The sequence below is a fragment of the Tiliqua scincoides genome, chromosome 11, assembly GCF_035046505.1.
Source record: "Tiliqua scincoides isolate rTilSci1 chromosome 11, rTilSci1.hap2, whole genome shotgun sequence".
Lineage (NCBI taxonomy): Eukaryota > Metazoa > Chordata > Lepidosauria > Squamata > Scincidae > Tiliqua > Tiliqua scincoides.
In genome coordinates, this window is record NC_089831.1 from 8,434,198 (window position 1) to 8,721,325 (window position 287,128).

Below are 287,128 nucleotides of genomic sequence, written 5' to 3' on the forward strand. Positions count from 1 at the left end.
GCAACATAATGGGGGAGTGATCTGGCTGTTCCCCCTGATATGCTGTTCTGGGGCTAATTAGTAGTCTGGGTCTGATGTTACCAGATCCCATATTTTCTCTTCCGATGTTTATAAGCCCCTGCTAACTGGGCAAGACCCACCTCTTCCTGTTCTCTGCTTTCCCTTTATTAAACCAGCAGCTGAACAGCTGGTAATTCTTGGTGAACCTTGGTGAACTCTTGGTGAACCTTGGTAATTCTTAACTGCTGCCACCATCCCAAGCTACAGGGATCAGGAAGAGGCAACGCTTCCTTCCCAAGAGATCACGGAATCCCTCAGAGTTCTTATCAATCTGCAGGGCAAAGAGAGTTGACAACCCACTGATTGACCCATGAGCACAGACTATGCAAGGAAAGTGTACAATGGGCCATAGCCGTGAGGGTTTGGTTCTGGAAACCCTGACATAATGAATTCTGCAGATGCTGGTCCAGCACCCACGGCTTGCCACACTGCCTTACCTGGAGCTTCTGAAGGTCCCTTTGGGGGTCGTGTTAGACCTGTGATCCACTCTGTTGGCCTCGGAGGCCCTCAGAATGGCCCTGGAGAAGAGACCAGAAGTGACTTCCGCTCAAACCAGAAGTTGCATCCACAAACTGGAAGTCACTTCTGGACACTTGTGCAGGCCATGCTGAAGCCCGCAGAGATCAATAGAGTGGGTCACAGAGCCGGCACAACCCACAAGAGATCTCCAGAGGCTCCAGGTAAGACATTGCAGCAAGCAGCGGGAGGCACCTCTGTATCCTTGGATGGTTAAATCAGTGGGTGTGGAGGGTCTACTGTAATTAATTGAAGTCCAAAAGAAAAGGAGTTAAGCAAAATGGGGAAATAAAAGTGGTAGAGAAAGTACACACAGGGTGCTGGAAAACACTTGAACATGGCTGGCAAGCACAAGCTGGGTCAAATGGATACTCTGATTCCTCTGTGCCCGCTGGTTTCAAACCTCCTATTTCTGGATAAAATGATGGAGCAGGTGCTGTGTCTCAGCTCCAGAGGATTCTGGAAGAAATGGATTTCAGACTCATTTCAGGCTTGGCTTTGTCAGAGATCCAGGCCAAATGTCCTACCTGCCAAGAAGGACCAAGGAAGTTGATCAGTCTTCCCCATTCCATACACTATAGCAGAATCTTATTTTTCAATCAGAGACGGCTCAATCCAGTGCAACACAGTCAAAGAAATCTTTACTCATTACATCATGTTAGAATAGTAGCTCTATTTTGCTTTTTGGTCCCTTAATACACATGAGCACATTCCACAAACTTTCACCCATAAAGGCGAGCCCTTAAAGTTTGTTGCTCAAATCTGGATGCAGGCAGAAGCTCCTCTCCACCCTCTTGGGTCCATCTTTCATCTTGGCCAGGGCAGAGGGTTGCTCTATCATCCCAAGGCCAGGCTCTGCTTGCATTTTCCATCTCCCTCCCTGGTCTGAGGTGCAAATTTTCACTTTCTCCCTGATGTCTGGCTCTGGATGGTACCAAGACAGACAATGGTCCCTCCTTGGGTCCCAGGTTGTGGGTGTCTGCCTCCCCTTGGCTTACAGATTGTAACACCTGTGCCTTCCTCCTCCTCCCAAGGTGGTGGTGGGAGGCTCAACATTGCTGGGCTTCTGAAGGAGTCCCTGTAGCAAGAGCTTTCTGTTTCTGTTTCCCTATTTCTCCTTGGGAAACAAACCATTGAAGGAGGCAACAGGGTTTTTACATAAACTCCTGGCTACTTAATAAATAGATGTACCTTAAAAAGGAACTTGAGTTTTGCATGGCCTGAGAGAGAGAGTCCCCAGTGGAAAGACTGGAGCATTTGATAGAAAGGAAAGTACTAGTTCTTTGGCAAGTAGGAGAAAGCATCTAATTTTGTTAAAGATCCATTGCCATTACTGTGCACAGAAAGAACTGCAGGTTCTGCTGAAAATAATCTTTTGAGCAGGAGTGATTCAGTGGAACAGGTGATACATGTTGGCAATGCATGCGCTTCTCACTGTCCCTGCTGCCTCAAAGAGACTTGCATGTTGTTACTTAATTAACATCATGACTGCCATTAAATGAAACACTCCTGAATCCTCTTCATTCATCTCACTGCTTTTGCCCTACTTCACCTGCGAGTCTCTCCGTCTTTGCCAAACGCACCTGGTCTCGGGTCCCCAATACTTCTCTGAGAAAAAGGAGGATTCTCACCTGAGTGGGATTATCAGCAAACCGGCACCAGTGAGGATCGCAGCTGCAGCAGCCCAGAGACTTGAAGCTGAATTGCAAGACAGCATCCAGCAGAGAGAGCGGAGAAATCCCAGGTCTCGCACTCAACCCATCGCAAGCTTGATCCTGGCCAGCACAAAGAGAGCTCAGATTTTGCTGCAAGTTATAAGGGGGAAAGGCTGATGAGCCCCAGAGCAGAACAGGAGAGGAAGGCTTGTATGTAGAATCAACTCAGCGCACAAAAGTGCACTAGGTGAGATCTGGCTTGCTGTGAGTGGCAGTCTGGAAGTGAAGGGGTGGGAGGGAAATGGCAGGCTGCTAGTAGGAGTCTCAGAAAGGAGCGGAAAGGTTGAGCATCACTGGCTTGTGCTGGAGATCAGACTGGGAACCCAGGCGGGTTGGGAGCCAGTGGTCGCTACTGCCATGGAAATGGAGACACCCAGAAGCTGGAATGCGGTGACTTGGGAGCTGATGGAGATGTAGCAGAAAACCAGCGCCGTGGACACGTCAGAGTCATGGACAGATTTTACCTGCAAGAAAAAGGAGGTGGTGCATCAGCCATGGCTAATGACACCCTCCTTAGGGAAAGATGGACTGAGGAGGACAGCCCAGAGCTGTCTCTGCAGGTGGTGATGGCCACTCTCCTGCTGGTCCTCATCCTCTCCACTCTGCTGGGCAACACCCTTGTGTGTCTGGCTGTCGTCAAGTTCCGGCACCTGCGTTCCAAGGTCACCAACTTTTTTGTCATCTCACTGGCTGTCTCGGACCTCCTTGTGGCTGTGCTGGTGATGCCCTGGAAGGCAGTTGCCGAAGTGGCCGGTTTTTGGCCCTTTGGTGGCTTTTGTAACATCTGGGTGGCTTTTGACATCATGTGCTCCACCGCGTCGATCCTCAACCTGTGCATCATCAGCGTGGATCGCTACTGGGCCATCTCCAGCCCCTTTCGGTATGAGCAGAAGATGACCCAACGGGTGGCTTTTGTCATGATTGGGGTGGCTTGGACGCTCTCAGTCTTGATCTCGTTCATACCTGTCCAGCTGAGGTGGCACAAAGCCAGCGAGCTTCTCTCTGCCCAGAAGGCAGACTCCAATGGCTCTTGGAGCTCAGTGGAGAACTGTGACTCCAGTCTCAACAGAACCTATGCTATTTCCTCCTCCCTCATCAGCTTCTACATCCCTGTGGCTATCATGATAGTGACGTACACCAGGATCTTCCGCATCGCTCAGCGGCAGATTAGGAGGATCTCGTCTCTGGAGAGAGCTGTGGAACGTGCCCAGAGCTGCCAGAGCAATGACTGCCCTCATGATGTCTCCTTGAAGAACTCCTTCAAAAAAGAAACCAAGGTCCTCAAGACTCTCTCTATCATCATGGGTGTCTTTGTCTTCTGCTGGCTTCCTTTTTTTGTGCTCAACTGTATCGTGCCCTTCTGTGACCGCAGACTGCATGAGCAGGGGGAACTGCCCTGTGTCAGTGACGCCGTCTTCAACGTGTTTGTCTGGTTCGGCTGGGCAAATTCCTCCATCAACCCCATCATCTATGCCTTCAATACGGATTTCCGGAGGGCCTTTGCCACCATCTTGGGCTGTTGGCGCTTCTGCCCCAGCAACGCCGTGGAGACGGTGAACTTCAGCAACGAGCTGGTTTCGTACCATCACGACACCACCTGTCAGAAAGACATGATGACTCTGAGTTACCCACACCTTCTACCCCACGCTGCTGTTGCCCTCCAAGGGGAGGATAATGAGCTCACTTTTGACAAAGTCTCCCAGATCTCCCAAACCTCTCCCAATAACACAGGGGTCTTGTCGGCCATCGTGCACATGGAGTCCGAGACAGATATATCACTGGAGAAGATAATGCCCTTTGCCTCTCGTGTACTGGACTGAAAGGACTAAGAGTTGTGGTGGGAGGGAAAGGGAGACCCCCTAGAACCCATCCTTTAAGAAGAGAGGTGGGTAGAGAGGCAGGGCTTTGTTATGTTTTAATTACATTAAACCCATTACCTATAAACTTTTTTTTCCAGGTATCACCCTAGTAAGTATGCAGATGATCTCTGTGTCTTTTGATATACCTGGGGGAGGGGGGGTAGGATCTAGTCCTTTCTTAGGCTGCTAGTGGAGTGGGGTGCCAATGTCAGTTGCATGACTTATGTGAAAATCCAATTCATATCAAATAAAGAAGTTATGTCTCATATCATTGTTCATAGGTTAACCACGCACAGGACATTTCCTTATACAGTCAGGCCATTGGTCCAGGGGTGCCCAAACCCTGGCCGTGGGGACACTTGCGGCCCTCAAGGACTCCCAATTCGGCCCACAGGGAGCCCCCCGTCTCCAGTGAACCTCCGGCCCTCCGGAGACTTGCTGGAGCCTGCACTGGCCTGACACAACTGCACTCAGCATGACCCCCAACTGTTCAACCTCTTGCGTGAGTTGTGGAACGAGGGCTCCCTCCACTGCTTGCTGTGTCACGTCTGTGATGCAACAGCGGCAGCAAAGGAAAAGCTGGCCTTGCTTTGTGCAAGGCCTTTTATAGGCCTTGAGCTATTGCAAGACCTTCATTTATTCATATAAGTTCCATTTCTAATTTATTCATTTATGTAAATTTATTCAAATTTGAAATGTAAATTCATTCTCCCCCCCCCCCCCGGCCCACCTTCTCTCAGTGTCAAAGAGATGGTGGCCCTCCTGCCAAAATGTTTGGACACGCCTGGTCTACACCAGTGGGTGTCAACTTGCCAAAAACTGGGCTTCAATCCTCGACCTGCAACATGAGACCCACCTTCAAGATCCCAGTGGATGAGGGGGGAAAAGCATATACACTGTTGTGTGATTTTTTTTTTTTGTTAATTATTAATTAGCAGCGCAATCCTATACAGTACTCAGAACTGAACCTCATTAAGTTCAATGGGATTCAGGGCCCAATCCTGAACTCTCCAAGCACCCGCACTGGGTGTTACACAAGTGCTGTAAGGCCCATCTGCAGCCCCCGGAGAGGAGGGCTGCCAGTGCTAGGCTAGGACCAGCTATCACTGAGCCTCAACGCCGCATGAAGGTCCAGCCAGTGCTTCAGCAGTGCCGGCTGGCAGTAAGTAGTTTCAGGGTGAGGGAGAGGTGGGGAGTAAGAAGAATGGGGCGGGGGTCTCTGTTCCGTGGATCCTGAACTTTGGGTTGGGCCAGAAGGCCCGACCCATAGTCTCTCACAATAGCTGGCACAGACTTGAGAAGCCCCAGTGCGGAGCTTGGGGCTTCCCCTGAGGAGACCTCGGCTGTGTTGCTGGATGCAACGGTAGCCATTTTGGTGCCACTGCAGCTGGCTTCAGGATTGGGTTGCCCCTCACAGGCAAGTAGGATTGCAACCTTATACAAATGTCACTGTGTGCACAGCACTTTTCAGAGAATGACAGGACATGTCTCTGCCCCAGCAGGCTTACAATCTAGAACCAGTTGTCAAAGAGACAATAGAGAAAAGGGAGGAGTGAGCATATACATGTATGGCGTCTCTTCTGGAAAATCATGCTGTGTGAAGCAGTTCATGTGTCTAGCCTTTCTCTAACCTAGTGCTTTGCAAATCTATTGGCACCAGGACCCACTTTTCAAAACAAAACTCTGTTGGGACCCACCTAGGTTTACGAGAATTTAAAAAATGAAATCTAGAAAGAAGTTATTTATTTACTTTCCTAAAATAAACACAGTCCGTTTCTCCTAATGAGGTGGCCCTAATGAACTTTAATGTATGCTCTTCCTATATATACACATGCTTGCAGACTGCAGGAGCTGAGCTCTCTGCAGGTTAAGGAGGCAATTAGTTATCTGATCTTTTCCATCACCCTTATTTTCATTGGAGGCTCTGCTCAGTGCTACAGGAAACAGAGTTGTGACCCACCTGTGATTGCGAGTCACAGTTTGGGAACCACTGCTCTAACCCTATGTCAATCCCCTGCTTTTGGAAGAATTTGAACAAGTGTTTAATCCAGTGATTTTCAATCTTTTTCATCTCGTGACACACTGACAAGGTACTAAAACTGCCAAGGCACACCATCGGTTTTTTGACAGTTGACAATGCACACCATGCTGTTAGTGGGGACTCACATCCCCCAGTGATCCTACTAATGGATGACCCTTTCCCAAACTCCTAAGGCACACCTGTGGCACATCAGTGTGCCATGGCACTGTGGTTGAAAATGACTAGTTTAATGCCCTTGGATGTCTGAACTGGGACTAGTGATCACCTTGGAGTTTAGCAGTCCACCTTTGGGTCCTCCTGTCCGTCTGACCCCTTCAGCCTCAAGCAGCGTAGTTTTGTTTCCCTGCAACCAGCCTTATTAACCATAATAGCACTGTAACTTCAAATAATAATTTCCTAATTTCAGGCTACTGCCAACAGGTGCTGTTATTTTGAGTCTAGAGCTCATCCTCTCCTAGATAGCGGGCCATCGTCCTAGTAGAGCAAGGCACAAGGGAGATGAGAATTGAAGCTTTGACTGGATAAAACTGAATAAACAAGATGAGGCAATGACATGGCAGGAAAATGCAAGCTTTGAATAGCTCTCTGATGAGGTCTAACTCCTTCAGAACTGGGGATATGTTGACTGATCGATGAATGAGAGTCCCTCTGAATAAATCCTGAAAGAGCAAGATGAGAGAGATGGACTTCTGTATTCACCTGAGAGATGTGATGAAGGGCTATTATATGGGGAATGAAAAGCCTCTGTGGGTGAGAGCTGCATGTTCAGAAATATTAGCTGAGGATTCATTATTTCATTCTTAAAATTGCAAAGTAATCTCCCAACTTTCCAAAGGAAATAGCTAGGTATCATTCACACGTAACCAGTTCTTAAGCAGTGAAATGCACGTGTTCTCTGTCTCTAGAAACACAGGCACATAATTTATATGGTCCTAATTTCATCTGAAGGCATATTGCAAGGGGTGGAGAGACCCTGACTTGCTGCTCTTTGACATACAATATGCGGCTCAGCGAAATATATTGGCTGAGCTCCTGTTTGCATCACAATTTATGGGTCGAGGTAAATTTAAAAATGTTCAAAGTTTTATAACTTACCGGGTACAAACTGAGTCCACTGGATTGAAACCTAAGTTTCATGTTTATGGTGAGCAAATATACGTGCTTCTTAAATATTGCTCTCAAACATCAAATATTTAAATGCTTCTTAAATATTGCTCTCAAACATCTGAAGTTGATCGCATGTGACTCTTAATCCATTTTTGCCTGGCCCACAGCGTGTAATTCGTCTGTGGAACTCCTTGCCGCAGAAAGTAGTGATGGCATCTTGCCTGGATGCCTTTAAGAGGGGATAGGACAAATTTCTGGAGGAAAAGTTCATCATGGGTTACAAGTCAGGGTAGGCACGTGCAAGCTCCTAGTTTTAGAGGTAGACTACCTCAGATTTCCAGATGTAGGGGAGGGCACCAGGACGCAGATTGTGTCTTGTTGTCTTGTGTACTCCCTGAAGCATTTGGTGGGCCACTGTGAGATACAGGAAGCTGGACTAGATGAACCTTCGACCTGATCCAGCAGGGTTCTTCTCATATTCTTATGTTCACATTGGATCCCTGTTGGGTATATGCAATGTTGGGCAGAAATGGCTTAAGCAAGTCTGGCCACCCCTGGCATATGTTTGCCTTCAGATATGAGCTTCCCTCTTCCTTCCAGAGCCTTTCTGATGTCATCTGATTAGGGCTGTGGTGTTAATGAGGGGGCCCTGTGCATAGGGATCATTCCAATCACAATGGCTTCTGAACATTGTGTTCCCTACCTTGCACCTTTTAATTAGCATCGTCTTTGCATATCCTCCCCTGTCTGAAAGCTTCAGAATGGCAGGTGAAGGGGAGGGAATGGGGGAGGGGGGTTAATCGAGCTGCCAGCATTTCACTGTAAACTGTGACATGGATGTTGCTCTCTATATTAAAAAAAAAAAATCCCACACATGCTTCAGAAGGCACATGCTCCTGTTCCACCACGTGGGGCGGCTCCAGGAACTTAGTCCAAATACCTTCATTTTTCCCTCCCAGCAAACTTTAACAAAGAACTGAATCAGAAGGTGATAATTATTGAGTAACTGTAATGACTAAATACACCCCAATTACAGTCAAAGTGCTGCTCCTTTGATGTGGATGGGGGAAGCACTTCGCTGGTGCTCTGGTGGGGTGGGGGATCTTCCCTATAGCTGCAGCAGCACTGCCAGAGCCCATAAAGTGAAGCCTCTGTTGCTTTGATTCGGTATCCTAATCTCTGGAACTCCGTCCCCACACACCTGTGGCTCTTTACGAAAAGGTAGGTCCATTCGAGCGAGGGTGGCGTAGACAGTCAGGATGTTAGAGTGCTTTGGGAATGGGATTTAGGCCTGGAAGATCCAGGTTGAAGTCCTCGTTCATCCATGAAGCTTCCTCCTGAGTAACCTTGGGCCAGTCACTATCTCTCAGCCTCACCTACCTCACAGGGTCGTTGTGAGGACAAATGGAGGAGAGGAATTATATACACCACCCTGAGCTCCTTGGAGGCAGGGCAGTATAAAAAGGTAAGAAATAAATACATAAATAGCTTACAGCCCAATCCTATCCACGCTTTCCTGGTAGTAAGCCCCTTGACTCTAATGGGACTTTCTTCTGAGCAGACATGCATAGGATTGGGCTGTCAGGCTGCCAACCATCCAGAATTGGCCTGGAGTTTTCAGGAATTGGCACCAATCACAAGGTCAACCCCAACCTGCAGCCTCAATCCCTAACCTGAAACATGATGTGCTCACCTTCAAGAGCCCAGCAGCTGAGAGGGGAGATCGACTGAAAACTTCAGGTCCTCTTTGTTTCCTGCCCAGTAGCAGCCAACCAGCATTCTCTGAGATTTTGTCTTTCTGCCTCTTCTTTTTTCCAGGCCAACTGGGAGAAGAGGAAGGGCAGAGAGCAGCCTGGCAATAGAATCCTAGAGTTGGAAGGTACCCGCAAGATAACCTAGTCCAACCCTGTGCCTGCAGCAGGAAATTCTCTTAGAGCAGCATTTCTCAAACTGTGGGTCGGGACCCATTTGGTGGGTCATGACCTGATTTCTGGTAGGTCCCACAGAGCCTACAATGAAAACACGGGTGATGGAAAGATCAGACAACTACTTGCCTCAAACCCTGAGGTTATTCAAAAATCAGAGAGCTGCTAACTGCCTTGCAAACAGCTGAGCTCCTGCAGTTTGCAAGGCAGCTGCTAATTGCCCTACAAACAGCTCCTGCAGTTTGCAGGCTTGTGTAAATATAGGAAGATAAATGTTTGAGCCTCTTTTTTGTGGTGTGTTTTTCCCCCCCAAGTCCTCCACCAATGACAAGTTGTGGGGGCAGCTGAAGGTTGGGTCACATAACTAAGCCCCTCAAGCAATCATATGGGTTGCCTCATTATGAGAAATGGATCAAGGTTTTGCAAATAAATAAAATATTGCTTGTAAATAAATAAATACATAAAAATATTATTTCTTTTGAGATCACCTATTTTCAAGTCTCGTAAACCTAGGTGGGTCCTGACAGAGTGTCATTTTAAAAAGTGGGTCCCTGTGCTAAAAAATTGGGAACGGCTGTCCTAGAGCAGTGGGCACCAAACTGCAGCCTGTGGACCAGATTCAGCCCCTGTGGAAGTCCCCACCCCTCACATGACTGGAGCTTACCGTTCCATGGGGCAGCTTGGTATCTTTACTGCCAGTCTCCCCCAAATGCTGTGCTGGACAGCCGCTTACACATTCTGATCACCCAGCATGCTTGACGGCCAGATTTCTGGGCGGAGGCGATTGCCCAGTGCGACATTTTGGGGGGAGATAGGCAGCAAAGATATCAGGCTGCCCCATGGAACAATAAGCTCCATTCACACGTGGGAATGGCTTCTCTGTTGAGCAACAGTCCATGGTTTGGAGACTGCTATCTCCACAGGTGCTGTTGAGCCTCTGCTTGAAGATCTCCAATGAGGAAGGAGAATCCACTACCTCCCTTGGCTATCTGTTCCACCAAATTCTATGGTTAATGAAATATGTGGGGGGTGGGGGGTGGGACCTGATGCTGCAACACCACAACGTAACCTGGGGGCTGTGCCTAGCCTTCCAGAGATTGCTTGTGGCCTCCCCACGCCTCAAAAGGGCTACTGGAAGCCACCCCAGACTGACGAGATGGTGTGTCCAGTAGGTTTCATGTTTTAAAAATTGGTCACTTGTGTTTAATAAAGTGGCCCCAGTTAAACCTATGGCACAGGCTGGTGCCTTCATTGGGGGGGTGCAAGGGTAAATAGAATGTCAGGTGCAGGTGAGTGGCAGCGAGATGTAAGTATCTGTGGTCTTGTGTGCTCCCTGAGGCATCTGGTGGACCATTGTGAGATACAGGAAGCTCGACCAGATAATAATAACTCGGTATTTATATACCGCCTTTCTGGTCATCAGATTACTCCTCTGACTTTATTCAAGGTGGTTTACATAGGTAGGCGTTTCTAAATCCTCAAGGGCAGGGGTGCTCAATAGGTAGATTGCGATCTACCAGTAGATCACGAGGCAAAATGAGTAGATCGCGGAGTGCCGACCCCCCCCTTCAGGTGCCTCTGGGAGGAAACGCCGGGAGTAAGGCCCATTGTACTCAATGGGCCTTACTCCCAGGTAAGTGTGGCTAGGATTGCAGCCTCACAGCCTAATCCTAGGCATGTCTACTCAGGAGTAAGTCCTGTTATACTCAGTGGGGCTCAAGGTACACCAACATACATTGTACACATAAATGTTATATGTTATGATGGCGCAAACATTGTAAAAAAAAACTCTTGGTAGATCTCCGGGCCTTGCTGGGTTTCAAAGTAGCTCTTGAGCCAAAAAAGTGTGAGCACCTCTGCTCAAGGGGATTTTTACAATCATAGAGGTTCTCTCTTTCAAGAACCAACAACATTTCAGATGGATCTTCCTGGTTTGGTCTCAGTTCTGGCCTCCAGTTCTCCCACGCAGGCTGATCACAGCTCCATCTCTCACATGGAGGCAGCCAAGATGCTTCTTGCTCACACCAAGAGCAGGTGGAATCACTCAGCTCGGCTTGTCAGCTGCTTCAAGTTCTCGCCATTCTCAGCTGTTCAGGGAGCTGCCGGCGTCCTCGAACTGGCGACCTTCTGATGTTATCTTTGGGCTAATGGAGGCTCTACCCTCTAGACCAGACCTCCTGCCCAGACAAGGTTTGATCCAGCAGAGCTCTTCTTATGTTCTTATATTCCCTTTCAGTTGCATCCGGGAGGTCCTCGGAAGCCCTACACCTGCGGGTTTGGCATCTGCAGATATTCAAATGCGCAGAGGCCGAACCCAGGCATAAAGAGGGCCCACTGTACATGTGCATGCACAGAAGAAAATCAGTGACCATTAGTCTCAGAGAATGTTGAAAGGCACTGTGAGGACAAGGTCCACTTAGGAATCAATGCAATAGATTGCCCAAGAAAAAAACCTTAATATGGCACCTCAGGAGGGACTGGGGCTTGGTGGGGAGGAACTGGGTGAGGGGAGGGGAGCAAAGAAAACTTTGAGCTTGGGGGCTTGATGGAAATGTGCATGCCCAGGCACAAGGATTCGGGGTTGCGTGTTGGAAAGCAACAAGCTTTGAAGTCATTATCTCTCCCTGGTTCCTTTTCAAATTGCAGTCATTAGAGGCTGCTCTCATCAGAGTGAGAGGGGAGCAGGTGGCAAGGAAGGGCAGGCAAGAAATGGCTGCATTATCCAAGGAAGCCAAGGCCACTCTCAAGGCAAAGGCTAGAACTTGCTGAGGGCCTTGACCACTGGAGGGAAGGCTCTCAGGCAATCATAGGCCTGGCTTTCTCAATCTGTATGCTAATTTGCAGCAATCACAATCAGGTTGAGAGGAAAATGGCAGAGAGGGGTTAACCCTCTGCAAGCAGGAATTTTCCTGGAGGCGGATCATCCGAGAGACGGCTGGGCTTCTCTGCACCTGACAGGGCTGTGGGGACAAGGTTATCTGGTGGGCCTCCGTTTACCTGGAAATGCACTTTGGGAGCCAGGCAATGGAGCATAAATGCAATTGATAAAGAAAAGATATAGAAAGAGGCAACTAAAGGGATCAAAGGGTTGGCGCATCTTCCCGATGGACAACGTTGCCAAAGAGGCTTGTAGAGCCTTAAACATCACCTCATAAATTTCAGCTTAAGCTCTTGTGAACTACAGTCTACTAGAAGCAGGAAATGAAATCCTAAGTAGACAGGAGTGGTGGTTGGCAACCTTCAGTTTCGAAAGACTATGGTATAAGCCTACAGCACCCAGTATTCCCAAGCGGTCTCCCATCCAAGTACTAACCAGGCCTGACCCTGCTTAGCTTCCAAGATCAGACGAGATCGGGAGATAGTGTTCAGTATAGGGAGATGGTTGGCAACCTTCAGTCTTGAAAGACTATGGTATAAGCCTACAGCACCCGGTATTCCCAGGCGGTCTCCCATCCAATTACTAACCAGGCCTGACCCTGCTTAGCTTCCGAGATCAGACGAGATCGGGAGATAGTGTTCAGTATAGGGAGATGGTTGGCAACCTTCAGTCTTGAAAGACTATGGTATAAGCCTACAGCACCCGGTATTCCCAGGCGGTCTCCCATCCAATTACTAACCAGGCCTGACCCTGCTTAGCTTCCGAGATCAGACGAGATCGGGAGATAGTGTTCAGTATAGGGAGATGGTTGGCAACCTTCAGTCTTGAAAGACTATGGTATAAGCCTACAGCGCCCGGTATTCCCAGGCGGTCTCCCATCCAATTACTAACCAGGCCTGACCCTGCTTAGCTTCCAAGATCAGACGAGATCAGGAGATAGTGTTCAGTATAGGGAGATGGTTGGCAACCTTCAGTCTTGAAAGACTATGGTATAAGCCTACAGCACCCGGTATTCCCAGGCGGTCTCCCATCCAAGTACTAACCAGGCCTGACCCTGCTTAGCTTCCGAGATCAGACGAGATCGGGCATGGGCAGGGTAACAGTAGTGTGTACACACATACACAGGGCACAATCCTCGCCCACTTTCCAGCACTGACATAAGGACAATGCAGCTCCGAGGTAAGGGAACAAACATTCCCGTACTTCGAGGAGGCCTCCTTGAATGCCACCCAACTGCAGGATGCAGCACATGTCTCATTGGCACCGCTATGCCAGTGCTGGAAAGATGGTTGGGATTTGGGCCGCACACACACACAGCATGGTAGCCATTTGCAACCCATGATGATACACCTCATAGCCAAGCTTAAGTGAATGGACACTGCAGTGTGATTAAAAGCCCTGTCTCAAGTCAAATTTTTTCCTGTAAGAATGTTATAAATTCTAATTCGCTTCACTAATTCACTTTTCCTCAGTCTGATTTTATTCAGGAGCCCCTCCATAGCCGTGAGTTTCTGAAAGTGCCATTGTAGAACATGACACCAGTGGGGGCACATAGCAGCTTGGGTGTGATTTTCCACAGGAGAACAGCATGGCATGAAAGATTTAACCATCCTCTATCTCAGCGATTTTCAACCACTGTGCCCTGGTGTGCTGTGGATGGTCTGCAGGTGTGCCATGGGAATCTGGGGAGGGTCATTTATTAGTAAGGCCGTTTGAGCCCTCTACCAGGAGCAATGTGTGCCTTGTCAATGCTCAAAAAACTGATGGTGTGCCTTGAAAATTTTATCTCCTTGTCAGTGTGCCATGAGATGAAAAAGATTGAAAATCACTGTTCTACCTCTACACCATGGTTCCAATCTGGAGCAGGTCCCTGTGTAGCGGCAAGATTATGTGTTACATATCACCCCTTGTTTGTCCTTAAGGTTAACAAAAAGATGACTTAAGGGGAGATGTGGGGGAGAGAGAGGGAATCTCAAAGCTTAGCCTGTATTTATGAGCTGCCAGAAGTACTTGGTTGGTCACCATTGCCCACAGAACCCTGAACTAAATGGATGTTTGGGGGGGTGGAGCTAACTCTCAGCGAAGTTGCAGTGAACTTTGGGGGCTCCTGAAGAGACTGCGGAAATAGATGTGTTTTCATGTGCCTAAACAACTAAGGCACGCTTCGGTGCCAGGAAGACGGTACGAAGAGCTGAGAGCTTGAATGGGGGGGTCCTTAGGCAATTTCAAGGATTTCTGTCTGTTTTGCTCTGTGCTGAATCATATCTATCCCGGGCACCATCTTGGAGAAGCTCAGAAAGCTGAGAATCCGTCCTCCCATGGCCTAGATACAACAACATCGCAGCGAAAAAAGCTATTAAGTGTGAGTGAACTTGGCTTGTTAAAAAGTTTTACTGAGAACTGTAAGTAAGAAGTCTGGAGGAGGAGGAGATAATTCAAGATTATTCACAATGGCCGTTAGCCACCCAGGGGGGGAATAGGTGAATTGGTATTTCCCCTGCTGGAGTAAGTACAAGATTATATATATTTTTTTAATGGTATGTACCGAAGAGAAATAAATAAGTAATCTTCAACGAAGGAAATAAAGTCTACTTTCATTTTCCCAGCAAAAAGCCTTTATTTAAGAATGGACACTACTACTTTTGGTTTCTCAGCAAGAGGCTTGAATTTTTTTTTCTTTTGGTCATTTAAAGGCATACTAACCTAATTTGACTGTGTGGATTTGATTGACTTTTTTTGGATATAAAAATTTGGAAACTAGCCCTGGATACAAAATTAGAAAGTAGCCCTGCAGGAAGTGGTTCGAGTTGGTGTTGATAAAAATGGCTTTTGAAAATCTAAAAGATGATCGTGAAAGCCAGGCCTTGTTGGTGGATTTTGTGATGGATTTTAGAAGAGAAATGGAGCAACAAGTCAGAGAACTCTCTGAACAAATTGGGCAAATAAGCTCCTCCCTTGTAAACTCTCGCGAACAGATTATAAACAATAGAGAAGAAAAAAGAATGGATCAGATGTCAGGTGAAGTTAAAGAAGTGGAGTATTTTGAAATGGGACACGAGATGGAAGAAGCAATTGTCATAATAACTGAGAATCTTAAGGAAGAAAAAAGAGGAAATGTTCAGAGAGCAAGCTGTCTCAAGAAGAGGAAGAATTTATGGATTGAATTCAAGAATAACAGAATGAAAAAGAAGAAAGAAAAACAGAGGGGGGACTTAAGAAGAAAAAGAAGAAGTGGAAGAATCAGTCGGAGGACTAAGAGGGAACACCAATAAGATAGAGTACAAAGTAAACAATAAGAAGAAGGTCAAAATGGCTGAATAATAAATAGAATTTTTTTTAATCATATTAAATTAAAATAGATGCAAATGAAAATTTGAAATATAAATATTGTGGAAATTAAGTGGTATTAAGATAAATATTTTATTAATTAGATTAAATTAAAGTGGATGAAAAGGGAATTTGGAATATAAGTATCGTGAAAATTAAAGTGGTAAATATATGAAATAAATTAGATGGAACTGCAAATTTTGAATATAAGTATTGTGTAAACTAAAGTGGTATTAAGATAAATAAAAGGGTTATTTTATAAAAGGGAAGGTAAATAAAATAAATTATAGATGTCAATTTATTTTGGAGAAAATATTAAACCTGTATTTTGGGTTAATAAATATGTGGTGGATAAGCGAAGTATAATACCATTGTAATTGGAGATATTTGTTTTTAGATGTGTGATATTTGTGATATTTGTGATTTTAGATTTGTGATATTAGAAATTAAGAATCAGATAAGAGATTTTATTTTAGAGGTTAGTTTAGTGGTAAGAAGAGTCTATAAGTAAAAATTTGAAGCCTTTTTTGATTGGATAGTTATGGAAAATGATGTATAATATGTTATAAGAGATATTGAAGGGGGTAATACCATTGTAATCGGAGACTTCTTTTTTAGATGTGATATTAGAAATTAAGAATTAGATAAGAAAGATTTTATTTTAGAGACTAGTTTAGTGGTAAGAAGAGTGTATAAGTAAAAGTCTGAAGTGTGTTTTTTTTTATGATGGGATAGATAAAGTTAGAGGAAAAATATGGAATGTTAAAGTATTAACCAGTTGGGTTAATGAATATGATAATTTTTGTATTGATTATTAATTTCGTTTGGATTAATGTTTGTTGTAATCAATGGCCACCACCCTTGTGTAACCTATGTAGTCCTAGCCCTAAGTCTATCCAATTTTCCTTACCTGTATCTGTAATAAATAAATAAAGCATTATTAAAAAAATAAAAAATAAATTGATGTTTTGGCCTGATTTGCCAAGTCAGTTCTTATGCTATGTTCCACAACCCTGCCTTCTTATGTAATTGTTTTGTTCTTGACTGGGGAAGACCAGAATTCAGATCCCTTGCTCAGCCAGGACATGAAGCCCAGATGACATTGGGCTAGTCACTCTTAAGTTCAGCCTAACCTATGTCACATTATGGTCCAGGATAACATTATTATTTAGATACTAATTTTCCACAAAAGTTTACAAAGCAATTTACATAAAAGTAAAGTGAGGAGGAACTTGGTGGTGAGGAGGACCTCGGAGGAGAGGTAATGTTATAGTAAATATTAAGCATGCGAGGGAGCTATTAAGCACAAAGTATGATTTTATCATGGAATTTACTGCTGTTTTACTGTGTCCATTCTATTGTTTAATTAAATGTTGTGTTGTTCCAGGAATGTTTTATTGCAACCTGCCTTGGGCACCTGTGTGTGTGTGTGTGTGTGTGTAAAGGTGAAGTATAAATGTCTTAACAAATGAGACTAACTACGGGTAACTAAAGTGGAGCTACTGCCACACCTCCCTTTACATGTGAGACTCAAACTCAAGACTGCCTCTGTAGTGTGTTAAGTAAAAATTAATCAGTATTAACCAATCAGCAGGCCTTGAAATACAGAGCAGTTTACATGGAATTTCTGCAGCTCTCAGACATTTTTCCTGGTATTCCGTTAACCTGTCAATTCCTGCTTGCACTTTTTACCTGCAAATGAAGGTGACTGCAGGAGGCCAATTTTGCTTTCCTTTCCTTGCCAGCATTGGTGAGATTTGGTTTGGTTGTGCCTTCTAGTGTTCACCTCAATAGGGATGCAAATTAAAATCTCTGTGTCCCATTATTTATTATCCACATTTTTATACCACCCTTCCTCCAAGGGAACTATGGACACCAGAGAGTGGCGTACATAGTTCCTCTCCTCCCTGTCCTCACCCTGTGATGTAGGTGAGGCTGAGAGGTGAGGTAGGTGAGAGAGAGAGAGAGAGAGAGAGAGAGAGAGACTGGCCCAGAGTCACCCAGAGTGGGTTACGTGGGAATCTGAACCTGGCTCTTCCAAGTTAAAGTCCAGTTCCTGGTCTACTATGTAAAAATAGAAATAGTGGTTTTCAAACTGTGGGTCGGGATCCATTAGGTGGGTCGCAAGCCAATTTCAGGTGGGTCCCCATTCATTTCAATGCACATTTTATTTTTAATGTATTAGACTTGATGCTACCATGGGATCTGACTGCATTTGGAGAAATGTTACAGATATGTACTTTTAATAAGCTACTATGTATAGGCTTTTAACAATGATTGTCAATGGGGTTTACTCCCAGGTAAGTGCAGATAGACTGCAGCCTTTGGGATGCTTGGGGAATTTTTATAAACAGATCAGCAACTGCTTGGAAGAGTTAAGAGGGTTCTTAATTTTAAATAAATTTCTAAACTTATAAACTTTTACTTAATTACATTTGATTTTGTCATACAGGTTTTTTTTTAAAACTTTCTTCTTGATGATGTCAGTCCTGGCCATGACATCACTTCCAGGTTAATGACATCATATCCAGTGGATCCCAACAGATTGTCATTCAAAAAGTGGGTCCCAGAGTTAAAAAGTTTTTGTTGTTGGCAACCTTCAGTCTCGAAAGACTATGGTATCGCACTCTGAATGGTGGTTCTGGAACAGCGTCTAGTGTGGCTGAAAAGGCCGATTCGGGAGTGACAATCCCTTCCACACTGGGGGCAAGTGCAGTCTGTCCCTGGTCTGACTCCCTGGCTATGAGCCTTCCTTCTTTGCCTCTTTGCCTCAGTCTGTTGACCAAGTGTCTCTTCAAACTGGGAAAGGCCATGCTGCACAGCCTGCCTCCAAGCGGGTCGCTCAGAGGCCAGGGTTTCCCACCTGTTGAGGTCCACTCCTAAGGCCTTCAAATCCCTCTTGCAGATGTCCTTGTAACGCAGCTGTGGTCTACCTGTAGGGCGCTTTCCTTACACGAGTTCTCCATAGAGGAGATCCTTTGGGATCCGGCCATCATCCATTCTCACGACATGATTGAACCAACGCAGGTGTCTCTGTTTCAGCAGTGCATACATGCTAGGGATTTTTATGCTTTTATGCGAATGCCCGAAGTCTACGAGCAAAGGTGGGAGAACTGGAATGTCTGGTGACAAGGGAAAACATTGACATAGTGGGCATAACGGAAACCTGGTGGAATGTGGAGAATCAGTGGGATACCGCAATCCCGGGCTATAAACTCTACAGGAGGGACAGGCAGGGGCGTGTTGGAGGTGGGGTGGCCCTTTATGTTAAGGAAGGGATAGAATCCAGCAAAGTAGAGATTGAAGGTGGGTCCGACTCCACCGTAGAATCTCTGTGGGTTAAATTACCAGGCTTGTGCAGCGATGTAATACTGGGGGCGTGCTATCGTCCTCCAGACCAGAAATCTGATGGGGACCTTGAAATGAGGAAACAGATCAGGGAGGTGACAAGGAGGGACAGGGTTGTAATCATGGGGGACTTCAATTATCCTCATATTGACTGGGTCAATTTGTGTTCTGGTCATGATAAGGAAACCGGATTTCTTGACGTGCTAAATGACTGTGGCTTAGATCAGCTAGTCACGGAGCCCACCAGAGGACAGGTGACTCTGGATTTAATATTGTGCAGTACGCAGGACCTGGTTAGAGATGTAAACGTTACTGAGCCATTGGGGAACAGTGATCATGCTGCGATCCGTTTTGACGTGCACGTTGGGGGAAGAATACCAGGCAAGTCTCTAACAAAAACCCTTGACTTCCGACGGGCGGACTTCCCTCAAATGAGGAGGCTGGTTAGAAGGAGGTTGAAAGGGAGGGTAAAAAGAGTCCAATCTCTCCAGAGTGCATGGAGGCTGCTTAAAACAACAGTAATAGAGGCCCAGCAGAGGTGTATACCGCAAAGAAAGAAGGGTTCCACTAAATCCAGGAGGGTGCCCACATGGCTAACCAGCCAAGTTAGAGAGGCTGTGAAGGGCAAGGAAGCTTCCTTCCGTAAATGGAAGTCTTGCCCTAATGAGGAGAATAAAAAGGAACATAAACTGTGGCAAAAGAAATGTAAGAAGATGATACGGGAGGCCAAGCGAGACTATGAGGAACGCATGGCCAGCAACATTAAGGGGAATAATAAAAGCTTCTTCAAATATGTTAGAAGCAGGAAACCCTCCAGAGAAGCGGTTGGCCCTCTGGATGGTGAGGGAGGGAAAGGGGAGATAAAAGGAGAGATGGCAGAGAAATTAAATGAGTTCTTTGCATCTGTCTTCACGGCAGAAGACCTCGGGCAGATACCGCTGCCCGAACGGCCCCTCCTGACCGAGGAGTTAAGTCAGATAGAGGTTAAAAGAGATGTTTCAGACCTCACTGATAAATTAAAGATCAATAAGTCACCGGGCCCTGATGGCATCCACCCAAGAGTTATTAAGGAATTGAAGAATGAAGTTGCAGATCTCTTGACTAAGGTATGCAACTTGTCCCTCAAAACGGCCACGGTGCCAGAAGATTGGAGGATAGCAAATGTCACGCCTATTTTTAAAAAGGGAAAGAGGGGGGACCCGGGAAACTATAGGCCGGTCAGCCTAACATCTGTACCGCAAAAGATGGTGGAATGCCTCATCAAAGATAGGATCTCAAAACACATAGATGAACAGGCCTTGCTGAGGGAGAGTCAGCATGGCTTCTGTAAGGGTAAGTCTTGCCTCACGAACCTTATAGAATTCTTTGAAAAGGTCAATAGGCATGTGGATTTGGGAGAACCTGTGGACATTATTATATCTGGACTTTCAGAAGGCGTTTGACACGGTCCCTCACCAAAGGCTACTGAAAAAACTCCACAGTCAGGGAATTAGAGGACAGGTCCTCTCATGGATTAAGAACTGGTTGGAGGCCAGGAGGCAGAGAGTGGGTGTCAATGGGCAATTTTCACAATGGAGAGAGGTGAAAAGTGGTGTGCTCCAAGGATCTGTCCTGGGACCGGTGCTTTTCAACCTCTTCATAAATGACCTGGAGACAGGGTTGAGCAGTGAAGTGGCTAAGTTTGCAGACGACACCAAACTTTTTGGAGTGGTGAAGACCAGAAGTGATTGTGAGGAGCTCCAGAAGGATCTCTCCAGACTAGCAGAATGGGCAGCAAAATGGCAGATGCGCTTCAATGTCAGTAAGTGTAAAGTCATGCACATTGGGGCAAAAAATCAAAACTTTAGATATAGGCTGATGGGTTCTGAGCTGTCTGTGACAGATCAGGAGACAGATCTTGGGGTGGTGGTGGACAGGTCGATGAAAGTGTTGACCCAATGTGCGGCGGCAGTGAAGAAGGCCAATTCTATGCTGGGGATCATTAGGAAAGGTATTGAGAACAAAACGGCTAGTATTATAATGCCGTTGTACAAATCTATGGTAAGGCCACACCTGGAGTATTGTGTCCAGTTCTGGTCGCCGCATCTCAAAAAAGACATAGTGGAAATGGAAAAGGTGCAAAAGAGAGCGACTAAGATGATTACGGGGCTGGGGCACCTTCCGTATGAGGAAAGGCTATGGCGTTTGGGCCTCTTCAGCCTAGAAAAGAGACGCCTGAGGGGGGACATGATTGAGACATACAAAATTATGCAGGGGATGGACAGAGTGGATAGGGAGATGCTCTTTACACTCTCGCATAATACCAGAACCAGGGGACATCCACTAAAATTGAGTGTTGGGCCGGTTAGGACAGACAAAAGGAAATATTTCTTTACTCAGCGTGTGGTTGGTCTGTGGAACTCCTTGCCACAGGATGTGGTGCTGGCGTCTAGCCTGGACGCCTTTAAAAGGGGATTGGACAAGTTTCTGGAGGAAAAATCCATTATGGGGTACAAGCCATGATGTGTATGCGCAACCTCCTGATTTTAGAAATGGGTTATGTCAGAATGCCAGATGCAGGGGAGGGCACCAGGATGAGGTCTCTTGTTATCTGGTGTGCTCCCTGGGGCATTTGGTGGGCCGCTGTGAGATACAGGAAGCTGGACTAGATGGGCCTATGGCCTGATCCAGTGGGGCTGTTCTTATGTTCTTATGGATTCCAGCACGTTCCAGGACTGTGTTGTTTGGAACTTTGTCCTGCCAGGTGATGCCGAGAATGTGTCGGAGGCAGCGCATGTGGAAGGCATTCAGTTTCCTCTCTATACTATAAAACTATACTATAAAACTCTCTAAGCTATAAAAAGTTTATAGTGTAAATAAATAAATAAATAGGTGTGCAGTGGAAAGATTCCAAAGGAAGTAGGAAATAGTGGGGTTGTAAGCACATAGAATTTGAGTCCTGGTGATACATTTTACAGACTGTTGTCTGTGGCCTGGAGGATTTGTTTTGTTGAAAGAAATGAACATGGTTTCTGCTCTGCAACATATCTGAGTGCTGAGTTTATGGTTAGCTAACAGCAATCATTTTTATGAAGCAATATCCATAACAGATGCATTTGTTCTTTAGCATCCAAGTTTTTGTCATCTAAATTTTGATTTGTTGGCACTGAACCCTCTTTTTGTGAAAACAGCCAGCCGATTAATCTGTCCAGCTGAAATCCACACCCCTACCAGGGAAAGTATTGCAATGAAATGCTATTGTACGTATATGTACCTTCTTTCAGATGGTGCTTGGGTTTTGTTTCCAACACTGATTTTCTACATTTTTCATTTTTATTTTTTGTTTGTAATATAGCCCAAATATTTGCAGGCAGGCTCTCTGCTTTACTCCTAACGCAAAGGTCGGCCGAGCTATCGAGTTAAAGCAAAGTTAGCTGCAACTCTTTGTGTATCTCATATTGTTACACCATTCCTGATGAGGAACTGTCTTTACAAGGCAGTCTTAGTTACTGTCATTTTCTGGTATTAAAGTGCACAATGGGCCCACTTCATCCGCAGGCTCCGCATCTACGGATTTTACTATCTGTAGATTCTGGGTCCATGGCTGAAAGCCTCAGAAGACCTCCTGGACGTGACTTGAAGTGCCTTTCTGTTGCATCTGGGAGGGGTTCTGAGGCACAGGGAGGTTCTCCAGCAATTAGGAGGTCTGGAGGTCTGGGCAGGAGGTCTGGTCTAGAGGGTAGAGCCTCCATTTGCCTGAAGATAACATCTGAAGGTCGCCAGTTTGAGGCCACCGGCACCGTGCGACCTTGAAGCAGCTGACAAGCTGAGCCGAGTTATTCCATCTGCTCTGAGCGTGGGAGGATGGAGGCCAGAATGTTGCGACCAGATCAGAAAGAAACATCTGAATGTTGTGGTTCTTGAAAGAAAGAACCTTCTTTCAATTGTAAAAATCCCTACGGGGATTTAATCAGCCTGCCTATGTAAACCGCCTTGAATAAAGTCTGAGGAGAAATCTGAAGACCAAGAAAGAAATAATAATAATAATAATAATAATAATAATAATAATAATAATAATAATAATTATTATTATTATGGCATGTGCCCAGCCCCCACGGATTTCATTATCCATGGAATTTGGTATCCGAGGGGGAGGGTCCTGGAATGGATCCCCCACAGATACCAAGGGCCCACTATATAGTTTAAATTTTTCTCTTTCTCTATGTCGCTGTCCATATCAAGCCTTCTTCATAGGGAAAACACAAGTTTAAAAAATAAACACAACAGCTTTAATTATAATCCAACTGCAAATCATTGAATACCTTAGGACCCAAACCACCTGGTGCCTAAGGCAATCTGCAAAGTGCCACCTTGGGGGGGGCACAACAGTTGGTTCTACTCCTCCTCCTAGAGGTGGAAAAACTCAAGTCCAGCATTTCTCAAACTGTGGGTTGGGACCCACTACTGGGTCCCCATTCATTTCAATGTGTATGGGCTTCCATGGTATGTGACAGCATTTGGGGAAATGTTACAGGTTTGTAATTTTAACAGGTTACTATGTACTATATATGCTTTTAACAGTGATAGTCAGTGGGGCTTACTCCTGGCTAAGTATGGATAGGATTATAGTCTTTGGGATGTTTGGGGAATTTGATTTTGTCATATGGGGGGTGTTAAATTTTATCCTTCTTGATGATGTCACTTCCAGCTAGTGATCCTTCTTGATGATGTCACTTCCAGCCAGTGACATAACTCCCAGGTCAATGTCATCACATCCGGTGGGCCCCAACAAAGTGGGTCCCGGTACTAAAAAGTTAAAGAACCATTGCACTAGACTAGCCCAACACTCTGTACAGTTCCTCTTCCACTTTCTTCCTTTGCAAAACAAGGGAGAGGCAGAGGCAAGTGGACAGAAGCAGGTAGCACCCCCCCCAATCCAGCATCTGAGGTAAGTGTCTCAGTTGCCCTCATAGACAGGCCGGCTCTGCTTGTGGATTGTTTGCAGATCTCCAAAGTCGGATAAGCAGGCTGCCACTGGCATAGCTAGAGGGGGTGCAAAGCACTGTTTTGCAGGGTGCCTGCAAAACGGAGGCATGCAAGCAGCCCCCCCCTCTTCGGAGCCATTCGGGGTTGCGAGAGCAAAACTTAGTGCTTTGCACACCCTCTAGCTATGCTACTGGCAGCCTGCTCATGCTGGCCCTTTAAGATAAACAATGGGTGTTCTGGAATGAGGGAAGATTCTTGGAGAGGTGACCACAGAGAGAAGAGAACCAGCTTTAAGAAAGTACCTCTCTCAACCCTGAAGATCCAGTAAGTTCTCTAATAAGGGGTTATCAAATGTTTAAGGTGATGTTTTCAGTGACACTTGCATCCCATGGCTACAACACCTTGAGCCTTTCTCAGTGTCTCTAATATATCAATACTATATTGCAATTAATAAATTATAACTAATAAACTATATGTAGTATACTTTTAAATTTAATAATAAGTAATATAGTATTTAAATCAGCAATTTTTCAACCTTTTCATCAGGGCACAATGACAATGTGTGAAATTGTCAACAATTGCTAAAACTGTCAAGTCACACCCTCAGCTTTTTGATAATTGACCAGGTACATCATGCAGCTGGTGGGGGGCTTGGGGGGGGGCTTGTATCCCCCAATGGCCCAAATGATCCTAATCCCAAATTCCTGTGGCAAACCTGTGCACCATTTGCGACACACCATTTGCCACAGCGCACTGTTTGAAAATGGCTGGTTTACATTAACCACATAAAATCCATGGCTTTTATGTTGTCATAGCCTACATTTTTCTGGGATCTCCTACATTTTGGGGTGCCTGGTCCCTCCTTTGCGGTTATGATGTGACATCTGGTCTCCCTGCCCAAACCGCCCCCCCCACGTCTCCATAAAGGGGGCCTTTTTGGGGTGCCTGGTCCCTCCTTTACAGTTCTGATGACATCTGGTCTCCCTGCCCAAACCGCCCCCCCCACGTCTCCATAAAGGGGGCCTTTTTGGGGTGCCTGGTCCCTCCTTTACAGTTCTGATGACATCTGGTCTCCCTGCCCAAACCGCCCCCCCCACGTCTCCATAAAGGGGGCCTTTTTGGGGTGCCTGGTCCCTCCTTTACAGTTCTGATGACATCTGGTCTCCCTGCCCAAACCGCTTCCCCACGTCCCCATAAAGAGTGCCTTTTTGGGGTGCCTCCTTTTTGGGGTGCCTGGTCCCTCCTCTCCCCGCCTCCATACAGGAGGCTCCTTCCCAGAGCCGGATGCAGCGGACCCCCGGCTCCCTGGGCGGAGGGGCTGCTCTGGGGCGGCGGCGCGCAAGCTTTGCGCACGATCCGAGCCTGCAGCGGGGGGTCTGCGCTGCTGGGCTGCGGCGGCCGGGACTGGAGCCCGCGAGGGCGGGGGAGGAGCCGTCGGAGCCGTCGCCGCCCCGGGGAAGCGGGAGGGCGGAGCTGCCCGGAAAGCGCACCTCCCGGAGGAGCTGCTGCGTCTCCAGGCCGGCTCCGCTCGCCCCCCGGAGGATCCTGGGCATCCACTGCGTGCATCCGCCGGGATCGCGGAGGGAGGAGGCTGCAGGTCCCCCGCAGCGCAGCCGCATCCAGGACCGGGAGCCCCCCTGGGTGGGTGGCGTGGCTGCGTGTGCGCCTGGAAGCGCCTCTCGGGGGCGGGTGGAAGGGGTCTGGGCCGCAGTCAAGCCACACTTTCCTGGGAGTAAGCCCCATTGACTATCATGGGGCTTACTTCTGAGTAGCCATGCACAAGCTGGGGCTCTCAGGCTGCAATCCTATCCACACTTTCCTGGGAGTAAGCCCCATTGATGATCATACTTACTTCTGAGTAGGCATGCATAGGCTGCGTTTCTGAGGTTGCAGTCCTATCCGCACTTACCTGGGAGTCAGCCCCCCCCCCCCATTGACTATCATGGGACTTTCTTCTGAGTAGGCATGCATAGGATTGGGCTTTTGCTGCATGGCACGCACAAAAGAGGAACGGGAGGGGGGGTTTGTGTTGGATGTAATGTGTAGTGGTTGGCCCCCCTGGTCTTGTAGGGTTGATTCCTTTTTGTATGCATTGGTGGGAAGGGGGGGCAGTGGTGTAGCTAGAGGGGGTGCAAGGCACTAAGTTTTGCAGGGAGCCTCACTGTGGTGTGCAAGGGACCCTCCCCTTTGCTCCCCCTCACCTGGAATGGCTCCAAAGGGGAGGGACCCCTTGCATGCCACAGTGAGGCTCCCTGCCAAATTTAGTGCCTTGCACCCCCTCTAGCTATGCCATTGGGAGGGCATGCCTCTGTAAGTTGGTGCACCTTCTTGCTCTGCCCAGTCTACCCCTCTTGCTTCTCTCTCACCCTCTTTGTCTGCACCTGACAGGTTGCCACCCAGCCGTCACCCTGGCACTGCGTTGCTTAGATGGCATATTCCTGTCCGCCACTGAGAATGACTTCGTCAGCAAGATCGTGGAGGAGCTGGACCACTTTCTCCTTCAGAACCAGCTGGAGAAGTAAGTAAGGAGGGCCTGTGGTTTGGGAGCCTGCTTGGGGATGTACCTTTGCACACACCAACACCCCCTCCATCTCTTTGGAAAAGAATTTTATCATCACCTTTGGCTTTGTAAAGAGCATCATCCGTGTGACAGACTCCTGAGAGGTCCCTGCCCTCATGGGCTTGCAATCTAATACCAAAGCAAGAGTGGAGGGAGGGGAGAAAAATGGAGGCCGGGATAAACTGGGGAAGGATATGGGGCTGTTGTTGCATTGACAAGTACAGTGTGGCTCCTTATCAGCAGGCATCAGTGGATTTGAATATCTGTACCTTTGGGCTGCAAAATTGTGCATGGCACAATGGCATGGCAGTCTTCAGTGCCCCTTTAAGCCACTTCTGGGTCATGCAATGCATGCTGGGATGAGCCAGGGCGAAGGCTCCCTGGTTGCTGCAAACCAGAAGTGACTTGCAGGAACACAGAAGACTGTCCTTCAAATGGCGTGATTTTGCAGTGCGAAGGTAGGGAAGTCTATTTTCTTTCTGAGTTTTAATGTTTAAAAACACTTTTAAAAGGGACTCCAGTATCCGCTGATATCTGTATCCACTGGGTGGTGGTGGAACCAAACCCCCATGGGTACCTAGGGACTTAGATTTAGAATAACCCAATGGGGATGCATTAGAGTGCTGGACTCCTTGATGTGGACTCTACTGTATCATGTCTCTTGGTTTCTTCTTCAGAGTCCTCTTGTTTCCACCCTTGTCCAGTCGACTCCGGTACTTGATCCACAGGACCGTGGATGACGTTGACCTGCTGAGCAGTTTTTCTGTTGGGGAAGGATGGAGGAGGAGAACAGTGGTCTGTCACTCGGCAATAAGGTTGGAAGCCCACACTTGCGAGCCCTTCCGCACACTTTGTATCTTAAAAGCCTGGCTGTGTGTCAAATGTAAACCACTTGAAAGTCAAGCTGTAGTTGTTGTGACCTCTCTGGCTTATGCAAAGATGAGCAGAAAGACAGAGTGGATGACCAGTTCATAAGAACATAAGAACAGCCCCACTGGATCAGGCCATAGGCCCATCTAGTCCAGCTTCCTGTATCTCACAGTGGCCCACCAAATGCCCCACGGAGCACACCAGATAACAAGAGACCTACATCCTGGTACTCTCCCTTGCATGTGACATAGCCCATTTCTAAAATCAGAAGGTTGCACATACACATCATGGCTTGTAGCCCGTAATGGATTTTTCCTCCAGAAACTTGTCCAATCCCCTTTTAGAGGCATCCAGGCCAGATGCCGTCACCACATCCTGCGGCAAGGTGTTCCACAGACCAACCACACGCTGAGTAAAGAAATATTTTCTTTTGTCTGTCCTAACCCTCTCAACACTCAATTTTAATGGATGTCCCCTGGTTCTGGTGTTATGCGAGAGTGTAAAGAGCATCTCTCTATCCACTCTGTCCATCCCCTGCATCATTTTGTATGTCTCAATCATGTCCCCCCTCGGGCATCTCTTCTCCAGGCTGAAGAGGCCCAAACACCATAGCCTTTCCTCATAAGGAAGGTGCCCCAGCCCAGTAATCATTTTAGTCGCTATCTTTTGCACCTTTTCCATTTCCACTATGTTATTTTTGAGATGTGGCGACCATTCATTTAATCAGACGAAGCCTTTGTGCAGTTCACTGTGGTCCATGAAAGGTTGTGCTGAAATAAATTGGCTAGCCTTTAAGTTCATAAGAACATAAGAACAGCCCCACTGGATCTAGTCCAGCTTCCTGTATCTCACAGTGGCCCACCAAACGCCCCAGGGAGCACACCAGATAACAAGAGACCTGCATCCTGGTGCCTTCCCTTGCCCTCTGAGGGTTATTCTAAGGCAGTGGGCACCAAACCCTGGCCTGCGGGCTAGATCTGGTGCCAGACGGCAGCAGGAGCTTACCGTTTCACAGAGCAGCCTCACATCTTCCTTCTTAGTCTTCCCAGAACCTCACGCTGGGCAGTCACTTCCATTGCTCGTTGCCTCAGCAGGCTCTGTGCCCTGATTTCTGGGCGGACGCGAAGGTTCTGGGGAGATTGGGAAGGTGGATATGAGACTTCCCTGTGAAATGGTAAGCTCTGTTCATGCCAGGGACGGGTTTTCCAGGGAGCAGTGGTCCATGGTTTGGAGACCACTGTTCTAGAGCATGAAAGGCTCCAATACTCATGTTTTGGAATATGAGCAATTCGGTGGGGCTTGCTTCTAAGCCAAGAAGTCTAGAGCAGTGGTTCCCAAACATTTTAGCACCAGGACCTACTTTTTAAAACAACACTCTATTGGGACTCACCTAGAATCCCATCTCATCTCATCTCTCTTATGAGTTTTAAGAGAGAACTAGAAAAAAATGTATTTATTTTTTTTATTTCTTTACCTCCCTCTACTTACATGTGCTTGCAAATTGCAGGAGCTGAGCAAGTTAATTAGTAATTAACTGAGCAAGGTCATTAGTAGCTGTCTGATTTTTGAGTAACCTCAGGGCTTGAAGCCCTTAGTTGTCTGATCATCTGTGTTTCATTGGATCACCCATGTTTTCATTGAAATCACCCATGTTTTCATTGGAGGTTCTGCTCCTTGCTATGTGACCCACCAAAAATCAGGTTGCGACCCACATTTGGGTCTAGAGCCAAGTTGTAGGTGGATTCAGTAGTACAGAACGTTCTTCCACTTTTTTAAAAAAATTCCTCCCCTGAAAGCGAGCAGTCTCAGCCCTGGAACGTATGTCTATACTCTTTGATTCTTCCTGTCCTGGGGTAGGTTACCGGATGAACCCAACGATCCAGATGGCTCCATCAGCAGCACCTCAATCTCAAGCCACCCTCCCCAATCAAGAGGTCGAGGTGGCAGGTCTAGAGGACGGCTGCGGCGCATCGAACCACTGGCTGACAACTCTCAGACCCGGAGGGGGAACGGCCGGGGCAGGAGACAGCCGCGGAAGAAGCCAGACAGAGCCTTGTATGTCCCAAGGGCAATGCGCACAAGGCCTGAGGGCACTAGAAAGGAAGGCTTGGAAGTGTTTGGAGCTGAACCCCAGAGCTTTGAGTCGAGTGAGGACAATGCACTCAAAACGACTAGCACTATGTGCACCACTGAAGAGGTTCCAGGTGCCCAGAGATTACCAAGCCATATTGCTCCCGGGGCAGAATATCCAGAGGTTCAAAGCCCCAGAGAGATGTTGACAAAAGATTTGGAGTCTGGTAGTAAAACTAGCGAGAGGCCCGTGGAGCCCCTGCGTTCCCTTGTGTCAGAATCTGCTCCTGAGCCGCAGGATCAGGAAGGCCAAAGTAATGTCAAGCAGGTGGCCAATGCAGAGAGCAGCCAAGACGTGGCCGTACTGAAAAGTCAGTGTGAAGACAGTGTGGCTCCTTTGATATCAGAGTCTCTCGAAACCTCAGACTTGCTGGACAAAGGTGATGCTCCATTGGAAGAAAGTGGACCTGTGGGTGTGCCAGAGGACCAGAGCAAGAATACTCCGGGTATTCTTTTGGAAGTGAGCAAAACCCATCCCATCCTGGAAGACCTGGGAGAAGGCAGCCTGCATCCTTCCAGGCCAGGAAGTAACATGTCCCCACCCCTCCCCGAATGCTGCACGAGGGAGGTGACGGATGCCGTCCTCTTGAAATGCTGCAATGATACCGTCATCTCAGAAGATTGGAATGATGACTGTACATGTGCCAGTGGAATGGGACATAGCAACACGCAGCCCTTGTCGGAACAGGGCCCCGAGGATGTTACCGCATGCCAAAATGACACAGACGTGTCTCTGTTGGAAACCCAGGATAAGAGCAGTGCCGCTGCTTCCCTCTTGGAACACAGCCATGCTGAGCCTTGCAGTGACCTCCTGGACCAAAGCCATACTCATGCCCCCTTGCTGGAATCAGCAGCCTCTCCAGTCCTGGGATGTTGCACAGATCAATCGGTGGTAGAGCCTCGGACCCTCCTCTGCTTAAATACCTCTGCATTGGATAATGGCAAAACGAACCTAGTGGTTGAAGGTCAGGAGAGAGAGACGGTAGACATGGAAGGTCAGCAGTGGCCCAGGCTGGAGCTGTCTGCGGGAGACAGAAGTGTGGGGAGCTCCATGACAGGAGAGAAGGACAGTGTCTTCGAAGACGACTGCTGTGCTGAACTCTTGCAAGAGGTAACCGTTCACTTAATGATCTTGTTCCTGAGAGGGCAGGATATCATGCCTGGATGATATCCTGCCATGGCTTGCCTGGATATCATGGCAAGCCATGGTCTGGTGCTCTGTGTATGCACCTTTAAGGACCCTTGGCCTTGCACATTCTCTCCTCTCTCCTGTGCTGCGATTCCCTCCCACCCTGGTTTGGCGCAAGCTCCAGTTTGCCGTTTTCCTCTGTGCGTAAAGATTCACTCTTCTTTTTCGTTTCAAAAACAGTGTTTTCAACAAAGCCCCATAATTATTTTATAATTAGCAGGGTGTGGTAGTGGATCCTGATTGGATTCTCTAGTAGTGGTGTAGGGAATGCACCATTTGATCATGGCACCATTTGATCATGGCACCATTTGATCTGCAAGCCCATATTCCGTCTCGGCAGAATATTAATGCTGGCTGTACGCTTTGAACCTTCTTGGTGACCTCATGCGTGCCAGTCCAAAATATTGTGAGAGGTTACTGGTAAACTGAAAGATTAGCTGCTCTAAAGGCATCATTTTTCAACCTTTTTCATCTCACAGTGCATTTTTTGACAATTGACAAGGCATACTGGTGGAGGGAGGGGCTTGCATCTCCTAGAGGCCTTACTAATAAATGACTCTCCCTCCTATGGCACACCAATGTACAATGGCACACTGGTTGAAAATCACTGCTTTAGACCAAACCTTTTAACTAGTGGCACTACCACTGCTGGTGGTGCTTTGCAGTTTCGTGGGTGGCATTTGGACCCATGGCCACAGTGGCAAGATGGCCCTGCTACAGCTGGCCCAGCCTACTGGAAGTGGAGATGGCTGGGATGGTATGCCAGTGGGCAATATGTGGCTGTGAAGCTGCCTGGCCTTCCAACAGAGGCATGTTTTGGGGAAGGAGGGTGCAGAGCAACTGTGAGGCAGGCTGCCCACTCTTGTGATGGGCTGTGGTCAGAACTTAGGGAAAGAGGTGTCCTCCAACACCACGTAGGATAAATTCCTATGTGAAACTTCCCCTTAGTTCTGAGTCTCAGTGCTGATTTTAACCAATCAGCAGCAAGGAGTGGCTAAAATGGTTTCTGGACCGTACCGCTTAAAACTGGAGAAGGGACAGTTACATGTTTTGAATGTTCCCTTATGGCAGGGTGGAACTCCTCACTCCTCCTCAAAACAAGTTCAGTGAGGAGCTGGGTGGAAACCTTCTGCCGGATATTCTCAAAAATTCCCAACATGGGGAAAAATTAGAACACAAAGATGCGCAACTCTCCCCCAGAAGTGTTGGAGTCCAGGATCAGTTTTTACGGCATGATTCTGCTGATTGCATAAACTAACCCTGGGGTAGTTTGGATGGCTGGATGTTTCTTCTTTTTGTCTTTACGAATATTTCTTGCTCCTGCAAACTTTTCTCTCTCTTTTTCCAGATCACAAATTATTTGACCATAAAGGATATCAGCATTGAGAAGATCCAGTTTGATTACTCCAGCTACGGGGAGGCACAGATCAATGAGGGAGATTTTGGACACGTAATAGAGATCTATGATTTTTCACCCTTGCTGAAAACTGAACACCTTCTGGAGGCTTTCACAGAGTTCCAGTAAGAAATCATCTGAAGGCTTTTTTGTTTCTGGCCCAAGGCAGAACCTGTCCTCCTCCACTGTAAACGTGATGGCAGCTACGCTTGCCTGATGGTGGGGCTGGCCCTAAACCTTGGTTTCAAATGAGATGTGATCAACTGGGGATGGGAACTCTGTTTAAATAACTTCCAAAGCAAGCCTCTAAAGCAAAGCCAAAGCAGCATTAAAACCATAAAAGTCATAATGTCACCAGCAGCAAGAATTAAAAAAAAAACTCTCCCCATGCACCTGGTTGGCAACCTTCAGTCTGGAAAGACTATGATATAAGCCTACAGCACCCGGTATTCCCAGGCGGTCTCCCAGCCAAGTACTAACCAGGCCTGACCCTGCTTAGCTTCCGAGATCAGACGAGATTGGGAGATAGTGTTCAGTATAAGGAGATGGTTGGCAACCTTCAGTCTGGAAAGACTATGGTATAAGCCTACAGCACCTGGTATTCCCATGCAGTCTCCCATCCAAGTACTAACCAGGCCTGACCCTGCTTAGCTTCCGAGATCAGACAAGATCAGGAGATAGTGTTCAGTATAGGGAGATGGTTGGCAACCTTCAGTCTCGAAAGACTATGGTATAAGCCTACAGCACCTGGTATTCCCATGCAGTCTCCCATCCAAGTACTAACCAGGCCTGACCCTGCTTAGCTTCCAAGATCAGACGAGATTGGGCATGTGCAGGGTAACAGCCCCATCCTAAAATGGTAGCTGAAATAAAAATGTCTTCAGCTCTTGCCAGAATACCTCTAATGAGGGGCTGTTCTTAGCACATGACGGAGGGAGTCCCATAGCTCCAGTGCCACCACAGAAATAGCCCTGCTTCTTGGCCGCCTCTTACTAACAGTTATGCCCAAGGCAGGCCCCCTCAGATGAGCTCAGGTCAGCAGTTCCCAAACTCTCTGGGAGTTTAGGAACTGCTATAAGTGCTTGCAGGGGAGGGGCGAAAGCTGCACTGCTGTGGGCAAAAGCATTTTCTTTACTCTCCTGTGGCAGTGCTGGCCCCCCAGAGGGTCAGCAGAGCCCTCAGACCCCCGTGGAGGGCTCCAAGTGCCTCCAAACCTCTGTAAATAGTGGAAAAGGGCCACTTCTGGTTTTGTGATGAAAACTGGAGATGGCCTTTTCCCACTATATACAGCCATTTGCAGGTGCAGGAAGCCCTGCAGAGGGGTTGCAGGCTCCCTGGACCCTTCAGAGGGTAAGTTTTAAAAAAAACAAACACCTTTTTGTCCCTGGCAGCAGCACGGTTGTGGCAATTGCTTCACTGCCTTCACCATCACCCTAGCTTTTAAGGGGGCAGAGACAGGCCTCCCTGGCTGGGTCATCACAATGCACCAGTTTGGGAACTTCTGTCTTAGAGACTGGGCCATGATATATGGGAGTGCAGGTCCCTGAAGTACCCTGGTCCCAGGCCGTAAAGGGTTAACACCAGCACCTGGAATTGGGTTTGGATCAGCAGCCAGGGCAGTTGCTGCAGTGGTGGCCCTGTAAAGTCGAACTGCCGAGCCCCAGCAACCATGTGAGCTGCCATATCCTGCACCAAGGGTGCTCAATAGGTGGATCGCGATCTACTGGTAGATTGCGAGGCAAAATGAGTAGATCGCAGAGCCCTGTCTCTCCAAACTGTTAATATGTCAGTTTCGTCTAGTGACTAGATGAAACTGACATATTTAGCTGACACTAAACTGACACTGAAACTCTTTAGCTGCTCTTCAGGCATGCAGCAACAAAACTGATGAAACGGACTAGACTCCATACATCAAAGGGGGTGTCTGTCAGACGCTTCCTTCTCCCCTGGTAGATCTCCGGGCCTTGCTGGGTTTCAAAGTAGCTCTCGAGCCAAAAAAGTGTGAGCACCCCTGTCCTGCACTATAATTTCCAAATTGTCTTCAAGGGCAGGCCCATGTGGAGCACATTACAGTCGTCTAATCAAGATGTCACCAAGCCATGGATCTCCTTAGCCAGGTCCTGCTGGCTCAGGTACAGCCATAGCTGGTGCACCAGCTAAAGCTGGGCTATGTGTATTGATGTGGCAGCCTTGCTGGAGCTATACAGGTCTGGGTCTTAACATGCCTAGATCAGAGACTGACTGGGAACTGTACATGCACTACGGTGACGGAAGAAAGCTGGTTTATCCTTATGATGAGACTTCTGAAAGCTTGCCTGGTGTGCCTGCGAAACCTATACCTACTGTATTTGGAGTGTGTGGAATGATATGTTCTGGTGGATCCATATGTGGCTTTTTGATAACCAATAAATGCTGCTTTTTTTCTTTTCTTTTTTAGAGAGAGTGGGTTTAAGTTACAGTGGGTCGATGACACTCATGCTCTAGGGATCTTCTCCAGTTTCGTGGCAGGTAAGGTGGCTTTTGCAAGAGTGGCTGTAACTATGGGGTTGCCCTTCTCATGTGCTGAACATGACTGTGCTACGCTTTTGCCAAATGCTGTCTTGTGCTCTTCCTGCTGCTCAGGTTGATGTGAGCATATGGACCTGGCTGCACATTATACACCAGTGATTCCCAAACTGGTGGGTCTCAACCCATTGGGAAATGGACCATTCCCCCTTAAGGGCAGTGGCCCAGAAATGGGTGCCCCAATAGCACTGCAGCAATCGTGGAGACCCAGGGGATTTAAACCTTACCTGGGGGGTTGTGCTGGCTTCCGGCAGGGTCTGAGAGTCTCATAGCCTCCTCTGCAAGCCTCCCCGTGGGTGCACAAAGTTCTGATCAGTGGTCAGAGCCCACTTACATTTTCCTATTGGACCTCTTGGGTCCCTGTGGTGCCACGATCACTGCTGCACTATGGGGGCTTCCCCCTGCCCCCCTCTGCAAACACAATGTTCCCAAGTCTGATTAGGGATTTGGAAACCGTTGTTAGACACTCTGTGAGGATTCTACAGGTTTACAAATCTTGTCTTCTCTGTCTCTTGGCAAGAAACGTTGGAAGAAATAAAAGTTGGATACGGGGGGGAGGCCCTCAATACCCACGGGAGGTTCTATTCCAGGCCCCTTCCAGGCAACAAATTCTACGGATAACAAAATCTATGGCTGAGCCCACTCAGTGCTGCAGCTGCAGAGGCTACTCCTCAGAAAGTCTCTGGATGTGACTGTAAGTTGCTAGTTTGAACCAGAAGTTGTGTCCAGGAGGTCCTCTGAGGCCACCCCTCCCCCCAGCCGTGTACTCTGCATCCACAAATATTCAAATCTGTGGATGCCGAGCCTGTGGAAAAGGGGCCCACTGTACACACAGCGAAGGAAGAACTGTTGGCTGTCTTTCCCCACCTGTAATTTATTTCTGTGTGGCTGATTTTTTTACTTGTTCCTCCCAACGCCTGGGAGAAATTAGATGTTAAGAAGGGCAAAAATTAGCCAGGTGCCCCTTCTTCACTGCAGCTTGGTTCTCATACAGTGCCAAATCATAACATGGTGTTTCATGAGCAGTGTTGGGCTTGTGCGTGCTCCCTCTACCTTCCCCCCCCTCCCACTCGCACTTGAATTCCTTTGTTGACTTCCTATTTAGCACAAACCATGGTTGACCAATTCAGATGATCTGATAGGAGACATAATATGCTTTGAGCTAAACAAGAAGTGTAAGCCTTGGACACCACACCCTCGTTCTCTTCCCTACCGTAGCTAAACTATGTACCTGTAACTGAAAGAGTTGCATACACTCCCTCTGTTTACCTCTGTCTCCGTCACCTTCCATTCTTCTGTGTCCCTCGGTATCAAGATTGTAAGCCCCTTGGGCAGAGTTTTGTCATTTCACTCTGTGTGAAGTGCTAACAGATGTTGACGATGCAGTAATCATAATTTCTGGGAAGGAATTTGAATGGAGGGGAAGCCTGCTCATCAAATACGGAAGTATGGTTTGGTGTTCTATGCACATGTGTTTGATTTCCACCTCTTCATCTTTCTCCCACCAGCACTGAGAAAGCTGGTGGTTTCGGTTTAATACTGGGAGTTTTGTTGAGAGCTACTGTCTTGGCTTGCTAGATTTCATTCCCCTTTCTTTCGATTTTGATTTTGAGAACCTTTATTGGCATTAAAACAATTTTAACAGGACACAGAAAACATAGGAAAAAATAAATGCAATCTATACAACAAGGTTCTGCCTGCAACATAAAATTCAAGTTGGTGGAACGCATGAGGATATTTTCCTTAAAACAGCTAACAAATAGTCAGCAACCAAATCAGTGGTAGCCACAGAAATATCTTCCAAAAGGGAACGCAGGGAATCATTAGTTGAACCAGAGAGGACAGACAGGATTGGATCAAGAAAGGTATCATGAAGTGTTCGGAGAGCAGGGCAATTACACAGAATATGAACCACCGTGTCAGGTTCCAGGGAGCAGAATTTGCAAATCCTGCTATCAAACGGAACATTAAGAAATCTACCCTCAAGGAATGCAGAGGGAAAAATATTGAGTCTGGCGAGCATAAAAGCCCGCCTCTTGCTTGGATTAATTAGTTCCCTAAAATAGTTGGCAACATGGCCGGGAGATGGTAATAGGCCAAAGTAATGGGGGGAGCAGGTGGAATTAATGTTAGAAAATAACTGGGTTTCGACTTCAAAAAGTCGGGTCTTGATGATGGCCCCTTTCTTTCCAAAGCTATGACAAGTCTCCCTTTTAATGCCACTTTTTCCCTGGGACAACCCTCTGAAGGACTTTGTAGTAGATTAACAGAGGCTTCTACTCCTCTAAAATGCAACCAACTCTTGGCAACTCTCTCTTTGCAGCGTCTCAAGCATTGGAACAGAGTTACGAGTCCCTAAAGATCCGGCCCTTGATCCATGGGACAAGGCAGTCAAAAATCAAGGCTCTTCAACGGCCAAGTAAGAGACGTGATGTGTTTGAAATGGTCCACAGTTGGTGTGGTGGAAGTGTAGTGGCGTCACAGTTTGCAGGCACTAGGTTCCTGGCACCCAGAGGAGACTTTCCCTTTGCTGTGGGTGTTTTATCGGCTGTGGCCACAGTCTTATATGTCTGTTCCAGCATATATATAGAAAAAATACATGGGTTCTTTCTTAGGTGGACATAAACCAGTTTTTTTTTTTTTCCTTTTAGGCTGTGGGTTTTTGCTAGAAAGCTGGGAAGTGTGTTCGTGTGTACCTGCATGCTCCTTATGTCTTCAAATGGCTCTTCCGAAATGCAGAAGGGCAAAGACATTTTCTGCAAAAAATATCAGAATGAAAAAGTTTTTGCAGGACATGGTGGCTTTTTTTGAACCCATTTTCCTGAACGAGGATTTGAGGTTGGCCTGACTTGCATTCTCCCTTGTGGATGAGGCATGTATAGGGCCAGTGCGATCATTAGGATAACCAGACAGCCACCTAAGGCGTGGACCTCAGAATGGTGCAATACTAATCTTTAAGGGGGGCACAGTTTTATACAATTCGTTTTTTTAAAAGCCATGTAAAAAATGCAACTGACAATTCATATTTTTTTAAGATAAATACCACAATAGCATTATAGAATATAATCAATTACAAAGTCTTATGGGGAAAAAAATATTCAGGGTTACAAGTAGTTTTGCCTTGGGTGCAGTTTTGCCTGGTGCTGGCCTATGTGTGCATGTGTTAGAGGGGTGGTATTTTAAATAAATGTGTAGCTTAAGTCTTGCTTTCTCACTTTAGACCTGGAGGATTTGTTGGGTGCCCATGTTGTTTGATATTCATTTTATTTTATTATTCAGATATTTATACCATCCTTCTTCCGAGGAGTTCAGGGTGGTGTACATGGTTCCTTCCCTCCTTTTGCCCCTTGCTCAAGGTCACCCAGGAAGCATCATGGCTGAACAGGGTGTTTGAACCTGGATCTTCCAGGTCAAAATTCAACACACAAGCCACTATAGAAGTGCTCTGGGTAGATTTTTTTTTCTTTGCCTTTATTTTGTTAATCCCTCTGAGAGTTACTTGGCTATAGCAGTGGGGCACCTCCTTTGCATGCCAGCTGTCCCAGATTATCCATGTTGTCTGCAGGCAGGGCTGGGAAAGACCCTGCCTGAAACTCTGGAGTCAGATCCTTGGCCCATCTCGGGCGGCAGAAGGTGGCTTCCCATGAAAGCCAATGTTGAGGGCTCCTTTCCACTGGTATTCCAAGCTGTTTGAACACAGGAAGATACCTTATCTCAGGTTGGTACCTGGGCATGCCTTGTACCTGTCTAGCTCATTATCATCTGCACTAACTGTCAGTGGCTCTCCAGGATCTTGGACAGGGTCTCTCCCAAACTTGCCAAAGATTGAACTTGGGACCTACTGTATGTGGTCTTCCACTGAGTTGCTGCCTTTCTTCCCCTTCTGTACCACATGAGATAATAGATGGAGAACTGCATTTTTTGAATACAGTAGGCCTTCCTTACCCGTGGGCTTGGCATCTGAATGTTAGTATCCATGGGTGCTAAACTCATAGCTCGAGGGCCTTAGAAGACCAGAACTGACTTCCGGTTGTGTCGGGGAGGTGTTCTGAGGTGTGTGGAGGCCCCATGCGGCCTCCAGAGGGCTGGGAGCAGCCCCCAGGTAAGTAGGTGTGTGCTACATGCCCCCCCATGTCATTATTTGCTTGGGGGAACAGATCCCCCATAGATACAGAGGTCGCACTGTATTCCTGTATTCAAAACCTAGAAGTCTTCTTGCTATAGAAAGGTAGCTGAGAGCCTGGTTACATGTTACATTCATGTAGTGCATACACTGTATTCTGAATCCCCCCCACTCCCCCAGAGACAGGCAAAGAAGGCTAGAGGGAGTCTTGCGCAAACATGCAAGAAAGCCACACTTCCGAGTTTTCTGTTGCGTTGGTCTCAACTTACTCTCCCTTAGTGACCAATTGTTCCTGCTCCCCCTTTCTTTGTGAGGGACAGAGAACAGGCTGATGGGGAATAGGCAGGCAGTAGTTTTGGCTTCTGACATGTTTGCCTTCACTTCTCTGGTCGAGCTTCTGATGAGAGGGCTGGCCCCGCATTGTGGCTAACAGGCAGAGACGCAAATTGCAAAGCCTTCCCAGGTTTTGAATTTGGCATCTTCCATAAATTCACTTGTGCCCTTTGGCAAGCTTCTCAGCCCTTTTCTTCCATCTACCCTATGGGGATAATATTTATATTATAGGTTTATGTAATGTAGTAGATAATATATGTGCAGTACATATATTTCAAGATAATATTGTGCTGAGAAAGCACAACGCCAGTATTATTATTTCAGCAAGAGCTTGGTTTGGAAGTGTATAACTTGCAGCTAGGCTCAGCTGGGAGTGAGCTAGATCCCCTCTCCCCAGTGTCCTAGTTCTCTACTTGCAGTATGTGTGTGTTTTAAAGAAATGTGAAATTAAAAAACCAGGATGCACCACTTTTGGGTTGAAGTGGTACATTTAATTCAACCAACTTCTTGTACTGGGCCTGTAGAGTATGTTTTATACAGATGATGGTTACAATGTCTGCATTGAGGAAAGATTTTACCAAGGCTCCAAGTTGTCTTGCTGCATCCCTAGGACTTCCTTCGCAACCCTCCGTTTGTGTTTTTCCTCCCCCTTCTCTTCCACTTCAGAGCTCCTTCAGCTGGCCAAAGAGAGACCCCAGACGGACACGGCAGTTGCTCGAAGGCTGGTGACCAGAGCCTTGGGATTACAGCGCAGACCCCAGCTGTACTCTGGCCAGGAAGTGCAGAACCCTGAAAACTCAAGCCTGCCAGAGTAGAACAGAAGATCTTGGGTTGATGGTCTGGGTGCGGCATTAAACTGCGTACAGAATAATGGTTGATCTGTGGTTTTTGTGGATGAATCTTGATGTTTTGGGGGAGGTGGTAGACACAAGAATGGATCCAAGTTGACAAGAGTTAATGGTGGGATTTGGAATTTCCCATGTTGCTTTCTGGGCAATGGGCTGTCCTGGAGAGGGACCACAAGAGGGCACTATAACCCAATAAGAGCTCTCCCAATGGCATCCACTGTTGCAGAAACAAAGAATCCTTGTTGTGATTTGACTGATTTAACCTGTTGTGTGTTTGGTTGGTTGGTTTTTTTCTTTTGCTAGGCTCTGACATCCCTTTTCTAAATCAATCGGATGTCCTTTGCTTTCTTCTTCAATAGGGTGGAAACTACCCAATTAGCCTGCATCCTGGAGTTTTATACCTGGGCATTGCTTCAGTTTTGCAGAGGAGGGATAGGAGAGCATGATTCCCAGCAGAGGATGGGCCCTTAACTTCCCCCCTCCCCCAGCCCAGGTTCCAAATGCATCAGTGGTGGAATTGTAGGTTGGGAATCTCTGTTTGGGCAGTATGAGGTGGAGGGGGAAAGAGGTAGCCAGCTAGAGAAGGAGCTAAGTGGTCTCCCCCCCCCCTCAAATTCCTTTGCTGAAAGTTCACTTCCTGACCTGGCTTTGCAAAGATGGAGGGGAAATCTTCTTGTCTGCCCTTATCCAGCCTCTGGGGGTCCCCTCTGGATGAGCACAAGTTTGCATACAAATGGCCTTGAACGATTGTCTCCACTTTCCTCCCCCCTCCCCAAGATGCTAGCGGCTAAAGCTCGATGACAAGTGGATGCGAAAGACACAAAGCCAGACTTTTGCAGGAGTCGTCATCTTGTTTACTGAAGTTCATTGAGAATTTTGTTTTGAAATAAAGTTAACACACAAACCAACACGTTGTATACATATGGCAGTATTTTTTTTTCCTATGATCCTCTTTGCCTACTACATTTCAGCAAATGCATTCATTTCACATACTTCCTTTTGGGGAGGAAAGAGAGTCTATTGTTCTGGATCTCAACTCCTGCTCGCTTTGTGTTAGAGAGCAACTCTGTCAGCTTTCCTTAGAATTAATTTTGTACAGGTGTCCCCCTAAACCTGTGGCTCCCGTATCTGCAGTTTCACTTCTCTGTGATTCACAAATCCTCCCATCACTAAGCATTGTGTTGTTTTCAGCCCTCCATCCCAATTCCAATGAGCTCTTCCTGTTTCCTGTTAGTGTTTGCAGGTAACACATAGTGCCAGGAGGGCTGCAATCAAAGAGAAGTCGTTGGTGTGATGAGGGTGGTTTGTGAACTGCTTTGTGTACATGAACTACTGTCTGCAGTTTCTGGTATCTAAGGTCCAGGGGGATGCCTGCATTTTCAAAAACATGCCTGATTTGGATGGTTGGGGCTCAACCATGCCTACCCGCTTTGCCCCAGGCCAGATCTATGTGGATTGGCTGTCATAGTGGTGTGGAAATGCTACTCACACCCCTTCTCCCTTGCTCATTCTGAGGCTGAGCTCTTGCATTGTAACTATGTTCAGGGGCGAAATGCTTTGTGGACCTTGGCTCAGATGATGCCACTGATGTTGGCAAAACCTCCTTTCCTGGCATAAGGCAAATAAGTGCTGCTGTTCAGGAGAGGGTGCGCTTGCTGAACTATGGGCTGTGCGGCAAACTCTCAGTGCCTGTCCCTGTTTTGCTTCACCAATGTGGGAGATGCTACACAGGCACTTTTTGTAGTGTACAGGGGGCCTTCAGTTTCTGTGGGTGATCTGTACCAGGACTCCTGTGGATACTGAATTCTTAAAATAATTGAATCCATGGGGTGGGGTGCCTTAGGGACTTACCCTCTGGAGGTTATACCCAGCTTTCTCATAAGGCCTGGATGCAACCAGAAGTTTGCTGCGCAAAGTGCCTTTTGGTAATGTTTGGAGGTAATGGAGGCCTCTGAGGCCTCCAGCCGTGTGCTCAGCTTACATAAGAACAGCCCCGCTAGATCAGGCCGTAGTAGTCCAGCTTCCTGCATCTCACAGTGGCCCACCAAATGCCTCAGGGAGCACACAAGACGAGAGACCTGCATTCTGTTGCCCTCCCTTGCATCTGGCATTCTGAGGTAGAGCGCAAATCTGTGGAGGCTAAGCACATGGATAAGGAGGGCCCGCTAGTTATCTTGAGGTTGTGTTCATATGGCAGCTTATGGCATGAGATGACCACAGGCTACAAAGAAACCAATGTGATATTCTGCCATTACTAACTGGAAAGGCCCACAGTAGGGTGCTAAGGCTATGAGCCAGGTAAGCCCCCCCCCCCAGCTCTGACAGTCAAAATATAGAGTATTTGCCTGAACATGGACACGCTATATGAAATGTACTGAGACTGGACCCCTTTTGGTGTGGGGTGCAGTTGTGGTGTTGCTGACTGTGTTTGGGGGTCCCCTGTTCCCTGGAGTGTCACTGGGTGATACAACTCGGAAGCAGCTCCCATGCTAATAATAACAATAATAATACAGGTATTTATATACTGCCTTTCTTGGTCGTCAGATTTCTCCTCAGACTTTAATTCAAGGCGGTTTACATAGGCAGGCTATACTAAATCCCAATAGGGATTTTTACAATTGAAGAAGGTTCTGTCTATCAAGAACCACAACATTTCAGATGGATCTTTTATGATCTAGTATCACATTCTGGCCTCCATTTTCCTCCCACACAGGCTGACAGCGGCCAAAGAGCAGGTGGAATAACTCGGCTTAACTCGGCTAGGCCTGTCAGGTGCTTCAAGGTTTCGCCATTCACGGTGCTGGTGGCCTCGAACTGGCGACCTTCAGATGTTATCTTCAGGCAAACGGAGGCTCTACCCTCTAGACCAGACCCCCTGCCCTCCACGCTACTGAGACAGCATAAGTTTGTGTGCTCGTGGAACAGCAGTGCTGTTTCCAGAAGAAAATTAAGCTTTGGACCAACTCCAGTGTGGAAGAATGGGAGATATGTAATACACTTTCGGTATAAGTAAGATGAGAACTTGAGAGATCTTGGGACAAGACACTGGTACTTGCAATTGTTGTCTCTCTTCCTCCCCTTCCAGTATGTTGCTTAGTGGTGATCCATGCACCCTAATCTTTCAGGAGTCTCAGTGCAGGTTTTCAGTCTTTCAACCTGCCCTATGCCCGCTTGAGGTTCCTCCTTGGTCATTACTTTGCAGCACAGCACCCGCTCCCCTGCCCACGTCACCACCACTGCTGTGGCTCTGGCTATCACCACAAAGGGCAACTGCTGGCTTGAACTGTCGCTGAGAGATGGGCAGCTGAGAACAAGCAAACCTGCCACCTTTCTGGTTAAGGAGTTGTCTGACCTGTGCCATGCACTGAAAGGAGGACAAGTGGCCACCCCAAGCACATGGCCATGCGAATTGGCTATTGGCGTTGCAATGCCCCATGAGGTAGGTTAGATGGGAACACAGGATGGGAGAGAGCTGGGTTGTGGAGAGGGATGCCCTGAGTCCCTGATCAAGAGGAGCTACGACCCCAACTTATAAGAACATAAGAACAGCCCCACTGGATCAGGCCATAGGTCCATCTAGTCCAGCTTCCTGTATCTCACAGCGGCCCACCAAATGCCCCAGGGAGCACACCAGATAACAAGAGACCTGCAAGGCCTCCTGGGAATTGTAGTTAAGAACATAAGAACAGCCCCGCTGGATCAGGCCATAGGCCCATCTAGTCCAGCTTCCTGTATCTCACGGCGGCCCACCAAATGCCCCAGGGAGCACACCAGATAACAAGAGACCTCATCCTGGTGCCCTCCCTTGCATCTGGCCTTCTGACATAGCCCATTTCTAAAATCAGGAGGTTGCGCATACACATCATGGCTTGTAACCCGTAATGGATTTTTCCTCCAGAAACTTGTCCAATCCCCTTTTAAAGGCATCCAGGCTAGACACCATCACCACATCCTGTGGCAAGGAGTTCCACAGACCGACCACACGCTGAGTAAAGAAACACGCTTAGTTCAGTCTTTCCACTGGTGAACCTGCATAGCACCCTGCGTGGATATTGAATTCATTTTTCTGCATAGGAAAGCCTCTCCCCCCTCCACACACACACACACACATATTGCAAAAGGAGATTAAAAACAAATTCCAAATACAGAAAAGTCCAAAATAATCCCTGTGCACTCTGCCTTGGCTTTAGGCATCCCTTAAATTCCTTCAGCCATAGTTCCAAAACAATGGAAGCCAGGACGATCAATAACTAGGAGCCTTGAAAGCTTAATGGGACTAAGGCAGTATACCTCAGGTTATCGGCTTATAAAGCCAATGGTGCAAAAGGGCACTAATCTTCATGGCCTGTTTTGCGAGCATCCTGCGGACTCCTTTTGGGAAGCAAATTCCAAAGCAGATGGATCATGCTCTCGAAACAGCAGGACCATGCTAAACTAATTTTTCCTTTCAGCCACACAGCAGACGATTGCACAACGTCAGCGAGTTACACACAAATGGCATCCACTCCGTTTTCCTAGACAATGAGAGACTTTAATACAAGTTCAAGTTGAGGGTGTGTGGAGGGGTACTTTTAGCAATGCATGACCTCAAACAAACAGAGGTATATGTGCTTAGCACCATTTTTGTGAACATGTGTAAATTCCAAAGTTTTTCTTTTAAAGACAACACTGAAATGGCTGACAGAACTAAGGGGAAGGGGATTTTTTTTGGCATTAGGCCAATAAGTTATCTTTCCAGAGTATGTTTGACAATGCAACACTTATATGTAAAAGTCAATCGGGATGGAAGGGGAGAGATGGGAAAAGCAAACTGAAAAAGGATCACAGAGTCAGCAAATGCCTGTAAAAAGGCAGGGAGGCAAACTGCTTACTTACTGTGCAAAAAATAAATTCACAGCCTAGTGTCTCAAAAAAAAACAACCAAAAAAAACAACACCCCAAGATATAGGGAATGATTCGACATGTTTTCTTATCATGGTGTATCAAACATCCTATTATTGCCAGCTGCCAAAGGTGCCCATGGAGAAAGGAACTGGCGTGACGAGAAAGGAGTGTGACAGTACAAAAAATTAAGGTGGTGCGTCATCAAGTTCTCTGAGCATCATGAGGAATGTGCAGAAATGTCTGTTCTGCGTTGGCAGTGCACCACTGGACTTTCAGGTAAGGTGGAGACAAAACATGAAGGCATCAATCACAACATTCCCTTGAAAAGGCAAATAGCCAACAATGGACACCCTCGTATGGCTTGCTGCTACTACATCGTGGTGAAAAATTTTGGTGCCAGAGCTTGCACAAGATTCCTTGTGAATAAGTCACAGTGTACATTTTGGGGAGCAGGGTCTGATAGAGCTCAGCAACTGGTGCAAAATCTTCATTCCGCTGGAATGGATGCAAAAAGGAAAAAAAAAAAATCCTATCTCTTGTGTTGAAGAACACTCTAACTTACTAAGGTACAATGGAGGTCTGGAGCACACCCTTGAAAATAACTTACTAAGGCTAATGGTTGGTTGGTTGATTACTTGAGTTTTTCTCTGCAGTGGTTAGGAAAATCATTCCTTCCTCCTTAAATAGTGGGGCTGACATCCAGGCTTCTCTACCGAGTGGATATTTGGTTGTCCATAAGTCCAGGAAAGTGATCAAACTTCTCTTCTATTACTTCGCTGAAGGAGTCGGCTGCAGAGGGGGAAAATGGGAAAGAATTCATCTCATTGTCAACTGGGTTTACAAGTCTTCTGTATCCTAAAGGACCATCAGTTCCACATCAACCTGCCCATGCAGTGAGATCCGCTTTGGAGACACATCCACCCCTGCTGTCTGAGATGAGGCAGGGCCTTCTTTGCTGTGGTGCCTGGCTTTATATTAAAATTATTATATTTCCATCTATGACCCCTCTCCAAGGAGCTATGGTGGAGTATAAGGACTTCCTACCCCATTTTATCCACACAACTGATAGTGACTGGCCTGTAGACAACCATTGAACTTTTGTGGCTGAGTGGGAATTTGATCTGGAATCGACACCACACCACACAAGGATTTATGGAACCATCTCTCTCCTAAAAGGCTTGCTTGACACTCATGCTAATGTCCTTCTGAGACTGCATTAAGGACCTTTCTAGTTCTCCCAGGTCTTTTAATGTGAGAGTTTGCTACACTGCTGTTTTTCATTGTGTTGTCTTTTTTTCTTCTTCCTGTGAACCACCTTAGAGATACATAGGGCAATATATAGTGGCAGTATATAAATAAGCAAAGCGGATCACCACAAAACTGAAGCACCATTTACAAAGATTTCTGCACCAACTTCTTGATAGAGAGGCTAGTCTTTTTTTAAAATTTTTTTTATCTGGCTAGCCTTTTTGTCCCCACTCACCTATGTGGCAATTGTACATCCAGACATGGTGACTTTCATATTTGCACTTGCACTTCATGACGTTGTTGCTGTAATCGGACTCTGCAACTTCAAAGTTTGGGTTGATAATGACCTGAGAAAGGAGTGACAGAGAGGACTTAGAACCACTTGAAAACATAGGCCCAGATCCATAGGGGGAAATGTGTATGCAAACAGGGACTACTCTGGGTTGCCCCAAAACCTCCTGGTGCCTGAAGCAGTGCACCAAACACTACCAGGGTTTCTACAACCAGTGGCGTTGGTAGGAGGGTGCAGTTCACACCAGGTGACACACACGGAGGATGACGACACACCACTACTGGCCAAAATTATTAAAATCTTGGTTTTTAGGAATAATACTATCATGTTATATATCATTCAATGCGTAATGACATGCAGAATGCAATGAAACAAACCACATTGAAATATCTCTATTCTGCCAAAAGTTATAGCAAAAAACCCACGGGGGTGGGGCAATGATGCGTTGCCGGGCCCACCACCCAGGATGTTACCATGCATGGGAGGAGGTCCATCATGGGGGTGATGTGCTGGCCTCTTGCATCGGGTGACGTAAACCCTAGTGACGCCACTGTCAACAATTCCTTGCTATGCCCAATGCCACCCCTTTACCCAGTAATGTTCCTTCCATACAGATCCACTGCTCCTCCTCTCTGGTTTTTAAAAGAGAGAGGAATGGAGCTAAAGAAGAAGTGTGGAGGAAAAGAGTATGGTGAGTTAGAGCATTGGAGACACTCTAGTCTACCACTCTTCTGTCCTCCATACCTCCTCTGTAGCTTCATTCTCTTCTCCTTTTGGAAGCAAAGGAGCGCAAATTTCTATTCTATTTGCATTTATTTTTAAAGCACCTTGAGTAGCGCAGAGCATGGTTTATAAGCAATCTAATGGTCCATTCACATGTGGTGGTTTGTTTTTATAATTTAAATTATCGGGTTGGACGCAGACCCAATGATTCACTTCCGGTTTGTGTCAGTGACTTCCGGTCGTGTCCAGAAGGTGTTCTGAGGTCCTCCAGCCATGGACTCGGCACCCGCAAATGCTGAATTGCGCAGATGCTGAGCCTGCGGATGAAGAGGGCCCACTGTCTTCTCAGATGCAGTTTCTCTCTTGGTCTTCTGTCTGCAAAGATGGCAGCAGACGCACCTTGGCCCGATGGATTGGCCCGATGGATTGCAACAAACCTGAAAGAGGTAGTTTCCTGGTTTGAGATCCGTCACATCGATCCACTGGCAGTCGATATCATGCCGGTACACATCGAAGCATCCAGCAGTGACTCCTTGCTCCCCAAAATTGGCACACTCATATTGCTTCTGGACGCCTGAAGGGGAAGGGAAGCAGAAATAAAAGAAATGTCAGAGGTCAGTTTATAGATGCTTTTTTAAAAAAGCCATTAGCTTTGTTTTTTAAGAGAAGAGTTGACTAGCGTTGCAGCCGGGCTTCTTGAGATGCTTCGTTCCAGCCCTATTTTCCAGGCTAGCTGGGCAGAGCTCTTCTACGTGCAACTGACGTACATCCCTTCATGCTCTAGGGAGGCTGTAGCTTAGTGGTGCACCATCTCCTATGCATGCTGAAAGCCCCAGGTTAAGGCTACAATCCTATCCACACTTACCTGGAAGTAAGACCCATTGACTATAACAGGACTGACTTCTGAGCAGGGCTATGTCCGATCTGCACCTGCTGAAATTCTCTCTCCTACACAATTGCTAAAGGTCCAGGTTCCCTAAAGTTGAAAATTTGCCCACCCCTGCACTAGAGGAATGTTAGAGGAGGCAACAGTGAGAACACTAATAGGAAGTGGACAGCAGGGGAAGAAGACAGCAAAAATGCTGGACCACTTCTTGCTAGCAGTCTTGCTTTTGCCTTCTCTAGCGGCAACAAGTCTAGCATTCTTGCTGCCTGCTTTCTTCCCCAAAAAATTCCTCTGCTGTCCACTTCTGGTTAATGCTGTGCTTAGGGTTCATCTCTCTGTTTGAAGCCTCACTGAGGCTTGTGGCATCAAGCACTGTAGTGCCCTTGTGGCACCAAAGCATCACTACTATGTGCAGTTCCAGGTACCTATGGACACCAGCAGGAACCACAGATATGGTGTGTGTGTGTGTGTGGGGGGGGGGGTACTATATAAGTATGGGGAAAAAATCAATGTACATAAAAACAAAATTCTCAGAAAAAGATTTAAGGCCATTTCTTTCTCTGCTCTTCCCACTCCCAACTCCTAAACACTATTTTGGTGTAGATACATACACAGGGTACAAGACCATTCTCCATTTTAGCTGCCATCCTCTTGCAAACCATCGCAGGCAAATGCTGCACTGCCATCCCAGTGTCCCTTCCTATCCCAACCTGCACATACCATCTATGCAGTTACTGTCTTCCAGGCAAAAGCTGGCCTTGTGCCCTTCAGCCACTTTGGTTCCATTGAGGTCCAGCAGATCGTAATGTGTGAACACCTCCATGCTGTGATAATGTCTGTGAGCCAGAAACAAAAGGAACGTTTTGATTAATCACAGCTCCGCATCCTGTTTTCACTTAAAAAATAAATAAAAAATCTGTGCTTAGTGAAAACACCAATCAGATTTCTCCATAATCTCAGCAGGGAATGAGTTTTAAGGCTGGCTGTAAATTTACTACCCGCTTGCACAAAGAGAACCAAATTTCCATACCGAGCGGAAAGCACACAAGGGTCATGTGAATCTTGAAGGTCATGTGAACCTCCTCTCAGATGCACTGCTCTGTATGGTTCAGTCATCAACTCAGGGCATGGTCTGGATGTGCTTGCCTTCAGAGATATGGGAAGCCCTATACGGCTCTGGGCCAGGGTATCTTAGAGATTGCCTACTCCCGTACAATCTGGCTCATCCTCTTAGGTCATCAGAGAAGGCCTTTTTACAAGTGCCGCCACATAGGGAGGTACGTGGGGCGGCAGCACGAAAGAGGGCCTTCTCAGTAGTGGCACCAATGCGATGGAATTCCCTTCCCCTTGAATTAAGAATGGCTCCCTCTCTTGAGACTTTTCGGTGAGGCCTGAAGACCCTTCTGTTTAAACAAGCCTTCTGAGTTCTTGGCCTTTTTAACATCTTTTCAACATCTTTCAATATTTTTTAAATGCTTGGTTACAGGCCTGATTCTTTTATGATTTGCTGCTCTATGCTCTTTTTTACCTGACTACTTTTTATCTGACTACTGTTTTTATGATATGTGTTAATATGCTTTTATCTGTTTTTAAATTACATTTTTAAATCTGTTTTAACCTGTTGTAAGCCGCCTTGAGTCCCTTCGGGGAGAAAGGCGGGGTAAAAACAAAGTTATTATTAGTAGTAGTAGTACAAGCAGGGCCTTTTTGGAGGCCAACCTTGTCAAACACCGTCCTTCTGGAGGCTTGGTTGCACCCTTCCTTGAACTGCTTTAAGAAATCTGTAGAAACCTCACTTTTCATTCAGCTTCTGGATGAGGGGTGATGGCTGCAGTAGGAATGAGGATGACAACACCTAGTTTATTTTTTTTCAGTTCTGGATTTGACAGAACCTTGTTGACATAGCCTAAGTTCTACAGGGCAAAATGCATGCACAAGACTGTCAACTATGAACAGAGCTTGGCTGTTTAAATGGCTGTTAGGTCCTGAAACAAACATGGAAATGGAGGGACTTGATTGGTCCCCTAATAGATGCTTCCTTGTTTCACAGGGAAGTCTATCCAGTTAAATGAGTATGGGTGCAATCCTAACCCACTTTCCAGCACCAACATAAGGGCAATGCAACTCCAAGGGAAGGGAACAAACATTGCCTTACCTTGAGGAGGCCTCCAAGACTGTCCCCCAACTGCAAGATGCAGCACATGCCCCACTGGCACAGCTATGCCAGTGCTGGAAAGTTGGTTAGGATTGCGCCCTATGTGTTACTTTGCTGATGGTGCGGTATGGCTTGTAATTTGTGATGGACTTTTCCACCATAAATCTGTCCAATCCTTTTTTAAAGGCATCTAGGCCAGGTGCCATCACCATATCCTGGGGCAAGGAGTTCCACAGATCAATTACATGGTGGGTAAAGAATATTTTCTTTTTTCTTTTCTAAAACTGTACTACCGCAAGTCAATTTTAGTGGATGTCCCCTGATTCTGGTATTGTGTGAGAGGGAAAATAACTTCCCTCTATCAGTCCCATGCATATTTTTATATCTCTCAATCATGTCGGCCTTGAGGGGGGAAAGTCTTCTTTCGAGACTGAAGAGCCCCAAACCCTGGCCTGTAGCCTTTCTTCATAAGGGAGGTGCACTAGTTGCACCACTAATTATTTTGGCCCCATTTTCATGCTTTTCTCCTCTAATCATGAGGAATTGAAACTTAACTGGGGGGGGGGAGGAGAGGACATTATGCTGTACTCTAATGCAATGCAATCTGTCGTTTGAAAGATTCCAACTGACCGGCCCAAGTTCACCATATTTATAAGCTCCAAAAAGACACTCCAGTGTGATCAGACAGGGTACATTATGTGATACGGTTTGGGAAGCAACTGCACCCACCGCCACTCCATCCCAAATAACCCAGTCGCTGCCTTCTTGCTATCGGTACGTAGTTTATGACTGACACACAGCATGGTATGCGCACCACTGCCACTAAATGACGAGCACTTTCCAATGGGGGTGGCACCGTGGCGCTATTACAAGGAGCTTTTCCTGTCATCCATTTCACAACCAAGTAATTAAGTGTCACCCTCCGCAGTTAAGGCCCATATCATTATGTACCCAAAAAATCTGAGAATTTTCTAAGGACGTTCTAACTTTGTAACATTACGACAGAGGCAGGAAATTAACGCCACATGCAGCCAGGAAATCTGTGACTTCATGGGGCTTGGACCCAAACAAGAAGGCAAGCAAGTAGACGTAGCATATGGCCTGTTGCACAAAGTCAACTGGGGGTTTAGGTCACCCACTTTCTGTTCTTGCGGCCATTTGCGCAGGTGTTAAACCAGGTCTCCACATCCTACAAAGGCTTCTGGGAGACACGGGCTGGTGGTGAGAGATCCCGAGGGCCCTCATCCACAGCTCAAAGCCTTAGAGTTTTGAGAGGTCCATGGTGATGTGGACAGACTGTTAAGCTAGCTTGAGCCTGCACTGCGGGTACGCTGAGTAACTAGGGGCATAAACTATGCTATGCATGCATAGGGAAACCTGTCCCAGGGCCGGCCCATCCAGAAGGCAAACTGAGGCAGATGCCTCAGGCAGGAAATTGGCAGTGGGGCACTCACTTCTGCTCCTCCTCATGCGTCCTGGACTTGAAAAGGAAGAGGGGGAATGAAGTAGAAGTGGGCAGTGGCAAACCTTCTGTAGGGGCCTTCCCCTGGAGGGGCCTGGAGCAGGCTTGTTCCTCCCCCGGGAGGCCTCAGATTGGCTGGAGGGGGAGGGGGTTCCAGCACCCTTGTCCTCCTCCCTAGCAGAGCTGCCAAACCCGGCCTAGGAGCAGGAGCTGTTCACCTCACAGCTCCCTGCTTCACACTGACTGCCTCTCATCCCTGGCCTCCCCATTTTATGGAGCAAGCCTGCCCCTTTGGCCCCTCCCCTTCCTCCAGGTGGGGCAGAAAAGGCCTTTCCTGTGCCTGGCTTGTTTCCTGCAGTGTTCCTTGTTTCCCCTGCCAGCCCCCTCTGCCTGGTTGAGGTGAGCCAACCTGCTTTGCCCCCTTTGAGGGCAGTGAAGCTTCCCCACCCTGGGCATGGGGTGCCTGCTCCAGGGTAAGTTGGGGGTCAGGGCATCTGGGAGGGGCCCCGACACCTTCCATTATTTGATGGGGCAAATGTCCCGGGCAACAGTTTAAAGCAGGGGTGCTCACACTTTTTTGGCTCGAGAGCTACTTTGAAACCCAGCAAGGAGATCTACCAGAGTTTTTTTTACAGTGTTCGCACCATTATAACATATAACATTTATGTGTACAATGAGCCCCACTGAGTATAACAGGACTTACTCCTGAGTAGACATGCCTAGGATTAGGCTGTGAGGCTGCAATCCTAGCCACACTTACCTGGGAGTAAGCCCCATTGAGTACAATGGGCCTTACTCCCGGCATTTCCTCCCAGAGGCACCTGAAGGGGGGGTCGGCACTCCGCGATCTACTCATTTTGCCTTGCGATCTACCGGTAGATTGCGATCCACCTATTGAGCACCCCTGGTTTAAAGTGTCGGGGAAGCCTCAAGAAGCTTCTCTGACACAGCCTGGGGTTGCACGAGGCTCTGTAAGCTTCAGGCAAGTAGGGGGGGATTTGTGTACGGGGTGGGGCAGGCGGCGGCAACTTCCTGCAGGGTGGCACCATCACAGACCTTTGGGGTGCAGGGCTGGGGAGGTCCACCATTGGAAGTGGGAGGAGAAGAGAGTCTCTGACACTATAGCCCACCGCTCTCTTCGCTACACTTCCCGTTCCACTCCATTTGCCTCTTCCTTTTTGAAATCTCTGCAGGAGTGGGGGGAGCAGTGACATCTGGCAGGCATTGGGAGGTCAAGCAAAAATTGACCTCCCATTTGGGAACTGAGCTGAGACTCAGAGCTACAAAACAGACGCATCCCAGTTTAAACGATGGAAAATGGAGATACTGAAAAGAACGAGCTAACTCTGTTCCCAACGCAAAAATAAATGAGGTCTTAATATTAAACATCTGATACAAAACAGACACATCCCAGTTTAAACGATGGAAAGGGGAGAGACTGAAAACAACGAGCTAACTCTGTTTCCAATGCAAAAATAAATAAGGTCTTAATATTAAACATCTGATATTGGGTACCAGGAAGCAGCGGCTCCTATACTCCTGCAGTTCATCTACCTAAATATGTTGACATAAGGGGAAGCTGGGGGGGGGGGGTTTGAGGAAGGTATGTTTCTCCTAAGGTGAAGCAAGATTTAAGAAAAAAAAAATCAACCCTAGATCACTGCAATTAAAACTTGCTGTCAGATGGCTTTGTACCTGCTTGTTAAGTGGCATTTCCCATCCCGCCTGCCCCTGTCTCCTGCTTCCGTGTCCTGGACAGAAGTACACAGTAAGAGATTGAGACAGCTGGAGAGGAAGAAAGGGGGGGGGAGCATTTTGTGGTGTCCAAACTATTTACTTTGAAGCTGGCTGCATGGGCTATTTCCAATGTAAAGGGGAAAGTTTAAACCTCAGGCCCGAGTCCATTCCTATTCAGAAGGTTGTTTATGTTATCGTGTTTGCAGACTGGAAATATCAAAGAGGAATTGAGGCTGTAGTTCTCTGCGCAAACAGAGACCGCTTCAGACACACAGAAGGGCTGCAGCCGCCTCGCTTCAAACACGGGCTGTTTGCAATGGCCAGAGAGCGGAGTGCTCTGTCAGTCGGCCATCGTCAGATTCTGCTTTTCCGGCGGGTGGTGGGATTCAGCTAGGAGAGGCCTGCAGCCAGTAATGCTTGGGGTGGTCCCGTCTACGCAGCCCACATGCACCTGAGCTGCTTGTCGCAGGGCAGCGTTTCTCAAACTGTGGGTCGGGACCCACTGGGTGGGTAGTGAGCCAATTTCAGGTGCGTCCTGTCAAACCTAGTACAGCCACCATTGGAAGTACAGAAAGGAGATGCTGGAAAGGGGGTTGGCTGTGTGGTTATTTTGCTTGCGTCAAGGTTATAAATAGGATTTTTTTCCCCTTTCGGATTCGCTTTACTATTGAACTCAACTCACTGCTGCATTCTCAGGAAAGTGGCAGGGTCTGGCGTACCAACGGCTTCACTTCCTGCTTAATGATGTCAGTTCTGGCCATGACATCATTTCCAGTGGGTCACGGACAGATTTCATTCTAAAAAGTGGGTTCCAGTGCTAAAAAGTTTGAGAACCACTGGACTAGAGGAATATTTGGAACTATTCAGATAGGCCTCCTAAGCCTCCTGCTGTTTAGTCTGATAGCCCACAGCAACTGCTTTCTCCATGCAACTCCAGGCTCATGAGTGGAATTAGATGGGCAGATAATATCCTTCAGAGGACCAGAGTTTTAAGATCTCAGCCTTTGGACAGATTTTGGGCAGTCTTGACCAGGCAGCAAAACCAAGCCTGGGCTTGATATACCAAGGGTTCAGCTGAGTCTACAGCAAGCTCCTTCATGATGTGGTTACTTGCTGTGAATCAAATGCCAAGATCTCAGCTGATGCTGACTTTGAACCTGACTGCCAAGCTGATAATAAGCGTTATATGCAGAAGGTCTTGAGGTGGACCATCATCTGTTTTTTTAGGAACTGGGCAGAGACCAACTCTTCTCGGTTCTGCAGGTTGGTGCACCGCACCCTTTTTGCAACCTACAACTGGGAAGGTAACATTAAAATGCTTGCCTGTGACACTCATGCCAAATCCATGTGTGGCGCCCGTTTTTGGGGCGGAAGTCGGACTGCCCATTGTTGTGGATCTGGGAGGAGAAACGCAGGAGCCTCCTGGAGCCAGTGGAGATAGAGGTGTTGACAGCTGAGGAGGACAGGCAGTTCTCCTCAAGAGCGCATCGCAGCATGTACATTGGACGGTCTTCTAGGTAGGAGGTGCGCTCCACTTCCTTGGCGTTGAGGACGAGGTCGGCAGCAGCTGCAGGCAAGAACAGGAAACACAGAGAAACGACTTTAAAGCCTCTTGCCCCAAAGACCCTTTTCTCTCATCATAGCTACGGGGGGGGGGGGAGTTGCTAAATATTGCAGGCACCATAATGTGCCGTGTAAGCTGCCCCTCTCACTTGCCGTCGGAGCTACTCTGGGCAGCAACAGCTGCTTACACGGCACATTGCGGTGCCTGCAATAATAATAAATAATAATAATAAACTTTATTTATACCCCGCTCTTCTCCCCAAAAGGACCCAGGGCGGCTTAGCCCACTCCCCCCTAGCTATGCTACTGCCTCTCAGCCAGGTCTGGGCCTTGCCTTGGCTAAGATTTGCTGTTGCTGCTTTCACATGGCATGTTTTGGTGTCGCATCAGGGAAAAATAACTTTACACGGTGGCACCGCCTTCTGCCGGTATGAAAAATTTCTTCCCATAAACTGGATACCACGACGGTCCTCTGAAGTTCATACTTTATATTATTGTCAGGAGAAAAAAAAAATGAGCTGTGTCTCAATGTACTTTTTATAAATCACACATTCTGGATTCATTAATGTGGAATGTAGAAGGAGAAAACTGCAAAGGGTTGCCAGGGTGAATTGACGGAAGAGAACGTGACCAGAAGGTCAGCTCAGTTCAGATGTCGTTATTTCGCTGTGAGCCACAACGAGTTCATAGGAATCTGTGTAAAATTAACATTTCAAGGCAACAAGCTAAATATTATGCAGTTAATATGGTAGAAACCACATATTCACTTCTCATGGCAACTATGTGTTCAAAGAAGTTGCCCCCTGAGTAGTGGAGCCACAAGGCTTTGCATCATCCAGTGTGGCAGGCCAGCAATGCAGGACTTTCTCCTGTGCAGGGAGTGGGGCTGGTTGTGGTGTTGTACCATTGCCCTGCCCTGCTGGGTTTTTTTTTTTTTGCTATAACTATTGATAGAATAGAGATATTTCAATATGATTTGTTTCATTCCATTCTGCATGAAATTGCACACTGATTGATATATAACATGATGGCGTTATTTGAAAGCATCAAGATGCTAAAAAATTTGGTGAGTGGCGGTGTCACCTTCCCTGCGTGCGTCACCTAGTACAGCTCGCACCCCCCACACTTCCCTAGCGACGCCATTGCTCCTGAGCAGCAGTCCCTCTAAGGCAGGGGTTCCCAAAGTGTGTGTTGCGACACTTTAGGCCACCATAGTATACTCACAGGGGTGCTGCAGGATGTCCCTGGCAGTTTCTCCTACCCGTTCCCACTGGGTGCCACCATCTTGCATCTCCTGAAATCTCGCTTTGGATGCCGCCTTCTTGGATCTCATGAGATTTTGCGAGATACAAAATGGCAGTGCCCAGCTGAGGCGGCTGCGGAAGTGTCGTGACGAGGGTAAGTTTGGGAGCCACTGCTCTAAGGGGTACACACCAGTTTACAGACCCAGCAGGCAGCAGCACAATGTCGCAACTCATCGTGATGCCACCTCCATATTTTTGGCGATTATGTCATCGTACCATCACCAAACGTCCAGGCTGCTGAGCTCCTTGCTGTGCAGAGCTCGGCTAGGAGGTGTGCCACTGCACATCTTAGAGGGAGCACTGCTCTTTAGGCCACTGGCTCAGTTGGTCTCATAGGTGGGCGAGATTGAAGGTTGAGGAAAAAAAGTTTCTTCTCCTTTTCACTTGTAAGGAGGAGAAAAGAAAAAATGTGTCCAAGCATTCCAAGAAAGGTGGTCACATATCTGAATGTTCCATCTCTGGTGTTGTATGCAGTGCTTCGTATACACAGTCACTTTCACACAATAGTGAAAGTCTTTCTGTTGGATTTCACCAGTTTCCTTATTGATCCAACTGTTGAGCAGTGTGTGTGTGTGCCAGTTTTATGCACTGGAATGAATTTCCAAGCCCTCAGGGCTGGACTTCCTGACTCCTGAGGCAGCATGCCAAATGCCTTACCTGATGATGTGTCACTTTCCAGTCCTCCCACTCTCCGATGTTCAAGCTTAGCACTCTTTTCCCCTCCAGTTCCTCTTCCAGTCCGGGGAGTGGAAGCAGAAGGAGGAGGACTGCAGTCAAGTAGGTGGACAAGCATGGGAGCCCCGCCCCCCAATCTGCTGCCTGCTTCAGTTGGCTACATGGATAGACCAGCCCTGTTAGCCTTGGACCTTTCTCCGGAGAATCATAAGAGCCCTGTGGTTACCGAAGTCCCTGCCTTTTAGAGTATGGCACCCTAGATGCCAACCCCAATGCACAGACCTATGTTTCTAGCATTTAGCAAAGAAAGTTGAGAGACTCACTCTCTGTGCAGGAAACGCCAGCAGCGTAGCGCCCCCCTCCCCTGGGGCAGGACACTTGAGCATCATGCCGGCAATGCGACAGGGCCATCTCCGTCCCAGAACATTTCACCCCGCTCATGACGACACTGTTGGCGTTGACGTGTCCGTGCCAGTACCAGGTTTCCTAGAGAGAAGCACAGGAACAGAGAGGTCAATTCACGCAGGTACCTGGTTGTTAAAAAGAATGAAAAAAAAAATAATGCTTATAAACAAAGAAAGGAACACAAAATATTGTATATTGAATATTGGTTCAATTGGGATTGGGACCAATTGGGAATCTCAGGCAGTCTCCCATTTTGCCACCAAACAGACCCCAGTTGACATCCACTTCATCTCAGCAAGTTGCCTGGGGCAGGAACCTACAAATCATGCTGCGGACCAACTTTTGACATCTCTGCAGCAAAAGGCCTGTGCAGGACCCCCAACAGCATTTCCCCCCATTTGGAAAACACATGCTAGCCCCTTGTAGGGGCTTCTGGGGTCTCCAATTTCAGGTCAATTGTACAAAGGGGCAGATGGGAGGGCCCATCAGTGGAGATTATGTCAGAATGCCAATGCAAGGGAGGGCACCAGGATGAGGTCTCTTGTTATCTGGTGTGCTCCCTGGGGCATTTGGTGGGCCGCTGTGAGATACAGGAAGCTGGACTAGATGGGCCTATGGCCTGATCCAGCGGGGCTGTTCTTATGTTCTTAACTACAATTCCCAGGAAGCCTTGCAGGTCTCTTGTTATCTGGTGTGCTCCCTGGGGCATTTGGTGGGCCGCTGTGAGATACAGGAAGCTGGACTAGATGGGCCTATGGCCTGATCCAGCGGGGCTGTTCTTATGTTCTTAACTACAATTCCCAGGAAGCCTTGCAGGTCTCTTGTTATCTGGTGTGCTCCCTGGGGCATTTGGTGGGCCGCTGTGAGATACAGGAAGCTGGACTAGATGGGCCTATGGCCTGATCCAGTGGGGCTGTTCTTATGTTCTTAACTACAATTCCCAGGAGGCCTTGCAGGTCTCTTGTTATCTGGTGTGCTCCCTGGGACATTTGGTGGGCCGCTGTGAGATACAGGAAGCTGGACTAGATGGGCCTATGACCTGATCCAGTGGGGCTGTTCTTATGTTCTTATGAGATGCTCCTCTTGCTGCCCCAGTCTCATTAGTATCAGAGTGGGGTGCTGGCTGTGGCAGTGGGCGATCCACTCACCACCTTAGTGCAGGCCCTCCCCTGGCACAGGACCCTGTTGGGCCCATTTGCCCTGAAGCCGGCCCTGATGGTGACAGAAGAGCCTCATTCATCGGCTGCCCAACATCCTCATTCTTTCCCTGGTGCTAATTCACACTTCTCAGGTGCCCAGCCTCTGACACAGCACTGAGGTTCAGGATACCTGGGAACCATAAAATAGCATTGGGCAAACCAGATGGCCTCCTGTAGCAGATCTTCCCCCACAACTACCCAGAAATGTCCCAAAGAATTCTGCTGTACAGGGTGGTAGTGGGGAGCAGTGATTGCAGCAGACCCTCACCGCCTCAGGGATGGGCCTGGGATAGGATTGTTCTCCCTGCATGAACACTTGTGGACCTGCTCCTGCCCTGGACCCAGCAAGTTTTGAATTTGCTAGGTCCCCAAGACCAGCAGAGGGCCTATCATTCCAATGAGGGCACTATTCTCTCCTACATGAAGCACTCAAGGAGCATGGAGGCCTAAGAATATAAGGGAAGTCCTGATGGATCCGGCCAAAGGCCCATCTAGTCCAGCTTACAGTGGTCATGCCTCAGGAAGCACACAAGACAACAAAAGACCCTATATCCTGTTACTAGTCCCTTGCATCTGGCATTCAGAGATAGCCTACTTCTCACGGCTTGCAACCTAAGATGGACTTTTCTTCCATAAATCTGTCCAATTCTCTTTTAAAGGCATCTAGTTCAGATGCCATCACCACATCCTGTGGCAAGAATGTTCTGCTATCCTGGCCAAGAGGCACCTTTTCCAGTGGTGATTCCCTTATATGTCACAGGGGGAGAGGAACTGTCCCTGTTTGTCCCAGCATAGCGTCCCTCTCAGTGGCTGCGACCGGTGGCACTAGCAGGAAGAGCTCACAGGAGCGCTGCATTGCTTTCAGCCCTCCAACCTGCTTCCTGTGAGCCTGTTAGCTTTTGCAGGCAACAGAGAGACAGCAACAGGAAGGCTGCAATCAGACAAAGATAATTCATTCGCATCTGATCTCGGAAGCTAAGCAGGGTCAGGCCTGGTTAGTACTTGGATGGGAGACCGCCTGGGAATACCGGGTGCTGTAGGCTTATACCATAGTCTTTCGAGACTGAAGGTTACCAACCAAACAAAAATTCATTTGCATGATGGGAGGGTTTGTGAACCACAGATAAGTGAAACCGTGGATATGGGGCCCTCAGAAATGGGGGATGCCTATACATAAATATACTAAATAAATAATGAAGCAATTCCTATGCACCTTATGGGGAGGAAGGGGGAAAATGCTGTAGTTGCCCCAGCTGCAGCTGCTGGTTCGCTATGCCCTCACTTAGCCTCTACCCTACTTGAGGTCTCATATAAGTATCTCTCTAGGAAGTGGCCGCCTGGCCTTCTTCAGCTGAGCCGGCATTTGCCCAAGAGGTATTAAGTGAATTATGGACAATTAAAGCCATCTTCCTAACAGGCGGAGGAACTGGCACTCATCCTGGAAAACACACAACAGCCTGGTAAACAGCGGATTGAGTCACTCCTCAGCTTGTCCTCCTGTCAAACTAGCCAGGAGCCAAGTGCAGCCAGTCTGCCGGGAGTGAATGCTCTTTTCATCCTCCGGCTGCCCTGCCCACGAATATCTGACCGGCTGTTACTGTACAGACAGGCAGGCAAACGAAGCCACTGTCCGGAAAGTTTGGAAAAAGGATTTGTGCCCGTTTAATAGAGACATTTTATTTCGCCAAGGCTTTTGCTGGCTCTTTCTAACGAATCTATAGAATACAAGGCCTTTGACTCCTTGGCTGTTCAGCCTTCGCACACTGAGGTGCTGGTAGCATGCAGGCCTACCATGGCACCCAAAGGGCCCCACAGGCCAGAGATGATCCAAAAATCTGGAGCTGCACGATGACGGCTCTACATTTTCTTCTCTCTAAGTACAAATTGCACATGCCATTAAGAGCATCTAGAGCAGGGGTGCCCAAACCCTGGCCCTGGGGCCACATGTGGCCCTCGAGGCCTCTCAATGCGGCCCTCAGAGAGACCCCAGTCTCCAATGAGCCTCTGACCCTCCAGAGATTTGTTGGAGCCTGCACTGGCCCAGCGCAACTACTCTCAGCACGAGGGCGACTGTTTGACCTATCACGTGAGCTGTGGGATGAGGGCTTCCTCCACTGCTTGCTGTTTCACGTCTGTGATGCAGTAGCAGCTGCAAAGGAAAGGCCAGCCTTGCTTTGTGCAAGGTCTTTTATAGGCCTTGAGCTATTGCAAGACCTTTATTCCTTCATATAAGTTCATCTTTCATATATTCATTTATGTATACTTATGTAAATGTATTCAAATTTTAAATGTAAATTAATTCTTTCCCCCCCCCCCCCGGCCCTTGACACAGTGTCAGAGAGATGATGTGGCTCTCCTGCCAACAACTTTGGACACCCCTGATCTAGAGCCACAGCCTGACTCTTTGGGCCAGCTCTCAAGGGTCTTACATAGGTTCACAGTGCAATCCTATGCTCACCTTCTGATGTGCCAGCCTAGGGTGTCACAAATGCACTGTCAAGCCTGGTGGCTAAGCTGTGTTGCCCGGCACTGTCCTGCTGGTGCCAGATTTGGAGCAGTGCCTGACGGAGCAGGTAGGGTGAGGAGGGGGTGTAACAGAAAAGTGGAGGGCCGAGAAGGGGGCAGGTCAGGACTGGGAGGGGGGCAGAATTAGTGGTGCTGGCTTACACTGTATCCTATTCCCCCTCCTGAACCTTTCCCCTCGACATGGGGCTGCAATTTGCTGGCACAGATCCAAGTAGCCCCACTGGGTAGGCTGAGGTTCTACATGGGATAAGGGAACAAATGTTCCCTTACAGCCTCCTCCTAACCAATGCTTGATACCAGCATGAGCTTTGCGGCCCCACTGCACCAGAACTGGATAGGATTAGGCTGCCAGTCTCCAAAAGACTCTTGTCCCATTCAGGGAGGTCTGGTCTAGAGGGTAGAGCCTCCATTTGCCTGAAGATAACATCCGCAGGTCGCCAGTTCGAGGCCACCGGCACCGTGCGACCTTGAAGCAGCTGACAAGCTGAGCCGAGTTATTCCATCTGCTCTGAGCGTGGGAGGATGGAGGTCAGAATGTGAAACCAGATCAGAAAGAAACATCTGAATTGTTGTGGTTCTTGAAAGATAGAACCTTCTTTCAATTGTAAAAATCCCTACAGGGATTTAAATAGCCTGCCTATGTAAACCGCCTTGAATAAAGTCTGAGGAGAAATCTGAGGACCAAGAAAGGCGGTATATAAATACCTGTATAATAATAATAATAATAATAATAATAATAATAATAATAATAATAATAATAATAATAATAATAATAAGTATTATTCATTAGAATTATTATTATCAACAATATTTATATACCGCTTTTCAACTAAAAGTTCACAAAGCGGTTTACAGAGAAAAATCAAATAACTAAATGGCTCCCTGTCCCAAAAGGGCTCACAATCTAAAAAGATGCAAATGAATACCAGCAGACAGCCACTAGAACAGACAGTGCTGGGGTGAGGTGGGCCAGTTACTCTCCCCCTGCTAAAAAAAGGAGCACCCACTTGAAAAAGTGCCTCTTACCCAATTAGCAGGGGTTCCATTAGAAGATAAATTCTCATCCTGCAACACCTGAAACTAATGTTGAGAAATGCAAGAGGCAGCTCTGAGAGGTCAGCCCAGGCATCCTGGCTTCTCTTTCTCCTCATCTGGTGATTTGACAACGTAATTTATCGCAAATGTATTATTCCCCCCCAGCCTCCTTAACTTTGGACTGCTCTACACAACTGTGGCCAAGCTCTGAATTTCCAGCTCCACCCAACCTAATATTAATTCATTTTCTTGATCTGATCTGAGTCAGAAGTGCCTCTGTGATAGCACTGCTGCCTCTTAAAACAAATGAGGCCTCCATCTGTGCTTCTGGAAGAACAACAGAAAGATTAGTCCTTGGCCAAAATGGACTTTTAGGACAAACACCACTAAGACAGAATGAAGATTGGGCAGTGCAATCCTAACTTGCGTGGGAACAGGCAGTCTGATTGGCCTGCACTGTATCCAACGCAAGTTCCGGGCTGCAAGTGGCTCGGTTTGGGGTTCCCTTTACTCCGGGGAAAGCCACTGCAGCCCCAATGGGTCTACTAAGATCTATGCCACCTAAAGAGGTGGTGTACAGATCCAAGCAAAACTGAGCAGCCTGGAGCTGCTCCGCGCTGCTCGGGAATGGGGTCCAGATTCGGCATAACTGCCAGGTCCTGGCCCCAGCCCTACTCTCCCACTGTCCACCCACGGGCCATCCGCCCTCCCCCTGCCCCTAAATGCTTCCTCCCCACACTCCCCCAGGCCCCCATGCCAGCCAAACTTGGCCAGCGCAGACTTATTGGGTTTCCACTTAGCAGAGGCTAGATGCAGCCGGCACATGTCCTTGTGCCAGCCCAGCTAACTCCTAAGGAGGTGGAAACGTGCTTTACGGCATGTTTGCGACCCTCCTAGGTTGGTGCAAGGGACTTGCGTTGGCCGAGCGCCCAGCTTGGATTGTGCTCTCAGGTATGGAGGGGTCAAGGAATCTGAAAAGTCAAAGGAGTCCACGAATTTCTTAGACCCAATTCAAAATAGTCAATTTCGAACTGGAACCTAAAACATGAAACATCTTGCCAACATCCAGCAGCTCAGAAGAGCATTCAAAATGGTCTGAGGTGTGATGTGAAGCTATTCCTGACATGTGAAGAGTTGGAAAACAGCAGCTGGTACCAATCTAACTTCTTCTGCACTGGAGTAGACACTGAAAAAAAGCAGTTCTACAAGTTTTCAGCATGGATCAGCTTGAACCTGGGAAAAGCCAGTTCTGGAGAGAGCCTATTGGCTAGCTTCTGTGAAATCAACCTTCTTGCCAGGATCTTCCTTTCCCCCCATTGTCTGCTTAGTTTCCCTCTAATGCAGTGGTTCTCACACATTTAGCACTAGGACCCACTTTTTAGAATGAGAATCTGTCAGGAACTAACCAGAAGTGATGTCATGATGGGAAGTGATGTCATCAAGCAGGAAAATTTTAACAATCCTAGGCTGCAATCCTACTCACACTTACCCAGGAGTAAGTCCCATTTACTATCATTGTTAAAAAAATATACACAGTTGCTTGTTAAAAATACAGGTCTGTCACATCTCCCCAAATGCAGTCACATATCATGGTAGCATCAAGTCTTAATACATTAAAAATAAGAAATTGAAATGAATGAGGACCCACCTGAAATTGGCTCACAACCCACCTAGTGGGTCCCGACCCACAGTTTGAGAAACACTGCGCTAATGTATTTCTTAACCTCTCTGCAATCGTAACCACAAGTAGAGTCTTAATGAGCAAATCTGCCCATAATATGGTGCGCGCGGTGCTCACTGTTCTGGGGCCATTTCCCAAGACAGAGGTTGCCCAGGCCAGAGGAGACGGTGGGTGCTGTTGCCATCCGCTACCTTGGAATGCACAGCTAACAATGTCACTTGAAAGATTTGAGTTTCTTTTCCTGTACTGCTGCCAGCTTCTAGTTCAAGAGGTGAGGGGATCTGCATCGGTCCAACACCAACCATCCTTTCCCTGATCGCTCAGCTGTGTTGACACAAGCGGGGCCAGGGCTGTTTGATACGGGGCATTTTCCTGTGGCCGGGGCTCCTAGTATCACGAAGAGAGAAGGCCCTTGTGCAGGTCCAGGCTACACCCTTCCTTGAAACATACAGCAAGCCTGTGTGTGAAACAGGGCTCACCTTGTGTATGCGTAGGTACAAGCATGCGACGGGGGCCATCGCAGATGGGGTTAATTAGACAGAGTGTTGCAAAAGAAGGAATGAAATGTACGGTTCATTTCCTCCTTCTGAAACATGAGCCCAATCTGGGCACTCTCTGGTGCAGGTTTCAAAAGCTGGGGAGCATGTTTGTAATAATCAGTGCTAATCTGGGAACCTTGAATTCCCTGCATGCTATTCATGCCACATGTGACTGTTATTAACACAGGGTTGAAAGCAGAAGACCAATCAGATGAACGTGTATCAAGGCAATTTCAGCTTCACATGGGAAAATGCTCTTACCCTGCACATGCCCGATCTCGTCTGATCTCGGAAGCTAAGCAGGGTCAGGCCTGGTTAGTACTTGGATGGGAGACCGCCTGGGAATACTGGGTGCTGTAGGCTTATACCATAGTCTTTCGAGACTGAAGGTTGCCAACCATCTCCCTATACTGAACACTATCTCCCGATCTCGTCTGATCTTGGAAGCTAAGCAGGGTCAGGCCTGGTTAGTACTTGGATGGGAGACCGCCTGGGAATACCAGATGCTGTAGGCTTATACCATAGTCTTTCGAGACTGAAGGTTCAACCATCTCCCTATACTGAACACTATCTCCCGATCTTGTCTGATCTCGGAAGCTAAGCAGGGTCAGGCCTGGTTAGTACTTGGATGGGAGGCTTATACCATAGTCTTTCCAGACTGAAGATTGCCAACAAACCAAGAGTGTGTGATCACTTGCATCCTGACAGTGGGAAATCAGCATGACAGTGGTAACATTTGTAAGGCCTAATCCAGAGGTTCCCAAAGTGTATATCACAACACCTTAGGGTGTTGTGGCACACTCACAGGGACACCATGGGAAGTCCCCATGGACCCCTCCTACTTGTTCCATCTAGTTGGACCCCTCCTATTTAATCTCCTGGGCGCCACCATCTCGAATCTCATGAAATCTCATAAGATTTAGACACTGCTGTCTTAGATCTCATGAGGTTTCATGAGATCCAGGATGGTGGCGCCCGGCTGAGCTGGGACAAAGAAGCTGTGGGGGGTGTCACGATCCAGGTGAGTTCGGGAACTACTAGCCTAATCCTATTTGGATGCCATGCCAGTATGGGCCAAATACCAAACCTGAACGCTGGTGCAGCCCTTCCCAGTAACACCTCAAACATCCACAGAAACACCAACATAACCTGTTAGCCGTGAAGCAGCAGCACATCATTGCTGTGACATCAGCACATCATCCATTTAACGACTGGGAATCATCACCGTCTAGTTGGAGCATCAGCCGTTCGACGTCTGTGTGTCGTTGGTGTGATGTCCAAGGAGCCAATCGCTGCATCCAAACAGCCCCAGCACTGGCAGCCAGAGAAGTGCCACTAGGGTGAACTGAGTGGGAGGGGGCAGGTAATGCTCAGGGGCAACCAATGCTGCAGAGACCACCTCTAACCGTCTAACTAAGTAAATCTGGGGCTGCTGAAATCTCCAAAGAGTATAGATCATTTCTTCTGGTGCTCTGGGAAACAAGACTTTGACATACCTGAAATGCATGGTCAGCGTAGCCGAGGCCCAGCTGACGACAAACGATCATGGCTTCCTTTATGGTCCATTTATCACTACAGACTGTTCCCCACTTCAGCATGCCATTGTGCATCCGGAGGACTTCTACGCGGCCTTCATAGGGTGTGCGGCCACCACTCAAACGAATCTACAAGTTATTTTAAGAGAGAGAGAGAGAGAGAGATTGAACGTGAAAGCAGTTGGGGATTTCCTGATCAACAGCTCCATGTATCAGCAAGAGGAAGTACAAATGCATGGGACAAATCCACTGTTCAAACAGGTGACACAGAAACATATAGCAGGGCTGTTGGAAAAAGATGTACTTTGAAACTAATGGCCATCACAGGGGCCCAATCCTATCCAACTTTCTAGCACTGATGCAGCCGCAATGCAGCCCCAAGGTAAAGGAACAAACATTCCATTCCCTTGAAGAGGCATCCATGACTGCTCCCCCACTGTAGGATGCAGTACAAATCCAATTGGCACAGCTGCATCGGCGCTGGAAAGTTGGATAGGATTGGGCCCTGGGTCTTCAACTGCAGGCATATCAAGGTCCAAGGGGCAGGAACTAGGGTGGAAGGGATTTGGGACCAGCAGAGCCCTGCTCTGCTGTATCCTATCCTCCATGTTGGGTTGCAAAGTCTTAAGACTCCACCAGCAAAATTACTGGAGCATACTTGAGAAGCCCCATTGCGGGGCTTGGGGCTTTCCCCGGGGGAAGGGGATGAAAGTTCTCTTCTCCCAGGGAGACCTCTGGTGGCCCAGCGGTGCTGCTGGATGCAGCAGTAGCCACTGTGGTGCCACTGCACCCAGAAGCACAGTCAGCAGTAGGAGTGGGCTGCGGGGCTGCAATCTTAATCACACATACTTTGGAGTAGCCCCGCTGACTATAATGGATTTACTTCTGAGTAAACAGGCATAGGATTGGGCTCCAAGTATTACTTTGGTTACATGTTCAAAAGAGGATTTGAGTCTTAGGGTCCAATCCTACCCAACTTTCCGGTGACATAGGATAGGACAGGGCCCTGAATCAGTGAGAAATTTAGCTTGAGTTTTTTGAGGTACGGAACTTAGTGAATAGCTAGGAAATGGCTCAAAAATATGTTTTGTTCTCAGGGTCTAACTCTAAAAGAACACAGATGTTAAAGTGAACGGAACAAGAAGGGTCTGGCCAAACAACTGGGATGCAAATCTCCCTAATTCAGTGAACTTTCTGCCAATGGAGATCCACAGCCAGCATTTGACGGTGACCTCACTCCGAAGGGTTGAGTAGCAGCTCCTGTGGCTGAACAGAGACTCCTGTGCAGCTGACCAATGGACTAAAATCTTGCAGAGCATCTTCCCCCTTAGTTAAAGCCCCAGGCAACATATTCTGTAAACGTGAAGTCGTTCAAAGTTTCATGACTCACATGACCTTTGGGAGCACAGTAGCGGTGTGAAGTGCTTGCACATGGTTGGGTATGTGGCCAAGTGGGGGACCCAACTTTTTGGCATGCAATGGCGCATGCTTTTTTCTTGCATTTGCTGCGTGATGAAAGAGAAAGGAGTTCTCTTGCATCTTGACATCCTTTTAAACAGATACACGAGAGACCTTGCGCAGGCAAAACACATGCTCTACAGCTCAGTTATGGATCTCCGGCAAAACAGGAGGTGAAGAGCTCTGCATTTCACCCACAGTACATCTCCAGTGTGCCACTTTTTTTTTGCAACAGGGAACTTTTGCAGCAGCTGTGGAAATGTGGTAGCCTTTTCCATGAGTTCACTCGCATTAGCTCACAGTTGGCAGGAGCCCCTGACCCAAAATATGACATTCCTTACGCTTGCTTGGTTGGGGTAAGCGGCTGCTAGTGGGAAGCTTATTCTCCACTGGAAGTCATTGTATCGGGGCATTTGGAACAAAGTGGCAACTGTGCTATCCTGCCATTATAGGTGGACACCTATGCTCCTCACCTGGTTCTGGAAACCCATGGCTGGAACATTGCACCTCACAGACGCATCTTCTTCATGGGTGCATCTTCTTGCCTCAGTGGTGCTGAATTTGCAGTTTGTGATGGATTTTTCAAAACCCAAGCAGTCTACTTCATTGAGATGAATGGGGCCCATTCCTTTGAGAGAAAGAAACAGGCTCAGTTTTCCAGGGACACTAAGATGAGGAATTTCTGTATGTCATTATGCTTCATACCTCTGACTGTAGCACACCCCAAGCCAGTGGCAGACCTCCCATTCATTCTATAGGGCAAATGCGTTGGGTGTGGAGCCTTGCATGCCTTTAGGACCCCATGGAAGCCTCTCTGAGGTGCCCAACGGGGTCAGAAACTGTGCTTCTGATTTTCCGGAAGCACAGTTTAAAGCGACGGGGAATCTCAGAGAGGCTTCCCCGATATATCCTGGAGTTGCACAAGACTCTGTCACACTCCAGGTAAATGGGAGGGGGCAGATTTGCACATGGGGGCGACAACATCTTGCAGGGGTCGCCATCACAGACCGTTGCCCTGGGGCATGGGGCTGGGAACATCTGCCACTGCCCCAAGCTCCAGATTTCAGTCCAGGAGGATTCTGGAGTTAGAAGATCTGAGATTCTGCAGAAGTTTCCTTCTTTTTGCAGCTCTTGTTTTGTTTTTAATATTGCTTGAGAAATGATTTCCAGGAAATTATATTTTTTTAAGATGCCAGAAACAAAAGAAAGGCCAATTTTCCACTTCTCCATCATTTACAACATTCAGCTGGAGAACTGAGAGCAGAATATATTTTACTCAGCTTTTTTGGCAATTTCTGCACAATGGGAACACGCAGTTGACATTTTGGTGGGAAACAAAAGACTCTCTTGCCAACCAGAGACTGCAAAACAAATAATCTCAAACGCAGGTGGGTTGCTTGAGGATTCTCACAAGGGTTTGACCTTACAAAGGATCCATGGATACAAAAGGATTTCACTTCACACTTGAATGAGGACTGAGGCTGATTCTGTCATTACAGAATATTGCAATCATCTTTCACTTGACGCAGCAAACGCTGTTTAATCTACTTTATTGCTCTGATGTTCATGTTAATTTTTAAGCATTCATGGCTTTGAATGACTTACATGACACACATTCAGTGTTTTGTTTTAATCACCAAACCCCCAAAGCAGAGAAGAAAATGCACCCAACAAAGGTACATAGAGGGTATATCTACCACAGTATTACATTGGATTATGTAATCCAATAATTACATAAAAAAGTATTACATAAAAAAATACAAAAAAAAGTATTACTGAGTATTACACAGTCTTGGCTTTCCCGAAAGAATCTGGGAAGCATTGCATATATTTTGATCAGCTTTCCTATCTATCTATCTATCTATCTATCTATCTATCTATCTATCTATCTATCTATCTATCTATCTATCTATCTATCTATCATTGGTCAGTCGGTCATGATTTGGTACTTCCTACTGGGTGGGAAATAAAGAACTTACAGTTTCATTTTCAACTTTTATTGAAAGGCTGCATATTTTTTCAGCTAGCAAGAAGTGACATCACTAGTTGCCTCTAGCATGCTTCTATTTTGATTCATTAACAAACTACAAAATGACGTCAAGTCTTGGACGAGTCATTAGAACTCAAATGCATGGAGGTTGCCATGTTTCTACCAGTAGATCTCAAATGCAAGGAGGCCGTCATCAAGTTGCTCCAAGCCTGAAGGAAAGGTTGCAAGTGTGGCAAGGGTGCTAGAAGTTGAAAAACATATGCAACCAGAGCATGCTGGGAGATTTATATACACCTCTCCAGCACTACTAGCACTGCTAACTGAAAAACATATACAGTCAAAAGCAAAGTTTCCAACAAGGGCAAGGTCTGCGCTGTGTGCAGTGGCGTCTCTAGGGGGTGTGGGCCGCATCAGGTGACGTGCACAGGGGGGTGACACCACTACTGGACAAAATTTTTAAAATCTTGGTATTTTTTGAATTATTCCATCATGTTATACATAATTCAATGTCCAATTTCATGTGGAATGCAACGAAACAAACCATATTGAAATATATCTAGTCCATCAAAAGTTATAGCCAAAAAACCAGCGGGGGTGGGGTGAGGGTGCAGCACCATGCCCACCGCTAGGGGCATTGACACGCCCACTGCATGGGAGGAGGTCCATCAAGGGGTGACACGCTGGCCTTCTGCACCGAGTGACATAAACCCTAGTGACACCACTGACTATATGTGTCATTGTGTGGAAGAGAGAATGGAGTCTGATTAGAGACAGTGAGATTTAAGAAGAGGAAGAAAGAGTTGAAGTAAAGAGCAAAATAGCAAGAGAAAGCGAAGACTTCCCATTAAAATAACTTTAGTCTGTGTGGGACATATAGACCAAAATAAGAGTAGAGGGACACAGAGTGATGACTCCAGAGAAGAAAATGTGAAAAACAGTGCTGAAGAAAGGCTGGTGCAGACATAATGATGGTTGATGCAGTTAGCTAGTAGATCATCGTACAGAGAACAGAACTACTGGCAACATTTCACTGTCATGGGGCATTAGGAACAGGGGACAGCTGTCACCTTCAACCCTTGCTGTGAGTTCAGCAGAAGGCATCTGGCTGGTCCTGTGGGGAGACCTGCCTGTGTGTCCCTGCCTAAATAACTGCGACATAGCAGTGTCAGTAAGCTGTGCCCTTCCGACGATTACCCCTTTCTCTCGCTGTTAGAAGAGATGCTTGCTTGCCCCAGCTCTGCAGCCTCTCGCTGCATGCATCTCGTCTCACAGAAAATCCATCAGTACCGACTAGCTTCTCTGGAGGTGTCATCTTCTGATGTACTGACACTGGGGACAAATATTGACTTGGGCTCTAAGCCTTGGAAAGACATCATTCAGTGGCCTTTTATTTTCAGTCAGGAAAACTCAACGCACAGAGGCAGCTGTTTCAAGTTTCCAGGTCTTGGCTGCGCAATGTGGCGGGCAGGCAGCAGGCTCTGCGGCCCTCACGTTGCAGTCAGCCGTTTTCATGTGACGCTTCCTTAACTAGAGCCACAGTTAAATACATCTCGGAGTGTGATGCGTGCCTTTGGCTGGCAAGCTGGCATTTCCAAGATTCCAGAAGACTGTAGTGTTCCTCATACTTGAATTCCTTTTCCTTTTCCTTTTCCAAACCACACAGGTCCTGGAGGCTCTTTGCCTTTTCATTTTGGTTTCTGGTTTGGTAGCGGATTGTGATTTTTCTTCCCCTGCTATACAGGAGCAAGAAATGGGGAACTGCAAGAAAGGGTATTCTAAACTTAAAGATTTGGAGATTAAGAGCAGCTTGGAAAGCAAAGCCTTAGATATCACTATCACCAGATTTAAGCCTGTGACTCAGCTGCTGCAGTCAGTGGGATATGAGAATGTTAAGAGTTGGAAGGGATCTTGGAGGTCATCTAGTCGAACCCCACAGCGGAGATAGAATTCTGTCTTTACAGAACACATATTTGGTCAGTAATAAGTGTTCTATAGAATAGAAAGTAGAAGGTCAGAGTTGGAAGGGATCTTGGAGTCATCTGGTCCAACTCCCTGCTCAGTACAGGCAACCGTGATAGCATTCCTGATAGGTGTGCATCCAGCCTCTATTTGAAAACCTCCCATGACACACACACACACACACACACACACAGAGAGAGAGAGAGAGAGAGAGAGAGAGAGAGAGAGAGAGAGAGAGAGAGAGAGAGAGAGACCACTACTAGGCAGAGTGTTCCAGCACCAGACAGCTCTTACAGTTAGAAAATTCTTCTGAATGTCTACCCTAAATGTGCTTCCCTTTAGTTTCAACTCCTTAGCTGAAACCTATTTTGACCCCTTTCCTCAGGAGCCACAGAAAGTCTGCTCCTTTTTCTAGGTAAGTGTGTGTAAGTTTGCACTCCTGAACCCAGAGGTAGGTCTGACAATTATAAAATGCCACCTCCCCCCCCCCCGGGTTGGTCTACCCATTAAATACAATGAAGTTGTAAGCAGAATGGCAGGGGTGGTGTCATAGACCAAGCCCTGACCAAGGATGAGCCCACGCCCTTCACAATGTCTCCCTGGCTGGCCTGAACACTCCGTACCAATCAGAAAGAAATTCGTGATGGTAAGGGCGGTTTGGCAGTGGAACAGATTGCCGCAGCAGGTGCAGCTTCACAATCTCACTGCTGCCCCCCCCCCCCGGTAATTTCTCCTTTGGAGGCCTGAGAGGCAGCAAGACCACGAAGCTGCACCTGCCGCCACCTCCAAGGAACATGACTCTGCCACTTGACCGAGCCGTTTTCTCGCTGCGCTCTGCTTTTGGAACACAGAGCGAAAGTGGCTAGTCAGAACGTGCAAACACTAAAGTGATTGGCGGTGACGTGATGAGATCACCATGTCACTGCCAATTACTCCCATGTCTGTGCACTCGGGGTTGACACCAGGAGTTACTGCCCCGGGCGGCAGACATGATTGCCATGCCGCTGTGGGTCAGGCCAGGGAAAGGGATTAGGATTCAGTGGGTGACTCTGCTGCTGAACGTGCCCCCTTTGTGGACCCAATCCACCCCCTCCCTGCCCCCATTTCCTCTCTGTTTATTACAACTTCACTCAAGGGTCCCTGAATACACAGCACCTCCCTCCCATAATGATGGGTGTTTGCTGGTATACTAATAACAGGCAGAACTTAACATCTTCCTTAACATCAAGACAGGGGAGGGCACCAGGATGCAGGTCATGTCTGTTGTCTTGTGTGCTCCCTGGGGCATTTGGTGGGTCACTGTGAAATACAGGAAGCTGGACTAGATAGGCCTTTGGCCTGATCCAGCAGGGTTCTTCTTATGTTCTTATCTTTAAGGGGAATTAAGGGCCCTCAGAATATCTGTGGGCCCAGCTATGTGTCGTCAACATTTTTGTTGAAGATGAAGAAGACAGAGGAATCCTTCCTTCCTTCCCAATGTCTCTTTCACTTCATTTTAGGCAGCCTTACCTTGCCCAAGCCTTGCACCGGCAATCGCCTCCTTGGCACTCCCAAAGCCCAGCTCTCGGCAGACCACGCTGGCTGGAATCAGGTTCCACTGGTCATCACAAACAGTTCCCCATTCCCCATTCATCAGCACTTCGATGCGGCCTTCTCCTATGTTGGCTCCACCCTTTAGTCTTACCAGTGGATGCTGAAAGAGAAAGCCACATGGAAAACCCGGACTGTTTATATGCGACACCAAAAAGCAATTATCTGACACTCAGAAACAATTGAGTTTTTTTTTACCTTAAACCCTATTAACAGGTTTGTTAAATCAGTTTGTTCTCTGATTTGGCCACCGCTGGCCAACTGTTAAACAAAGCATGTGGGGCTTTGTAGGACAGGTCAACTGGCTAGGGTGGAAACCCTGAACAGCATTCATAGGTCAATGAAAAATGCATAGTGGTTCATTCTCGCTCACTGGAGATTTTCAAGCAGAGGGTCGACAGGCATCTGCTTGATGTTCCAGGAGGATTTCCTGCTACAGGCAGGGGGTTGGACTTGATCAGTGTTTCTCAACCAATGGTATGGGTACCACCAGTGGTACTTGAGGTGGTGTCTGGTAGTACTCATGGGACCATTCACGGGACCCACCTTCCATGAGCAAGACCAGGAGGACCATGATACAGCAGTGGCAGGAGGCTCCAAAGCCTGCTTTTCCATGATCAAGAAAGCCTTCCTGCCCACTCTGAGCCTCTTACTGGTGTTGAATCTGGCCTCCCAACCCAGAAGTAACTGGCAGTGATGTCATCGCCAGTTACTTCCAGTGGTACTTAAATTGGTGGACCATGGTAAGTGGTATAGTGGAGGACAAACTTTGAGAAAAACTGGACTAGGTGTTTGGACTTGTGGCTCTGTTCCAACTCTATGATTCTATGATTAACCGCCTGCACAAAACACCAGGATATATAAGCCTCCATGTTATATATACCTGCAAGCAAAAGGTGGGTTTTAAGGACTGACCTGTCCATAAATCTGACTGTGGTGGTTGTCAGGTAGCAGATTTGAAGGAGTTACAAATCTGCAACCCATTTTTCTCCTCCTACACTGTGATTTTGAAAAGGAAGTGGGAAAGGTAGTGGAAGAGGAAGTGGGAAGAGGAAGTGGGAAAAGGAAGTGTGGAGGTGTGAAGAAAAGAGTGGTGGGCTAGAGTGTCTCCAAAACTCAAACCTACCACTTTCCTCTTCTTCATACTTCCTCTTCTGCTTTGTTTCCCTCCTCCTTTTCAAGAATACAGGAAGTGGAGGAGCACTAGAGTACCCGGGACAAGGAGGAGTTTGCACACCATGGTGGGGGGGGGGGAATCTGACATACTGTCTCAGTTTCCAGGAAGTCTCAGGCTGGCTGTAGGGCAGAGGTGTCCTGTTCTACAGATGCTTCATTTTAAACTTTACTGATGCCCAATTTTCATTGCTTGAGGAATGAGCCATGCCCACTCTGGCAGCCCTGTCGGAAAAAGTGGCCAGATGTGGGCTACACCTACCTACTGACCCTCCTCAATAGCCAGTGAGTAAATATACCACAGTAGGGGACTTTCACCATTTATGCACAGATGATCAGAGGCAAAAATGTGTTTGGTGGTAGCAGGGTTGGGCCTTTTTTCTGAGCAAAACCATGGAGGGAATGCAATTTGTTAACACCTCTAACTGATGAAGTTCCTGGAAAGAATGTTACCCTGTACATCTAGGTAGTTCCAGTACCAAGAAGCCAGTACTGAATATTTTATTCCAGTACTGAGAATCGTTTGAGTCGTGGTATATTTACAAGTGTGTGTTGTTCTCTACCCTTATGAGAAAATATGTACATCATGTCCTTGGATGACAACCTTGTTTTCAGTTTATTTAAAATATTTCCTATGGCTCGGGTTGAAGCGGATGCTTTGGTTGGGATTTGGGGGCCTGTGAGACCATGAGATTTAGAGTCTTCTAGCCTGGTATAGCTGTAACTCTTTTTAAATTTCCAAATTTCAGGAACTGGGGGATTCACCCATCTTAATACTGACTATACGCTACCAAATTCTTTGCCAAAGTTGTATTCTGTGTCAGCTAAGAACATTTGCAGGGAGGGAGAATATTTAAAAATCACAAGCCCACCAATTTCAAAAAGTCTTGGATCCCCAAGCCCTTCAATTCCAAAGACCACCCTTGAAATGTTGCCTTTAAGGCACAGCTGAATGATGTGCTACTGCAACGGCAAAGCATGTTCTATGCCTGAATGCTGAATGATTTAGGAGAGGCCAAAGACTTAATGAACATCACGTGTTCAAAATCTGGAGATACACAGTGTAAACAAGGCAGAGGTCAGTTCTAGGGCAGCCAAAACCCACAGAAGTACTTCAGGAATCAGTGGCTGTTGGCCAGCCTGGGGCATTTCACCTCAGTAGGTCTAGGCACAGATAAACTACACAGGGCATTTGGTGGGCCGCTGTGAGATACAGGAAGCTGGACTAGATGGGCCCATGGCCTGATCCAGTGGGGCTGTTCTTATGTTCTTAACTACAATTCCCAGGAAGCCTTGCAGGTCTCTTGTTATCTGGTGTGCCCCCTGGGGCATTTGGTGGGCCGCTGTGAGATACAGGAAGCTGGACTAGATGGGCCTATGGCCTGATCCAGTGGGGCTGTTCTTATGTCCTTATGTTCTGAGCATTGCAACTTATGAAGTTGACCCTTAGGCATTTTCAGGCTGATCTAGAATGATCAATCTATTTTGTTCACTGATTCTGCAAATGCTTCTGAATAACCACCCAGTGGTGACTGAATACAGTGGGGCCTCCTAATCCGTGGGCTTGGCATCTGTGGTTTTGAATATCTGTGGATGCCGATCCCACAGCTGGAGGGCCTCAGAGGACCTCTCAGATGCAACTGGAAGGCATTTCTGGTTTGTCAGCATGACAACCCCCCCACATGGATTTAATTATCTGTGGAATTCGGTATCCGCGCAGGGCGTGGGTGTCCTGGAGCAGATCCCCCGTGGATATTTCAAAGTAAAACTAAGCGCTAGGAGAAGAAAACACTCTAACGAAGGAAGCTAAAATATGGATGTGCTCCCGGATTCGTGGGGGTTCCGTTCTAGAACCCCCACCCGCTTGGATACCTGAATCGGTGGATACGGGGGATGCCTCCCTCCCTGAACTCCAGAGGCTCTTCTGAACCCTGCAGAGGCCACTCACATCAGCCCGCAGCCTCTGCTGCGCTCAGAATGATGATTAGAATGAAAAAAATTCACTTCTGGTTTTTTTTGCAAAACTGAATAATGGGAGAAGGCGTGGGGGGGCACAGATCCCTGATACGTGGATAAGTGAAACTGCTGATACAGGATCTGTGGATATGGGGCCCCCTGCAGCTTTGTTTGTTTGTTTGTTTGTTTGCTTGCTTGCTTGCTTGTTTGTTTGTTATAGTCGTAGTGGGGTGTGGCTAAGCTGGAGGTGTCACTGGAGGTGTCATTAAGCATTTCTGCACTTTAATATTTATCGATGTATTGCTGCATTTAAATATTTAACTAGAGAAATGCAATCTGTTTGATATTCTTAGGCTTAAAAACACTGCTCAGGACATTGGGGAGATGGGAGGAGGTAGCTTTGTGATTGCCCCGCAGGCCAGCCAATCAGGACTTCTCACAGCCAGCTTCAGAAGAAACTGGCTATGTCTTGTGTTCAGTTTGAAAAGTTTGTATGTCCACAAAGGGCTGAGTGTGGCTCCACAGTGGACCCCCTTCCTCCAGCTGTGCATTGCAGCTTAAATGATGGCATGTTTCCTATGTTGTACTTTTTTTTTTTCAGTCTCTGGTTCATGCAATCATAAACACGTTTTCAGACAAGGTTGTTTGTAGCTTTTAAAACAGGACAGGACACATCTCCACTGGAATGGTGCTAATTTGGTTGTTGTCTCCTGATCCAAGCATCCCATTTTAATTGAAAACAACAACGGCACCCAAATCTCAGTGCTTGTACTGGATGTTCTTCTGGGAAGTTCTGCACTGACAACACAATGTTATGTAAAGCAATGGCTGACGATGACATGTAACGTTTTATATAATAATAGCTGGCAGTTTGACAGCAGTGTGGAGCAGCAAGAACAACGCAACCAGCCAGACAAGCAGTCAGTGGGTTTGAACAAAGCAATGTGGAAGAGGAATGTGGCAAGTGTTTCGCTGTGTGACTTGCCAAGATAGAGCCTTTGCCATTTCCAGTCGCAAAGGAATCTCACACTGACCGTAGCCAAGACACATCCTGAGTCAAAAGCAGGAGAAATGCTGTCAATCCTGCAGAATGTGAATGTTAGTTTTGCTTCTTGTAGTGGGGGATTCGATTATTAGAAACATAGAGAGGGGGGTTTGCGACGGATGTGAGGACCGCATGGCGACTTGCCTGCCTGGTGCGAAGGTTGCGGACATCACTTCTCGTCTAGACAGGCTGGTGGACAGTGCTGGGGGAGAGGTAGCTGTTGTGGTGCATGTCAGCACCAACAACGTGGGCAAGTGTAGCCGGGATGTCCTGCAGGCCAAATTTAGGCTATTAGGTAGGAAGCTGAAAGCCAGGACCGCGTTCTCTGAAGTGCTACCTGTTCCACGCGCAGGGCCAGCTAGGCAGGCGGAGATCAGGGGTCTCAATGCGTGGATGAGACAGTGGTGTAGGGGGGAGGGGTTTAGATTTGTTAGGCACTGGGGAACGTTTTGGGACAAGCAGGGCCTGTACAAGAGGGACGGGCTTCACTTGAACCAGAATGGAACCAGACTGCTGGCGTATAACATTAAAAAGGTGGCAGAGCAGCTTTTAAACTGATCTCTGGGGGAAGGCCAACAGGAGCTGAGGGGCATCCAGTTCGGGACTCCTCATTCCTATGGGATGAGGATGGGGAGGTTAGAGAACAACAAGACAAAGGCAGAGTAGGAGAAGAAATTGGGAATGGTAGCGTGATGGGATGTGATAGATGGTTTGGCACAATGAGAGGATGCGGAGACAAAGGAGCTAATAAGCAACCCATCCTGGGGCATTCCATGTACAAATGTTTTTATGCAAATGCCCGAAGTCTCTGAGCAAAGATGGGAGAACTGGAATGTCTGGTGACAAGGGAAAACATTGACATAGTGGGCATAACGGAAACCTGGTGGAATGTGGAGAATCAGTGGGATACCGCAATCCTGGGCTATAAACTCTACAGGAGGGACAGGGAGGGGCATGTTGGAGGTGGGGTGGCCCTTTATGTTAAGGAAGGGATAGAATCCAGCAAAGTAGAGATTGAAGGTGGGTCCAACTCCACCGTAGAATCTCTGTGGGTTAAATTACCAGGCCTGTGGAGCGATGTAATTCTGGGGGCGTACTATTGTCCTCCAGACCAGAAATCGGAAGGGGACCTTGAAATGAGGAAACAGATCAGGAAGGTGACAAGGAGGGACAGGGTTGTAATCATGGGGGACTTCAATTATCCTCATATTGACTGGGTCAATTTGTGTTCTGGTCATGAAAAGGAGACTGGATTCCTTGACATGCTAAATGACTGTGCCTTAGAGCAGCTAGTCATGGAGCCCACCAAAGGACAGGTGACTCTGGATTTAATATTGTGCGGTACTCAGGACCTGGTTAGAGATGTCAGTGTTACGGAGCCGCTGGGGAACAGTGATCATGCTGCGAGCCGTTTCGACATGCATGTCGGGGAAAGAATACCGAGCAAATCTCTCACAAAAACCCTTGACTTCCGACGGGCGAACTTCCCTCAAATGAGGAGGCTGGTTAGAAGGAGGTTGAAAGGGAAGGTAAAAAGAGTCCAATCTCTCCAGAGCGCACGGAGGCTGCTTAAAACAACAGTAATAGAGGCTCAGCAGAGGTGTATACCACAAAGGAATAAGGGCTCCACTAAATCCAGGAGGGTGCCCCCATGGCTAATGAGCCAAGTTAGAGAGGCTGTAAAGGGCAAGGAAGCTTCCTTTAGTAAATGGAAGTCTTGCCCTAATGAGGAGAATAAAAAGGAACATAAACTGTGGCAAAAGAAATGTAAGAAGGTAATACGGGAGGCCAAGAGAGACTATGAGGAACGCATGGCCAGCAACATTAAGGGGAATAATAAAAGCTTCTTCAAATATGTTAGAAGCAGGAAACCTGCCAGAGAAGCGGTTGGCCCTCTGGATGGTGAGGGAGGGAAAGGGGAGATAAAAGGAGGCTTAGAGATGGCAGAGAAATTAAATGAGTTCTTTGCAGCTGTCTTCATGGCAGAAGACCTCAGGCAGATACTGCTGCCCAAACTGCCCCTCCTGACCGAGGAATTAAGTCAGATAGAGCTTAAAAGAGAAGATGTTTCAGACCTCATTGAAAAATTAAAGATCAATAAGTCACCAGGCCCGGATGGCATCCACCCAAGAGTTATTAAGGAATTGAAGAATGAAGTTGCTGATCTCTTGACTAAAATATGCAACTTATTCCTCAAAACGGCCACGGTGCCAGAAGATTGGAGGATAGCAAATGTCACACCTATCTTTAAAAAGGGAAAGAGGGGGGACCTGGAAAACTATAGGCCAGTCAGCCTAACATCTGTACCGGGTAAGATGGTGGAATGCCTCATCAAAGATAGAATCTCAAAACACATAGAAGAACAGGCCTTGCTGAGGGAGAATCAGTATGGCTTCTGTAAGGGTAAGTCTTGCCTCACAAACCTTATAGAATTCTTTGAAAATGTCAACAGGCATGTGGATGCGGGAGAACCCGTAGGTATTATATATCTGGACTTTCAGAAGGCGTTCGACACGGTCCCTCACCAAAGGCTACTGAAAAAAACTCCACAGTCAGGGAATTAGAGGGCAGGTCCTCTCCTGGATTGAGATCTGGTTGAAGACCAGGAAACAGAGAGTGGGTGTCAATGAACAATTTTCACAATGGAGAGAGGTGAAAAGTTGTGTGCCCCAAGGATCTGTCCTGGGACTGGTGCTTTTCAACCTCTTCATAAATGACCTGGAGACAGGGTTGAGCAGTGAAGTGGCAAAGTTTGCAGACGACACCAAACTTTTCGGAGTGGTGAAGACCAGAAGTGATTGTGAGGAGCTCCAGAAGGATCTCTCCAGACTAGCAGAATGGGCAGCAAAATGGCAGATGCGCTTCAATGTCAGTAAGTGTAAAGTCATGCACATTGGGGCAAAAAAATCAAAACTTCACATATAGGCTGATGGGTTCTGAGCTGACTGTGACAGATCAGGAGAGAGATCTTGGGGTGGTGGTGGACAGGTCGATGAAAGTGTCGACCCAATGTGTGGCGGCAGTGAAGAAGGCCAATTCTATGTTTGGGATAATTAGAAAAGATATTGAGAACAAAACGGCTAATATTATAATGCTGTTGTACAAATCGATGGTAAGGCCACACCTGGAGTATTGTCCAGGTGTCCAGTTCTGGTCGCCGCATCTCAAAAAAGACATGGTGGAAACAGAAAAGGTACAAAAAAGAGTGACTAAGATGATTACTGGGCTGGGGCACCTTCCTTATGAGGAAAGGCTACAGTGTTTGGGCCTCTTCAGCCTAGAAAAGAGGCGTCTGAGGGGGGACATGATTGAGACATACGAAATTATGCAGGGGATGGACAGAGTGGATAGGGAGATGCTCTTTACACTCTCACATAACACCAGAACCAGGGGACATCCACTAAAATTGAGTGTTGGGAGAGTCAGAACAGACAAAAGAAAATATTTCTTTACTCAGCATGTGGTTGGTCTGTGGACCTCCTTGCCACAGGATGTGGTGATGGCATCTGGCCTGGACGCCTTTAAAAGGGGATTGGACAAATTTCTGGAGGAAAAATCCATTACGGGTTACAAGCCATGATGTGTATGTGTAACCTCCTGAAATGGGCTATGTCAGAATACCAGATGCAAGGGAGGGCACCAGGATGAAGTCTCTTGTTATCTGGTGTGCTCCCTGGGGCATTTGGTGGGCTGCTGTGAGATACAGGAAGCTGGACTAGATGAGCCTATGACCTGATCCAGTGGGGCTGTTCTTATGTTCTTTGTTATTATTTGACAGACCAAAGAACAATTGAAGACTTATGCAAAGATGTGAAGATGGGTGTCACGTTGTAAGACAGACCAGACTGAGAGACATATGCAAAGACAGGTGGAAAGGCAGATGTAACAGGCTTGGGAGGTGCCAAAAAGGCACTTTCAGTTTTTGTAAAAACCATAAGTGCGTTTCTGTCAGCTCTAGAGGCATTTCCAAGACCTGCAGAGGCTGCATGTGGCCTCTTCAGGCCTCAGAATGCCTCCAGACATGACCAGAGAACATCTCTGGTTGTGTCAGGAGGTCCTATGAACTGAACCACAGGATTCGCTTATCCGAGGTTCAACTTTATATCTTCTCAAATGTAACCCTCACTGTGTCCTATGAGGCTTACTCCCAGGAAAGTGTGTAGAGGATTTGGGCCTTAGCTTCTGGTTTAGACCTGGTCAGTCACTCAGTGCTCAGAACAGCAAAAGTTAACTCCTTCACCTTGGGAGCTTTGGACCCTACATAAGAACAGCCCCACTGGATCAGGCCGTAGGCCCATCTAGTCCAGCTTCCTTATCTCACAGCAGCCCACCAAATGCCTCAGGGAGCACACCAGAAAACAAGAGGCCTGCATCCTGGTGACCTCCCTTGCATCTGGCATTCTGACATAGCCCATTTCTACAATCAGGAGGTTGCACATACACATCATGGCTTGTAACCCATAATGGATTTTTCCTCCAGAAACTTGTCCAATTCCCTTTTAAAGGCGTCCAGGCCAGATGCCATCACCACATCCTGTGGCAAGGAGTTCCACAGACTAACCACACGCTGAGTAAAGAAATATTTTCTTTTGTCTGTCCTAACTCTCCCAACACTCAATTTTAGTGGATGTCCCCTGGTTCTGGTGTTATGTGAGACTGTAAAGAGCATCTCCCTATCCACTCTGTCCTTTCCCTGCATAATTTTGTATGTCTCAATCATGTCCCCCCTCAAGCGCCTCTTTTCTAGACTGAAGAGGCCCAAACGCCGTAGCCTTTCCTCATAAGGAAGGTGCCCCAGCCCCGTAATCATCTTAGTCGCTCTCTTTTGCACCTTTTCTATTTCCACTATGTCCTTTTTGAGATGTGGCAACCAGAACTGGACCCTACACCATATCATCTCCTCCTATCCTTGGAGTTTGCCCAGGGGGAGAGTTCAACCATTAAGGCGGAAGTAGCTGGAAAGTGCTTTTTAGTTGAGAAATATATTGCCCAAAGCCTTCAAGTTCTAAACCTGAGGCAGGTTGGGAGGAGAAGGTTGAATGGAATCAAGACTGGGTTTGGATGTGACACAATTTGGCCATCAAGCTGGATCTCAAGGTAAGCCTTGTGATGGGCTAGACAGCTGCAGGTAATCAGAGGTACCTTCAATTCATGCTTGTCAGCAAAAGCCGTGTCATTTCTCTTTCTTACCTCCTGCCGGAAAGCTTTGCGGTACCCGCTGTGGCTGCTGGGAGCAAAGGAGCGCCCAGGGGCACAGCTCACCACAACAGGCATTCCATTCTCGCAGGTAATGTTCTTCCCTCTCGCTGTGCTGATGCGATTTCCCAGAGTGCAGCTGGAGATGTGAGACTCAGTACCCGTGCAGTCCATGGAGTAGGCCCAATACCTCTGCTTCCTTCTGCTCGCTGTCATCCTTGGAAGGAGAAAGAAACCATAGCCACCGATAATCAGTTATTGAGGCAAAGAAGGAAGGCCCATAGCCAGGGAGACAGACCAGGGACAGACTGCACTTGCCCCCAGTGTGGAAGGGATTGTCACTCCCAAATCGGCCTTTTCAGCCACACTAGACGCTGTTCCAGAACCACCATTCAGAGCGCGATACCATAGTCTTTCGAGACTGAAGGTTGCCAACAACATGAGATAATGAAACATGAGACTTGTTGACGTCAGTGGAAGCAGACAGTAACATCATCATCATCAACACCTCTAACTTTCCTTCAGAGAGCTCAAGGTATCAAGGTCACCCCTCAATTTTATCCTTACAATTACAGCGGACCCTTGATATCTATGGGGGATCCATTCCAGGACCTCCCTCATACTGAATTTCATGGATAATTAAATCCTCAGGGGTCCCTCAAAGGACCTCCCAGGCACAACCAGAAGTGGAGGAAGGCATTCCTACTTGCATCTGGGAGGTCCTGTGAAGCCCTCCAGCCGCAGACTCAGCACCACAAATACTGAAATCTGTGAATGACAAGCCTGCAGATAAGAAGGCTTATCTCAGCGAGGTAAATTAGGTTTGCAATTTTCAACCTTCGTCATCTCACAGCACACTAAAAAGGGGCTAAAATTGTCAAGATACACCATCAGCTTTTTTGACAATTGACAAGGCGAACCACACTGCCAGCCAGGGGCTCACCACCCCAATGGCCCTACTAATATATGACCCCCAAACTCCAGCGACACTCCTGCAGACCCTTCGTGGCACACCAATGTGCCGTGGCTCCGTGGTTGAAAATTAGATTAGATGGGTTAGACTGAGAGACAGTAGATAGCCTCCATAGCCATGGTTTCATAGCTGAGGGGGAACTTGAGCCCAGGGCTGACCCCAAACCACCCCAAATGCATGTTGGTACCCTTTGCATGCCAGTCGCTGCCACTCCTCCTCTTCCCTAGAATTGAAAAGGAAGAGGGGGACAGAGAAGAGGGCTCTTGTCCACTACAGTGAATCCTTTTTATTCATGGATTGGAGTATCCAAGGATGCTGAGTCTGCTCCTCAGAAGGCCTCCTGGACGTGACCAGAAGTGGTGATGGCGTCTGGCCTAGACGCCTTTAAAAGGGGATTGGACAAGTTTCTGGAGGAAAAATCCATCACCGGTTACAAGCCATGATGTGTATGCGCAACCTCCTGATTTTAGAAATGGGCTATGTCAGAATGCCAGATGCAAGGGAGGGCACCAGGATGAGGTCTCTTGTTATCTGGTGTGCTCCCTGGGGCATTTGGTGCATTTGGGCATTTGGGGCATTATTATTATATTATTATTTGGTGGGCCGCTGTGAGATACAGGAAGCTGGACTAGATGGGCCTATGGCCTGATCCAGTGGGGCTGTTCTTATGTTCTTATGTGTCAGTGAGTTCTGAGGCATGGGGAAGTGGAGAACCTGGCGTGGCCTCCAGGTTATTGTGGCACCACAACCCCAGCTCCTTGCAGATTTCAGTATCTGAGGAACTGATCCTCGCAGACTGTACTCCCCTCCCCATTTCTTCTTTTTCAAGCCCAGGAAGCAGAAGGAGATGCAGCGGTGGTGGGTACAGTACCTGTTCACCAACCCATTGTGTAACTGGCCTCAAAGACGATCCAGCCCTGTCTGAACCCAGATCTCCTGCTCTTTGGCCAACATTGACCACTATACTGTACTGGCTCTTAGTCTAATGCAGACCAAAGATGGGGAAAATAATTTTTAAAATGAATGAATCTCTTCCTCTGTTTCTCCTCCTGCCCCCATGTGCTAATTTATCTGGAAAGGAAATTCTGGCCCATTCTGGAAAGGCAAACGGCGATCTCTGAACGAGTAACTCCTTTCCCCTCCTAGCTTAACTGCTGCTCGGAAGAAGGCCTTTCAGGGCCTTGGAGTTAAAAGCTTAAGGCACAGGGATCATTTCTAAGAGTTCCTCGGGGACAAATTAAGCGGTGTAGGCAGGCAAGGCCAGCACTGGACTCTGAAGCCCTCAAATGCACTGTGGCCCTTGCCAAGGATGGTGCCAGCCAATTCCCCAAGTGCTGATAAGGCTTGGAACGGTCTTGAGCCCACTTCCGCCAGTCTGCAGGCACAAGGCAGGTCTCTGCCATCAGGCTGTGTCTGAGTGAAAATTGGGCATAGGCCTTTCAACGCCACTACCAGACTCAGGCTGAACTACTCTGAAGCGCAGACAGCCTTAATCCTACCATATCTGTGGCCCAGTCTCAGCACAATTCTCTGACCCAGGACTGGGCAATTAATGAGAGTTTAATTTCAGTTCCCGAACCTGCTTTTTGTAATCGGTTTGGGAATGAACGGAGTAATACAAATTGCAACACATCTGAACCTGAGCATTGCACAGCTCCCTAATGTATAAGCACAGCTCAACCCATCCACTCCCATATATGATAGCCAGTAAGGTACACTGGAAGACACCTTGGAGTACAATAGGGGAGATCTGGGGCTCAGATCCGTGCTCGGCCATGAAGCTCACTGGGTGACTTTGGGCCAGTTGCTGTACTTCAGCTTAACCTACCTCACAGGGCTGTTGTGAGGAAAAAAGGGAGGGAAGGAGACCATGAGATAAGAATCTGTAATTAGGGGATACAATCGGCCTTTGAAGTTTTTTTTTTTTTAAAGTGGGTTTTCTCTCTTTTTAAAAATAAATTAAGTACTAGAGGGAGTAACAAGAAACACGTCTTTTAAATTATGTTTTTCTGGGCAACACAAGGATTCCTCAGAAGCTTATCATGAATTCCATGGTGAAAAGATAAATGATGGCTGACAAGTTTCCATAAAAGACAGTTTGTCCTCCATCACCCATCTATCCTTTCAACAGAGGTCCACAGGTGAGCTGTGGTTGGTGAGTTCTGATGTCCCAATCCTAAAGGGTCACTGAGCCTCTGGAACTCTTGTTCTGGCAACACAGCTGCAAAAAGAGAGACTAAAAAGAGAGACTAAAGAGAGAATAGCAACAGGCTATCCTCTTTTTTGCCCTGCCAGTGTCAGAGGATAGGACATCTTGGAATTCTTAAAGGGCACTGGAGAAAGAAGGTGGTTGGTTGTTCCTGCTGCACCCCAACAAGTCATTTGGTGAACCCCTTCATGGGCCTTTGCTTTCCAGTGGGGTGCAGCAACAGCAGTAGCAGCGGTTGCAGCAGACCCTCCCCTCACTGCCTCAGGATTTCCCAGGGCATGGTTGTGGGTCCTTGTGTTGGCATGGCCTGGCGTATGTTCCACCGAGCCCCACCTGGAGAGCTGTCCCTGCCTAGTAGATCTGTGCAATGCTCCGGATAAGGCAAATTCATGGAGGAGTCATGGTGTTGTGGTCTGGGAGTTGGACTTAGACCTGGAAGATCCAGGTTCACATCCCCACTACACCATGAAGCTTCCTTGGACCAGTCACTGTCTCTCAGCCTCACCTACCTCACAGGGTTGTCGTGAGGACAAAAGAAGGGGAGGAATTATGTACACTACCTTGAGCTCCTTGGAAGAAGGGTGGTATAAAAAATGTGAAAAATAAATAAATGCAGTCAATAGCTATCGGCTATGATAGCTCAAGAACTTAAAGGAAGTGCTGGGGGTGGGAACATCAACACAGGAGGGTTCTTGTGTTCATGCATTGCTTAGGGGCTTCACATAGACATCTGGCTGGCCACTGTGTGAAGCAGGAAGCTGGAACATTTGATTCTGATCCAGTAGGGCTCGTCTTATGAGGAGTCAACAGCCCCATAAGGAAAACAGTAGGATAGCAAGATCCCAGAGGTTTCGTTTGCCTTTCCTTGAACATAAACCGCATTATCAAATGCAGAAACTGCATTACATTCCAGGGCGAAAGTTTGGCAGCCAGCAAGGCAATGAACTCAGTTGTTTACTTTAACCAGGGAGCCATCTGTGAATCATTTCGCCTCTCACCATCGCAAAGCACCACAGCCTCACGTGGGTTACCTCAGCACGTCAAAGCTGCGGTCAGAGCAGAGAATGGACTCATTGGTGGTTCTGTGGGCAAGGAGAGAGGGAGGTGTGGGGGTGTGTGTGGGGAAGTTCCTCTGAACCCCCAGTGTGCAGAAATACCAAGTCAGCCTACTGGAATTGGAAACCCACCCTTGGGAACTGCTTTCCCAGCTGTGGAATCACGGCCCTTTCACAGCACGATGCAGAATGCAACCGAGAGGCGTGAGTGAGGCACGTGTCAAAAGGGCTGGATCCAAGTGACTGGCGAGAAGATTCAGTGGAATCTGGGCGGAATCTTTTAGGCAGCGTGTTGTAAATTCAATAGACAAGAGAGGAACGTGCTGGGAAGATGGGGAGGTCCTGGTTGCCTGCCAGCACTGTAGAGCCTAAAATAGGGAGATTGAAGCTCTCCCATTGACCTGAATGCTAGATGGTTAGAAAAGAAAAATATTTCTTTGCCCAGCGTGTAATTAATTTGCGGAACTCCTTGCCACAGGATGTTGGGATGGCACCAGGCTTAGATGCCTTTAAAAGGGAATTGGACAGATTCCTGGAGGAAAAGATTGTCATCACAGATTGCAAGCCATGATATGTGTGTGTGTGTGTGTGTGTGTGTGTGTGTGTGTGTGTGTGGGTATATCCTGGTATTAGAAGTAGGTTAGAAGTTAGTTATCTCTGAATGGCAGATGCAGGGGAGTACAAGATGTATCAATGCTTCCTGAGGCATCTGGTGGGCTGTTGTGAGATACAGGAAGCTGGACTAGATGGGCCTTTGGCCTGATCCAGCAGGGCTCTTCTTATAATAATTCTGAATCAGCCCTAAAGAAAACACGTGGATTCCTAGGGGAGTGGTGTTTAAGCTTTCCTCATTCAGGGACCTTTTTCCACATCTGCCATCCATGTGAGCCATGGAACCAAAGCATAATGCACTTTCTGAGTCAGATTCTCATGCATGCTCTCCATTTATGTGGCCTGTCAGCATGGCCCATATTAACTCATTGTGCAACACACCCAATACTCTCTAAGGGAAGCTGCCTTATGCAGAGTCATTGTCCATTTCTTGACCGGATTTCTTGACGTGCTAAATGACTGTGGCTTAGATCAGCTAGTCACGGAGCCCACCAGAGGACAGGTGACTCTGGATTTAATTTTGTGCGGTACGCAGGACCTGGTTAGAGATGTAAACGTTACTGAGCCATTGGGGAACAGTGATCATGCTGCGATCCGTTTTGACGTGCACGTTGGGGGAAGAATACCAGGCAAATCTCTAACAAAAACCCTTGACTTCCGACGGGCGGACTTCCCTCAAATGAGGAGGCTGGTTAGAAGGAGGTTGAAAGGGAGGGTAAAAAGAGTCCAGTCTCTCCAGAGTGCATGGAGGCTGCTTAAAACAACAGTAATAGAGGCCCAGCAGAGGTGTATACCGCAAAGAAAGAAGGGTTCCACTAAATCCAGGAGGGTGCCCGCATGGCTAACCAGCCAAGTTAGAGAGGCTGTGAAGGGCAAGGAAGCTTCCTTCCGTAAATGGAAGTCTTGCCCTAATGAAGAGAATAAAAAGGAACATAAACTGTGGCAAAAGAAATGTAAGAAGGTGATAGGGGAGGCCAAGCGAGACTATGAGGAACGCATGGCCAGCAACATTAAGGGGAATAATAAAAGCTTCTTCAAATATGTTAGAAGCAGGAAACCCGCCAGAGAAGCGGTTGGCCCTCTGGATGGTGAGGGAGGGAAAGGGGAGATAAAAGGAGACTTAGAGATGGCAGAGAAATTAAATGAGTTCTTTGCATCTGTCTTCACGGCAGAAGACCTCGGGCAGATACCGCTGCCCGAACGGCCCCTCCTAACCGAGGAGTTAAGTCAGATAGAGGTTAAAAGAGAAGATGTTTCAGACCTCATTGATAAATTAAAGATCAATAAGTCACCGGGCCCTGATGGCATACACCCAAGGGTTATTAAGGAATTGAAGAATGAAGTTGCAGATCTCTTGACTAAGGTATGCAACTTGTCCCTCAAAACGGCCACGGTGCCAGAAGATTGGAGGATAGCAAATGTCACGCCTATTTTTAAAAAGGGAAAGAGGGGGGACCCGGGAAACTATAGGCCGGTCAGCCTAACATCCATACCGGGTAAGATGGTGGAATGCCTCATCAAAGATAGGATCTCAAAACACATAGACGGACAGGCCTTGCTGAGGGAGAGTCAGCATGGCTTCTGTAAGGGTAAGTCTTGCCTCACAAACCTTATAGAATTCTTTGAAAAGGTCAACAGGCATGTGGATGCGGGAGAACCCGTGGACATTATATATCTGGACTTTCAGAAGGCGTTTGACACGGTCCCTCACCAAAGGCTACTGAAAAAACTCCACAGTCAGGGAATTAGAGGACAGGTCCTCTCCTGGATTGAGAACTGGTTGGAGGCCAGGAAGCAGAGAGTGGGTGTCAATGGGCAATTTTCACAATGGAGAGAGGTGAAAAGCGGTGTGCCCCAAGGATCTGTCCTGGGACCGGTGCTTTTCAACCTCTTCATAAATGACCTGGAGACAGGATTGAGCAGTGAAGTGGCTAAGTTTGCAGATGACACCAAACTTTTCCGAGTGGTAAAGACCAGAAGTGCTTGTGAGGAGCTCCAGAAGGATCTCTCCAGACTGGCAGAATGGGCAGCAAAATGGCAGATGCGCTTCAATGTCAGTAAGTGTAAAGTCATGCACATTGGGGCAAAAAATCAAAACTTTAGATATAGGCTGATGGGTTCTGAGCTGTCTGTGACAGATCAGGAGAGAGATCTTGGGGTGGTGGTGGACAGGTCGATGAAAGTGTCGACCCAATGTGCGGCGTCAGTGAAGAAGGCCAATTCTATGCTTGGGATCATTAGGAAGGGTATTGAGAACAAAACGGTTAGTATTATAATGCCGTTGTACAAATCTATGGTAAGGCCACACCTGGAGTATTGTGTCCAGTTCTGGTCGCCGCATCTCAAAAAAGACATAGTGGAAATGGAAAAGGTGCAAAAGAGAGCAACTAAGATGATTACGGGGCTGGGGCACCTTCCTTATGAGGAAAGGCTACGGCGTTTGGGCCTCTTCAGCCTAGAAAAGAGACGCTTGAGGGGGGACATGATTGAGACATACAAAATTATGCAGGGGATGGACAGAGTGGATAGGGAGATGCTCTTTACACTCTCACATAATACCAGAACCAGGGGACATCCACTAAAATTGAGTGTTGGGCGGGTTAGGACAGACAAAAGAAAATATTTCTTTACTCAGCGCGTGGTCGGTCTGTGGAACTCCTTGCCACAGGATGTGGTGCTGGCGTCTAGCCTAGACGCCTTTAAAAGGGGATTGGATGAGTTTCTGGAGGAAAAATCCATTATGGGGTACAAGCCATGATGTGTATGCGCAACCTCCTGATTTTAGGAATGGGTTAAGTCAGAATGCCAGATGTAGGGGAGAGCACCAGGATGAGGTCTCTTGTTATCTGGTGTGCTCCCTGGGGCATTTGGTGGGCCGCTGTGAGATACAGGAAGCTGGACTAGATGGGCCTATGGCCTGATCCAGTGGGGCTGTTCTTATGTTCTTATGTTCTTATGTCCATCTGGGACAGTACGGTCGACACAGACTAGCAGTGACTCAGCGAGGTTTCAGACAGGACTTTTTCCTCTATCCTACCTGGAGACACTGCCAGGAATTGCACCTGGTGACCTTCTGTGTGCAAAGCATGAACTGCAGCCCCTGTCTTACAAAAGGAGTCAGACTCTGACTGCTGGGACTCCTGGCTGCTCTCTGTTTCTGCCCCCTTGCTGCCTCTGCCTGGATCCTCTTATGACTGAACGTTACAGGGGAAAATGGGTAGTGGAGGACAAGCAGTCTTTCAAGGAAGCTTGGCCACCATCACTGCTCTTCTCAAGGAGGAACCCTCTGATAAGCTTGGGGGGGGGGGCATAGTGTTGGTAAATCAGCAACCCAGAGGCCTGACCTCATTAATCATGCTGGCCAGTTTAAAGGCAAAAGCATCTTCAGGCTTCCAGTGTAGCAACCCAAGAGTCTGAAAACAGGCTTGGAGGATCAGTGCTGCTAGAATTCTAACCTGATACAATTCTAGTTAAAAAGCAGATAACCAGATACACATTGATGGAGGACCACCTAGCTAAATGAGTCAACACCATGTCAAACAGAAGCCGTCAACATGGGGCTGCCTCTTAGAGTCAAACTGAAAAGAGAGGATAAATGTGTACAGCAAGTCCTCACTTAAGGTTGTTGATAGATTCTTGGAAATGGTAACTTGAAGCGAAACAACTTATAACGAAACCAATTTTACTGTTGGCTAATTGATATATGCAAACAAGAGTTAAGTTCCTACAGCATATTTCTGGTCACAAAAACATCACCAAACATCTAGATCAGTGTTTCTCAAACTGTGGGACGGGACCCACTAGGTGGGTCGTGAGCCAATTTCAGGTGGTTCTCCATTCATTTCAATATTTTATTTTTAATATATTAGACTTGATGCTACCATGGTACGTGACTGCATTTGGGGAAATGTGACAGATTGGTACTTTTAACAGGCTACTATGAATATGCTTTTGACAATGATAGTAAATGGAACTTACTCCTGGGTAAGTGTGGATAGGATAGCAGCCGAGGATTGCTAAAAATTTCCTGCTTGATGATGTCACTTCCGGTCATGACATCACTTCCGGTGGGTCCTGACAGTTTTGAACTCTAAAAAGTGGGTTCTTGTGCTAAACGTTTGAGAATGACTGATCTAGATGAATAACCAAAACACTTCTAATATTAAACATTGAAATAAATGTGAGCTTTCCAGGTTGGAGAAAACCCACGAGGACATGGGGAGAATGTGCAAACTCTACCCAGGCAGTGGTCCCTGTTAGGAATCCATTTTTTTTTCTCATCGACTTTATAATGAAATGATTTAAAACAAAACAATTTCAAGTGAGGACTTGCTATAGTGTGCTTTTTTTTTTTTAAAGAAAAATTTAAATAGCAGCTCTAGACAGGACCAGGAGTGAACTGTGGTGTCTGGGAAAGAAGTATTTTAACCTTGCTTGCTTTAACAGCATGGTTTTAAATCAAAGGACCCCTCTCTAAGCTATCTCTCTGCCTTGAGAGAGAAGCTGCCATTGGCACCAGCAGCTTTGGGGTGAGGTGTTTGTTTTCATTGGGACTAGGGCACAACTGAAAGGGTTAACATACACCCCTCCCTATGCATCCCTCTACTGATCCTGATCTGCCCTTGACAGGTTGCTATTTAAGTTCCCAATCCTACCCAAGTTTCCACTGCCAGTGTAGCTGTACCAATGGGGTGTGCACTGCATCCTGTGGTGGGGAGGAAGTCACAGAGGCCTCCTCAAGGTATGGGAACATTTGTTCCCTTTGTGGCTGCACCAGTGCTAGAAAGTTGGATGGGATTGGGCCCTAAGTCTTTAAACACAAACATGCAGAGCCAGACTATGCGCTAAAACATCATGTGGTTTGGCTCTCAGTTCTCATCGAGGCTAATTGTTTTGCAATGCATTAGGTTCAGATATAAACAGCAGCACTGGGAATCCCAGAGGGACCAAGAACACTGATGTAAACATGTGACTGGCTGTCCTCATGTATAGGACATTAACACCACCTGGAAGCACTTACTGCATTTACTGGTGCCTGCAAAGGAAATATCTACTCAGGCAGTTTTCATTGTTGGTGCTGCACATGGACTTTACACAATTCCAATCTCTGAACCTTTTCGTTTGGTCATTATTATCTTGCTAATGAAAACCAGGAAGCAAAGCCAGTAGAGACCCTGGGAAACTGCGTCACGCAAGCCAGAAGGGGGCTTGCTTTGTGCTTTGCGCACAAAACTACAAGCTTTGTGCCTGTGGGCTGCCCTCCACTGTTGCTCCATAGGTCATGGGCTTCGGGTACAAAAAAACAGTGTTGGCTATTGCTTGACACCAGTTATTCTGCAGCTGCCTTGAGGACCTTATTTACTGGACACTGCAGAAGACATGAATTTAGAAGATCTTTAGAGAGAGAATCCTATCTCCCTCCATCAGTGCTGATGCAGCTGCACCAAAAGCATGCCCTGCATCCAATGGTGGGGGGAGGGAGACCCAGAGGTAAGTAAAAACAGGAGGTAAGTTAAAAAAAACACCACACATTTATTTTGATGGTGTATGTTCTAGGACAGAAAAGGGGCAGAGAGTTTTAAAATGAAGGGGATAAGATTCAGCAGTTTTCTCCTTCCTGTTAGAATTCTGGCTCAGTGGTGTCACTAGGGTTTGCATCACCCAGTACAGGAGGCTAGTGTGTCACCCCTATGATACACCTCCCATACAGCGGGCCGGGCAACACCCTGGGTGGTGGACGTGGTGATGTACCTTTGCCCCACCCCCACTGATTTTTTGGCTATAACTTTTGATAGAATAGGGATATTTCAATGTGGTTTGCTTCATTGCGTTCTGCATGAAATCACACATCGCTTGATATGTAACATGATAGTATTATTTGAAACATGATAGTATTATTTGAAAATACCAAGATTTAAAAAATGTTGGCGCATAGTGGTGTCACCCCCATGCACATCACCTGGGGCGGCCTGCACCCCATTGCTCTGGCTGTCTCCCTCCTCCAGAATTCCAGCTGACTGCTTCTAGCATGCCATTCCTAGCATGCTATAACAGGTTGCAAAGGAAGAGACATGAGTGCTTGGTGAGCTAGTAAAAGGAGACAGATAAGTAATGGGCACATGGGGGGAAGATACATTACACTGGCATCCTTCAGTCTTGGAAGACTATGGTATCGCGCTCTGAATGGTGGTTCTGGAACAGAGTGTCCTCTCCAGTGCGCGAAGCCTGGGTAAGGTAGATATGGAGGATAGACTGTTACCCATGCAGCAAATCCCCCCTCTCCACGTCGCTGAAATGGTCCAATGGAAAGGCAGAAGACAATATGGTTGGTTCCAGCAGAGTCGCAGGAGTTGCCAGAATGTTGCCAGATTCTCTGCCAGAATGGGGGGCAGAGAACCACAGATAATTGAATCTGTGGATACGAGACCCGGGGATACGGTGGATGCCTGCACTTCTGCATGGCTGGACTTGTAAACACATGTGGTGGTTTAAACTAGTATTTGTTCCACTTTTACAGTGAAGGAAATCGTTTTGGAAGAAACGAAGCAAAAAGACTGGAAAAAGTTCTCCTGAGTAGGAAACATGTATTCCTAAATGGGGCTCTAAGTGTGTTTAAGAAACATGATCAACACTTAAGGGTCAAGAACACAACTGATCCTTTTAAACCCTTACTTGTAGACTTTGACGTTGTATTTCTTCTCGTGTGGAAACCCAAACATGCCGCAGACAACTCGGGAATTTTTCGGGGTCCACTTTCGGTCACAGATCTGCTTCCAGACGCCTCCTTCTTTCACCTCCACGTAGCCCTCTGTGACAGGCACCCGATTGCGGAAGGCAGAGAGGATGGCCCGGATTCGGATGTCTTCCACTCGGATATGCATATTCTAGGAAGAGGAGTGGGAAGTTGAGACAAGTTGTGCAGATAAAACAAAATAGACCAGCGTTTGTTTGTAAGTAGCTGAACGAACTCTTAGGCCAGGTTCCAGCTTGCTGTCTTAGAAGCAGCTCTGCTGGCAGTGGGTAATCTGAAGCGCCCTTTTCAACCCAAGGGCCCAATCCTAAGAAACCTAGTGCTGGTGGAATGCTCGTACCACCTGCATAGTACACAGCTCAGAATCAAGGTGTGAGAAGAACTCTGCACACTTGTTCACTTGTAAAGCAAAGAGCAACCTGATTTCAGTTTGTAAGAAAGGGAGATTTTTTTTGGGGGGGGGGGGTATTCCTTATTTTGGATTCTGTATGCTATATATTTGCAATACATAAATACAGTGAGCCTTCCTTATCCATAGGCTTGGCATAGGCGCATTTCAGTATCCACAGGTGCCGAGTCCACAGCTGGAGGACTCAGAGGACCTCTGGTCACTGATTTAATTATCTGCGGAATTTGGTATCTACAGGGAGTCCTGGAACAGATCCCCATGGATACTGGGGGCCCACTGTATATATATCTGTACGTATTCATCACATTTCATCCCACCTTTCTCAAAGCCTAGCATATATCATCCCCCCCTTGTGTCCTCACAACAACCCTCTTAGGTAGGTTTTGTAATGCCAGGCTCCGTATCCATAATGACCCAGCTCTTAGTGAGGTTGGTGGGGGAAGCTAGAAACAGTGCCAAGGCAGTGCATGGTTCCTGAGTGGATAGGTGGCCCAGCCATGGATGGGGCAGCTGACCTCAGAAAAGGTACTTGCAAGTGAGCCCTTGCATGGCGGTTTGCAGCCTCACCAGTTGCATGGAAAGGCAGGGATTCCCCACCCACTACAATTTCCCTGGAGCAGCAGGAAGTGTTTTGCTGCTCCAGGGTTTATTTCTAACAGGTCTGCAAGCAGGAAGATCTGCAGCTACATTTTCTCCCATTGCAAACAAGAGCTTTCAGGGCAGATGTCAGTCTCAGGCTGCCTTGCCTGCAACCCTCGGGGGGCCCCTACTCTGGAACCTTGCTGCACTGCAACCTTGGGCCAGGTGTAAGATTCCCAGGTGACCCAAAATGAACCAGGCTTTACTTTATTCTCAGGCAGTCAGGCAGCAAAATGAATCTCAGCCTATTTGGGGGGCACTGCAGGAGCCTGCTTCAATGCCACAGGGCCCCCCATACAGGGGGTGCCACATTTCTGCACCCCCTATACCAGATCTGATTTTTCAAGGGTTGGCAGCTTGTGACTTCACCAGGCCCCACTTCAGAAACCAGTGATTTTTAATGCATCCGGCCCTATAACCACCACAGACTGTCACTCAACTTGACCACGCAGAATGTGAAGACAGAATGGGATAGTTCTCATCTATGTAGACCACCCCAAAGGTTTTTGAGGAAGGACAGGATATCCATGATAGGATAAATAAAATGTACGGGGTAAAACTGTCCCCTCTTTTTCTCCAATGATGGCTATGCCTTACCAGGGGAAGGATGAATGGCTTGAAGTGCTGGCCATGTGAGGATTCTGAGGGTTTTATGGCCTCATAACTATGACCTGGATTTCCCTTTCAACTGAAAAGCTGGGTGATGATGAGTCACCAAAAAAGACTAATTTTCACATTCTGGGTCTACGTGACATCAGTCATGGAGCAAACCTCACCGGAATTCAGGCTCAAACAGTTTGGGAAAATATATTAAGTGGGAAGGCAGCTAAGGGAAGAGAAAGAAGGAAAGAAAAAAAGAAAAAAAAAGGGGGGGGAAGAAACCCCAAACCGAGCAGTTGGACGTTTATATAAAGTTGTCAGGAAAAGCCTCCGCTGTAAAAATTTCAGAGGGTTCTTCTGTGATGACATCATGGCTGTGGAATTTTTCAGTCCGCAGTCATAACTGTAATGCTTTTGAAGGGGAAAGGGTAGCAGGCCAGAGGAGAGTTTGGACTTACTGTGGCTAACTGAAAATAAAACCTATTGGGAATGAGGCCTCATTGGATTTAAATCATGCCAGCCATGGCTTTTACAACATTCTTTTTCTTGCTTGTACAGTGGGCCCTCTTCATCCATGGACTCAGCATCTCACATCGCTTTCATGACCAACAGTCGTCCAGCTGGCCCAGTGTGTTGCAGGACATACATGCTCATAGAATGTGCACATTCTGGCCCCCTGCAGTTGGGGATTTTGAGTTTTTAATACAAAAAAGTGAAAGAGAAATGGTTGCATTTATGACTTTCACATTTTCTAGACTGAGCTATCAAGATTATTTTAGGGACTTCCTCAAGTTACTCTACATTTGTGAGTAATCCTTTTCCAACACGGTTCAAAACCCAAGATATATGCAATGCAGTCTATATAGAATGATGTATGCGATGCAGCCTCTGCCATTCAGCTGGGCTTAAGATTTATGAAGTAGCCTTCAGAGCTGGACCGCTTGGCTTCACTGGCCACTAATTCATTAGCTAACTAAATACCGTGTCCGCCCATCTTTCCAGTCAACTGTCCAAGATGGCTCATATCCGAAGCAACATTTTTTTTAAAAAGCAATAAAATAACTCATCATTAGTAAACATCCCTAAAAACAGCAGTAGTCAAAACTTAATTGAGCTTGCAGAGTACGCTCTTGCACGAGAGTAGAAAATAGTTTTTACAGGGTGGCTAAAAGCCAGTAGCCTCTGCACCAGGACAGTCTCCGTGTTCCAAAGTCAGGGTGCCACAATCAAAAAGGCCCTCTTCCAGCAGCCATTCACTTCCAGCCCAATCTTTGGCATGTCTGATAAGCCCTACTGAGTTCAATGGGACTTACTCCTAGGTAAGTGGGTATAGGACTGCAGCTTTAATACCTTATCCTTGACATATGCCAGTGTACATGCAAAAACAGCCTTTCTGACATAGAACTCTGCCTGGCGACAGACACACCAGGGATGTGGGTGCCGCTTCAGAAAAACACACCAATGTAGCTCGGATGTCACTCCGATGTCAGCGCAACTCTGCTGTGAGAATTACAGAATGATGTGGGGAGGTCATAGGAGGGATGCGGGATGGTTGAGCAGGAGCCAACACACACCCTGTCATAGCCCCCTTTAGACAACAGGCACGTCCTCAACGCCAGAAAAACACCGTGCCAATGACAGAGTGGGCAGAGGTAGGAGTAACCCCATTAGGAACGATGGGGAAGAGAAAAACAGCAGAAAATTGCGCCTCCTGCCATCCCCTGCCCAGCCCACTTTCCTATGTTGGAGCTTAGGACACAGACTACATATGGCAGCCACTCACAGGATTTCAGGCTGGCAGCTGCATGCACGGGCTGGTGGAGAGGATACCATCCAATAGCGCCAGTGAGTTAGCAGTAGGGGTAGGTGGTGGGCAGAACAGGGCAGAAAGGGCGGGAATGGGCGTGTGGAAGGGGAGGGAGAACAGGGGTGGAAGGGGGCAGTTACCAGCGGCTCTCAAATGCGCCAGTACCTTTTGCTCCTTCCCTCTCCCATACTCACCTTGGTTCTGTACCAGCAAAATGGCTGATGGAAGCAGCCCACTGGGGAAGCCCACAAGTAAGCCCACATGTAAGGGAACAAAAGTTCCCATGACTGCCACCCCCCCACCATAAGATGCAGTGCTTGCTCCACAGCTGCATTGGTGGGAAGTACTGATAGGATTGGGCTGTTTATTCTATTTATAAAGGCAAGCCTGTTTATTTACTTCCTTACCTACAAGGCAACCTTTTAAAATTATGTTGTTAAACTGAAAAGGATCCAATGGTTTGGGAATGAAAAAAAATTATATAAATAAAATAATGACATGATTTACTTTACAGGGTTGTGATGAGATCATTCACGTGTTTTGTACATTCAAGAAAGTGCGATACTAATGCCATTTATTTTTTTGATGATGATCAAACTGTTTCCCGGGATGTGGTCTTAAGACTGTCCTTTCCCATTCAGAAGGACAACTGTCCCCATTTGGGGGGAAACTTGGGGTCAATTTTCATGTGGCGCAGTACTGCAAGTGAGAACTCTCCCCATGACCCGAGTTCGATCCCACAAAAGCTGGGATCTCAGGTAGCCAGCTCGAGGTCGACTCACTCCCATTCTTCCAAGTTCAGTAAAATGAGTACCCAGCTTGCTGGGGGAACGGTCACATGACTGGGAAAGGCAGTGGCAAACCATAAGAATATAAGAGCATAAGAAGAGCCCCGATGGATCAGGCCAAAGGCCCATCTAGTTCAGCTTCCTGTATCTCACAGTGGCCCACCAAATGCCCCAGGGAGCACACCAGATAACAAGAGACCTCCAAGGGCTCCTGGGAATTGTAGTTAAGAACATAAGAACAGCCCTGCTGGATCAGGCCAAAGGCCCATCTAGTTCAGCTTCCTGTATCTCACAGCGTCCCACCAAATGCCCCGGGGGAGCACACAACAGACACAACCTGCGTCCCGGTGCCCTCCCTGTCACGGAAGCAGCGACACCCCAAGCGTCAGTAATGACTCAGTGCTTGCCCAGGGGGCCTTTCTTTCTTTTCGGGGGCCAATTTCACAATGCACAACATTCTTTTGGTAAGCACATTATTCTCTGCTGGAGATTTTTCTCCACTCGGCAACTTGGCACCTCTCAAGACAGCACTAAAGCTGCAGACCTGACCCCTCTGAAGCTGTGGGTGCCCATTGTGCTAGAGGCTGGCGGAAAACTCCAGATGGACTTGATAAAATACACACCTTGTAAAACCTGCCATTGTGCACAGTACAGCTTGAAAAATTAAAGTGCTATTAAGGAGCACACAATGACCTGCCGAAGAATGACCAGAGGATAAAAATGGCATTCTGTTCTAGATAGGTCACATGAGATACTTGACAATCCTAAAGGCAATTCCAAAGGTGACGCTACAAAACTTACTGTGAGTGGAGCAGGGGATGGGATCACCTCTTAAGCCTCATGGCTGGCTGGGAACTTGAATGCAGATTTTTCTAGTCAAGGTGCAACACTCTGACTTCAACATCACATTGGGCTCTCCATGTTGGGATCCCAATGGCAAATTCTAACCCCTCCCTTCTGTGCCATGGAAGACACATTGCCCTGTGTTTGTGTCCATAATTGCCCATTTCCCACCTCCACCCTGCAGCACTGGGTGCTACTGAAAAGGACCAGGAAACACAATATTTCATGTCACACTGCAAGATGGGAGGAGAACCATTCAGTCATCCAAGAGGGCATTCAATGCCCTGTGCGTTCATAAAGTTGGCAAGGATTGTCCACACATACAGAAGCAAGTGCAGAGGGCTTTCGTCATGTAATGGGGAACTCTCTTGGTGTGGGAAGGTGCAAGCAATCGCATTTGTCATTCCTTCAAATGTCAGCATCAGCCACAACGTTGATCTCTATCTATGAAGAGAGGAAGTGGCTGAATTAGAACAGCCAGAGGTGCAAGCTATGAAGGATGTTGAGCCAGTCAAGAGAGAGAATCCTCTACACCAGAGTACTCACAATCACCAGTATCTGTTCACCAGTGCCAACAATGCACCAGCAATGGACAGTGAGTTGATGGACTGCTAGGCTTCAGCTAGAAGACTGTCCCTTTAAGGCTCTCCACTCTTGGGGAAGAGCCTGGGAGGGGTCATCTTGCCCAAAAGGGATGCAGTGGGCCCTCCTTATCTATGGGCTCAGCATCCGCAGATTTCAGTATCTGCTGGTGCAGATCCTGTGGCTGGAGGGCCTCACAGGACTTCTGGAATATTACCAGAAGGCACTTCCTGTCACACCCAGGAGGTCCTGTGAAGCCTTCCCTGAAGACTTCATTATCCATGGAAATCCGTATCTGTGGAGGGGGTGGGTCCTGGAATGGATCCCCCGAGGAAACCAAGGGTCCACTGTATAAGCCTCCAGTTGAGCTCTAGCCTCTGTTGGGACAAGTTGCTAACCTGGAGCATCTCGAAGTCCTTTGACTCCAGCCTGATCAGCTCACTTCTACTATGGTGGTCCGACTGCTTGGATAACATACACTGCCACGTTCAGGTGGCTCTCCCGGCCATCTGGGTTCCTTCTTATGGCTGGGACAGGACAGCACTCATGCTGCCATCTTTTTGTGGACATATCCGGCAGCCACATGCTCACGCTGTGTTGCAAAAAAAAACACTTTTGCAACACGCTGATGTTTGCATAGTTCATACACAAACTGCAGTGCCTGCAAATGGGCTCAACGTGGCATATCCTTTTCTCAAGAACATCTAAGGGTGATTTTTCTCAACTGATATTTTTCCGTGGAACACTCCCATTCGTCATGTGTTCATCTGGCTGTTTGGAGTTTCCATCATGCTCCTGCTCTCTGCCTGACAGCACATCCCTTTCTAGCACGTGCAGGCGGCACACAAAAACTAGGAAAATGCACACATTTGCCCCACGTGAGTGGGTCATCACTGGGCAGGCCTGAATTTTTGCAGCGTCTCTTGGTTTAGCTATGAATCCATTTGCGCTCTTCTCCCGCAAGCGTTCATGTAAATAAGAAGCCATCAGCCTTGCTGCACATTAAGGTCAACGCACTTGAACATGTGTTCTCAGGCTGCTGGAATAAACATTGGCATTAAAACACAATCTAATTTTCCTCCGTCTTTTTCCTTTTCCTTTGCAATGAACTTTCAGATGCGGGGAATCTGTGGGGAAGGGCAGCTTCACTGGGATGCAAGGGAGAAAGTCAGCAGTGCTCACATCCAGGAGCAAGAGGACAACCTTAGGAAGGAATAGGTCATCAGAGAAGGCCTTTTTACAAGTGCCGCCGCCTAGGGAGGTACGTGGGGCGGCTGCAAGAAATAGGGCCTTCTCAGTAGTGGCACCAACGCTATGGAACTCCCTTCCCCTTGACTTAAGAATGGCTCCCTCTCTTGAGACCTTTCGGCGAGGCCTGAAGACCCTTCTGTTTAAACAGGCCTTCTGAGTTCTTGGCCTTTTAACATCTTTTAATATTTTTTACAGGCCTGATTCTTTTATGACTTGCTGCTGCTCTATGCTCTTTTTACCTATTTTTTTTACTCTGGCTGCTGTTTTTAGTATGTGTTAATATGTTTTTATTTGTTTTTAAATTGTTTTTTAATATGTTGTAAGCCGCCTTGAGTCCCTTCGGGGAGAAAGGCGGGGTAGAAATAAAGTTATTATTATTATTATTATTATTATTATTATTATTATTATTATTATTATTATTATTATTAGTGCCATATGTGGAGTCTTGTGGGGGCACAATGCTCATGGGGCCAAGAAAAGGTGAACAGAACCCATGATGAGCTATTGCACGAGTTGCAGTCCCCTAGATTTCTGATAAAATTAAGGCCCCCGAACACTGAAATGAGTGTTCTGGCAGCGCAAGGGACTTGTGGCAGTGGTAAAGCTGGACTATCACCATGTGCTATGGGCAGTGGTGCAGCACATGTGCTGCAGCAGCTCCAGAGGCCTCCATTGGTGCTGGTAGGTTGACAGCAGGGCTATGACACGTGCAGGGAAGGGGAATTTTGAAGAGGATCAGGGAGGGCAGAGAGAGGTGAATCTTGGCGGCACCAAAGAGCATCAGATCTTATCCCCCACCCCCTTTTTGGAAACTCCCTGCCCTTCTTCTCACCTCGGACATACGCCAGCAAAATGGCCTATAGACCTATAGGCAAATGGGCAGCCTACAGGAGGTAAGTATCTTTTTACTTATCTCCTGCAGGCTGTCTGATTGTCTTATCCCAACACAGCATTGGTGCCGTTACGTGCTATAACAGGGGTGCCCAAACCCCAGCCCGGGGGCCACTTGCGGCCCTCGAGGCCTCTCAATGCGGCCCTCAGGGAGCCCCCAGTCTCCAATGAGCCTCTGGCCCTCCAGAGATTTGTTGAAGCCCACACTGGCCCAACGCAACTTTTTTCAGCGTGAGGGTGACTGTTTGACCTCTCGTGTGAGCTGTGGGATGAGAGCTCCCTCCACTGCTTGCTCTTTCACATCTGTGATGCAGCAGTGGCAGCAAAGGAAAGGCCAGCCTTGCTTTGTGTAAGGCCTTTTATAGGCACTGAGCTATTGCAAGACCCTCATTCATTCATATAAGTTCATCTTTAATATATTCATTTGTGTAAACTTACGTAAATTATTCAAATTTTAAATGTAAATTAATTCTTCCCCCCCCCCTGCCCCTGACACAGTGTCAGAGAGCTGATGTGGCCCTCCTGCCAAAAACTTTGGACACCCCTGTGCTATAACACGGAGGGTGATAGGATTGGGCAGTCAGATTCATTATGCAACTCTGTTTTACCAGAAGTAAAAGCTGAACCCTCTTCTCTCTTCCATCTTAAAAGGCAATATGGAAACCAGGAGTTTTGCAAACGTAGTCTTCAGTTTGTCCAGAGCTGGGACCCACTTCCAACCCCAGCGTGCAACATGGGACCCACCTTCATGAGTCCAGTGGGCAAAAGGGTGGGCATGTGAGTAGCCATGGTTCCTCTTCTTGGCCTGCCAGGAGGTGGCCAATTCACACACACTGCTATTGTGTCATTCTACCCCCTTCTCTCCTTCCAGGCCAATTGGGAGGAGAGTTGGGGTAGAGAGTGCATGTCTACAGCATGCATTCAGTTTGGATAGGTGAAGGGAGAGAGAGGGGAAACAAGAGCTTAGAGGCAGTGTCACAGCAGAGAACAGCAAGCAGGCAAGGGGGAGATGAGGGGACCCACAGAAGACTGGGGTGGAGCTTGGCCAAAACAACCTCCCCCACCAGCCAAAGACTCCAGTGGAATTTAGCCCATCTAGGACCCTTAGCTTTGGTTGCTGTTCAGAAGTGCACAGGTCTGAGTCTCAAAACAAAGCGATGGCAACAGCACTGCTTTGACCGAAATGAAGTTGGGTCATAACCCATTTCTGGGTCCTGACCCACTTGCTGAAGACCTCTGATGTGCACTACCAATGGCGTGTGTTGCTGCCTGTCAGTTGTACATTCCATGTGAATAACTGTACATGCCTATGGTTCAAAAATCATGTGCAAACTGTGCACAGATGATAAGTGAACTAAATGTAATGTGTGAATAGGGCTCCGTTCTCCTCCTCTTTCCCAAATGCTTCTATTAGGCAAAGCAGGAAAAAAAGTGAACTTGGCTTGTGCACTGCAAAAATAAATCCCCTCCTCTCCTGTTGTATTTTGCATCCTGTCTTGGCTAAGGATGAGAATAGCCAATTTTTGAAGAAATACATCATGGGCTGTATCCTCAGAGGATATTTCAAGCTCCTAATGGTTTTACCAGGATTTTACACACAATATAAAAGATTTTGAGGTCTGCCAGAAAAACTGACTCAAGCTCCATTTTCTTTCTTTCTTTCTTTCTTTCTTTCTTTCTTTCTTTCTTTCTTTCTTTCTTTCTTTCTTTCTTTCTTTCTTTCTTTCTTTCTTTCTTTCTTTCTTTCTTTCAAACCATCTCTCAACTCAGATGCTTGGAGAATAAAAAGATCTCCTCATGTAAAATGGCACAGGCTGGAAGGATTGTGTAAAAGATACTGGGAGACAGTTTTGTAAGAGTGGGAAAATCTTAGGGCACAATCCTAAGCAGGCCTACTCAGAAGTAAGTCCTGTTGTGTTCAATGGGACTTACTCCCAGGAAAGTGAGGTTAGGATCACAGCTTTAGCCAGTGAAGAAGTGTGAAGGGGAGTGGTGGAAACAGGTCTGGCTTTGGCCATCACGCAGAGGTAACAAAACCTGGACGCCATGAAAAAGGGGCAGACACTCCCAGTATTTTCTTTTATTAGTATGGCTGACCAGTGATCTAGTCCAGCGATTGTCAACCGGTGTGCCATGGCACACTGGTGTGCCGTGAAAGGTCTGCCAGTGTGCCACAGGAGTTTGTGGCACAGCGTTGAAAATCACTGAAAAACTGTTCTGGGTTCTGCAGCTTTGTTTCTAGGGTGACCGGCTCCACTGGCAGAGAAGAGGCACAGACAATTCATTACGACAGACAGCTGCTCTAGGAACAGAGCTACAGAACCTGGACAAGTCTCTCAGAAGCTGGTAGGGACAGCACAAGATGCAAAGACCATTGAGAAGACCATAGAGGTCAATTAGCTGTGAGATGAAAAACATGGAAAATTGCTGGTCTGGTCAATTAATTGACTTGTTTAATTAACTGACTAGTCTAATTTTCATTTTGATCAATGAAGGTGAATGGAGAAGTGTATATAATAAGGTATAAGAACAGGCAAGAAGTAGCTTTGCTACTGCACTGGAGCTAACGGGGAAAGCAGATTTCTCATAAATCTGAAGGAAATAAAGGGGAAACTTTATATGATAGCCAGAACAGTTTTCTATTCAAGCTCCCTTCATCATACATTATGTTCCTGTCCCAAACAGACTGCAGCTGGATAGGGTTGCTACCCAATTTTCAGCAGCACTCTCATTAACAAGGCAGAAATACAATGAATCAAGATTTACCTGTATTGGAAAGAAGGGATGGAGAAAGCTCCACCTGATGAATTTCTGTAACCGTTAAAGACACAACCATTAAAGACACCAGAAAACATAGTTTGTAATATTGTGTTTTTCCAATTATAATACTGTAATTGCCTCGAGCAGGGGCAGCATCACAGGATGGGCTAATTAAGGTACGGGTTGGGCCTCTGGGTGATCTGCCCCACCCTATCCTTGGCTGTTGGTGGAACTCTGCAGGTTGAGTTACAAAAATTTAGAGTTGCATGCTGACTCTAGATGTGCAAGTTGTACTATGTGCAAACTGGTTGTTAAGGGAGAGCTGAAGGAGGGGTATGCGCAAATGCAGTGGGGCTTAGAACGGGATCTGGTGCACGTTGGAGCTGGCCCAGAGCTCAAGGTCTACTTGTAAATAAACATGAGATTTGGACACTAATATTTCTCCAACACCTCTCAATGCCAATCCCAACAGAACCAAAAGCCGGTTTGTTTAACCCGAAGGCCTAAATCATTCAGCCATGGGAGCCCTGGATCCTCTCTTGGCTCCTGCAAGATCTCCCAGCCCTTGGCTGCTCACATCCCTTCCATCTGATTGCCAGTAGCCCAAGGCTTGCCCATCTCAATAGAGGCTTCCCTTTTCCTTCTACTCAAGCCCTCTGTTTCTGTCTTCCCTTTCCTTTTTTGCCCTGACATGAACTACCTTTATGGCTTTCCCCAACATTAATATTGGGCTAAAACCTCTTCAAAGTGACTCAAGTTTTAAGTGCCCACGATTAACCCAATTTGGTTACCAGCATCTGGACAACAGCTGGTAATGATCCCGTCCATTGGGCTGGGTTCCTGACAAGCCCTTGCCTGACAAATGGATTTTGCTTTGCCAAAACTTTTGCAAGTGATTCCACATCTTCTTTTGGCTCTGTGGGAATCGCCTCCCGAGTGCCTCTTTTTTTGGCATTTTTAGTCCAATTTCCCATTCTAAGCAACGCTTTCCTAAACAAGGGCCATTCTCAGCAGACAGCTACAGTGATATATCACCAACAGCCCAGTTGCCAGTACAGCTTCTCCAAAATACTAGATGCAGAGAGTTATTTGTTTCACTGCCTCCCAGAGCAGAGCCACAGTAAATATTAAAACTCTGCTGAAATGGTTGTCTGGTCTTGGACATACCTGGCGATGGCAGGGGCCTGGAGAGGGCTACACAGGGGGTGGTATGGCTTGCAGCAGTCTGCTGCTGAAGGAGCAGGCCTGCTGGTCACTGTGCCTCAGCCACACTCAATGCCTTTGGTGCCAAGGACATTCAACCCATGGGGAAGAGAGGCTGGTCATCAGTGAAAGGGATGGCCCCCATAGAGCTAGGGTGGGATGGAGACGTGGGACAGGAAGAGCAGTGTGGATGGGTGAGGAGAACTTCATAACACACAGGGAGGCTAAGGTAGCTGAATAGAGGATGAGGTCCAGAAAGGTCCAAGGAGGCCAATCTTGGCCAATCACACACACCCCAACCTGCAGAGAAGGACAGGGGCGGTTGGAACCCCTGCCTATGGTTACTCTTGAGGTCACATGGAGAAGGTGGTCCAGAGGCCAGCCCTGCTGGAACCCAAGGGACCAGCCTGAGGGACTGACAACAGGGGCCTCCTCTTTCCTTAGAGGGTGCAGACTTCTTCCCTGCTCCTCTTTATACCTCACCTGGGGTATAAAATTGACCGCTCACATGGTCAATTTCACCGCTCCAGTTTTAAACATGTAGTTCGAATTTGCATTCTGAATGCAAAATGTGACCTTAGAATTCGAATGCAAGCAAGCCCTTTAGACCTCTCGGTATCTCCTGATGGTTTTGAGTCGAGCGAGAGAACAGCTGGCATCAACGTTTGCAGAGAACTTTGGGAAGCCAAATTGTTTAAAGAGACAATTTGACTAGCTTATTTCATCCGGAAACTTTGGCTCTGCAGCTGGAGGAAGCTAATATGCTGATTCAGTTCAAGAACCCATTGCACGGTCCTGTAATTCTCTTATTACCTTGCTGGCTAATATCTCAGACATGGACAGCGGCAAAAATTAACACTCGAGCTGCGTTCTCCCTGCAAAGGGTCACATTTCTTATAATGTGAACCCCTACTAAATACGACGATCACCTGAAGTGGTCGCACTTGTGCCAGCTGTACTGTTGGCAGAGTTCAATAAAGGCCAGCAAGAAGGAACCTAGAGTTTCTTAAACACTGATGTTGATTTCCCTAACTCAGCGCTTGGGAGGGTACGGCCGGAATCCTACTGGGGCCTTGCACTGCCGGAACTAGTATTTTGGCAGTGCATAAGTACGGCGGCGCAAAAGCTGGGTTGCTGTTGCACGCTGCTGGGCTGCTGCCATATATGGTGAGAGTGCCCACAGCAGTAGAATCAGGAGGCTCCGCAGGTACCAGTGAATTGGTGGCAGGGGTAGGCTGTGAGCAGGAAGGAGGAGTAACGGGATGTTTCAGAGGAGGAGCTGGGGGACATGAAAGAGGAGGAAGGGGCAGATCCAGCAGTAGTGAGCACACCATACCTTATCTCCCAATTTTCTATATACAGGGGGATGTTTTCTATATCCACAGATTGAGTCTGTGCCCCTCCTGCACACACTCCCCCCCATGCTCCCTCTGGAGGCAAGCAGAGCTCCCCTCAGCTCTGGGGGGGGGGGGAGGCGTTTGCCTGTATCTGCGGTTTCATGTAACTGCAGGAAGTTCCAGAACGGAACCCCCGCGGATATGGGGGCACACCTGCATATTTTCTATAGCTGATGTAGGTCCAAGGAGACCCAGAGGCGATTGAGCAGCCTACTGGGGGCTAAGTGAAAAAGTATTTTCATTCCTGCAGGCTGGAATCATTCCACCACCACCAGCACCCGAGCACAGCCTCCATTGAGGTGGCTGCATGCTATAATGTGATGGGAGATAGGACTGGGCAGTAAGTTTCCTTGCAGGAAACAGGACTATTGACTTGCAGAGTTATAACCCTATGGGTAGGTAGGTAGGTATATAAATCACATTCCAGATCAAAAAGCCCCACCCTAGCCAAGCAGCCAGGTAGGGAATGAGGGGGAAGAAGGGGGCATGACTCAGTTCCTTGCCCAGGGTTCATGTTCAAAAAGTCTTGTGTCCAGTGCAGCCCCGCCCTGGCAAGACACTAGCATCCCCCTTTTGTTGGGTGCACCACATGTGCATACCTGCTGCGCTTTATTCAAGCAGTGGCTCCCACCTTCCCCCCTTCTGCGCTGCTCCCCATGGCAAAGCACAGAGAGTGGAAGTGAGGAGGGCGGAAATAGCCTGGAACGTCTTCCCGGACGCAGGTGGAGATGACAGGAGGGTGCGCGACAGGGGCACTGCCCCCACCAATCAGCCACTTAAAGCAGCCACTTCCCTGGGTCCCTTCAGTGGCTTGGCCTACTTGGGCCATAGCTGCCCGCTGTCCTCTGTACCATGCTGGCAAGACGGAAGGGTCTCACTTCACATCCAGACCCTTTTCCTAGTGCAAACTTTCCCACATTATTTTGCCCAGTGTACTCCAGACTTCTGATATCTATATTTTCCCACGGGTCTGGACAGCCACAGTCATCTAGTGTTCCTTCAAAAGGCAGAGGCATCCAGAGAATGTCTCAGTCCATACATCTGAGTGTGTACTGACACTGCTGTCTGACACTATCTTAGAAATGACGTATGGGGCGCGCGTAAGCGGCAGCTGTTTGCGACTGGGCTGCCTATGCATTGTAACCTTTAGGGACATAATTCCCTTCCCTCTTCTTCCCTCGTATCTTGCATGTATAACATTTTTCTTCCAGTAGTTACAGCACTGGGGGTGTGAACGCCTGCTTGCAGGTATAGACTGTATCTCCAACTGGGAATTACAGTAGTGATCAGTTGGAAGAATTTGATTTTTCATTGTCAGGCCGTAGCAATGTTAACCAACTACAGAATGGAGTAAACAGCCTGCAAACATAAGAATCCCATCATGTTGAAAGAGCTACTATAAGCCTGAGCAATGCAGAAGTACATGGAAGTATATGAGCATTTGATCACAAGCATCGATGCATCGCTCTTCCAAATACTGAATAGGTTTGGTGCCTATCAGGAGCAGGGAAATGATCCACGTGCAGAGAATTCTGTGTATTGAGTGGGCTCCTCAGATGCACAAAAAAACATAGTTTGTAAATTAAAAGAAAAAGAAAGGGGGGATGTAAATGGCCCAGCAAAGCTCTATTCTCAGTGACTTACCGGATCCATGACAAGTTAAGAGAGTGAAGGCCCAATCCTATCCAACTTCCCAGCGCCAATGCAGCCACAATGCAGCCCCGAGGTAAGAAAACAAATATTCCCTTGCCTTGAGGAGGCTCATGCAACAGCCGACCCCCCCATTGCAAGATGCAATGCATGCCTCACTGGCATGGCTGCATTAGTGCTGGAAAGTTGGATAGGATTGGGCACTCAGTCAGGCAAGAAAAGGAAAGTGGTAGGGTTGGAAATTGTTCTGTGTGAATAGATATAAAGAATTATTAAGAACATTTATATACAGGAGGTGCCTTTGTATCTGCGGAGGATCCGTTTCCTGGACCCCTCACAGACACTGAAAATCATGGATAATCGCAATTTTCAGCCCACCTGGGCTCTGAACGCAACTGGAGCCTTGTGAAAACCGCAAGTTGTGTTAAATTAACTTTGGGCGGCATTCTGAGTTTCAGAGAGGCTGTGCACAGTGGTGTACCGCCTCTCCAAGGCTCAGAATATCTCCCAGACGCGGCTGGAATGAGGGGGCAATCTGGGGGTCCAGCATCCGTGGTAAAGCAAATCTGAGGATGCAAGATCACGGATAAAGATGCCCCACCTGCACCACTATTCAAGAAAAAAGTTTACAAAATGGTTTTCAACTGTATTCAAAGCACACAAATAGCTACATGGCTACTTATCAACTTTTAATATCCTAGAGGTGGAGATAAGGGATGATGTACGCAATGAGTTAAAGAAAAACAACTCATTTCCCTACACTCTAGAGCAAGGGTCTTTTCAGCCAAAGGGCCACATCAAATATCTGGCACAGTGTCAAGGGCCCCCCCAAAATTAAATATAAAATTTAAATAAATACATTAGAGATGGATGAATGAATAAATGAATGGGCTCAAACGTCCTAGATTTTTCCCAGCATGAACGTAGCCAAGGAAATAAAGCACACACAAGCACAACTCTGGCTCCGTTTGGTCAACTGGGCCAGAGGCTCTCAGGGGATCAGAGGCCGGCTGTGGGCTGAATAGAGGCTCTCCATGGGCCACATCTGCCCCCCGGGCTGGGGTTTGGAGACCCTTGCTCTAGAGCACGGGTCTCCAAACTTTTTGGCCAGAGGGCCGCATCAAATATCTGGTGTGGTGTGGAGGGCCGGGAAAATAATCTAAATATAAAATTTAAATAAATAAATAAGAGATGGAACTTAGATGAGTGAATAAATGAATGAATGGGCTCATTCATTCAACCTCTCTGGCCCTCAGAATACCCTCCAGACACAATCAGAGCACAGCTCCGATCATGTTCAGTTGAGCGGGCCAGGGGCTTTCAGGGGACAAGAGGTTGGCTGTGGGCCAGAAAGAGGCATGCTGCGGGCCGCATCTGGCCCTTGGGCTGTGGTTTGGAGACCCCTGCTCTAGAGGAAGGTTCAGGAAAGCAAAAAGGACAGCTTTCCCTCTCTCCAGAAGCCCCCCCACCCAAAATAGAGGGCTGCAACTATGGGGTTCAGGGATAAGAGCCCATCTTGAACCTGAGCCCTCTAGTGCTACATAGTACAGTGAGAAGGTCTCAGGAGGGTGGGAAAGGAGAGGAGTATTTTTCCCCATTCCTCTCTCCTGTAACCTACCCCACTGTAGTAATCAAATTAGAGGGAGACAAGAGTAGTTGAGCTTCCTTACCTTTTGTGACTGACAGCACCCTTAACTACTGTTTTTAGAAGTCTACTGGGGAGGGATGTTTCGGCAGAGATTGGGTGTTGAGGGCTTGTAGGTTTCATTAATACTTCCTTTCCTCCTACTTTCCCCCCCCCCCACTCTCCCTGGAGGCACTGCTCTCTGGAGAACCCCAACCAATGCTTGCTGGATCCCTGAACAGAAGCACAGCTATAAAGGACTAGGGCTACATTGAAAAGCTGGGTTGAGTATCTCCACTTACATGTATCTATTTTCCAAGACAAGTTTCAATCATCAGCTGGAGAGTTTTGAGAACCGCTGGCCTTCTACAGCCAAGGATAGCCCTAAAACAACCAGCAGCTGAGATGGCGTTGCTAAATGCTGTCCCTTTTATCTAGTGATGTTTCATCCTCTGCTCCTCTCACTTTCTGAACTGGAAGAGGAAGAGGAGGACAGAATGGAAGAGGAAGGAGGGAGGAGAAGGGAGTGGCGGGCTATAGTGAGACATTCTATTCCCCCACTCTCCTCTTTGCCACATTTCTCTTCTCCTTTTCCAATCAGCAGAACAGTGTAAGCAAGTGGGTGGATAGAGGAGGGAGCCCGCTACCAAACTGCTACCTGAGGCAACTGTCTCAATCCTCCTCACAGATAGACCGGCTCTGCCTGTAGCTGCTAGTGGTGAAAGTTGCAGCTTCAGTTGGTGGAAAATAAGTTCCTCACCATCAGTTTCATGGCTGGGGGTATTGTGGAATGTCTTATGAACATTCCAACTACTCAGAAGTTTTTTAAAAAAAGGCATTTGACACTCAGGATGGCTCAGGATAGATGGGGAGTGGTGCGAAGAAGGGAGGAGACATCCCAATCAGCCATCAGACCGGGTAGCATGAATGGGCATCTGTGTGTGAGCGAGTGACACATCAATGGGCGTGAGTGTGTAAATATGTGTGCGCGTGAATGAGAGTGGGAGAGAGGTATGTGAATGGATGGGTGAATGAGAGAACAGACGCAAAGGAAGTATTGCAAACTAAAAAACACGCACACATCTGTGCATTTTCACTTGATACATATTTCTCTCTCTCTCTAACGGCAAAGTGGGTGGCCCCATTCCGACTAGAACAGCCGTAAAAGAGGGCCACTCAGACAGAGAGGTGGGTGGCATCTGCATACCTGGGAAACATCCCAGGTATGCAGGAAAAAAAAATAATAAACCCAAAGCGGAAGACTGAAGGTTATACACGCAGGCTGCCCTCATATTTTCATGCAACCCTGGCAGCATGAATGCAGAACGTAGGGCAAGCCCTGAACGTACCATCCAGGTGTTGAAGTTGTTCAGCTGTTGGTGTCTCAAGTAGAAGTGAGTCTCTACCTTGTGACCCTCTTAACTGGAGATGCCAGGAACTGAACTTGCACGCAAGGCTTGTTTGCAACCACTGAGCTCCAGTTCCAGATAAACCCAGCCCTGAAAACATTGATCTATTTCAATTCTGTCTTCATCGAGGTTTGCCAGAAAGAGCTGGATTCTTCCAGCTTACCGTCACGCAAGTTTGCCTCTTCTCATGCATTTTAGGACACACACAGCTCAAATGCCAGTTGTACGACTTCAAACCGTGTCAGCAAGCGCAGCACAAAGCAGCAGCAGCTGCGTCTTCAGAGGGGAATCCCAATTATGGTGCTAAAGATAATACAGCCACTCCACTACATCATTGGGAAAGCAGCCAGGGAATGGCTGGGGTGGACATGACCAGAGGAAGATATTTCCACCGCAGATAAATATTTACTGTCTGCCTAACCATGAATCAACCTTCAGGGACAGGCAGCCCAGTCCTATCCTGTGCTAGAACAGGCAGGCCAACTGGCCTGTTCTCTATCCAGTGCAGGGTAGGAGGTGGCTGCCACGCAACTCAGAGTAAGGGGATTTATTACCCTGGGTAGCGCGGCAGCCACCCCAATGGGGCTACTCGGATCTCCACCAGCAATTTCTCTGGTGCAGATCTGAGCAGCCTGGTGTAATGCCAGGCTGCTAAAGAGGAGTGTTAGGATATGGCCTAGCTCACCCAGGCCAGTTCCACCCCCCTCCCGGGCCCAGTTTGCCCACCGATCCGCCCTCCCCCTGCCCACAAAACAGTGCCTGAATATATTCTTCAGTTTCTCTCTTTGTCCCCATATTTGGGTTAACACAACCCAACCACTGTTAAAACACATAGTTTCTCTACACTGCAGATCCTTACTTTATTATAATTTTTATATATTATAATTTTATTATGATTTATAGATATTGAAGAATTTAATTATTTTGAATTTAAATCATAAGAACATAAGAACAGCCCCACTGGATCAGGCCATAGGCCCATCTAGTCCAGCTTCCTGTATCTCACAGCGGCCCACCAAATGCCCCAGGGAGCACACCAGATAACAAGAGACCTCATCCTGGTGCCCTCCCTTGCATCTGGCATTCTGACATAGCCCCTTTCTAAAATCAGGAGGTTGCACATGCACATCATGGCTTGTAACCCGTAATGGATTTTTCCTCCAGAAACTTGTCCAATCCCCTTTTAAAGGTGTCCAGGCCAGATGCCGTCACCACATCCTGTGGCAAGGAGTTCCACAGACCGACCACACGCTGAGTAAAGAAATATTTTCTTTTGTCTGTTCTAACTCTCCCAACACTCAATTTTAGTGGATGTCCCTTGGTTCTGGTGTTATGTGAGAGTGTAAAGAGCATCTCCCTATCCACTCTGTCCATCTCCTGCATAATTTTGTATGTCTCAATCATGTCCCCCCTCAGGCGTCTCTTTTCTAGGCCGAAGAGGCCCAAACGCCGTAGCCTTTCCTCGTAAGGAAGGTGCCCCAGCCCAGTAATCATCTTAGTCGCTCTCTTTTGCACCTTTTCCATTTCCAAATCTATTTTAAAATAAAACTGTTTATTTTTTACATTTGTATTCTGCCTTTGCTCCATGGGAACTAAGGCAGCAGACAGTATCTAGATAGTCCTCCCAGGCATTGTCCGCACCTAGTCTTGTTTAGGTTCAACAAAGTTACTGTATCCTGCCCTCCAGATCACCGCTATAGACATCCTTCCAGCACTCCATCCTTTAACTTGTCCTCTGATCCAGTGGTGTAGCTGGGGCATCTGGAGTCCAGGGCCATGAAATCAGACATAAACCCCCCTCTCCCTTAAGTGCCTAACCCAGAAGTAATTGCAGTGACGTGATGACATCATCATCAATTACCAGTGGTGGACCTGCCATTAACTAAAAGGGGCAAATGCCCTGGGCATAGAGCCTTGTGTACCTCTAGGACCACACAGAAGCTTCTCTGAAGGTTTTGCCAGAAGCACAGTTTAAGGTGTCGGGGAAGCCTCAGAAGATTTCTCCGATGTGTCTTGGAGCCGTGCAAAGCTCTGTGATGTTGTGGTGAGTGGGGGTGGGGTGGATTTACATGCAGGGGGCAGCGGCATTCCACAGGAGGCGCCATCATGGACCTTTGCCCCAGGGCACAGGGGTGAGGAGGCCCACCACTGCCAATTTCTTCCTGGTTTATGGAGAGCTTGGAATGACTGCAAGCTGCTCTGAGCGGCTGACTGCTTTTTTTGCACTTCAGGATCCGTTGTTTGGGGTGAGGGTTGGCATCCCCTGAAGGGGTGGTACCCAGGACAATGTACCCCCTGCTCATCTTAGCTATGCCACTGCTCTGACCACCCTCCCCCCCCACACAAACACACAATTTGGCCATCCATTGATCATTTGGGTCCTGCCCATATGGAAAGCTAAAGTTTGAGATTCAAATCTGTCAATGCTTGTGTGGATGCAATGATCAAAGTTCAAAGAGGGTGGCTTCTCAACACACTTTTTTTTGCTTAGATGCTAATCTTAGTAGCTGCTTTGATATTTTGATATCAACAGGAAGGCTGCAGGGTGTAAGGTGAGGAATAAAGAACTCAAAGCTCCACTAATTATCTGAGGCTGATAAATTATTTTCAGTCTCATCATGACTTTCAACCTTAAGATAATTAGCAGAACTTCGACTCTCCACCTTCCAGGCAGCTAAATTTAGGATCTAATCCTACCCAACTTTTCAGCACCGGTGCAGCCACAATGAAGCCACAAATGTCCCCATACCTTGAGGAGGTCTCTGTGACTGCCTCCCCACCACAGGATGCAGTGCATGCCCCATTGACATGGCTGCACCGGCAATGGAAAATTGGATACAATTGGGCCCTTACCCATTTACAGAAATTCGCATTGCTCTATATCTCTCATCATACTGGCCAAACTTGCTTAACGTAAGAGCCACATATGATAAACTTCAGGTGTTTGAGAGCCACAATATTAAAGAAGCATTTAAATTCTTAAATAAAATTACTCACTATGAGCTTTCAACTTTCGTTTTAATCCAATGGACTCTCAGTTTATACCCAATAAATTATATCGCTTGAAAATTTCTTATTTACCTTTTATACTAGTTATGATGCAAAAAGGATCTCAGCCAATATATGGATGTCTGCAGCATCTGCTGGGCTCAGAGGACCCTCCGGAGGCGAGGGGAGCAGGACAGGGAGAGAGTAAGTGTGGGGGGGGGCCCATTGAGTGCCCGTGGGATGCCCGATCCATGGATAATTGAATCTGTGGATATGGGATCCACAGACACAGGAGCCCCCCCACCAGTCCTTATAAAAACTGGGGAATGCATGAGAGAGGCTGAGATTTAGTATCCATCAGCACTGCTAGGCTGATGCTAGAATGATTGCTGCTAAGACAGTGGGTTTTTTTGGGGGGGGGAATCTACAGCAGTGGTTCTAAATATTTAAAAGCAACATCTAAACTGAGCAGAAAAAGGGCAGAGCCAACAAAAATATTTTTAAAGAGATGCTGGGGCGGTGGTGGTGGAATTCTTTAAAGAAGCCTCTTGCATGTCTATTTTTAACAAGAAGAATCACAGAGTCCTACTTCAGCATTCATGGGATTGCTGGTGCACACCGTTAAATGGTAATGAGCTATGTTTGGACCACACTGGGTGGTGACTCAAGCGCTGACCCCTGTAATAATCCTCCTGACTTCAGACCGTTAGGCAAATACTGACCAGGCTCCACTGACCAAGCTCCAGACGGGACTGTTGGATCTCGCAGAAGCTATTTGCAATTTAATTTGCCATTCACCCCATTGTTTAGTGCACATTAGGTATGCAATTAAACACTTCCTGTATGATTGAATCTGTCAGCTGTTCTAACATCTGGAGACGACTGTATCCCTTTTAAAGGCATCTAGGCCAAGTGCCATCAGCACATCCTGTGGCAAGGAGTTCCACAGATTAATCACACGCTGGGTAAAGATATGTTTTCTTTTCAGTCTTTTCATTTCATTTTCAATGAATGAACTTCGGTGCGTGCTGAGGATGAGTGAGAAAAACCCCCTCCAACCAGGCTGATTTAGGGTGATCAAGGAAGCCAGGCACACTCAGACATAAGTAGAAGGTGCAAGGTGGCTATTTTCGCAGACAAGCCGGCAATATTGCTGAGTCAGGTCATTTTTCCCACTTGGTACGTGCAGTCAGGGGCAAAGCTATTTGAAGATGCAAACTGAATCTTCCCTTCCTTGTGTTGAGACAGTGTTGGAGCATTTTTGTGAAGCACACACTCCCCCCGCCCCCCGAGTTCCCTTTTTGGAATCAACCCAAATGCCATTTCCTGCAGAGGCAAAGCGAACACTCTCTGGTTCAACCTCAGAAAGCAAGGAGACCCTGTTGGGTATTTGCAGAGTCAAAAAGGAGGAGACTAATTCGGACAAGCCAGCAGTAGGAGGGGAAGGTGACCAGGATGGGCAGACCTCCAAGAAACAACCCGTTCAGTGTTTATAAGAAGAACCTGATTGTCCTGAGTGGCCTCAACAGGAAGCTGGTCTACTAAGTTCAGCTTTTCTGCAGTTCTTAAAGTTCTTTAGGCTGGTATTTCAACCCCTACATGGAGAGGGCAAGGCTGAAACATGGGACCACGTGCTTTGCCACTGATCTCCAACCCTCCCCATGTTGTGCCCTGAGTAGCATCCAATCTTAAGAATCTTTTTCAGTACAGTGGGCCCTCCTTATCCATGGGTTCAGCATCCACGCGTACCCAGCCAGTGCCACAGAGGGCCTCAGAGGGCCTCCTGGACGTGACTAGAAACCACTTCTGGTTTACGTCAGTGACTTTCAGTTGTGTCCTGACCACAGAACATCCCTGGAAGCAACTGGAAGTTGCCAGCACAAACTGGAATTGGCTTCTGGTTGTATCCAGGAGGCCTTCTGAGGAGGCTGGGAGGCTGGCGTAACCTCTGGACCCCCCCCCCACTGATTCCAGTACTGTGAGTTTTGGTATCCATGGGGGAGGGGGTCCTGGAATGGATCCCCCATAGATACTGAGGTCCCGCTGCATTGTCTAAGAGCTGACGGGCAGTGGCTCACTAAGGTTGTAGAAAAAGGGTCTCTCCTAGCCTACCCAGAGATAGCAGGGACCGAACCTGCAGCCTTCTGCATTGAAAGCAAGTGCTTTAGCACAGACTTACAGTCCCTCCATCAGGAATCCCACTGTTTCTGGAAACACTAAAATACCAGCATGCTGCTTGCAGGGGTCAGAACAAGATCCAAGCCTGTCTCAGGCACATACTATCAAGCCACAAATAACTTATGTGGTTTGTATTCCGAACCAGACTGCCTGTGACACAAGAGACCCATCACCAGAGCTCCAGAAGTCTCCTTTTATCCTTAAAATAAGATGGCAGGGAGGCAGAGATTTAGACTGAGGTGAGGGTGCTGGAGGAGGGGGCAGTCTGAACTGTTTCTCCGATGGAAATCCCTGTCTGAAGTTAATAACCTCAGAGGTGAAAATGACTCTGGGCAGGACTTGTCTCTGCCCCCCTCACCCCTGTATCAATAGCTCCTGGGGTGGAGAGAAGGAAATTTCCACTGGGAAAAAGTGTGGGCGGAAAGAATTTGCCCCTCCCTTTCCATGCCAGATCTATATTGCCCTTTCCATGTCTCCCTTTCCATGTCTATCTATACTGCCCTTCCCGTGGCTGCTTTTAAAACTCCAAAAGATTTTGGGAGATGATCGTGATATAAAAATGTCAAAATATTAAAACAAAAAAGCTCCAAACAAGCAAATAAATCATCTGGCGCTTGGTCGATCAAGGCAGCTTCAACTATAAACCAGTGGTTTTTAACCTTTATCATCTCACGGCACACTGACAAGGCACTAAAACTGTCAAGACACACCATCGGGTTTTTGCCAATTGACGAGGCACACCCTGCTGCCAGTGGGGGGCTCACAACCCCATTGGCCCTCCTAATAAATGATCTACCCCGAAATTCCTGTGGACCACCTGTGGACCACTTGTGGCTCACCAGTGTGTCATGCCACAGTGGTTGAAAATGGCTGCTATAAACTAATAGTTGGAAACTAACTGGATATTTCAAAGGAACAGAAGTTTAAAAAAAAAAAAGGCAGAGAGCAATTCTCTCCGAGTCTCATAGCATGAGGTGACACAGAGCTGCAGCTCATCTAGCACCTCTGCCCACACCAAGGGCTCCCATGGGAGAAGATAAGGGTTGAGCAATGCATCAACGGCCATCACTGTTCTTATTTTATTTGCTTCTTTTTTGAGATTTATATCTCTCCTTCCCTGCAAGTGCAAACCAAAGGCAATCTTTTCTGTCCAAATTCCCTGGCAGTGACCCTGCAAGACCTCCTATCCCACAGGACCCCTCATCTCACTGGGTCATTTGCAGGTGGTTCCAGGACAGGTCTGTTCAAGAGGCAATTGCCTCAGATGGCTGACTGGCAGGAGGCATCTGCTGTCACCATTCCTTCTCTCACTCCCTGGATTTGAAAAGGAAGAGGGAAGTGGTGTGATTGAGGAAGTATGGGGGAAAGAAGAGTGGTAGGATAGAGTGTCTCCCACCAATGATCTAGCCCAGGGGTGCCCAAACCCCAGCCCTGGGGCCACATGCAGCCCTTGAGGCTTCTCAATGCGGCCCTCAGGGAGCCCCCAGTCTCCAATGAGCCTCTGGCCCTCTGGAGATTTGTTGAAGCCCGCACTGGCCCGACACAGCAGCTCTCAGCGTGAGGGCGACTGTTTGACCTCTCACGTGAGCTGTGGGATGAGGGCTCCCTCCACTGCTTGCTGTTTCATGTCTGTGATGCAGCAGAGGCAGCAAAGGAAAGGCCAGCCTTGCTTTGTGCCAGGACTTTTATAGGCCTTGAGCTATTGCAAGACCTTCATTCATTCATATAAGTTCATCTTTACTATATTCATTTATGTAAACCTATGCAAATTTATTCAAATTCTAAATGTAAATTAATTCTTTTTTTCCCCCTGGCCCCCGACACAGTGTCAGTGAGATGATGTGGCCCTCCTGCCAAAATTTTTGGACACCCCTGCTCTAGCCAACCTACCTCCTCTCCTCTACCACTCCATTTCCTTCTTCCTTTTGGAAGTCAGGGAGTGAGAGAAGGAGGAGGGCTGGCAGGAGCTGGACCTCCACCAAGCAAGATGGGGCAGCATTTGGCTTGCCACTTCAGGTGCTGGGAGGCCCTGGCCGCATCCCAGGCTTGTAAAGGGCAAATGTCTTGACCATTTTAGGGAAGTGAAATTAAATCTTTGAATTTGGGTAAGCTGGTTTGGCTGGGGATGAGCAGGGAGAGGGCTCTGTAGTGGCCTTAACAAGGAACACAGATGCTCAGCTACTCAAATTCTGCATTTCTGTTATCTTTCCGGAACTGCCAGGGATCAAAAGTGAGCAAAAGTGGGAAGGAAAAAGAACTGCGCTGCACTAGATGATGAACTGATAATGGTTTACCTTAACAGAGCAAAGAGTGGTAATAGCTCTAACAGCTGCGCAGCCAAGCTGAGCCTGCAACTGTCAGTTTTTCCGTTACAGAAGAATCCCTGTGGTGCTCAGGGAGGTGAGTCTGGGGCTTCCCAGCCATCTGCAAGGGTAGCAATTGTGATGCCAAAAGCTTGTAGAGCGCCAAAGAGTGGGCACAAAAGAGGTGATGTCACTCTCAGATGAGGACAGGGCAAGGGGGAATCGTCTGGGCAGTGTCACGCAGACAAGTGCAGCTGTTTACTGCTGTAAAGACGGGATCACTGACAAAGCTAGAGGGGGTGCAAAGCATTAAGTTTTGAAAGCACCTGAATGCACCGTGCAATTGCCCCCCCTCCCCTTTGGAGCTGTTCTGGGCAGGGGAAACAAAACAGAGGTGACAGCTTTGCGATGTGGCTGCCACTGTCACCACCATGTTCCTTCTCCAGCAGCTTCCCAGCCATCTCTCTGCTTCTGCCATGCCACAGAAAACCTCCAAGCACAGTGCTGTGCTTGGAAGTCTACCATGGCTTGTCTGAACACAACAGTTCACCAGGAAGCTGCTGCTAGCAGACTAGCTGCTGGCAGACTTCCGAGCACAGTACTGTTTCTGCAACCCCAGGAAACCCCCCCGCAGGCTGAAACTCCCTTGCAGGATACAGTGGATGCCATGTTGGCAATGCTGTGTGGGGTGTTAGGATTGGACTGTAACTCATGCAGAGAAAGAGAAATGGATGATCTACTCACTGCAGGTGAAACTGTGTTGATCAACAAGCCAAAATACGATCTGCTCTTCCATATCCTGCATGGAGGATTTAGTTCCCATCTCTTCTCCCACAACCCACAGCTACAATATTTTGCAAGTTCTTAGGAAGAGTCAGGATGGTGTACACTGTACACTGATTCATCAGGACTGTATGGAATGGCCTTAGATTAACCCCCTGCACTTCCATCCCCGGGAAATGGAAAAGAAAAGCCAGGGAAACTGACTTGCATGATTAATATCTGAAACATCCGCAAGAGAACTGACCTCTTGTCTAGACTGAGGCCTGTTTTTCCCCAACCTCCATTTCTGAGAATTCCAAGATGGCTCTGGGGTGACTGCCAAATATCATCTCGGACATTTTGAGACCGCCCCCATGCATTGAGTCATTCATGGGACCCTGTGGCAGTAAAGAAAACCTTCAGCTTGTCTGGGGGGAGGGAGAGATTGTAGGCACTTTTATAATACAGTAGCCTAAAAAAAATGTATATGGCAATGTGGAGTAACGACAGATACAGTAGACTCTCTGTGGGGGATTCATTCCAGGACCCCCCCGTGAAGGCCAAAATCCATGGATGCTTGAGTCCCAGATGGGATTAGGGTCCTGGTGCTGCAATCACTTACTTTGATGCTGCACTGGGTCCTCTGGAAGTCATGCCGGCCCATGGCCCGCGGCCGACCTCATTGGCCTCCTTGCCTCTTCAGAAGACCTCCCAAACGTGACTGGAAGCTACTTTCAGTTTGTGTCCACCACTTCTGGTCACATCCAAGAGGTGTCCTGAGGTCGGGGAAAGCCAACGGAGTGGGCCACGGAACGCTTCCTGCTCACAACCAGAAGTCGTGAACGTGAACCGGAAGTGGCTTATGGTTGCGTCCAGAAGGCCTTCTGAGACATGGGGAGGCATCTGCGGATAGTGGACTCCACGGATGCTGAGCCCGCAAGTAAGGAGAGCCTACTGTATGCCATTTCTGAGCAGTGTAGCTGTTTTGAATCGTCATTCAGACCTCTATCTTTTGAACAGATGCACAAACTCCCAAACTGAATCAACCACAGGCGCAATCAGTTCTTAAATCCAGAAGAAACCAACTCTGCAAAGTGCTGTTTGGCTGGCTCTTGTGACAATCATAAAGTGACCCACCACCCCAGTTGGCTATGCAGAAGTGCTAATTGGCTTGTTTTGTGACAGTCATGTAGCCATTATGCACTCTCATCAGGCCGAACAATTATAAATTTTTAAAACGCCATAATAAAACATGTTTTAGAAAGGCCCTGAATAGACCATTAAATGAATGGATACTTTACGACATCTGGGGGGAAATAATGTTAAAACCTCCAAAACCTGCTTAGGTCAAAGCATGGATAGCAGTAGAAGTGTAGAAGTGGGGCAGACCAGAGTTGTTTACAGCCCCCAAACTCTACCAGCTCCTGGAAGGAGATGCATCTCCATACATTAGAAAGTGAAAAGGCAGTTGATTTTGCAGATATCCTTATATACAAAGGACAGTGTATACAGTATTTCCTTTCAGTGGAAAGGAAATTGCCAGGGGCCACAGCGCCTGGGGTGGTGATGCTGTGACATCACTTCTGAGCTTTCCCAGAGGAGGTGGCCTCCTTTGACAAACACAAAGAGGAAAAGCCCATCAAAAATGGCTGCAGCTGCCACTGTGAGTACACACACACCCTAGTCCCTTCTGAACATGTGCAATCATATTTTGTGACACCCCCTTCCGGCCTGGCACCTGTGGCGCCCGCTCATTTGCTACACCATTGTGCCCTTTGAATTCACCAGGCCTGGCAGAAATCCCAGGAGCTTGGCTTTATACTTCCATCTGGTCAACAGAGCAGTATCTACAAGCTCCTACTTCAAGCTCCAGCCCCAACCACTGATTTCAGGGACTCTGGCCTGAAAAACACCCATCTCCAGTTTGCCCCCAGCTACACTCACTGTTCCCATCTTGGCCTGGGCATCAGGCTAGATCTACAGAAAACAATTGCAAGCACAGCCTGAAGGTGCTTCCCACCTTGATGGGCATTCTCCCAATGGAACGTGAAGATTACACACTTTATTCAAATTACTGTCATTTGCAACCCGAGTTGGACACAACTTGCACTCACAAGTTGCAGTGGAATTGCTGGGGCAATGGCCAGTTGAATTGTGGCGAGTTTTGGCTTACCTCGATTCGGTTGAGCAGGGAGTCATCAACCTTGAAACCCGGGATTCTCTTCTCACTGCAGACCACGCTAACGTCCTCAGTGTGCTTGCAGTCGGACACACCCCAGCCATTGGAGCTGCAGGAGGCCAGCGAGGACTCACTGCCTGTACAGTAGACATTGTCCAACCAGATTTTGCCTGCAGGGACAGGAACAAGAGGAATTGGAGACTGCAATTTTCCACAAATTGTGCCATACAGACACAGGCACAATCAGGTTGGCTCTACAGTTGTGCATTTTCTTCCAAGGATTGTGGAGTACACAACAGGCAGCAAAACTAGAACAGCTGCCTCCAGTATGGCTGACTCCATTGTTACCATCTTGTCCAGCAAACAGAGAGTTTATTCATCAGAACCTGATGAATCCTGTTGGATTAGACTGAGGCCGATCTGGTCTAAAACTCTGCCTCAAAGAGCTGCCAGTCATGTGCATTCAGGAGGCTCAGATAAAAAAAGTATGAGACTGGCGTCCCACCACCGATCCCACCCCACTCCCAAGATCCAATCCACCCCCATCTTCCCATTTTCCCCTACCTCTTGTGTCTTCACAACAGCCCTGTGTGATAGCAGCCTGACCAGGCCAGCATTAGGAGCTGCAGGGCAAGCCAGTGAGAAGAGGCTGTGCAGGGTTACATCAAGAACTCAGTTTGGATAAGGCAGTACCATTATTGGATTGGATTCAAGCCCTCTCTTGCACAGGCTTTGAAAGGTTGATACAACCCCCCAAATGACACTTCGCAACCCCATTAGGGTCACAACCCACATGTTGATCAACACTGCTCTGGACTACCTATAGTGCAATGGGTTCCTTCCTCTCTCATTCAAGGCAGGTCCCTCTCTGTGAGCCTCCATCTTACTACAGCAGTGTTTCTCAAACTGTGGGTCGGGACCCACTAGGTGGGTCGTGAGCCAATTTCAGGTGGGTCCCCATTCATTTCAATATTTTATTCTTAATTTATTAGACTTGATGCTACCATTGTATGTGACTGCATTGGGGAAATGTTACTGATCTGTACTTTTAACAGGCTACTCTGTATATGCTTTTAAAAAATGATAGTAAATGGAACTTACTCCTGGGTAAGTGTGGGTAGGATTGCAGCCTAGGGTTGTTAAAATTGTTCCTGCTTGATGATGTCACTCCTGGTCATTATATCACTTCTGGTGGGTCCTGACGGATTGTCATTCTAAAAAGTGGGTCCCAGTGCTAGAAGTTTGAGAACCACTGGCCTAGAATATCTGATGCACGAGCTCACCCCTCTCCTTTACTCCACACTTTTATTTTGGCTCCGTCCCTCTCTTCCTTTTCTAATCCAGGGTTTGGGAAGAGGAGAAGCTGGCACATCCATCAGGTGGGGGGACAGCATTGTGCCATAATTTCATTGCATCTGTTTACTGAAGAGCAGGACCTTTAAATGACCGTAATTGCAAACTTCCTCACGTGAAAGTGACTTTTATGAAGCAGCAGAGATATCAAATCCACTCAACTCTGTTAATTAGCTCACGGCTTCCAATTATCCAGGCTGCAATTCATCTTTCTATATTTAGCGCCTCTCAGAAGCTGGTTCTTCATTACATCTGTGTTGACTGGACTGTATGTAACCACCAAGGCTGCAGACTGCAGACAGCATCATCGAAATGAAGGGGGGAGGGAGTAATTTTCAGGAAGAGTGGTATACTGGATAGAATACTGAACTTAGATATGGGAGAGCTGAGTTCAAATCCCTTCTCGTCCATGAAGCCTAATGGATAGCCTTGGGACTGTCACTTTCAACCTAAACCTACCACACAGGGTTGTTGCAAGGATGAAATGGTGAGAGCACAATGTATGCCTTGCCTGAACTCTTTAGAGCAGGGATGTCCAAAGTTTTGGCAGGAGGGCCACATCATCTCTCTGACACTGTGTCGGGGGCCGGGGGAAAAAAGAATTAATTTATATTTAAAATTTGAATAAATTTACATAAGTTTACATAAGTGAATATATTAAAGATGAACTTATATGAATGAATGAAGGTCTTGCAATAGCTCAAGGTCTATAAAAGGCCTTGCACAAAACAAGGCTGGCCTTTCCTTTGCTGCTGCTACTGCATCACAGACGTGAAACAACAAGCAGTGGAGGGAGCCCTCATCCCACAGCTCATGCGAGAGGTCAAACAGTCGCCCTCACGCTGTGTTGGACCAGTGCGGGCTCCAACAAATCTCCAGAGGCTCATTGGAGACTGGGGGCTCCCTGAGGGCCACATTGAGAGGCCTCGAGGGCCGCAAGTGGCCCCAGGGCCGGGGTTTGGGCACCCCTACTTTAGAGGGAGGGAGGGATATAACTAACTAACTAACTAACTAACTAACTAACTAACTAAATAAATAAATAAATAAATAAATAAATAAATAAATAACACCAACCCTCACATTTAACACCAGTTTTCTAGCAACATAGGGAAACATCTAAGGCACCATCACCACTGGGTCACATACCAGGGTGGACATATGGAAATATGATACAATATTGGAAGCTTAGCCATATCTAAAACGATCCAGCAGCTCATGGATCGTTTCAGCAAGGCCTGCCAAGATTTTGGACTGACAATCAGCCTGAAGAAAACACAGGTCATGGTTCAGGATGTGGACTCACCTCCCTGCATTACAATTTCTGAGCATGAACTGGAGGTTGTCCATGACTTTGTGTACCTTGGCTCAACAATCTCCGACACTCTTTCTCTCGATACCGAGCTAAACAAGCGCATCGGTAAAGCAGCTACCACGTTTTCCAGACTCACAAAGAGAGTCTGGTCCAACAAGAAGCTGACGGAACATACCAAGATCCAGGTCTACAGAGCTTGCGTCCTGAGTACACTTCTGTACTGCAGCGAGTCATGGACTCTTCGCTCACAACAGGAGAGGAAACTGAGCGCTTTCCACATGCGCTGCTTCCGACGCATCCTCGGCATCACCTGGCAGGACAAAGTTCCAAACAACACAGTCCTGGAACGTGCTGGAATCCCTAGCATGTATTCACTGCTGAAACAGAGACGCCTGCGTTGGCTCGGTCATGTCGTGAGAATGGATGATGGCCGGATCCCAAAGGATCTCCTCTATGGAGAACTCGTGCAAGGAAAGCGCCCTACAGGTAGACCACAGCTGCGATACAAGGACATCTGCAAGAGGGATCTGAAGGCCTTAGGGATGGACCTCAACAAGTGGGAAACCCTGGCCTCTGAGCGGCCCGCTTGGAGGCAGGCTGTGCAGCATGGCCTTTCCCAGTTTGAAGAGACACTTGGCCAACAGTCTGAGGCTAAGAGGCAAAGAAGGAAGGCCCATAGCCAGGGAGACAGACCAGGGACAGACTGCACTTGCTCCCGGTGTGGAAGGAATTGTCATTCCCAGATTGGCCTTTTCAGCCACACTAGACGCTGTGCCAGAACCACCTTTCAGAGCGCGATACCATAGTCTTTCGAGACTGAAGGTTGCCAATACAATTGGAAGCTTGCTTCCAAACACATCCATGATGGAGTTATATATCTACGGCAAGAACTCTGCGATGTATGGAACAATATGATTTGTTTGTGCATTTATTGACTCATACCGCCCCCAACCCATTGTTGCCCAATTCATGAGATGAAGTGGGGTATACCTGTAGTTCTAAAAGGCACCTCTGGGCTGATGTTTGCCAATAGAAGGTCCAAGAAAATTAAGGCAAAGCAAACACAGGACTGATGCATCCATCCATTAGGCCAGGGGCCTCCAAACTCTGGCCCACGGGCCAAATCCAGTGCACTGAGAAAATCATCTTGGGCACGGCACAGAAGTGGTGAAGCCTCACCTTCCCATCCTGCCACTCCCATCTTCACGCCTGATCTGCGCAGAAACTCACACTGGGCATCCACTTCCCTGTAAAAATCGGGGCGCATAGCCTTCTGGGGCAATCAGCAGCGAGTTTCTGCATAGAGCGAAGACGGGAGGTGGAGCAGTGAAACGCTAAGGATTCACCACTCCCACTCCCAAGATTTCTCAGCACACCACAGGCTGTAGTTTGGAGACCCTTGCCATTGGCCAGCTGATGTGACTGATGGAGGCAGCAGCTTGGCAGGTAGTGCTCAGTGCCATCTGACTGACTACCTCCACTGCTCTTCCTCTTCCTGCTCCCTGGTCTTGAAAAGGATGAGGGGAATGGTGGAAAATGGCAGGCTACAGCATCTCTGATGCTCTGTTCAAGTCCGGCCCATACAGCAAGGTCAGCTGAAGCGGTGGGGGGCACTCCTCTGTGTTGGTCTACTTACCTCCACTGGTACGCCCTAAATCAGGGATTCCCAAAGTGTGCATTGCAACACCATAGGGCATTGTGGCGCACTCACAAGGGAGCTGCAGGATGTCCCTGGTAGCCATTCCTAACTGTTCTCTGGGCATCACCAGCCTGGATCTCACAAGATTTCATAAGATCCAAGATGGCGGTGCCCGGCTGAGACAGGAAGGCTGCAGGGGTATCGTGATTCTGGTAAGTTTGGGAACCACTGCCCTAGATTAGAAAGGGAAGATGGGGGCAGAGGGAAAGAGGAAACGTAGAGGGGAAGAGAGCACTGAGCTAGCACACTGGAGAGTGGGAGGCTGGCACATCATCAGGCAAGAGGGGCAGCGTGTGCTATGCTGCTATAGGCATCAGGAGGTCTTGAGCCGCCTATACTCTATTGCAGCACCCTTCTTGGAGGAGTGGAGGTAGTGACTAGCTAAGCTGCACACCAGCTGAAGTTCTCACAGGGCTCAACTGGCCAGGTTGAATCCCAGAACACCCTAGCATTGGTCAGTCACTGCAGATTCGCTACTCCCCCCCTCAATTAGCTGATAGGGAAGGTAGGAAGAGCTGCACTGAGCAAACATTCTCCTTGCATATGAATGAGAACAGACTTACCTTCTCCCTTGCCGTATTTAGAACCCGGGACCCAGGAGACCGCCTCCACATAGCCCAGTTGCCGACAGACCACGTGTGCAGCATGGATGGAGAAGTCATCATCACACACGGTACCCCACTCCCTGTTGTAGAGGACCTCCACTCGTCCCTCGTTATGTTTCCTCTTCAGTCCTGCCAATCGCAGCTGGATTTGGGGGGTACCGGTGGGCTGCTGGGCTGGCTGCTCCGGTTGGGCCGACTGGTCTGACTGGGTCGACTGAGGCTGGGATTCTGAGTAGCCAGTATAGTATGGCCAGTGTTCATACTGGGCAAGGGTCAGAGGGCTCAGATATAGAGAGAGGAACAGTATGACCAAGCAGTGGTTATTGAGGCACAAATCCAGGACCCGTTCCATTTTGGGTGGCTGCGGTCCCCTCTGAAGTCAAGTCCTTTAATGGCTAAGTTCAGTGAAAGGTGGTTTCGGGAGGTGGTTTTGCTGGTTTGCTGAAAGGAAAGAAACAGAGTGTGATAAATATGTGGATACGACGTCGGGTGCAAGTGTAAGGTGTAGTGTAGTTATTGTGTCAGATTATGCTTGGAAAGACCGGGGCTTAAATGTCCCTTTAGCCACAGGTGGCCCATCCATGGCCACCTGAAGCACAGTGGGTCCTCAGGATCCACAGGGGGTCCTGGAATGGATCCCCCACAGATACCCATTTTTGTGGATAAGTAAATCAGTGGAAAGCCCTCAAACGACTTCCTGAATGCAACCAGAAGCGCCTTCTGATAGCATCCAGGAAGTCATGTGAGACCCTCCAGACTGGGTCTGCACCTGTATTGAGTCAAATCTGTGGGTGCCAAACCTGTGGATAAGGTGGGCCCACTGTTTTCATATGGAGTGGCACCCTTGGAGGGGCAGTGAATAGATGAGCTGTCCACTGATCTTAGAAGCTAAGCAGGGTCAGGCCTGGTTAGTACTTGGATGGGAGACCGCCTGGGAATACCGGGTGCTGTAGGCTTATACCATGAAGGCTGCCAACCATTTGCCTTCTCCAGCCCCTGGACACCCTCTGGGCGCTCTGATTCATTTCCAACTTGCTAGGAGCAAGACGGATCTCTGCAGGAGCAGCCTCCCTCTCTTCCAGGAAAGAGCATCACCCCACCTACCTGGTGCCAAAGCACCAAGTAGGCAAGGAAATGTGATTTGGAGCCACCGCCCCCTTCCCTGCCCTTACACAGATTCCTGCATGCAGGCTCTCTGCCCTGCCCTCTTCTGCTTGTCATGGTTTCCCAGCATCCCTTTGCCTGTTTGCTTCAAACAAAAAGCACAAATTAAGGAGGCTGCATACAACAATCTTGTAAATAAAGGGAAGGGGGGGATAGAAGTGCGCGCCCGCTCATACGCCCACCTGCTCTCCATAGATCTGGGTGCAAGTGGGTGCAAGAGAGAGGCAGCAGTTGGGTGGCAGTGTCGTCCCTGCCTTTAGCCACGAAGCTCACTGTGTAACCCAAGGCAAATGCGAACACCTTCTAAGATATTTAGAAGGTACCTTCTTAGAAGGCAAATACCTTCTAAGGCAGACCACCAAACCCCCCCCCCCCATCCAGTACATGCCATGTACTTGATGGCATGACAGCTGCTGCCTTGGCTGTTCCTAATCCCTGGATTCTAGAAGGAAGAGGGAGGAGAAGAAAGGGATGGGTTGGAGTGTAGCCAATGCTCTAGCCCAGGGGTGCCCAAACCCCAGCCCTGGGGCCACATGTGGCCCTCGAGGCCTCTCAATGTGGCCCACAGGGAACCCCCAGTCTCCAATGAGCCTCTGGCCCTCCAGAGATTTGTTGGAGCCCGCACTGGCCTGACGCAACTGCTCTCAGCGTGAGGGCAACTGTTTGACCTCTCGCATGAGCTGTGGGACGAGGGCTCCCTCCACTGCTTGCTGTTTCATGTCTGTGATGCAGCAGTGGCAGCAAAGGAAAGGCCAGCCTTGCTTTGTGCCAGGCCTTTTATAGGCCTTGAGCTATTGCAAGACCGTCATTCATTCATATTTCAGCTTTAATATATTCATTTATGTAAACTTATGTAAATTTATTCAAATTTTAAATGTAAATTAATTCTCCCCCCCCCCCCGACACAGTGTCAGAGAGATGATGTGGCCCTCCAGCCAAAAACTTTGGACACCCCTGCTCTAGCCAGTTATTCTCCACAGGAGGCATATGGCCCGCTGGGGAGACCTGGCACATTTGAAGGGGGGCACGGACTTTCATGTTGTATCCTGGTTTCACAAGGGCAGCCCTGGAAGTTGAGAAGAACTGCTAAGGGGCTGTAACAAAAAAATTAGAATGGCTGCACACACACACACACACACACACACACACAATCAGATGTGATTGTGCAGGGATGCCAGTGACCAGGACACATTTGACCAGGGCACAATCATTCAGGATGCAAATACCCTCGTACCCGTCCCAGCTCGCCTCATGGATGGGCTGGTCTTCAGAGTCCAGCAATGTAACTGAGCCTGAGATTTTGAATTTGATTGACTGGATTGATGAGTCAATTAACATTTGCAGCCCTAAATAAATGATAAAATTTAAATAATAACAGGATTATGTCTGATTTTATCCCCTCTGCCCTGACTGCTCCAGCAGCAGTAGGAGGCTCAAAGATGGTTTTTGCATGCTGGGAAGGCCCCCCCGCTCCCTCCCGCCCTGAGCCTCTGATCTCCATTTGTTGCATCCTGCATGGTCTCCAAATCCGGAAGTAACGGCAATGATGTCCTCAGCAGCCACTTCCAGGAGCCATGTGCTACATTTGCAGTGTGTCACAGGACACCCAAGATTGGGAAGCACTGCTTTAATTGAAAGAGATCTGGGTTCTTCTTGCTTTTGTGGCTTCTGCTCAGTCTGGAGTCATTATTTCAATAAAAGAAGAGGAAGTTCCTCCAAAAATGGATATTGTGGATTGCGGTCTACTGTTCACTAGAAGGGGAGAAGGACCCCTCCCCATGCTATCATGTGACAAAATGTTTTTCCATTACTGAATGTCTAGTTTGAAGAACAATATTACAACAGAACGGCCCAGCAGGGATCTCTGGTTTTATGGAGAGCATCTTGGCATTCCTCGCCTGTGGATCATTCTAGCCCCCTAAGGTTCAGCCAATAAGACACGCTGGAGGCAAGTTGTAGCAACATGCACTTTGAGGTTCTTGGATGAGACGGAGGAGGGGTTTAAGATCAGGGAACGTGAGCCAGGTTTGGCCCAGAGCTGAGCACCAGCTGATTTCCTGCCAACTCCTGCAGAGCTTTTCCTTTTGTCATCCCCCCAACCGGCACGTGAAGCGGTCAGCAAAGCCATGTGTGGGGAGTAGTTTCCACGTGAAGGAAAGAACCAACATGCAGCAAGAGAAGCCCACCAGCAACTCCTTGGAGTAGGATTACTATTCCTGGGCAGCTGCCAAAAGGCAGGAAAGGATCAGCTCATAAACAGAATCTGGGAAAGTTCTTTTTCCTACCAAGTGTAAAAAGTGAGGAGGAGGAGGAGGAGAAAGGAGGAGGCACAGGGACAGACAGACAGACAGACAGACAGACAGACAGACAGAAAGAAAGAAAGAAAGAAAGAAAGAAAGAAAGAAAGAAAGAAAGAAAGAAAGAAAGAAAGAAAGAAAGTTGGATCTTGTTAAGCATTGATAGCTTTTTATTTTACTGCCCAGGCCAATTTTAGCTCAGTTCTCTTAGGTCAGTGGTTCTCAAACTTTTTAACACCAGGACCCGCTTTTCTGAATGCCAATCTGCCGGGACCCACCAGAAGTGATGTCATTTACCTGCAAATGATGCCATGGCTGCAAGTGACATCATCAAGCAGGAAAAAAATTTAACATCCCCCATATGACATCAAATACCCCCAAGCATCCCAAAGGCTGCAATCCTTTCCACACTTACCCAATGAGTAAACCCCATTGACTGTCATTGTTAAAAGCATATACATAGTAGCCTGCTAAAAGTATAGTTCTGTAACATTTCCCCAAATGCGGTCACATACCATTGTAGCACCAACTCTAGTATATTAAAAAGAAAATATTAAAATGAATGGGAACCCATCTGAAATGAACTCATGACCCACAGTTTGAGAAACACTGTTTAGCTTTCCTAAACAGCAAAATTATGCTAATTGCGCTGATATTAAGGCACAATCCTAGTATATAGATGTGCCAGCAGAATGAGCACACTGTCTGTCAGTGTGCACTGTTGAAAACATGCCGTAAAGTACATTGCAACAGCGCACCAAGTTGGCAGATTTGGGATTAAATCAGTCGGTCTGCTATCTTCACATGTGGTCTGGATTTGGGGCAAATTTCCTGTTTGAAGCAAATAGATGCTTAGGGTGATACTGTCTGAGAGATGCTGTTTACACTCTCACATGACACCAGAACCAGGGGACATCCACTAAAATTGAGTGTTGGGAGAGTTAGAACAGACAAAAGAAAATATTTCTTTACTCAGCCTGTGGTTGGTCTGTGGAACTCCTTGCCACAGGAGTGGTGATGGCATCTGGCCTAGATGCCTTTAAAAGGGGATTGGACAAATTTCTGGAGGAAAAATCCATTACAAGCCATGATGTGTATGTGCAACCTCCTGATTTTAGAAATGGGTGATGTCAGAATGCCAGGTGCAAGGGAGGGCACCAGGATGCAGGTCTCTTGTTAGCTGGTGTGCTCCCTGGGGCATTTGGTGGGCCGCCGTGAGATACAGGAAGCTGGACTAGATGGGCCTATGGCCTGGTCCAATGGGGCTGTTCTTATGTTCTTATGGAGTGGTTGGGCGCTTAGGATTTTGCTAAGAATTATTATTGTCTAAGAAAAGGTAATCCTGAGTTTACATTATCAGGTCCTGAGCGGTCCCCTGACAGTGGTAAACTTGCCACTCAGGTCAGCGTCCACACCAGCCGTGACCTCAGCTCTGAAACGAGGACAGGTATTAAGACCTCTGCACGTCAGAGAAGGAAGGGGGAGTTATTCAAAGCTTCAACATTAACTCCATTTTAACAAGGGGCTTTGTGAATTCCTTTGCAGTCTGTGTGATTACAGGAAAGTCACAAGTAGCAAGAAAGAGCAGCTGAAGGGTTAGCTGAGCCTGCAAGGAGTGAATCGGGTTCCTAAGACGATGCTGGCAGCCAGGGCCCAGCCTAATCTCACAAATGATGATGGAATCTCCGGATCCAGATTTGCCCCCTTTTGCGTCACACTGGAAACAAAACACAAAAGTCCGGTCCCTACTGCAGGACCGAACTTCCAATCCAAGCATGAGGAACTGGTGCTGAGTATCTTACATCCGGTCTGAATAGAGTTGGCAGGTAAAGGGGCAAATCCTCAAATATGCACCGGAACAGAGTTACATGGTCAATGGCTGAAATGACAGCATTAAATCTTTCTTCAGAGGCTGTGTTGAGGGGAGATCAAATCAATAGCACCTGGGGAAGTGGCAATCTTTTGTAAGATACCGGAGTTGAATATGTTATCAATTCATTTTAGGATCAATGTGTGACTTAGTTTTGTGCTACTCTTAAATGTGATGATGGCTAACTTGAAATTTAATTAATTTAATATTATCTAATCATAATAATAATGCACACTAATTGTTATTAATTTAAATTAATAATTAAAAAATAAACTGCACAGAGGAGACACAGAGACCCTCTAAACACAGCTTAGTCAAGAGAATTACATAACACAACTAGCTACCTGCTCTGCCAGGTAGAGGGGAGCCTGAATGCATGTTTACTTCCCAAACGACTTTCTTTCTTTCTTTCTTTCTTTCTTTCTTTCTTTCTTTCTTTCTTTCTTTCTTTCTTTCTTTCTTTCTTTCTTTCTTTCTTCTGCAAGTCTTTTTTTTCTCCCTTTCATCAGACTCACATTGCATTCAGCATTGGGTACTTCCTGGCTGACCTTCCAAAGTCAGAGAAAATAATTTTTTTTCTCAATTTGTCTTTGAGAATTAACTGCTGTTTTGCTGTGCTATTCTCTCTATTTTTGTTTTCGAAGTAGATTGTAGTTTATGTAGCATTTTTTCCCTGAGGTTTTATTGTTTGTTTTAATTGTGTACACTACTCTTGAAAGGCGCATATAAAGGTGGAACGGACATCCTATTAAGTCAATAAATCTGTTTGTCTTTCAAGGGCAACAAGTCTTTTTTTTTTTTTTTTTTTTTTTGCTTCTTGCTGCCACAGCTTGACATGGCTACCTCTCGGGCTACCTCTCGGCTACCTCTCGGGGAGACTCATCATTAAATGAAGTTGCAGTCTGCTTTCACAGGGCTCCATGTGTGCTCTCAACTTTCTGCTGTGGGGTACAATGACACAGTTTTGAATCTGGATACCCTACTTCCAAGCCAAAACTCTAGACCAGGGGTGGGCAAACTTTCAACTTTAGGGAATCCTGGATCTTTAACATTATGTAGAAGAGGGGATTTGCAGATGACAAGCTGCACCTTCTGAAATCCCCTCTTCTATCCAATTGTGAAAGGTCCAGGATCCCTTAAGTTGAAAGTTTGCCCACCCCTGCTCTAGACACTGAACTGTATGGCAGCTCCTCCTGTTATGAAGAAATTACATGGAGAGGCACTTCCATATGGGAAATAAGAGCAATGCATGTCACCACACTTGACATGAAGCTGTATATTGACATGCTATATGTTCATCACATATGAACAATATGCATGCAGGGTACACATCCTTTCTTGGTGATGCACCAGTTTCTGCTTCTGCTTCCGCCTACTTTCTGGATCTGAAAAGGAAGAAGGGAAGAGGAGGTATGCAGGAGAGAAGAGTGGTAGTCTATCACTCTAGCCCACCAATTACTTCTTTTCTACACTTCCTCTTCCACTCCTTTTCTCTCTTCCTTTTCAAATCAAGGAGCAGAGGAGAAGCAGCTCAGGCAGGCAGGAAGTGTACAGCAGGTGTGTCCTGTCAATCTGCTGCCTGAAGCAATTGCCTCAGCCAGCCTCACTGATGGACCGGACCCTCACAGATGTATAGACATTCAGAGACACCTGATGTAGCCCATCTTGGAGCCTAGTAAGACCATATAATGTGTAATCTCAGGCTTTTCTGGTCGGCTTATATATAGCCTGCTTACAAAAACATTTTCATTAAATTACCCCTCCCCCCACCACCACCATCATACATTTCCAGAGGTTCCTTCTCTGGAAGGTTCCTTGTCTTTGGAAGGTAACACCTGTTATTTGATCCTAACAAGAGGGAATGATCTCCAGGAGCCTTGAACCAGGAGTCTGCATAAGGGCTGCATTCATTCCAGCATTGATATTACAACTTTGAGAGCTTATAGGCAGTAGCACATCTGGGGTTACTTTGGGGAAAAAAACACCGTATACCTCTACACAGAGATATTTATACCATACCGGCCATGCCAAATCCCTTTGTGTTTGGCTCAAGACTGCAAAACGCAATTATCTACTCTGGGGTAGTTTTCAGACTTTTAATATTTAGGGAACTCTTTTTCATATCAACCACTTTGTTGTAGACCCCGAGTACTGCAGAGGATTTTGGGGGGGGGGGGGGGTTCTGGACTTCATATAGTTTGCAAGACTACAACACAGCCCCAAATCTGTCAAACTCATGCTCATTTCATTCTGGAGTTCTCCTGCGGTTGCTTTGGTGGAAGTTGCAGTGGTGAGCAAGTTGTCTTTCAGGAAAGCTTCCTTGCCATAATTGAACACATTGAAAACCTCCTGATCAGCTTTGCTTACTACTTGTTCCTAAGCACATTTACTCAGAAGGAAGCCCCACTGAGTTCAACTGGACTTACTTGCTAGAATGTATGTTTAGAATAGTTGCTTTATAGATGAGTGTTTCTCAGCCAGTGGTACCAGGATACCATCAAATGGTTGGTAACCTTCAGTCTGGAAAGACTATGGTATAAGCCTACAGCACCCGGTATTCCCAGGCGGTCTCCCATCCAAGTACTAACCAGGCCTGACCCTGCTTAGCTTCCAAGATCAGACGAGATCAGGCATGTGCAGGGTAACAGTTGCTGCATCAGCCAAGGTACCATCAGTGGTACTTGAGGTGGCATCTGGTGGCACTTGCGGGACCCCTGAACACCTGATACCTGGCAGCAAGACCAGGAATGCAACACAACAAACAACAGTAGGAGGCCCAACTCAATGGGCAGAGTTCAAAAGAATGCTTTTCTGGATTCAAAAAGCCCTTCCGTCCACCCTGAGCCTCTTACTGATGTTTGTCCTGTTGCATCTGGCCCCCAATCTGGAGGTAACTGGCAATGATGTCATCATCAGTTACTCCTGGTGGTGCTTCGAGTAGGTGGACTATGTGAAGTGGTACAGCAGAGGACAAATGTTGAGAAACACTGAACTAGATGGCAACAAGGGGGGGAGGGCTGTTGCCAGAGCCAGAATGGTGTAGTAGTTTGGGAGTTGGACATAGATCCAGTTTCCAATCCCTACTCAACCATAAAGCTTCCTGGGTGATTTAAGGCCAGCCGCTATTTCTCAGCCTCACCTACCTCACAGGGTTGTTTTGTGGACAAAAGAAGGAAACTATACACCCTACCCTGAGCTGTTTGGGGAAAGGGTGGTGTAAAGATGTGAAAAATAAATATTATAGACAAATTCATGGATGAGAAATGGGTGGCTTGGGAAGGGGATTCTTGGACAAATTACTGGAGGAGAGGTCTACCAATGGCTACTAACTATGATGGCTACGTACCACCTGCAGGTTCAGCCTCTGAATATCAGTTGTAGGGGAACATGGTGGAAGAGAAGCCTGCCTTCTCTTCTGCTTGAGGACTTCCCTGTAGGACTTCACTGTAGGAAACAGAATTCTGGACCAGATAGAATTTTGGTCTTTTGGGACATATGTCAAACTTCTGAGGATTTCGAGGATCCAATTTACTAGTTTCTGGGAGAAGGACTGTACCTCAGTCGTAGTGGCCTTGCTTTGCATGTAGAAGCTCTGAGGTTTATTACCTGGCATCTCCAGGTAAGAGCTGGTAAAGACCTCCTCTGACTCCTGCAGAAGCAATGGCACCAGGCTGGCAAAACCAAGCTGGGCTGACCAACAGGGTTGACTCAGAATAAAGCAGCTTCTTATTTTGAAAGCAACAGTTCTACTGATCCTTCACAACAGACCATGAGAGGCTGGCTAAATGAAAGGACCCTATCATGAAAACCAGACAAGGCTTAACTTTTATGCAGTCTCAACCATTGTTCATCTGGTTTCAGTGCCAGGGCTCAACGCTGGAACATCGTGAAATGGGAATGGGTTAAATTACTCCTGAGAAGGTACAGAATGCACTGAAGAATTACAGAGGACCTATATACATTAGGGATTGGGTCAGGGGTGGCTTCGGGGTAACAGATGTGGTTGAAGTGGTTTGAATTTGACTTCTCGCCATAGAAATTAAATACTGAAATTACCAAGGTCTCAGAGATGCCATACCCTTTCCAGTTTAAGAAAGCCACTTCTTTAGCCCAGTTCAGCTCAACTTATTTGCTCAAAGCCACAGGTTGTCAAGCCACAGAAATGTTACTCACTACTGGTGGAAAAATATCCAACGTTCCTAGCAAAAATATGACATTCCTACCCACCCCCTTTCAACTAATTTGCGCATGAGACCAGGCCACAACCTAGTTCATGTCCTCCATTTAACCCATTTCTGCCCAGCCCACAGGTGTACACATTTGATCCCTGCTGTATATTTGCAACGTTGGGCAGAAAGGGCTTAAGACCATTCACAGAGCAATCCCATGCATGTTTACTCTGAAGTAAGTTTCACTGTGCTCAGTGGGGATTACTCCCTAGTTCAGCCATTTTCAACCAGTGTGCCAAGGCACACTGGTGTGCCGTGAATGATCCTCAGGCGTGCCACCTGGGTCATTTGGGGAGGGTCATTTATTAGCAGAGCCATGGGGAGATGTGAGCCCCTCACCAACAGCATGGTGTGCCTTGTCAAGTGTCAAAAAACTGAAGGTGTGCGCCGTGACAATTTTGGCACCTTGCCAGTGTGCCGCGAGCCAAAAAAGATTGAAAGTTGCTGCTCTAGTTAGTGTGTTTAGTGCTACAGATTGAGTCCATTAGCAGGCATCTTGCCTGCTTGCCAGGTGCAAGTGTCCCCTAGCCCCCTGGAAAACACCCAGCACCACAACAGATTCTCTTCACTCAGGTCTCATTTCAACTGTCACATTTGAGAAAAAACAGCCAGGGCCCTTCTGAGCACTAGAAGAGGCTCCTGTTGTTTCTTACTGTCCCCACATTCAAGCTCCAATGAGAAAACCCTCCGCCTTCCTCCTGTGTCCTCTGTGCACTTGCAGAGGACTTGGGGGAAGAGGGGGAGCTGATGGCAGACATGAAGAACAGCAGGCTCATAAGATCAGCCAGTAGTTGTGGACCTCTGCTGGGTACTAAAACACTCTGCCCCCGCCAGAGCCCTGGAGAGCCAGTGCCAGTTGCAAAATGGCATTTGATGGGCCAGTGGTCTAATTTGGTAGAAGGCAGCAGTGCCATAGGAAAAGGCTCCTATTCCCACAGTCCCCTTGACTTTGGGCATCCGATGTCACCCCAGACAGCTCATTGCCTGTTCCTAAAGTTAACCAAAGCCACCTGAACGGAATCCAAGAGGTGGAAGAAAGCAGTGCAAGCTGAGCCTGGTTCTTCTAAGGAGAACAAGCCAAACACAAAGCTCTGCAGTCGATTGCTGTCCTGACTTGCCGGCAAGGAGCAGCTGTCTCTTTCGACCTCATTAACTCGGTGAGTACATGCCTGCGAGAGACGGGCTGGCAACAGACACTCATCCCTACACAGCACCCTGAGAGCCCAGCTGAAAACACTGCTTTTCCACGAACAGGAGCATCCTCGTGTTTTGGGTCTCCAAAAACCAAACTACTGACAAGGACACTGACTTTCAATTATTATTTTTTTAAAGTGCTCTTCCATCAATCCTCGAAGGCTGGCTGGCTGGCTGGCTTGCTTGCTTTCTTTCTTGCTTGCTTGCTTTCTTTCTTTCTTTCCAGTCTTGCAAGGCAGGCTAAACTGGAAGGCAAGACTGGCCCCAGGTTAGCTGCTGAGCTTCAGCATGGAGAGAGATTTGAACTCAGGTCTTTCCTGTTGCACCCATATTGAGTCTCCTTGGTCCCAAAACAAGGACTCAGTGGATTTTTTGAACCAGTCCACTGAGCCTTAATAGACATTCTCTAGTAGCAGCCAGATGAGGCCACATTTGGAGAGAGGAATGAATGGCCCCCTTGAGCAACTGGACCCAGCAAGACTTCAAGGAAGGGTTTCCTGCTCTCCTGACACCCATAACAGTGTTTGGGATGCTCACAGAAAGTTTCAAGGGAAGAGCTAACCAGATCCATAGATCTCCAGTCACTCTGGTGGAAAATTATGTGCTGAAACACATGGGGAGCCGATGTGGGGGGAGGGAGGGAGGCTGCTGAAGCACATAGGGAGCTGGTACATAGGGGATCTATGTATTGGTAACATGCTTTAGATGATGGAAAATGAGAGAGAGAGAGAGAGAGGGGGGGGGGCTCTTCCCTGCCTCTCAGCCTGCGACACCAACCCACCCAAAGATGCAGACATACACAGCAAGCCAGACAGACCCAGATGTACAGCCAGTCCACCAGCCTGCATTTCACCAGCGTGCATGGATAAGAACTGCCCTTACCTGGCAATTCCTGGAAGGATGGTTGGGGGGCAGCCCTCCTCTTGCATGCAGTGCCTCTGTGAGACTGAGCTCCAGCGCACTCCGGGAGCACTTCTTCTCCCGGCCCATTTCACAGGAGGGCTCGCAAACCCCTCCCAGGACCAGCCCCTGCTACACGCAGAGAGAATGGGTGATCTCATGCATTTTTTTTTTGGGTTGTAATCCGAGAGCCGCCTTGTGGCCTTCCTGGAGGGCTCTTGCTCAGCAGCATCTGAGAAGGAGGGGGTCAGGATGAGGAGGGGGGAAGAGATGCTTTCTAGGAGGCTTGGATGATGAGCCAGACAGAGCGGCTGTGGTTCTCTGACTGAGACTGGTAGACCTGAGCATGGAATATGCCTGGGGTGGCTGGTGGCATAGCCAGAGAGGATGCAAAGTACTAAGTTTTGCAGGCAGCATCACCGCGGCATGCAAGTGGCCCCTTCCCATTCTCTTGGGAGTCATTCCAGGTGGTGGACGCAAAACAGCTCCCCGCAAAACTTGGTGCTTTGCATCCCCTCTGGCTACACCACTGGGGGCAGCCAAACTGGCTTAAAGTAAGAGCCACGTATGGTAAACTCCAGATGTTTGAGAGCCACAATATTGAAGAAGCATTTAAATTCGGCAATATATTTGTAGTCTGAAATATATTTACTCATCTTGAACATTAAACGCTGAATACATTTACTCACCATGAACATTCAGCTTAATGCAGCGGAGCCTCAGTTTATAACCGGTGAATAATTAGAAAACTTGACCATTTTGTATTTACCTTTTATATGAATTGTGATGCGAAAAGAAGCTCGGCCAACATATGTCCATGAGCCGTGCATTATATGTCAGAGACCCACATGTGGCTCGCAAGCCACAGTTTGACCACACCTGGAATATGCCTGTTGTCGTGCAATGAATGAAGGAGCCCGGGTGGGTCTGGAAGCCGCCCTCCCGAGGTTGCACAGGCTGCGGAAGTGGACCCTGCAGCCAGAGTGGAGCGGGCACAAGCAGTGGGCACTTGGGGTGGCAGATTGTGCAGGTTCGGACTGCCAGAGGGCAAGGGAGGCATGGCTCACATGTTCAGGTGCTGCTCTAAGGTACAAATCTCCCTGCAAATGGCAAACCAGCAAGGTTAGTCAAGAGCCTGTGTAGAAGACCCCCCCCCCCACCGTGCTAGTTTGTTTTAATATGGGTGGGGGGTGTTCAAGTGTCTCATTCTTCACCCCCTACCGCCTGAAATGGGACTGTCCACTCCACCACCTCAGAATTCTAACATCTCATTCTGCTGCCTGTGTACATTAGGCCTCCATGCATCCCCATTGTCCTAAGCCAGGGGTGCCCAAACCCCAGCCCTGGGGCCACTTGCAGCCTTCGGGGACTTCCAATCCAGCTCTCAGGGAGCTCCCAGTCTCCAATGAGCCTCTGGCTCTCCTGAGACTTGCTGGAGCCCAGGCTGGCCCAACGTAACTGCTCTCAACATAACAGCCAACTGTTTGACCTCTCGCGTGAGCTGTTGGACGAGGGCTCCCTCCACTGCTTGCTGTTTCATGTCTGTGGTGCAGCAGCGGCAGCAAAGGAAAGGCTGGCCTTGCACAAAGTGGACACTTTTGTAGGCCCTGAGCTATTGCAAGACCTTCATTCCTTCATATAAGTTCTAATATATTCATTTATGTAAATTTATTCAAATTTGTAATGTGAATTTTTCTTTTCTTCCCAGCCCCCGACACAGTGTCAGAGAGATGGTGTGGCCCTCCTGCCAAAAAGTTTGGACGCCCCTGTCCTAAGCAGAAGGGTAGCTGGGAGGGGGGCAAAATGGTAAGTTCTGCAGGAGCCACAATGTGCTGTGTAAGCGGTCCCTCCCATTCACCATCAGTCATTCCAAGTAGTGTTGGCAATGCTCAGGTGCTCCCCAAAACAAACAGCATCTCCTGAGCATGCTCATAATGTAGAAAGGCAGCTGCCCCCGATGGAGTCAAGTCAGACTTTTGGTCCATCTAGCTTAGTAGTGTCAACACTGACTGGCAGCAGCAGCTCTCCAAGGTCCCAGTCGGAGAAGGGGCTTCCAGGGATTCACTTCAAGCGGAGAAGGGGAAGAGATGCTTCCAGAGATTCACTTTGCATGGAAAGTACAGCAAGTCCTCACTTGGAAGTCGTCTCATTCGTTTTATGTTTACTTTTAAAGTTGGTCAGTGATTCTCAACTTTCTGATCTCTGCATCCTCCGTGGCAGCACGTTGTAGGGCTACTGGAAGCCTTTCTGGGCCGTGACCCACTTCTTTGACCTGGCCGCACCCCAAAATGCCTTGTGAGCTTCTGCAAGGCATTCTGGGGCGCTACAATACTTTGGAAAACGCTGACAGAGCCCACCACTTTGGAGGGTGTTCTTGAGCTCGCCTCTGGTTAACCCATTTCTGCCCAGTCCACAGGTGTACACATTTGATCCCTGTTGCACATATGCAACGTTGGGCATAAATATTAAATTGGTTTCGTTGTAAGTCGTTTTGCTTAAAGTTGCAGTTTCCAACCTCTCAACAGCTTTAAGTGAAGACCTTCTGTACAGTGTTACCCTGCACATGCCCGATCTCGTCTGATCTTGGAAGCTAAGCAGGGTCGGGCCTGGTTAGTACTTGGATGGGAGACCGCCTGGGAATACTGGGTGCTGTAGGCTTATACCAGGGGTGCTCACACTTTTTTGGCTCGAGAGCTGCTTTGAAACCCAGCAAGGCCCGGAGATCTACCAGGGGGGAAGGAAGCGTATGACAGACACCCCCTTTAATGTATGGAGCCCCTGCTGGAATCTAGTCAGTTTCATCAGTTTTGTTGCTGCATGCCTGAAGAGCAGCTAAAGTGTCAGTTTAGTGTCAGCTAAATATGTCAGTTTCGTCTAGTCACTAGACGAAACTGACATATTAACAGTTTGGAGAGACAGGGCTCAGCGATCTACTCATTTTGCCTCGCGATCTACCGGTAGATCGCAATCCACCTATTGAGCACCCCTGGCTTATACCATAGTCTTTCGAGACTGAAGGTTGCCAACCATCTCCCTATACTGAACACTATCTCCTGATCTTGTCTGATCTTGGAAGCTAAGCAGAGTCAGGCCTGGTTAGTACTTGGATGGGAGACCACCTGGGAATATCGGGTGCTGTAGGCTTATACCTTAGTCTTTCGAGACTGAAGGTTGCCAACCATTATTCTGTACATTGCCACTGAGCTACAGCCTCACCCCTCCTACTAAGGATTGCTCACCCTCCTCCCCCCACACTGTCACATGTTGCTGAAGACCCCACTCTGCCTGCCACATGCTGGAGACATTTTCTCTGCCATAGCCTGCACATTCAGAAGTGTGTTGGTTTGCTTCGATAAAAGCATACCAGAATAAAAACATCCGTACTGGTGGGGTGGAAAGGAATGAGCTGGCTAGCCGTGACCCTTGCGCCTGCATGCTACCAGGCCACTGCCCTGAAGGGCCCTGCATTCACTACTTGTTTATGGAGTCATGCGCAAAACTCCCAGGGAATTTCTTCCCATGGTGCTGGGTTCCGAACCATGGGAAGCAACTTTTGCCATGTTTAGTGCTCAATTCTGCAGATAAGCACTGAATGGGAAGTGGGTGTGGCCCCAGGGGTGTGTCAGTGGGTGCATGGTTAGCATGGTTGCTTCTGTTCCCCTGGCCCCCATATGAAGCCTGAATGTATAGATAACATGCTATAATTGTTCTAAAATAGATTATCAACTATTCAACATGTTCTGTTATAAAAGAAAAATTTCTTCTACGGTATTGTCTCTGAAAATATCAGGGTTTTTTTGTTTTTTTTAAGGAAGCACCTTAGCTCATATTCAGCAGTGGGTTAGTTCCGCCATTGGCCCATCGGTTGGCAGAACAGGGTGGACACAGAGGCGTAGCTAGAGGTTGCAGTGCCCAGAACAGGGACATCAGTGTCACTTCTGGGTTCTCCTCTTCTGAAGAGGTGCTGGTGGGGGCAAATGGAGGGAGGGGGCAGGTGGTGGGGAATTCCCACTGCCACCACACCAAAGAAGGAGAGATGTCTTGGACCCCGAGGGTTAAGGGGAGCACGGCGCATGACCCTACGCATGGCAGTGGCCAAAGGGAGGCACATGGGCTCAGTGGCATCCCCTTTAAGCAGCGCAATGGGCACATGTCCTCCCTGCCATACCTAATATACGCCACTAGGTGGGTTCAGGCAACAGGAAGCCACTCGCTGAGGATACTCTAGCCCACCACTCTCCATTCCTCTCTCCACACTTCCTCTTCTGCTCTCTTTCTATTTTCTTTTCTTCTTTTTCAAATGCAGGGAACAGCAGGAGCTGGAGTGGTGGATACAATTGGTGGAAGTGGTGGAGGCAAGTTCCATCTGCCAACATACTACCTGATCTGATCAGCTCAGTCATCTCACAGGCAGGCAGGCCCTGCCCAGCTGCTTTCTGGGGTCCTGTCCAATATGGGAGACTGGGGGTGGGAGCGAATAGACTGTGCAATGGATGAAGTACAGTGCAGAAGCTTGAGGGAGGTCTAGTAGCAAGAAATGTTCTGTCCCCTCACCCATGCAACCTTTTGGCACTTTAAATCATACCCTATTTCTTTTCTCAGGTGTTGACAGGGCTCCCCATGTTTAAAGTCGCAAATCTGGGGCCATCGTAAGTAGCTTGGGATCTGGAGCGACTGCTCTGTTCAGATCCCTGTTCAGTTGTGATGCTTGCTGGGTGGCTTGAACATAAGAACATAAGAAGAGCCCCACTGGATCAGGCCCAGGGCCCATCTGGTCCAGCTTCCTGAATCTCACTGTGGCCCACCAGATGTCTCAAGGAGCACACAAGACACTTGCATCTCGTTGCCACTCCCTGCACCTGGTATTCTATTTACCCACCCAACCTCCCGCCAGCAAAGACAACAGACTGCACTAGGGTTTAACTTGTGCCACTTTATTAAACACAGTGACCAGTTTTAATGCATGAAACCTACTGAATAGAGACCTTCCCTCCCTCGCCAGTCTGGGGTAGGTGAAAGAACTGCTATCCACAGTCAATTCAGATGGGGACCAGAACTGAACACAATACTTCAGGTGCGGCTGTACCATCGATTCGTACAGTCAATTTGGCTTTGCTGGGCACTTTTTCTGCTTAGCCAACCTCGCAAGGTTGCAGTGAGAAAAAAATAGGATCACCCCCTGCACATGCTCTGTGGAGTTCCTTGGAGAAAGGCTGGGATACTAGTTTGACAGACAAATAGAAATAAATGCATTTTGAATTTGACTTTCAAAATCAAATCCCACCGTGCAGCTGGTGTAGTGCCGTAGCTCACAGACTGAGCCTCAAATCAGGATTTTCCTGCATCCAGCCTTGCTTCTGCCATAAACTCAATCTGCATTCATAGACAAGCCATTCCTGGTCAGCCTCACACTGCTCTAAGTTCCATTGTGTTCAATGGGCTGAACTCCTAAGAAAGTGCATATAGGATTGCAGCCTCAGTCTCCCCATCTGCGATATGGGTTAAGGCCATATTTACCTTACACAGTGGCTGTATGGACTGCATTAAGATGAAGCATTTTGCACACACAGGATGTGCTCTCCAAATGCCATGTAGTGGTATTTTTAAGTGCTGAAGAACATCGGCTTGAGGGATGAGATGGCTTGCAAAGATTCCTCACCTCTGAGTGTGAAAAAGCAGTTTCTAGGTTTGCAGAGCGAAGTGAAGGAGTCCTGTGATACCCTGAAAGCAAACACATGTAGCCATTTCACAGCCACCAGGTTCCCCAAACAAATATCGACCAGCCACCCTCTTTCAGTCTAACCTATTTTACAAAGATTGTTATGACACTAAAGGGCACAGTCCTAACCAGGTCTACTCAGAAGTAAGTCCTATTTTGTTGGGGCTTACTCTCAGGAAAGTGTGGTTAGGATTGCAGCCTATAATGGAGGGTGGCGTGTGTGAGAGAGGAGGGGGAGCCCCTAAGATCTTGAGAGAAAAGAGAAACATGTAATAAACATGTTTGCCAGGATAGTGTAGTGGTTCAGGAGTTGGACCTGGAAGATCCAGGTTCAAATCCCTGCTCAGCTATGAAACCTCATGGGGCCAGTCATCCTCTCTCTGCCTTGCCTACCTCGCAGGACTGTTGTAAGGACAAAAGGAGGGGAGTAACTGTGTACACCACCCTAAGCAACTTGGAGGAAGGGTGATATAAAAAGGTGACAAATAATTTGCCTAAGTGGAACTCCAGGCTCTATGCATGGGGTCTGTTCACTTGACCTGTTAATTGTCACACAGTGAGCTCCTTGTTTATTTAATCTGCAGTCCTATTCACACTTAACCTGTGATTAAGTCCCATTGAATTCAATAGGACTAAGCCATAGCAGAATGGTTTACACTGGCTGGCAGTAGCTCTTCAGATTTCAGACTGGGGTCTACCTAGAGTTGCAGGGGATTTAACCCAAGTCCCCTCTGCATGAAAGGAGGTGCTATCACTGAGTGACCCAAAACTTGTAGCAAACCTAGAAAATAAAACAATAAAGTCCATTGAGATTTTATAAGTAAAAATTCACCTGGCCAGCAAGAACTAGTGCAAATAAAAGCCAGTCTAAAGGTTCCTGGGCAAGCTAGGTTCTAGCCTAGCATCTGAAGATTTAGTGTCAGGGCCTAGTGGTCATCTCTGAGAAGGACATTGCACAAATATGGTGCCACCAGGGCTGGCATCAAGGGTAGACATTGTTGAGCACTTGTCAAGTGCCAGAACAATATGCACCAATTAACCAATTCCAGCAGAATTTTACAGTACCATATACCAGTTAGAGTTTCCAGCTAGCTTTCAAGGGTAGCCCCACGAAGACTGTATTGCAGTAGTCCTGCCTGGATGACTCTACATAAGAACATAAGAAGAGCCCCGCTGGATCAGGCCAAAGGCCCATCTAGTCCAGCTTCCTATATCTCACAGTGGCCTACCAAATGCTTCAGGAAACAGCAGGCAACAGACACAACCTGCATCCTGGTGCCCTCCCCTGCATCTGGTAATCAGAGGCAGCCTACTTTTACCTTGCACATAGCTACCATGACTTGTAACCCGTGATGAACTTTTCCTCCAGAAATTTGTCCAATCCCCTCTTAAAGGCATCTAGGCAAGGTGCTGTCACTACTTCCTGTGGCAAGGAGTTCCACAGACTAATTACACACTGAGTAAAGAAATAAGACTCTGATGTAATACAAATGGACCCTTGCCTCTGCTTAATGCTGAGGCTGCTTTTTCCACCACTGCAAAGAAAGACCAGCTGTTTGGGCAAAAAAGGATGCTGTAACATGTCCAGGGCCATAGAGGTGACCGAAAAATGCCATCTCCATGTTCAGGATAAAGGCACCTTTTTCCCTTCCCAGTGCGAACTCTTAAAAATGTGTTCAGCAACTTTGCCGTTTGAACGGGTAGTGTGCTGGCTGCGGACAGTACCTATTGGCTAGTGCCCAAATCACTCTTGCCTCAATCCCCAAAGCACTGTCACTGTTTAATTATTGTGATTTTGCAGGATGGGGGGATGACACACAAGATGAAGGATGAACAGATTGAACCTTCCTGCGTTGCTTTAAAAACAGTTTCAAAACTTACCCAGAAATGGACACACAACTCTCCACTGATGCTGTACTTGACTTGCAGGATCATAAGGCTATAATACGCGTCTGACTCACCCCATGGGTGAAGGCACTGTTGTGTGTGCTCTAAACAGGTTGCATCTGCCTCCACAGTGTGCTAGCAATGGGATGCCTAGGCTGGCATTGAGGAGCCTGGAGCCCGACACAAGCTGACTGTTGATGTCTTCCAACCTGCTGCGGCCGGAAAGTGCAGACAGGGTTGGCCGGACCCTGGTGGCCTGGGCATGTTTCCTGTACCAACTAACTGCAAGGGCTAACTTGAATGCTAACTTGTGATGGGGTCCAGGTGGAGGTGGAGAGTGCCAGCTCATTCCAGGGGAAGGATACTGAGGTGACTGTCCGTGGTAGCAACAGAACAAACAGGAGGGGTGGAAAAAGCATTTGGTTTCGGTGCAGCCACATGCCTTCCAATGGAAAAGAAAACAAGGGAGCCCCCCTCTCATTCTTCTGGGAGAAAAGGTGACATTTTCCCTGCAGTCAAAGCTGATGCTGATGTCTCATGCACCTCACTTGGAGAAGGGCAGGCTTGATCAGAGAAGGAAGAGAACGATGAGCAGCAAATACCAGGAGTCAATTAATACTTTTTGTTGGCAACCTTCGGTCTCGAAAGACTCTGGTATCACGCTCTGAAAGGTGGTTCTGGAACAGCGTCTAGTGTGGCTGAAAAGGCCGATTCGGGAGTGACAATCCCTTCCACACTGGGAGCAAGTGCAGTCTGTCCCTGGTCTGTCTCCCTGGCTGTGGGCCTTCCTTCTTTGCCTCTTAGCCTCAGACTGTTGGCCAAGTATCTCTTCAAACTGGGAAAGGCCATACTGCACAGCCTGCCTCCAAGCGGGCCACTCAGAGGCCAGGGTTTCCCACTTGTTGAGGTCCACTCCTAAGGCCTTCAGATCCCTCTTGCAGATGTCCTTGTATCGCAGCTGTGTTCTACCTGTAGGGTGCTTTCCTTGCACGAGTTCTCCATAGAGGAGATCCTTTGGGATCCGGCCATCATCCATTCTCACAACATGACCGAGCCAACACAGGAGTCTCTGTTTCAGCAATGCATACATGCTAGGGATTCCAGCACATTCCAGGACTGTGTTGTTTGGAACTTTGTCCTGCCAGGTGATGCCGAGGAAGCGTCGGAGGCAGCGCATGTGAAAAGCATTCAGTTTCCTCTCCTGTTGTGAGCGAAGAGTCCATGACTCGCTGCAGTACAGAAGTGTACTCAGGATGCAAGCTCTGTAGACCTGGATCTTGGTATGTTCCGTCAGCTTCTTGTTGGACCAGACTCTCTTTGTGAGAGTGCATTACATGTGCATTACAATCTCTGCACATGAACTGGAGGTTGTCCATGACTTTGTGTACCTTGGCTCAACAATCTCCCTCACTCTTTCTCTCAATACCGAGCTAAACAAACGCATCGGTAAAGCAGCTACCACGTTTTCCAGACTCACAAAGAGAGTCTGGTCCAACAAGAATTATTACTTACTTAACTGTAATGTCAAGAAGGCTTGGATTACAAATTTTCTTTACCTGCTGAGAAGGAAGGCATTTGGCTCTGTACTCATGAATGAGAACTGGCATGCATGTGCACTGGAGAAAATGAATCTGCACCCCACAGATGCAACCCACACCTGTTCCGGTGGTGTTGAAATTGGGTACAGCGTACCCAGGTTTAGGGCGACTGGAAACAGTAATGTGTCAGTTAGCCATGCCCTTGTAGTGATGTGCTCCTTAACCACACTCCATGCTCTCCACCAGTACACTACAGCAGGCTCTTGGTATTGGTTGGGCATTCGTTCCAGGACCCACCTCCCTGGATATCAAATTCCATAGAGGGCCTCAGAGGACCTACCAGAAGCCTTCCTGTCGTGTTTGGGAAGCCTTCCGAGGCCCAGGGAAGCTGTGTGCAGCCTTCCCGTGCCTCAGAACACCTTCCGACACGACCAGAAGTCACCAGCACAAACCAGAAGTGACTTCCAGTCACATCCGGGAGGTCCTCTGAGGCCCTCCAGCCGTGGGCTCGGCATCAACAGGTGCTGAAATTTATGAATGCCAAACCTGCGAATAAGGAAGGCCCACTGTATTTGTCTGCAGAGACAAGTGCTGATCCATGGCTGGTTCAAATGATGCTTAAATCACCTGATCAATTCCATGGAGTGGGCACACCTGGCCCCTCTCTGCACTTCCTAGGGGGACCAGGGTCACTATTCTAAATTGCTTTTTTTTGGGGGGGGGGGGTGAAGTTCAAACAAAAGGTCCCTCTACACACACCCCTAAACCTAATTAGTGTGTGCAAACCTAAGTAATGCATGTAGTGTCGCAGTTGGATGACACAACCCCCTCTGTCCTCTCCAGAACCGGCATGTACCATAAGCATGCGTGGTCATGTTGTGAGAATGGATGATGGTCGGATCCCAAAGGATCCTCTCTATGGAGAACTCGTGCAAGGAAAGCGCCCTACAGGCAGACCACAGCTATGATACAAAGACATCTGCAAGAGGGATCTGAAGGCCTTAGGAGTGGACCTCAACAAGTGGGAAACCCTGGCCTCTGAGCGGCCTACTTGGAGGCAGGCTGTGCAGCATGACCTTTCCCAGTTTGAAGAGACACTTGGCCAGCAGACTGAGGCAAAGAGGCAAAGAAGGAAGGCCCGTAGCCAGGGAGACAGACCAGGGACAGACTGCACTTGCCCCCAGTGTGGAAGGGATTGTCACTCCCAAATCGGCCTTTTCAGCCACACTAGACGCTGTTCCAGAACCACCTTTCAGAGTGTGATACCATAGTCTCTCGAGACTTAAGGTTGCCAACACACACAGGGGTTGGCCAGGTGATTTAAATATCATCCAAACTGGTCCCCTGGGGAGACGTCTTGCTGTGATTCGGAACAGAGATTGGTGGTGCTCCTGGGTGTTATGTGTAAAACTTGAGTTTGTCTGAGGAGGACCAGAGGGAAAACTGCTGCAGGAGAGGATGCTGCAGTACCAGCAGAGGGAAGGTAGAGGCTGCTGTGTGCAGAGGCCTATAAAAGGGGCTGCACAAGCAGAGAGGTGAAATGGACCACCAGGGAAGAGCTGCTGTGAGGAGCTTTGGAGAGCAAGCTCTGCAGAGGAAGAAAGATCACCAGGCGAGCTGGGAGAGAAGGAGCTGCAGAGCGGAGCTGAAACCTGAGAGCCAGGGAGCAACCAGCCAGACTTTGCCTCAAGTCCTGCTGCCTCCTTCCTGCCTAGTGCCTGCCTCAGGTCCTCACTCAATCAGGGAATTTGGAACAAGGGTGTTGTTTTTTGGGTCAGGTTCCATTCCTCACAATAAAATATCCAATAAAATTCCTCACAATAAAATGGAATAAAATCCATTCCTCTCACATAATACCAGAACCAGGGGACATCCACTAAAATTGAGTGTTGGGAGAGTTAGGACAGACAAAAGAAAATATTTCTTTACTCAGCGTGTGGTCGGTCTGTGGAACTCCTTGCCACAGGATGTGGTGCTGGCGTCTAGCCTAGACGCCTTTAAAAGGGGATTGGACAAGTTTCTGGAGGAAAAATCCATTATGGGGTACAAGCCATGATGTGTATGCGCAACCTCCTGATTTTAGAAATGGGTTATGTCAGCATGCCAGATGCAGGGGAGGGCACCAGGATGCTGTTCTCTTGTCGTCTTGTGTGCTCCTGGGGCATTTGGTGGGCAGCTGTGAGATTCAGGAAGCTGGACTAGGTGGGCCTATGGCCTGATCCAGTGGGGCTGTTCTTATGTTCTTAACTACAATTCCCAGAATGCCTTGCAGGTCTCTTGTTATCTGGTGTGCTCCTTGGGGCATTTGGTGGGCCGCTGTGAGATACAGGAAGCTGGACTAGATGGGCCTATGGCCTGATCCAGTGGGGCTGTTCTTATGTTCTTATGTAAAAGCCTTGAACTTACGTTGGTTTCAGTGGTCTCTTTCGATCTTGCATAACATGGGGAAAGCAGGGGGCAGGGTAACACGGTCCCCATTTTTGAAAACACCTAAACATGGATTCAGATATTGAAAGAGCTGGGAAGGGGTTTAAACTCTGCAAAATGGTGAGGCTCAGAACTCTCGACATCTTAATGTGCTATCTCCCAAAGGTAAAAATAGTTACAGTGATCCATCCAGCACAACTTTCTTGTGTTTGTCAAAAGAAAGTACAGTGGTCTCTTGCCAACCACAGTCTTGACATCTGCGGATTTGACCATCTGCGGATGGTGGGGGGAACAGTCTCTGGTGCACCCGGAAGCCACTTCTGGGTCGTGCCGAGGTTTGTGGCCCACTTCCTGGCTCGCCCCAGAATGCATCGTGGAAGCATGTGGGAAACACAAGGGAGTGGGTCGCGGGCCTTGGGACTTCCAGGAGCACCAGAGAAGCTCCTGCAGCCGGCATGGTTTGTGACGCTACGGCAAGGAACGCTTTTAAAAACCTTTAAAGAACTTCTAAAAACATTTTGAATGCAGACTCCACTATCTGGATTTCAGTATCCACGGGGGGGGGGGGGGATGGACCCCCACAGATAACAAGGGACTACTGTATGCACAAGGTGGACCTGTTAATTTGGAAGGCACTGGCTAAGAATTCCAAATGCAATGAAGTTGGTGGGTTTGCACAGCATGCATCTAAATGTTCATCCCTAGGAAAAGAAGTGCCAGGGCCAGGTTGGCTGGCCATCTCTTGCAGGTAGGGCTGTGCCTCCAGCTAGAAGCTGGAGTGCTCAAAGCAGATGGCCTAATGCAGGGGTGTCCAAACATTTTAGCAGGAGGGCCACGTCATCTCTCTGACACTGTGTCAGGGAAAGAAAGAATTAATTTAAATTTTGAATAAATGTACATAAAGGAATATATTCGAGATGGAACCTCTATGAATGAATGAAGGTCTTGGAATAGCTCAAGGCCCATAAAAGGCCTTGCACAAAGCAAGGCCAGCCTTTCCTTCGCTGCTACTGCTGCATCACAGACGTGAAATAGCAAGTAGGGGAGGGAGTCGTCCTACACAGCTCAGATGAGAGGTTGAACAGTTGTCCTCATGCTGAGAGCAGTTGTGTCGGTCCAGCACGGGCTCCAGCAAGTCTCCGTAGGGCCAGAGGCTCATTGGAGACTGGGGGCTCCCGAAGGGCCTGATTTGGAGCTTCTGAGGGCTGCAAGTGGCCCCCGGGCCGGGGTTTGGGCACCCCTGGCTTAACGGATAAGTTAGAAGGAGAGGCTCCAAACATTTGTTTGGACCCGACCAATCCAGAAGCTTTGTCCTGCCTCCATGTACAATATACAGTACATGCATATTGCATCTGCCCCTAAAGAGGGCTCTGCTCTGTGTAAGGCTACACTACCTGCAAAAATTCACTAGGCTGGCGAGGAGGCTCCTGGTTCCTGTCAAATTTTAAAACTGGATTTTGTATATAAGGCTTAGAACCGCCGGCTCTTTGTCCCCCTGAGATGCCACCTCACTTGTTTTCTTTAACTTTCTCCCCCAAACTCACCTTTGCATGAAGGCTTTGGCCCTTCTCCCTTACTGTGTTGTAACTAAGCCCAAGTTCAAATAAATTGAATAATGGCATGTTCTTCAACAGCTTATCCCTGCCTCAATTTACCTCCCTTTATTGTCTCCTCTGCATCATGTTTTAGATCCCTTGTATGGATTTTAGATAGTGAATTGGTCGGTGTGTGCCTGCTTTCCTCCCACCTCCACCTCTCCTGCTCCCTGGGGGGGAGAAGATCTGAGCAGAAAAGGAAGCATGGAGGAGTGGAATTAGGCTGGAGGGCGGGGGTCATATTTCATATAGCTTGCATAGCATGAATAGACATAGCATGAATAGCATACATGGCACCTGCCAGAAGTGAAGTCATTAAGCACGAAGTGATGACATTAAGCAGATAATGGCCAGAAATAAGCACTTTGTTCGCATGTAGGAACTCACTAGCTGCAAATGACAGAAGAGAAAATACACAAATCATATTTTCAAGATATGGGAGAGCCCAATTATCATTCAGGGTGCCCTTTCAGCAGCTCTGCTTCTGCCACGGTGCCACTTCACAGCTCAGCAGCCGAGAGGTGCTCTGCAAAGTAATACCTTGGCAGAAGCAGCACTGCTGAAAGAGTGGTCCACATGATAATTGGGCTCTCCAAGGGCCTCAGAAGCACCTCTTGATCTGTGCCTTCCCCGTAGTGTTCCTCACTTTCTGAGGCATCCTTCCATCTCTCCGTCCCTCCTGGAGCCTCAGCAAAAGTGACACTGCTGAAAGGGCAGCCCAGGTCGAACTCAATTATCAAATGGGGCAGGTAAAGAGTTTCTACAAGTGGTATCTGGCCTGTGGGCCTTCTGTTTGACACCCCTGGACTAGAACATCTCTGACACTGTAGCTCATCTCTCTCTCTTCCCCTCTAATCAAACATCTAATCCAAACGTCTCATCGGTAACGTGTGAATGAAGACAATATGCAGTTTCCCTACACAGAGCTACGGCTGGCAACCAGAGCGCCATCCTGTGGCACGCCGCTGGTCTGGAGATGTTGCATTACAGATACCTGCCCATCAGAGGCGTAGCCTTTGCACCAGTTGCACTAGAACAGTGATGGCTAACCTTTTAGAGACCGAGTGCCCAAACTGCAACCCAAAACCCACTTTTTTTTATCACAAAGTGCCAACACAGCAATTTAACCTGAGGTTTTAGTTTAGAAAAAACAACTCATACATTAACATCTTTTACCCACTATTACTTGTAATCCTTAATGAACTTTTCCACTAGAAATTTGTCCAATCCCTTCTTAAAGGCATCTAGGCAAGTTGTCATCACTACTTCCTGTGGCAAAGAGTTCCACAGACTAATTACATGCTGGGTAAAAAACTATTGTCAGGGAGGGGGTGGCTGCAAGACCATGCCACTGCTCATTTTCTCAAACAAGAAAATATATTTTTTTTAAAAGGCCCACCCACAGAAGTGGGCTCTAAGGCTGCAATCCCAGCCACTCTTTCCTAGGAGTAAGCCTCATTGACTGTAATGGGGCTTACTTCTGAGTAGACATGCACAGGAGCAGGCTCCAATCCCAGGCATTCTTTCCTGGGAGTAAGCCTCATCCACTGTAATGGGGCTTACTTCTGAGTAGACATGCACAGGAGCAGACTCCAATCCAAGCTTGCAGAACGCGCAAAATTGAAAATGGAAACAAATGTGGGGCAGGAAGGGAGAGGAGAGCAGTGAGCGTAGGGGGAGGAGGGAAGCAACCCGCCCTCCCAACACACTGGGCTTGGAACAAGCCTCCGTTTCCTTTAAAGGGACACCAGCGCCCCTCCCCAGGCTGCCTGGCTCAGAGACAGCACTGCGTGCCCTGTCTGGCACACGTGCCATAGGTTCGCCACCACTGCACTAGAAGAAAAACTCCTGTCAAGATGGGCCGCAGCATGGTATGTGAGAATTGCTGCCAGTCCAGGCATGGAAGAGGAGGGCAACAGCCTGCGGCAGGAATGCTTGCAGCCTGCCCGGGGAAAGTGGGAGGTCAAGTGAGGATAAGGCCTCCAGCGCCCTGCCAATGGAACAGTTGGCTCGCCATGCTCAATGGAACGTTCCCGCAGACGTTCACAGAAGTGCCCGAGGGCATGCCCGCTCGTCGCGTTGCAGCTTGTTGGCTGTAGATTCCCCTTTGGACTCCAGCACATACCAAAGGGCCAAGGCAAACCACAGGATAAGCATCAGTGCACTGTGCAAACCAATGACGCCACCTAAGGGCTGTTTGCAGCCTCCTGATACTGGTCGCTTCCTTCCTACAAAGCCCTCCTCTTCCACACACCCCTTGAGTTTCCATCCCCCAAATACTGAGTAAGTGATCAATGATCAAATGCAAGAGAATGGTCAACCATGCTAAGAACACGTTATGGAAAGCTCAAATCACCAGAGTTGTTGTTTTTTTTTATGGCCATATGCTCTTGCTTTATTCTTATTATTAACATATTAAGAACAATCTCAGGAGTTAGGCAGAGCGGCTAACAGATTGCAAGCAAAATGGGGCCACCCAGAGACAAGGTAGTGGTTCTTATCTTCTTGGGGGACCCACTAGGTATGCAGAAGTGGGTACGTAGCTAAATTAAAGCATTTCTGCCCGACGTTGCACATACGCAACAGGGATCAAATGTGGACACCCGTGTACTGCCATGCAAGCCATAATTCAGTGTTCTTGGACTGAGAGGAGTCTTCTGACTCTGGAAGTCTTCAGTGCCTTTCAGAAACGTGGAGCCCACCGCTCTCCCCCACACTTCATTGTCCACTTAGTTCCTCTCTTCCTTTTCAAATCCAGAGAGTAGAAACAGGAGCAGTGGGAGCTGCTGTACTACCAACTTCCTAAGGGGAGGATGGCACTTGGCCTGCTGGGTGGGTACCAGGATGCAGGTCTCTTGTTGTCTTGTGTGCTCCCGGAGGCATCTGGTGGGCCGCTGTGAGATACAGGAAGCTGGACTAGATGGGCCTATGGCCTGATCCAGTGGAGCTCTTCTATTCTTATGAGGTCCAAGGCTGGCTGTGCTATTGGGGAGTAGATGGGGACACAGTATGGGGGTAGCACTGTGATTGGAGGTAGTAGTGGCTGAAGACATTTGGACACTTGAAGCAAGGAGCCGAATGGCACTCCCAGTTTTCCCGCACACATATTCACATGTCCATGGTTTTCAATGGAAAGTGCTTCCAAAGAAGTGCACTTGAGATTGTAATCACAGCTGCAAAAATAGACCTTCAAATTTTTCTCCCAATCATAAGGTCTAGTGGGGCTAGCCTGGGGAGCTGTAAGGCCCAGTATGAAACATTTTTTTTGCAGGGCCCGGGGGTGGGGCCAGGCATCACCCCACACTGCATGCCCCTCGATTCACAAGGACAAGCTGGGACTGATGGTGCCTGATGCAAAGCATGCCCTCCTGGAAGTAGGTGGCTGTGATTTCCCAGAGGTAGGTCATGTCACTGCCAACAGCTTCTGGGCTGCCTGATTTCAGGCCAGTTGGACACAGGGGCAAGCGGGCAGGCCCTCCAAGGGCAAAGCTGCGCTCGCCGCACTGCTCTCGCAACACCTCAGCAGAGAGGATTCCGTGCCAGAGTGTGAGCTGAAGGTGCTGGCTGCAGCTGTGAGTGATCTGCTTGCCACCCTTGTGGGACCTGATTGGGCCCAATTGAAAAAAATTGGCCTAAAGTCAGCCCTGAACATAAGAAGAGCCCAGCTGGGTCAGGCCACAGGCCCATCTAGTCCAGCTTCCTGCATCTCACAGTGGCCCACCAAATGCCCCGGGGAGCACACCAGATAACAAGAGACCTGCCTCCTGGTGCCCTCCCTTGCATCCAGCATTCTGAAGTAGCCTAGTTCTGAAACCAGGAGGTTGCACATACTCATCATGGCTTGTAACCTGTGATGAACTTCTCCAGAAAGCTGTCCAAGCCCTGTGACACTTGCTTATATTTTAAAAAGCGAAGTGTGCAGTTTCTAGGCTTCGAAACATACCATCAGAGCCCAGGCTCTGCAAGTGCATCCAAAACTATGACCGTGAGCAGTCGCTGGACCTCCTTGCCTTATTTCCACCGCCTTCAGGTGCTATGGTGTCCCAGCATGTGTCCCAGCTCGCTGGTTCCATTTATTCTTTCTGCTCTAAACCATTAGTTCGTTCCATACATTGGGGAGGAATGATTTGTCAGCACTTGCCCTTTATTCTTTATCGTGTGTAGACACTCTGGAGCCATAGGTCTGACTCTCAGTTAGGTCAACCTGCTCTTTGCACCAAACACATGAATGGATCTGCCAAACAAGCTGCTCTCTTTGGAGAGATGACTTGGGAGATACTTTAAGAACACAAAATCCAGTTCGTGGCAAGGGAGTAGCACTGACAGCTTGTATAGTATGTCCCACCACCTTGCCTCATGTATTCTCATACACCCACCCACTTCAGAGAGAGTTGCATCTGTGAAATTCCTATGGGGAGATTGGCTTGGGGTACTTATCCACCTGCCTGCTTTCACTCCTCCCACTCCCTGCATCCAAGAAGGGAGAAAAAGAACAGAAAAGTCAAACAGAAACAGTCAAATCTTGTTATCAACTGGAATTAGGTATCTGAAAACCCCAGCAGATAGCAAATCCGTGGAAAGTGAAGCTTTGATACAGTGGGATCAATGGGGTTAGGGGTTAGGGTAGCTTACCTGCAAGCAGTGAAGAGCCTCAAAATCCAGCAGAGGCCAGCAGCAGGGACCCTCAGGAAGCCAGCAGAGACCCTCAAGAAGCCATCAGAGACCTTCAAAACGGCACCTGCAACTAGCGCAGACCCCTTTAAAATGACATGGGGAAGCCGTATTGAAGGCCTTCGGGACATCTCTGCTTGCTCCTGAATACAGCAGAGGCCTTCCAAAAGCAGCAGAGACCGCAGGTAGCTGAGAGCACACTGAGAGGAAAGTAAGGGAGGTCAATTCCGCTCCCCACGGATAAGCAAACCCATGGGTCACAAATCCACAGGTCACGAGGACTGACAGTATGTGACACTGACACTGACTACGTTTTAGTTTTGTTGAACTGTAAGCCATCTTTCGGCACCCCACATTGTGAAACAGTGAGATATAGGTATAAGAATGGTGGGTTAGAGTGACAGGCAGGGCCCCCCCCCCCCCGAGAGGAATTTTATCAGGGAGTACACAGTTTTTTGGGGGCCCCCTCTCAAAGGGTAGGTGAGGGGCAAAACTGATGGAGAAGGTGGCGACAGCCAGAAAAGCCTTTGGAGCCCAGGTACACTCGCCCGCATGGCTTTGGCAGCGAGATACAATAATAGGGAAACCCAAACACACTCCTAAGTCTCTCTAAAATCTTTTAAATATAGAAAATCATTGCAAAAAGTTAGCATCCTCATATTGAGGCTCACCGTAGAATGGAAAGTGTCCTGTGTGTGCCAGAACTTCCTTTTACAGCAGCTATAGCCCCACAGCTGTGTCCCTGAGCGCCTATACACTCTTTCACGGTCAGTGGATCCACAAGCCAAAGAGCGATTATGGCAGGTTGGGTTTCTCCCAGATTTGCCACTGTGTTAAGGAGTGGCTTGTATGCATTCCCTGACCCAGCATATATGGTTTGCCAGTAACTGCAGCTGCACTCGTGGTAATGTCCCCAGCATCCCATGCAAGCAACAAGTCTGAGTAGATAAGAAAATGTAAGATCCCAGGAAATTTCTGGGCCTCCTCCATTGGCTCCTGGGACCCCTTTTTGACCCTGGGGACAGGTACAAATTACCCCCTCCACAGGCCATGGTATCAGAGATGCCTTTTAGTTCACCGTTCTGGGTGAAGGGAGGCGGGCAGCATGTGGCCCCTTTTCCCAGGGACTAGGACGTCGCTTGCTGCCTCATGTGTCAACCAAGCCTAGATAGGCCTTCAACCCAGCGTGACTGTTGTTGTGTTGAGGTCCTATCTGATGATCGCTCTGACTGTTCCAAAAGAACAGTTTTTAAAAAAAATAAAAACAAAACCCTTTTCCTCTGGAGGCTGTATGAGATCTGATGAAATATTCCCATAATGATTGTCTTCATAGTTCTGGCCTCCAGTGACTGGAAACGGATGTTTTGGAATAATTTATTAAAATTCTTCAAATAAATGGCAGAGTTTAAAAGAAAACGAGGATTTGGGACATCATCACACACAGAGATCAGCCTGTCCCTTACAGATAAGGGCTCTGGTTACCTTTGGCTCTCTCAGCTGCTCTATATTTTTAATTATCCTTTTTTTAATCGGCTGCAGAGACCAATCTTCCAGAAATTAAAAGTCACATGCTAAGTAAAATTTTGAAATCAGATGGCACAAAAGTGCACACTGCACAAAAATGCTAGCAGTCAGATGGCAACACTATAGAAATGTGACCAGAATCAGGGGAACACCAGAACCAGGGGAAGTCCACTAAAACAGTGTGTCAAGAGAGTTAGAACAGACAAAAGAAAATATTTCTTTACCCAGTGTGTGATTAGTCTGTGGAACTCCTTGCCACAGGATGTGGGGATGGCATCTGGCCTAGATGCCCTTAAAAGGGGACTGGACAGATTCCTACAAGAAAAATCCAACCACAAGTTACAAGCCATGATGGGTATCTGCAATCTCCTGGATTTAGAAATAGGCTGTCTCAGAATGCCAAGTGCAGGGGGAGTGGCAACAGGATGCTGGTAATGTTGTCTTGAGGGCTCCCTGAGGCATCTGGTGGGCCACTGTGAGATACAGGAAGTTGGACTAGATGGGCCTTGGCCTGATCCGGCAGGGCTCTTCTTATATTCTTATGATCTTACGTGTTGTTACATCAACAGGTATAAAGAAAATCTTAAGGCCTTCATGATCATGGAGCCCAATTAAATCCTCTGTTAATCTCTGAGCCAACAGCAACCCCTAGCAGTGACTCTTGGCCATGGCAGCTAAATGGAACCTCTGGGGTCAGAGATAGCATATCCCCAAGTCTTCTGTGCGTTTATCTGGTTAACAACCCAATCCTATCTCCCCTCCCCACTGCTGGAACGAGCATTCTTGTGGCAGGGTTTGCTATACAGTTGTCATAAACAGCTTCATGGAAGAGTGCAGAGCCATGTGCTTCCATCCCACTGCCAGGGAGGCCAGGAAGGTGTTGCAAGAGATGGCAGGTTCAGGAGCAGCTGCTGCCACCTGCAGGTAAGCAGTGGGGGAGAAGTGGGCAGGAAGGGGGTGAAATTGGGAGGGGAGGGGGTAGGAATGCGGTGAGTGGATCTAGCAGCAATGGTGTGCACCAGATCCTATCCCCTCCCTTCCGAGACTGCATGCCCCTTAGACTTGCACCAGTTAGGTTCGAGGAGAACCACCAAAGAGTAAGAGGCTTTCGGAGGAGTAAGGAGAAATAATTCTGCCCCTACCCCTCCTATGGGATACACTATGCACCTTTTTGGCACAGCTTCATCCATGGCGGGGGGGGGGGGAGATAGGCTTGAGCCCTAAAAGATTTATATCGTGAGCTTTGTCCTCTCATTAGGGAGGCACTTATGGTGCTCAGAGCGTCAGGCCCTGGTTGTTAGAATTCCAGAAGCATCTGCTTGGGCACCATTGGAAAGAGAACACTAGAGGCTGGATTAGGTCTGACCTGGCTCATCTCTTCCGACATTTTTACACCCAGACAGACGGGTGCTAACGGCAAACAAGTGAAACAAGCAGCCTTACGGGGCAAATTTGGGGGAGCAAGAGATTTGCTCCCACTCATTGGTCTCTGTTGCAGCTGCCCGGACTACAGAGGCACTGGTGACACCCATTTGGCCAGTCTAGCTCCAGGGAAGGCACCACTCTGTGGACAGAAATCCCTCATCCTTCCACAGCAATAGTGCTCTCTCGCTCACCATCTGTACAACATCAAAAAGCAGAGGTGGTGTGGCGGGAATCACAACACGTGCTTTTGTTGCCCTTCATCCAGCTACCAAGGACTCAGGTAAGAAGGTGGGGGACATGTGAATATGTGTGTGGGAAACTGGGAGTGGCATTCAGCTCCTTGCTTCAAGTGTCCAAATGTCTTCAGCCACTACTACCTCCAATCCCAATGCTACCCCCATACTGTGTCCCCATCTACTCCCCAACAGCACAGCCAGCCCTGGACCTCATAAGAATAGAAGAAGAGCCCCACTGAATCAGAGCAAAGGTCCATCTAGTCCAGCTTCCCAGGCTCACAGTGGCCCACCAGATGCCTCTGGGAGCACACAAGACAACAAGAGACCTGCATCCTGGTACCCACCCAGCATGCCAAGTGCCATCCTTCCCCTTAGGAAGTTGGTAGTTTCCACTGCTCCTGTTCCTACTCTCTGGATTGGAAAAGGAAGAGAGGAACTAAGTGGACAATGAAGTGTGGGGGAGAGTGGTGGGCTAGAGTGTCTCCAATGCTCCCTAGCCCACTACTCTCCTCTCCTCTTCCCCTTACTTCCTCTTCTGCTCCACCCAACTCTTCCAATCTAAGGGGTGGAAGAAGTAGTGGGCCCTCAGTATCTGCGGGTGATCTGTTCTAAGACCCCCGCGGATTCCAAATTCAGCAGATGAAATCCACAGGAGGGCCCAGCCTGGCACCGCAATAACTTACTTGGGGGGCTGTGCCTGGCCTCCCAGCTTCTTCAGAAGCCTCCTGGATCTGACTGGAAGTCACCAGCACAAATCGGAAGTGACTTCCAATCATGTCTGGGAGGTCTTCTGAGGCCCTTGAGCCATAAGCTTGGCATGCATGGATGCTGAACCCAAGAATAAGGAGGGCCCCCCTGTAGTAGTAATCTCCCCGACCAATCTTTTGCTTGAGGTAACTGCCTCACTTGGCCGCAACAGTCTAGCCCTTACCAACAGCTTATCTGTGCCGATTGCTGAGCAGCTCAGTCTGTGTAGCAGAACAATACCCACATGGCAGCAGGCAACCACTGTTTGCAAACATTGTGCTTGAAAAAGGAGCCTCTTAGGGTAACATATCCCTTGCCAAGATAACCAGGTAGATGAGAATCATATTTAACTGAAGTCATCCGGCCCACTCAAAACACACCGGTTTCTGCAGCCTACAACACAGAAGAGCCAAGACAAGAGCCTCATCTCCTTGGTCCCTGAGTCCTCAGGCCAAAGGAGCCGTTGAAACGGAGCCAGAGAGCCAGCACAATGAGACACTCTCCAGGGAGGTAATGACATTTTCATGTGCGCTTTGTCACCCAGTTGCACATTGTTGGACAGGGGCTGTGCGCACTTTACACATTAAAAAAAAATCCAAATTTCATGCCAGCAGCAACTCTGTGCCAAGAAAGTTAAGATTGTTCACTATTTTTCTTGCGGAAGAGAGAGAAACTGAAGACCTAGCCTGTTCATCCTTGGCTTCCAGGCTTTTACACAAGCCTCAGCCTTATTTCTCATAGACTAATAAAGACTAGACCAGTAGTTCTCAAACTTTTAGCACTGGGACCCACTTTTTAGAATGAGAATCTGTCAGGACCCACCGGAAGTGATGTCATGACCGGAAGTGACATCATCAAGCAGGAAAATTTTTAACAATCCTGGGTTGCAAGCCTACCCACACATACCCAGGAGTAAATCCCATTTACTATCATTGTTAAAACCATATACGTAGTAGCCTGTTAAAAGGACAGATGCACAACATTCCCCCAAATGCTGTCACATACCATGGTAGCATCAAGTCTGATATATTAAAAATAAAATATTGAAATGAATGGCGACCCACCTAGTGGGTCCTGACCCACTGTTTGAGAAACACTGGACTAGACACTTTTAAACAAAGGAAATCTCATGCTGTCACAATGGTAAATTCCATGTCCACTCTTAAACTGTATGTTTTCACAACTGCAGTCATGAAGGTTAATGTGCCCAGCTCTGGTTATTATCTTCGCCTGGCCCCGGTTTTGCAAAATGTTCTGGTTTGCCCTGAACACTCACATTGTCCATCAGTTCCCATGGTGAAGAAGACATATGATAGCTTCTCCAGAGCATATGAGATCTTAGGGGTTATGAAATGAACCTCCAAAGAGGTCCAAAGGTCATTGGTCTATCTAGCCCAGTGGCTCCCTACCTTTGGGTGACTGCAGACCATTGTGCCTGCACTGGAATCCATTATGGACCACCAAGTGTGCAGCCACAGGACGTTGTGATGGTGTGATGAAGCACTCTAAGGGTGAAATCAGACTGGGCTTTACCAGCCCTAGTAACTGGAATCCTTTCAGATGGAGACTGCATAAGCCAAGGACTGCAGCTAGGACTCCCTCTAGTCAATGGACCCTCCTAAGTTACGTATAGGTAACCCTAGAGGTCTTTTCAGCTCTGCTTTCTGCCCCCCCCCCATCCACTTAAGTTATCAACGCAGGCCTTACTATGGGTGCCTTTGCCTTTGGAGTCCCAGTGGACATCTAAGGTGCAGGGCCTTCTCAGCGTTGGCCCAGCTATGGCATCAGTATTGTAAAATGCCTTTCTTGCAGAGCTTCAGGTGGACTGTACCCTATACTCTTGCAGGAGATCTGTCAAAAATCTGGCTTTTTTGCTTGGCTTTTAGAGTCTGGTGATGGCTGCTGTTGTGGTAGGGATACGTGACCTGGTTTTTCAGTTATGAATTTGGTTTTCCTTGATGCTGCTTTTAATCATATTATTCTTGTCTTCTTTGATGCATTTATCTGTTTTATTTTATTGTAAGCTGCCTTGGTCTGCCTGCAGGATGGGAAAGAAATGGAAAGGCATGCTTTTCATTTCACGCTAAGTAAAGGGAGCCCTTATCCCTGGCCCTTTACAGGAGGGGTAGGACATTTTTCCCAGGTTGGACATGAGCTGTAGGAGGCCAACCCCAGTAGGATCCACCTTGAAGGGTTGACATTATGGGGATAAGCCCTTAGAGGGGGGTGTCACCACTTCAGAAATGATACAAGTGTAAGGAAACACACTTTCTGCCCGTTATCCATATTCTTTCCCATTTATGCTTGCTTCCACTTCACCCCCTCCTCTGATACTTTTTAGATTGTGAGACCTTTGGAAGCAGGAACTATCTCATTCTTTTGTAAAGAACCCAAAGAACTTTGTTTAGATGCAGTGCATAAATGCATTGATGACTGAATAAATTAATAACACAGACCAACACACATTTTGCTGTCTAACTTGTAAGTTAGACCTATTCCTGGGTATACTGGGGTTACTGGTTCAAAAAAAGGCATCTGTTTTGCCCTATCATGTCTAGTTTTGGAGATACGGCATTGCCTCATTGGTGAATGGTTCAAGCAACTTCCTTGTGAGGAATCCCATGCCATGGCTTCCCTCATGAGGAAGCTGCTTGAAACACTCACTGAAGCTATGTTGTTTCTCCAAAACGAGATGCTAAGGCAAAACTGATGTCATTTTTGGAATCAGCTCTCCAAATTCATATAAAGCTACCATTAATCCCTAGCATGTATGCACTGCTGAAACAGAGAGGCCTGCGTTGGCTCGGTCATGTCGTGAGAATGGATGATGTCTGGATCCCAAAGGATCTCCTCTATGGCGAACTCGTGCAAGGAAAGCGCCCTACAGGTAGACCACAGCTGCGATACAAGGACATCTGCAAGAGGGATCGGAAGGCCTTAGGAGTGGACCTCAACAGGTGGGAAACCCTGGCCTCTGAGCAGCCTGCTTGGAGGCAGGCTGTGCAGCATGGCCTTTCCCAGTTTGAAGAGACACTTGGCCAACAGTCTGAGGCAAAGAGGCAAAGAAGGAAGGCCCATAGCCAGGGAGACAGACCAGGGACAGACTGCACTTGCTCCCAGTGTGGAAGGGAGTGTCACTCCTGAATTGGCCTTTTCAGCCACACTAGACGCTGTTCCAGAAACACCATTCAGAGCGCAATACCAGAGTCTTTCGAGACTGAAGGTTGCCAACTATACCATTAATTTTGAAAACAATTTTTTTGGACCCTTGATTTCAGAGGCCTGTGTAATTATGCAATGTAATTATGCAATAAATAATTTCACAATGTAAGTAGCCAAACTCTGTGCAGTGAACAGGGGACCCTAAGATGGGGAATTTTTGAATTCCCCTAAGAAGGGAAGACATCCATCTTCCCTAATGTGAATTTCCCTAAGAAGGGAAGACATTCATCTCTTTGATGTCCTCCCCCTCTCCTCCCCCTCTTAGATAGTCCATACTCCTGTGCCTTCTTCAACTGAATGCCTCTCTCCATAGGCTAGTCTCCAAAAGTGCTAAGGGATCTCGCTCTATTGCCTGAACTGAAATAAATGTGAACGTGGCTCAACAATTACGTACGCAAATAATATGTTGCAAAAAGGTGGGGGCAGATACAGGTCGAGCCAGTAAAATGTTGATTTGGAATTTTAATTCCAAGGCGCAGAATAAGGGAACTTTGGACCATCGGCAGCCCTTAGCCAAGATGACTAAGCAGAGCCCTCAGGTTCAGAGGCAGTGCACCACTGCATACTGACTGCTGAAGACAAAGCTACTGCCTAGAAGCCCAGCTTGCAATATTCCTGAAATTCTGGCTGGCCACTGTGAGAAGTAGGATGCCAGGCTTTCCCTAAATGCCTTTTTTTTTTTTTTTTTTTTGCAATAACATACCTGCCCACTAGGTGGAGACCCTTTCCCACATATCAGCTGCTTTCTGCAACTTCAATTCCTGATGCCCCAGCCTGAGGGCCCTGGTCTCTTTGCTCTTAAGGGGCGGGGCAGCCAGGAGGCAGCGGCGCAATCCCCAGGATTGCGCCGCTCAGGGGGTTTCAGGGGCTTGGCTGCACTTACCACAGCCTCCTGCAGCCACCCGGGGGTGCAGGGAGCCCTGCACGAGCATCTGCAGGGCTCCCCGAGGCTTTGAAAGTGAAAGTGGGGCAATCGCGCCCTGCCTCTGCTAAACCGGAAGTGGAGTGCAATTGCTCCACTTTCACTTCTGACGGCTGCAGGGACTGGGGTGCGCTCACCAATCCCTGCAGCAGCCGTCCCTGGGTGCAGGGAGCCCTGCACGAGCCTCTGCAGGGCTCCTCAGGTCAGCAGCAGTGAAAGTGAAGTGATCATGCTCCACTTCCAGTTTTGTGGAGGCAGAGCACAATCACTCACTTTCACTGGGACGGCTGCTGCAGGGACTGGTGAGTGCACCCCAGTCCCTGTAGCCCCCCTGAGCGGTGCGATCCTGGGGATCGTGCCGCTGCCTTCTCCCCGCACCCATAAGAACAGCCCCACTGTATCAGGTCATAGGCCCATCTAGTCCAGCTTCCTGTATCTCACAGCGGCCCACCAAATGCCCCAGGGAGCACACCAGATAACAAGAAGACCTGCAAGGCCTCCTGGGAATTGTAGTTAATGAACATAAGAACAGCCCCACTGGGTCAGGCCATAGGCCCATCTAGTCCAGCTTCCTGTATCTCACAGCGGCCCACCAAATGCCCCAGGGGGCACACCAGATAACAAGAGACCTGCATCCTGGTGCCTCCCTTGCATCTGGCATTCTGACATAGCCCATTTCTAAAATCAGGAGGTGGCACGTACACATCATGGCTTGTAACCCGTGATAGATTTTTCCTCCAGAAACTTGTCCAATCCCCTTTTAAAGGCATCCAGGCCAGATGCCGTCACCACATCCTGCGGCAAGGAGTTCCACAGACCAACCACACGCTGAGTAAATAAATATTTTCTTTTGTCTGTCCTAACCCTCCCAACACGCAATTTTAGTGGATGTCCCCTGGTTCTGGTGTTATGTGAGAGTGTAAAGAGCATCACTCTATCCTTCCCATGCATAATTTCGTATGTCTCGATCATGTCCCCCCTCAGGCGTCCCTTTTCTAGGCTGAAGAGGCCCAAAAGCCGTAGCCTTTCCTCATAAGGAAGGTGCCCCAGCCCAGTAATCATCTTAGTTCTTCTCTTTTGCACCTTTTCCATTTCCACCATGTCCTTTTTGAGATGTGGCAACCAGAACCGGACGCAATACTCCAGGTGTGTGTGGCCTTACCATCGATTTGTACAACGGTATTATATTAGCCGTTTTGTTCTCAATACCTTTTCTAATGATCCCAAGCATAGAATTGGCCTTCTTTACTGCTGCCACACATTAAGTTGACACTTCCATCGACCTGTCGACCACCACCCCAAGATCTCTCTCCTGATCTGTCACAGACAGCTCAGAACCCATCAGCCTATATGTGAAGTTTTGATTTTTTGCCCCAATGTGCATGACTTTACACTTACTTCTGTTGAAACGCATCTGCCATTTTGCTGCCCATTTTTCCAGTTTGGAGAGACCCTTCTGGAGCTCCTCACAATCACTTCTGGTCTTCACCACTTGGAAAAGTTTGGTGTCGTCTGCAAACTTAGCCACCTCACTGCTCACCCCAGTCTCCAGGTCATTTATGGTTGAAGAGCACCGGTCCCAGGACAGATCCTTGGGGCACACCACTTTTCACCTCTCTCCATTGTGAAAATTATCCATTGACACCCACTCTCTGTTTCCTGGTCTTCAACCAGGTCTCAATCCAGGAGAGGATCTGCCCTCTAATTCCCTGACTATGGAGTTTTTTCAGTAGCCTTTGGTGAAGAACCGTGTCAAACACCTTCTGAAAGTCCAGATATATAATGTCCATGGGTTCTCCCGCATCCACATGCCTGTTGGCCTTTTCAAAGAATTCTAAAAGGTTTGTGAGGCAAGACTTACCCGTACAGAAGCCATGCTGATTCTCCCTCAGCAAGGCCTGTTCGTCTATGTGTTTTGAGATTCTATCTTTGATGAGGCATTCCACCATCTTACCCGGTATAGATGTTAGGCCGACTGGCCTAGTTTCCTGGGTCCCCCCCTTTCCCTTTTTAAAGATTGGCGTGACATTTGCTATCCTCCAAGCCTCTGGCACGGTGGTCATTTTGAGGGACAAGTTGCACATTTTAGTCAAGAGATCAGCAACTTCATTCTTCAATTCCTTAATAACTCTTGGGTGAATGCCATCCGGATCCGGTAACTTATTGATCTTTAATTTGTCAACGAGGTCTGAAACATCTTCTCTGCCCCCCCCCCCCCAAGCACTTACTGCGGGTTTCAAAATCCGGGAGAGTTTGAAAACCGCAGCCATTAGATTATTCACCCCATCTTGTGGCTGAATGCAGTATACTGTCTATACCAATTGCTTCAGGGCTGCTTCAGGTGGCCATCACTAAGCCCAGTGTGTAAACTATGATAGAAGAGCATTTTTCTAAACAGGACACTGGAAACAAGCTCTCCTTTGAATGCAGCTTTCACACAGCGCTTGCAAACAGCAAGGGGGCCTGAAAGATAGTTTTTTCTTTAAAAAATGAAAACAAAAGGGTCCAAACACATGTGCAAAGTGAGGTCGTATTACATTCTTCTGCTATTACATTTGCCAAGCTCATTAAGCTGCAACAATGGTTGAGATAAAGGAGTGTGAGGGGTCAGGGTTCCCTGTATCACACGTCACTAAACTGCTGAGACCTTTGAGGCTGTCACCTGTGCTAGGTCCTGCCTGAAAAAACCCAAGTCTTTTTTTGTTCAGGCCACCTCAGGTTGGAAAATGGAGATAAGGGGAAAACAGAGGGAACAGAAAGGCGTGCTGACTGATGAGTGAAAGAAGGTAGGCCAACAGGCAAGCCTAACTATCACTCACCCAGCCAGCAAGCTCACTGGCAAAGGTCAGAGGGTAGGGCCCTGGTCTCCTCTGTGCATTCTTCCGACATACTTTCCTTATCCTTAATAGGTGGGGGACAACGACTAAAAGACAAGGAAAGAAAGCAAAGTTTGTAAAGAAGCTAAATATATACAAACATGTAAACACAACCTTTGCAACAAGGCAAACCAGAAGGCCTGGGATGCCAGGGAAATCAGGCATCTTTAAGCTTCTTAGAAGTGTCGCGTTTCTCTGCAATGTTACTGCGAAGGGATGGAAGAATTGCAGATTCATCTCAATTACAGAGGAACTTCTTTTTTTCCCCACCTTCCCAACCTGACAGCCCATAATAGCCTGTTCAGTTGCCGAAGTATCAAGAATGTGGGCTGTTTTACAAGGTTCCTCCCTATTTTTCAAGGCTGCGTCACTGCAAATATTGCAAGAGAGAGAGAGGTAAAAACTCAAATGATTTGCAGTGTTTCACCACAACTATGGTGGAGCTTGAGGGGCACCTGCCCTGGGCGCTCTGTCAAGTGGGGGCGCATGACTGTCCTTAGGCTTTGCCCTAGTTCCAGAGGAGATGCTAGCATTAGCTGATCCTAGGAGAAGGATCACGGCACACCAAGCCACCAACACCTCCTTTGAGGAGAATCCAGACATCACAGATCAGGTGATTTCATGACGTCACTGCCCCCAGGTGCCAGGACAGTCCATTTTGGCACTTAACGCACATGTTTGGGGGGTGTATTGTGGTCTTCAGCCATCAAAAAGGCAGATTTAATAGCCACTATGGTCAAGGGTTCTGCTCTATTTTCCAAAATTCACGGCTGAATTTCTTTCCTAATTTTCTGCAACACACATATTTCATTTTTGTATTTCATTGTGTTTTATGCTGTGAAGTGCTTTGAGTACTGGAAAAGCAGTACAGAAATCTTTTAAACTAAATAAGTAAAATATTCAAAAACGTAACTGAAAGGATTAAAAGTATCAAAAAAAACACGCCCCTCCCCTGACATCTGCCCATCAGTGAGTTCCCTCTTTAGATGGCAACTTGGGTTTTCAGATTCCAAGGCAATAAACACACGTACACACACACACATTAAAAGAATTCAAGATTTGGCATTTAGCTCTCTGAGAATTTCAGCTTGTCATTTTAAGAAGAACAAGTTACTATCCTTTAGTATGCCTGCAGTTCTAGCATGTATGAGTAATGCTTGGAAAAACTCTCAGGGGCCAAGTAAAGGTCTGGGATGATTTTCTTGGGTCAAGAGGGGGCATTCAGGACCAAAGTTTAAATCCCAACTCTGCCATGAAACTCACTGGGTGACCATGGCCCATTCACTCACTCTCTCTCTCAGACTAACCGACTTCAAGAGGTGTTGTGAGGGTAGGATAAATATATGAGTAAATGTAGTAATGTAACAGGGGGAAAAAATCCTTTAAAATCCAAATGTAAGAGGGCTTCAATACCTGAGGCAGCCTCAAGTGTGCAAGAAAAACTCTCCCAGGCTACAGTCCTATGCACACTTTCCCCATTGAACATACTGGGACTTACTTTTGAGTAAACCTGCTTAGGACTGGGCTGCCAGTCACAGAAATGGATTGGGAACAAGTTCCATCTGCCTCCATTCGTCAAGCAAGCTTGTATGTATGGGGGGAGATGGCAGCCAAAGCAATCTGATGCTTTTTCAGAATGTGTTCTCCTCGCCCGAACTTAAAAAGTTCAGAAGAGATTATGTCAAATCTCACAACCAGACACTTGAAAGTGAGTGAAACCAGAAGCTCCTTTCCAAGACAATAAAGCTTGTATTTAAGAGATAGTCACATAAATGCCACTTTAAATTATAAACACTTTCTTTCAAGTAAAAAGGTTTGGAGAGCCAGAAATGACAGTGACAGCATACATGTTACTCTACAACTGCTATGAAAACAGTCTGTCCCATTCTCTTGATTCACTGTTACGCCAAGCCATTAAACCCTACAAGCAACCCTTGCTGCAGCATGACCTCTGCAGGCCCAAAAAGACGACTCCAGACATGACGTCAGCCAGAATTCTCCATCACAGTATTGCAAGAATATATGTAAGCATCACATCTGAATGGGTTGCATTGCAAGTTTTGTTTTTTTCTTCCCCAGAAGAACCCTGTTATGTCCCATGGTTGAAGCTCAGATTTGCAACAATCTATATGCCCTGGCCAGCAAAGCTGTTGCTTTGGCCAAGGTCTCATGATATGATGGATGAATCTGGGACATTTGCTCATATGGGCAAAGTGCTCTTTGGAACACAGAAAGCTGCCTCGTTTGGAGCCAGACCACTGGTCCATCCAGCTCAGTATTGCTGACAAGAACTCTCCAGGATTCCAGAGAGGGGTCCGTTTCTCTGCCCTCCCTGGAGCTGGCGAGGACTGAACCAGAGACCTTCTGCATGCAAAGCAGGTGCTCTACCACTGAGCTGTGGCCCAAATCCTTCCACACCCTTGTCGAGAGTAGTAGCAAGACTCGGCAGTCGTGAACTCCTCTGTCTGGGTCAAGATACGGGCACGGGGGAGTAAGTCCTCAAGGGAGAACTCTGCCAAAGCCTCTGCTGTTGGGAAGGAAGAGGTTAAAAGAGCCCTTTGCCCCTAATCAGAGCGTCTCAGGCTCATGATTTAGGTTGGTGGAGCTTAGGTCAGGCGGGAGAGCCTGGCTAGATGATCAGTTAATCGTTTGTTCACAACCAAAAGACCTCCAACCTTATCAAATAATTGGCAGTACAATTACAGCCAATTGCTGGGCAAAGGTTCATTGGCGAGTTTCCCGTTTATTCGTTTATACTGGCATCAAATCTCCACTGCCCCGGCCTCTCTGTTCTTCCCCACCTGCCCACCCCCATGCCCTGGTATCAAAGTGCTTTTACTTTTAAGGGAAGGAGTTTAAAATAATTTTGGCATACGTGCCCTCAGTCCAGCCAAGGTGAGCAGACCCAGCTCATCCCCCCCCCCCCCCGGCTCAGTCTTCTCACAGCTGTGGTTGATTCTCCTCTGGATTCAGACGCCACGGCAAGAGGCTTGGGTCACGGTTCCTGCGAGGGACGAGAGAAGGACCCTGAGGCAAAACAATGGCTTTTTCTTTCGCAAGTTCCAGAGAGGATTGTTCGCAGCAACTTTATAAGGCTCCAGGGATCTTCTGTGGCGGCAGGCCTTCCTCGATCCAGAGGGAGGGGGACGGGCCGCTGTGCAGCATCCGCCGGTGGATCCGCCTCAGCCGCAGCAGGTAGAGCAGGATGGACAGCAGCACGACAAAGAAGCAGGCGAAGAACAAGTAATGGTTGTAAACAAAGGAGAAGCTGCGCCAATGCGAGTGACTGCCACGGAAGGTCTCCTGCTGGATGTCCCTGGGAAAGGCAAGAGCGCAGCAAGACTCTCAGTTCAGAACCATCATGTGCGCTTGCAATAAAGACGACTGCAGCTCAGAGTTCCTCCAAGGAAACAAGCCCCCCCCCAGCAGTCCCACCTTGTACCTAAGATGATCACCACCAGCACCACCACCCCTTGCTCAGTCACATGAACAGCCTCCTCCACTCTTTATCACGGCTACAACCACCAGCACCTTCCCCAGTTCCAACCGCCACCCACTGCCACCTCCTGTTCCTGTGCCTGCCATGCAATAAAAAATGGTAGAGAGACGCAAAAGTAAAGGAAGGAATGTGAGGAGCAGTTGCCTGGAATGCCTTCCACTCTGGGCCAGCGATTTTCCATCTTTTTCACCTCACAGCCCACTGACGAGACACTAAAACTTGCAAGGCACACCATCCGTGTTCTGATTGCCGTCAAGGCACACTGCACTGCTGACAGGGGGCTCGCACCCCCCAATGGCCCTGCTAAGAAAAGACCCTTCCACAAACTCCCGCGGCACACCCGCAGACCATTTGCAGCACACCAAAGTGCTGCAGCACACTGGTTGAAAACTGCTGTTCTAGGGCCACTGACACTCTTCTCCCCTCCTTCTGCCCTCTCTGCCTCTTTCAAAGGGCATCAGGAGTAGGAAAAAAGAAGGGTTAGGGCAGAACAAACCAAGCTAGATGGGTAGCATGGAGATGGCAGACAGGAAGAGCTGCCTCCTACTAATCTGGTGCCCAGGAACCTGTTTCAACCAGCCTCATGGAAGGGCACACTAACCTTAGGGCAATGTACGTGGCTTGGCCCCTACATGATTTTATCCTTACAACCACCCTGTGGAGTAGGTTAGGTTGAGAAGTTGGCACAAGGTCACCTAGGGAGCTTCCTGAACATGCAGGAATTTCAACCTGGGTCTCTGCAGTTCTAGTCCAATACTCTACCCCATGACACCGTGTTGGTTTTTATAATGCCCTGCTCTGTTTGTCTCCTTAACCTCTTTGCCACCATGGGGAGGAGAGATACTATCAGACTACTGAGAATAGGGAAACTGCTTTCTGTCACAGAATTTGCTGTCTTTCACTTAAGAAAGAGCTCCCAAAATGTCCTTGGAACTTTACAAGGAAATGCCATGATGTGAAGGAGGAGGCAGCAGTAACTTTCACACCAATTCCCACCCTTCTATTTGCAAGGCATGTCTCACAATCCAAGGGCAAAGACTCTTCTGCTTAACAAGCCAGAAAGTAGAGTTCAGTAAAAAATGGCTATAAAAGGGGATAAGAAGCCTTCTGCATGCTCAGCAACATCCTCTTATTCCCCTTTTTCAGATCCCACCGGAATATGGGAGACTGCCCTATTCTTAGACAGACCCTTGACCCATCTAGGTCAGCAACTCCACAAATGTCCTGCAGCAGCTTTGTAGGTTTTCAGGCAAGAATTCTTTTCCTGCCCTACCTGGAGATGCTGGGGATTGAGCCGGGGGTCTTCTGAAAGCAGACAAAGTGCTTTGCCACTCAGCTAAGCCCCTGCACTCTCCAGTGCTCAAAAAGTGGGTCAGATGCCGAGCTTTCTGGAGATAATTACCCAGCAAAGCAGGCAACCAGCTCCCATGGAGCTCAGCGTAGCCGTACCTCAGAGGCAAGAACCGTGTTCGATAGAGGATGGCCCCCAACGTCCACTGAACCTCTTTATCGTAGACCTGCAGTGCGGTTTTTAAGCCGACGTAGCTGACAGGAAATGAGAAGCCATTGTGAAACACTTCATACATCCAGGCTGACTTAAAGCACTGATACCTACACAGAATCGAAAACAGCAATTATACAACAGCATGTGTTAACACTTCAAACAGAAGCAGAGCTTCAAGACATAAAGCGTACAAGCCGGAAGGGGGCAAGAATGATTACATCTCACTGCCTTTAAGCACTTAATTACACACCCAACATACCCCTGCTGCTTTCTATGAGATTTACACAGGTGCCCTCTGGCTGGCGTCCAGAAGCATTCAAGTGTTTACGTGGAAATGTTTGTAGATCTGCCGGGACAAAGGAGGGTCTCAGTCCCAGGAAGTCTGAACTTCAACCCAAAAGGAGGCAAAGAGGTAGAATGGGAGGATCAGACCTTTTCTACTTTAATAGGTCCTTCCCGTGCCAATTCTTTCAACAGACAGGATTTGTAGCACTGGACAGAAACAAAGGCATTTTAAATAGATCTGCCATTACAGGTTTGGAAGGTCAAATTCCAATGGTTGGTTGGCAACCTTCAGTCTCGAAAGACTATGGTATAAGCCTACAGCACCCAGTATTCCCAGGCGGTCTCCCATCCAAGTACTAACCAGGCCTGACCCTGCTTAGCTTCCAACCTGTCATAAAGCAATAATAGCTAGTCACTTTGTGGGACACTGAAGGTCAAATTACATGGGACATTCCAGACCTGATTCCCCTTGATGCATGCAACTTTCCTTTGCTAAACAGCAGAAAGAGAGATTCAGATTGGGATTGGGGCAGGGGAAAAGGGTTAAAGCCCCTTCCCCACAAACACACCACAGGCTCATTTTGAAATTACACCCTCCCCTGCAACAGCTATTTACCAAAGCGGGACTAAGCACATTAGGGCCAATGATAGTCAGTCCAGCTAGCTCAGGATTGTCAACAAAGACAGGCAGTGGCTCTCCAAGGTTTCAAACAGGGGTCTTCCCTAGCTAGACACGTCAGAGATTGAGCTGGGGACATTCTGCATACAAAGCAAGTGCTCTATCACTGAGCTATGGCCTGTGATAGCTCAGTGATAAACTCAGCAGAATAGTGCTGTCCTCCAAAGATTCCTCGCTCCCTGCAGTGCAGAGAACAGGTTATGTAAGCCACTCTCTAAGTGAACACCTGGTTGGTGGAGGCCTGGCTCATGTGAAATTTTTTTCCCCTCTCATAGAAAAGGGGTGGGAACATGAGCTGGACCTCAGTGCAATCAAGCATTTGCAAATGCCACCCAATTGCCACGATAGGTCACCTGAGTAGCAGAGGGACCAAGCTTTCTTCTCCACCACACACCAACAGCACTTGGTTGGGTAACCGTATTGGCAGAGGCACATATGTATCAGGGGGCCGTAAATACAGGGCAGTCATTACATCTTCTACTCCTCCACATCTCCAGTGGTACCTAAAGTTGTCGGGGGCATGGCACCCCTGCAGCCTCTCCTTCCCAGCTCAGATGGGTGCCGCTGTCTTGGATCTTGCAAAAATCTTGTGAGATCCAAGATGGCGGGGACATCCCACGGAACGTCTGTGAGTGGACTGTGGATACTAAGGCATTGTGACACACATTTTGGGAATCCCTGGCTTAGCAGTTTATGATCAGTTGTTCTGACCAGATGCTTCCAAGCCTCCCTAAAGCTTTTTTCTCTCCCCCCCCCCCACAGCTCCCAATGGAATTTAGTTTCAGCCCCTCTGGATGCCAGCCACCCAAGCTGCCAACACTCACTTCAGTCGATGGAGGTCAGCATGCGCCGCATAAAGACCACGGTCAAAACGTTCCCGCAGAATGGACCACTTTGTTGCACAGTAATCCTGGGGGAAGAGGGGGAAATAATCACAAAGGGCACAAATATATTATATATCCCTCTGTCTACGTACACATAGACCATTTTGAAACCAATGTTAATATACAAAAAGGTGTGGTTTACCAACTATATTTTTAGTCCTAGGAATGTAGTTACTAAACAGCCAGTGTTGTGTAATGGATAAGCAGAGAGTAAATACTATCTCTCAAGTGTAACCAACCTCCCCAAGGCTGCTGTGGGGATAAAACTGGCTGAGGAGAGAGACCACGTACACCTAGTTCCCTGGAAGGGCAGCATCAAAACATTGAACTAACTACATTTGAAATAAGCACAATTTGTCTAGCAATTTAACTTGCAAATTGCTTCACGGTCTACGTTGTTCTTGCAATTCATTCCTACGTCATCAGCTATGCATCCTACTTTCAAAGCCAACAAAATACACGAACGTAATGCTAGGATAAGAACTGGAATCATAGTGTGAATGCATGCAGTTTCATGATGAAGTGGGACCTTGAGCCTGTGCCTCCCTACTCCTAGTCTAACCCAGAGTGTGCTTTTTACCTTTGCAGCTTTAATAAACTTAGCAGCATTGTAGTCCCCCCCTATGCGCAATACATCTTCGGTACAGTAGTAGAACTCTGAGAACCCATAGAACTCGCTGTTCTCAAAGTACACTGGTGGCTGATAAACACCGTTCAGCGATGTGTGGGTCTCATTGGTCTTATTCATGAAAGGCTGAATGGCTTCGCGACACAAGTTAAAATCTCCTGTCCCACGAAGATACATTATCTGCCCGTTCTGCGGGATTTCGTCCTCAAGGTCTAAAGGCAGGCAAGGGTCAAGGTAAGGGGTTTCGGAAGTCAGGCCAGTCTGTTTGCCTAAAAGCCTGCAAGCAAGATTGAGCAGTATTACACCAAAAAGGCAAAAAACGCAACCCTGTTAATAAAGACATTGTATCAGAGCAGCGAGAACAGCTCAGCAAGGCGAGCAAGTATGGACAGAAGTACCAAGTAGCATCATATCAAACCCCCATGCCCCAGCAATAATCAAATTAGTAGATGCAGCAGAAGTCCTAAATCATCTTCCCTTCAAGCCTGTTCTGCATATGTTTAGCTGGGGCAGGTGCTGCATGAGCATGGAGGGGCACAAATCAAGGCAGGAGACCCTCTGCTCTCGTATTCAGAAAGCATCCAGTGTGAGCCAGGCCCTTCCAAGGGGCACCTGATTGCACAGAGACAATTGAACTGGTGCCCCTGCAGAGGGGCTTGCTTTGGGCTGTGCAGAAAGGAGCACCTTCCTATGAAGAAATGCTACAGTCAGATTTTTTAGTTTAGAAAAAAAAAAACAACTTTGGGTGGTCATGATTGTAGCTTAGAAAATTATGCATGGTGTGGTAAACTAATGCAGTGGGCCCTCCTTATCCATGGATCTGAATAACTGTGAATGCCAAGCATGCAGCTGGAGGGCCTCAGGAGGCCTCCTGGATGCAACTGGAAGGCACATCCGGTTCGCTGGTATAAATCCGAAGTGCCTTCCACTTGCATTAGGGAAGCTTCTGGGGAGGCTGGGAGGCCATGCACAACCTCTGGAGGAATAGGCATGCCCCCTCATAAGTAATTGCAGCGCTGTGTGGGCCTCCTTGTGGATTTCATTATCCGCTGAATTTGGTATTCACAGGGGGTTTCTGGAATGGATCTCTCCTGGATACCAAGGGCCCACTGCTCAGGGATGTTCTTTATCCTCTCTCAAAGCACTAGAACTAGGGAATATTCAACGAAATTGATTGACAAACAAAATTTAGGACAGACAAAAGGAGATATTATTAATTATTATTATTAACAGTATTTATATACCGCTTTTCAACAGCAAGTTCACAAAGCGGTTTACAGAGAAAAGTCAAACAAACAACTAATGGCTCCATTCCAAAAGGGCTCACAATCTCAAAAGGATGCAAAAGAACACCAGCAAACAGCCACTGGAAAAGACAGTGCTGGGGTGAGGAGGGCCAGTTACTCTCCCCCCACTAAATAAAAGAAGAGCACCCACTTAAAAAGTGCCTCTTACCCAGTTAGCAGGGGTAAGATACTTCTTAACACAACATACAATCTGTGGAATTCATTGCCAAAAGATGTGGAGGTGGCCACTAGCTCAGATTACTTTAAAAGGAGCTTGGAGGACAAGTCCTGCTGCTGGCTTCTAGTCATGATGTGCTCACTACCTCCAGGTTCAGTAGCGACATGCCTCAGAATGCCAGTGCAAGGGAGCAATGGTGGGAGAGGTGCAGGCCCTTCTCACCTGCCTGTGGGCTTCTCAGAAACAGCTGTGGAAAGGAGGATGCTAGACTAGGTGGGCCTTTGGACTGAAATCCCACAGTGATTCTTATGATGATTATCAGCATGCTGGAGGAGAAGGGTTCACGCTGCTTGCATGAACCAGCGCTTAATGTAGTTTGCCATCAAGCTCACCCTCGTTGGGCAACGGTAGCCAACTGCAGCACTCCAGTAGGTTTACAGGTACAAGACATTACATTTGTTGCAATTAATTTAATGAGCACACGTCAAATATTTGTATGGCGCCTCTCCCCCCAAGCAATAGAAGATGGGAAGCAGGCCTGGAGTAGCATAACAAGCATAATTTGGCTTCCGAGATTGGCCTACTTATGGTGCTTCCCATGACGCTGTGAACTTCTAGATCAGTCCAAATTATCTCTTATTTGCTGCAGCAGCTTCTCTTTGGTCTCTCGATATGGGAGAGGGCAAAAAGTGAGGCTACAAGCTTCAATCAACTTAATCACTAGATCAAACAAAGCTTTAACTGGTCGATTAAGTTAAAGCAGGCTTCAAACTGGGAGGCTGGGAGATAAAGGCCGCGCTTCTTTAATTGTTTAAACCTGTGATCACACTTGTTTAGCTCTGGAGGCTATTTTGACCCTGGAATGGCACTACAACAGGGACTGAAAGAAGGACAGTACTGAAGATGGCCTTTCCTAGTGGGTGATGGAGACAGGGACAGAAGGATAAGAAGTACAGCATCAGCTTATTCCCTGCTGTGAAGGCGCCACTGTCTCCCACTAGCTAGTGGCTGCATGGAGCTCTCATTCCCCAGGAAGGGAAGAGAAAAGCCTGCTTGTCCCCTCCAGTGCCTTCTGGAGGGAATCTCCCAGGAGGAACTGAAAAAGAACAAGCACCGCTGGTTGAAGGCCACTGCTCCACAGGAGGGACTCGCCCCCACCTTGGCAGGCTTCTTCTTGTCTAGTTCCAAGGCCAGGCCTAAAAAACCAGTCTGTATGGCAAGAAAGGATTGCCTAACCTTGCTAACACAGCACACAGGCATTTTGTCCTTCCTTCTGACAATTTATTCTCCTTGTTCTTTGTGAAAGTAAAACTGAAGAACGGAGTGAAAGTTAAACTGAAGAAGTTGTGTTGAAAAGGATTCAGAAAATGCAAGTGGTTCAGGAAGTTTACTGATGGGGCCCATCTCGCTCCCATCCTGCAGAGACTACAATGTCTTACAGTTTGCTTTTGAGTCGAATTCAAGGTGCTAGTTAATGCCACCGGCACTTTAGGCTCTTGATAGCTTAATGACCACCTTCTGCCATAAGAACCTACCCATTCATTAAGGCCTTCTAGGAAAGGACTGCTCTGCAGACCATCATTGTGGGAGGTTTGACTGCTGGGCATGAGGGACAAAACCTTCCCTGGGATAAGAAACCTCCTTCTTCAAGGAGTTTGGGAGGTCCTCCTCACCTTCGCTTTCAAAAACTCACTCAAAATGCACCTAAGAACGTAACTTGAGAATAGCCCTGTTCAATCAAGCCAAAGGCATAGCATCCTGTTTCCCCACAATGGCTTAACACCTGGCCTGTGGGAAGCCCACAAGCAAACAGGAAGGCACATGTCTCTCTTGCTACTGCTCCCGTGTGCGTAGCTTACTGGGAACAGTGGCCAGCTGTAGGCCTGTCCTCCATGAACCTGTCTAACCCTTTTTAAACCCATCCAAGCTAATTCTACGTATTCCACCATGCTTTGGGTCAGGAAATTGAGCTCTGCCTATCCTGATAGCTGCTGCAGTGGTGTCTGTTGGGCTGCCTCAAATTACTTTTGAATCATTTGATTTGTTTTGATTGAAAATTGCTTTTATATGTCTGTTAGCTGCAATACATCACACTAAGGCACTGACTTCATCTCAAGACTATTTGTCCTGGCAAAAGTACCATTCTTGACACTAATTCATTAGCTGAGATGGAAGAGGCTTTTTAAAAGAATTAGTGTTTTGCTTTCCATCTTGAGCTTCCTTAATGTTATGCTATGCCCGTTTAATGCTTTACTTAATGGCTATAATTAATCAACTCTGCAAGAATGATGTAAGGAATTTGTCCTACATGAAGGACTCTGAAAAGAAACTGAATGAGCATATGGGAGTAAAGTATGTGGGCATAATTATCCGACTATGTTGGCTAAGGATTGACAAAATTAAATTTCCATGAACTAATTACAAGTTAATTTAATTTGACTCTTTTAAATACAGCTTTATTCTTACAAGGAACACCTGGACAAATCAGCAGTACATGAAAAGTATTCCAAACCAAAGAAGGGACCAAAGAAAGGGGAGAAAAAGATCCGAAGAAGCAATAGTATTGACCTTGAGAGCGGAAGACATTAAAATTGTATTTATCAAAGAAATGCTGAAGATAGAACAAATCAAAGAACGAAAGAACTTGATTTTAAAAATAGAGAAACGGCTAGAAAAAGTTACAGGGTATCCTTTAATCTGAATTATCTAATTCTTAATAATAACTGCTGTAGGAAAACCATCTGTTTTAAATGATTTTGTGACCACACTTCCCCACCCCCTGGCAATGCTGAAGCCTAAAACTCCACCACGCATGGAAATCCCATGCCCCAACTCACTGTCAGTCAGCTATTTAAGAGTGGAATCTTGCAGTAAAAATAGCACTTTAAAGATGGAAACATAACCTTCGGTTGTAATCACTGGGCAAGACTGAATTTTGAGTGCGTAAAGAAGGGCGGTCAAAGATTTTGAACTAGAAGGCAGTTACCTGTTTCTAAATACTGTGTTGGTCAATATGCTGTCTGTGTATCTTTGTCGGGCAGCGTTCCCACCAAAGCCAAGGAAAGTTGCTACATAGACTCTGTAGACATGTTCGGTCTGGTGAGCATCGCATCCCAAATTAAACTCTGCAAGTAGGTTCTTGGCCACCTCCTCCTACAGGCCACCAGACAAGAGGATAGTGTATATTAGGAAAGGCAAAAAAGAACACTACCATTAATAATAATGCAACTGGTGGGGAAGGGAAGAAGATCGTGTTTCAATTCCATTACAACACAAATAATACTTTGGAGTATGATGTTGGATTCTTAAGGCACTGAAACGCAGAAAACCAAGGCTAAGAATTACACCTTAAGTTGTGGGATTTAGAGTTAAGGAATTTAAAGAACACAAATTGCCTACAAATCAGAATGTGAAGCCATGGTTTGAAGAGTTTGCAAACCATAACCCACATTAACCACGGTTAAAGTATTACAACTGTATTCAAGGACAAAACCTTCCCTGCTTCTCCAGCCTTGCTGTTTGCAAGCTAACAGGCAGATCTTGTGAGAAATGTCCTGGGCATGCTCTCTAAAGGCAGGGATTCACTCAATAAGCTAAAACATGGTTTTGTTGTCGGTCCCAGGACCTTAACCACGGTTAAAGCGCCAAACCATGCCATGAAAAAAGGAAAATGCATGCAATAAATAAGAGAAAATCTGGAAGAACAGATTACAGGTGTAGAAAATCCTGCAGTACTGAAACTGAGAACTCTGGGTTGTTTCTGAAAGTGCACACTCCAAACAAGAACAAAGATTTACAAGCTCATACATTCACTTTCACATAAAAATGTGTTCTGTGAAATTACTGTAGGCTAAAACATGAAGCTTTCCTCCTTTATTTGAACTTAGTAAAGACCTTCCCATTAAAAAAAAAATTGACACCAACTCTTCGTTATTTCAGGCAGAACAGCTATTGCACACCTTTCCACAGCACCCACCAGCCTCTTTTTTGGAATATCTTTGCCCTACTCAAGGCAATTTTTTTACAAGCTTTCTTTAACAAGACTGACATGTCTCAAGTAGTTCCCAGTTTATACAACATAAAGGTTTAGCATTAAAAGTCTAAGTCAGTGGTTCCCAAACTTACCTGGGTCAGGACGCCCCTGAAGCCTTCCCAGCTCAGCTGGGCACTACCATCTTGGGTCACACAAGGTTTTGCAAAATCCAAGATGGTGGTGCCTAGGGAAACAGGTAGGAGAGGCTACTGGGGACATCCTATAGTGCCCTTGTGACGCCTTAAGGTGTTGCAATGCACGCTTCGAGAACCCCTGGTCCAAGTGTTACAGTTTAAGAACCAACATTCAAAACAAGGATTAAATGCTAGAGAAATTTAGGTGGCGTTCCATCATTTTAAATACATTTTTGCATTAAAACTAACTGATGAAATGAATAAAATACACATGAATTGCTTAGCTGATGAGACACCCATGTTCACTTCTTCTCTGGCCCTGGAGTGAAGATGTCATGCAACGAAGCACAGGAATCATAACACGCCAAAGAAAAAGAATCAATGGATATGGGTTAGAACACAAGAAAAAAACAAAAGGAAAAGAAGGAAAGTTGTACAGATAATAACCTGCTGTGAAGAGGCAAAGCTTACAGTTTTAGGGACTTCATATGCTATTTGGGTTGAGACACCACCCATGTCAAGTATACCCACAGTCCTCTTTCGAACAATGGCTTCCTGGTGCTCACTGCCAGGAATCTGCACTTCCACAACCGCATCATCCTCTGGAAGATAAAACATGAAGGCAACACTGGAAAAATGGAGTGCTGGATCTGCCTGCAACACTGGTCAACTCTGTCTTGCTCATTTGCTGGTGTATCGAGTCTTAAAAGGGGTTATAAGCCAGTTCTCTTTGAGTAGAGCACGCACCAATGACTGAGCGTGACAGCGTGATAGGGAACTGGAGAGTTAGACTGCTCACAGTGAAAATGCTATTTATTTTAATAGTGGTATAGCCAGGGGCTGTGGCGCCCAGGGCAACAATGTTGTGATATCACATTTTGTCACTTAGGTGAACACAAGCAGCCTGTTGAAAATTTCCCAGTTGCTGTTGTGAGTGTCTGTGCGTTGCAGCCACTTTCTGAGTGTGAACGCTCTTGCACTTTGTGACGCCCACTTCTGGTCTGGCACCTGGGGCAAGCTGCCCCCCACCTCCCGCTTGCTACGCCACTGTATTTTAATAATATTCTGAAAAGAATTGGAAATAAAACCACAAGCATCACAATCACATTCAACATGAAGCTAAGTGACAGTAACCCTGGCCGTGATTTGGAAGAGAGATGAAAGCAGCTGATAAAGTAGTGAGAGTACGGAACCACAAGGAGTTGCTGCTACTGCTGATCCCTTGGACATGAGAGGGCAAAGGGGTCAGGGTGATAAGCTGCAAGGTGGAGGAATGTGGAGGTCAGCTGTCAAGAATGAATGACACCTGGCTGATTTGTGGCAGGTCCAGCTGGAAGCTCAGAGGGCGTATGTCAGCAAAAAGAACAATGACCACACCATGAGGGAAAACATTTGGAAATGAAAAGTTCTACAAGTTTCTGATAGAACATTAACTTTAAAAACTCAGTTTGTAAAAAAAAAAAAGGGGGGGGCGTTTGGTAATAGCCTGCTTAGATTTAAGCCACCTTGGGTCTGTAAGACTCACTGTGAGTCAGTGAGAAAGGCGGTATAGAAATACTGTATAATAATAATAATAATATGGATCTATGAAGCTGCCGCAAACCAAAGCAGACCGGACAGCTAAGCAACACTGCCTATCCCAACTGGGAGCAGCTCCCTAGCATCTCTTCAAAGCCCATAACGAGCTGATCTGAAGAGTCCATCACACACTGTCGCTGAGCAACCGTGATTCGCCTAATTAGGTTGGGCAAGGACAACATCCAGCAGGTCCTCAGTGACACCATTCCCTTCTGCAGGCCGTGCGCAGTATCAATTGCTATTAAGGTGCTTACCATCATCAGTGTGCTCAAATCTTCCAAGGACAAAGTTGATGCCAATCCATGCATATACTCCTAGATAAACAGAACACTTGTAAATACTTAAAGATGCTTGGGCAATATCTTTTAAAAGACATACTTCAACCAGAAACGGTTGCACACAGAAATAGTTAAACTGCACTTCCTTTAAAAAGGAAGAGTTTTTTTTCTTCATCCAAGCATATTCATACTCAAATACTGGGGATAACCTAGATGAGTAGATCTCAACTGGTCAAGAGCTAGGGCCCACCTCGAGCCACAACATGGAACCCGCTCTTGAGAGCCCAGTGGTGAGAGGACTCAGCGAGGTAGCCGCTGCCTGACTGTCTTGCACTGAAAAGGCCAGCAGCCTGCCATCGGTCTCCTGAATATATTTTCAAACTATCTCTTCAAAGTTGCACCCTTACCTTCCTGTTTTCCTGAAATAACTTCCGCATGAGAGTCTGAAAACAGAAAATCAAAATGCACTGGGATATCAGTAAGCAGGTCTTCTAGTATTGCCTTTTGCTGGCTGCAAGACAGTTTAATGGTATAAAGGTAAGTCGAGACCCTCACCATACCCAGTTCTCAATGTTTAACCTTTACAAAGATAAGACAATCACCTCTCTGGCAGGATTCTCATCCCTGCTGTACAGAGAATGTAGAGAGGCGTTTCTTTGTGTTTTGCACGAGGCACGTGATCCGCAGCAAAGCTCAAAAGGGGGAATATATAGTCACTGACTTTTTCAGGAGAGGTAGCAAATTCTGAGATGCCTGGAGAGCAGGAGAGATAAATACGGATAGCAGTGTGAGTCACAACCCAAAGAGATACCAATTTTTTTAAGGCTATGGTTCTTTTAAAGAGAGTCGAAAAGGTATAATTATAGTTTTTTGTGATTTTCTAAGTAAATCCAACCTAGGACATCGTGCTCCTTGAGGAAAAGAATCCACTACCTATAATGAGCCATTCTGTGATAATTTTACTGTCCAGGTAGGCAATTTTTTTAAAATCACAGTGCATGCCAAAACCTAAGGCATTGCTTGATTATATTACATTACACAGGAAATCAGTCAAGACACTCTGAAATACTTTCACCACAGTCTGAGAAGCAGAAAGAGCCCCTCCCCTCAGGAAGACGCAGGCCTAACCTGCCTTCATTAAAGGGAGGAGCTACCCACCTGTTGAGGACTGACCCTGCCATGGACAGCCCAACGCAGAACGATTTTGTTTGTGGGTGTGAGTGCCAAAGAAGTCTCCGCCCTAGGGAGCGATAATGAAGCTATTATGTCATTCAAATTCTGCTCTGCAGGCCAACCACCATAGCTGTTTAGGCTATGGGGAAGCAGCTGTCCTATAACTTGCAAAGCAGTTTCCAGTACAGACTTGGAAAATGTGATACTGACAACATGAAGCTCTTTATAAAAACTGCAACAATTACCACCTCATTCATGCTCCTATGAAACTCTGTTTTATTAGCAGTACTGGTTTGGCTGTCAAAAGTCCCACAATTGGAATTCTACACACATGTATTTGAAAGCAGAGTGATCCCATTCAGATCAGATCACTTTATTATTATTATTTATTATTTTATTAATTTATACCTTGCCTTTTTGCCCAACGGGCACACAAGGCGGCTTACAATTTAAAAGTGCAACATGAAAAACAATTAAAAACAATTTACAATAATTAAAAGATCTAAAAACAAACAAACCCCGTGGATTTTCATATAAAAAGCAAGAAGCAAGAACGCCAGCCAGCCTGTCAGCAATTAAAAGCTTTTTGAAATAAAAAGGTCTTCAGTCCACGCTGAAACGTTAGCAACGAGGGAACAGTTCTCAGTTCTAAGGGGAAGGTATTCCACAGTTCGGGGGCCACCACCGAGAAGGCCCTCTTCCTGGCCGTCGCCCCTCTCACATCGGTGGCACAGTCAAAAGGGCCCCCCCCAGATGATCTAAGAGCACGGGCAGGATTGTAGGGAAGGAGGCGGTCCCTCAAATACCCCGGACCCGAGCCGTAAAGGGCTGAATGTTTAGATGAAACATATGTAAGATTCAGCTATACACGACATCCTACATATAAGAGATGCAGAACATATATAAGATTGACAAAATGAACACCCAGCATTTTTGTCACCATCACCTCTTTGTTTCTGTAGAGTTCTAGTATAGGATGCAGACTGACTAGAAAGACATTCACAAAAAACCAATACCTGGCTTAATTTTCATAACCACTGGCTTTGTGTTTTTGTCCCTCATTTGCTTGATGTCCAGCAAATTATGTGGATTGCCATTGTGTCTTGGCCAATAATACACAAAAATCCTGGACCCACTGCTACCGCAGTCCACCATGATCCCGTAGTTCAAAGTGGGGTCATTAGTATCCGTAGCTTCTGTGTCAGTTACCCGAGAAAGATACCTGGAAGAAACAGTGGCAGTGTTGACTGGGAACATATCCTGTGGAACTCTCAAGTTGGGGCTGGTGTCAGCGACTGGCCACTGGCCAAGGACCCGCAAATTTTCCAGGACCCGGCAGGCCAACCACTGAAGGCCCCCTTAAACAGAAGCAACAAAACAACGTGCTCTGTTGAAAGCATTGCTCCACTGATTCCTCCATTCAGATTATTTCCTCTCCTGGAAACTTCTAGCTCTCTAGCATGATTAGCGATGGAAAAGAGGATCACAGGGTGGAGGACAGAGGAAGGACCAGAACTTATTCTCCAGCTAGTTGTCTGGGTGGGAGGCAACGAGGAAGGATTGCCTGAAGGTCACCCATCATGACAGAGCTAAGCAGATGTAGGGTGGGAAACTGCTTCCCCTTCCCTCCTCCATCCACAGCCACACTGGGACAGGAGAAACCTCAGGGCGGGGGGGGGGGAATGTTCTCACACACTTTCTGCATGCACCCTGATTCTCAAGAAAAATGTCCAAGGACCCACCAGAGCAACCCAATCATCAACACTGTCCTGAATAAACACGCACTGGATTGAGCTGCAAATCCCATTCATCTCATGAGAGCTTAGAGGCACATTTTAAATGATTAATGATAATGATAAACATTTTTCATTCATTCACTCAATTTCTTAACCAGTGTTTCCACATAGCAGGAGGTAGAAAAACTGAAACTGCAATCAACATAAAAACTCAGAAAAGCAGTATTTATAACCCTAAAAACATCAGCAGAAAAATCAACATTAAGCAAGGGAAACAGGAGGAGTTCTCAATCAGAGTTGAGATGACATTAAGGAATAATGCATAGACAAGAATAATGGCCACATAGCGGCTTATGTTGTTTTCAACTGTGAGAAGAAGCACAAACCCTTCTTATGCTCTACATGCTGCTCTTACTTCTTACCTATGCAACTTTTTGTCCCTGTAGCCATATTTTACAACAGAATAATACAGCAACACAAATGCAGCAGCCAGGAGCCCGATGACAACAAACTGGCGTAAGGTGGTGTTCCACACCCGAGGACACCCAACTGGGGAAATGCTGAAGTGCCAGGAAGCGGGAAACAAACAAGAGATGCTGATCCTGAAATGTATAAAACAGTCTCATGTGTAACACATGAACAGAAAACTGGCAGGCCCAGGACCCAATGTCTCCCTACTCTTGACTCTAAGGAAATATTTCACCGTCAACCTAAATAGGTGGCAAACTTTGCAGAAAGAGTATGCTGCATTTTTCAGAGCCGAAGAAAGAAGACTCCAACAGTTAAACTGATGATCGTTTATTTCTAAATAAATCTATTATTCTATTCTGGACACAAAGGCAACAATTCTCCATAAACAAGTCTCAATGACCTCAGAGGGGGCTACAAATGCCTAAATGAATGAAGGACTGCAGACTGAGCTTGCAGAGACTCCATTCTGGGTTGTGTCAAAAGCAAACAAGGTTACTGTGGACATGAGGAGTTTATCAGAAAATAGGGCTACAAGGAGCCCAAGCTGCCCACAGAGCAGAGCAGGGGTGGGGAAGTGAAACCTTGCAGAAACATAGACCTTAGGACTGTTAGAGGAGACAAGAATAATGGCCACATGAAAGTGGTTCTGGATGGCTTCAGAAACTTCAGCTCCCCAGGTTGAACTTCTAAAATAGTAGCTGGCATATCATAGTCAAGAGCTGCATTATACCAGCTACTAAGACGGTCTCAAGTCAAATATCATCTTGGCCACAAGCTCATAAAACAACAGCAGGAAAATCATTGTGGCTGCAGTATGGGGATAATCACATTCAGCTAACTCACAAGGCTCTTTGAGGGTTTGCAATATCGTAACTCCTTGACCGTTTACTCAACTAAGGGTGCAATCCTAACCCCTTATGTCAGTGCTTTCCAGCACTGGCATAGCTGTGCCAATGGGGCGTGTGCGGCATCCTGCAGTTGGTTGTCACTCACGGAGGCCTCCTCAAAGTAAGGGAAGGTTTGTTCCCGTACCTCAGAGTTGCATTGCCTTTATGTCAGTGCTGATATAAGGGGTTAGGATTGCGCCCTAAGGAGTTAGAGTAGCAGATTTCAAATATTTCAGTCAATTGAAAAAGTGCCCCATATTAATCAGGTTTAGGAGAGGAACTGTGACGGAAAAGGTGGGAAGAGACAGACAAAAGGAGGAGGAAGAGAACCAGTGGCAGCATGGTCACTCATTGGCCCACTAGCTCTTGAGGTTGCAAGTTGAAGTGTTGCAGTTTGGGGCTTGAGGTGGGTCCCAGCTCTTGATAAGCCGAAGCTCACTGAACTAGCCAATATTCAGATACTCACCTACCCATTCTGAGACAGTCTGGTTGGGACAAGCAGGCTGCAGAATGAGCTAGACTTTGAGAGTCAGCCAGACACCACAGACTTAAAAGGCACAAGCATCATTCTAGGAACCAACAGTACAGACAGGAACTGAAAAGAAACAAAGACAGGGGCATTATGAGGCAGTGCTGTTGCTTAGACCCAACAACATTTCATATGCACAGAAATCAAAGCCATGTAGAAGTAACATTCACTAACAAATCACAGTGGCATCCCACCTTTCTCCCAAGGGGCTCAAAGTGGCATTCTATTTCATCCCAAGATGTAGATTAGAATAACATTGTTTGGATCAAGGCCCTCCTGCTCCAAGTGCCACAGCTCTGCCTACTATACCACATTGGTTTAGCAGGGTGCCTCTTCCAGTTCGTGTTGGTGACTCCCAGAGCCTCAGAACACCTCCCGGACACGACCAGAAGTCACCAACACAAACCAGAACAGGCTTCCAGTCACATCTGGGGAGGGGTTTCTGAGGCACAGGCTTGGCATCTTCGGATACTCAAATTCATGGATGCCAAACCTGTAGATAAGGAGAACCCGCTGTATAGTTACACTGGCAGAAGTGACTCCCACTGAAGCCAGCAAAGTAATTGCCTATGCTGCTGTACCTGGATGTTCACTGGCAAAGAGTACTTGGGCAAGCTTTGTCCATTTGCTGAATGCAGCTCAATGCTGAGACTTGCATCCAGAATGCATCAGCTGAAATTAAACACTTGAATCAATCCAAGTGGGTGCTGGAGTCAACAGAAAAAAATGCCAGTTCTCAACCACAAACAGCACAAAGTGTATTTTAAATCACATTCCAAACTAAAAACCTGATTTATCCAACAAAAACTTTGCTGCTCGAATGGATTCAAATCTTATTACTACTTTATTCCTCATTTTGTCAAAAGAGCATGAGGCAATAAGGGAGAACTCATTTCACTGCAGCATTACAAGAACAGTGACATAAAGCTGTAAGCCCTTATTATCCTGAAGAAATGTGGATTCTTCCTCCAGCTGCCTTCAATGAGAAAACAAGGGTAATGTATGCAGATCAACTTGTGTTATTACACATTCAGCCAGAAGAGGGCAGCAGCACAACAGTACTGTAATTACATAAAACTCAAGACTCCCACAGATTCACTATTGGAGTACCAAAATATTCAACATTTTTTCAAGCTGTATCTTCTCTTTCAGGAAAAAATGTATGTATAAAAGCATTTCTCTAAAGTTCTCTTCATCACATTCTCTGAAAGGCAACAACATACTCACCATAATGACTATGTGAAGAGCTGTTACTTTCAATATGCAAGCCCTCCTCACACCCACTAACACGAAGCTGCCTTATATTGAGTCAGGTCATTAGTCCATCTAGCTCCACATTGTCAACACAGACTGGCAGCAGCTCTCCAAGAATTCAGACAGAATTTCTTCTCTGGCCTACCTGGAGTTGCCACCTGGGACTTTCTGCATGCAAGGCAGGCACTCGACCACTGAGGTACAACAGCCCCTCTGACGAGCAGGCCTTTCCCTAGTTGCTAATAAAAGCTGTTGTAGTCACTAAATACTTCAAAGTATTCATGTGGACTGCCTTGTCTGGGGCAATACAGTGAGTAATTTTGCCTGTAGAATGTGTATCTTGAAAATGTCTCTGGACATTTCAGAACTTCATCAAAAAAAAGTCATGAGAACCATTCGGTGTTCCAGTTGTAACGGCACTATCTAAACAACTATCACTCACCATTGAAATGGAGTGACCTTTTGGCAGAACACGGCAGCTGTTTAACACACATTGCATTCCTTAGCAGTTCCACACAAGAAAAACTGGAGGAAACCGTAGCATGGGGGAACTAATGGAGAACACAGGAAGGAAGAAGAGCTTAGTTAAAACAAGATAAAAGATTCACTAAGGGCACAGTCCTATCTCTTTATGTCAATGCTTTCCAGCTCTGAAGTAAGGGAACAAACATTCCCTTACTTTGAGGAGGCCTCCCTGAGTGACACCCAACTGCAGAATGCAGCACACATCCCATTGGCACTGCTATGCCAGTGCTGGAAAGCACTGACAGAAGGGGTTAGGATTGTGCCCTAAATGCCACGTGTCTCTCTGAAAAGTTGATCACCTTAACAGCTTAATAGCTATTGCTAGATCACTTTATATTTAACAGGATGATGAAATAGGCAGTCGTGAAAAGACTTAAACCTACAAGAGGGAAATTCCATAGGTCATCTATCGCTAGATGCCACCACCAGAATGGGAGAGTAGTTCTGTCATTACTTTGTGTCTGCAGATCCACATGTAGAGGTGTTTGAAAATGGTGTTATTCATTTTACTCAGAAGTAAACCCATTGTGTTCAGTAAGACCTAGGCTGTAATCCTATCTTACCGGAAACAAGCACCTCTATGCATACGGAATGCATTCCAAGAACACGACAACTGGCTGGATCAGACAAAATCTACTTTAGGATTCTACGACTAGAAACTCACAAGCATAATTAACTCCTAAGAATGATCCTGAATCCCATGCTTAAGAACCTATCACCTGCTGGTTCAGGCCAAGGCCCACCTCCTCCAGCATTTTGGGTAACAATCCCAGTAACCAGAAGACATTGGGTGTCCCCAGCCCCAAATTGTGAATATCATCTGTTCAACCCCACACCTTTACTATTCAAGGTTGTTAGTGGGAGCGCTTGCCCATTAGGAGATGTCAAAGGGAAACAACAACAAAAAGTCAAAAGGAAGAAACCAGGCACCATGTGGATGCTACTGTGCATTCTTTCTGTACCCTACTTAGACCCAATTCACACATTACATCAGGTAGGTTGGGAAGCTGAGAAAACAGAATTCGGGACAGTTCCACTTCAGACTAGAGATCTGGGGTCATAATTTAGACTGTGTCCCTCTACAAACAAGCATACAAATTACATGCAGTAAATAAGCACACAGGAGGAAGTTTCGCACAGAACTCCCCTCAGTGTCCTTGTTTGTGTACAAGAGAGATGTCTACAGGATGATAAAAATATGACCCCCCTACTCCCCAAAGGTTGACATGGAACAGTCTAGAATTCCACCTCCTGATTCTGCGTAAAGTGCAGTCAGGTGCTCATTAGGATTTTGTTGGCAGTATCTTTGTAAATTGCTTGGACAGCCTCTTGGGGCAATGAAGCAGGATTATATTAATAATCATTATTAGTTTTCAAACATTTTCTGATCGACTGGGGTATTGTGTCCAGTTCCGGTTGCCATATCTCAAAAAAGATAGACGGTCGTGTGTTGCTTAGCAACAGGGTTGTGGACCAGCATCCCTGTCGCCAAGCAAGGCTTGACGTTATGCGAATCCTCACGTTTTTGCCTGAAACATCCAGTCTGAGCCTCGTAGATGCTCAGGAAAGCCTCTGGAGGTGAGGAGTGCGGCTCCCCTCAGCTTCAGAGGCTGGGAGAGGTGAACAGGGTCCCGACTGAAGTAACAGACGTCACATATGTGGGCTGTCGCTGGACAGAATGTCGCTAAGTGATGCTCACCTGTAGTGGAAATGGAAAAGGTGCAGAAAAAGCTACCAAAATTATTACTGGGCTGGGGCACCTCATGGGGAAAGGTTCCAGTGTTTGGGGCTCCCAAACCCTGGCCCTGGGGCCACTTGCGGCCCTCAGGGGCTCCCAATCCGGCCCTCAGGGAGCACCGTCTCCAGTGAGCTTCTGGCCCTCCGGAGACTTGCTGGAGCCCATGCTGGTCCGACATAGCTGCTCTCTGCGTGAGGGTGACTGTCTGACTGCTTGTGTGAGCTGTGGGACAAGGGCTCCCTCCACTGCTTGCTGTTTCATATCTGTGATGTGGCAACAGAAGTGAAGGAAAGGTTAGTCTTGCTCTGTGCAAGACCTTGTATAGCCCCTGAGCTACTGCAAGACCTTCATTCAGTCATATAAGTTCCACCTCTAATATATCCATTTATGTAAATTTATTCAAATTTGAAATGTAAATGAATTCTTTTTTCTTTTCCTGGCCAGTGTCAGAGAGAAGATGCGGCCCTCCTGCCAAAATGTTTGGACATCCCTGGTATAGAGAAAAGGTGCTAAGGGGAGGCAAGAATGATGCAGGGCTGAACAGAGTGCTGCTCTTTAGACTCTCACACAACACCAGAACCAGGGACACCCACTAAGAGTGAGGACAGACAGAAGAAAATATTTCTTTTCTCAGCGTGCGATTGGTCTGTGGAACTCCTTGCCGCAGGATGTGGTGATGGCATCTGACCTGGATGCCTTTAAAAGGGGATTGGACCAATTCATGGAGAAAGAGTTCATCAGGGGTTACAAGGTATGATGGGAATGTGCAGCCTCCTAGGAACATCAGCAGAGCCCCGCAGGATCAGGCTCAAGGCCCATCAAGTGCAGCTTCCTGGGTCTCACAAAGGCCCACCAGACACCCAGAATGCAGGTGCAAGGGAGGGCACTGGGATGCAGGTCTCCTGTGTGCTTCCTGGGGCAGTGGGAGGCTCAGGAAGCTGGGCCAGGGGGCCTTGGGACTGATCCTGCGGGGCTCTCCTGCTGGTCTCGTGGTGCAAGGCGCTTCCCCTGCACCCTCTTGATGGAGCCTTCCAGACTCAGCCACAGGGTAAGCAAGGCAGGGCTGCAGTTCTTGTGCCCATACTGCGGAAGGGGAAGACTGAGGCTGCGAGAGGCGGGGCTTGCCCGGGGACCGCCCACCGAGGGTTCTATTGGGAGGGGCCGGTGCGCATGCGCGCTCCACAGGGTTCCGCACAGCGGCTCCTCCGCTCCCCCCCCCAGGCGACGGCCGTTGGGCCAGCAGGGGGGAGTCCGGACCGCCCCGAAGCGCCCCCGACCGCCTCCGATACCTCACGGCCTCCCTCGACGGCGCCGCCGGGCCCCGTTTCGCCGTCGCCGGCTGGGCGCATAGCGACACCTCAGCAGCCGCCACTTCCGGGTCCCGCTCCGGAAGTGACGCGACGCGCCGCCAGAATGTGCCGCGCGCCGCCAGGCCGGCCGGGTTGCGTTTCGGGGCATAGAGCGCGAGGGCAGAGTGACGGCGTAGTGCGCACTTCCGGGGACAGTGGCAGGTAGAGCGAGGAGAAAGTGCCGAGTGCAGTGCGAGCTTCCGGGTAGACGGAAGGGGCACTTCAGGCTCTCTAGACAGGGAGAAAGTATGTGCTTTGTATCTTGTATTGGCAACCTTCAGTCTCGAAAGACTATGGTATCGCGTTCTGAAAGGTGGTTCTGGCACAGCGTCTAGTGTGGCTGAAAAGGCCAATCCGGGAGTACCTTGTTTGGGATTTTCTTCGCTGTCCTGCTGAAGCAGGCCTTTGGAACTGCAACAGAAGGCATCTATCTCCGGACCAGATCAGACGGAAAGCTCTTCAACCTCTCCAGACTGAGAGCAAAATCCAAAGTCCAGCTGAAATGTCTGCGTGACTTCCTCTTTGCTGACGATGCAGCTGTCACTACCCACTCTGCCAAAGATCTCCAGCAGCTCATGGATCGTTTTAGCAAGGCCTGCCAAGATTTTGGACTGACAATCAGCCTGAAGAAAACACAGGTCATGGTTCAGGATGTGGACTCACCTCCCTGCATTACAATCTCTGAGCATGAACTGGAAGTTGTCCATGACTTTGTGTACCTTGGCTCAACGATCTCCGACACTCTTTCTCTCGATACCGAGCTAAACAAGCGCATCGGTAAAGCAGCTACCACGTTTTCCAGACTCACAAAGAGAGTCTGGTCCAACAAGAAGCTGACGGAACATACCAAGATCCAGGTCTACAGAGCTTGCGTCCTGAGTACACTTCTGTACTGCAGCGAGTCATGGACTCTCCTCTCACAACAGGAGAGGAAACTGAGTGCTTTCCACATGCGCTGCCTCCGACGCATTCTCGGCATCACCTGGCAGGACAAAGTTCCAAACAACACAGTCCTGGAACGTGCTGGAATCCCTAGCATGTATTTACTGCTGAAACAGAGACGCCTGCGTTGGCTTGGTCATGTCGTGATGTGCTTTGTATATGTATATATATAGACCGCCTGGGAATACCGGGTGCTGTAGGCTTCTACCATGATCCTGGAAGCTAAGCAGTGTCAGGCCCTGCTGTAGGCTTATACCATAGTCTTTCCAGACTGAAGGTTGCCAACCATATAAATATAGACGTGCGTGTGTATATAAGTGTACATAAATGTATGTACATGTATGTGTGTGTATGCACATAGATGTATACATGTGCACATGCGCGTGTGTACATCAATGTATGCCTATGTACATGTGTGTCCACTCACACAATCTGTGCATGTTCAAGTTCAGTGGAGGTTACTCCAAGGTAACAGTGCCTCAGACTGCAGCCTAGCAATGCAATCTATCATACATGTTTGCTCAGAAGTAAGTCCCATGTAAGTGTAGTGGGGCTTCCTCCCAGGTAAGTGTGTAGAGGATTGCAGCCGTAGGGCCCAATCCTATCCAAATTTCCAGCACCGGTGCAGCTGCAACGCAGCCTCGAGGCAAAGGAACAAAAGTTCCCCTACCTTGAGGAGGCCCCTGCAACTGCCTCCCCATCACAGGATGCAGCACATGCCCCCTTGGCAAGGCTGCACCAGCACTGGAAAATTGGATGGAATTGGGCCCTCAGGCTGCACGCCTGCGAATGGGTGGGGTGGCCAGATACAAAGGGAGACAGACAGAGCCCCTAAGCCTTTCACCACTGTATGGAAGAGGGAATTCTGGCAGGTGCGGTTTTTTAAATACTTCCATGTTGAGCGGCACCTGCCAAACTCCCTCTTCGATACAGTGGCTAAAGGCTGGACTTTGACCTTTTTTTATGCCACGACCCCCCAAAAAGAAAGAAAGAATTCAGGTTTGAGACTGGGGACCCACCGCCAATCCCGTCCCTCTGCTGGGACCCAATCCACCCACCCCCCACCTGCTCCATTTCTCCCTATTTCTTGGAACTTGAGGTAGCAGCCTGAGCAGGGACGGCCTTAGGAGTTGGAGGGTAAGAGAGAGAAGAGGCTGTACAGGACTCTATCAAGAACCACTTTTCATAAGGCAGTACCGTAATTGGATTGGATCCAAGCTCTCCCTGCACAGGCTTGGAAAAGTTGCCGCAACCCCCTCCCCCATATGAGGCTTTGTGACCCCATTAGGGTCCTGACCCCCAGGTTGAAGAACACTGGTATAGGCACTCTGTCCCCATTTGTGTCTGCTTACAGATGGGCACACATAAACACACACACACACCTTAAAGTCTGTGCATAAAAGATGATATTTTGCATAATATCATGTGCATAAAAGATATGTGCATAAAAGAAAATATTTCTTTACTCAGCGTGTGGTTGGTCTGTGGAACTCTTTGCCACAGGATGTGGTGATGGCGACTGGCCTGGACGCCTTTAAGAGGGGATTGGACAAGTTTCTGGAGGAAAAATCCATTACGGGGTACAAGCCATGATGTGTATGCGCAACCTCCTGATTTTAGAAATGGGTTATGTCAGAATGCCAGATGCAAGGGAGGGCACCAGGATGCAGGTCTCTTGTTATCTGCTGTGCTCCCTGGGGCATTTGGTGGGCCACGGTGAGATACAGGAAGCTGGACTAGATGGGCCTATGGCCTGATCCAGTGCGGCTGTTCTTATGTTCTTACATATGTCTAATATAAATTGCGTGTGTATGTATTCCTAAATCATGTACATGTGCATATACATAAGTATTTGTTCATTAAGAATATTTATACATCACTTTTCAACAACAACAAAAAAAAAAGTTCACAAAGCAGTTTACATAACTAAACAATACAGAAATAGTCCTAAAGGTTTCACAATCTAAAACTGATGCAAGAGAGAGACACCAGCAACAGCTACTGGAAATGACAGGGTAGTGGAGTAAGGAGGGATAATTGCTCTCCCCCATTAAATATAAGATGATACCACTTTTAAAAGGTGCCTCTTTGCCCAGCTAGCCACAGAATACACATATGCGCACACACAAATTATGAAATATAATTTAAAATTAATATATTAAGGACAAAAACATATATCTGAATATAAATATTTAAGGGTGCAATCCTAACCTACCTTCCAGCACTGAGATAAGGGCAACACAGCTCTGAGGGAAGGGAACAAGCATTCCCTTACTTTGAGGAAGCTTCCGTGGGTGCCACCCAACTGCAGGATGCAGCACATGCCCCATTGGCACCGCTGTGCCAGTGCTGGAAAGTGGGCTAGGACTTGGGCCTAAATTACATTTAATATACATATAAATTAATATATTTTAACTATCCCATATAGTATATGTATACAATAGAAAAAATTATAGTATATATAAAATTATGTTACATATAATATGTTACATAAAAGTTAGTCCAGTGATTCTCACACATTTAGCACCAGGACCCACTTTTTAGAATGAGAATCTGTCAGGATCCACCGGAAGTGATGTCATGACTGGAAGTGACATCATCAAGTAGGAAAATTTTGGACAATTCTAGGCTGTAGTCCTAGCCACACTTACTGAGGTGTAGGTTCAATTTACTATCATGGTTAAAAGAATATACATAGTAGCTTATTAAAAGTGGCTTGTGTACATAGTAGCTTGTCTGTAACTTTTCCCCAAATACAGTCACATGCCATGGTAGCATCAAGTCTAAAATATTAAAAAATAAAATATTGAAATGAATATTTCAATCCATCTTAAAACTTAAGAATGGCACACTGTGGGGCTCTGCCGCTGTGGCCAGCTTATTTCTCCCCTTTTCATTCTTTCTGCTTTGCCATCCAGCTTGATTCCTGACAACTTGAACATTGACTACTTAGTACTTGGGGTCTTTGAAGCTAGTTCCAATGAAGGTATCACTAAACTGTGGCTTTTAGATTTTTTTTTTCTCCCTAATGTTTCACCATGACTACCTACAATTTTTGTGTACTTCAAGCATCAATTCTTGTGTAAGAGGACAGGAGGTTTGACGTCAGGCTGTAATCCTTGGCATGAGAACTAGGGTTTCTTTTGTCAAGCACTGGAAGGTATGTAGCTGTTGCTCTGAAATATTTTCCGTGCAAGCTGAGCAACAGGAAATGAGATGTGTTGACTTGAGTTGACCTGCACAAGAGCAATTCACTGAAATGTTGTTGCGGGGGCAGCAGAAGTACCAGGATGTCATGTTTAGAGTCATTGCAGGAAAAACAGGGAGGTCATGGTGTCAGCCTCTTGCCCACAGACGGGAGAAGTGCAGCTGAATACACAGACCTGGGGCCGTCATTCTCAAGACAAAGAACAGAAAGGATCCAAATGGCAGGACCAGATCTAGAAGGGCACTTAGGACACTTTGACTTCCTGGGAATTGTCATCAGTGGAGTGTTTTCTCATGTGTTTTTTGGAACAGGGGCGGGCAAACATTTTAACCTGAGGAGGGGCACATTGTGGCATGAAAACTGCGTCGAGGACCATACTTCATCCTTGTTGCAATAACTGCTATTGTAACTTTGATTTCAGCCCTGGAAAAAGAACTGCATTCAATTCATTTCTGAATACTGTACACCAGCAGTTCCCAAAGTTCTACTTGGATTTTGGGAACAAGCTAAGTCTTGCGGGGGGTGCTGTCTGGATGGCAGCTATTGCAGCACCACGGGGACCCAGGGGCTTTTTTTACTTACCTGGAGAGACATGCCAGCCTCCAGGAAGGTCCTGGACGCTTGCAACCCCCTCTGTGAGCCTCCTCATGGCTCCACAGGGCTCCAATTGCCAATGGGAGCCCTGTGGAGCCATAGGGAGGCTCTTAGAGGGGGCTGCAAGCCTCCTGGGCGCTGCCAGAGGCCAGCGCAACCCACCAAGTAAGTAAAAAAGCCCCTGTGTCCCTGTGGCGCCACAATTGCTCTGGCACCATTGGGGCACCCATTCCTCGGCCACATCCCTTCAGGGGGAATGGCACATTTCCAGCTCCCCTGTTGGATCATGATCCACCAGTTTGGGAACCATGGCTGTACACAGTGTTCTCTGCCTGTTTTCTGTGGTTCCTTTTCAGCCCTGGTTTTTGAGTTGGAGGGGGGACATGATTGAGACATACAAAATTATGCAGGGGATGGACAGAGTGGATAGAGAGGTGCTCTTTACACTCTCACATAACACCAGAACCAGGGGACATCCACTAAAATTGAGTGTTGGGAGAGTTAGGACAGACAAAAGAAAATACTGTATTTCTTTACTCAGCGTGTGGTTGGTCTGTGGGACTCTTTGCCACAGGATGTGGTGACGGCAACTGGCCTGGATGCCTTTAAAAGGGGATTGGACAAGTTTCTGGAGGAAAAATCCATTACGGGGTACAAGCCATGATGTGTATGCGCAACCTCCTGATTTTAGAAATGGGCTATGTCAGAATGCCAGATGCAAGGGAGGGCACCAGGATGCAGGTCTCTTGTTATCTGGTGTGCTCCCTGGGGCATTTGGTGGGCCGCTGTGAGATACAGGAAGCTGGACTAGATGGGCCTATGGCCTGATCCAGTGGGGCTGTTCTTATGTTCTTATGAGTTCCTGGGAGGAAAGTAGGAAGTGTTCCTTCTTTGCTGTCTTCTTTATTTACGATCAGGTCTTTTAGGTCTGCATAGATCCCCGATAGAAGGCAAGCTCATGCACAGCCCCAAGGTGGTCAGTCAGTTGGTTTGCTCGTGTGCCCTTCTTTTCTACGCGCTCCTTACCGATGCTGCATCCAGAAGTAAAACTTTGGGCAACCAGTTTCAACGTCAGTGTTCACAAGGCCAGATTCAGCCCCCAATCCTCGTTTTGCTCACAAAGATGCTCAAAAACATTTTTCATTCTCTTTCACCATTGCTTTTAAACTGGCCTTCATTCTCCTGCCCATCATTCTCATGAGTGTTAATGCATCCCAATTTAAAAGCAATGAAGAGTTCTTAACCTCCTCTGTCGAATATTGCTGGGCTTTCCTAATGGCTCATCTGCTGCTGTGGACATCAGAGTTTGGGTTCACACACAGGGTGACCGGATACAGTAGAAGACACAATGTCTGTACCTTTAACCAATGTATGGAAGAGGTCATTTTGGCAGGTGCAGCTCAACATGGAAGGGTTTGTGTCCTCCATTGTATTTGGTGACCTGTTTGCACAGGACCTTCCTTCTTTCTACAAGAAGAAACTCCCAAGCCATCCTGGGCCGTGAACTGGACTTTAGCACTGTGAAAACGTGCAGTGGAGATTTCTGCGATGATTGGGGCCGTGATTATCTTATTTCTAACGTGTCAGTAAAGGTACAAAGAATCTGGTGTCCTGCATATGTTCATGTTTTGCATTTGGTCATCTCTGTTTACAACCCCACTTTTGTATCCATCAGTGTCATGGGTGGTCCTGTTCTCAGCAATCCCACAGGGGCTTCTCAGTCTGCTGGAGATTCCAGCCCCTGGAGATATGCCATAATGATTAACATACTAGCAGGTAGTGTGAGGCTACAAAACAGATACAAGAGCTGACCGGTGGTGACTGTCCTTGTAAACATCTGCTGGAACCAAAGACAAGGAGGGCAAGAATTGAATCTGTCTTGTTTTATTCCTACACTTTGTTCTGTTTTTGCATGCTCCCTGTAGCTCTGTTTTATACTGAGATATGGGCTTTGATCTCATAAATTGGGCTCTTGAAAAACATATCCTAAACCAGAATTGATGTGCATTATGAAAGCTGCCAATGCAAAGTAGGATAGAATTTAGAGAAAAAACAACAGGTAGTTCAGAACTAGGATTGCCAACTGACTGGGGGGAAAAGACGAGAGTGCTCTTGTTTAACAGCAGCTTGATCTGCAGAAATCAGCTGTTGGAGCTCCCCAGAGCATGGCAGCAAACATTATCACCTGTCAGTGTTAATATTGCAGAACAGCGTGTTAAGCCATTTCTGCCCAACATTGCATATACACAATAGGGATCAAATGTGTACACCCATGGGCTGGGCTTAAGAGGCACAGCTACAGCTTCAGGTTGAGCAGTTGGCAACTTTGCCAAGAATTCAGGCTGCAGGTTTGCATGGGAGAAGGTTGCCTTTAAGGTACCCTGGTTCCAAGCAGTTTAACATTATTTCCTACATTTATACCCCTCCTTTCTTCTGGCTTGAACTTCAAGGGATTCCCAGGCAGTTAAGGCCTAGACACGCATAATCTCAGTAAATTACCTTGTGCCCTGGGACCAGGTGTGATCCAAGCAGGCTGGGAGCAAGTGCAATTGTTTCTTAAGCCTAGCTAGATGCATTGGGTGCCAGATCCCAATCTAGCCACTGTATTTGGTGCCTGCTATCGTTTCTGAATTGTCTTCAAGGGTAGTGCCACTATCATGCATTGCAATAATCCAAGCAGGATCAACACGAGCAAGTATGGTAAGCTCTTTCCAGAAGAGACCACACCTGCAGAAAGGTGTTTCATACCACAAAGTTCACTTGGGGTTACGAACTCTAATGGAAGCTATTCCTGGAGATGGTTTTTATTCCCAGATTAATGGAATGTCAATCAGCCTAGGAAGCCCTGTTAAAATCTCCTGCATTGGTAGCATTGGCAGCAGTCTTTAGCACCCCACCACAGGCACTGGGTGCTCTTGCATCCCACCCTTCCTCCAAGGAGCTCAGGGTGGTATATGGTATACATATATACCTCCTGGCCTCCATTTGTCTTCCAACAAACCTGTGAGGTAGGCTAGGCTGAGAGATAATGGCCCAAAGTAAACCAGGAAGCTCCATGGCTGAGCAAGGATTTTAACCTGGATCTTCCAGGTCTAAGTCCAACTCCCAAACCACTACAACATCCTGACTCTACCATATGCAGGCCCACTTGGACCACTCCCCAATAGTATCTTTGATGTTGAACTCCATTTATTGGCCCTCATCCATCCACCTACAGAGTGCTGAAATTAAACCAGAGGAAAAAGCCTTTTAGCAACACCAACAATAAGGTGGCATTTATAATGAAAGAGAGAGAGAGAGAGAGAGTTTCTCAAGAAAACTGTTTGGGACCTCCGCATTGCATCTAGACAGCCATGTAGAACATCTCATGTACTGTAGCTCAATCATATTCATGTCTACTCAGGAATAGGGCCCACTGTGTACAACAGAGTTTAATTCTAGCAGGGACGTGCAGTGGGTGGGAAGGCAGGTGAGGCAGAGCCTCCCCACCGTAGCCCTTTGAAAAGCGCCCCCACCACCCTGTGAAGTGTGCAAGCACTCACAACCCCCTACGGTGGGGAGGCTCTGCCTCACCTTCCTCCCCACCCACTGCACGTCCCTGAATTCTTGGTAAATGCAGGTAGGATTGCAGGCCTGATCTTTCAGCCTGGCAGTTTTCATAAAATGCTACCCAGGGTGCTACGTTTGAAAATGGAATCCAGTCTACTTCTGAATTGACATGCGTAGGATTGCACTGCTAAGAGATGATCCTAGCAAGTGCACTGTCCAAATGCTGTGAAAAAGGATGGCGGTGACTCATTTATGCCACAAGGGGGCGGTAGCACCTCTTAGCACAGCAGTGTGCTTTGCTATGTGCTGAGTCATGCCAACCAGTTTCATAAGGGCTGTTCAGCGTAAATGGAATTACATTCCTGCCTAGAGTTTCAGAACTCAAAATGAATCTATAGACGCACCCATATTTTTGATTCTGACCCAGTGTTCTAACGCTTTGAAGGCTAATGTGATGAAATGAACTGTAGACGGCAACAGTTTTTGTACGTTTCATCAAGCACAAGATGTGCTCCTCTCCGTTGGCAGGTTTATACACATATTTTGTTGGCTACACAAACAACTTTGGAAACTGCTACTGTTGTTGAGAAGCACTATATTCATATCTCCATACAACCATATAGAGCAGTGGTTCCCAAACCCTTTTGCACTGGGACCCACTTTTGAAAATGACGCTTTATTCTGGCCTCCGTCCTCCCACGCTCAGAGCAGATGGAATAACTCGGCTCAGCTTGTAGGCTGCTTCAAGGTCGCACGGTGCTGGTGGCCTCGAACTGGCGACCTGTGGATGTTATCTTCAGGCAAACGGAGGCTCTACCCTCTAGACCAGGGGTGTCCAAAGTTTTTGGCAGGAGGGCCACATTAGCTCTCTGACACGGTGTCAGGGGCCGGGGGGAAAAAGAATTAATTTACATTTAAATTTGAATAAATTTACATAAGTTTACATAAATGAATATATTAAAGATGAACTTATATGAATGAATGAAGATCTTGTGATAGCTCAAGGCCTATAAAAGCCCTTGCACAAAGCAAGGCTGGCTTTTCCTTTGCTGCCACTACTGCATCACAGATGTGAAACAGCAAGCAGTAGAGGTAGCCCTCATCCCATAGCTCACATGAGAGGTCAGTCGCCCTCACACAGAACAGTTGCGTCGGGCCAGTGTGGGCTCCAACAAATCTCAGGAGGGCCAGAGGCTCATTGGAGACTGGGGGCTCCCTGAGGGCCGCACTGAGAGGCCTCAAGGGCCGCAAGTGGCCCCAGGGCCGGGGTTTGGGCACCCCTGCTCTAGACCAGACCTCCTGCCCAGACTAGTAGTCTGTTTCCTGCCCTCTCTTGGTGGTCCAATGCTTGCTGAAGTACCAGCTGTGGGAGGGTTCATTCTCCACCCTTTCTGGTAGTCTGTGGAGAAGCACACACTTGGCAAGATGCTTCCCCATGGATCATCGCAGAGGGCAAAGAATGGACCCTCCACAGCTGGCATTTCCAGTGTCTCGCTGAGCACTCCTCCATGGGCTACCAAATTGAATTGTATTTTTGTGTGTGGTGGGGATGGAAGGGGTTGCACGTGGTCCATGGAAATTTCAATGTTTGCCTCAGTGGTCCATAGGCTCCTAAAGGTTGGGAACCACTGCTCTGTTGGGACCCACCTAGGTTTACGAGACTTAAAAAAAAAAAGGCTAGAAAAAAATAATTATTTTTACTTATTTACACATAATAATAACAACCAGAAAAAAAGATGCTCCAACATTTATCTCCCTATATTTACACCTGTTGCAAACTACAGGAGTTCTTTGCAGGGCAATTCTGATTTTTGAAAAGCTTTAGGGCTTGAGGCCATTAGTTATCTGATCCTTCCGTCACCTGCGTTTTCATTGGAGGCTCTGCTCAGCTGCTATGGGACCGGCCAGAAATCAGGTCCCGATTCGCCAGTGGGTCCCGATCCACAGCTTGGGAACCACTGATATAGAGGAAACAAAGAACCAGAGGAATTTCAAAGAAAGACTCCAGCATAAAACTGCTGAATTAGAATTGATCGAGATGTTTGATTTCATTCGTTCAGGTCTGAATCAAGATCGTGGTTTTGTGTCACTTTGCAGGGTTAATTACCTTCACTGAACCAGGAAGATTTTGTGATCACCATTTATTATTAATGTGAATTGTCACTGTACAGTACTTTTCTTATACATATATTTAAATTTCACACAGAAATGTCACAGGCAATATGCATTTCATGGCCATTTGGCTCCACGGGATACTGTTTTATCTATTCATCTCTGCGTGAATACGTACAAGGTGCAGCATAAATCGTATAATACTCCCATATATGCAGGGTGTAGCATATGTCACTTTACCAATCATAATTTTATATTTTAAAGTGACTTTTGCCACACCCTTTGCATCTATCTATCTGTCTGCCAGTTGAGCATAACTTCATGCATTTGACAGGGTGTAGTCCATGAAAATTTAGACAACCATGTCTTTGTTAGTCTTGAAGGGAATATCCCGAAAAGCCAGGATGATGTACTGGTTTGGAGTTGACCTGGAAGGTCCAGGTTCAAATCCTGCTCAGCCGTGTAGCTTCCTGGGTGACCTTGGGCCAGTCACTCTCAGCATCACCTACCTCATAGAGTGTTGTGAGGACAAAGGAGGAGAGGAACTGGGTGCACCACCCTGAGCTTTTTGGAGGAATGGTGGTGTAAGCAGGTGGAAAATAAATGAATATAAGACTCTGTATTTATAGAGTATTGTCTCCGCAACCAAATTACAAAAGAATCTCTCTTTTGAAATTCTCATGTGTGTAAAAGTGACTTCTGATGTTGTGGGTTTATTCTCATTGCTTCCAAACTGGTTCTGCTGCTTCTTCAGGTCTTTGTTCTTCAAGGGCACCTGAGTACAGTATTTAGATGACACCTGAGACGATTTCTCAATGAGCTTTTGGTTCATTGCTGGAAAAGTGGCAGATCCCGGCCCCTTCAGCCCACTATATATTCTGGAGCAGATTGCTAGGCTGTGACCACTGAAAGACCAAGAAGGCCTGTGTGATTGGCAGGAGAGGTGGTGCCGTCATGCACTAAATTATTGCCTTTCCTGCCCTGATCAACACCGTCCCCATCCCGCCATCCCTTCCTCGCCTTTCCCCTTCCCCTCCTCACCATGGAATGCCACCCTAGTGTTCTGCAGGGGACTCCCTCCCTCTCCTCCAGCCGTTGCACCGCTCAGCAGGAGCTTGCCTGTTCTGTTGGGCCTGTGACCTGGATCCAGCATGGGTGGTATAGCACAGGCCTTCCTGCCAGTTCAACTTATTCTCCGCAAACTTGATTTATGGCACATCTATGACACCCTAGGCCACCAGGAGAGATTAGGAGTATGCCAATAGCCACACTGTTAAAAACCCTGTGATTGGCTGAGATGCTACCACACACTTGCGTTTGCATTACTGCTTGGCTTATCTATCACCCACAATGTCCTGTGGACAGCAGTTGTGAGATCTTCCTCAAGTGAATAACTTATTGTATAGTGAAGCTTGTATTATGGAGACTCCATTGTAAAGTGATTTGGAGCCCAATCCTATGGTCCTGAAGCGCCAGTGCTGGAGCCCAGTGCTGGTGCTAGATATCATAAAGCACAGTTATGGCATTGGGTGAGGAGGGAGCACCGGTGCTGGTCCTGTCCCTGTTGGTGCTGGGCCTCTGCACTGGGAAGATGACTCTGCAGTTGGCAACCTTCAGTCTCGAAAGACTCTGGTATCGCGCTCTGAATGGTGGTTCTGGCACAGCGTCTAGTGTGGCTGAAAAGGCCAATTCGGGAGTGACAATCCCTTCCACGCCGGGAGCAAGTGCAGTCTGTCCCTGGTCTGTCTCCCTGGCTATGGGCCTTCCTTCTTTGCCTCTTTGCCTCAGACTGTTGGCCAAGTGTCTCTTCAGACTGGGAGAGGCCATGCTGCACAGCCTGCCTCCAAGCGGGCTGCTCAGAGGCCAGGGTTTCCCACCTGTTGAGGTCCACTCCTAAGGCCTTCAGATCCCTCTTGCAGATGTCCTTGTATCGCAGCTGTGGTCTACCTGTAGGGCGCTTTCCTTGCACGAGTTCTCCATAGAGGAGATCCTTTGGGATCTGCCCATCATCCATTCTCACGACATGACCGAGCCAACGCAGGCCTCTCTGTTTCAGCAGTGCATACATGCTAGGGATTCCAGCACGTTCCAGGACTGTGTTGATAGTTACTTTGTCCTGCCAGGTGATGCCAAGAATGCGTCGGAGGCAGCGCATGTGGAAAGCGTTCGGTTTCCTCTCCTGTTGTGAGCAAAGAGTCCATGACTCGCTGCAGTACAGAAGTGTACTCAGGACGCAAGCTCTGTAGACCTGGATCTTGGTATGTTCCATCAGCTTCTTGTTGGACCAGACTCTCTTTGTGAGTCTGGAAAACGTGGGAGCTGCTTTACCGATGCGTTTGTTTAGTTCGGTATCGAGAGAAGTACAGCCGGGGGAGAGGAGTACAGCCGAGAGAAGTACTCCGCAGTACAGCCGGGGGAAAGTCTCATTGCTGGCCAGCAGAGCACCCTTTTGGGGGGGGAGGAATCAGCCCCGGAAGGGGTGGGACCAGTGAAGGCCTCCTCTGCCAGATCCAAAGCTCTGTATCGGGCTTGCAAACCCAACATGGAGCAGTGAATTAGCTGGTGCAGACGCGAGGAAGTCCATTGTGGAGGCTGGGGCTTTCCCTGGAGGAGGGGAATGAAAGTCCCTTTCCCCCGAGAAGACCTCTGGTTGCTTCCTGGTGCCTGCAGGATACAGTAGTCGCCATTTTGGTGCCGTTGTTCCTCCAGGTGCCAGGACTGGCCTGCTCATAGTAAAGCCGACCCAATGTCAAGTGGGGGGTCCACTGCACGCCAAACAGAACAACAGCAGCTGTTTTTACTGTCCTCTGGAAGGGGGCCACAAAAGTGGTCATAGCTAAGTGACCATAGATATCACCATGCAGTGCCACAGACACACACACACACACTCTTTGTGTTAGAAAGGATGATGCATTTTGAAAATGCGTTCTTGGGCATGTAGCTCCTCCAAGGTGAGACGCTGCTGATCAGAATCGTGCAATGGGGCATTCAGAAAGGGCGAGCACCTATCTCTTCCAAGCACACCCTCGGCTGCTCCCTTCTCCTCCAGAGTATCTGGTGATAGCAACGAGTGACTGGAATGGACAGATATAAACCTTGCACTGGAAATAGGCTGTGGGGCAGCTGGCCCTGTGTGTGCTGTTTCTTTTGGACTAACATCAGGAAGGGACATACCAAGCAAAGGAGAGGGAAGCTTTTCACCTTATCTTACAACACTGGAGTGTGGAGCCACCTAATCAAGCCATTTCTGTCCAATGTTGCATATATGCAACAGGGACCAAATGTGTACACCTGTGGGTCGGGCAGAAATGGGTTAAATTGTTCAGCTGTAGGGGCAAGACAGATTTTAAGGCTGGCCCACCTAAGCTTCCCAAGGCACCCCCTGATGGTGTGCTAGGTGTTACCACTGCCTCTAGTACTGATAGTTCAGGGGCTGCTCTGGCTGGCCAGCCCTCTGAAGGGCACAGAGTTTGGCCCTACCTGGCCAAACTCTGGTGCCACCCCTGTCACGGGGCTACATGCGCCATAGGTAATTCATCCACACAACTGCATGTTCTTGCCTCCATTTCCACTTTTCTACCAGCGCGCCACTGAATCATTAGCACTGGTTCTTTTCACCGCTGTAGCTTCGTCTCTGTTTCTGGAGGCCTTAAAACCAGAAAGGCAAGTTACTTAAAGGATTGGGTCAAGGAAGAAATACAAAAGGTGGCATAATTACTCTGTGCTGAGCCTCTCCCTCTCCATGAAAGCACTGTGCTGGAGGAAAGGTGGATTAAATCAGAAGAGGCTTGTTGGTTTTGTCTGTTCATTTGGAACTTCAAGGACAAATCGTACAGGAAGTCATTAAAAATTAGTGCCCAGGAATAAATGGTCAGTGAAGCCAGCTCTTCAAAGGGGTTGTTGTCTGTGAATTATCTGGCCATCGGTTATGGTCAGGAAACATTTGCAGTGAATCCTACTTTTTTTTAAGTAAGCCAACAGAGCTTACTTAGCATCAACAGAGCCTTAATTGCTTCATTTTGGCTCCTCTTTTATTTAGCAGGGGGAGAGTAACTGGTCCACCTCACCCCAGCAGTGTCTTTTCTAGTGGCTGTCTGCTGGTGTTCTTTGGCATCCTTTTAGATTTTGAGCCCTTTTGGGACAGGGAGCCATTAGCTATTTATTTGATTTTCTCTGTAAACCACTTTGTGAACTTTTCATTGAAAAGCTGGTCTAGAGCCTCCATCTGCTCTAAGATAACATCCACAAGGTCACCAGTTCGAGGCCACCGGCACGTGCAACCTTGAAGCAGCTGACAAGCTGAAGCCGAGCTATTCCATCTGCTCTGAGCGTGGGAGGATGGAGGCCAGAGTGTGAAGCCAGATCGGAATGAAACACCTGAATGTAGTGGTTCTTGAAAGAAAGAACCTTCTTTCAATTGTAAAAATCCCTATTTAATAAGGGATTTAAAATAAGCTTGCCTATGTAAACCGCCTTGAATAAAGTCTTGAATAAAGACCAAGAAAGGCGGTATATAAATACCTGTTATAATAATAATAATAATAATAATAATAATAATAATAATAAGTACATGAGAACCATGCTGATTTGGGTAACATGGCAATAAGTGGAGCGTTCAGTCATTCTTGGAGCTTTTCATCCCCAAGGCTTTCTGAAACTATCCTTTCAAGTGGTAGGCTGGGTAGGTGGTAAACTGGTGGATGGGTCCCAGCACCCCCAGGGAGGACCACCTACCACCTCTTCTGGCCCTGCATCTGCCCAGCCACTGCACTGTCCTGTTGCGTGAGCAAGAAGAGGATGGAGGTGTGCCTTATCTCCCCTTCCAATAGTGCAGTGGTTCTCAGATGTTTAGCACCGGGACCCACTTTTTTAGAATGAGAATCTCTCAGGACCCACTGGAAATGATGTCATGACCAGAAGTGACATCATCAAGCAGGAACATTTTTAGCAATCCTAGGCTGCAATCCTGCCCACACTTATCCAGGAGTAAGTCCCATTTACTATCATTGTTAAAAACATATACATAGTAGCCTGTTAAAAGTACAGAGCTGTAACATTTCCCCAGATGCAGTCACATACCATGGTAGCATCAAGTCTAATATATTAAAATAAAATATTGAAATGAATGGGGAACCCACCTGAAATTGGCTTACGACCCACCTAGTGGGTCCCGACCCACAGTTTGAGAAACACTGCAATAGTGGAACTTGAGAAAGAGGTAGGCACCTGCTGCCTTTGTTGACTCTGGGTCAGCTTTTTCCAAACTGTGGGTCGTGATCCACAGGTGGCTTTGCAGGCCTGCTGACTACAACCTAAAACGGCAATCGACCCAGAAGTTGCATCCAAGTCACGCATGTGTGCCCCCTATGTCATTGGCCACATGCTGGCTCAACACAGTTTGAGAAACACGATGTGAAGTGGCTAATGGTGCAGGGGTGTGCGCAACCCAGGTGCAACTTTCAGATTGCCCACCACTTTCGTTTGCAGCTTCCTGGCCTCGGCGGGACCCAGATCAACCAGAATGGTGCAGTGGATTGTGAAGGTCAGGAGTCTGAGCAAAGCTGGCTTTCGGAGCTGCACGGCCCAATGAGAAACATTTTTTTGCAGGGTCGAAGTTCACAGCCAACGCCTGCAGGATCTTAGAGGTATAAATAAAATTTGTTATAGATGTGATTCTCGATGACATAATGGACAGCAATCAAAATGTGCTCTTTAAAAGTGCATGTGAATTAACGGGCCAAATGGATCCATGCGCCTTTTAATATAAAATTGCATGCATGTAACCCTCCAGGTAAACAAACAAAATGTATACATTACCCTTGAAATTAAATAGTTGCAACACCACTTGCTTTAGTGCCTGTGAAATGATTTAGCAGAAATATTAATTTTATTGGGAGCCATTGGTCCAGTTGGCTTCGAGCCAGCCCTACGTTTGGGAGCCCCAAATGGCTCTAGGCCATTGCCACCTCTGTTGGTTCCTTTCAACAAGCTAGTGGGGAGGATGCTGAAAGTTTTGGCCTCTGGATCCACCCTGCCTGTCAGTTTAAAGCCACTGGTGGCAGCAGAGAAGGTGAGACGAAGAGGTGACAGCCATGGTGGGAAGCACATGTGCACTGCCACTGGAACTTGGAGCACCCTTGGGTGCTGGACTGGCCTGAGCTGGTCCTGCATGTCATGCTTCAGACTCCAAACTCTGCACAAACATTTCCTCCTCCTCCTTCTGAAGCGACTCTTTTCTACTGCAGTCAGGGCTTGAATCGGTTCCCATATTAACAGACACCTAAGAAGCTGTTAAAAAGCATTACTGTGATCTACCCTTTAATTTGCCGGGCAATGATGCCATGCTTTTGGGAGGCTGATTGTTTTACAGTTAGGTTGTAACATAAGAAAAAGCCTTCCTGGATCAGGCCCAAAGGCCATCGAGCATCCAGTTTCCCACGGTGGTCCACCAGCACCACTGGAAAGCCCAGAAGCAGGAGAGAAAGGCAGGCCACTTTCCCACCATTGCTCCACACTCAACTGGTATTCAGAGGTAGACGGTTGCAGAACCTGGAGGTCCCACACAACCATCATGCCTAGTAGCCACTGACATACCTGTCCTTCATGAATTTGTCCAATCCCCTTTTCAGGTCATCTAAGCTAGAAGCCATCACTGCATCATCTTACAGCAGTGAGTTCCACAGGTTCATTCCCCTCCTCTTTTTCTTCACCCCAAACAACTCTTGCCAGTCAAATTCACTGAATGACGCTTGGTTCTATTATTGTGAGAGGGAGAAAAAATTCTTGCTATGCCTAATTTTGCAAGTCTCAGTTACGTACCCCCTAAACGACCTTTCTTCCAGGCTAAAATGTTCCAAGTGTAGCCCAACAAACTGGGGTCAGGACCCACTTGGTGAAAACATGGGTGATGGAAAGATCAGATAACTACAGTAATCGCCTCAAGTACTGACGCTGGTAAAAAGAATCAGATAGCAGCAAATTGCCCTGTGAACAGCTGAGCTCCTACAGTTTGCAAGATAGCTGCTAATTGCCTGGCAAGCAGCTGAGCTCCTGCAGTTTGCAAGCTTGTGTAAATAGAAGGAGATAAATGTTGGCTTGGTTTTTTTCTGGTGTCCCCCCCCCCCAATTCTGTCAATGATAGGTAGTGGGGGCAGATGAATGCTGGGTCTTAGAACTAAGCCCCTCAAGCCTTGAGGATATTCATTAGGGCTGCCTCATTATGAGAAATGGTTTGAGGTTTTTGCAAACAAAGAAACAAAATATTACTTGTAAAGAAATAAAATATTGCATTTCTTGCTAGATCACCCTTTTAAAAAGTTTGTAAAGTTAGGCGAGTCCCAATAGGTCCTGGCGCTAAAAGGTTTGGAGCTCCCTGATCATTTTGGTTGTCCTCTTTTGCACCTTGCTTAATGTAATTCTTTGTGCATCTACTCAGTAGTAAGCTCCACTGACTTCAGTGGGCCTTACTCCCAGATAAGTGTGCACAGGATTGTCAACTAACAGAACTGAAGTCAAAGAGATCAATTTGTTGGGGGGGGGGAACCAAACACCATATAAACATGGGTAAGATTGTCTTCTTATGGTTTATGGGTGCTAAGACCGTGACTCTAGGTTCCACTACAGGTGGTTGCTGTAGAACCTTTGAATGCCTATAGATCTAACAGGATGGGTTAGATTATTCAAGGAACAAACTGGAAAATTCCAGAACCTGGAGGAACAATCCTCAGTGTTACTGACAAGTCTAGACTGTTGGGTAGAGTTCATTGGAACTGGTGAGTTTTATGTCCCAAGCCAAGCATACTGCAGCTGTGTTTTTTGATTGAGAATTTTCTTTTGTGTGTTAATTGTGTGGATGTTAATACCTCTTTGCCTGGCAAATCAGGGCTAGTTCACTGTAGTTTAGATCTGAACAGAAGTAGAGCTGTTGCCTCCCTTGCTTTGGAGTTGTGGCATGCTTGGTTATGGACACAAGCCTGGTGCCAGGTCAGGCAGTGGCACCTATAAGAGATGGGCTGCCCTGAACCACTCCAGTATTGGCCAGCCACTGCAGGTTCCCCCCTGCACATGCCAGTCCCCAATGGGCAGGGCAGGAAAAGCTTGGACATCCCAGTGCAGGGCTTTGCCCCAGAGCCCAGACTAACCCAGGTGCTCCCAGCACCTGAGGTAGCATGCCAAATGCTTCCCCTTTGCCTGGTGACATGCCAGCACCTGTTCCTCCTGTCTCCTGTCTTGGAAAAGGAAGAGGGGGATGAAACTGAAGAGGAAATGTGGAGGAAAGACAAGATGCTATAGCCCATCACTCTCCTTCTCACTACAATGGGTCCTCCTTATGTACTGATTTGAGCATCTGCAGATGCCAACTGCATGCCTCAGAGGGCCTCCTGAATGCAACCAGAAGCTACTTCCAGTTTGCATTGCAACTTCTGGTCGCATCTGGGAGGGGTTCTGAGATGCAGGGAGGCTTCACTGCACCTCCCAAACACAACTGGAAGTTGCCAGTGCGAACTGGTAGCGGTTTCTAGTTGCGTTCAGGAAGCTTTTGGAAGAGACCGGGAGGCTAACCTGGAGCCATCTCCAGATATTATGGCAGCACCAACCTCCCTGTGGATTTTTACAGCCATGGATTTTTGTGTCCAAAATATGGAACCGACCCCCTGCGAATACCAAGGGCCCACTGTGGTTCTTCCATTCTGCCCCTTCTTTCCTTTCCAAGTCAAGGAGTGGGGAAAAGAGGAGAAGCAATGGACCTGAATGGACAGGTGAGTGCCCCCTGCCCAATATGCTGTCTGAGGCAACCATTTCAGTTGGCCTCATGGATGAGCTGCCCCAGTACAGGGCCTCTAGCCAGTAACCTAGTACGGGCACAGTGTGGAGCCCCACATCTTTCTGTTACCTGCACCTGGACAGCCCAATCCGAGCTAACTTCCTGCACGGTGATGCAGTGGCACCCAAGTGGCCTCTGCAATATCCAGCATAGAAAGAGAGGCTGCTGAAGGTTTCCGTGAGGGAAGGGGAGGAGTGACCCCTTCCCCCTGGTAAACCCCAGCAGTCACTATCGAGCAAAATCACTGGCGCAAGTCTGAATAGCGCCACGTTGGGAAATCAAGCCCAGGAAGAGGGATGGAAAGGGAGGTAGCCACTATTTCTACTCCCATTTCTCCTGAATTTGGTCTGCCCTTCCCCACCCTCTCCCTGCCTCATCATACCCCCTCCTGGCCTCTGTTCTGCTCTTCTCTGTCCCTCTGCTGGCCTGCAGAGAGCCTACCTCAGGGGGGCAACCAACCTTTCAAATTTAGGGCTCCTGGACCTTGTCATCTGCACCTGCTGAAATTCCCTCTTCTACTCAATTGTTAAAGGTCCAGGAGCCCTAAAGTTGAAAGGTTGACCACCCCTGGTCTACCTGCTCTGGCAGGTGCAGACCTTCAACTGGTGCCAGCAGGCCAGTACAGGCCGTTCTGAAGAAAGTGCACCAAGTCCCTGCAGTCCCCCTGATTGGTGTGATCTTGGGGATCACGCTGCTGCCTCCCCCCCACCCCCGCAAAGACTTACTGCAGGATTCAAACTCCCTGCGAGTTTGAAAACCGCAGCCCTAAGGTATTAGTTTTCTATGAGTGGGGACTTTTCTTAAATGTGGAAGCAGTCATAAATGTGAGCTGAAGTGGGGCAGTTCAGGCTCTGGTTTCTCTGAGAAGTAGGGTATAATTTCTAGACAAGAGTAACTGTGTGAGTTGGTTTCGGCAAAAATGACACAGAGGCCCAAATCCTAACCCACTTTCCAGCACTGGCATAGCAGTGCCAATGGGACGTGTGCTGCCTCCTGCAGGTGGGTGGCACTCACTGGGTCCTCCTCAGGGAATGTTTGTTCCCTTACCTTGGAGCTGCATTGCCCTTATGTCGGTGCTGGAAAGTGGGTTAGGATGGCGCTCAGAGTCTTGTAGCAAATGAAAGAAACCAACAACAAATGTAGTTCAATGTTGCAATATTTTGCAGTTGAGCAGTGCTTTCAAGAGTTCCACATTTATCGTTCATGATGTTGTTCCTACAACAAGTCTGTAAGGTAAGCAAATTTTATCACCCCAAGTTGACGATGAGTCATGAGCTCCTTGGCAGATAGGACATTCTGGCCAGGAAACTCCTGGTTCACAGGTCAGTCTCTTAGCTGTTGCTTTACACACAAGTTGTTACAGAAGCATTTGTGGACTGCAGTCTGCTCAAGAATGTGTCATCAAGGCTTGGCTAGGAGGGTACTGGGCAATACTCAGGGTTAGGTCCAAACTGGTGGCTATGGCAGGGGCCGTGCCAGCATCACTGTCAGCTTTCTGGAGGCTCTGGGGTGAAGTTCTGCACGGAACCAACCCCCCACTCCCTGCTGATGCATTGGGTGCAGTAATCATCTCACTAGCTGACCCTCTGATGGGCTTGGGCCCTTGGCCAGTGGCCAATCTGGCTGATCTCTAACACCCTCCATTAGCATAGCTAAGGGGGGCAGGGGCGGTTCAAGGTCTCAGGTACCACACCTGAGGGGGTGTCAGGGATGCTGGCTTCTGGCCTTCAAGGTGATGAGGTGACATGAAGGGAATGCAGAAGAAGGTACTGCGGTGGTGCATACCTTCTCCTGAACCCACCTCCCAACCACTCAGAGCGGTTGTGTGCCGCTCTGGGTGCCAACAGCATATTTCCAAGCGATCTTTCCGAACATGCCTGGAAGTAATTGGCAGTGAGGTCATCTCATCACCACAATTACTTCTGGGTAAAGCACCTCCTGGGTCATGTGTGTGACGTTATGAGTCACAGCCCCTGGTGCCAGAGGGGCCAGCTACACGAGTGACACCATCCCTGGGTAGTGTTCAAGGCTTCATCAGGGGATCCCCGTGCAGGGCTTTGCCACAAGGCCCTCAGCAACCCGGTGACAGCCCTGTCAACTAATTGCTATTTAAGTGATCAGGGGTGTAGAATTGGATCCAGGTATTTGCAGAACTAGATCGGAAGCATTTTTAATGCTGCATCTCCAGTTTGTTCTCTAGGTTAATTGGGAAGGGTAAACATGGACCAGGGGTGAATTTATGCACAGGTTACGTGCGCTGGAGCTTAGGGCCTCAAAATACAAATGTGACATCATCTCTTGAAAGAGCAAATCTATTCACGATGTCCTCAGATGATAAACTGGAATGTTTTTATTTATGTTAGTTCAGAAATCATAAGTGCTATCGTATTTTAACATGAAAATCCTTCATACTGCCATTGGGCTTAGTGTAAGATATTTGTGTCTAACGAAGTCTTTGTTGCACCTTTGCCCAAAACTGATGAGAATATAAAGCTTTAGTATTTTTATTTCATTTGCCCTTTCTGTTAGGCCAGGGGTGTCCAAAGTTTTTGGCAGGAGGGCCACATCATCCCTCTGACACTGTGTTGGGGGGCTGGGGAAAAAAAGAATTAATTTACATTTAAAATTTGAATACATTTACATACATTTACATAAATAAAGTTTACATAAATAAATATTAAAGATGAACCTATATGAATGAATGAAGGTCTTGCAATAGCTCAAGGCCTACAAAAGGCCTTGCACAAAGCAAGGCTGGCCTTTCCTTTGCTGCCTCTGGTGCATCACAGACCTGAAACAGCAAGCAGTGGAGGGAGCCCTCATCCCACAGCTCACGCGAGAGGTCAAACTGTCGCCCTCATGCTGAGAGCAGTTGTGTCAGGCCAGTGCGGGCTCCAACAAATTTCTGGAGGACCAGAGGCTCATTGGAGACTGGGGGCTCCCTGAGGGCTGCATTGAGAGGCCTTGAGGGCCACAAGTGACCCCAGGGCCGTGGTTTGGGCACCCCTGTGTTAGGCTAATAAACATTGGGGGGGGTGTCTCTTCAGTATGGGCCTTTTCAGAATGGCATAGTTGAGAGCCCCAGCATGGCTTAATCTGGTCTTGATGTGTTCCATCTGGGGGAGTATGCCTTTCAAGAAGGCAAAGACTTCTCCTAAGTATGGAAGATAAAAAAGGTTGGCCTCACTTCTTAGAAAATTGTCCTCCCACTTGGGCACTGAAAAGTAGCCACACCTTCCTTATCAGACTGCATACATAACCTCTGCAGTAGCACACATTGCACTCCTCCTGCCCGGAGAAAGTGGCCCAAGATAAGCACGGCCTAGTCTCCCTAATCATTTTGAGCCTTAAGCAACTGGCATTTTTCTGTCTGGATGTTTGGAGGGGGTGTGCGGTCCACACATCTAGGTCAGGAGGCTGGGCTGGGTAAGAGAGGAACATGCATTGTGATGACCACTTCAAATGAATAAAAGACTCCTATGGTATAATCATCCTTTGCATCTGTACTTAGAAATGCATCCCATTATGTTCAGTGGCTCACTCCCGGATTGGCCTTTTCAGCCACACTAGACGCTGTGTCAGAACCACCTTTCAGAGCGCGATACCATAGTCTTTCGAGACTGAAGGTTGCCAATACAATGTTCAGTGGGCTAGATTTACACATAAGCCAAGTAAGCTGCAGCTTGGGGTCCCATTTTATGGGGAGTGGGCTCTAAATGGTGGAATCTTACATAATCTATTGAGGAATAAGAGAGATGTGGGGAAAAAGTCTCTTTTAATCCTATTAATGTCTCCTGCCACAGTTTTCAATTAGGCTTATTTATTATCACATTTTGTACTGCCCTCCATGGGGCTCAGGGTGATGCACATAATTGCTCCCCTCCTTTTGTCCTCATGGCAACCCTGTGAGGTAGGCAAGGCCCACTGGCCCAAGTAAGTTTCATGGCTGAGAGGGGATTTGAACCTGGATCTTCCAGGTCTAACTCCCAAACCACGACACCATCCTGGCTCTTCAGGACATTCCCTTCCAGTTGGGCAATTGAGGGCAGCCTCTCCCTCTTCTGCTCCAGTCCACGTCCTTTCCAAATCCGGGGGTGACGGAAACAGCAGACAGTTGCTTCAGACAGCCTCATGCTACGTGCTTTCCATTGAGATTGCTTGTTCTCCTGAGATAATCAGCCCACTTTTGAGCACCCTTGCTTTGGTTGCACACCTGGGAAGTTGCAGTGCTCTCGCCCACTGCTGCCTGTGTGTCTGGTTGGATTGAACACGCACCATGCACATAGATGTGCAGGATAAGCTCATTGAGCCCCCTTTGAATTTATCAGCATCCAGTCGACTTGTGGTATCCACCAGGGATCCATTCCCAGACCCGGCACAGATACCAATATCTGTGGATAATAAAATCTGCAGGGAGGACCTCAAGGACTTCCTGGAAGATCATTCCGGTTGCATCCAGGAGGTCCTTAAGCCCCTTCAGATGCTGCACTGTGTCAAATCTGCTGATACCAAACCTGCATTTGAGAAGGGGCCACTGTATACAGTTGTCGTATGTGCTGCTTTCTTCTACTGAGTTGGACCATTGGATCAACCTGGGTCAGTCTTGTCTGCACTGAGCAGCAACAACCCTTCAAGATTTTGAGAGATCTTTCCCAGCCTTACTTGGAGATGCCAGGAACTAAATCTAGGATTCTCTGCTTGAAAAGTAGATGGTCTACCACAGGGGTGTCCAAACATTTTGGCAGGAGGGCCACATCATCTCTCTGACACTGTGTCAGGGGCCAGGAAAGAAAGAATTAATTTACAATTTAATATTTGAATATATTTAAAATTTGAATAAGTTTACATAAATGAATTTATTAGAGATGGAACTTATATGAATGAATGATGGTCTTGCAGTAGCTCAAGGCCTGCTTTTCCTTCACTGCCACAGCTGCATCACAGACATGAAACAGCAAATAGTGGAGGGAGCCCTTATCCCACAGCTCAGGTGAGAGACTGAACAGTTGTCCTCATGCTGAGAGCAGTTGCGTTGGGCCAGCACAGGCTCCAGCAAGTCTCCAGAGGGCCAGAGACTCACTGGAGACTGGGGGCTCCCCGAGGGCCTGATTGGGAGCCCCCAAGGGCCACAAGTGGCCCCTGGGCTTGGGTACCCCTGGTCTACCATCTTTGCAGTCTACTACAAGTGGGTTGTCCCCCAGAAGTGGATGAGGATCTGACCTGGATCAGGGCAGTGCTGATGCTGCCCTTTTGTTTCAAGGTTCACACTGACACAGTTGGAATAATAGACAGGTCCAGGAGCCGTCAGGTTTTGGGAAAGGTAACAAGTTAAATTCCTCTGCAGACTTGCGCTTTGGAGGGATTCCTTTGTCCGAGCCCCCCACTCTTCAGCAGGCCCCCTTAAGTTACCCGCCCATCCACTCACTAGATGGGTGCCGTGGCCCTTCTTCTGATGAGCTCTTCCTCTTCCTTTCAAAATGGAGGGTACGCTGCTGCCAACCTCGCCTCTCCTTCCAATTGGCCAGGAAGGAGGGAGTGTGCAAAATAATACATTAGCAGCACATGCTGTTTGGCCACCACCAGCTGGGAAAAGAGGCACAGTTGGCCACAGACTGACTTGCCCCCTGGACTTGTGAAGGTGGATCCTGTGTTGCAAGCTAGGATCTGAGGCGAGCCCTTGCTCTGGATGCAGGAAAAACCATAAGATGCCTCTGATGCTCATCCCCAGTTGTACACGATGAGGATCCAACTAGAGTTGGATACGGGCCAATATTTCCCATCTGCTTTTCCCCCCACTGCTGGATCCCCCTGTGGAATGTGGCTGTGCAAGTGTTGAACACCAACACCAACAAGATTTTCCTTCTGCTGCTTTTGGTAGCGAACACAACTCTACCCATCCTGAGCCATTTCGTGGGTGTCCTTTATTTTACAGCCTGTGGGCCCAATCCGATCCAATTTTGCAGTGCCACTGCAGCCGTGCCAGTGGGGCATGCACTGCATCCTGTGGTGGGCAGGCATTCACAGAGGCCTCCTCAATGTAAGGGAACATTTGTTCCCCTACCTTGGGGCTGCACTGCGGTTGCACCGGTGCTGAAAAGTTGGATAGGATTGGGCCCTGTATCTTGTTGCGCACCCCTTCACTAGGCAGTTCTATGACTGGAGCACATCTCCTCCAATAAATTTTTAACTGGCTTTTTCCAGGGGTTCCCAAAATGTGCATCGTAACGCTTCGGGCATCATAACACACTCACAGAGGTGCCACGGGATGTTCCCAGTGACCCCCTCCTACCTGTTCTCCTGAATGCTGCCATCTTGGACCTTCTGACATTTTGTGAGATCCAAGATGGTGTTGCCCAAATCTCATAACATTTCGGCAACACTATCTGGGGTCTTACAAAATCTCCTGAGATTTAGGCATTGCCATTCTGGATTTCACAAGACTGCATGAGACCCAAGATGGCAGCGCCCAGCTGATCCAGGAAGAAGAGACTTGTGGGGTGTTGTGACCCAGTAAGTGGGAATCACTGTTCTATACCCTTTTCCTCCTGCCAGTCCTTGCCCACAGCTGCACTACTTTGGCACTTAATGGATCTTTATTAATTTGGAAATCAGCTGGTGTGCAATGCTACTGTGTTCTTCTCCCCCATTCTTTTTGACCAGGCCAGTTTGAAGGAGAAGGGGACAGAAAGTGACAGCATCCGTGCATCTTGAAAAGTGGAAGAGGAGGGCAAGGTCAGGCAGAGGGGCTGCTATAGCAAGGCAAAGGAAGTGGGTGGGTGGTTGATTGCAGGAGGCCTGCTGAAGACTGGGGGCTCAGCCAAAGTAACCCTACGGACTGATCTCACCTGGGCTCCTTAGTCCTAGGCTACTGTTGCATTTAGCAGGCCTGAGCCTGAAAATGAAATGGCAGCAAGCCGCACTGTCTTGTGGTTGGGTCTCGACTTGCCTGTTGAATCTCTGGCCTGCCGTCGTGATGTTTAAAACTATCAGTAATAAGTCTGTTGGGCTCACAAGTAGATTGTTTTTGCTTGAAACCAGTTTGTGGTCTGAAACGCACCACAGAGACACCGGAGGAGGAAGCGGAGATGACACACTTTCAAAGGACGCTGAACCATCCCATTGGGAAGCAGAAGCACACATTTAATTTTGTTCTCTTAATAAGAGATGTGCCTTGATAATTCAGCAAGTCATGCTGGGTTCCTGCTGGCGCTTAGGCCGGGGTGGAGCACAAGATGAATGCCTCCGATAACGCCCTCCCTGGGCTGTGCTCCTTGTGAATGTTTTCATTTTTTTTCTGCCCTGTAAACTGCTCTGCAAACTTTTTCACATATACTGATTAATAACTGTAGCCAAAAGAAAGGGAACACTCTCTGCTTCCCTCTTCGTGGCTTCCTTCTTGCTCTAAAAAAGCAGTAAACTGCAACAAATAGGAAAACATTCTTGTTGAATTTTCTTGCAAAAATTGAATTTATATGCTGTTCATTTAGCATTCCACCCCTCTCCGACCTTCCAGTAATGGGTGGTGATAAACAGAGATCTCCCTCTCCCAGCATGTAAAAAAAAATTGAGCATGGCAGGCTGATCTTAATTAATTAACTACGAAGAATTAAAACGTAAGCCTCCAAAACTGAGATTTTGGGCCCAATTCTATCCGACTTTCCAGCACTGATGCAGCCCCAAGGTAAGGGAACAAAAGTCAATGGCCTCCCTGAGTGCTGCCCCACCACAGGGTGTAGTGCATGCCCCATTGGCATGGCCGCATCAGCACTGGAACGTTGGATAGGATTGGGCTGTTTAACATTTGCAAATTGCTGAAATTCAAAAAGATGAATTCAAATTCTAAAATGTTATTGACGTTTGTTTTTGAACTCTAGAAAATCCTGAAGTTCTTCTCTTCTCACATTCTGTAGTTCAGAATTAGCCAATGAAACTGGCAATAAATTCAGGGCAGATAAAGCTGAACACTGCCCAAAACGAGCTTATGAAATTAAGGGCCCAATCCTATCCAACTTTCCAAGGCCCGTGCAGCTACAATGCAACCCCGAGGCTAGGGAACAAACATTCCCTTACCTTCTGGAGGTCTCCATAACTACCCTCCCATTACAGGATGCAGCATGCACCCCATTGGCACGGCTACACCAGGGCTGAAAGTTGGATAGGATTTGGCTCTAAGGCTGCAATCCTATCCACACTTTCCTGAGAGTAAGCCTCGTTGAATACAATGGGATGTACTTCTGAGTAGACATGAATAGGATTTGTGTTGTAACTATCACAAGATGTGCTGATGGCTGCTAGTCTAGATGGTTTTTTAAAGGTCCACATGGAGGATAGGTTATCAATGGACCTCTGCCATGTGGCTACATAGAACCTCCATGTTCAAAGGCAGTATACCAGGAGCAACCAGGGGTGGCCTACTGCCTTCATAGCTTTTATGGCATTCTTGGAGATTTCTAGTTGGTCCTGATGGGAAGTAGGATGTTGGACTAGATTTATTTATGGTGATACCTTTATTAGGACCAACTCTCCTCCCCCCCCCCCAAAAAAAAACAACTCCCTATAAAATTGTATGTCTCTAGAATACCCAAAGATAGAATTCCTTGCGGTACAGAATAAGTCCAAGTTACTGGATGTTAAAAAGATAAACTTGATGATACAAACTGATGTCAAGATGCCCCCCTCCACTACATAATTGCATCTTTTTCAAGGAAATCCTTAGTGGTGCTGATCCCCATAAGAATTTCCAAAACAAAGCATAAAAGTTTATTAATACATTTTTGTGGTGTGCATATCTAGAAAAATTGCCCATAAAATATATATGAGGTATAACATTCATTTTAAGGGTATTCATCTAACCCAAAAGGAACAGATTTAAAGAGGCCCTTCTATCCAAATCCAAAGGGATGTCATGCACCAATTTATTAAAATTTAACCAAAACATGTTTGATATCTCTGGGAACCAACAGCCCAATCTTATGCGGGTCTTACTCAGAAGTAAGTCCCATTGTGTTCAATGGGGCCTACTCCCAGGAAAGCTTGCAGAGGATTGTAGCCTGAAACTGCTAAATATTTACTCAAACCAGCTTCAATGTTGTGCTGAAAAGCAGAAGGGCAAGGTAGTGCCCCTCCATGGCAGAGCCCCTGCTATGCCTACACAAAGTCCCCGGGTCAATCGATGGCATCTCTAGGTAAGGATCGACAGGCATATAGGGACGTCTGAAACCCTCAAGAGCTGCTGCCAGGCAGTGTTGATGAGACAGAGCTAGATGCTCCAGGTGTCAAAGGCAGCTTCCTTTGTCCATAAGGTGAGTGATTGAACTGGCCCCAAATGACATTGCACCTTGTGTCAAAAGTGTGCTCCTCGGATGTCCCATGCAGAGGCATAACTAGAAGCCCCAGGGCCCGCGGTAGTGATGTCATGATATCACATACCACCGTGATGTCACATGACATTGTGATGTCACTTCTGGGTTGTCCCTGGAGGAGAGGTGCTGGCGGCTTTGTGCTCCGCTTTGGGGACAAGTTTCTGGAGGAAAGATCCATTACAGGGTACAAGCCATGATGTGTATCCGCAACCTCCTGATTTTAGAAATGGGCTATGTCAGAATGCCAATGCAAGGGAGGGCACCAGGACAAAGGTCTCTTGTTATCTGGTGTGCTCCCTGGGGCATTTGGTGGGCTGCTGTGAGATACAGGAAGCTGGACTAGATGGGCCTATGGCCTGATCCAGTGGGGCTGTTCTTATGTTCTTATGAGCCTCCACAGGAGAAGGAATGGGGATGTGAAGCCACCAGCACTTCTTCCTCCAGGGAGACCTGGAAGTAACTGCCTTGCATGTTGCGCACCCCCTGGCCTAGCACCTAGACAGGTGCCCCTCAGGCTGCACCCTAGTTACACCCCTGGCCTGCACAGCGCCCCCCTGGCCAAAGAGGGTGTGGAGGGCTTGGCAGGGGAGGGGGCTCTTACTGACCTTGGTTTTCAGGTGCGCTCCCTGCACAACACCACTCCCAACCTCAAGCATAGAGCAGTTTGTGTTTTGCGCACAGCAGGGCCAGGCTCTGCTCTGGGTACTCCCAAGCTGGATCTGGTTCCCAGGCTGCCAGGAAGGCTTCCTGCCCCCAGGCTGCCATCCTAGCTACACTTCCTTGGGAGTAACCCCCATTGACTTACAATGGGGGTTACTTCTGAGTAGACGTGCCTATGTGCTCCCCCTCTCCCTCCAGGGCTGCGGGCAGGGCAAGAGGCGCGTCCACGCACCACCGCCATCCTAGCCACACTTCCCTGGGAGTAAGCCCCATTGACTTACAATGGGGCTTACTTCTGAGTAGACGTGCCTAGGATGGGGCTCCCCGCCTCCCTCCCGGGCTGGACAATAGGAGCATCCACGTCATCCGAGCTACACTTCCTTGGGAGTGAGCCCCATTGACTTACAGTGGGGCTTACTTCCGAGTAGACACGCCTAGGATGTGGCTCCCCCACTCCCTCCAGGGCTGCGGGCAGGGCAAGAGGCGCGTCCACGCACCACCGCCATCCTAGCCACACTTCCCTGGGAGTAAGCCCCACTGATTTACCGTGGGGCTTACTTCTGAGTAGACACGCCTAGGCTCTCCCTGTCCCGGGCTGGGCATCCACGCCACCACCGAGGAGGCGCCTCTTGGCAGCCTGCCGGGGGGGGGGGCGGCTCTGCTTTCGTGGGCCGGGCTCCGATCGCAGCCTCGCCCCGCGCCGCCCTTCCCGGGGATTCGCTGGGCTGCCTGTAAGTCAGCGGGCGCTTCCCGGCTGGCCGGTGCGGGCGCCTTTACGCAGCGCCTTTGCGCGCGGCCATTGGCTCCGGCTGCCCGGCCAGGCGGGGGGCGCGGCGGGGCGGGCGGCCCGGGGGGCGGAGGGGTGTGACTTCCAGAAGTGAACTTTCTCCCCCCTCCCTCCAGCTCTTCTTCGGACGCATGGAGCTCAGCTGCGCGGCGGGCAGGGGCGGCCAGGCGGCTGCGGCAGCCGCAGCCACGGCGGGGAGCCCCCTGCAGCCGGCAGCCGCCCCCGGGCTCCCGGTGGACGGCCAGGGTCCCGCCGCGGAGGAGTACGAGTGCCTTCCGGCCAGCGCCTCTCTCTACACGCACATGACGGCCGGGGCGGTGGCCGGCATCCTGGAGCACACCGTCATGTACCCCGTGGACTCCGTCAAGGTGAGGAAGGGCAGCGGGGGGCGCACCTGCCCCGCTGCAGCAGCCCTGCCCTGGTTTAGTGCGGGGATGCCGTCGCCCCACTGCAGCAGCCCCCCTCTCTGTTAGTGTTCAGGATGCCATCTGCCCCACTGCAGCAGCCCTCCCCTCAGTTGCGAGGGTGCCATCTGCCCCACTGCAGCAGCCCCCCTCTCTGTTAGTGTTCAGGATGCCATCTGCCCCACTGCAGCAGCCCTCCCCTCAGTTGCGAGCGTGCCATCTGCCCCACTGCAGCAGCCCTCCCCTCAGTTGCGAGGGTGCCGTCTGCCCCATTGTAGCAGCCCCCCTCTCCGTTAGTGTTCAAGTTGCCATCTGCCCCACTGCAGCAGCCCCCCTCTCTGTTAGTGTTCAGGATGCCATCTGCCCCACTGCAGCAGCCCTCCCCTCAGTTGCGAGGGTGCCATCTGCCCCACTGCAGCAGCCCCCCTCTCTGTTAGTGTTCAGGATGCCATCTGCCCCACTGCAGCAGCCCTCACCTCTGTTAGTTGGGGGGGTGCCATCTGCCCCACTGCAGCAGCCCTCCCCTCAGTTGCGAGCGTGCCATCTGCCCCACTGCAGCAGCCCTCCCCTCAGTTGCGAGGGTGCCGTCTGCCCCATTGTAGCAGCCCCCCTCTCCGTTAGTGTTCAAGTTGCCATCTGCCCCACTGCAGCAGCCCCCCTCTCTGTTAGTGGGGGGGGGTGCATTGTGCCCCACTGCAACAGCCCCATCTCTGTTAGTGGGGGGGTGCAATTTGCCTCACTGCAACAGCCCCCCGTTATAAGATTAACCACCACCACCCCACTCCAAAGAGCCTGGCATGGGAATTCTGTGCATCTCACTGCCCTATAAGAGACCAGTGACTATGAAGTGTGCATCTTTCTTCCTCTCTCCCCCTCTTTCTGTCCACCCACCCATTGACTATTGAACTAACCCAGGCTCCTTGCTAGCTTTCCTTGTGCATTCTTCCTTCTATATACTTTACAAAGCCGCCGCATACTGCGTTGCACCATTGCTTTTCCATGAAAGCTGAGTGTTGGGAGAGTTAGGACAGACAGAAGAAAATATTTCTTTACCCAGCGTGTAATTAGTTTGTGGAACTCTGTCACAAGTAGTAGTTATGGCATCTTGCCTGAATGCCTTTAAGAGGGCATTGGACAAAGGCGAAGTTTATTATGGGTTACAAGTCATAGTAGGTATATGCAACTCTTGGTTAAAACTGCCTCTGATTGCCAGCTGCCTCTGATTGCCAGATGCAGGGGAGGGCACCTGGATGAAGATTGTGTCTGTTGTCTTGTGTGCTCCCTGGGACATTTGGTGGGCCACTGTGAGATATAGGAAGCTGGGCTAGATGGGCCTTTGGCCTGATCCAGCAGGGCTCTTCTTATGTTCTCCCTTGCCTGGTGTTGCCAACACTGGCTGGCAGTGGTTCTCCAAGGGGGCTCTCCCCCCCCCACAGCCCTACTTGGCAGTACTGCTGCAAAGGATCAAAGTTTCTGCCACTGGGCTACAACCTTAGTTTTGCAAAGTGTTCCACAGTCAATGGTGGGATTCTCCTTTTGTAATTGTAAAAGGGCTAATACCCACTTCCTGTTGGAATAGTTTTCTTTTTCCTTGCAGGGGAGATAATAACTGACTACCAACATCCTGGAGCGCACCTGTTCCCCTTCCAGCCCCTATATTAGTGTTGCTGGCCTTATGAGCTCCAAACTTGACCCTCTTACCCCATGCATTTATTCACTTTTTGTTGTTGTAGGGGAGAATATTTGTTTAGCCTGTATTGGCTTGAGATCCTGCTGATTGACAGCCCACTCCTACCCACACTTTCCTGGGAGTATGCCTCATGAACTCTAATGGGACTTACTTCTGAGTAGACATGCATGGGATTGGGCTGTAAGTCGGAGGTCCCAGGTTGGTTCCCACCCTGAAACCCTGGAGAGGTGCTGCCAACCAACCAGTGTAGTCAGTTACAGAGCAGAATCAGGGTGACCAGATGTCCACTTTTTCCGGGTCATGTCCTCTTTTCTTTTTTTTTTAGCCTCATGTCCTGGAAAAGACCTTAAATGTCCTCCTTTCCCCTGTGAGCAGGCCCTTGCAGGCAGCGCATAGCCTTCTTGTAATTAATATATTATATATAATATAGTTTTAAACTTAATGATAAAGTAATATAGCATTTGAATTAACCATGTGAAATCAATATATGGTTTTTATGGTTTTAAATGGTTTTTAGCTTTTATTTTGCCATGTCCTACGTTTTTCTTGGATGTCCTTCATTTTGGGGCGCCTTGTCCTCTTTTGTAGCTAAGACATCTGGTCACTCTGAGCGGAATGGGCCAGTGGCCTGACCGGTAGAAGTCAGGCCACTTCCTGGTGTGTGTGAATCCGCTTGTGGCTAGAGAGTAGGGAAGCAGGAAGGATGACCAAGCACACTGCCACTGTTAAATATTAATGTTCTAGCCATCTACCACTAATTCTGCCTTGTAATCAAAAAGTCAGTCCTCCTTGTTTTGATCATGTTGAATGAGGAGTTGGATCAGTGGTCAGTTTCCTTCAGTGGTGTCTGCCTTGACATTTGGTGGCTCTCCAGGGTTTCAGATGTGGGTCTTTTCCAGCCCTGCGAGAACATGCAAGGGATTTAACCAGGGACTTCTGATTTGGAAGACATGGTACCCTACCACTGAGCCACTACTCCCTCCCATATTTAAAATGATCTGAATCTGGATGCAGTGAGGCTGCATTTGCACTGCAGGCATTGAAAACAAAGACACATGCTCATACGAGTGTAACATTTAACTTGGGTGAACTTGCTTAAAAAATAAGTCTTATTTATTTAAGAGAGTGCAAAGCAAAGGGTGAAATGTGCAAAGCAAATAATAGCATTGGCTACATCTCCCTGGTGCTTGGACTGCAATCCCTTACTTGTGAGTAAATGCCACTGACAAAATAAACGTGTATAGGATTGTGCTTTTAGTTACTGCTGGGCCACCGGTGTTTTAACTCAAAGGAGCTCAACTGCATCAAAATCACTTCTTGCCTTCCTAAACAGACCTGGGCTGCACACTTACCTGAGAGCAAATGCTATTGAACTTTACCAGACTGACTTCTGAGTAGACGCTGGTCGCCGGGGTCCCTTTTACACTTGCCACCTTGAACTTCCTTTGTGGTATTTAGTGGAGTAGTGCGAGAAGTGACTTCTCTTCTGGGATTGTGTATTGCAAAAACTGTCTGGTAACTGTGTGCCTCTAGTTCGGTCAGGCGGTAGCGCGGACATCTGTGGCTGCAACTTTCATTGACAAAAATGTGACAGGGTCTGCCTTTGGGTGTTGTAGATGGGTTCTGCTTTTGGAGCCGGAGTTCATGCACTGAGCTGTGTGCCTGTAGAAGAAAAGGGGAAGATGCAAGGAGGATGTCTCTTCCTTAATTATCGCTTGTTTTTTGGTGCGGCCCAGATTCTGGTTTGGCTTGAAGGACTCTTTCATAGCATTGTTGAACTTGGACGTAGCCACCTTCCAGGTCTGCTGTAACTGCTGTCTGTTGTGTTAAGCAGCCAGTCAAACTGCAGCACAGAGAATGTTAAGATGAATGTATGCAGCATTTTTCACCAGCAACAAAAAGTTTGCAAAGCGGTTTATGTAGCGAAGGAATATGAAAATGGTTCTCTGTTCCAAAATGGATTATAATTTTTTTTTTTAAGGCGAAGAGAAATTTGTAGAAAGCTGCCTCCTGCTGAGTTGGACTGTTGGGCCATCTAATTCAGTATTGTCAACGCTGACTGGCCGCAACTGTCTGGACAGCTTTGGACAGGAATTATTCCTTTGGACAGGAATTATTCTTTGTTCCGTATGGAGACACCGAAGGCTGAACCTGGAACTTTCTTCATGCAAAGGCAATGCTTTCCCACTGAGCTGTAGCCTTTCATTCAATACCCGCAAACAGCTATGCTGGATTGGAACGGGACAGTTGCTTTTCTCCTGCTCCCCCTTAAAGCCATTTCTGACCAATGTTGCATATACGTAACAGGGATCAAATGTGTACACCTGTGGGCTGGGTAGAAATGGATTAAAAGGGACTTGTCTGACTAGTTAGCCATGTGCACTGGTGTCAGCATCTTTAGCCTCTTGAATGGTGTGCGCACTTTTAAAAGAAATCCAGGAGGTCTTGGCACCTTGAACGAGCTAATTAACTGCAGTGTGAGCTTAGTGGCCTATGGCAGGGGTATCAGTCACAAGGCCTGCAAGGTGGAAGGTGCAACCCCTGGAAGCACTTTAAATGGTCCCTATTATAATTGGGCTCTTCCAAAGCTGCCTTTCCAGCTTCAGGTGGCCTCTGAAGGCAAAGAATGTTGGGGGAAGGGGAAGACCGAGAAGGCTGAGACAGTGAGATGCAGCTGGGGTGCTGGAGAGCCTGTCATCCCTCAGGCCACCCTTTCAGCAGTGCTGCGTCTGCTGAGGTGTTGCTTCACAAGGCACCTCTTGTCTGCTGGACTGTGAAGTGACACTGTGGCACAAGTGGTGTTGCTGAAAGGGTGGCCTGTGTGATAATTTGGCTCTCTTGAAACCATGATCAAGAGGTGTACGTTTTCTTTTCTGTCATTTGCAGCTAATGGGCTTCTGCATGAGAACCAAGTGCTTATTTCTGGTCATCATCAGCCTAATGACTTCACTTCCTGCTTCCTTTCTGGCCGTCATCTGACTAATGACATCACTTCTACTTAATGATGACATTTCTGCCCCTCAGCAGATGCCATGAATGCTATTTGGCCTACTGTATGAAATGAGTTTGACGCCCCTGGCCTATGGTGAAACTTTGTACAAGTGATTGTCACGGATGCTATGAAAAATTGGTTCGCCTCCAAGGTGCTACAAGGCTCTCTGTTGCACAGCTACCCTTCTCCCTGCATGTGCCACCCATGCTAGTGAACATGCAGCATTGTTTTGCCCTGTGACATACGTGGCTGATGTATTTGGGTTGAAATTTCTCTGTTCTTTCCTTGAGTTTGCAAGGGAGTGCAAGGGAGGGCACCAGAATGAGGTCTCTTGTTATCTGGTGTGCTCCCTGGGGCATTTGGTGGGCTGCTGTGAGATACAGGAAGCTGGACTAGATGGGCCTATGGCCTCATCCAGTGGGGCTGTTCTTATGAGTTTCAGTGAAGAGAATGGTGACTCAGAACCTGTAGCATTCTTTGCCTTTTGGAGTCCTCATTCCATCTTTCCTTCCCAGAGTGCTTCAGCTATCAAGGAGCACCCGGTGCCCAAACAGGAAAGTATTTTAAATTATTTGGTTCACTTAAAGATATCCAGGTGGCTGGAGCGATGATCTGCCTAGAATTTTTCTGACTGCCAATGGAAGAGAAGGTGGGAATTTTGAGGCTGGGTGTAGATAGGCAGGGCATCGCAATGTGAGAAGGTGGGAGCACATGCGTTGGTGGTGATGGTGTTGCTGTGCCTGAGAAGCAGATCTCATAACGTGGCGTGTAATCTTAGCACATGAGGAGGGCAGAGTCCATCCCGTATCGCCCCATCTTGGCTTCCTTTGGTATAAGGAAGAGCCTGTTTCGCCTCTTCCAAGTGTCTAGTGATTAACTGAGATTGCGCAACCAGCTAATGAACCTCTTGGTTGCGCTGTGAGTTGAGACCTGCAGAGCTCTTGGTGAGGAGAGGAACCTTGGCATTGAAGCGATTAAAGCTGACGTAAGCAGTTCTCAGGCCATTGCTGTCCGATCGTATGCTAGGGATCCTGCCTTGATTGTGGCGGCAAACATGTCCTGAACAAGTTGCAGAAAGCACTGCCTTTGGTGTTTGGATAGCTGCCTGGCACTTTTCCAGATGCCTAAAGCTGATTTCTCCTATAGCACTTCTCAACCTTGAATGCCGGGCTGTTTTTTTTACTCTTGGTTCATCTTCTAGCTCATCTTTGTCTGCACTGATCGGCCGCATCTCGGCAGGGTTTAAGACAGAGGTCTTTTCAGCCCAACGTGGAGATACTGGAGACTGAACCTGGGACAATTTGCAGGGAAAGCAGATTTTCTACAGCTGAGCTTTAGCTCCTCCCCTAAGGCAGTACTTTGTACCTGACTCTGCCTCAGAGCCAGTCTGTGGCAGCCTGCCATAAGCTACCCCCCCTTGCCTGGTAATATGCCAGCCTCTTCTTCTTTCTCCCTCCCACTCTCTGGACTAAAAGAGGAAGAGGGGGACAAAGTGGGGGAATAGAATAGTGGGCTAGAGTGTCTCTAATGCTCTAGCCCACCTTTCTCTTCTCTTTTCCTTTTCCACCCTGTCCTCCTCTTTTAATTCAGTGAGTGGGAGGTGGTGTGGGGAAGTGGACACCTTGTGTCAATTTACTATCTGAGGTGACCACCTCAGTTGGTCCTGGAGATGGACCCTTCCTAACCTGACTGTGTCCTCTCTTTCCTCACAGGCTGAGGTTTTGAAAAATGGCAGGCTTTCTTCTGAACCTTGTGCCACCTTTGATCCCCAAACCCAGTTGACTGAAATGCTTCAGACCATGGCAGATGTGAATCCTGCAGGAAGGAGACAGACTCATAAATGTGCAAGATGTGGGCAGCGTAGCTTTGAAAATGGTGATTAAACTACTCTTTCTCGTTTGGGCTTGCAACAGCTACTCCTGGGTAGCGTTTTCACACCTTTGCGTTGTTCCAGCTGTGTGGAATTTAGGAGTTCTTGGGTAATGCAGAGAATGTTTTCGAAGGTAGAGGGTTGCAGTCATTTTGGCTTTTCTGTTCTGGCCAGCTACATCGCCCAGTGGCCAAAACATCTGCGTGGAGAAGGTCCCCACTTCAGTCTCCTGTGTCTCCAGGTGGGACTGGGAAAGGACAGGGACCCTGGAGAGCTGTTTCCAAGTGTTTGACAATATTGGGCAAGGTTCTGATGCGATAGAAGCTTTATGCACAAATCTAGGTGCTTGTCACTGAACCTTTGCTTTCTCAGTGTGTTCTACAAATACCAGAGAACTTGGGGAAGGGGGCTTCTCCTACATTGTGCTGGGTGACTAGAAAGTCCCGCCTGCTCATTCCCTATCTTTGGAGGGGAGATGTGTGCAAAACATGAAGGCTGCAGCATTTTTCTGCAGCCTACTGTAAAAACGGGTTCCCCTCCGTTCCACAGAACTGGAGGATAATTCTCATGTTGCTTAGAGTGGCGGCCAGGCAGATGGAGTTGTGGATCCCTTGTGGTGACACAGAGGCGGTGGTTGGCATTCCTAAGAAATGGAAAACTTTCAAGTTATTGTGTATAGTGTTTAGGAGACAGTGGCATATCTATGGTGTGGCAGGCAGAGCACGTGCCCTGGTCACCAGTTGAAGGGAGGCCCGCTGAACAGTAGCTTTTTGACCAACACTTGGCATCAGCTGAGCCGCCGCAAACCTCCAAGCACAGAGCTCTGCTAGGAGACCTATAGTGGCTTGGCAGAGGTCGAAATCATCCGGGAAGCTGTTGGAGAAGGAATGGGGGTGGTGGCAGCCCCATTGTGAAGCCACTGCCACCCTCCTCTGAACGTGGAAGTGACATCATGGCATTAAGTGATGTCGTGATGTCACTGCCCCAGCCGTTGCCGCCCTTGGCTATGCTACTGTTAGGAGGAAGGGGTGTGTGTTCGTTTTTTGGGGGGGGGGGTCCCTCCTGCATTCCTTTCGGGACGACAACCTTGAAAACCATTTCCCCCTCACTGAACTAATTTTGCTTGGCAGAACAGCTGCCAACTGGCTTATGAGGTGTCAGAATCCATTTTCACAAGCTCCCTTTGTCGGTTTGTTTTCCCTTTCCCCAATGTAGTGATTAGGCAGGCTTAAAAGATTAAGGAACCTATTCAGAAGCATAGTAAGGAAATGGGGGGGGGGAGTTGCTTCGGTTATCAATTGCAAGACAAGTCCCAACTCAAGGAACTTGCAAGCATGGGTGACTATGTCCCACGGAATGGTAAAGGACTAATCTCTGGTGTGGTGGCAACAGCCACAGTATATTTACACATGCTTGCAAACTGCAGGAGCTGAGTTCTTTGCAGGGTATTTAGCAGCTACAGTTTCTGATTTTTGAACAGCGTCAGGGCTTGAGGCCATTAGTTATCTGATCTTTCCATCACCCTTTGGGGGACCCACCAAAAATCAGGTTGTGACCCACAGTTTGGGAACCACTGAGCAATCCCCAGCTGGTGCCTGTCGGGCCTTTGCTTGAAGATCTCCAGTGAAGGGGAATCTTCCACCTCCCTCAGCAATGTGTTCCGCTGAGAAACTGCCCTTACGGTCAATATTTTTTTCCTGATGTCCAGCTGGAATTTCTTCTCTTGGAGTTTGTACCCATTGGATCTAGTTCTACTGTTGAACCTCTTTGCACATAGAAATTTAGCATGTCAGGGAGATGGCTAGAAAGAATCCATTTGCCTGACATGCTAGTTCTTTTTGTGCAGGAAGACTTTCTTTAAGCTTTTGGGGGGGGCAGGTTTAGGCTTATTATGATTTCCACTACTATGCCTTATTTAGGAACCTCTCCCTGATGTTAAGGAGGACCCAAGTTAGAAGTGAGAAAGAAAAGAAACATATAGGGAGAATATATGACCGGAGGAGAGTGTTGCTGAATAAGTGACCACTGGATCCTGTTCTGCTGTAAAATAAGGGAAGTTGGATTTTCTCTGATGTGGCAAAAAGGTCATGCTGTCTTAAAAGATACTGGTTTCTCAGTGGTCCCATGCACGGAAACAACAGAGAAGAGGTTGTCTGAGTAGTCACACAACCCACATTCTTCCCTGCTGCAGTAGGGAGGGTATTTCTTTCTTTCTGCAGTATTTCTTTCTTGTTTTGCCAGTGCTGCTGCGGCGGTCTCTGTTTGAACCGAGGACAAGCGTGTGAATCGCACCTCCTTGAGCATGCTCAGTCTTTCAGCAAGCTTTTAGCGTGGCTTGCATCGAGATCTTGAGTCCGAGTTCTAGAGCAGCAGTTCTCAACCTTTCTCACGGCACACTGACAAGGTCCTAAAATTTTCAGGGCACCCACCTTCAGGTTTTTTTTTGACAGTTGACAAGGCACACTGCACCGCCAGTGGGCGCTCACATCCCCCAATGGCTCTACTAGTAAATGACACTCCTGCGGCACACTGGCTGAAAATCGCTGCTCTAGAGCAGTGGTACTCAAACTTTTCCGGCCAGTGGCTCCCTTGACCCCCGTGGCTGTTGGCCATGACTCCCCATCATGTTCCTGAGGGCTGGAAGTGACATCATTAAACAGGAAGTGGCCAGAAATATTAACTATATTAAATATAATATAATATTATACCACCGGGTAGATGGGACTCGCTAGCCTGGGAAGGCAGCTCATCTGAGAGAAGGAAAACTCTGATCCCAAACCTCCACTGCCTTGTGGCTACATCCGGTTGTGGAAAAGGCTTCAGGAGTCAACCTCGAGGCAAAATCTGGAGCCGGAGCCCCTGAGGCAGTTCATGGCTGAACACAGTCACGTTCTGGCAACTCCTGTGACGCCGCTGGAACCAACCATATTGGCTTCTGCCTTTCCATTGGACTATTTCAGCGACGTGGAGAGGGGATTTGCTGCATGGGTAACAGCCTATCCTCCGTACCTACTTTACCCAGGCTTCATGCACTGGAGAGGACGCTCTGTTCCAGAACCACCATTCAGAGTACGATACCATAGTCTTCCGAGACTGAAGGATGCCAACAACATATTATATTTATTATAATATAATAAATATTAAATATATATCAACTATATTAATATTAATTATATTAATCATATCATTAATTAAATGCAGGTCTTAAAAATATATTATTAATACACAGCAATATACATGTTTTATAAATGATTAGCTGCTGATCACTGTTGGAGACAGGATGCTAGAGTAGGTAGATTTTGTCTGGTCCAGGAGGACTCATTTTTTAAAACTTTGTAAGCATACCAGTAGAATTGTTTTATCAAACGAACTTTGTGAACAACCAGTCTGACCAACATTACACTCACACACCCCTGTGGACCCCAATCCAACTAGTCATTTCTCCCATTCTCCTTGGATAGGATTGAACCCTTTATTAATTTAATGAAATTAAATTTCTCCAGCAGCTGGTGGGGCAAACAAAAATAGACCATGAAAATATATCAGAGCTGATATAGTTAGGAATAACTTGGTTGTCCAAGTCAGGCTTGGTTAGGAAGCTGATTTGTTTCCTATACTAGGAGATGCATAGCTCAAGCCTATGCATGTCTACTCAGAAGTAAGTCCCATTAGAGTCAATGGGGCTTACTCCCAGGAAAGTGTGGTTAGGATTGGGCTGGCAATCACTTCATCAATGGCTGATAAGTATTCCCTTCAAATAGCAAGATTCATCACTTTCCTCTTCAGTCAAACAACCAGATTAATAAATCACTTTAAAAACAGTACCCTTTTTCTGCTCCTGGCCAAGTAAAGTGTGTGCTTGTCTCTCCCCTCCCCCTTTGTCAACTGCATGGAAACAACTTTAAGGGGAGGGGGAGGAAAGTGGGAAGGTTTGGAGATGGAAAGGGGGGAGAAGAAGAGGGAGGGGTCGAAAAGAGAGATTTCACTTTGATGAGAAGTGATCCCAGGCTGGGAACTAGGAACCAGGCAAGGATCAGCCAGGGTTAAGGATTGCAAGCCGAGCACCCTCGGAAGAGGGCGGGTTTCTTCTGCTTTAAAAAAAAGTGCAGAGACGGGCAGACGGTTCGTATTCTGCCCGGGGGTGTGACTGTTTCGCTGCGGAGGTGGAGGACATCCCGCACCTCCCCTTTGAGTTCCTGGCGCCTCCCTAAGGAGCCACGCCACACAGTTTGAATAAGACTGCTAGAGTCTACTCTAGAAGGTTTTGAACGGGACTCTGTACGGGCGCAGAATCCCACTGGTGTGACTGCACAAATGGCCCCTCAAAGGACAGCAGTTACAGGTGAACACCCTGTTCATTTCATCCTGGTTCTGCATGACGTGAATTGGAATCCCAATTCCTAGACTGAACCACTTGCGTTTATTATACTTGTTTGAGGAAACTGGGATTTGCTGGGTTTGTTCATTGCATCAAGTCCTGCGCATCACCGGCTTAGAGCAAAGGCTGGTTAGAGACCCAGGAGTGAGTGACAACCTGACCTCGGGTTGGTTGTGGTAGGGCTGGGCCCCAACCTCAAACCAAGTGTCCTTGGTGTGGTCTATCCTGCTGGAGACTGTGGCTTTGCAGAGCCACTTTGTCCAAGCCCCCCAATCTTCAGCACAGCCCCCCTCAGTCTCTCACCAACCCACCTACTTTTTCTGCTCTGGTCTTCCCACTACTCTTACTGTGCCTTGCCCTGTCTCATGTCTTCTCTCTCTCCACCTGGTAGCTTTACTATGCCACTCTCTGCCCCTCCTGTTCTTCTAGTAGGCCTGGAAGGAAAAAAGGGGGCACATTTGGCCCCTGGTAGGGAAAGAAGTGGAGCTGTGATGGCTTATCTGCCTATCTCCATGCTACTGGAGCTGTTGAAGGTGGGGTTTGAGGTGGAATCTAGCTTCGGACAAGTTGAAGCCCACTGATCTAAACCAGGTCTGAAAGTTTATTTATTTTTTAAAATACTATTTTTCACATTTTTATGCTGCCCTTCCTCCAAGGAGCTCAGGGTGGTGCACATAGTTCCCCCCTTCCTTTTCATCTCCACAACAACCTTGTGAAGTAGGTGAGGCTGGGAGAGAGTGGCTGGCCCCAGGTCACTCAGGAAGCTTCCTGGCTGAGCAGGGATTTGAACTTGGATCTTCGAGGTCCATGTCCAACTCCAGAACCACTCCTACTCCAGAACCACTACACCATCCTAGCTCTCCTGGAAGTTAAAATTCCTTCTGTTGAATGCAATGTGGGCATGGAGAGCGTGTGATCCCGAGACACACCAGTGTCTCGCGGAACCAGGATCAAACCATGTTTTTGTGTTGGCATCTGAATGTGGGCCTCTGTTTTCCATTATGGTACCTTTTTGAGTTGAGTGGCAGAGCCTAAAATAGTTCACTGCACTCAAAAGAATTTGACATCCTGCATATTTTCTCTCTCTTTCTCCAGAATCCACATGCTTTTCTGTTTTTGAGTTGCTTGCCATAACCGGGAGAAACATTATTTTGTCCCATGTCCAAACCCTTTGCTTGCCTTCCAGTAAGTTTTGTCTCATGATGACTGGCAAAAAAGGAGGGGCCGACCTCCTGCCAGCGTGTAGTTATTCAAAGTGTGTCTTGGTATGCTTTCCCTGGCTTTCGTCTTGCTTGGCTGCTTTAGGCATACACAGGATTTGTTACTGGCATTCCGGTTGATGCGTCTTTGGGTGGCAGTGGGCTTTCCTCGCTTTGCAATACAAAAGGTGGAGGGCTGGTAGCCTGAATCTATTGGCTCCAGTTTTTGCAATCTTCCCTCTGAAGTACGGCAGGAAACTTGCCTTGAGCACATCACGGGACAGGGACTGACTTATTTATTTTCCAGTTGTGATCTTAGGAATTAATTAGGAGGTATGTTGTAATGTTGTGGCTGAAAAACTGGTCTAGGGTTTGGAAGTCTGAATCTTGTTTTCCACTCCACATGCCCTTGGCTGTGCAGAAAGTAAGCTGCTCTCTCCCAGGCCTCTTACCTGCAATTCAGGGAGAACGCTGGCCTACCTCACAGGGCTATTGTACACGAAATGCTTTAGAGTGTTCAGAGCGCTACATAAATGTTGACTAGCTTGGGGGCTGAGAGAGACAAAGCTGCAAGTTGAGATTTTCTCCTATTTCGGATCTCACTGTTATCCTTAACTAGGTGGCCTTTGCTCCCAGTCAGTCTCAGTCTTCAGGATAATGTTGGCTTTACAGGATTGTTGTCAGGGCTACATCCAGATAATAGACTTGAAAGCACTTTGCACACTCAGAGGGATACAGGTGCTGCTTCTTTAAAGATTCCCAGTAGTATCAGGAGTGGGGGAGCACTTCCTATTTGTTTGAAATATTTGTATATTGTCCTGTTAAAGCGGCGCTTCCCAACCTTCTCTGGCCTGTGACTCCCTACGTGCAAATGTTCCCAGAGGTAACGCCTGATGATGTCATTGCCAGTTACTTCTGGGTTCGGAGATCATGATGTGATGCTACAAATGGTAGTAAGGGGCTTGGTGTTGGCAGGAGGCCTTTTCCGATCACTACACAAGAGCTCAGCCAGCGGAGCTGAACCTCCTTGTGCTCTTTGTAGCAACCGTGTAGCGGTTTTGCTGCTGGGTAGTGGGCAGTCCATACTGCCCCACAGAGTGCCTCATGACACCCCCAGGGCATCGCAACCTACAGTTTGGGAACACCTGTGTTAAAGGAATGACAAAGGTGGTTCATGCAATCAAAGGTGGCTTACACAATAAAAGCAGACAATTTTAAGGCAAGCAAAATGACAGTAATTGTTTTTAATACACTAAAAGCAGAACAGCAGCAAGGCAGAAACATCATATATTTGCTGTTTTTCTGTCATTTTAACAAAAAGCTGGTGTCTTCCAAATGTTCACCTTCCAAGTGATGGTGGTTGAGGTTTCCTATGGGATCATCTTCTACCACTGTCCATCTTCCCCTGCAGCATACAGCCACCAGAGTGTGTTGGGTTAAGCCCCCTTCCTATCTTGCACCCTGCAGGAACCCAGTGTGCATTCTAGAACCTTCCCCAGAATCTGCTGCAATCCAGAGGGATGCCTTGTCTGCGTGGCAGACATGCAGGGAAGATTCCTTGGCAGGCAGGTCGTGCTGCCAGAGTGAAAGGTTGGAGTACTGCCAACCAAGGAAAGGGACCCCTCTCTCAAATATTGTACAGCTGGATGCTAGGAACGAGCTGACTTTTGCATCCATAACTCCTGACATTCCTGGACAGGCAGTGCATGTATTCATTGTCTTGCTCAGGCTTACAGTTCTCTGCCACAGAACGGTTTGTGACTAATCACTGGTTTAATGGGGTTTTCCCCTTTGCTTAAAATTCCAAGAGTGACGGTAAGCAATTGAAAGCAGAGCATGCCTGCCCTTCCTCCCTCCTGCCTCTGTAGGAGTTACTTGACTTTGGAACCATAAGAGTGAAAGTCCAGAATTGCATCAGAGTCCTGAGCTGGCCATGATACAGCACTTTTTCCCCAGGAAGACCTTAAAGGCCAAAGCAACTATTGTCAAGAGTGTCATTCATTAAAGGCAGCAACTGTAATTGAAATGTACGGTGTTGTGTATTCCTGGAGTAGGACTGAAAAGTTGGCCATCCCTGAATGTCGTTCATGGGGAGGTTTCTGTATCCAGGCTTCTCCCCAACCCCTCCCAGTTTTGAATGTCTCTTGAGAGAAGTGGCAATCGGCTTTTGTTTTTCACTCTGGGGTTCACGTGTGCTGCTTGGTTCAAAATGTGCTGCTGGTTGCAGTTTGTCAGTTTCGTCTTAACTGCCGTGCGCGAGCCTCTCTGTCTGTCTTTCTGCACTGATTCCTGATGCACAAAAGTGCTTAGGGCCGTGCACTTGGGCAAAGTTGCACATGGGGAAATCTGGCTGTTGCATGACTAATGTCGTACCATGTTATTGATGAATCAGCATTACATTTGGGCCGCAAGGGATTCTAAAGTGACTTGGGATAGGCAGAGGGCTTTGAAACACCATGTTCTTGGATGAAGGATATCGCGTGACTCGATTTGGATAGGTTCTAACTAGGGTAGTTATGCGCCAGAGAGGATGTCTCTGGCATGATATGGCCTCGATATCCTTGCACCATAAGATGCACTCTACTTACCAATTGTGCTATATTTGATCTCTGTGTTTAAACTGTGCTTTCTCTAGGGCAGTGGTTCCCAAATGTTTTAGCAGACCCACTTTTTAAAATGACACTCTATCAGGACCCACCTAGCCTTACAAGACTAAAAAAAAAAATCTGTTTCACTTTACCAGCCATTCAAGCCTCTTTTTAAATCCTTTTTACTATTGGGGGGGGGGCATGACTGCATTATGGAGCAATTGTTGAACTCCTTGTTCATCGGATCAGGACCATTATGGTGGCCTTGCGTTCCCCTTTGCCTGCCCTTTGAAGTGGATCAAGACTCAACTAAACACACATGTGCAGCTCCATTTCAGTTTCTACAGGGTTCTCCTCCACAAAATGTTCCTTCCCTCTTGGTAAGAGCCACCCAACCTGCAAATTGTCAGGGTATGTGCACGTACTGACTGACTGGTGTTTATTGACTGGATGCAATTGCTGTGGTTTGCCTCCTTGCACAGGGTGGGGGAACCAGATGTCATAACCACAAAAGAGGACAAGGTGCCCCAAAATGTAGGACATCCAAAAAAGAATGTAGAACATGACAAAATAAAAGCTAAAAAACACTCGTATATTGATTTCTTATGGCTAATTTAAACACTATCTTAGGGCCCAATCCTATCCAACTTTCTAGCACTGGTGCAAGCACAATGCAGTCCCAAGATAACGGATCAAACATTCTCTTACCTTGAGGAGGCCTCTGTGACTGTCTCCCCATCACAGGAAGCAGTGCAGCCCCATTGGCACTGCTGCACTGGCCCTGGGAAATTGGATAGGATTAGGCCCTCACTTATTAAATTTAAAACTATACTACATAGGGCGCAATCCTAACCAACTTTCTAGCACTGGCCTAGCCTCAATGCAGTCCCAAGGTAAGGTAACAAACATGCCTGCCTTGAGGAGGCCCCCTTGACTGCCTCTCCACTGCAGGATGTGGTGCATGCCCCATTGGCACAGCTATGTCAGTGCTGGAAAGTTGGTTAGGATTCTGCCCATTATTTATTACATATAGTTTGATTGGCAACCTTCAGTCTTGAATGACTATGGTATAAGCCTACAGCACCTGGTATTCCCAGGCGGTCTCCCATCCAAGTACTAACCAAGCCTGACCCTGCTTAGCTTCCAAGATCAGACAAGATCAGGCATGTGCAGGGTAACAGTTTATTAATTACAAAAAGTCTATGTGTTGCTTGCAGGGGCCTACTCACAAGGGAAAAGGAGGACATTTAAGTTCTTTTCCGGGACATGAGGCTAAAAAAGAGGACATATCCTGGGGAAAGAGGATGTCTGGTCACCCTGGCACAAGGAAAGCGACGCCTCGTGGGTGGGTGTGAGCTTTGCCAAAGGAGCCTGCAGCTGCAAGCTCCTTCAAGGAATCTGTTTCTAATTTACTTTTCCTCTTCTCCCATGGTTGTGAGTATGAACCCTGCAGTGCTTCTGTGGGACTTCCAAAATGTTCTGTGTCACGGCTGTAAAGCGGCCTTTCCTGATGGGCGGAATAACTTCTGTGATGCTTGGCATACAGGTTCACAATTTGTTCGCATTCTGTTGTATATTTTTTTTTTTACAGTTAATGTGATTGACAGTTGGCTTGCTCATTGAACGTCAAGCGTTGCCCTGCAGTCCAGTTGCTGGATGCTGCAGGCTTCTAGAATGTAGAACCCGTCAGTTGAGCGTCACTGGTTTTGTAACCAGCTCTTGTCTTTTGGGATCTGCTTCATTTTCATTTTGTTGCTGTCCTTTGATTTTTTTTTAAATAGAATGCATGTTTTTCAGCCGAAATTGCTTTAATTATGGGTTGGGTTCCCTTTTTAAGTTGCATGCAGCCTTGTGGACATCAGAGTTTTAGAGGTGAGAGGTAAATAGGTGCTTCCTACAGTAACTGGCCATCGGGAGCTGGAGTCTCTGAGGCAGTTCATGGCTGAACACAGTCACGTTCTGGCAACTCCTGCAATGCTGCTGGAACCAACTGTACTGGCTTCTGCCTTTCCATTGGACCATTTCAGCGACATGGAGAGGGGGGATTTGCTGCATGGGTAACAGTCTATCCTCCATACCTACTTTAGCCAGGCTTCACACACTGGAGAGGACACTCTGTTCCACAACACTATTCAGAGCGCGATACCATAGTCTTCCAAGACTGAAGGATGCCAACAATAACAGTAGCTGGCCACCTCCAAGTGTGCAGCCACAGAGGACATGCTGCTGGCAGTGCTATGATGTCACCATGCCCCAAGTGATGGCTGCCAGATTGCTCCTTCAGGTCAATCCAAGCCAAAGAAGGGCGGGCCCACACTGGCAACACAGCTAGCACATGGTGCTCTGCTTGCCTGAAGACCAGTGGGCCAACGGACTTACGGACTACCTGTGTTCTACGAACTGTGGGTTGGGAACCGCTAGTCTGACTGGAAGGGGCTGGAAGGTTTTTTTTGGGGGGGGGGGTGTTGGTTCAGCAGCTAACCAAGATTTGGAGCAGGAAGTCCTTCCCTGTCCATCTGGAGAAGCTGTGGGGGATTGAACCTAGGGTCCTCTGCATGCAAAAACAGGTCTCCACCACTGAGCTCTGGCCCCTTCTCCTTACCTTCACCTTGGCAAGTTGCACTCAAGAAATTTTCAGCGCCAGGCTGTCTGCTACCAACTCAGTAGTTGCTTTTCCTTCAACAAATGACTCAGGAGCGTTACGCTTGCAAAATGCTTCAGTCCCAGGCAAGCAGCAAAGCCTCCCTTTCACTGCCTTCTCTCCAACACCCACGACCAGCAGCCTTGTGACTTCAGCCGGTGCCCATGAGAAGTGCCCCTGCGTCTTTAACCATCTCTAGGGCAGGAAGCGACTTGGCAGGCATGACCGCTCCGTCAGCATTGGCATCCTTGGGACAGAGAAGCTGTGCCTGCCCCATTTCTCCCTGCAGCAAACTCTTAAAGGTTCAAAGGAGGCAAGCCACAGCTGGGAGGCTGGGGGAAAAGAACTCTTATCATCATCATAACAAGATCACACCCGTAAAGTGCACTCAACAAGGGAACGCATTACACAAGCACCGAAATCCAGTAATTACAAGACAGGCGGTCACTACTTTTGACTTGGGTTGCTGGCCAGGCAGAATTTGCAGTTGTCGTGAACTGCCCCTTTTGTCCAGGGTGGCTTTGCTCACGTGAAGTGGATGCCAGCACTGCTGATGCCTCCCGGGGAAAGGAGATCTTTGTGCTGGATGCATGGGATGGGGTCACTTGCCAGGCTGTGGGAGGGGGGCGGGGAAAGAGAAGCTCATGCCTAACGAGTGAATTTGTGGGGCTCTGCCAGGCAAGGGTAATCAACAGTAGGCTCTTATTTGCACCAAGAAAACTTCTGGGTCAGAGCAATCAGACGGGTTATAGTTGGTTGCCTTAAAATTTGCATATGGGTAAGAGCAGTTGCTCTGAACCAAAAATAAAAACCCCATTTGTTAGATGAGGACACTTGTCGAAACAGGCACCACTGAAGATGTGGCCTTCCCACCTGTACAAGAAGGGTCACCTCTTAAGATTGCTTTTGCCACCTGCAGCTTTAAAAGTACAGCTTTTAAGTAAGGGCCCTTGTTATCCACAGGGGATCTGTTTTGGGACCCTGTGGATACTGAAATCCATGGGGGGTTGGCTGGCACTGTACCACACTAACTTACCTGGGGCCACTCCCAGCCCTATGAAGTTTGCACCAGGCCTCCTCCCGGATGCAATCAGAAGCCGCTTGTGGTTTGCACCGGTCGCGTCTGGGAGGTGTTTTGAGGAGTGGGGAGGCATGGCTTGAGGCTTCTGATGCCTCTGGCACAGGCTCAGCAACCAATGGATACTCAGAACTGTGGATGTTGAGCCTGTGGATAAGGAGGACCCCCTGTACTTGTGTAAAACGAAATGCTTTTAAAACGTCTTCCAGCCAATGAGGTGCACCTTCTTCAGAGTGCACCGCACTGGCCTTTAGGCATAACTCAAAGCACTGGTTATTATCAATACTTATTAGTCACTCTCTGTTGTACACTTGTTGGCATCCTTCAGTCTCGGAAGACTATGGTGTTGCGCTCTAAATGGTGTTTTACATATGATGCAGTGAACCACTCTAGCCAACCACTCTCTTCTGCTCCGTGCCCCCCTTCCTTTTCAAATCCCAGAAGTGGATGGAAGAAGCTGACCTGTCGGCAGATAAGGGAAGGTGGCATCTCCTGTGGCAAGGAATAGCTGCAAGCCACCCTTGCACATGTCGAAGCCAGCCTTTTACAGATGACCTTAGTTCATGCATGCTTGGCTTATGCAATGTCAATTGCTGATTTAAAAAAAGGAGTTGGGTGGAAGGATATTGGGTTGCTGTTGAACACCTTGTTTGGTTGGACTTCAAGGCGGACCTGCAGTGCTGGAACTGGACTGTCGTGTTTCTTGGGCGGCATCGAGTGACTTGTGCTGAGCCTGTATAAACCTGATGCTTAGCATACTAATGTCTTTGCGGGGAGGTTTGCAGGCCACACCATGTGACTTGCACGGGGGGGGGAGTGACTCCACTACTTGCCAAAATTTTTAAAATATTGGTATCTTCAAATAATATCATCTTGTTATATATCGATCGTTATGTAATTTTGTGCAGAATGCAAGGAAACAAACTGCATTGATATCTCTGTATTCTACCAAAAGTTATAGCCAAAAAACCAGCAGGGGTGGGGTGATGACCTGGTCTCCCGAACTGGGTTTCTCAAACCCTAGTGACATCACTGGCCCTCGGTATCCAGGTTCCTCTGCAGATCCAAAATTGCTCCTGGCCTCCTCAGAAGACCTCCCAGACATGGCTGGCTCAAACCAGAAGTGACTTCTGGTTGCATACGGGAGGCCTTCTGAGGCTCTTCAGCCTTTGGCTCAACATCTGTGGATGTTGAAATCCATGGATACCTAACCCGCTGATGACGGCCCTCTGTACTTTAAAACAACACTTCTTAAATGCACAGTGGAGTACAGAAAAGGCACAGGTAGCAGCAGCAGCAGCATAAAACTGGAGTAAAACTGAATTAAAAGCAATCTCAAATATGAATGCCTTTGGGCCCCACCTAAATATCAGAAGGGAGGGAGCCAGTCTGATTTCCCTTGGGGAGGAGTTTCACCGCAGTATCTCTGGCACTGCTTGCCAGTTCTCTATGTGAACATTCCTGCCCATTAAGATCTGGGAGAGATGCTCTTGTGTGTGCCCTGCTGCCTTTTGAGGCCAGGCTGGCAGTGAGGCAAGGGAGGGCTTGCTTGGTGGTGGCCTCCATCCTTTTGAACTTGGGTCATTTGGGGTGAGCCTGTTTCCATCCCTGCTGGCTTTCTGCTGTAGATTAAAGATCTAGCTCCTTCAGTGGTACTTTCTGAATTCTTTGCCCTACTGAACCATTTGTGGGGGTTTGAAAGTTTTGGTTGCTGCTGTTTTTGCTCTACTGTATGACTTGTATGGGCAGCGTTCAATTTTTTTCTGTGAGGTACTTTGGAACCTCTGGAGGGACAAAATGTGGGATGTAAAAACTGTGAAATGGCAGGCGGGTGATCTTTAACAGGGGGCAGTTTACAAGGGAACAGGCAGTCCTTCAGGTCTGAGGGCATGTAGGGCTTTAAAAGTCAACACAGCATGTGAAGTTGGGCCTGGAAACGTACTAGCCACAGAGAAGTAAGAACATAAGAAGAGTCCCACTCAATGAGGCTAAAAGGCCATCTAGTCCAGCTTCCTGAATCTCACAGTGGCCCACCAGATACATTGGGATCACTGTTGCAACGCCCTTGCATCTGGCATTCTGAGAGATCCTACTTCTAGAACCATTTGCCCATCTTAGCTTGTAACCTGTGATGGTCTTTTCCTCCATAAATCTTTCCTGCCCCCTTTAAAAGGCATCTAGACCAGGTGCCATCACCACGTCTTGCAGCAAGAAGTTCCACAGATTAATTACATGCTGGGTAAAGAAATATTTTCTTTTGTCTGTTCTAACTCTCCCAATGCTCAGTTTTAGTGGATGTCCCCTGGTTCTGGTGTTGTGTGAGAGGGAGAAGAACTTCGCTGTATCTACTCTATCCATCCCCTGCATGATTTTATGCGTCTCAATCATGTCTCGCCCTCAGGCGCTAACATCCTCCCCCACACTGTTATCCTGGCAGCTGCATTCTGGGCTGATTTTGAAACTTCCAGACCTTCTTCAAAGATGGTCCCATGCAAAACATGTTGCAGTCGCCCACTTGGGTTCTGATCCTCACCTTGTATGTTGTGCTGCAGTTGCTGAACGGATGCTAGGGTGTGTGCAAACAGCTCTGGTCTGATCTGGCTCTCCAGGACATTGATTCTCTAGAGTGTTGTTGTTAATCTTTTCTGAGTGCTCTCTCCCTATCCCTTGTTAAAGGAGCTGCCTGGCTTCTTAAGAAGCATTTTTGGCCAGTGAAAGCCCACTGTTTTAAAATGGTGGAATACAGTACAAGCAAGCAAATGTGGGATTTCAGTGCAAGTATGCCCTCCCTCCATTGGAGAAGATGTGAGATTAGGTTTCCAGTGCTTGATTTTATAGCCTGTCCTATCCTAGAGTTTCAGGGTAGATGACCAGACACCTCCCTCCTTTGTGACACCTAAGGTGGGTACGTCATTTTACAATTCATCAACTGTGCCGAGGAGGAGAATGTCTCTTTCAAGGCAGTCATGTGAGCTGCAGGGGAGAAGGATCCCTGTTTGTTGGTAGGCTCCCAAGGTCAAAGCCTAGCACTGCTGTCTGGCAAAAGTCCATGTTTAAACTGGGGCCTCTTCGTATTTGATGTTTTGTTGGGTACCTAAATGGGTCTTCCATCGCCAGAGGCAGCATACCTTTGTTTATTAATACAGAGAGAGAAAGTGCTTTTTGGTTTTTGTTCTGATTTGGCACTTTTATCCCACCCTATCTGCAAGAACCTCAATGCAGTGTACATAGTACTCTTTTCACCTCACATTTTCTAATCACAATAGCCCTATGGAGTAATTTGGTTCCCTCTAGCCCAGTAGTTCCCAAACTTATCTGGATCATAACACCCTCTCAGTCTTTTCTTCCTGGCTGAGTCAGGGGACACTATCTTGGATCTTGCAAAATCTCATGAGATCCAAGATGCAGCACCCAAATCTCACAAGGTTTGGTGCGATCCAAGATGGCTGTGGCACCCAAACCTTGTGAGATTTGGGTGCTATCATCTTGAATCTCATGAAATCTCATCAGGTACAAGATGGCAGTGCTCAGGGGGAACAGGTAGGAGGGGCGACTTGGAACATCCTGCAGCACTCCTGTGAGTATACCATGACTCATAAGGCATATGACCATACGCATAAGTCAGTATTGTGGGTCGGGACACATTAGGTGGGTCATGATCCAATTTCACATGCGTCCCCATTCATTACAGTGAGTATTTCGTTTTTAATAGACTTGCTGCAACCATGTGATATGACTGCATTTGGGGAAATGTTACAGATCTATACTTTGAACAGGCTACTTTGTCTATGCTTTTAACAATGATAGTCGATGGGGCTTATTCCCAGGTAAGCGTGGATGGGATTGCAGTCTTTGGAATGTTTAAAAAAATTTCCCAACTCTTTGGGAGGGTCAAGAGGGTTCTTTGTTTTAAATAAATTTTTTAAACTTTGAATTTACGTACTTAATTTTTAATTGGATTTGAATTAAATTTGCCTTCTTGATGATCACTTCTGACCATGACAACACTTCTGGTGGGTCCCAACAGATTGTCATTCTAAGAAGTGGGTCCCAGTGCTAAAAAGTTTGAGAGCCACTGCCTTAAGGCATTGCAGTGCACACTTTGGGGACCCCTACATTAACCTTGCACTCTCTGCTCTCCTCCAAACTGCCTTTGCTGCGTCTCTCGCTCTCTGGATTACGAGAAGAAGGGAGTGAAGAGTAGTGTGTTACATCAGGGGACTGGTGCTTGAAGTGTTGACTCATGGCGGCCTTGTGTCTACCTTGGCCTGAACTAGGAATTGTACTTGTGACTTGATCAAGAGAGACACTTGAATTCCAAAGGAGAACAAGTTTGTCTTCACTCTTGATGCTGTGTTTTCAAATCTGTCTTGTAGGCAGACATTCCCCCCCCCCGGCCCCAAATAGCAGAAACCGGCTGAAGGACTCCTTTTTATGTAAAGTTACCTGTGACTAACCAGGGTGCGGCACTGAAGTATTTATGAAGAAAAATGTCGGTTACACTCCCCCTCTTAGCGAGTCTCTGGGATCATTGCTGTGCCTGGAAACTGAGCTTTCTTTGTGTGATGGGCTTAGCTATTGAGCTGTCCCTGTTTTGTGTTAAAAATAAAAACAAATACAAGATCTGAGGCTCTAAAAAAATGAGTTAAAGAACGCAGTTAAAGTTGATTCTTTGTGAGTGCATCTTTGACTGCTTCTCTCACACCCCCATGACTTTCTAATCATTGCTTGCTTCACAAGCCGCTTCTCATGAATCCGTCTTATTCGGTGTGGTCCAGGGACTCTCCAGGGGTTTCTGAAAGGGCTCTTCCCTTTCTACCTGGAGACGCTGGGGATTGAACCTGGGACCATCTGCAAGCAAAGCAGAAACGCTGCTATCAAGCTATGATCAGTTCCTGGTTATCTTTTCTGGACTCTCTGAACATCCAGATGTGTCTTAAAGCATTTTTTCCCTACGTTGCATATACGCAACAGGGATCGAATGTGTACACCTTGGGCTGGGCAAAAATGGGTTAAGCAGGAAAGCCCATACAGATAAGAGCAACATTATTATAATCCAAAATATTATAAGTCGGGTTGGACATGGTCAATCATGGTTTTGAATGGATAGGAAGAGGAAGGGAGAAGCTTGCTGTGGTTGGGTATCCTGATTCTTGCGCTCTTCTTTCTGGATAGGTTATGAACCTATCCAGGACCAGGGGATGTCAGAACCAGGCTATGTCAGAATGCCAGATACCTGGGAAGGCACCAGAGTGCAGGTCTTTTGTTGTCTTGTGTGCTCCCTGGGGCATTTGGTGGGCCGCTGTGAGATACAGGAAGCTGGACTAGATGGGTCTATGGCCTGATCCAGTGGGGCTGTTCTTATATTCTTAACTACAATTCCCAGAAAGCCTTGCAGGTCTCTTGTTATCTGGTGTGCTCCCTGGGACATTTGGTGGGCCGCTGTGAGATACAGGAAGCTGGACTAGATGGGCCTATGGCCTGATCCATCAGGACTGATGTTCTTAAGGAATGCAGCAGTTTTGTGTCTCTTCCTCTGCCATAAGCCTTTTCCTGCTGCCACCACCCCTTTGACATTCACCCAGGAATTTAAACCTTTCAAAGAAGTTGCCCCTCTGTGCTTGGTTCACCCGGAACTGGCTTTGACAGATGCAGGGCCTAAGTAAATGTGACATGAAATGCTTTGTCATCTAGTTGCAAGTTTCGCTTTTATTTAAACTCAGTGGTTGCACAAGAGCCTGATCTAGGACTGGGATTGCAATGCAGTGCTAAAGTGACTTTTAAAAGCAACTCTTACTGCCATGCCTTAAATCCTTAAATTTTTAAATCCTTAAGTTTTCCTGCCTTAAATCCTACCCATCCAAAGCTGCTATTAGACCCTACAGATCCAAAACCTCCCCACCTAAAAATTACCATTTGCAAGGGCACCTTAGAGAGGCACATAGTAATTTGGGGTGGAGCATTTGGGACAATCTTTTTTTTTTTTTTACATTCTGGCCGACAATATCAATTTCCAGAAACTGTGTTGAAGAAAGTGGCTCGTATGTGCAACAGAATGTAAAAAAAGATTGTTAGCGGTTAAAATTGAACTGCAGGCTTTGGCTTGGGAACCACATAAGATACCCAGTTTAGGCTTGGGAACCTAGGATAAGCATCCCAATCATCGGCTTGGGAACCAGATAGATACCCACACAAGGCTTTGGAACCTTGACGAAGAAACCAAATTACAGTGGTGCCTCGCATAACGAAATTAATTCATTCCACGAGTCCTTTTCGTATTGCGAAAATTTCATTTTGCGAAGCGCGGTTTCCCATAGGAATGCATTGAGATTTAATTAATGCGTTCCTATGGGCAAAAAAAGTCAGAACAAAGTCAGATTTGGTTTACAAAGTGTTTATTAAGTGCTCTTTAAAGGCATACATACTGTACAGAGGATTTCAAAAATTTCAAGCACAAAACTTTTTAATTTTAAAAATTCGTCTTGCGAAGCACGGCCATAGAAAATTCGTCTTGCGAGTCACCAGAAGAAATCGCAAAAACACTTTCATTTTGCGAGTTTTTCATTTTGCGAGTTTTTCATTGCTTTCATTGCGCGAGGCATTCGTTATGCGAGGTACCACTGTACAGGCTTGGGAACCTGGATGAAGAAACCCACCCCGTGGCTGGTACTGCACGGCTATCGGGCGTGACACCTACGGCAATGGGGGTGCCAGTTCAGGCTCTTGAACTGGTAGTGATGATATCACCATGCAATAGTTATAATGATGTGGATAAAAAAATGTTTAAAAAAATCAGCACGATCTGAAAAATGACAGAATTGCATACTGAAATATAGGCTGTTGCTATGGCAATGTCTCCCAACTTTGTCCCTATTTTTCAGGCACTGTTTGCCTGCGTTAGAAAATCAAACCCATGTTTCTGGAGGGTTTGAAACATGCTCTTTCTAATGAGATTAGTTTAAAAGCATTTCTGGAAGGTGCTTCTTTGTAAAAGCCGTTGAAAATACCCTATTTTTGGCCTTTTTACAAAAATCATCAACTTTACACTTAATTTGTAAACTAATGGAAAGAGCTAGGAGGCTGAAATAACGTTTTTGAAAACAAGGTTATATTGGGATATTATGCACTGAATTTCACAATGATTACTTAATTATTGCTGGAGCTATTCAACATTAAACTTTGGACTTTTCATCAGAGGTCTGCAGGGGGTCTAAACTGGATGGCAGCTATTTAACAGCCTAATGTACAGACTGCTCAACACAGGTCTGTGATTTGTTTGAAATGCACATGTGTGTGTGTAGATATGAAAAAGCCTGACTCTTGCGCTGCTTGTGGAAAGCCAGGGATGCATTCCCAACAGGACCAACCAACTGCAAGATTTGGCAGGTAGCAAATTTGTTGTTTTTATCCACTGTAATGCCCTCTTGTATTTTCTGGGGATTTACAGCAAACGAGGCTGTCTCATAGGATTAGATTTCTATGCTTGTTTTTTATCTTTCAAAATGGCTAGTTACGTTGAAGTGGGATTTTCTGTGCTTAGGGTAGGCAGAATTCCAAGATTTATACTTTGCTGAAGGTATACCGGCAGACAGCAACACCTTCCTACTTACGTGGGCAAAGGCTATGCCCGGCTGGTTTTAAGTTTTTTGTTTTGTTTTTGGCTCTGTAAACTGAAATTCAGTGCTTCCCAGAAGAGGCATAAGTGGCTTTTCCGAGCATGAGCAGACTTGCTGGGCCCACACTGAAATTTCATGGCTGGGTAGACAGTCCAGACCAAACCAGCAGAGACAATCCGAGTTGAGCTTCAGTTTATGACGTGTGTGCTTTATTTGGACCAGAAAGTGGAAGCAAGCTTAAATTCACACTTTCCTTTCTCAAGTGTTATGTCCCCTGGGACTAGTTGTGGCTTTTGGGTGTACCCGTTAGTATAACCTTATCAACACAAAATCCAGAAAGGAAACTTCAGTACGTTCTCGGGCATGTCTTGAGGAGCAGAAAAACTGCAGCTAGTTGGAGTTTGTACAGAATTCTCTTGTTGGCATCTTCAGTCTCAGAAGACTATGGTGTCACGCTCTGAATGGTGGTTCTGGAACAGAGTGTCCTCTCCAGTGCGCGAAGCCTGGGTAAAGTAGGTATGGAGGATAGGCTGTTACCCATGCAGCAAATCCCCCCTCTCCATGTCACTGAAATGGTCCAATGGAAAGGCAGAGACCAATACGGTTGGTTCCAGCCGCGTCGCAGGAGTTGCCAGAACGTGACTGTGTTCAGCCATGAACTGCCTCAGGGACTCCGGCTCTGGATTTTGCCTCGAGGTTGACTCCTGAAGCCTTTTCCACAACGGGATGTAGCCACAAGGCAGTGGAGGTTTGGGATTAGAGTTTTCCTTCTCTCTGATGAGCTGCCTTCCCAGGCTGACGAGTCCAGAATTACAGTCATTAATAGTCAAGTCATTATACAACCTTTGGACAAGTCCAGTCTTTCAGCTGGCAGAGGTTTCCAGTCAGCTTGGCTCACATGAGATCCTGGAGGCTGGAATCTCCAAGATGTGGAAGTGTTTCCATAGACTTCCATGCTTTGACACTGAGCTTTGTGTGTGCCTTCTGTTTACTGAACAGACAGAAGAAAATATTTCTTTACCTAGTGTGTAATTAGTCTGTGGAACTCCTTGCCACAGGACGTGGTGATGGTGTCTGGCCTAGATGCCTTTAAAAGCGGATTGGACAGATTTGTGGTGGATTTATCACAGGGGACAAGCCATGATGGTTACATGCAACCTCCTGGTTTTAGAAGTCGGCTACCTCAGAATGCCAGATGCAAGTGTGTGGCGCCAGGATGCAGGTCTCTTGCTGTCTTTTGGAGGCATCTGGTGAGCCACTGTGAGATACAGGAAGCTGGACTAGATACCCTAATCCACTGGGGCTCTTCTTAAGTTCATTGTCCACATGGTCTGGTCCTGATGGATCAGAACAGTGTTTCTCAACTAGTGATGTGCAAGGTGGTGTCTGGCGGTGTGTGCAGCATCCCTGGGCACCCACTGCCTGGCAGCAAAACTTCAGTTGGACAGAAAGTGGTAGGAGGCTTGGCTCAGCTGGCAGAGCTCCAGTGCCTGGTTTCTGCACACTTGGAAAAAGTCCTCCTGCCTGTCCAGCGCCTCTTCCTGTTGGTGTTTGCCTTGTTGAGTCTGGCCTCCCCAGATGCTTCTGATAGGTGGACCACGCGAAGTGGTATGACTGGGACTAAGGATGAGGAGCACTGGACTAAAATCTGAAACCATGAGATGTAAAATCATTTGGAAACTTGAGGCTGGTTTGCGCGGGGAGGGGAGGGGAGGAGCCCTGCATGATGCCAAGCAGATCTTCCTGCTGAGGGGGGAGCTCTTCAACAGTCAGGTTGCTCTGAAGCAGACTGAGCCACAGCTGGAGGTGTTCTTTCTTAAACATTTTAATATTTTTTGCAGATTTTGTTCCTTCGTCAAAGGAAAAAAAGCAGAAAACAGTGTTGTGTGTTTCTATTCCAAGGGTGCCTTTTTATTATTTATAATTATAAATTATAATATCTTAAGAGGTGTACTAAGTAGGTGATATGGGTGGTATAGTGCTAGCAGATGCAGCCACAGTCAGTCCAGAGTCTATTAGGTGTTAGAAATGTTTTTATTTTTTCATAGATTTTGGGTGTGTGTTTGTGTTTTTTTTATAAAAATGAAAAGTGCAGAACAGTGGCGTCACCAGGGTTTGTGTCACCTGGTGCGGGAGGCCAGCGTGTCACCCCTATGATGGACTTCTTCCCATGCAGTGAATGGGGCAACGCCCTGGGCAGGAGGCTTGGTGATATAGCATCGTCCCACCCCCACTGGTTTTTTGGCTATAACTTTTGATAGAATAGAGCTATTTCGGTGTGGGTTGTTTCATTGTCTTCTGCAGGAAATTGTGCATCGTTTGATATATAACATGATGGTATTATTCAAAAATTTTGGGTGTCACCCACCCCTCTGTGCACGTCACCCAGTGCAGCCTGCACCCTCAGCACCCCATTAGTGAGAACAGAGGCGCAGAAAGCGGTATTATGTGTTACTAAAAATGTCACCACTAGCAACGGCAAAACGGCCTCTTTAGTACTAACGAATGTCAAGAACGGGCTTGGAGTTGTCCCTTCGATGTGGTTTCTGCAGTCCTGTTCACGTGCTGGATACAGATGAAGATGTAGTGTGGTGGGTTATGCCTAGGTGGAAGAGAGGCTTTGCTGGGAGCCCTGAGCCCACCCTCTGAAAGGAACTTGAGTCTGCTGATGTCCTCCACAAACTGTGATGGTTGGAGGTGGGTGTCACAGGAAGTCCACCTGACCACCTCGCATGCTCTGTACCACATGCTCATGTACCAAGGCGCTTGTTTAAATGGGTGTGCATAGTTGAGACATGTCAGATGAATACACACATTCTTTCCTGCCGCAGCTTCTGAGGAGGGTAACCCAGGGTTCCAGTTGTGACGTCCTGGCACGTTTCACAAGCTATGGGTCAGGACCCACTTGGTGGGTTTCGACCAGATTCCTGGTGGGTTCTGAAGCCTCCAATGAAAACATGGGTGATTTGAAAGATCAGATAAGTAATTGCCTCAAGCCCTGAGGCTATTGAAAAATCATCTACTAACTCAGCCTGCAAAGTGCTGAGCTCCTGAAGTTTGCAAGCTTGTGTAAATATAGGGAGATAAATGTTTGAGCATCTTTTCTTGGGTGTGTCTTTTTTCCAAGTCCGTCAGTGGTGGGTAGTGGGGGATAGGCGAAGGCTGGGTCACATAACCAAGCCCCTCAAGCCTTGAGGCTATTTGTTAGTGCTGCCTCATTATGAGAAATGGATGCAGTTATTTGCAAATAAATAAATATGACTTGAAAATAAATAAAAACATCATTTCTTTCTAGATCACTTTTATTTTTAAAGTCTTGTAAAGCCAGGTGGGTCTTGATAGAGTGTCATCTTAAAAAGTGGGTCCCAGTGCTAAAACGTTTAGGAACCACTGCCATAGCAAGTAGATCTGCCTACAGTCTTCAATGGATTTTTGTGGTGAGTCCTGTTGTGTTGGGCTGGCTTCTAGCACCCCCTGCTGGCCTGCTGGGGATTGCAAAGTAGGGGGCAGCCTCTGGTGAAGCAGCTTCTTGGATATAACTGACGATGCTTAGTTGCAACTGAGCATGATTCTAGCATTGACTGAAGGCCTGGGCTCTTTTGTTGCACACAGCTGGAGTCGGATTTTCACCCCACCATACTAAATGCATGCAGTAAGCCTAAATTAAGGAACTGAGAGAGAGAGACCTTTATTGGCATTAATTCATGTTCCAACAAATGGGTCATCAAAGTAAAACAAGATGTAAAATAAAAAGAAATAAAGGAATTAAGTTATTGCATCTCCTCCAGTAATGTTTACCTTCAGCTGTTCAGGCCTTCCCTTCCTCCAGTGGCATCGCTGGGGGGGGGGTGTACTGAGTGACACGCATGGGGACGCACAGCACCACTACTGGTCAAAATTTTTAAAATCTTTGTATTTTCTAATATCAAGTTATATATCATTCGATGTGGAATTCCATGCAGAATGCAATGAAACAAATCAGGTGGAAATACCTCTATTTTATCAAAGGTTATAACAAAAAAAAAACAGTGAGGCAGGGCAATGTTTCATCACTGCACCCACCACCTGGGGTGTTGCGCCATCCACTTGCATATTATGGGGGTGATGCACTGGCCTCCCGCACTGGGTGACACCACTTCCTCCCTCCCTTCCTCCCTCGTCCTTCTGTTCTTTTTCCAACTGTCCATCTAGCTTAGCAGCGTCTCTCCCAGGTTCTGAAGAGGGGTCCTTTCCAAACCTACCTGGAACTGCTATCAGGGAATGAACGTGGGAATCTTCTGCTTGCAAAGCATGTGCTCTTCTCCAGAGCTATGGATCCTCCCTGGTCCAGATTTCTGCTGTAATGATCGAGAGCAGCAGTTTTCAACAAGTGTGCCATGACACACTGGTGTGCTGTAAATGGCCTGCAGGCGTGCTGCGGGAGTTTGGAAGAGGGTCATTTATTAGTAGGGCCACTGGGGGATGTGAGCCTCCTTCCAGCAGCATGTTGTGCCTTGCCAGTTGTCAAAAAAAGTGGTGGTGCACCTTGACAATTTTAGCTAACTGGGCTGTGAGGCTGAAAATCGTCGATCTCTTCTAGAGTCTTGAGGGCCAGTGTGGTTTCGATCCAAGACGCCGTATTTGATGGAATTGAGGTTTGAGCAGCTTGCATCATCCTTAGGCATTTATTGGGAAGAAATGCGTCAATATCAATTGTTTAGTGATGAAACTAGAAAAATCCAATACACTTCTATTTTCTTAAAAATTGTTGCTATCCCAGACATCAGGGCTGTGACAGATGTCTGGCAGAGATGCTGGAGGGCTGCTTCGGACAGCAAGGAAAGCCCAAGACCTTGTAGCACCTAAGATGATGTGCCAACTACAGGCCCCCCTCCTTACTTGTTGATGTTCTTGCCTGTCCTGTATCCACTTCCCAGATTGGAAGAGGAAGCTGGGCTGGAGGTGGAAGTGTGAAGGGGAGGAGAAGTCTACATCAGTCTAGGGAGTAGGGGGAGGAGGAGAAGTAATGGAAGCAAGTGAATGGGTGGAGCTGGGTGTCCCTTGACAAATGGCTGCCTAATGCCTTGTTGGCATCATGCAAGGGTTCCCAAACTGTGTGTTGTGACATCCTGGGGTGTCATGAGGCACTCCTCTCGATGTTGTGAGCTGGCAACCAGACTGCAGCGGGAGCTCCTGTGCTCGGTTTTTGCCCACTGGGAAAAGCCCTCCCACCTGCCCTGAGCCTCTTACCACCACTTGTGGTTCCTGTCGGTGTCTCTGAAACTGGAAGTAACTACTGATATCGCCGGTTACTTCCAGGAGCCCTGCACTGCTTTTGCAGCACGTGGGGGTGTCATGGGTTTCCAAAGATTGAGAAATGCAGCATTGTGGATGGGCTGGCCCTGCCAGACAGTACCAGAGATGGACCAATGGGGTCTGGGTAGAAGTTTGTTTCCTATTCGGGTGAGACCATCGTTTTTGATTGAGACATACAAAATTATGCAGGGGATGGACAGAGTGGATAGGGAGATGCTTTTTACACTCTCACATAACACCAGAACCAGGGGACATCCACTAAAATTGAATGTTGGGAGAGTTAGAACAGACAAAAGAAAATATTTCTTTACTCAGCGTGTGGTCGGTCGGTGGAACTCCTTGCCACAGGATGTGGTGATGGCGTCTAGCCTGGACGCCTTTAAAAGGGGATTGGACAAGTTTCTGGAGGAAAAATCCATTACGGGGTACAAGCCATGATGTGTATGCACAACCTCCGGATTTTAGAAATGGGTTATGTCAGAATGCCAGATGCAAGGGAGGGCACCAGGATGAGGTCTCTTGTTATCTGGTGTGCTCCCTGGGGCATTTGGTGGGCCGCTGTGAGATACAGGAAGCTGGACTAGATGGGCCTATGGCCTGATCCAGTGGGGCTGTTCTTATGTTCTTAACTACAATTCCCAGGAAGCCTTGCAGGTCTCTTGTTATCTGGTGTGCTCCCTGGGGCATTTGGTGGGCCGCTGTGAGATACAGGAAGCTGGACTAGATGGGCCTATGGCCTGATCCAGTGGGGCTGTTCTTATGTTCTTAACTACAAATCCCAGGAAGCCTTGCAGGTCTCTTGTTATCTGGTGTGCTCCCTGGGGCATTTGGTGGGCCGCTGTGAGATACAGGAAGCTGGACTAGATGGGCCTATGGCCTGGTCCAGTGGGGCTGTTCTTATGTTCTTAAACTACAATTCCCAGGAAGCCTTGCAGGTCTCTTGTTATCTGGTGTGCTCCCTGGGGCATTTGGTGGGCCGCTGTGAGATACAGGAAGCTGGACTAGATGGGCCTATGGCCTGATCCAGTGGGGCTGTTCTTATGTTCTTATGTTTTTGTAGCTGTGCGCTTGCCTGGCGTGCAGGAGGTTCCAAATTCTATCCTGAAGCTGTGCTGTTTTTGAAAATTTGGGGATGGGGGCAAGTAGCAAGAGCTTCTCCCCTTTAACGCTTTCTTGCTTTTCTCTTCAGACCCGGATGCAGAGTTTGCAGCCCGACCCCAAAGCCCAGTACCAAAGCGTCTACCATGCCTTAAAGAAGATCGTCCGCACGGAAGGCTTCAGGCGACCTTTACGCGGGATCAATGTGACCATGCTGGGTGCGGGCCCAGCCCACGCACTCTACTTTGCCTGCTATGAAAAAATGAAAAGCACTTTAAGTGAAGTGATCCGCGGCGGGGAGAACAGCCACCTGGCCAACGGTATGCTGACACTGACACCACCAGGCACGGTCCTGGCCCCCTTGCTTGAGCTGTTCTTTTTTGGGGGCTCTAAGAAGCATATACTTGAAATAGCTTGTCGTATCTTTTTGTCAAACATGGCCAGCGCAACAAGATCTCCAGGAAAACTAGTTCTTGGGCAGGGGTTTGTATGGCCCAGGTCTCTTATAAGAGGGAAACAGTTTAACCATTTCAACCCATGGGAGTCACAGGGGAAAATGCCAGCTTATGACGACTACCTGGCCAAGTCAAAGACCAGATTTGGGAACTGTCTTTGTGTATGGTGGGAACTTCTCATGACTACCTAACCATAGATACTTGGAAGTTGGCATGGGCTTGCAGTTTTCCTGGGCTTGCTGCAGGCTAGTGGCAAACTGTTTCATGCTGTGGCATGGTCACTTGCAATGTGCTAAATAAAAATATGGTGGTCCCTCGTTATCCATAGGCATCTTGTTCCGGAACCCCCATGGATAACAAATGCAGTAGATGCTGAATTCCAGCACCTGATACCTCAATAACATACCTGAAGGTTGCTTGGACCCTCTAGAGGTCATGCTGGGCCCACAGCCCACTTCCTGCCTCCTCAGAAGGCCTCCAGGACATGACTGGAAGCCACTTCTGGTTCACGTACGCAACCTGGAGGCCCTCTCAGGGGCAGAGAGGCATCTCTGGATGGTGGAATTGTGGATGCCAAGCCCATGGAAAAAGAGAGCCCTTTGTACAGCTAACTCCCTTCTGCATAACTGACACATGGTCTAAATTGAAAGCTGTTTCACATCTACAGCAAATAGTCCCGTTTTCTTTCTATCTGAAGTAAGAATGTTTTTAGTGTGGATTAAGTTGTGCGTTCATCACAGTCACCACTTGAACAATACCCTGGCATTTTTTAAGCATTCATTGCATCCTGTTCTTGGGTGCTTTAGTGGACCACAAGTTGAGCGTGAGCCAGTTGCCGAATACCCTTCTAGCACTGGGCATTAGCTGTGCATTCAGGCATAACCTTTCACTGAACATATGAACTGCTTGATCTTGAGTTGGGACCATCCTGAGTCTAGCTTAGTGTTGCCTACATGGACTTGACAGCAGATGTGTTTGTGCATGGGAAAATTCTGCATTCAAGAGCTGAGCTGAGGACATCCTGCGAAGGATCTTTCTGAAGGGGGACTCTTTATTTCTCTCTCTCGCTCTCTGTTGCAGGAATGGCTGGGAGCATGGCCACGCTACTCCACGATGCTGTTATGAATCCGGCTGAAGGTAATGCCCTTGGTTGTAAGAGGGGTTGAGAAGAAGGAAGGGTAATTCAGACTTTGTTGCTCCAGCTGTCTTGGCTGCTACTTTGTTTTCAGCCACAACTCAAGGTTAATATCTTCTTAAAGCCAAAACAGCTTGTGTCCAGGATAAGAACCCCATCTCGCTGAGTCTGGCTTCACCTTGGATCACCTGGAGAGGTTCTCTTGCATGTGCCATTAGGGACCTGATTGCTGGCATCATTTGGCAACAGCATGGCGTTTTCAAATGATGTTTGAAATGATGACTCCTACCCTGTGAAACTCTTTCGCACAAGAATCAGCTGGCATCCTCCCTGTCTGTGTTTCAGCAGTCTTGAAACTGTATTGTTCTAGCAGACCTTTTCTGGCCTTATGGAATTCTTTCCTCTGTTTAGTTGGGGGGTGCTTGGGTTTTTATTGTTCCCCTCTTTGGCCTTTTTAATAGTTGTTGCTGCTATTTTGATTGCCACAAGATATAATTTAAGAACATAAGAAGAGCCCTTCTGGGTCAGGCCCAGGACCCAACTTGTCCAGCGGCCCACAAGATGCCTCGGTGGGCACACAAGACGCTTGCATCTCGTTGCCGCTGCCCTGCGTCTGGCATTCTGTGTGGCCTCACTCCCCCAACCAGACTGTACTTGGGTTTAACTTGGACCCCTTTATTAAACCCAGTGACAAATTTTTGACACATGAAACCTACAGCGCATCTTCCCTCCCTCACCAGGCGAAAAATTTATAATTGCTTTAATTGTTGTTGTGCGTTACCTTGAGCAGCAACTGTTACCCTGCACATGCCTGATCTTGTCTGATCTCGGAAGCTAAGCAGAGTCAGGCCTGGTTAGTACTTGGATGGGAGACCGCCTGGGAATACCTGGTGCTGTAGGCTTATGCCATAGTCTTTCGAGACTGAAGGTTGCCAACCATTTTTTTTTTTTTTGAGACCTTGGGGGAAGACTCCTTCATAGAGGGTCGTGTCTATCAGGAGCATCTTTTTAAAGATTTGTTTATGCATTGCAGCCCCACCAGAGATGAACAGCAAATATTTTGACAATGTTTCTGTGTAGCTGCCATTTTAGCATTATTGTGGTACAGTGGTCCCTTCTTATCCGCAGGCTCGGCATCTGTGGATCTGAAGAGCGATTGGGGCACTTCAGTCTAGAAAAAAGGCCCCGGGGGGGCATGATGGAGACATACAAAATTATGCACGGGAAAGATAGAGTGGGTAGAGGGATGCTCTTTACACTCTCACACAACACCAGAACCAGGGGACATCCACTAAAATTGAGTGTTGGGAGAGTTAGGACAGACAGAAGAAAATATTTCTTGGCCCAGCGTGTGATTAGTCTGCGGAACTCCTTGCCACAGGGTGTGGTGATGGCATCTGGTCGAGATGCCTTTAAAAAGGGATTGGACCAATTTCTGGAGGAAAAGTTACAAACCATGATGTGTATGTGCAACCTCCTGATTTTGAAACCTCTTGATTTAGAAGTGGGTTATCTCAGAATGCTAAGGGATGGCACCAGGATGCAGGTCTCTCATCTTGTGTGCTGCTTGAGGCATCTGGTGGGCCACCATGAGATACAGGAAGCTGGACTAGATGGGTCTATGGCCTGATCCAGTGGGGCTGTTCTGATGTTCTTAACTACAATTCCCAGGAAGCCTTGCAGGTCTTCTTGTTATCTGGTGTGCTCCCTGGGGCATTTGGTGGGCCGCTGTGAGATACAGGAAGCTGGACTAGATGGGTCTATGGCCTGATCCAGTGGGGCTCTTCTTATGTTCTTATGAATATCCTGTGGCTGAAGGGCCTCAGAAGGCCTCCCAGGCATAACCGGAAGGCACAACCAGTTTGCTGGTGTGAACCAGAAGTGCCGTCCAGTTGTACCTGGGAGGCCTTCTGAGGAGGCCAGGAGCTGTGTGCAGCCTCTGGAGGACCAGGTACAGCCCCCAGGTAAGTTGTGGCACTGTGCCCTCCTCCAGGAGTCAATCGTCCATGGAATTTGGTAGCTGTGGGGTTGGGGGGTGGTGGTGTTCTGGAATGGTTCCCCTGCGGGTACCAAGATCTCACTGCATAGGATAATGTAAAAAAGTTTTATGGTTCTTATTTATAAGCTGCCTAGAGAAAGCTGTTGAAAAAGTGTATGTGAAGAAAGGAAAGCTTCTAGGAGAGTGCAGAAGTCCGCTCAGTTGCAATCTACATGACCGTCCCATTTCTGTCACATAATTTTAATTTATGATATTTCTGCTGACACTTTTCAACATGGAACTCAAGTTTGCATGGCCTATGTATGCCACCTTGAGCTTCCTGTTGACAACTTCCCACTGGTCCCTGTTCCAGGCACTAATTGCATAGGTTCAGTATAGTGACTGGCTGATGTATCCTTGGGTGCATGCCCTGAAAATAGCACAGCTTACCCAAATGTACAACTCTAACTTGGGTTTCCTCTGTTTTTCTTCTCTGCCTCTGCTTCCGGCTTGGGGTGCATCCGACGTGTGCGACCACTTCCCCCTTCGTGCTCCAACCAGTGGTGAAGCAGCGCATGCAGATGTACAACTCTCCGTACAAGTCCGTCTTGGGGTGTATCAGGACGGTGCGTCGGACTGAAGGGTGGGGTGCTTTCTACCGCAGCTATACCACTCAGCTCACCATGAATATCCCTTTCCAGTCCATTCACTTCATCACCTACGAGTTCATGCAGGAGCAGATCAACCCCCATCGGCAGTACAACCCCCACACGCACATCATCTCGGGAGCCATTGCCGGGGCTGTGGCAGCTGCCGCCACCACCCCTTTGGACGTGTGCAAGACGTTGCTCAACACTCAGGAGAACATGGCCTTGAGTTCTGTGAATATTAGCGGGCACCTCTCAGGAATGGCCAATGCTTTCAGGACAGTGTACCAGCTGGGGGGCATTGCTGGGTATTTCAAGGGGGTCCAGGCGCGGGTCATATACCAGATGCCTTCGACTGCCATTGCTTGGTCTGTGTATGAATTCTTCAAGTACTTCCTTACGAAGCAGAAGCTGGAGAAACGGACTCCCTGTTGATTGCCCCTGTTGATTGCCCTGGTTCTGCAGCCGCCACCACCAGAACCTCCAAGATGGTTGTGTCCATGTGTGTAAACTTGGTGCTCCTCTTGATAATTTGCCGAGGTTTCTGGTGGATTCGCAGCTGGGTCCTGCTTTTTTTTTTAAAGATGCTGGAGAAACTTACCCAAATCCTCTCCCTCTTTCCCCCTTCCTTTTATGGGACTTGTAAAATTCTGTATATACATATATATCTACACAAACATATATAAAATATTTATAGTTTATATTTGATAATATGAAGTTAACTGTGATAAGAAATTGTAGAAAGGAGTATTAATTCCACACTGGAATTAAAACTACCGAGGGAGAAAAAAATTCTTGTGGATTTTATTCTTTTTCTTTAAAATATAAAGATGAAGCCTTTTTAGCTGAACAGGGTTTTTTTTTAAAATACAGAGAGAAATTATGCAATATAAATAGATGGATAATGTTTATCCTTTATTTTTCTACATGGGTGAAATGGCTGGTTTTATGTGTTTCTACTAGATGAGAGAGGGATTTTCTTTATTTTTTTAAACATGGACTTACCTCTTTTTCAGTCATGTAAAGAAGGGCTCATATTTATAGTGTCAGCCCGGTGCCTGGGCCAAAGCTCTATAGCGGGAGCCTCCACTCCAGTTCCAATGCCCCCGGCTCCCCATAGTGGGAAACTGACTGGTACTGGGAGTGTTCAGGGAGTAGCCCAACTGAGTGGGCCTCTTTGATGGGCATGGACTGTCCACCAGCACCTGACCTGACTGATCCGTGATGCCACCCTGCCCAGTCTGCAGTGCCTAGTGGCTTTCTTTCACCATCCAGCTTTAAGAGATCTCGAGAGAATCCAGGACTTCAAGATACTGAGAGTTGACTTTATACAAGGGTTGGGTCCTTTCTGGAGTATGAAGGTCAGTGGCCACTTCCAGAAGTCTCAGCCAGTCTTCACTGCTACAGAACAGAGAGAGGACTAATAGTCTAAGTATATATTTAGTCAACAAATGTCTAAAGGTACATATGTGCGAATGTGTACGTGGGGGGGGGGGGGAGTCTGTTTCTGAACAGGTGTTACCACTTTTAACTTGTTCCTCCTTCTCACTAAGCCTCCAGCCCTGCAGTACACGTGTCCACCTTCATGCATGTGTTAAGTCTGTTTCACTAGTGTGTGTGTGTGTGTGTGTGTGTAAATGAATGCAGGTGTATGCAGGGTTGGGGCATAAGTTTACATTTTTTTTTAAAGGAAACTCGTCTGGAATCACTTTACATTAAAGAGGCTGGCAAGGGAAGGGAGATGTTTGTTGCAATTTTATATAAAGCCTTACATAAAGCACTAAAAAGCCTTTAAACAAGCGAATGTAAATTCAAACTTCAAAACCAAAACTGTTGTGGTGGCGTTTGCTTGGCGTGTGTATGTTTTGCTGTCTGGCCTGTACAAAGTGAAGGGGTGTGGGGTGTGCTCAGCACTTCTCGGATTGTGTACGCTGCTGTGGAATGAGTTGCTTTGCGTGGTATCATGCAAAAGTTTTGCCTATCCAAAGGGCACTGTTGGGTTTTTGTGCCAATTTCTTTCCCAAGTTGGGAGTGTGGCTAGATGGATCCCTGGCCCCTTTCTATTGGCTGCATCTCACCTTCTGGGAAATAAAAATTCTACTGCAAGATGTTTTTAAAAGCCTGTGGGAGTTCAGCTGAACATCATATCTGGGAGAAACTGCAATGGACCATTTCAAAATCCCAGTGTATTCATCTGAAAGCGGCAAAAATAATGAAGAGTGTTTGTGTTTTGGTACCTTGTAGACTAGCAAACCTTATTTAAGCAGAAGCTCTTTGAACTATAGACCATGTTGCTGGATGGAGGGCCTAGCTGCAGGGGCTTCTGCACAGAGTTTAATGCACAAATGCTATGGTTCAGCAGTTGGTTTGTCTTTAAGCTGCCACAGTACAATTTGTTGTCCAGGCCTTGAGTTCATGGAATGTTGGTTGCTTCAGTAAACTTAACCCATTTTTGCCCAGCCCTCAGGTGTACACATTTGTTCCCTGTTGTGTATATGCAGCATTGGGCAGAAATGGCTTAACTGGGAATCTGTAGCTGGCTTGCACCGTTGTCTACTGTAATAAGTAGAGTGGAACTGTTCTAGTGTACCGATTGTGAATGGCTACCCTTTAGCATCTGAAAAGCAAATACTAAACTCCTGGGCTTTTAACTAGAAATACTGATGTCCATTCCATAAGGATGTTGAGACATCTGCTCTTCCAGTAAGATTAGCTTCAGGCCTGGGAATGAAACAGGAAAGAGCTACTGTGGCTTCCTGACTTCCCATTTTGCCAATATTTTAATATATGCTGGTCCTGTTCACACAGCCTGTATATATATATTTATATACAGGTTATGCCTACCTAAATAAAGAGCTAACCAATGATGTCATAATTCCCCTGCCCCCAAAAAACTGTAGGGTCACCTTAAGTTTTCTTACCTCAGGTGACCGCATGGTATACAGTTTAAGTTTTTAAGTTTATTTCAAAAATGTCATTAAATAAGAAAAGTTGATTTTCAGAAGAATCACCGAACTGTGGTGTACAGTGAGCCCTCCTTATTCACAGGCCTTGGCATCTATGGATTTGAGTCTCCTTGGATGCCAAGGCTGCGGCCTGAGAGAACTCCCACATGTGACTGGAAGTGGCTTCCAGTTGTGTGGGAGGTTTTCTGAGGCTGGGGAAGGTCCGTGGCCCTTCCCAGCCTCGGAACACCACCTGTCAGCAAACTGGCTTTTGGTCGCTTCTGGCACGCCTTCTAAAGAGACAGGGAGGCCAGTGCGACCTCTAGAGGGCTGTGTGAAATGGACCAGGCAACTGAATCCATTTTCAAATGGATTCTCTGCACCCAGAGAACTAGCATGTTGGGGAGAAGACTAAGGTTAGAACCCTGACATGGTAGTCTTCTATATGCAAGAAGTTTTTGTATGGAGGAGCTAGTCTTCCTTGGCAGGGAATCTGAAACTTGTCTGAAAACTGACATTAATCCGTCACCCTTTCTTCATAAACTACACTGGGCTTGGTTGTGGGTTTTGTTTTGTTTTTTGTTTGCTTCTAGACAGCTTATGTAAGGTTGGCAACAATGGGACGAGCATTCCCTAGTGAAAAGAGAGTTCTCCTGGAAGGGATTGTAAAACCACCAATTTAAACACTAGCATATTGTTTATAAGCTCTCTTGACTTCAGCCAATTTTCATTGTGCCTTTTGAGAGCTGTTGGCCTACCTGGGTACAGTTATTCACTTGTTTCATTCAGTGCAGGTACATGAACAGCTGACCTATAAAAAATGAACATAGGTACAGTTGCTTGCACAGAAATGCAAACTGTGCACAGATGCCTATATTTGGGGACAGCCAACTTCATCTATAGCTGCCATCAATCCTTGCCCTTCTCTGTTCCCTGTCCTCTTAGTCTTCTGACATGCACAGAGGGCTTGGAAGAAACAGGGTTGCCTTGTTTGCATTGGGATATTTGCTGGCAATTGACTTTGGGGATACCTCCTTTTGGGGGTGTGTGTGTGTGTGTGTGAATTATTTTATTTTTAAATGAAACAGAAGGATTTTCTTCAAGGTACTCCTTGAGACAAACTATCCAAAGTTCCTCCACTGTTTACTTTCATGTTGGCTTACATGTAGCATTGTCTTGTCATTTCTGACTACCGGTGCTAATGGGATGGATAGAAATGCAGAGTGTTTTGCCATAGGTGAAACACTCCACTCTTTGCTCAATCCCTTGTCCCTGAGAGATGCTATTGACTGACTCTGCAGTGTTGGAGAGCAGTCTTTACTAGGTTCCATTTTGAACTACATGAGTGCCAGAGGCACACTGGCTAAAAGCAGGGTGAGCAAAATGGAGATCTCACTTAAAATTCCTTGTTTATAGCTGGGGAAATGAAACTGCAGTAACGGTAGCTATGTAAAATTGAATGTTTGTGTACTGCAACTTGCTGTCTGTTCTTGATTCAATTGAAAACAGACATTAAATTGCAAAGGTGTCTGACACTTCTTGTGACCTTTTTGGAAGGTAGACAGAATGAAAGGAAGAAAACATGATATTTGTACATCATATGAACCAGAGGAGCATGTGTAAATGAAATCAACCTTGGTCTTGATGAACCAGTTCTCATCCATTTCTGTAGGGGAGCCAGTCCATCAAGAAACTCGTAGCAATTCCTAGCAAAGCTAGCATATCGGGGAGAAGACTAGTGTAGAACCCTGACATGGTAGTCCTCTGTACACAGGAAGCTTTTTTTTTGAATGGAGGAACATTCAGTCATGTGAACATCCATCTACAGTCTGAAGTAGTGTTTACCAACTTAGTGAGAACTAGGCCTTGGACCGTAGAGTTCCCAGAGCCAGGGAGCGACTGCCAGTGTGCCCAAGAGCTTAGACACATCCAAATGTTTTGGGCTAGTTTTTCTCTTGAACAGTAGATTTTCCCCAGCCCAGCCTCCATTATTGCAAGCCACTGGAAAATTTTGTTTCCAATGAGGTGGAGTGGGGTGAGGTGAAGCAGGCTGCTGTTTAACACTACAAGCCTAAGTCTGCCTTGGGTTCATGGAACTAGTTTCATGCTGCTTTATTCTGTGTGCAGCTGACAGTGAGAGGTTGGTAGAGAACCTTGAGTCTTCTGATGCTGCAGGGATCTGGTACAGTTGAGAAAAGGCCCCAGAGAAAAGCAGGCTCTTCTGAATTGGTTTGATGCAGTAGCCTTTGGTCTCCAAGCTGGCAGGAGGGATTGTGACCAAAGCATAAGCAGGCAAGCCACAATATCGGGGATTGCTAGTAGTCCAGAGTGTATCTGCAAAAATCACAGAAATTAATGGGGGGTAAGGAGGCTGCTGGCTCTTGATTTAGCCATGCAATGTACACCAGTGACAAGCGTAAAAGCAACTTGCAAATGACTGTGACCCACGAACTAGTATTTTCCAAGGGCCATACTACATGTGACAATGACAGACCCATATCTTTAGAAGCATCTCTGCCACAACCGCTCGAAGCCTTCAGGGTGACTTCCAAGTGCAAAAGGGTCACCCCTTGCAGATGGCTTCCCAACTCATCCGTCCCCTTGCCCTTTGTCTCCCAATAGCACTTTCCCAGCCAGGGTTCAGTGTTGGCCTGACTGCCTAGGGGGAGAAGCTGAGGCAAAGTGGTACTTGCATCCATGCGTCCCTTTTTGTCTTTGCCTCTTCTCCCATCTTGCACTTGATTAAGACTTGTAAAGAGATGCATCTGCTCGTGTTGTATGTAGTTTAGCTCCAAGAATGAAACATTGCTGTGTATTTCTCACTTGGGGAAGCTCAGAAGATGTTGCTGCCTTGAAATTCTGGTTTCCCATGTGCCAGTTTAGTAACCTCCCAGTTTTAATAATTTTCCTGTGGTTGAAACTGGTTTTAGAATGTCTTTTTGATGCTCTACCCAGTGGTTCCCAAACTTTCTGAGGTCACGGCACCCCTACAGCTACTTCTTCCCAGCTCAGCCAAGCACTGTCATTTTGATCTTGCAAGATTCAAGATGGAGGTGCCCAAATTTCAGGAGATTTTGTGAGATCAAAGATGGCAGCACCTGGGAGAACAGGTTGGAGGGGCTACCGTGGACAGCCCGTGGTGCCCCTGTGAGTGCGACACAACATGCACTAAGATGTGACATGCACTTTGGGAAGCCCTGCTCTAACCTCTCCTCTTCCACTTGCTCTATTCTCTTCCTTTGTAGAGTCCAGGGAGCAGAACGTTGAGAGAGATGGGTACCCCCCCCCCCAGTCTGTTGCCTGAGGCAGTTGGCCTTGTCTTCCAAATACACACTATTGTTCTTCTGATGGATTGCTAGTCTGGAGCACATTCCTTAAAGTCATGGTTGCTTGCATTTGATGTTTGGTCTGGAATTCTCCACTACAAGATAGAAATATTCTAATACTAGCATTTAAAGTGTATTTGCTGTTTTTTTTTTTAAAAGAGAGAATGGTATATGTGGAAGCACACATGTTGCTGTTTGATCCACTGCAAACGCACAACCTTGTTTTTAAAGGGGAAGAATGAGATTTTGGAGTTGACTTTTGCCATTCTAAAATGGCCTTTTTACCAATGTAAACTTTTTTTTAAAAGAGGAAAATTGTTTTCTATGAGTATATTTAACAGTGCAGGAATTTTGCGTGTGTGTTTTGTTTTTCCTGAAATGCTGCTACAGTTATAACACTGGAGCTTGAGAAATAAAGTATTTGATTTGTTTGCCAGATTCTTGCCAGTGTGTTCATTTCCCCCCTCCTCAATATTACTTCTGGATTTGGGTGGGTAAAAGAAGAGTAATGGTAGTCTGAAGTGAGATGTTCTCTGGGTATATTTTGCTAAATTCTGCCCCTTTTAGATTGGAAAGGGTTTTTGAATCCCAATTTCTTAAAGGGCAGTAAAATTGCAAATTGTCATGGCTGCTCTTGTGTTAATTGGACTTTCCCTCTGTGTCCATCACCTGTATTCATTGATTTTCATTTGGGCACTTTTTACTGTGGTGATGGGAACAAAGCCGAAACAACTCGGAGCGCAATCCTAAGATGGTGCTGGGCTGGCGCAAGTCCCTTGTGTTGGCAAATGTGTTGCCAACCCGGGAGGGTTGCAAATGTTCCATAAAGTATGTTTGCACCTCCTCAAGTGTCAGCAGGGCTGGCACAAGGTCATTCACCGGCCTGCAGAGGCTGTATCCAGCCTCAACAGGGTGAGCTCATGCTGGCCAAGCTCGGCTGGCACAGGGCTGGGAGGGGCAAGGAGAGGTGGGAAGGAGGCATTCTGGGGCAGGGAAGGGTGGGTGGCGGAAGGGGGGGTGAGGCCAGTACCCAGCAGTTATGCTGGATCCTGACCCTGCTCCTGGGCAGCCCGGGCTGTTCAGTTCTGCGCCACCTCTTTAGGTGGCACAGATCTGAGTAGACCCATTGGGGTTGCAGCAGTTCTCCTTGGGGTAAGGGGAAGTTATTTTTATTTTATATAGTTTTCATAAACTATATAAAATCTCTGTATGAGCAGGCATTGGTTATGCCGCTCATAAACGGATGGAAGGGAAAAATACCCATAGAATCAGGGATATGCCAAGGATGTCCATTGAGCCCTCTCCTCTATGTTTTAGCATTAGATCCGTTGCTGGCCATACTCCAGGCAGAGCCCATAATAAAGGGAATCGCCATGGGTGGGGAAGGGAATAGTGCAGAGGCTGGGAATGCCATAAAAACAGTAGCCCACACAGATGATGTGTACATTATGGTTAGAGACGTGGGTGAGATGGAGACATTGAAGGGAAAAATAGATGAATACAGCTGGGCCTCAGGAGCGGTGATAAATGAGGATAAAACCAAATGTTGTTCTCTTGGGTCGAGGGGGGGAAACATAGAGGTGAGGGCCATGGGGGCTGTTTTTGAAATGGATGAAAGGAAACGAGGTTCAAAAGGTGGAATCTAAAAATTTTAGGTATAATTTTTGGACTGAAACAAAGAGGGTGGGAAGAGAACTGGGAATTGTGGGCCTCTAAGGTGGAGGAAAAACTGAAGAGGTGGAAAAAATGGAACTTGAACCTGTAGCAGAGGGCGCGTTACGTCAAGGTGTATTGTGTTCTGATGGCGTCCAATTTGGCGGCGATCTATCCCCTGCTGAAACAGGTGGTGGACAAGGTTACCCATCAGGTTTGTTTTCTTGTGGGGCACTGCCTTCTTCCCTCTTGCCTGAGTGATGGCATATAAGAAAGTGAAAGGAGAAGGACTAGGGGTTTGGGCCCTGGGACCTTTGTCTCCTATAACTTTGGCAACTGGGCGAAATGGAGGCAGAGGCCACAGGAGGGAGGAGCCTTTGCATCTGTATGGGCCCAATTTGGAGACACTTGGGAAAAGACGACCTGGGGACAGAAATGGTGGGCGAAAGAAGAGACGGGATACGTACTCACTCAGGCAATAAAATGATCTTTGCAGGAGTACATGAGGGAGGCGGTGACTCTGATGAAGGAGATGGGGCTCTCGGCCAAGCCGTATAAAAACAGCGGGCTGGAAGGGAAACAACTCAAGCGTTACGTGTATGAAACGACGGTACAGGAGTTTATCGTGAGGCCCCACCAGGAGAAACAGCAAAGAAAGACACACCTTTCTGCGTACCTCTTGCAGGAGAAGATGGCGCACAGTGCCTTTTAGCGAGAAGAGAATCCCCTTTAGTTTATGGGAATTAAGGTGGAGGGCTTTCCATCAGGTCCTCAGGGTGGGAGCGGCAAACCCATGGTTGCAAGAAGATCAGGAGAGGTGCAAGAGGCCGACCTGTTCTGGGTCGGGACCCTCTAGATCGGTAGGCGCCCTGCCGCTGATCGAAACAGTAGCTCATTTTGTCCAAGAGTGTACGCTGGCGAAGGAGTTGTGGAGGGGCGTAGTGAGGGCCTTTAAGTGGCCCGAACTGGCCCAGCAGACCTGGGAGATTATCATCTCTGGGAAGGAGCTGGCGGGAGGTATGAGGGGACCCAAGAGGATGAGTAATGCAGGACAACGGAGGGGAGGAGATGATAGGTGGGAGGTGCCGTGGTCTATGGTAAGATTGATAAAATCTGTATGTCCTTTTTGCACTGGGCTTCCAAAGGGGCAAAGAAATAAAGGAGAAAAAGTCCACCAACATGCAGGGATGGGTCTGCTTTGTGGTCTCCAGAGTATACGGCATCACGGCTTACGAAAGGGTGAGAACCGGTAGAGACAGGTGGAAAAAATGGTGGGAGTGGTTAGATGGGGTGAATCCACCTATAATGTGATGTATCTGTGTTCTAGTTAAACAGTTGGTGCAATGTGCCTGTAGTTGAAAATGTAAAATGTGATTTCTTTCCTTTGTATTATTTATTGTAGTATGAAACTTTTAAGATAAAAATCTATATTCCCCCCCGCCCCCCCCCCCCCAAAATCTATATTTCCCAAGCTGAGCCACTTTCAGCCTCAAACTCACGCTGGATAAGGGGCAGGCCTGCTGGCCTCCACGTTCCAGCGCAAGTTAGGATTGTGCTGTCATTCTTACTGTATTCATGTTCTGGGTTCTCCCTTCCCCGCCCCCCCAAGTTATTTGAATAGAAGAAGCTCCCATTAGCATCAGTGGGGGCTTTCCCTCCATTCCAGATGCGTGGAGGGGGGGGTCAACATACAAATGATGGGGGGGCAAAGGGTTCATGCTTTGCTCCCCCCTCAGGTGTCCCATTCCAGATCAGGTCTCTCTGTGCACTACATTACACAGAAGGAGCAAACTACATATGGGGTTGTGCAAAGCCTCCCAGCAACTCCACCTCTCTCCTCCACACTTCCTCTTTCTCTCAATTTCCCTAATTTCATTCCAGGTGCTGAGGGAGGCAGGTGGGCTTGGTGAGGTGCCTGTCCCCCATATCAGTCTACTTCCTGCGGTGACCTCCTTCATCGGCCTCCTGAATGGGCTGACCCTGGTTCCATAGCTCACGTACCGTAACATTTTATTTATTTAGAAGATTTTTATATACCACTTTGAGGTACAAACTGCAAGAAAAGAGATTCCCGTTGGGCATCAGGACAGCAGAATAGATAGCCAAGTGAGCTGGTGGATTCGCCCTCTCTGAAGATCTTCAAGTGGAGGCTGGAGATGCTGTAGGTCAGTGGTTCCCAAACTGTGGGTTGGGACCCACCAGTGGGTCACAACCCAATTTTTGACAGGTCACGAAACTGACAAGCTGATAGCTGACACAGAAAATGTATTGAGCCCTGTGGAAACCAAAACAGCAGCACCTGCACATTTATGCACAAGTAAGCAAACATGCTTCAGCATCTGTCAAAGGCCAGGCAAAGGGGCAATGCAAGGCCAGCAGAATGGTCCTGATCTGATGAATGTGAAGCTCAACAAATATATCAGAAGACAGTCCCCATCACCTCCACCATAAAAGGATAAAAACAGTCTTGAGCAGCTGGTAAAGTGAAACTTTATTTTTTATCTTGTAAAGCCAGGTGGGTCCCCATAAAATGTCATTTTAAAAAAGTGGGTCCTAAAAAGTTAAAAGCTCTAGCAGGATTTCTTGCTACAGGCAGAGGGTTGGACTGTATGACCTAGTGGGCACCTTCCAACTCTTATGATTTTCCTGAAGTTAAAGTGGTGTACGTCATGACAATAAAGCATTTGGTCTAGTTCTTTCCTTCATGCAGAATAAATGAAACAAGCAAGCATTATGCATGCTTGCCAAGGCAACCACAGTTCCCATAGATTGCCTGCCTCATCAGGGAGGAACACCTTGCCTTTAGGAGAGCCATGACTTTCAGAAGGCTCCCATGATGCTGGTGAAAGTAACACAGCAACAACATGGGCAGCCCAAGCCTAACTTGCATTGGTACAGGGAGGCTGGCAGGCCTGCCCCATATCCAATGCACGTTTGGGGCCAAAAGCGGCTCAGACTGGGGCAAGGGGAATTGCAAGGTAAAGCTGCAACAGCCCCAATGGGGCTACTTGAATCTGCACTACCTCAAGAGGTGGCTCAGATCCAAGCAGCCTGAAGCTACCCCAGGTTGCCCAGGAACAGGGTTAGAATCCGGCAAAAGGGCTGGGTTCTGGTCCCACCCCCTGCACACCAACTGCCCACCTCCCTTCCGTGAAACACCTCCCTCCCACCTTTTGCCCACCCGCAGACCCCTGTGCTGGCCTGGAAAGGCTGGCATGAACTTACCGGTCCCAGGACTTGCTCTGGTGTGGGGAGGCCAGTGCACATCCTTGCACTGGCCTCCCCAACTCACAAGTTATCACATATGTGCGTTATGGCACATTTGCAACAGTACTGGGCCAGCGCAAGGGACTTGCACCAGCCCAAAGAGCACTAGGATTGCACTCTAAGGCATTTTTCATAAGGATGTGCATCCTGCTTTAGTCTTATCACTTGAAAAGAAAAAGGAAAGGTTATAAAAGATAGAAACCTCCTAATTTGAAACAAAGCATGCACAAGAAAAATAGCAGAGGGTCCTGATTAAAAGCAGTATCTGAAGAAGTTTTTAAAAAATGGCATTATTAGACCAGAGCCTCAATGGAGACCAAGGAAACAAACTACAGCAGCAGAGACAGTGCAGGATGGTTTTCCTGGAGTAGGGACTTGCACCTCTTAGGAACAAGGGGGAAGGCCTTCTCGGTTGTGATTGCTAACAACTGTACTTCTCATGTTGCGTAGAACATAGTGAAGTGGCCTCCCCATGGTTTGGGCAGGCTTGCATGAAGGTTTCGTTTCAAGTGTTTTGAATTGTACCCCACAATGCACTCGTCATCATCAATGACTTGGAAGGTACCTTCCAAATCTAGGTCCAATCCCCTGCTCGGTACAGGCAGCTGCTGCTGCTGCTGCTGTGTCCCTGACACATGGCTATCCCACCGCTTCATGAAAACCTCTGAAGAGAGCCCACCACTGCAAAAGGCAGGCTGCTCCTGTGCCAGTCTACCTTTTTCTGCTCCGTTTTCCTCTTTCTCTTAAACCCAGAGAAGAGGAACAGTGGAGGGGCTGAAGGAAGGTGGGCCCCTCTGCCAAATTCCTGCTGCTTCGGGTAGGCTTGTGGATGGGATAACACTGAGAGGGCCTTGCTCCTAATCTTGGGTGCAATGGGAGCTGGCCATGCTGAAGGAACTCTGCACAGAATTTACCTAGAATTCTAATTTTCCAGAGTTCAAATACAAAATGCACATAACATCTACAATGGTTTCTTTGGTGTTCAGAATGTTTGTTCTTTGCCAGAAGGTGGCAGGGTACAATCACTATTTTTTTTTTAGTTTATGAAGATCTGTGGTCAAGAATTTGCTTGAAAAGAAAGTTGATGCCAACTATGCAGAATAAACAAAGACTGCCTAAGTTTTGCAGTATTGCCTTCTGCTCGCTTCAAAATGTATGTTGGTCTCAAAATTAGCTAGCCGTGATGGGGTCTTTAAAATGATAAAACTATATAAACTATGTGAGTCCTGTGGTTCTTTAAGTACTAAAAGAATTACTCAAAGAAACTTTCAGAGAACCCATTAACCCATCATTCTTAATTTTTGTATAGTATTTAGTAGTACAGTATAGTATTGTATGTAAAGTTTGTATGGTATTTTCTGATTGTGCAAAGCACTTCACTACAATAAGGCAGTGGTTCCCAAACTTTTTAGCACCGGGACCCACTTTTTAAAATGACACTCTTATCAGGACCTACCTAGGTTTACCAAACTTTAAAAAAAAGACAATAAAGAAAGAAATGATTTTTAAATTATTTATAAGTAATAATAACCCCCCAAAAGACCCTCATCTTATCTTCCTATATTTACATGTGCTTGCAAACTGCAGAAGCTCAGCTCCTTGCAGGGTAATTAGCAGCTACAGTATAAATTTTTGAATAGCCGCAGGGCTTGATGGAATTAGTTATCTGATCTTTCCATCACTCTTGAGCGACCCACCAAAAATCAGGTCAGGAGTCACCAGTGGCTCCTGACCCACAGTGGGAACCACTGCAATAAGGTCAATAAGCATTATTTATGCCCATATTGCAGACAGGAAAGGCTGAGACTGAGGGGGAGTGGCTTGCCTAAGGCTACTTTAATAAATTCATGATGGAGGGGAGTTTCAAACTGGGGAAGCCCTTGTTTTGCAGCACGGTTTCTTAGCTACTCTGCAACACCAACACTGTGGTATATCATACATCTTTATTACTGTTAGAGATGCTCTACCCCATCTCTCGCTTCTCCTTTGTACTTCCTCTTCTGCTCTGTTCTTCCTTTTAAAATGCAGGGATCATTTGAAAATGTCTCAGTGTTTACTCTATTCTTAAAAAGAAGAAGGGGGGCAAAAAAAACAGATCTTATTTTTATGTTTGCCCTGCTCACCTGAAATTCACTTTGATTTCACTGATTGTCAAAACTAAACCAAAAATAAACCTTTCCCTGTTATGCTAGTTTTCTGTGTACATTGAGATTTATTTTTGGGGTGGGGGGAGGAAGAGGGAGCATGCAACCTCTTTTCCCTTACCTGTGTATACAGTCCGAGAAGAGCTTTATTGCTTGATTCTAGTGACTGTATGCCCCTTCCAAAGAAAAAAGTTGAAATACAGCATGAAAGCATCTGCTATGAGCCACATACCTTTCAATTGCAAGTTTGTCTTTAATCCTTAGGCTTTTGATTTTGGTTGGTCATGCTGTTTTTGTAGCTCTTCAGAAAGTACACAGTGGAGATGCTGCATTTAAAGATCTCCTGTTGATACAGATTTGTATGTGGAAAGACTAGATGTAAGCTGTAGCTTAAAGAGACTAGAAGAAAGGAGTATATGTTTCAAGCTAGAGGACTCTCTCTCTCTCTTCGTGTGTACATGTATGCATGCCTGATAGAATTCTATCCTGATTAAAAATAAACTTTAGGAAAGCAGAATGCATATCTGACTATCTGCACTGACTATCTTAGTGCAGTGGTTCCCAAACTTTTTCATCTGGCAGCTCCCTTGACCTACTGGGCCATTGACTACTGCTCCCGATTAGGGCTGTAATCCTATAAATTGTATAGGGCAGTGAGTTTTTTGTGAGGAAACCATAGCTCTCCTGGTTGGTTTCAGTGCTCCCTAGAGAGCCATGGCTCACAGTTTGGGAGCTACTGGTCTTACTGGATCAGGTTAGTGGTTCAACAGGGCCATCCTGTCCATGAGGTCATCTTGGGGAGCTGTCTCAGGGAATGGGGGAGGGGGAAAACTGCCTCACCTCCCTCTCCCTACCTGCCCCTCCTCCTCTTCCTTCTGCATCCTGAATTATAAGAGAAAGAGGGGAATGGACACTCAAGCCACCACTTTTCTCCTCCATGCTTTCTCTTCCATGCCATTTTCCTTGTACTTTTTGAAGCCAGGTAGTGGTGGGGGAGGGCAACAACCAAATGGAGACCCAGGATGGTGTAGTGGTTCAGGAGTTGGACTTGTACCTAGAAGATGATCCAGTTTCAGATCACTGCTCAGTTATGAAGCTTCCTGGGTGATCTTGGGCAATGGGAGTTTGAGTCAAGTGACTCGAGTCCAAGTCACTAAAATGCATGTTTTTTGCTGACTTGTGCAGATTCGAGTCACCTGCATTGATGACTCTGATATTGACTCAAGTCTGAGGTCACTGACTTAGCACTTGGTCCCCACATGTGCAGACTTGAGTCTGTCTTGCTTTTTCTGCAGCATGAAGAACCTCATGGGTCTCTCATTCAGAACAGGAGAGCAGCAGGAAATTCCAGCCAGGAGGCAGAGAAGGGTTAATGTTTTGCTTTTGCATCAAGCAGGAAGGGGGAATGCAGGAGTGGGCTTTCTTGTCCATCTCTGAAGTAATGGTCTGATTTGTTTCTTTCGATGAGGGAGGGCAGGAGGTTCTTGCCTTAGAATTGGCTGGAGAACCAAAGAAGGAGAGAAAGGGTATGGGGAAGCCAGGGGGGAGGTGGTTTGTAGTGATCACGCTTTCCAACTGCATGGCTCTTGTGATCTCTGTTGTTACTTGGGAGAAGGAAGCCTCATTGAATAACCAGCACAAATGGGACTACTTCTGAGTGGAGCTGAAAAGGACTGGGTCATACTGGTAAGCCTCCCAGCTGCTGCATGTGACTCTCCTACTTCTTACCATTTCTGTCCCCTCTCTCAAGCAGTCTGTTCTATGCCCTCCCACCTTGTTTACAGATGGGATGGGGACATCATCCATCCTGATCACTTGTACTGCCCCTTCGTCCCCTCCTGCCTTACCGAACTGGGATGCATCCTCCCTCCTTCCCTCCCTGTAGGTCCACCTGTGATGTGAAGGGGGGTGGCTTTCATCACAGTTGCGCTGCTTCCTCACAGATGGGATGGGCAGGGACAGCAGGGGAGTGTTTAAAGAGAACTCCAAAACACACACACAGCCTGGCAGCAGCCCTGTTTTTTTTTTCCATGGAGCCACAGCTGGCTTCTTAAAGGGGAAAGATAAGTGACTCAAGTCTTTTCAAGTTGTGAAACTGCTATGGGCAACTTGGAAAGTTTGCCCATTAGCACTCATTTTCAAGTTGAGTCGCGGGGGACAGAGATTTGTGACTCGACTTAAGTCAAGCCACACTGGATTTACCAATCCCTGCCAATCACTGTCACTCTGCCTAATCTACCTCTCAGTGACTGCTTCAGTTGGCCTCATGGACTGATGTCTCTTTCCTGTACCAGTACAATCTGCCAGCAGGGAGGTTTCATCATGTCTGTCCTGTGTCAGGCAGGAAGATTTGATCTTCAGACCAGCTTTGATTGTCATTCATGCAAATAGATACAAAAAACATTTCAATGCCTTTTCTGAAACTTTCTTATCTAGACACAATTACCTCTCATTATTCATTTTTCCCCACCTGCCCCAAGAATTGCTCAAGAATTAAACATGCATTATCTCTGTTTTATTATGGACACATTTTTAAATGGAAATTGAATTAATATTTAAAGGTATTTTTATTCAGACATGGTAAAAACATTACAATTATATCAAAAATAACATACTGCATATCAAAAAAATATCAAAAATTGTTACCTAATGAGCAGAAAAGTAGGTAAAGCGATTATTAATTAGAATGTTTCCTGTGAATAGTGGGGTGGGGTGAGGACAGGGAGTGGTGAGAACATTCCTTGGAGGAAGGCTGGTATAGAAATATAATTTAAAAAATGAGTAGTGGGCACTTCTGACCAATCAACTACCTGAAGTTACTGCCTTCAGAGGATCTCACAAATAGACTGGCCTTGGCTATAAGCAAAAATCACTGCATCTCCACCTTGAGGAAAGATTGCAGACTGCTAGTGTAGACAATGGGTGCAAGCCATTCCAAGCCTAACCCATCAGGAAACCCAGGTCATAGAACCTTTTCTCAAGATCAGTTCATCCATTAGGCAGTAAAGGGTTGTGGGGGCATCCATTTCTCTCCATCTGCTTGCCTTCACTGAGCCTCCTTTCACTCCCTGGACTGGAAAAGGGAGAGGGGAACACAAAGGAGGAAATGTGGAGGGGAGTATTGCAGGAGAGTGGGAAGAGCAGAGACTGGTGCATCATTTGGTAAGGGGGGTTGCATTTGGAAAATCCCCTCAAGTCTCAAGTGGTCTTGGGCCAGCTCTGACAGGAAGGGTGGGAGTTGTCCCTCCCCTGCTGGTGTCACTGATAGGCTTGGGGAGAAATGAGTAGCTTTTCCCCTAGGTCCTCCAATAACCTCTCTGAGACTTAGAAAGCAGCTTTTGAACCAATCCTGACTAGGGGCCAAAAGGCACGGAGCACCTAACCTCAGTGGGGAAGTGGGAATCTTGAGTCACTGCAAACAACTTCTTTATACACTTTTAAAGCAATTAGAATTTATGATTATGTATTGGCAACCTTCAGTCTCGAAAGACTATGGTATCGCGCTCTGAAAGGTGGTTCTGGCACAGCGTCTAGTGTGGCTGAAAAGGCCAATCCGGGAGTGACAATCCCTTCCACACCGGGACCAAGTGCAGTCTGTCCCTGGTCTGTCTCCCTGGCTATGGGCCTTATTTTTGCCTCTTAGCCTCAGACTGTTGGCAAAGTGTCTCTTCAAACTGGGAAAGGCCATGCTGCACAGCCTGCCTCCAAGGGGGCCGCTCAGACGCCAGGGTTTCCCACTTGTTGAGGTCCACTCCTAAGGCCTTCAGATCCCTCTTGCAGATGTCCTTGTATCGCAGCTGTGGTCTACCTGTAGGGTGCTTTCCTTGCACGAGTTCTCCATAGAGGAGATCCTTTGGGATCCAGCCATCATCCATTCTCACGACATGACCGAGCCAACGCAGGTGTCTCTGTTTCAGCAGTGAATACATACTAGGGATTCCAGCACGTTCCAGGACTGTGTTGTTTGGAACTTTGTCCTGCCAGGTGATGCCGAGGTTGTGTCAGAGGCAGCGCATGTGGAAAGCGCTCAGTTTCCTCTCCTGTTGTGAGTGAAGAGTCCATGACTCGCTGCAGTACAGAAGTGTACTCAGGACGCAAGCTCTGTAGACCTGGATCTTGGTATGTTCCGTCAGCTTCTTGTTGGACCAGACTCTCTTTGTGAGTCTGGAAAACGTGGTAGCTGCTTTACCGATGCGCTTGTTTAGCTCGGTATCGAGAGAAAGAGTGTCGGAGGTCGTTGAGCCAAGGTACACAAAGTCATGGACAACCTCCAGTTCATGCTCAGAGATTGTAATGCAGGGAGGTGAGTCCACATCCTGAACCATGACCTGTGTTTTCTTCAGGCTGATTGTCAGTCCAAAATCTTGGCAGGCCTTGCTAAAACGATCCATGAGCTGCTGGAGATCTTTGGCAGAGTGGGTAGTGACAGCTGCATCGTCAGCAAAGAGGAAGTCACGCAGACATTTCAGCTGGACTTTGGATTTTGCTCTCAGTCTGGAGAGGTTGAAGAGCTTTCCGTCTGATCTGGTCCAGAGATAGATGCCTTCTGTTGCAGTTCCAAAGGCCTGCTTCAGCAGGACAGCGAAGAAAATCCCAAACAAGGTTGGCGCAAGAACACAGCCCTGCTTTACTCCGCTTTGGATGTCAAAAGGGTCTGATGTGGAGCCATCGAAGACAACAGTGCCCTTCATGTCCTTGTGGAAAGATCTGATGATGCTGAGGAGCCTGGGTGGACATCCGATCTTGGGGAGAATCTTGAAGAGGCCGTCTCTGCTGACCAGGTCAAAAGCCTTTGTGAGATCTATGAAGGCCATAAAGAGTGGCTGTCGTTGTTCCCTGCATTTCTCCTGCAGTTGTCTAAGGGAGAATACCATATCAGTGGTGGACCTGTTGGCTCGGAATCCACACTGCGATTCTGGATAGACGCTCTCTGCAAGTACCTGGAGCCTCTTTAGTGCAACTCGGGCAAACAGCTTTCCTACAACGCTAAGGAGAGAGATGCCGTGGTAGTTGTTGCAGTCACCCCTGTCACCTTTGTTCTTGTACAGTGTGATGATGTTTGCATCCCTCATGTCTTGAGGTACTCCACCTTCTCTCCAGCAGAGACAGAGGATTTCATGCAGCTCAGTGGTGATGATCTCTTTGCAGCATTTTAGGACTTCAGCAGGGATGCTGTCTTTTCCAGGTGCCTTGCCAAAGGCAAGGGAGTCCAGGGCCACGTGAAGTTCTTCTAGGGTTGGTTCACTGTCAAGCTCTTCCAGCACAGGCAGGCACTCAATGTTGTTCAGTGCTTCTTCGGTGACTACATTTTCTCTGGAATATAGCTCAGAGTAGTGCTGCACCCAGCGTTGCATCTGCTGCGCCCGATCCTGGATGACCTCGCCTGTGGCAGACTTCAGAGGGGCAATTTTCCTCTGTGTTGGACCTAGGGCCTGCTTGATACCGTCATACATCCCCTTGATGTTGCCCGTGTCAGCTGCTATCTGTATCTTGGAACAGAGCTGGAGCCAGTAGTCGTTAGCACATCTCCTGGCAGTCTGTTGGACTTTGCTGCGAGCAGTTCGGAGGACCTGCAGGTTGCACTCACTGGGACAGGCCTTGTATGCTGCTTGAGCTCTCCTCTTTTCCTCAATGACTGGTGTCAACTCCTCAGAGTGGGCTTCAATAATAATAATAATAATATACAGTATTTATATACCGCCTTTCTTGGTCTTTATTCAAGACTTTATTCAAGGCGGTTTACACAGGCAGGCTTATTAAATCCACGCAGGGATTTTTACAAATTGAAAGAAGGTTCTCTCTTTCAAACCAGTCTGCCGCCTTGTTGGTCTTCTTGCCGAATATGGACAAGGCGGTGTTGTAAACAGTATTCTTGAAATGTTCCCATCTGTTGGATGCATTTGCGTCGGCCGGGCCTGGAAGAGATTCCTCAAGCGCTTGTGCAAATTCCTCCACTTTTCTCTGATCCCGGGTCTTGCTGGTATCAATGCGAGGTCTTCCTTCCTTTTTCGTGTGATACAGTCGCTTTGTTCGCAGTTTCACTCTGCTGCACACCAGGGAGTGGTCAGTGTCGCAGGCAGCACCATGATAACTGCGTGTGATCTTGATGCTGGGAAGGCTGGAGCGTCTGGTGAGGATCAGGTCGAGCTGGTGCCAGTGCTTTGATCTTGGATGTCTCCAAGAGACTCTATGTTGGGGCTTTGTGTTGAAGAACATGTTGCTGACACAGAGACCGTGATGACAGCAAAACTCTAGCAGGCATTGGCCATTTTCGTTCATCCTCCCAGTGCCAAACTGACCTAAGCAAGTGGGCCATGAACTGTTATCAGCACCAACTCTAGCATTGAAATCGTCGAGGATGAACAATGGCTCTTTTACAGGGATTTTCTTGACAGTGGTGGCCAGGTCATCATAGAATTTGTCTTGCTGATTCTAATATGATTATAATATACTGTATAAAATACAACCCTTCCTTCCTTCCTTCCTGTGCATCACTCAGTATCCCAGGCTACATTGGTCAGTGCAGCTGTGGTGTGAGGGTCAGCAATGTCCCCAAAAAGAAGGAGGTGGAATCAGCATCTGAGTTGAGGATGCTTCTGAGATGTAGACTGTCTGCTACTAGAACACGTGCAGTGCATGCGGCAAAGGAGAGATCACAAAACAGACAGAAAGTTGGAGGAGGGCTGCAACTGCCCTCTGGTTCAGCCTAAGAGCTCTGGGGGCAAGGAGATTAATAAATCCAGGGTAGGTGGCAGGCTCAAAGCAACTAAACTAACTGGCACAGATTTGCAGACATAGATTATGACTTTGCAATGCTATCTTGTGTATAGCGCTAATATTCTGTCTTCTTTATTTCAGTATTTATTAGAAGAATGTGGTGTTGGCTGATATTCTGCATCTCAATCTGGGCTGTACTAACAGGGATGCTGGACTTACAGCTTGCCTGCATTGGCTCCTGTTGGACTTGATGATCCTGAATCCCATTCTTTGAGTCACAAGATGGGGGCATGTGTACAAGGCAAGGATCTGTGACTCCCCCACATTCCAAGTCATCCCATCCAAGAGCCATCTTTGATGCAGAGACAAAAGGGTCATGTACCTCCAAAGAGAAGTGTGTCATCTCACAGATGTCTTCTATTTCCCAGGTCCCTGTGAAAACTCAGAGTCCTAACCTACAGCTGATTTCACTGCTGCGTGAAGAGGAAGAAGTAAGGAATGGCATCCTAATCTGTGTCTTCCTCACAGGAAACCTGTCTCCACTGAGACATCGCCAACAGTTCAACAATACGAGAGCAATTGGGGTCTGTAGCACCTTTAATGCTCAAATAACATGTGACAACAATTGGTATGTGGGGAAAACATGCTGTGAAAAGCCCCCCATTTTGATAGATTGCAGTAGGTAATTTTTATAGAGAGCAAAGACATTGAACCTTGCAGGTGGATGTGGACGTCAGAGAGGTAAAGATAATGGTGGGCTGTGTAGGTTTGACTAAAGGCAGCCAGGGTCATCACTCTTCATGGAGGGACTTTCCTCTTGGCTTCACCACATCTGGACACATCAGTGTTCTATTTGATGGTAGTTCCCATTTCACATAGGAAATGATCGGTTCTCAGTCATGTGAGTTTGCCCATAGGAGGCACACTTGGAAACCCCGGTTCTCTTGCAAGGTGTTGTCCAAATGGAATTAAGGACATGCACCTCTTCGTCACTCATGTCGGGCTCCAGGTGAACATCATCATTGGCATCATGTGTGATGTCATGAGCTTGACAGTGTCTGTCAGTGTCCATGAGGCATTTTGTTGATCCTATTATCTTGGATTCTTTTGTTCTCCTGTAGATGAACTGCACCCAGATGGGACAGTGGGAGTGTCTCTCTGTTGGTCACACTGGATCTCTCAGCATCTTTTGACACCATCAAGCATGGTGTCCTTCTGGCTAGTTTGGGAGTTGGGAGTACCACATTGTGGTGGTTTCTGTCCTGGCTAATATTAGGTGTTGTTCATCACCCTGGTCCTTGCATACTGGGTAATCTCAGTTGAGCAACTGTGAGTCTGTCGGACCCACCATGGTGTTCCATGCCTTGGTGACATCAAGACATAACTTCTGCACTGTGCTGTATGTGGGGCTGCCTTTCCAGACTGTCCAGTTACTGCAAAGATTGCAGAACATGGCAGCCCATGTGGTCTCATGAACTTGGGAATTTAAATCTGTCAGACTGCAATTCTGATGGCTGCATCAGCTGTAGATCCGGTTCTGGGCACAAGGTGTTCATGGTGACCGAGTAACCAACTTCACCCATAGAAATCAGATCATTCCCTAAGGTTATATGTCATGGTCTCAGCCAGTTTCCATCTATGGCTAAGGCTAGAATTTTAGCAACACAGGGAAGGGCCTTCTCCGTGGCAGCGCTGATACAATGGAACTCCCTGCCAATTGATCTGAGTTCTATGTTCTCCTGGGTGCCCTTCTGGCAGGGGTTTACTTTTTGGATAAGTAATAAGGCTATGGCTGAAATGTCCCCGCCTGGCTTCCTCACCCAATACATATTATAAGGCCAGGAGGACCTGGAACAGGATTTTGGAAGCCAAGACAGTAAAGCTGGTGCAAAAGCTCCATAAACAGGGTGCCTATAGATACATATTGTCTGGGCCACAGCCTCCTGCAGAAGTGCATTCCCCACCTTTGGGACACATGCTGCCTTTCTGGGTTGAAGCAGAATGGACAGTTGCAGAAGTTAGATTTAGCTGGCCAGTACATCAATCACCAACACCTCAGCCACCACCTGTAGCAGCAGAATTTGATTGTTCTCATGACACATACGTAGGGGATGGGACTAGAGTAGCTTTGAAGAGTGAGTTGAAGGAAGTCAGGCTCTACTCTTCCATGTCCTGGAATATGTTCTGGTTGGAAAAAAAAAATGAAGTCCAGTGGAATGCCATCCCAACTGATGGCGAGGGATCTGACTGCACACTAAAGCCAGATCTCCTCTCCGGTGTCTTCCAATTCCTCTGTTGAACTCAGGTTCAAAGGGACATGTCAACTGAAAGGAGTGCTAAAGATCTGGTCACACTCCTGTGCTGGAAGCCAACTTTAAAATTCAGGCCCTTGGTTTCAAAAACGATGTCTTCCACCAGGAAAGGCCGACGAAAGGGTTGGCATCCCAATCAGTGCCTGGGAGGACAATTGCTGCACACTGGAGGAAGATGGCCTCACAGGTGTCTTTTCTTTCTCCTCTTGAACCCAGGCCCGTGAAAAAAGGCTCCTCTGCCAAAAGGAAGACAGGGAGAAGATGGAGGCGACAGAAGTGAGGACGATTTCACCTTTCCTGGAATGGAGACTGCGAGGAAAGGAGAAAGTAAGACACGGATGCTCCAGGATGTTGGCCTGACTGTGGTGGTGTAGCATTTTGGTGCTACTTGAGGAGCAGCCTGAGTTAGCTGCTTGGTGTGGCAGAGAAGCCATGGCAAGAATTAGACAACAGACACAGGTTTCAGAAAGGTTGAAAGTGCTGGAAGCAGGAGCAAGAATGAAATCAAGGGAGAAGTGAAGTGTCTCTCAGCTCCTGACCCAGCTTTTTATTAAGTCTCTAAACACATGATATAAGGCTACGTAATAGGGAAATTTCCACAAGGATGCTAAGATTCATACTGGCTAGTTCTAGCTTAACCACAAACACATTCCTAGATAAGATTCTCCTTCATAGCATTCTGCTGCTCACAGACACAAAGTTCAATGACCCAACATATTTTCAAGGTTGGTTGAGCGTGCTCAACTGCGCAGGCGTGCCTGACTGTCCTTGATGCCAAATATGCAAAGACATCTTAAAACTCAGTGCCTGTGCATGTAAATACTACATGGTGGTGAAAGGACACCAAGGTGCACTTGGAGACAAAGAACCATTATCTACTCCTGGCATCTTGCCACGGTCTAGACCTGGGATCGGCAACCTGTGTTTTTAGAGCCGCATGTGGCTCTTTCAGCCATCTGCTCTGGCTCCTGCAGGCTGGGATTTCAAGGGGCAGGATGGGCGGCTGCTGCTTTCCCCTTGGGGGGAGCGGGAGATTGTTTTGTGCTGTGGGGGAGGGAAAGGGGGGCTTGGCCGCTCCTGCCTGGGAAGATGGTGTGCTGGGGCTTCCCCTGCTCCCGTAATGCGCTGTGCGCCCTCTATGTCCTGTATATGGTGAGTGTGGCTGACAGCAGCCAGGCTCCCCTCCTGGCTTCCTGCCACCCTGAGTGTGGCTGGCAAGGGGTGGGGGCGCCAGGCGGGTGGGCTTCCAGTGGGGGGTTGGTGGGGGGCGCAGAGGCAGGAGGGGGAGCCCAGGCAGGGCTGCCTGGGTGGGGGGAAGCAGGGGCAGCTCCCAGGAGAGGGCAGAAGGCGCCTGCAGTCCCCTTGTGGGCATCTCCTGTGCACACAGCTGTGGGGTGGGGCTTGGCACAGTGAGGCAATGGGGATGACCTCACTTTTGTCTTGTAGGGCAATAGGTGAGGTAGAGCAGTGGGAGGGGGGGGGAGTGTTGACTTTGCAAGGGTGGGTGGGTGGGGAAGAGGGAGGCTGTGGAAGGGCTGCCTGTGTAACTCCATCTTTACCTTGCTTTTCTGGGGTGCCATGGGGAGCAGGAGGGCAGAGATGGGGCTGTGGGAGCCTTAGAAAGGGGTGCTCTTTCAGGAGCAAGAAAGATGGGGGTTGACGTGGGGAAAATGAAGAGTGCTAAATTCAAGGGTGCCGTCTTAGCATGCACCGTCCCAGTGTGTGCCCAGGGTGACCAGAGGTCCTCTTTTTCCAGGACAAGTCCTATTTTTTAGCCCCATGTCCTGGAAACGAACTTAAATGTCCTGCTTTTCCCTGTGAGCAGGCAACGCATCCCCTCTTGTAATTAATAAATTATATGTAATAGTTTTAAATTCAATAAAAAGTAATTTTAAATTAGGCACATGAGATCAATAATACAATTTATAATAAATATATAATCTATATATTTATCAATATATAATCAATATAGATGAGTGTTTTTAGCTTTTATTTTTGTGGTCCTACATTTTTCTTCAATATCCTACATTTTGGGGTGACTTGTCCTCTTTTATTGTTATGACATCTGGTCACCCTGTGTGTGCCTCAGAGTGCCGTCTCAAGGCCCAATCCTATCCAGTTTTCCAGTGTCGGTGCAGCCATTCTAATGGGGCATGCACTGCATCTTGTAGTGGGGAGTCAGTCACAGAGGCCTCCTCAAAGTATGGGAACATTTGTTTCCTTACGTCTGGGCTGCATCAGTGCTGGAAAGTTAGATAGGATTGGGCCCTCAGTCAAGATATATCTATCTTGACAATAAGTATATTGTCTGGTTAGCACAGGAAGGGGAGCTTGCAGCAGATCATAAAGGTAAAAAAACTATATATGCAGTGTTATCTTCATTTTAGATGTCAAAAGGGTTTTGTGGCTCCCAAGGTTTTCTTTTCTCCAGAAAACGGGTCCAAATGGCTCTTTGAATGTTTAAGGAGCGCAGAAGACCTGGTCACACTCATATCCCAGAGGCCAAGGATACCTCTGATTGATTTAAAGGGGTGGAGGGAGAAGAAAGAGGTAAGGCTGTCAGTGCTCCAAGAGGTGGGTGTGAGACAGTGGGCAAGATGTGGCCAACACTTACAGATTCACAAATCTGAGTCTTGTTGAATTCATGCTAACCTCCAATGTAGCAGAGTAAAGTGGGCGGGGGGAAGATTTCCCAGCCAAGGTCACCCAGTCCAAAAGATTGTGGCATCCTAAGGGGTTACAATTTTGATAACAGAGTACAGAGAAGACCAGCAGGGACAGCAACAGAGATGTCAAAGAACTTCTCCAGCTCAGGCTCAGAGATGTAATGTGCAGATTTCTAATGTCCTCCTCCAAAGAGTCCCAGATTTTTGTGACCTGCCCTCAAAGCTCTTTTCTGTAATCAGGCCAGGAGAATTTCACCATCTTTGTTTTCGGTTTCCTGCCATTCATGGGAGAATCCAAATGCCAAGCCAGTCTGGGTGCAACTCTGCAAGTCACCCTGGCATTGAGAGGAGCTTGCTCACCTCTCCTGATTGCTGGGTGTTGGTAAAGTGCTCTGCAACCTGGATTAGCGCTGCTGTGCTTTCTCAACTCCATACAGCTGTCAGAAATGAGTCCAATGGGAGGGTGGAGAATTTGCTTGTATTGCATGCAGGCCACCATGAGCTAAACATTGGAATTTTTGCAACATAAATATTTTATCTGCCTTTAGGATTTTTTCTCACTCTCTGATGATCTCTGTCAAAGTGTGTATCTTTCTGTCCCAAAGGTCCCATCTCCTCCTCCTCCTTCCACAGGTTCATCTAAACTTTAGGAATGACAGAAAACCATTTTAAATCATTACAAAATGGAGAAAAAGCAGAGTGCAGCAGTAGGCAGGCAAAACACAACATTAAAGTTTGTTTCTGTATCTAGTAGCAGAATATTCCTTTGCCTGAGAAGCTTTCAAAAGCAGCCAGTAGCATAGCCAGGGGGATGGCATGGTAAGCGGCCCCTCCCCTTTGCTATTGGAGACATTCAGGGCAGTGACAGCAACACACTGCATGTTGCCAACACTGCCCCAACTAGCTCCAAAGGAAAGCAGGATGGGCTGCTTACACGTTATGTTGCAGCACCATCTCTACTTATTCTGCCAGTCCCACCTCTGCCTAGAGTGTGGTTGTTTTGAAGGACATCAAACCCTCAGTTTCAAAGAAAGAAAAGCGAGGAGAATTCTGACTTTCCCAGAATGGAGACTGCAAGGAAAGGAAAAGGTCAGACCATGGATGCTCCAGGAGGTGGGCCTGACTATGATGGTGAAAGAGTAGCAACTGTTCAACAATACTTCTCGTCAAGGCACTAGTGCCTTTCCCTTGCCCCCCTGCTGCCCCAACTCATTCCCTATCTTTCTGTGTGTGAATTCAGGCATCAGAGAAGAACACGCCTGCAGGGCGGAGGCAGTCAATGAAGCGACCCCTGGATGAGGCCAAGGTAAGGAACTGCTTGCTCTTTTCCATTTTCAGCAAGGTTGCAATGATATCTGAGATTTCTTAGCACAGTTGCTCAATATAGATGAATGGGAACAAAACAGACAGGTTACAAAGAATCTCTATCCATTAGTCATGGTTAGGCAGAATGGGTGCTTTAGAGGGATTGCAGCCACTTGACATGACTTGACACTTCAGGGACCCATGGACTATTGAAGGACCCAGGCTCTTCCAAAAGGAAAAGGTATGGCTGCAGATGCTCCAACAGACATCTCAACAGTAGGGGTGAGAAGTTGCCAGTTCTTCCTGGCTCAGAGTTCCAAGTCTAGTCAAAGTGGTCCTGGAGTGTGCTTAGGATGGGGTAGGGAAGTGTTCTCAGGAAAGCTCACCCAGTGGATCTATTGTTGGACTTCCATGGATGAAATCCTCAGCGTACTGCAAAAGCGTTATGTTTTTGAAGCAGGGAAGAGGGAGAACCAGCAGACGCAGCATCAAGACTCCTCCACCCATCTAACAGTCTCCCAGATATCAATCTCTGTAAACCTCTTCCCCATAACCACACCCCACTGACTGGTATTATGCTCTATTGCCCATGGGAGAGCACAGCAATTCATAGAAAGACTGAAAGGACTATTTTTGTAGAATAGCTTTGCAATGATACAAGAGCCAACGCAGGATCCACCAGAATCAAGGAACAGTCCTGCAATTCTGATCCTACATGGAAAGAGCTTTGAGTGCCTGTTTTCACTGAACGCTAGTCCAAGGAGGCTTGATATTGACAGCCCAATTCCCCCACCATTGCCAGTGACGCAGCTGCAATGATGGAGTGCAAGCTGAAGCCAGTGGTGAAGCAGGTGACCGGAAGGCCAATCAGAGGTAAGTAAGAAATACTTTTTGTGGCCACTGGTCAGGTCAGGCCATTGACCGCATCATCAGGATTCACAGCAATATGGATAATTCAAAAGAATCACAATGAGGTTTGCCCAACAAACAATTAATTATTGCTTCCCTTTTCCCAAAGGACGTATCATCACCGAAGTAACAGAAGCCTGGCGATCCAAGAGCCCTGGAAGACATCGAAGATCTGTGTCACAAGCTGAGGAAGCTGACACTGAGGACGGGGCAACAGAGGAGCCAGCCAACATAGAGTGCTTGCTAGCTGCAGCAGCAAAACCTAGAAGTGCTGGAGGTAGATATGGGTTCCCTGTGGGGTCGCTACCTGCCTTAGGGGGTAGTGTCCTTGATGGAAAATTTAACAGGTATATCACCTGCTCATCCTTTGTACAATTTGAGAGCAGCTGGTTGCCCGTTATTAGGAGCTGGGTAGGAATTATTTGCTGCTAATCTAATTGGCCCTTGGTTGGAAGTCTTTTCACCTATCCCAGACAGGCCTTGGCTTCTTTCCTGGTATCTTTTACCTCAGCGGGCAAAAATGGCTTCTTTCCTAACATCTTTTACTCAGGGGTAAAAATGGTTTCTTTCCAGACATCTTCTCCCTCAGGGGGGCAAAATGGCTTCTTTGCTGACATCTTCTCCCTTAGGGGGGCAAAATGGCTGCTTTGCTGACATCATCCTCAGGGGGGCAAAATGGCTTCTTTCCTAACATCTTTTACCTCAGGGGTAAAAATGGCTTCTTTCCTGACATCTTCTCCCTTAGGGAGGCAAAACAGCTGCTTTGCTGACATCTTCTCCCTCGGGGGGGCGGGGGGCAAAATGGCTTCTTTCCTGACATCTTCTCCCTTAGGGGGGCAAAACAGCTGCTTTGCTGACATCTTCTCCCTTAGGGGGGCAAAATGGCTGCTTTGCTGACATCTTCTCCC

At 47.6% G+C, this 287,128-nt stretch overlaps 5 protein-coding genes and 7 pseudogenes across 6 annotated transcripts; 5 read left to right on the forward strand and 7 right to left on the reverse strand.

Moving 5' to 3' along the window:
• The first annotated feature begins 2,519 nt into the window (after positions 1-2,519).
• On the forward strand, positions 2,520-4,111 carry LOC136662448 (D(1) dopamine receptor-like). Its single transcript, XM_066639666.1, has one exon. It carries the CDS (start codon positions 2,741-2,743, stop codon positions 4,109-4,111), a length of 1,371 nt encoding a protein of 456 aa, XP_066495763.1. The 5' UTR covers positions 2,520-2,740.
• A 1,162-nt stretch (positions 4,112-5,273) lies between these two features.
• Positions 5,274-40,651, forward strand: R3HCC1 (R3H domain and coiled-coil containing 1). The gene is made up of 10 exons (XM_066639667.1): positions 5,274-5,312; positions 9,117-9,177; positions 25,005-25,382; positions 26,130-26,259; positions 26,979-27,116; positions 29,029-30,412; positions 31,839-32,011; positions 34,324-34,394; positions 36,775-36,870; positions 39,574-40,651. Exons 1-10 carry the CDS (start codon positions 5,274-5,276, stop codon positions 39,720-39,722), a joined length of 2,619 nt encoding a protein of 872 aa, XP_066495764.1. The 3' UTR covers positions 39,723-40,651.
• Positions 12,640-12,762, reverse strand: LOC136662852 (5S ribosomal RNA; annotated as a pseudogene).
• LOC136662853 (5S ribosomal RNA) lies at positions 12,792-12,914 on the reverse strand (annotated as a pseudogene).
• LOC136662993 (5S ribosomal RNA) lies at positions 13,096-13,214 on the reverse strand (annotated as a pseudogene).
• On the reverse strand, positions 32,622-32,738 carry LOC136662656 (5S ribosomal RNA; annotated as a pseudogene).
• Positions 40,652-44,311: 3,660 nt separating the features above from the next.
• On the reverse strand, positions 44,312-138,496 carry LOXL2 (lysyl oxidase like 2). The gene is made up of 14 exons (XM_066639369.1): positions 138,440-138,496; positions 126,762-127,244; positions 121,829-122,004; positions 93,493-93,704; positions 81,966-82,188; positions 72,521-72,704; positions 67,536-67,690; positions 65,566-65,733; positions 57,008-57,170; positions 54,466-54,709; positions 48,509-48,624; positions 47,340-47,476; positions 46,123-46,234; positions 44,312-45,428 (listed from the first exon to the last, which is right to left on the reverse strand). The coding sequence occupies exons 2-14, from the start codon at positions 127,153-127,155 to the stop codon at positions 45,349-45,351; spliced, it is 2,364 nt and encodes a 787-aa protein (XP_066495466.1). The 5' UTR covers positions 127,156-127,244; positions 138,440-138,496; the 3' UTR covers positions 44,312-45,348.
• LOC136662755 (5S ribosomal RNA) lies at positions 64,317-64,432 on the forward strand (annotated as a pseudogene).
• On the reverse strand, positions 134,674-134,793 carry LOC136662713 (5S ribosomal RNA; annotated as a pseudogene).
• Positions 138,497-140,999: 2,503 nt separating the features above from the next.
• On the forward strand, positions 141,000-141,115 carry LOC136662787 (5S ribosomal RNA; annotated as a pseudogene).
• Positions 141,116-168,975: 27,860 nt separating this feature from the next.
• On the reverse strand, positions 168,976-191,904 carry ENTPD4 (ectonucleoside triphosphate diphosphohydrolase 4). Of its 2 annotated transcripts, none has more exons than XM_066639570.1 (14): positions 191,815-191,904; positions 188,705-188,813; positions 186,946-187,074; positions 185,544-185,723; positions 184,402-184,607; positions 182,815-182,965; positions 182,620-182,723; positions 182,189-182,248; positions 180,804-180,958; positions 179,176-179,342; positions 174,678-175,002; positions 174,038-174,123; positions 172,195-172,290; positions 168,976-170,562 (listed from the first exon to the last, which is right to left on the reverse strand). In XM_066639570.1, exons 3-14 carry the CDS (start codon positions 186,951-186,953, stop codon positions 170,334-170,336), a joined length of 1,767 nt encoding a protein of 588 aa, XP_066495667.1. In that variant the 5' UTR covers positions 186,954-187,074; positions 188,705-188,813; positions 191,815-191,904; the 3' UTR covers positions 168,976-170,333. The 2 variants fall into 2 exon arrangements, with proteins under 2 accessions (XP_066495667.1, XP_066495666.1); XM_066639569.1 differs by having other exon boundaries at positions 172,195-172,356.
• A 30,153-nt stretch (positions 191,905-222,057) lies between these two features.
• SLC25A37 (solute carrier family 25 member 37) lies at positions 222,058-261,968 on the forward strand. Its single transcript, XM_066639528.1, has 4 exons — positions 222,058-222,280; positions 254,853-255,081; positions 256,297-256,353; positions 258,891-261,968. Exons 1-4 carry the CDS (start codon positions 222,215-222,217, stop codon positions 259,409-259,411), a joined length of 873 nt encoding a protein of 290 aa, XP_066495625.1. The 5' UTR covers positions 222,058-222,214; the 3' UTR covers positions 259,412-261,968.
• The last annotated feature ends 25,160 nt before the right edge of the window (positions 261,969-287,128 follow it).

Coding starts and splice junctions, on each gene's coding strand:
- LOC136662448 (XM_066639666.1), top strand. CDS start 2,741: ATGGACAGATTTTACCTGCAAGAAAAAGGAGGTGGTGCATCAGCCATG.
- R3HCC1 (XM_066639667.1), top strand. CDS start 5,274: ATGAAGGTCCAGCCAGTGCTTCAGCAGTGCCGGCTGGCA. Junction 34,395..36,774: donor CTTCTCCAGTTTCGTGGCAG/GTAAGGTGGCTT, acceptor CTCTCTTTGCAG/CGTCTCAAGCATTGGAACAG. Junction 36,871..39,573: donor CAAGGCTCTTCAACGGCCAA/GTAAGAGACGTG, acceptor CTTCCACTTCAG/AGCTCCTTCAGCTGGCCAAA.
- LOXL2 (XM_066639369.1), bottom strand. CDS start 127,155: ATGGAACGGGTCCTGGATTTGTGCCTCAATAACCACTGCTTGGTCATA. Junction 67,691..72,520: donor CGGTGCAAGGCTTGGGCAAG/GTAAGGCTGCCT, acceptor TTTCTCTCAAAG/GAATGGGCCCCATTCATCTC. Junction 45,429..46,122: donor GATGTACAATTGCCACATAG/GTGAGTGGGGAC, acceptor CCCCCTCTGCAG/CCGACTCCTTCAGCGAAGTA.
- ENTPD4 (XM_066639569.1), bottom strand. Junction 182,966..184,401: donor GGTTATGAAAATTAAGCCAG/GTATTGGTTTTT, acceptor CCTGCTCTCCAG/GCATCTCAGAATTTGCTACC. Junction 180,959..182,188: donor ATTTGAGCACACTGATGATG/GTAAGCACCTTA, acceptor TTTATCTTCCAG/AGGATGATGCGGTTGTGGAA.
- SLC25A37 (XM_066639528.1), top strand. CDS start 222,215: ATGACGGCCGGGGCGGTGGCCGGCATCCTGGAGCACACCGTCATGTAC. Junction 255,082..256,296: donor GAACAGCCACCTGGCCAACG/GTATGCTGACAC, acceptor TCTCTGTTGCAG/GAATGGCTGGGAGCATGGCC. Junction 256,354..258,890: donor TGTTATGAATCCGGCTGAAG/GTAATGCCCTTG, acceptor TGCTCCAACCAG/TGGTGAAGCAGCGCATGCAG.